Source organism: Aricia agestis, chromosome 22 (genome assembly GCF_905147365.1).
Source record: "Aricia agestis chromosome 22, ilAriAges1.1, whole genome shotgun sequence".
In the NCBI taxonomy this organism is placed as follows: domain Eukaryota; kingdom Metazoa; phylum Arthropoda; class Insecta; order Lepidoptera; family Lycaenidae; genus Aricia; species Aricia agestis.
In genome coordinates, this window is record NC_056427.1 from 368,630 (window position 1) to 609,247 (window position 240,618).

General features: G+C 38.1%; 9 protein-coding genes across 20 annotated transcripts; 3 read left to right on the forward strand and 6 right to left on the reverse strand.

Moving 5' to 3' along the window:
- Window positions 1–711: 711 nt before the first annotated feature.
- On the reverse strand, window positions 712–139,393 carry LOC121738191 (rho guanine nucleotide exchange factor 11). 5 transcript variants are annotated; one of them, XM_042130099.1, is made up of 39 exons: window positions 139,115–139,393; window positions 128,082–128,193; window positions 127,507–127,650; window positions 127,024–127,103; window positions 126,067–126,157; window positions 125,149–125,255; window positions 122,687–123,100; window positions 120,888–120,966; window positions 119,546–119,592; window positions 118,841–118,900; window positions 118,057–118,157; window positions 117,359–117,482; window positions 116,808–116,871; window positions 116,288–116,460; window positions 115,156–115,286; window positions 111,913–112,024; window positions 111,495–111,606; window positions 110,683–110,808; window positions 109,020–109,076; window positions 107,376–107,438; window positions 37,764–37,860; window positions 36,867–36,986; window positions 12,746–12,849; window positions 11,558–11,686; window positions 10,804–11,045; window positions 10,224–10,408; window positions 9,650–9,835; window positions 8,993–9,146; window positions 7,981–8,093; window positions 7,580–7,693; window positions 6,891–6,982; window positions 6,444–6,645; window positions 4,579–4,826; window positions 4,060–4,122; window positions 3,203–3,331; window positions 2,673–2,765; window positions 2,086–2,301; window positions 1,553–1,605; window positions 712–1,135 (listed from the first exon to the last, which is right to left on the reverse strand). In XM_042130099.1, the coding sequence occupies exons 2-39, from the start codon at window positions 128,188–128,190 to the stop codon at window positions 1,112–1,114; spliced, it is 4,758 nt and encodes a 1,585-aa protein (XP_041986033.1). In that variant the 5' UTR covers window positions 128,191–128,193; window positions 139,115–139,393; the 3' UTR covers window positions 712–1,111. The 5 variants fall into 5 exon arrangements, with proteins under 5 accessions (XP_041986033.1, XP_041986032.1, XP_041986031.1 ...); XM_042130098.1 differs by having other exon boundaries at window positions 12,746–12,846; window positions 119,546–119,595; XM_042130097.1 differs by having other exon boundaries at window positions 119,546–119,595.
- Window positions 139,394–143,148: 3,755 nt separating this feature from the next.
- On the forward strand, window positions 143,149–144,902 carry LOC121738193 (gastrula zinc finger protein XlCGF46.1-like). Its single transcript, XM_042130104.1, has 3 exons — window positions 143,149–143,176; window positions 143,284–143,395; window positions 143,503–144,902. Exons 2-3 carry the CDS (start codon window positions 143,372–143,374, stop codon window positions 144,703–144,705), a joined length of 1,227 nt encoding a protein of 408 aa, XP_041986038.1. The 5' UTR covers window positions 143,149–143,176; window positions 143,284–143,371; the 3' UTR covers window positions 144,706–144,902.
- A 249-nt stretch (window positions 144,903–145,151) lies between these two features.
- LOC121738192 (zinc finger protein 62 homolog) lies at window positions 145,152–146,987 on the reverse strand. The gene is made up of 2 exons (XM_042130103.1): window positions 146,737–146,987; window positions 145,152–146,551 (listed from the first exon to the last, which is right to left on the reverse strand). Exons 1-2 carry the CDS (start codon window positions 146,917–146,919, stop codon window positions 145,433–145,435), a joined length of 1,302 nt encoding a protein of 433 aa, XP_041986037.1. The 5' UTR covers window positions 146,920–146,987; the 3' UTR covers window positions 145,152–145,432.
- Window positions 146,988–151,019: 4,032 nt separating this feature from the next.
- LOC121737935 (zinc finger protein 557-like) lies at window positions 151,020–152,624 on the reverse strand. The gene is made up of 2 exons (XM_042129671.1): window positions 152,386–152,624; window positions 151,020–152,201 (listed from the first exon to the last, which is right to left on the reverse strand). Exons 1-2 carry the CDS (start codon window positions 152,566–152,568, stop codon window positions 151,047–151,049), a joined length of 1,338 nt encoding a protein of 445 aa, XP_041985605.1. The 5' UTR covers window positions 152,569–152,624; the 3' UTR covers window positions 151,020–151,046.
- Window positions 152,625–159,729: 7,105 nt separating this feature from the next.
- On the reverse strand, window positions 159,730–161,678 carry LOC121737934 (zinc finger protein 62-like). Its single transcript, XM_042129670.1, has 2 exons — window positions 161,414–161,678; window positions 159,730–161,029 (listed from the first exon to the last, which is right to left on the reverse strand). The coding sequence occupies exons 1-2, from the start codon at window positions 161,600–161,602 to the stop codon at window positions 159,869–159,871; spliced, it is 1,350 nt and encodes a 449-aa protein (XP_041985604.1). The 5' UTR covers window positions 161,603–161,678; the 3' UTR covers window positions 159,730–159,868.
- A 2,069-nt stretch (window positions 161,679–163,747) lies between these two features.
- On the reverse strand, window positions 163,748–166,103 carry LOC121737933 (zinc finger protein 540-like). The gene is made up of 3 exons (XM_042129669.1): window positions 165,833–166,103; window positions 165,238–165,265; window positions 163,748–165,089 (listed from the first exon to the last, which is right to left on the reverse strand). The coding sequence occupies exons 1-3, from the start codon at window positions 165,988–165,990 to the stop codon at window positions 163,875–163,877; spliced, it is 1,401 nt and encodes a 466-aa protein (XP_041985603.1). The 5' UTR covers window positions 165,991–166,103; the 3' UTR covers window positions 163,748–163,874.
- A 134-nt stretch (window positions 166,104–166,237) lies between these two features.
- On the forward strand, window positions 166,238–171,054 carry LOC121737930. Of its 2 annotated transcripts, none has more exons than XM_042129662.1 (2): window positions 166,238–166,271; window positions 167,414–171,054. In XM_042129662.1, exon 2 carries the CDS (start codon window positions 167,414–167,416, stop codon window positions 170,891–170,893), a length of 3,480 nt encoding a protein of 1,159 aa, XP_041985596.1. In that variant the 5' UTR covers window positions 166,238–166,271; the 3' UTR covers window positions 170,894–171,054. The 2 variants fall into 2 exon arrangements, with proteins under 2 accessions (XP_041985596.1, XP_041985597.1); XM_042129663.1 differs by lacking the exon at window positions 166,238–166,271 and adding an exon at window positions 166,272–166,325.
- Window positions 171,055–171,366: 312 nt separating this feature from the next.
- Window positions 171,367–204,226, reverse strand: LOC121737932 (dynamin-like 120 kDa protein, mitochondrial). Of its 5 annotated transcripts, none has more exons than XM_042129665.1 (23): window positions 203,970–204,225; window positions 203,187–203,403; window positions 201,490–201,625; window positions 199,366–199,485; window positions 198,244–198,330; window positions 197,334–197,485; window positions 196,727–196,908; window positions 194,281–194,391; window positions 193,683–193,812; window positions 193,007–193,105; window positions 192,458–192,589; window positions 186,010–186,155; window positions 180,869–181,030; window positions 180,361–180,554; window positions 179,466–179,549; window positions 178,684–178,898; window positions 178,277–178,418; window positions 177,653–177,778; window positions 175,930–176,017; window positions 173,647–173,728; window positions 172,691–172,825; window positions 172,162–172,231; window positions 171,367–171,485 (listed from the first exon to the last, which is right to left on the reverse strand). In XM_042129665.1, the coding sequence occupies exons 1-23, from the start codon at window positions 203,996–203,998 to the stop codon at window positions 171,421–171,423; spliced, it is 2,904 nt and encodes a 967-aa protein (XP_041985599.1). In that variant the 5' UTR covers window positions 203,999–204,225; the 3' UTR covers window positions 171,367–171,420. The 5 variants fall into 5 exon arrangements, 4 of the variants coding, with proteins under 4 accessions (XP_041985599.1, XP_041985598.1, XP_041985602.1 ...); XM_042129664.1 differs by having other exon boundaries at window positions 199,366–199,512; XM_042129668.1 differs by lacking the exon at window positions 199,366–199,485.
- A 599-nt stretch (window positions 204,227–204,825) lies between these two features.
- LOC121737973 (EH domain-binding protein 1) lies at window positions 204,826–233,017 on the forward strand. 3 transcript variants are annotated; one of them, XM_042129724.1, is made up of 24 exons: window positions 204,826–204,991; window positions 209,767–209,878; window positions 212,025–212,120; window positions 212,640–212,751; window positions 212,982–213,163; window positions 213,471–213,588; window positions 213,967–214,419; window positions 214,707–214,840; window positions 215,536–215,668; window positions 216,084–216,150; window positions 217,167–217,305; window positions 219,192–219,372; window positions 220,616–220,715; window positions 221,765–221,874; window positions 222,768–222,929; window positions 224,491–224,573; window positions 225,235–225,320; window positions 226,398–226,472; window positions 226,915–226,973; window positions 227,710–227,883; window positions 229,798–229,883; window positions 231,027–231,150; window positions 231,606–231,670; window positions 232,380–233,017. In XM_042129724.1, the coding sequence occupies exons 2-24, from the start codon at window positions 209,775–209,777 to the stop codon at window positions 232,456–232,458; spliced, it is 2,922 nt and encodes a 973-aa protein (XP_041985658.1). In that variant the 5' UTR covers window positions 204,826–204,991; window positions 209,767–209,774; the 3' UTR covers window positions 232,459–233,017. The 3 variants fall into 3 exon arrangements, with proteins under 3 accessions (XP_041985658.1, XP_041985660.1, XP_041985659.1); XM_042129726.1 differs by lacking the exon at window positions 222,768–222,929 and having other exon boundaries at window positions 209,766–209,878; XM_042129725.1 differs by lacking the exon at window positions 232,380–233,017 and having other exon boundaries at window positions 209,766–209,878; window positions 231,606–231,674.
- The last annotated feature ends 7,601 nt before the right edge of the window (window positions 233,018–240,618 follow it).

The following is a 240,618-nucleotide window of genomic DNA, read 5'->3' on the forward strand; positions in this document are numbered from 1 at the left end:
CATTACAGTTAATAAACTTAGGAGTTACTTGAACTTTAAGTAGCGCTTTTAAAACATCTAGTATACATAAAATGCATATTATAATATGTGTATATGTTATAAAACTCAGCGAAAGTGCTGAAAAAGTTGCATTAAAAAAGGTACGGACATTCTCTAAGTTAGTGGTAGCGTACTTATATTACTATACATGGTTTATATTAGTTTACTATAGCATAGCCGGGAGGCAAAAGATGATAAGTCAAAATCTTACAAAATCCATTTTTAAATTGACTGCTTTCAGATCTTGTCTAGGGCCTAAAAACATTTTTATTAAGTCATTTACTTAATTATATTATTATTAATTAAATTAAAATATGACCTATTTTCACAATATCTAAATTTTTTTAACAACTGTTTTTTTATCTTGTTAAACTTTTGACCTTTTTTTATTAAGGCCAAGAGGAAACAAGTCATATTTTTAAAAAAATCTAATCATTTTCGAGTAAAAACCGTCAGATCTTGGAACAATTGGGGGAAAATGTGTCTATTTTAGCTATGCTATAGAAACATGTACTCTATGTCAGCTATATGGCATTACCTAGGTACTTGCGTTGGGCACTTGTGTGTACAGCTTATGACTATATACTTACTCGCTCGAGGAATATTGGCTATACTTTTCACCCCTTATAAAAACTATCGGTGTCCTTTTCCCTCATTGGTTTGGTGGAAAAACATCTCTTCCAGCCAATATTCCTAGGCGGCAGTACGCGTGGAATTATTACTTAACATAAATGGCCAATTTTGGCGGCCAAAATCGTCAATCGGCCGAAAGTAGCCGAAAAATGTGGTCTCTAATAAATAAATTTACACGAAACACCGAATGTGGAGTATTTACACATCGGTAGCGGCCTCAGCGCTGCCGGCCTCCAATACGAAAATAAGCTCTATTACGTTTACGTTTGGGTCGATTTTTGGATAATACTTCTATATACACGACATATACACCTCTAGAATGGAATATATATTTGCTTAATATTAAAAAGATACAAAATATACACTCGATTTGGTTGGGTCGAACCCGTGTCGGTTTAGATGGATTTTAGAGTTTTGTCGTTTTGGCATCGCGCGGCCGTCAGCCTCCGTGACTCGGCTGCTCCTGAAAAATACAAAATTAAAACATTAATATTGTGACATAGATTAAACGGCTGAACTGATTAAGATCATTTAAGATAAAATATTATATGGAGATACTTTTGGAGAGTACATAGGATAGTTTTTGTTACGGTAAATTAAAAGGCACTTGCGCAATGGTGTCGTGAGTTTTATCTAGTAAGATAATTAAATATATAAAAGCTGGTTATTTATTGCTAAAGGTCTGCTCATATTGTAAAGATATACTATTATATTGTGCAATGAAACTTAACTTACTAAACATTCAATTGACAGACTTGCCGCCTACGGTGTTGGGCTGCCTCTTACAATTTTAAAAAGCTAATTTAAAAACGCATCCATAGCCTTGTCACTAACCTAACCTAACAATGATTATGATGAATTAATAAAATAAATGCTGTACCTGTATTGACTGGTCCATGTTCCCTCTGGGTAGTGTCTCCGACATGTGGTAATCTGAAAATTATAACAAATGAATTTATAACATTAATTACAAAACTAATGCTCTATTTCTCATTATTATGCCCCATTTCGTTAGATACATATTCACGTACTACGTCTCATTTTTATCAATCTTTCACACCTTCTTTTTTCTTTTGAGATGGAGGGGCAAAAACAGTAACATGTTATTTGACCCGCCTCTTTACAACGCGCATGACTGCACCTATACATACTCTACGATATCCTTTTCTCACATATCTGTAAGCCTGCTATATCATATCTTTAGACTACGTTTCCACCGGAGATGAGCTAAACTGCGTTTCGAGGAATGTGTTTTTAAGAACCAATAGAAACACTTCATTTGCCTGGCCACGTTCAGCGCAACGATTCTATTGGTTCTTGTAATACACATTGCTCTATCTATCCCTCTCTCACCTCTCTCATCACGCTATCTCTCTCCCACCTCTATAATTCCGCTCTATCCATCTCCCTCACCTCTATCAGCCCTCTCCCTGGCCACGGCCAACTGCTGCCGGAGCGACGTCCTCTCCGCCTCGAGAGCTGGCAACGTCGCCAACAGCGCGCCCAGTACCGCCTGTAGACCTCCCGCAGCGCCTGCGAGCCGCGCCGCCAGCGCCGCCGCGCCCGCGCCCGCCGCGCCGGAGAACTCCTCGCTGCTGCGAGCCCAGTCGGAGTTGGGGTCGGGGTTCCCTGTGAATAATCGTGATTACTAAGCCTAGTCGTGTTTCGAGTCTTATGATCTTGTCAACGCAATACTAGGCATATTAATATAATATATTTTGTCCTTTCTCTTATTAAACAAGAGTAACATTATCGGGAAGTCTTAACAAGTGCGTAATATGAACGGACGTCCCAAATTCATATAAGTGATCATTAATTAACCGACTTCCAAAAAGGAAAAGGTTATACGTTCGGCTGTGGATTTTTTTTTGTATATTCAACGATTACTCCACCGTTTGTGAACCGATTGTCAAAATTTTTATTTTGTTGTTATAGGGTTTTATATTAATTTGGGGTCTGCGGTGAAAAATAACATGAAATACCAGGAGATCATAAGTTACCTGTAGCGTCGTCTGTCTCCGTCGTGTCGGCGACGTCGTCCGGCGCGCCGGACAGTCTGCCGGACGTCTCGTCACTGTCAGACTCAGGGACGTCTGTGGACGTGAGTTTATGTTTACCTGGTACTTAGTACTCTTATAAATTAGGTTTGCATAACTCTGGACAATGAGTATCGAAACACAACTTGATTATATTGCTACAACGGAGCAAAAATTTACCACAACTATGCGAGATAATGCAATATTATGATGACGCGGAGCTGAGCTGATTATGGGGCTCGAAGGTGGCTACAAGAACTCCGTAATAAAACCACATAACCCCATCGAGTTTAGGCTCGTTAGATTCGTCTCGACGAGTACTTTGAACAGCTCTTTTAAGTTCTATTTCGTTTTGTGTTTTCCGTGTCTTTCACAAAGTAAAAATTTATGCTAATATTATCACTTTCAATGCTGGGTGTTGTTGTAATCGGACCTCAGTTGTTAATGTTATTTTACTGTATGTTGTTATTCTGTGGTCTGTATGTAACACGTACCTCTAGTCTCGCTGTGTCGATGTCGCGCGTCGCGGCGACAGCAGCGGTCGCAGCGGCCGGCGCGCGCGGCGACCACGGCGCCCTCGCTCACAGATAACGCGCTGTTCAGTATCTCCGTCAGCTGATTCGCTGTGAAACGATAAATACGTTAATATCCTTTCATCTGTCACGAATTGTCAAACCATTTTCGTTTTTTTTTTAATTTCCATTTAGGGCGAAGCCGGGCAGAATTTTTTTAATACAAATCACGACTCACAAAATTACGCTCGTGTAAATCAAACAGGACTTTTGTATGAAACTGAATGCAGCAGAATTCTGCCCGGCAGAAATTCTGCGGCTCACGACTCACAAATTACGCTCGTTTGGCTTCGTCCTTACTCTCATTAAACTGATTATAGTAAAGAAATTAAACTGAATATACCATGAAAGCTATGCATAATTTTTATATAATAAGAATTTTTAATAAATAAGCTATTAGTGGCGCAAGTGTATATTTGAAACGAAATACTAAAACGGTGGTCAAAGTAGAAGTAGCTACTTTTGAATAGTTTTAGAGTAAGACGCCCATTTTGGGAGCAACAGACGAGCTATTATATATTATATATGTAGATTATACTATACTAATTTAAACAAAATAATCTTGTGTAAATATAATGAGTCTCGACAACGGCTGCAAGAGGTGACCCATGGTCAAACAAGGAGAAGTTTTAAAAAGTGTCTAACGCCATTTGTTTTCCTCGCTCGCCCACAGCTTTCGCAGGTCTGCATTAAGAGTGAAATAGCATTTTTTTAATTTATCTTTAACCGGCGACCGCGTTATAGTCTACAGCAATGATTCATTTAGTTTTAACACTAACCTTGCGCCTGCGCAGCTAGCAAAAGTTGATGCAAGTCCGGCGGCCCGCGATCGCCACCCGCTTCTGTGGGAAAGAGAGAGTCAGATAATATTACAATATAATTTTAACCGACTACAAACAGTATTAATTTGTCATGGGACCACCTGTGAAGTATCCTACTTCCAACAAAAAAAGATTAATCAAAATCGGTTCACAAACGACTAGGTTATTCGCGAACAAACAAAAAAAAATATCCCACACAACAAATGCCTCGGTGTGTCCACACTCCGCAGTGACACTGACTACTTCATATTCCTCGCACACATACACGCAATAATATACGTACACGCACACACAGACTTATACACACACACACACACACACACACACACACACACACACACACACACACACACACAATCATAATATATGCACATTACACGTACACGCAAGTGTTTGCGTGTACCTGCATATATTATGAATAATGCTATACCCACACACGCCCAAATACCTCAGCGTGTCTCTCTCTCCCTCACTCACCCAGCTGTCTAAGCGTATCCTCGGCCGCTATCTCGGCCAACTGCTCCGCCTGATCGACCGGCACCCGCAACATCTCCGCCGCGGCCGCCGCCTTCGCCCGCAGCGCTCGCGTCACCGCCGCGTCCAACCTCCGTAGTCGTTCAGCGGGCGTGACGCAACGCGACGCGGTGCAGACTGAGGCGGTGACGGTACACGACTCGAGGGTGGCGGGAGACTCGAGATGCGTGCTGATGCGGCCGACGGTCGGGCTGGGGGGAGATAATAATTAATGGAAATGAAAGGGGGGGGGGGGGTAGAACTCGATAAGTTATAGCGGAAACAGAAACAGTAAATTAATTTCATGATTATACAGTGTGTAACAAAAACAAGTGATAATACTTTAGGGTGTGTACGTGTTACTTGTAGAGAGTTCACTGTGAAAATAGCAGCGCTGAAAGACCAAAATTTTTTTGTGATTTGTATGGGTAAGCGCCCCAGGCCCCAGCGTCACGAGTTTCCCCATACAAAATTGAAAAAAAAAATTGGTCTTTCAGCACTGCCACTTTTACAGTGAACTCTCTACAAGGAACACGTACACACCCTAAAGTATTATCACTTATTGTTGTTACACCCTGTAGAATAAAACCACCTAACTGTTCTGACCCAGTGTAGTTCTCACAATTAAAATTCTAGCAAGATCAAATCCGACTAGCAGTTTACGGGATACAGCTTGTATTACACACACACATAATACACGTTTTACTAACATAATATACTTGAAAAACATAACCCCTCCTGGTGCAATTGGGTACAAATACAACAAGAGCCTAAGGTTTATACAAAGAGTGGCTGTTCATTTCAGTCTAGAAAATAGTGGTTAGAAACTACTAACTATAGTTTGTGCGTTTTAAGATGATATGGCTGACAGTTCTCATACTCCTTGCCACGGATTTATTTTACAAGAAAACAAAAAAAAAACAAAATGTAATAATTTATATTAAATGTACAAAAACAAATGTTTCCTAATTATTGTAAATCAATAAAAATGAAATGTTGCTAAATGCTAACTATTTAATATAAAATTACATTATAGGAGTATAAAATTATTCTTACGAATACATTTGAAAAATGTCAGATGCATGAAACGGAACCAATGTCAATGGAGATTGACACTGTTGAATCTAAATCATATCGATAAAAAAAAGGGCGGCCATCTTAAATCGCCACTGAAATGTCAGTACGAAATCGATAATTTCCATTGCAATTCCTTTACGAAGTAATTCGATATTTTTAAATTATCGATTAATTTTTGTTAGGTAACTTCCCTACTATTGTCAATTGTAATGTGTCACGCATATTATCTTAAAACGCACAAACTATAAAACAACACAGCGCGATATTTTTTGTAACAACGCCATCTAGTTATAAAACAAGTAACTGAGTAGCGAAGCTTTTCTAAAGTAAACAGCCAACTTACGTCATAATTCAGTTGGTTATCCATGCATGCTCACACGTTTATAGAAAAAAAATACTTTCATGTAAAACTGCTAAAATATTTTACTATCTGCATTAAGTTTAAATAAAAGTAAGAGAAATGTGTTTTTAATAATAATTTATAAACTACAAAATATTCAGAAGTGCACTATACAATTTTATTTTCATAAAATATAATATCTACAGGTTTGTCTTTTCCACTTCTTTTCCATCTCCATCACACATAATAATGTGACTATTAACTGACTATTAACTGTAACACCAAAATGTACCAGTTTTGAAGCAAATAAAGAAATATGAATATGACATGTGAGTGAGAAAACAACACACCAGTCGCCGTATGTTTCTTCTCCCTCTCACATATGACGTGTAAGCGAGACAGCACTACTCACGTGTGTTTGTCCTCGCTGTCTCTCTCGCTGGACGCCCCCTTCTCCGTCCCTTTCTCGTTCTCCTCCTCGTCCTGTTTCTGTCTCTCTCTCTCCTCCGTGTCCCGCCTATCTTCCGTCTCTGTCGCAGCCTCCTGCTCGCACGAGTGAGTACTAGTCGTGGACTTCTCAGAAGCGTCTGATGGATTTCGTGATACATTTGTACCTGGAATATAAAATTGTTAATGTTATTTCAATTCCCAATACAATTTGAACTCTTATCCCATACAAATAAGACACACTTTGGCATACTAAAATCCAATCTCAAAACAATGACACAGTGGTCAACAACTTCAACAACTTTGCCAAGCAAATAGAAACCTTACAATATTACCATGTCATTACCATTTTAACATGATAGCATCTATGTTGAAGCAATTTGAGCTCTACCGCTATACAAATAAGGCATACCGTGGTGTTCGGGCGGCGGGGGCGCAGGCGGCGCGACCGACTTGACCTCGGCGAGTCGCGCGAGCGGAGACTCTTGTATGTGTTTCACCCAGCTGTGGAAAACATTATTTTTAATAAATCTGATGTGGTAATATCGACTCTAACGTGCACAGAATAAGGCCTATTAAGCTATTGCATAGCTTTTATAGCGGGCGTTGAGCGCGGCGACCGAATTAAAGAAATTCCATTACAAAAAACACCTATCATCGTCTAACGTCTAATGTTTATAAAGAAGTTAAGTTAGTTCCAATAATTCATAATAGATGGCGCTGTTTTTCAGCTACATCGCGCTATAAGCGGTAACATGATTTCGTTTTTTTAAGAGTTGGTGTCATATTGGCACAAAATGTTTTACAATAGCTTTATCGCAGCAGGCTCCGAGTGCCACATGTTTTTTTTACAAAATTTGTACAAGAATTTGGAAAACAAACACCATTTTGCGTGTGCTAGAGTCGATAATCAAACGGTGTTGGAGACAAACTTAAATGAAAAATAAAAGGCTCTTGAGTCTAAATTGGCGCCCACTAGTAACGAATAGTCATCCACGTAGAAACATGTAGGGGAGTATGGACAGTGGGCACCCCAATCCACATATATAGAGGAGAACGAGGAACGTCTTAAGCCCCCCTAAAAAGGGAGAGTGGACTCACATGGCGTACTCCGCAGCGGTGGTCGCTGACAGCTCGTGCATCTGTATGCCGTTGATGTTCATCAGGAAGAAAGTGTTGCGGACCGCCGCGTTGGGCCGGAACAGCACCTTGTCCCTACGGAGAGAGAGATTAGATGAGAGAGAGATTAGATTATGCATAATATTAGTTGAAGCATTGCTATACCAAGTTTCATCTAAATAAAATTTTTAACCTGCAGAGATGACAAACAAATATACTTTTAGATATTTTATAACTTCGGCGTTGATTGTAACACCTAACCCGACACGGGGCCCCAGTCTAGCTACGCCACTGTAAATCCCCCTAGTCTATCTACAACACTGTATCCCCTTAGTCTATCTCCGCCACTGTATCTCTCTTGACCATCTACGCCACTGACTCACCACTTAATCACCGGTAGTAACTGGGCACCCGCCGCCGCGGTGGGCACCGGTCGTAGCACGAATTTGTCACCCTCACGCTGTAGTAACACGAGCCTGTCTTCTAGAAGTAACGCCTGTGAACAGAAGAATGAGAAGATAAGTATGTGTTTGAAACTATACGTTATTAAGCCATTACATAGCTATTGTCGCGGGCTTTGAGCGCGGAGACCGTATCAAGAAATTCGGTAACGAAAAACACCTAACACTCTCCTCCTCCTCCACCCTACCTTATGGTGTGTGTGCGTGCGACTAGACGTATGCGAATTATAATTGCATAAGTTGATAAAAAATGCTATGCTGCTTTACCACGGCATTCCCGAGTGCAAAACGTTTTTTTTTTTTTAAATATATGTACTCATCCTTGCAGCTCTGTCCTCATCCCGGCAGCTACTCACCAGCACAGCTGTCCTCATCCCGGCAGCTACTCACCAGCACAGCTGTCGTCATCCCGGCAGCTACTCACCAGCACAGCTGTCCTCATCCCGGCAGCTACTCGCCAGCACAGCTGTCCTCATCCCGGCCGCTACTCACCAGCATAGCTGTCCTCATCCCGGCAGCTACTGACCAGCACAGCTGTCCTCATCCCGGTCGCTACTCACCAGCATAGCTGTCCTCATCCCGGCAGCTACTCGCCAGCACAGCTGTCCTCATCCCGGCAGCTACTCGCCAGCACAGCTGTCCTCATCCCGGCAGCTACTCACCAGCACAGCTGTCGTCATCCCGGCAGCTACTCACCAGCACAGCTGTCCTCATCCCGACAGCTACTCACCAGTACACCTGTCCTCGTCCCGGCAGCTACGCGCCAGCACAGCTGTCCTCATCCCGGCAGCTACTCACCAGCGCAGCTGTCGTCATCCCGGCAGCTACTCACCAACACAGCTGTCCTCGTCCCGGCAGCAACTCGCCAGCACACCTGTCCTCATTCCGGCAGCTACTCATCAGCACAGCTGTCCTCATCCCGGCAGCTACTCACCAGCACAGCTGTCTTCTTGGTGTCGGCTCTCAGCAGCAGCTCTCCCTCGTACCGCAGCCGGCACTGCGTGAGGTCTGTCCTCCTCAGCTCCTCCGCCTCAGCTCGCTCCAGGGTGCCGACACGGATCTCCAACTTGGACTGAATGGTGCGCAGCCTGAAATAGATAGAAGTTTTAATATGTGCGTAAGGGGCTGCAGCATAATCGTAATAGTACTCCAATAAAGGTTTTCGATATTTCATTTGCCACCAGGTCGATGGTAATTGGTAGGGTCTTTACATAAACACATATTGAAGTTATATCGTGCAATACGACAGCTATTTTGTGATATTCGAGAGCTATTTGACACGAAAGACCTAATAATAACTCCTGCACAAGGGTTTCGGTGACGGTGGCCGGTATCATTGAAAACAGGCCAGTTACGCAGGAGTAATTTTATAGTGCCCAGGTGAGTGCGCAGTACACAAGAGCACTCTCTATTCCTTTACTCTCGACATAACCCAGTGGGACGGACGACCAATGCGACCGGCGAGAGATCAGGCGTAGACCTTTACCAGCCCATCCGACGCATGGATCATCTTACTAGTTAGACAATCAGGTAGTAATCTCTCTGTAATACTCTCTTTCACACCTTCACAACATCCCTCTCTCTCTCTCACCTGTGCTCGTTCTCCGCGGTCCTGATCGCGGTGTCCACGCTATGCAGCACCTCCTTGGCCACGGCCAACGCCGCTTTCAGCCGCGCCGCGTCTTCGGGCGCGTCGTCGGAGTCGCCTTCAGCATCGTTGGTGCCCTCGTGCACCGTCTTGATGATGCCTTCGAGGAGGAGCTGGTATTTCGTCAACCTGGAATGTGACATCAATGATCACTGAAAATTGGATGTGGAATTTTAAGAATTGGGGATGAAAATGAACAAAAAATAAAACTTTATTATGGTTTCCAGTTTTGGGTCCTACTGTTATAGTGGACCAAGCAGTTGCACGATTTTGAATCGCGCTACCGAAGTTTCTTCAGATCCGATGTAGAAATAAATGTCAAAAACTGATTTTTATAGTCCTGACCAATCAGAAAGTAGAAGAAACACTCTTTTCATCACCATTCACCAGACATGTCTGCTACAGTCTGAGTAATCGTAAGAGACTGCTCTTCCATCCCCTGCTGACAGTCTCTCCATCAGACCGCTCAAACTGCTGCAGCTCCGGCCTACCCACTGTCACCCCAGTGACGCCTCACCTCTGCCACACGCAGGCCAGTAGATCTCGCAGCTGGAGCCGTCCACAGCGCGGCAGCTGTTCCCGTCCAGCCAGGAACTGCTGTAACTCCTTGCTCTTTCGTCTCCGTTCCTTTAACGCGTCCAGCGCCATGCGTTGACCCTGGCAGAACTTAGACAGGCAGGCCGCGTAGCCGGCTTCGCCCAGCTGGAAATTATACAAGATCCTTAAGAACAGAGAAAATTGAGGGAATGTGATAGTATAATATTCATATATTTGTTACCATATTCTAGCAAATGAAGATCATGATAAATAAAATTTGTAAAATCTGCCACCCGAGCGAGGAGGTATTAAAAAAACTTCTATAGTGCGATGCAAGACGTCACAACTCATAATCAGTCCCGTGGTGTATGTGCACGATGTTAGTCGTCAAAGCGCCTAAACTACTGATTTGATTGTCATGGTTTATGTGCAACAGATTATTTATTGTAACATTAGGCTATAAGGCTAGCCAATTTTGAGATTTCCCAATCATCAACTTAATACCAAACCAATACAAATTACCAGGCTAACATAAACACACAGCAGGTAATAATACTCACCGTATTCAAAAGCGCGTCAGCTATGGGTCGTATCTGCACCACGTGCTGCGGCGCAGACTCTCTCGCACTTCTGAGCTCCGCGTACAGCCGCGAGTGTCTCTCTCGCACCGAGGGGAGGTTGGGGAACAGCGCGCGCAGCTCCTCCGCTGAGAGGAGAGTGGGCTGCCTCTCGAGGGGTTTGAGGAAGTCCACGCCGAGGACTTTCAGCCACCGGACATGGGAGCCCTCGGAGACTATCAGCTCTGGAAATTTAAGAGAAAGATTAGATAAATTATGCAATAAGTAGGTGAATGAATATGAAATCCATGATATTTTTGTCTTCTAATTTTAAAAGTCCACCAATGGATCCTTAAACCAAAAAGTATTTGCAGAAGCCTGAATCTTTGGTCCCGTACCTATTATCTTAGAAATATGGTGTGGCCTCTCTATTGGTCAGTGATGGACAATGCATCTGATCGTCATCAACTGTGTGATCGTCAACAACATCTTCGCAAACATGGTGACAATCATCATGTTCCAACGCGACGTAGAGCCTGTATATTTCACTCTGTGTCTACCAGACTTTCATAACAGCAATTATAGTAGTGTACTATCGTGCTCTAAATCCCTAATCCCTATACCAGGCTCACATAACACCACCAGTAGTATCTTATCTCTTACTCTGCATCTACCAGGCTCACATAACACCACCAGTAGTATCTTATCTCTTTCTGCATCTACCAGGCTAACATAACACAACCAACAGTACACTCACCATGTATAACCTCCTGTCGTTTCCGCAGCCGCGCCGACAGGACGAGGGCGTCTCGGACGGCTGGCGGCAGACTGTCAGACCACTGGGCAGCGAGAGGTTCCTCCTCCTCCGACCAGTCTGATTGGGACGCTGGAAAGAGACGGAGAGATGTTGGTGTCTTTGTCTTTTGGGGCACGCTGCATTACCATAAGATGTGTGAATAATCTTGGAATATGTATGGAAAATGTGATTCTCAAGAGTCAAATATCATTTCGATCACAGGCTGTCTAACTGGCGCCCGAAATGGTATGAGCGTTGTGAGACAGCCTGCGTTCAAATTGACATTCTAGATCTAAGAATAGGGTCCCAAATGGTATTTTGATATATTTTGAAGTACATAAACTATACAAACGACCAGATCTCAATAATTTTAAACATCACCTTACTGTCTGCTGCCCTAGTAAAATTCGTAGGGACGTCACAGAACACGCACATTTATTCCTATCTCGGTCTATCGTGTGTCTAAACGCGACAGCAACATCAAGAGAAAGAGACAAGTAGCTATCACGACTCTACGTGCTCTACGACCGAACTATACAACTCTAAATGATACACCAATTTCTAGGAATAAAACATGACCTAGACATAACAAAACAAATTATAAACACTCTAGTAATTGCACCAATTTAGTGAGAATACATCAATTAGTGGCAAAATGCATTAGCCCCGTGGGAGGGGGTAGATTCCACCCCGTTATATTAACTAGTTACATAGAAGTTGTGAAGGTCAAAGTTTAAACCTAGTTATAATCCATACTAATATTATAAATGCGAAAGTGTATCTGCCTGTTACCTTTTCAGGCTTCAACCACTGAACCGATTTTGCTATGGTATGGAGATACTTTGAGTCCCGGCAAAGGACATATCGGTACTTTTTATCCCAGAAAATATACAATTTCCGGGCGATAAACGAATTTGCGCACAACAACGCGTCGCCGGCTTTCAACGCAAAAGGCCGGCAACGCACTTGCAGCTCTTCTAATGATGCTAGTGTCCATGGGCTATGGTACTTGCTATCCATCAAGTGACCAGTTTACTCGTTTGCGCCCTTATTTTATCAAAAAAGCTTTCGACCAGACCTTAGTACCTACTCGACTAGCTAGGTTTTCGCGAAGCTAACCAATTCGTACCAAAGTTCTCTCTCTCTCACCTTGGTCAGGCGGGACGGTGTTACTCTCGTTGCTTCTAGAAGATAAACTGGAGCTGCTAGAAGATCCGGAGGGGGCCGTCGCCGCGCCCGGCTCGAGGTCACTGCAACAGAACAGAAGTAGAGCGGTATAGCAGATGTAAGAATATAAAGAAGATGAGGTGTGCTGAGAGCGAGTTTGTGTCGCTTTTCGACGGGAGGCAGTTTACTACAAGAAAAAGGCAAAAAGCGACAAAAAATTGTACTCGGCCAAAAGAGTAGTCGCAACTCGCAGGTTCGAATTTTGTTTTATAAATCAAAAATATAATCGCAGATACTTCTCTTACTAATAATGACATTTACACAACCTTAAACTATTCAAAGTCCGCTGTCTTTGTCTGTCGTGTCTTTTACAATATGCCAGATATTAATGCAAACAAGCCTTGTAAAGTTATGTGTCTGTATTTACTATAAATTTAATATTTAAAAACATGGGCCTCATTGCGGCTTCTGTCAAACTCTTCATTAAATTAAAGTTAAGGACATTTCCCCTTCTATACCTAGACGATATAATATCAATATTCAATAATTACCAGGAACGCATAAAACGTAGACGTTGAAACGTCATCAAAATAGCTACAGTATTTATTATGGTTTAACTATTTTAGAACTGTTTGACGCATATTGGCAGACGTCTTTGAAGATTTTCTAATTAGAAAGACAATTACGTAAATATTTTAAATTCTTTAATGATTAAGATTAATATTATGACTCTATTATTTTTGTAAATACTGCTAGTGATTAAACAAAGAACCAAAACTCAAAAAGCGCGGTTACTTAGGGATAGGTCCTAAGCTTATCGTTTTGTCTCTCCCAAATCATTAAAAATAGGTAATGTACAAGAATCTGATTTAACGAGTCGTTAAGTGACATGGCGCTTGCTTATGTCAAATGTTATTTTGATTTCCAACTTCGCCCTCTAAATTTTCAAATACAATTTTACTAAGCATCCTGATCGAGGAGCAACTTTGCTATAGTACAATTGAACATTGATATAATGTCAGACAGATGAATCAGTGTAAAAACATTGTATACAGACATACACTATCAACGGAAGCGATACGAGTTTTGTTCAATGATTAGTTGTTAACATAAAATGCATTTAAAATACATTTACGGGATTTAAAATACCAACTGAATGTAACGCACCTTTTTATTGACGTCGATAAATAGAATTACAACTAATTCCTTGAAATATAGCCGTAGATATATTTATTTGTCAGCAAAGTAAATGATCAATGATCATTTAACGAAGTCATTTAAATTAACGCGAAGCAATACAACAGAAAATACAACGAAGTCGTTCATCATACAGCAAAGTAGTACTGGATAACGTTAAGTGGTCCAGCTAGGCGAAATCATTACTCCAACCGAAGTAATTACACCGAACCGAACCGAAGTAACCGAATAAAAAGAGTTGGAACACTTCGGTCACAGAAGCGAAGTTATACGAAGTTGTGACACTTCGTTTAGAGAACCGAAGTCATACAACTCTACATAAAAGCATACATAACAACCCAAAGTCATTAAACTGATGGAAGTCACACAACTAACCGAAGTCTAACATCAATAGTATGTAATACCTCTCAGACAGTGTCCTCCTCGCGAGCATCCCCACTGTGGGGGGCTGTCTCCCGGCCGGCAGCGACACATTGCGAGAAACTCGAGGCGGCTGCGTTGCCATGGTTACGTCACGCTTCACACTTGACACATAATAGTAGCTACGCTTCGCAGTCTTGTTGTTTCGCTTCGCACAATCGTTGCTACGCTTCTGTGCACTTCGAACGTTTGTTGTCGTTCGACTACACTTTTGCACTTTTTGGTAAATAGTTACAATTTAAGTTTTCTTACACTTGTAACGTTGTACTTTTGATTTCAGGGTTGCGGGGTTTAGTCGAATAATAGTTACTGTGATTATATTTACTAAAGTTTAGATTAGCACAACATTACGTTCTGATAGTATTAATCATTGGAAACAGATTGAGAAACAACCTAACCCAACCAATCTATCCAATACAAGATGATTTATCATGAAAATTTTTATGATATATTTTAGACGTGGGAGAGCCATGCTTCGGCACGAATGGGCCGGCTCGACCGGATAAATACCACGTTCTAACAGAAAACCGGCGTGAAACAGCGCTTGCGCTGTGTTTTACCGAGTGAGTGAGTTTACCGGAGGCTCAATCCTCTCCCCTATTCCCTTCCCTTCCCATCCCTACCCTCCCCTATTCCCTCTTAAAAGGCCGGCAACGCATCTGCAGCTCTTCTGATGCTGCGAGTGTCCATGGGCGACGGAAGTTGCTTTCCACCAGGTGACACGTTTGCTCGTTTGCCCCCTTATTTCATAAAAAAAATCCAAATGAACTGTAAGGACCCGAGTAACCTGATTGGTTATTGCCCAAGAACGCCAAAAATCCCATCTATCAACAAAAATAATTATGCAACGTTGGCGTTTAAGGTGAAACTGCAGGCAACACTGCGCCGCAGCGACAGCAATGAATTGCTGAAAAATTCGGTACTTCGGATTACCGGAGAAAAAGTCTGAGCTCTATTCTAAAACTATGGATGAAATAGAGCTGTAGATCGAAACACGTTTTTTTTTTTTTTTTTTTTAATTAAATAAGGGGGCAAACGAGCAAACGGGTCACCTGATGGTAAGCAACTACCGTCGCCCATGGACACTCGCAACATCAGAAGAGCTGCAGGTGCGTTGCCGGCCTTTTAAGAGGGAATAGGGGAGGGTAGGGATGGGAAGGGAAAAAGGAAAGTCGTCTCTTTCTACGTTATACATACTAAATCACAGGTTCCCAAACTTATTTTGTCTACCGCCCACTTTAAGAACAAGTTATATTTAAGCGCCCCCATTATTTCAATTTAAAATGCATCCGGATGAAATAAATCACCCTCCAAGCCTCTAACACAACGCCCCCATTTTTTCTGGGTCCCACAACGCCCCCCTTCAGACCTTCAGCGCCCACAAGGGGGCGTTATCGCCCACTTTAGGAAAGGCTGTACTAAATAGACTAGAGTTCCAATTTCAGTTGTGAATATTCCTTTTAGATCCCGGTAAGACCTTACCCGATTTTTTTTATATAATTCGGCCAACAGACTTGCGTTTCGCAATAAATTTTAACGACGGAAATTTACGACTTCGTAACGCGTTCGTATGTTAAACGGTTTAAAATGTTTACAGTTCAGGCGTCGGAAATATTCTACAAAGTATGTGCACATTATCGTATTCGTTATAATAAACGCAGCGGGCCGCACTTTATACATTTTTTACTTCATAAAACTTGTATGGAGAATGCGGCCCACTCCGCTGCGGTTCGTCATAATGTGCGCGTCGCATCAAGAAATTAGCAAATACAAAACGACCTAACTGAGTCTAAGTTTGTCATTTTCAATCGATTCATATCATTCATATATAATTATATGAGGCATCTGCTACTAGGATATCATAAACAAAAGATTGTTATTAACTCTAATGAAGATACTTGGCATACTAAATGTATACAGAACGCCGAAAATTATGAGATGTTTCAAACAACATAATATTCATTAATTTTAATAATAACTTCGCAAAGAGTATTCAGTACAAATATTTTAAAACAGACGCATTATGATGCTACAGTCTGGTCACTGAAAAGAGAAGAATTCGTCCAAACTATAGCTGTGTCCCTTTCACAGGAAAACGAAAATATTGTTATGCGGCTCGCATAAGTCATAACGTGTACGTGGAAAAAAGGTACCAAAATTTTCATACAGTGCGAGTGAAAAAGACAAGGAGCAAGATTAATCGAATTTCTTTCTATTCAGCGACCACACTATACTTATATAAGTGGCGCTAAATGCAAGTTTCTTTCTAAAATAATTTCAAACAACTTTATAATAGTAAAGAATTTATATTTTAATTGAATATACCGTATATAGTATACAAATACACCAGTATACAGGGTTATAAATAAGAAAAAATCTAGTTTTTCCTACAATATAACATATCTTCTATACCTTAAAGGACGTTAGATCCTTATAGCAATGCTAAACAGTTCTAGGTTCCGTGTTGCGAGACCTTCTTTTACCTTATGCTTTCCTAGTACAAGTAAATTCAATTTGTTGTAATTAATTGATAATTAGTGTTAATTAATGTTAATATATAATTTTCTGTTCGTCCGTTAATACCACTCGTCCTAAACGGCTGCATCGATTTTGATGAAATTTGAAACGAGGAAGATGCTAGGAGTTCCGAAAAGAATATAATTAGGACGTGTATTATCCTGGAAGAATGTATGGTTTTCGCGAGATAAACTGATTTTAGGAGCAACGAACTTACAGGTAATATTAAGTTTACTAAAATGTTTAATTTTATTAATTATTCTATTCTGAAGAACAACAAAACCAATTTGTATGAATAACAAAGTATGTATTTAGGTACAACAATTAGAAAAAGATTATTTGTATTTACCTAAATTCAAAAACTATTCTAAACGCATCAATTCTAAAACAAAATGCCATACCAAAAATGCACATCACAAGTCAATTCTACCCTTCACATAACTCACAAAGAAACCAAAAAAATCCATAAAGAAAACTAAGAGATTTTCCTCGGAATATCTCCAAAAAAATCTACCGCAATATCAAAAAATTCACACCTTTTTTAAATTTCACCCCCTCTACACCCCTAAACACTCGCGTCCGACCGCTGACGCGTTAGCTACGCGACTGGGGGAAGACTGAAGACTGGAGGTGATAGCGGACTGGCCGTAAGGCTGTGCGCACACTCGGTTGTGGATTTGAGGGTGTAAGGGTGGATGTACACTTAGTTTATCGTAAGTTAGACTGCGTCCCCATCAGACACGGCACGGCGCCGCCACCGTGATACGGTACGGCGCCGCACCGTGACACGGTGCCGTGTACGGTGCACCGTGCGCCCCTATTCTGGTGAAACTTCCGAACAAAATTTGTGTCCAAACTTGAACCAGGCATAATATGAAAATACATATCAAAGTCGCGTAATGCAAATATTGTCATGTATACCGAGGAAATTTTGTCTATAATAAATAATAGATAAAATTTCCTCGGTTTCTTTTTAACCGACTTCAAAAAATATTTAATGATTCTTTTTCAATCTTCGTCTTAGTAACAACAAGAGAATAATTTTTTCGCGATCCATATCCATTATCCAGACAAGCACTCTCGTTCGAGCGCAAATATCGACTGAATAGGGACGCACAGTACGCGGCACCGTGACACGGTGCGGCGCCGTACCGTATCACGGTGGCGGCGTCGTGCCGTAACACGGTGGCGGCGCCGCGCCGTGTCTGATGGGGACAGAGCCTTAGGATTTCTCTTTCCCTAGAATGTTCAGTTTTGGGGTTGTATTTTGGAGTTCTTTCAAGATTTAAGAAGGTTTTATGCATTTTTGTAAAGGTATGACGTTACTGCAACTATACTTTCCGACAATTTGTTAACAGCGCGGAAACCGTACACGCAATGCCAAAATGTCTGAATGTCGATTTCTTCCTCACGAGTTACGAGTTAAACCGATTTTGATGAATTTGTACGGCGAAATCCATTGTCGATTTCAACAATGGATCGTCTCAATTAGGGAAAAATGTACGGTTTCCGCGCGATAAACCAACTTCGGAGAACCGAAAATACGGTCAACATCTGAAACAAATATTATGAAGAGCAGCCTTTCCCAAAGTGGGCGATAACCCGGGGTGTGGGCGCTGAAGGTCTAAAGGGCGTGGGACCCATAAAAAAATAGGGGCGTTGTTTAGAGGCTTGAGTGGTGATTTGTAATTTCATTTTATCTGGATGCATTTTATGTTGAAACAATGGGGGGCGTTAAAACAAATTTTTTTCTCAAAATGGGCGATAGACAAAATAAATTTGGGAACCCCTGATGTAAAGCAATAGCTATATTCAAAAGTAAGACAAAAAGAAAATCCCTCATTTAAATTCGAACTTGTGACCTATCATTATCCACTGAGCCATCGCCCATCACCTAGCACGCGCCACTACGAAGTTTGCTAACGTCCTACTGTATACACACACTATACACTGTATACACATTGTATACAAGCAGTATACACATGGTTTGTATACACACACGCCCTTGTGACGTCATAAGACGGTATACAGTGAAAGGCACAAGCGGTAGCGAATAGCGATCAGTGATAGTATAATCCGAAAGTGTGTCCGTCCGTCTGATAGCCTCTTCTAGCTTAAATAACAGTCCTGATTTCAAAAGGGGAGATACCTTGAGATCCGGAAAAGAACATAGCAAAATAAAACTATCAAGGAGAATTTAAATGCGCGTTAAACGAATTCGGCAGAAGTTACGGAGGAACTTTGGATTTCAAAATTCATCTCCTAAGCTCCAAAGCAAAATATTATAAAAAGCAGTAGGAAAGGTTTTGTTGGTTGCGCGCAAAACTTTTTATTTCAAAATTCATCCGTAAACTCCAAAGCAGAGCAGAAAGTGAAGAGCAGTAGCAAAAGTTTTTGGCGACAATTTCACTTACAATATATTTTAAAAGTTTGTGAACATGAGTGGGTGAATTTTTACGCCGAAACGGATTATAACCAAATTATTAGCCTAAAATTTGATATTATTATAGCTTTTGACGTTAAAATTCAACTCAAACTTAAAACTTAAAATCGAAACCCAATTTCCAATCGTAGAAACTGCGCACCATCTCTAGATCGCTACCGCTTATAGCATATACCACACACTACGTACGTCTCGGTGATGGTGGTTAGGCCACAAACTGTTACGATCGCTCGTTAGGGCGCGGAGTTGGCGTCATACTACCTGCGCATCATCATCACCGTCAACAGGTGATCACAACCACCAGGTGATCACAACCACCATTTGATCACAACCACATTTACTCCACCATGACCAAAAGTCAAAACCATCATTGTTCAGCCAAACTATATCTAACTCGAGAATCACCAGGCTAACATGAACAATCAAATGGTGAACCTACAATTTAATCATAAAAAAAGTCTTCTCGACTTACATGTTTGGCATTAGCATTTAGCCAATGTTTGAGCAATGTAAACGATTATGAACACGCAGAAGGGCCCACGATCGACGTTGATTGTGCTATAACAGCTTGGCAATCATGCTGGCAAACATGGATATCCAACATCCTACATGAAGAGGGTGTTACCATGACTTTGACCTTTGAATGACTTTTAACTGACTACAACTCCATAAAAACCACCATATCAATTAGGCAATGGTTAGATAACAGTAAATGGTGCTACTGATAACAGAAAATATAGAGATAGCTCTCTATCTCTATATTTTGGTCATATCTCTTTATTTTCGGTCAGCAACATACATACTTCCATGCTAATATTATAAATACGAAAGTGTGTCTGTCCGTCTTAAACCGCTAAACCGATTAAGCTGGGTATGGAGATACTTTAAGTCCCGGGAAGGGACATAGGATACTTTTTAATTCCGGAAAAATGTACGGTTCCCGCGCGATAAACGAATTTTGGCGCAACGGAGGCGACATCTAGTTCTAATATAAAGAGGAAAAGTTTGTTTGCATAGAGGTTCTGAAACTACTGTACCGATTTTAATGCAATTTTGTCTGCTTATTCTGTGGATCTGAGGATAAGGTTTATGACAAAACTAGGTTATCGACTTAATTAGCTTACTAGCAAAATGTACAGTTCCCCAAAACATCCTAAGCAGTAGCATAACATCAAAATGTTCATCTTACACAGTCGCAATATTCTGCAATTTCATAGTATTTATTCAAATAACGCTCTGAATACCAAAGAAATATCTAAAATTATCATCGTAAATATCTAAAAATATCATCGCATCTGCTAACTCCTAGAATAAATCATGTTATCCTAATATCGTAAAGGTGCTTCCTCACCGGGAGCATTCGCTTGTAATGTAACGTTACAGATTCGAGCATTACATCAGTGAGGGAGGAGAGCCGAGCATTACTGCGCACCTTGTAATGATACAGTGTGTAATATCTTGATACAACTTGTAACATCAACTAGCTATGGAATGCTCAGTCGAATATTCTATTACTACACGCGAATGCTCGTCAGTTAGGGAGGTAGTATTGTAATGTAATGCTCAAAATCGAATTTTTAATGTAACACGTGAATGCTCGCGGTGAATCTCACCTTTTGACGCGACGTACACTAGGGTGGCATAAATGCCAAAGAAATAGGTCGGGTCAAGGAATGGTACACTCCTAAAGAAGGTGTGGGGGTACACAATATCTTGGTACGTAAACTCTGTTTAGAAGCAACACTTATGCTAAGTTTTTGCTCGATAGTTTTACTCCAAATCGAGTAATAATTACTGTGTGGACCGCAAAACTCACAGCTAGAAGGCTCGCATCGAGCCGGCTCGATTGAAGTAAATATTTCGATTTAGAGTTAAAAACTATCGAGCAATACTGAATGTGTGGACGAAAGCCCGAGCCGTGGTTTTTACTCTACGTGATCGCTCAATCAAGCAAAACCGTATGTGAGTTATAATATAGTGTTAATGGAAAAGTGTATGTCTGTGTGTTTGTAGTGCCTCTTCGTCTTTAAACCAAGCTAATAGCGGCGGAACCGTGCATCTTAGCACAACAAAAACTATCGTATGTTCTTTCCGTGGACTCAAAGTATCTTCATAGTATCAAACTTGATCAAATCGGTTCAGTGGTTTAAGGGTGAACTGTAAGTGTCTAAACACACTATGCCGAAGTTCCGCGGCGGAAATTCCGCATGATTACGTCAGCAATGTCAAACGCATACAATATAACGCGACGGAATTTCGGCATGTAATCGTTAATTTAAAATACATTTTATTTTATACGTGGGAGAGCCATGCTTCGGCACGAATGAGCCGGCTCGACCGGAGAAATACCACGTTCTAACAGAAAACCGGCGTGAAACAACCCATCCCATCCTTACCCTCCCCTATTACCCTATTCCCTCTTAAAAGGTGACCCGTTTGCTCGTTTGCCCCCTTATTTCATAAAAAAAAAGGCGGAATCAAGTCTAACTTCCGCCGCGTAAATTCGGCATAGTGTGTTTAGACACTAAGGGTGAAGCCAAACGAGCGTAATTTGTGAGTCGTGAGTCGCAGAATTTCTGCCGCGTAAATATCTTTTCATACAAATCATGACTCACAAAATTACGCTCGTGTGAATCAAACAGGACTTTTGTATGAAACTGAATGCAGCAGAATTCTGCCGGACCGAAATTCTGCGACTCACTCACAAATTACGCTTGTTTGGCTTCGCCCTTAAGGGGGCGACTAACCCTAAAGTGTCGATTTTATAATTCATTTTTATACTTGAAAGTAAGCCCCGAATTGTTTCATTTTCTATAATTAGATACTACATTATATTTCCGAGAATTCGATCTGAGCAAAAACACGATATCTTAAAATTTTCTCGATAACAAAAAACCGGCCAAGTGCGAGTCGGACTCGCGCACCGAGGGTTCCGTACAAACCTGCAAGGTTTACAAAGTTCGTCAATTAGATCTAAGTATTTGATATGAATTTCAACTTGATAGCTCTACGCGTTCATGAGGAAAAAAGTTATAAGTTTATATTTATTAAAAAATATATATTTTGTAATGTAACTAAAAATTTAAGGTTTTCGGAATTTTTCCTTTATGTGTGCTATAAAACGTTGCTTCATGCCAAATTTCAAGATTCTAGGTCGACTGGAAGTACCCTTTAGGTTTTGATTCCCTTGCGAGTACTTGCGAGTTTCAAAATATGCAGCTTAAATTGCTGTTTCTTTTGATTGCGTTGACATAGAAGTTTGATTTTGTTACAGCTTAAAGGTATTATAGACCTGAGTATTTGGTATGAATTTCAATTTAATACCTCTACGCGTTTATGAGGAAATGGGTAGTAAGTTTAAAATTATTAAAAAAAAATATATTATGTGATGTAACTAAAAATTTATGGTTTTCGTAATTTTTCCTTTATCTATGCTATAAGACGTTGCTTCGTACAAAATTTCAAGATTCTGAGTTCACGGGAAGCACCCTGTAGGTTTTGATTCCCTTGCAAGTGTCGAAAATTTGCGGCATAAACGGCTGTATCTTTTGATTGCGTTGGCTTAGAAGTTTGATTTTTTCACAGCTTCAAGGGACAGTAGACCTGAGTAATTGATATAAATTTCAGCTTCATACCTCCACGCGTTCCTGAGAAAAAGGGTCTTGACAGACGGACGGACGGACAGACGGACAACAAAGTGATCCTATAAGGGTTCCGTTTTTTCCTTTTGAGGTACGGAACCCTAAAAATCACAAAGATGCATCTAATTTTCACGAATTTTTCATTTATTACCATAACCGTACATTGAACTAAGTAAATATTTTAACACATTGTATAAAATTCTATCATTAAGAGATCGACCTAGCGGATTTTTTAAATGTTGCATATTTATCTAGTTATTGAGAAAAAACTAATAATTTGGCGATGAATCCGCGTCGTTCTTTTTCACCTGGCATATGAAAGACGGGCGTGAGTGTGAAGAGAGAAGGACGATGTTTGATTTTTGTGGTTAGTCGCCCTCTTAAGAGGAGTCCACACCGTCGTTTCTCATACAAACGTTGTCCCCTGTTTTCTCCCTGGATAATGCCGGTAGAGTTATGATTTTTTTCCTGAATATCTATGGCCACTATTAGCACATCCCTATGTTTTCCTTTTTTTCATAATTTTATTCTTAAAAAACCGGCCAAGTGCGAGTCGGACTCGCGCACCGAGGGTTCCGACAGCTTAAAGGTATTATAGACCTGAGTATTTAGTATGAATTTCAATTTAATACCTCTACGCGTTTATGAGGAAATGGGTAGTAAGTTTAAAATTATTAAAAAAAAATATATTATGTGATGTAACTAAAAATTTATGGTTTTCGTAATTTTTCCTTTATCTATGCTATAAGACGTTGCTTCGTACCAAATTTCAAGATTCTGAGTTCACGGGAAGCACCCTGTAGGTTTTGATTCCCTTGCAAGTGTCGAAAATTTGCGGCATAAACGGCTGTATCTTTTGATTGCGTTGGCTTAGAAGTTTGATTTTTTCACAGCTTCAAGGGACAGTAGACCTGAGTAATTGATATAAATTTCAGCTTCATGCCTCCACGCGTTCCTGAGAAAAAGGGTCTTGACAGACGGACAGACGGACAACAAAGTGATCCTATAAGGGTTCCGTTTTTTCCTTTTGAGGTACGGAACCCTAAAAAGATAAGAACGTCCAAAAACCCAAAAAAATGGCCAGATTTTCCTCTGTGTTCAAACACCTAGAAAACGAAACTGGCTAAAATATACAAAAAAAAAAATAAAACATAGGAACACAGCTCAAGGCTTGAGCTGTGTTCCTATGTTTTATTTTTTTTAATAAAAAAGTACTTAAATCGGTCAAGTTTTGGAGATGGAATCAGCGGACAACGAATCGAAGATTTTCTGTTCTTTTATTAGAACTTTTGTCGTGTTGTCTCCATCGCGCTCTGCGGTGGGAGACTTGAGATTGGTGAGACAGCAATACATTTTCAAATACCTATTTTCAATTTCTGTCGCTCCTAGTGTATGCTCTTAAAGGTAACAGTCGACGGACACTTTAAACGATTCAGTCTTCATCTAATTGTTTACGTTTCGATCTTGGAACAATATTTTTAAGATTCTGGTCGCTGCTACAGTGGGTTTTGATCAAAACAACGCGATTATTATTTTAATCCTGTTTTAGATAAATATTTTCGCGCCGTCAAAGGCAGATTCAACACAGCGTTTGTATGTTTGGATATTTTCAAACCATCCTTGAAAACAACGACTTTTTCGCGTACATATTTTATAAATAAAGCGATGAAATAAATTTTCTCGTCGAAATACGATATTATAGGATTTCAAGTCTTTGATCTTATGTAGCAACATTTTGGATTTTTAACAGGTTGCAAATTATGATTAATTAAACTGCGCTTTTTATTATGATTTATTTCTTGCATACAACAATGAATACTAATGTAATAGTATGGCAGTCTGTCTATTACCTTTTCACGCTTAAAGCGCTGAACCGATTTTGATGAAATTTGGTATGCAGACAGACAGACACATTATTAATCCGGAAGACTGTACGGTTTCCACAATAAACTAATTTCGACGAAACATATTAACAACTTCATTAAAATTCGAGATTGAAAATCCGCCATTCTCTAATCTAAATTTCATTTAATCATAAAATTTTATCTTCCCAGCATTCGTAATATAATCTGGTATTTATTGAAATTGGCAACACTGTACAGACAGACAGACGGTCGTAAAAATAAAAACCGCCAACATACACAAACAAAACGAAATCCGTTTGTGGCGTAATGAAAAATAAGATTGTATCTAAAAGATTGGCAACGCACATGTTACTCATCTAGTGTAACAGATAGCTAAATTCTCAAATAAGTGCCCAGTATTATACTAGAGCAGCAGAAACTTTAAGAAGTCAAAGAGGCTTCATTACAAACGATTACGAACCTATGCCCCTGATCGACGTAGTTTGGGCCAATATGGAAAGGGGCCTAGATCGAAAAGATCCTCAGAAGCACAAAGGCCAAAGGACAATCAACTTAAAGTGTATCCTTATCAGGAGTGAGGTGCCAGGACAGCAGAAATGCTGAAGAGAAGCAATGCTTTTCCAAGGGTATCTCTGTCATAAGTAAAGGGCTAACGGCCGTTCCCAATATTTGATCTATCTCTAGTTTTGCCCTACTAGAGATAGGAATAGCTTACATTAGACATTAGAGACATAAATAGACCAACAAAGAGTGCGAGAGAGAAGAAAATCCTTTATGGAATTATAACAAGATGAAAAGAGAGAGGCAGTCTAATAAAAATTGTAACAACTTTTATTTGACAGGTCGTCAAAAGTCGTCATCGTTTTTATGCCTTTTCGGTATTTCCAATATATTGTTCAATTTGTTTGTTATTTTTAATAAATATTATTATATTTAAAAATGGTTACTTGTTCTGTACTTGATTGCAGTGTAAATCATAAGAATAATCCTGAAAAATATACATTTCACAGGTAATTAATCTTCATGCCCTAATTGCTACGATGTGTTTATTTTTGCTATATTCTGTCTTTAGCTCTCTATTTCAAATAAAATATTATGAATCCTCCCTTTTACTTTCATATTTTGCGTAACTAAAGGTACTATTGTTCTTATATTACACAAATTTTGAAGAAAAATTTTTCATCAAAATTTTTTACATATACGCTAGTGCTTGAATCAAATTTATCGATATGCTTATCGATATTTTACAATAACATAAAACTAAAATAAAAAACATTTACCTTTATATTTATCACCTTTAAAAAGGACATATTATCTTGTTTCAACGATTATTTTTTAATAATAATTATCTTTTGACATACCTAGTATAAAATCAAGGTTTCACAGATCAGTCACTTGAATCTAATACTCATTGAATGCAGCTTTCAATAACATAATAGACAGTTCTCTGACAGAATAGGTATAACTGCAACTTATATACTTATTAATTGGACTGGTACCGACTTCAAAATTATGAAGATTGAGAACAGAAATACTGAGTACAGAATAAGGATTATTTAATACTTTTTAGTTCATTTAAGTATAATATTACTATTGTCTTTACCTTCAAATCGGTTCACAAACGGCGGAGTAATCGTTGAACATACATAAAAAATACACCCACAGCCGAACGTCTAACCTCCTCCTTTTTGGAAGTCGGTTAAAAATAATTGTAATAAAAAGTATTAGGGAGTGCCTCCGCTGCCGGCGCCGGTTGCCGAAATGGCTGCCGGCGCCGTTTTCCGAACTCCGAAGTTTGCCGAATAGGCTGCCGGCGCCTATTCGGCAAACATCGCTTGTCAAACAGAATAATGATCAAAAACATCAGACTTGAGCTAAATGACTATGAAAGGTACATATAATAAGGTCATAATAATTGTAAGGATGCATAATTATGCATATAATTATATGAATCCTTCGATCGGGGATTCCCGGAAATGCTATTGTATTCTATTGTTGTCGCGATCACCGGTGCTCGTATGGGGCTTGAATCTTGGATGGGTTAATGGTGGTGATGATGATGCTGATAATGTGATCTGCATAGTAGCATTTAAATACAATATCTTTGCTTCTTTAAGCAACGCAGAAACTCTCTAACATGTATAAGGAATCTGAAGTTCTGTTCAGTACCTTCGGAAGTATACCACGGAGTTTATAACTGTAGCTATGGTGCAAAATCTTACTTTTTGGTAGCTGAAAAAAGGTAGCTAAGGTAAAGCTAAGCTAAGAAAATGCATCACAAAAAACTAAAATATCCACAGCCGAACAAATAGGTACCAAACCTTCACCTTTGGAAGTCGGTAAAGTCGAATATATAAATTGAGATTATAATTATTATTTCTTTTTAAAATTTGTGTATCGGCACTGGAACCTAGCGCTTTACGCATTATCACCGGCTCCCATTTTGAGTGCCAGCGCCGGCAGTCGTTGTTTCATATCTCGGCTGCCGGCAGTATACTTACCGCCGGTTCCCATCTTACTAATATTATAAAGGCGAAAATTTTTTTGGATGTATGGATGTATGGATGTGTGGATGTGTGGATGTATGGATGTATGGATGTTTGTTACTCTTTCACGCAAAAACTACTGAACGGATTTTAATGAAACTTTACAATAATATAGCTTATACATCAGAATAACACATAGGCTACAATTTAAACCGACTTTCAAAATGGGGGAGGTGTTATGTTCGTTTTCTTATATTCAACGATTACTCCGCCGTTTGTTAACCGATTTTCAAAATTTTTCTTTTGGTATATAGGGTATCATCCCAATTTGGTATTATATTCACAAAAGTGGTGATCTGATGTAGGATCCATAAGTAATCGAGGGAATTCCTCAAAACTTATAGGGAAACATGTGGTGACTTCGGTTTCGTGAGAAGTATTCTAAGCATATGCTACCAAAAAGTAAGATTTTGCACCGAGATATACCGGTATACCGTGGTTCGGAAGGTGCTGAGAGAACTCCTGATTCTTTATAGATACAAATTTGGGAGATTCGGCGTTGTTTTAAGAACAGAAAGCATATGCTACTATGCAAATTACATTATTCATCATCATCATCATCATCATCACTACCATATTATACCATTTCATAGTGTTTTAGATCGAGACTCGAGTTTGACAAGCGATAACTAAAAAAAATCTATACCTACCTAATATTAACTTGAAGAGTGTGTTTTCTTGAACGCGTCAATCTCAGGAGCTACAGGTCCGATTTAAAAACTTATCTCAGTGTTAGATAGATCATTTATCGAATAAGACTATAGGCTATATTATATTATCACGCTAAGACTAATACGACCGAAGAAACTCAGGAAAATGTGGGAAAAACGGGGGAAATATTTTTTATGGGAAAATTTACGGTTTCTGTATAATTCCTAATTTACGCGGGCGAAGCCGCGCGGGACATCTAGTTACTGATATTTTTGGGAGCCGGCGCCGGCAGCGGAGGCACTCCCAAAAGTATTATGATATTTTATGATATGTATTTAATTTAAAAATAAAATATAATATATTATGTGTGTTGTTTACTTTCATCGTTAACTTTCAATGCGGCTATGTAAGGGCTGATTTACCAGATAGATTTTACCTGAGTAATAAATAAGTAACTTTATAATGTGTTATTATTATATATATTAATTACCCCTATAAGAACCTCATGTATTAAGTCATAACATATCCGACGAATGACGATTGAAAAATCATTCCAAACGAAAATGTGTATCTACTTTTAAATCGTCACCTTTTTTGCCAATTAAAATGTATGATACCTAATTTGAAATACAAAATCTGTCAAAGTTGCATATTATTTATTTATTATAGAAACTCAGGTAAAATAAATCGAACGGACTAAACTATCGATAGCAAAATACTATACTATCGATAGTAAAATATACATCACTAGCACACGCACACATTGACAGATCAAAAATGTTCACGCATTTTCGGGTTGTCAGGTGGTCTATACGACGGTATATTATAAGTTTATGATTTTATGTCAATTCAATGTTAGCTGCGATCGGTTGTATGTCAAACCAGAGATAGATTGAATATTGGGAACGGCCGTAAGTAAAGTACCAGGAACTGCATGTAACTCGTAAGAAGCTCAGAAATACTTCAAGTTTTTCAGCAAAGGCATCAGAAGCGCTGACCTATCACTTCCTTCAAGGGTATCCCCGTTCGAGTAAGATACCAGAACATCAGAAATGTTGAAGAGTAGTAGTACACTGACAACAACAAAGTACCAGAGCCACAGAAACGCTGATCAATCACTGCATCCAAGGGTATCCCCGTCTGACTAAGATACCAGGACAGCAGGAATGCGGAAGAGTAATGTGACGGGCCATTTCCCGAATTCGCGGAGCCATCGAAACATAAATCTAGAACGGTCAATGGTATAAGGGATGAGAGAAGGCGATTTTTGTTATAAAGAACGAGATTCACGGTTTTGAGTTTTTTTAGGAGTAGGTATATCACTAGCTCTTTTGATTGGTTAACATCACAATATTAGCTAATAGACAACGCTGTTAGGATAATCATTGATCTTCCATCTAAAAAAATCGAAACCGGACACTAAAAAAAGTTCACATACGATACCTGATAGCAAACTTTGGTAAAATTACAAAAGCTTAGTATACATGATTAGTTGATACTTGATTACCTATTGTAAAAAATTTAAAAAGAAAGGAAAAAATGTTACGAGTTTGAATAAAATCTAAAATGGTGCTAAGAAGATAATTGATCGCAACAGATTTCCAGTATTCGTATTCTGTTTTGTAAAACCCTAATCTAATCCCGAAAAACACAACTAGGTACATAATATTTGAATGTTTCTTGAAGGATTTGCTCAACGAAAACCTCGCCTATACTACGTGACATTTTAATGGTTGTTTTCCCATAGTAAAATTATTCTATCTTAGTAGTACAAAGGCTTAACCTTAAATAGATCCAAAATAGTACCCAAAATATCCGCACTTCATTCCACCACACCCTATCTATTATCTAAAACACCCGCTTCCTCTACCGCTATCCGCCACCGCCTACACTCGCACCAAACCCCACCGCGTCAAAACATGGCGTCACGCCAAACGGTCCGACAACTCGCCTAATAGGAAGTGCAAACTTCCACGCCGACTCGATCGATACTCATTATAGAGGGAGACAGAAAACGATAGAGCGAGATAGAGAATAGAAGCTTGAGCGAGATAGACTATACACTATAGAGGAAAGAGATGGAGTAACCAAGCGTTCGGAAAATTTTCCGATTTTTCCACGTTCGAGTAATCCAAGCAATAAATTCTGATGAAATGGAATGATTGTCGAACACTTGCGGAAAATTTTAGTTTGACAGCAACTTTTGAGACTGGGTATTTAGCCAAATTGCATATAATATTATGGTTTAAACAGCGGAATTTTAAGTCAAAAATGTATGGGATTTGACATAACGTACTACAACGGATTTGGCAATGTACCCAGTCACCGTGCCTAATTTCCGGGATTAAAGTATCTTCTTAAGGAATCTCATCAAAATCACTTCAGGAGTTTTCAGAGGTAACGTACAGACACACACAATCTCATTAATTATAGTGGAAATACTGTCTGTCCCTACCCTTAAATCAAGTGTGTAACACCCTAAGCCTAGTGTGAGCTCACCCTATTGTAGCTAATTCTATTGTCTGTAGCACCTTCATGTAACACCTTGACAGTGTTGTGCTAACATCTTTGTCGATATCGATAAAAAAGTCGATAGATTTCGTTGTTAATGATAATTCCCTTCAGGAAAGGACTTAGATTAGTTAAACAGCGCATAAACGAATTTTGGCTTTGGTATGAATATTTCAAGTCCTTGGATATGACATGATCTAGGATTATTTTTATCACGGAAAAATGTACAGTTCCTTGTTATTTACGAATTTGAATCTAAAGACATCATAAAATTCTACAAAAGATTGTACCAAATGCTCCATTTAGTTCGATAATATTTTTATTTATTTCAGCTTATTTGGTTCGTGTTTGAATGATTTGTTTGTTTTTATTAAATTCAAAACACGCTCTACATAAACAAAACTGAATCAACGCAAAAGTATGTCAGGATTCAACAAGATATTTAATCTTATTTATACATTTGGCTCTTTCTTGAAAACAAAAATTATTACGACGAAATTAATAATCCTCTCAAAACTCATCTCTAAAATAATTGTAATAAGAAAATACCTACATCGTAAGACTGACAATAATGTACTACAAATTTTGTAAATCACTAGATATTCGTAATTTTGCAATAGCGAATTTTATTTATCACACGAGAACCGTGCATTTGTCCGTTATATATATATCACGTCATATGAAACTGCGGAACCCAAAGTATCCCCATACCCAATATCATAAAATCCGTTCAATAGACACACACACACAAATATATTGGCAAACCTTTACCAAATAATATTTGTTTGTCGAGTCGATTTGTCGATAAAAACTGTCGACATCATCCCCTCGCTAGCGTCAACAATGGACAATCGTATGAAACACTAGCTGTAGTCTGTACTACCTCGCGACTGTCAATAACTACATATTATGCATATTCAATAGAAGTCATAAGATAAACGAGCAGGTAGATCACCTGATCATCCATCGATTTTGCTATTTCAATTCTTTATTACAGCATCAATATAGTTTCGATATAATATCCAAAAGTGATAACACTTTTGGATGTATATGAATCTCTTATATAGAGTTCACTGTGAAAGTAGCAGCGCAGGAAGAGCAATTTTTTTTGTGATTAGTAAGGGCAAGCGCCCTTGCATAATGAGTTAGCCCATACAAAATAAAAATAAAAATACTCTCTCAGCGCTGCTACTTTCACAGTGAAATCTACACAGGGGATGAGTCCCCTCTACACAGAGGGCTCATACACACTTTAAAGTATTATCACTTAATTTTGTTAAACCCTGTATAGAACTACAAAATAACTTAAATCGTATGCCACAAAAGACGAGCTATACCTAGTCTAACAACTCTCTCTATCATGCGACCGGACTTTACACAAGCGATAAATAAGCGAATCGAAATATATAGAAACGCTGGATTTAAAAACACAAAGAAACAAACAGAATTTGAAACAAATAACCTCCAAAAACTAAGAAATACAACATAAGAACACACGTGGTTAAAATATGATATAAAGAAAATCTAAATCATCTTACGAATAAAGACACTAAAAAGACTCTTTACAAGTAAAATTCTGTAAAGACTGTAGATTTTAGACTCTTAAAACAAACTCTCCTTACAAATTCGCACGTTCAATTCAGCATTTTAACACTAAATACTTTTTAACCGACTATTTAATAATTAAAAACCGCTATAAATGTGTATATCTAGTATCCGTTACTTATTTACGCTTCTCTCAGTAAAAAGACTGTACAAACATTTTAAACTCTTAAAACAAATCCTTACAACAGTCACGTATAATAACTTTTTAACCACGTCTTAATACTAATTTAACTGTCAATTTAAGCACTAATTTTGACTATAGCACTGTCACAATTCTGTACCCGCGTGCTCGTCGGAGGAAACAGCACTGAACACTGAAACAGACTAGTTCAGGCACGAGTCGCGACTTCCAAAATAGCGCGGTCTCGATTTTGTATACTATGAATACAGGGTGTTGTTGTTTTGAGTTGGATTTCCGTCCGTTTGCGTTCGGGAAATGGAGTATGGATGCTTCACACCACGTCGGTCTGGCCCCGTGCTAAGTACCTGAAGGACATGTGATAAGGTACCAGTTACTAGTTACCCAGGAACTTTGAAAACTTTTTTTCGAACCCGCGATCCCCGGCTTGAGCTACAAACAGGCCACCAACTGAGCCACAGAGGTCGTCAATCTAATATGACTATATATTATATTAAATATCGTAAGACAACTGTCACTCGTCAGCTTGTATTGTCTTAGAGGACGCACATAATTTTTTGAGGTATTTAGGAAGGGGCCAGCCAAATTTCACAAAATTTTTTGTAGGGGAGAGCCTCGGGTCTCCGCAAATATAAATTAATTTTTTGCATCGTAAATTTTGAAGAGTGAGTACTTTTTAAAATTCCTTGGAAACCCGTCTCACATAAATAATAATAGATGGGAGTCAAAAATGCTCAAAAATGAAGGTAATTGGTTATAAAAATCATGAAAGGTACCGGTCAAAATTGTTGAACAAACAGAGATTTTTGTTGCCGCTATAAAAACATAATAAACATAAAATTAAAATTTGACAATAATTAAACAACATGTCAATTGTCACAATTTGACTACAAAAATGGGGGTTCAAATTATGATTTCACCCCCACATTTTTAAGAACATCCTGTACGTTTTTAGTGTAACGATACAATATGAAAATGGAATGCATGTTTCCGGCTACTGGAGACTATTAATAGCCTATAATCTATATCCATTATAGCCTATATCCTAATGTACATAGACTATTTATCTGTAGCTGTCAGTTACTAAGTATTGGCAAATGGTAAAACAATATTGAAAATGATGAATGATTTTCAAAATGATCTATGACTACACTTAGTCCACATTTGCAGTCATCGGTAGAAATGACCAAATTATCCTCTGCGGTTCTGAACTCAACTCCGTTGCGGCAAAGTATTTATCGCGCGGGAACCACACATTTTTTTCCGGAATTACAAGTATCCTATGTCCTTTTCCGGGAATCAAAGTATCTTCATACCAAATTTCAGTAAAACCGGTTCAGAAGTTTAAGCGTGAAGAGGTGACAAACGGACACACTTTCGCATCCATGCTTAATATTATAAATGCGATAGTGTGTCTGTCTGTCTGTCTGTCACCTCTTCACGCCTTAACCGCTGAACCGATTCGCTGTTTTATATGTAGAATGTAGATACTTTAAGTCCCGGGAAAGGACATAAAGTACATTTTATCCAAGAAAAATGTACGGTTCTCGCGCGATTCAGACGCAATAGAGATTCACCCCCATTTTTAGATTCCACCCCTTCTTATCGTATAGACAATGATAACGATTTCATGCCATGCGCACCAGAACAGACAGACATTATAAAGTTGTAACTCCTAAACTAAATACTGTGGGAGATTCAGCTTTATTGTTATGAGCATAAAGGATATTTCGCTACTAATTTGTGAGAGGAATTTCTATCTTAGTTATTTGCAATAAGAGCTAGGTTATTGACCTTTATATTCGTTTTAGTAGAAGCACAGAATAGTAGAAGCCTAAAATTAGTTTAAACAGCTGAGCTTTATGCTGTAAGTTGTAAATGTATTTGGAGTTGTTTTTCTTAGAAAATCTACTAGCTGTCCCGGCAAACGTTTCTTTGCCAATTGCCATATAAAGTATTTCGCCCGTATTATTTTATTGAAGTGACTAAATAAGTATGTCACCATGGCAACGTCCATCGCTATCCCGTCGCACAAACAATGGTCGCCGTCAGTCTCGAGTTGTAATAATTTACTATTATTTATTCAACAAATGCACTTATCAATATAAAAAGTACCCAGTAGCCGATTCTCAGACCCACTGAATATGCATATAAAATTTGGTTAAAATCAGTAAAGCCGTTTCGGAGGAGTACGGTGACTAACATTGTGACAAGAGAATTTTGTATATAAGATAATAAAGAAGAGGACTGAGACAAAACTTACTATTAGGAACGCGCGGGAACCGTACATTTTGAAAATGAAGATCCCATTTATTTTCGTGGGGCACAAATTTTATCGAAACGGAAATTTTATCAAAATCGGTTCAGTAGCTTAACCCTGGATAAGAAATATACAGACAGACATACATAATTATTTATGGCATGTATTTAAATCAATATCTGTATATTCCCTTTTCTCGATCAAAATATTTCAAAGTTTCACCAAAAATACTGACTTGCACACTAATTATGCACCCTAAATAATGCGAATTCAGCATACTATTTAAAGTTATTTGCGAAACTGTTTTTCTGAACGAATAACTATTATTAAAGTAGTATATCTAACAATTCCTTAGTTCAACAAACATACTACAACTTTTTAAAGGAAAACCATCACCTAAATTACTTTTAGGAACATCATTTATTTCAAATAAAACCCAATTTAGTCTGTTATGTTCATATAATTAAGAACACATAAAAATCATCAAGTGCTAACTTAACATGGACTAAACTTTGGCACACTGAATGGTAACTCAGTTTATAAACAATAATAATAATAAATAATCGACAAAGAGCGAGTCAGATTCGCGCACAAAGGGTTCCTTACCGATATATTGCAAAATAATTAAGCTTCCGGCTTAGGAATTGATAGGGGTTGACAAGCTACTAAAGAAAAAAAAAAGAAAAAAAACAACTGGCTTCAATTATGAGTCAACGGAGCCCCGCTACGCGGAGCTCCTACTTCTGGTTGGTTCACAAAAAATAACCACGATGGCTAAGGCGGGAGCGTAGCGTAGCGTAGCTCCCGCCTAACCTAATCTAACCTAGCCCAATCAAGTCGTATTGGGCCAACATTGCTATTAATAATTATTTAAGAATCTTTAATAAATTTATTAACCCATACAATTACAATACAGTAGTGAATTTTGATAATTTTTCTTAATTTTTATCAAGAAACCTTGAATTATATAGTTTTGGAATGATAAAATCTTCCACCATATCTCATCATAATCACCAAAAATCTTTGTCGCTTACACAGAAATAGATCAAGATAATATATCTGTGGTCGCTAAAGAGTAAAGAGCGAGCGCAAAGGAGTGAGTGCGGCGTTAGATGAGGAGGCCCCAACATGTTTTTCAATAAAACAGAGAAACAAAAAGAAAATAAAGTTAGGTTAAAAATATTTTAGTTGCACGATTTATCAATTTGTAGACTTGTTTTGATAATGGAAATTGATTTTGTTGTGGTGCACCTTTCGATATCGTTTTTAGAAATTCCGTTGTAAGATTGTCCAATTTAGAGTGCAAGTTAGTATTTTTGATAAACAATTTAAATTTTAGTTTTACAAACAATATATCCGATGTATGAACCATATTTTTGGTGTGGATTCGGTTATAAAGGTCGTCTCGTTTTGTATAATGTTTAAGTTTTTTTTGAAGGACATGTTCAGTTAATCAATTGTTTTTTTTGATCAGCATTAGTTTTTCTGGTATGCATTCAGTTAATAAGCGGAGTCAAGGTAGTGTGCTGAAAAATTATTCTGATGTGCATTTAATAATATCCCATTATTTATTAGTATGCATATACTGAAATAACTTGTACCAGGGTACAAGGATAACATAAGTTGATAGAAGTTTTATATATGTAGGCTGTAGAGACACAGCAACTAGTGAAAACGCAGACAATAATAATATGTATATTAAAAACATCCGCATTGCAGATTGCAGTAGGCTAGACTATATTTGTTTAATGAATGGCCGCACTTGTAGAGTTTTAATGTTACCTAACTTTAATGAAATGTTTAACATAACCTTCGTCTGACAAAATCTTCATTAAATGATAGTTAGAATGTAATTAATTTTCGTCTCTGAGTGCCGTCGTCAGTAGTCTGTGTGTATATAGAACATTGTAAAGTAACAAAATAAATTCGAACCTGCGATATAAAAATACTGGAAACGCGAAAAATAATATTATGTAAAAGTTAAAACCCACGGCTAAATTTAATCCAAGGGTAAAATGAACCCAAGGTTGACTCAGGGCTAATTTTAACCAATGGTTAACGTTAGTCCAGGTTTACTTTAGTCTTTAACCCAGGGTTAACTTTAGTCTTTAACCGAGGGCTAACTTTAGTCTTTAACTTGGTAGCCCTGGGGCTCACTCTATTCCAGGGTTAACTTTAGTCTTTAACCGGGGGTTAACTTTAGTCTTTAACCTGGTAGCCCTGGGGCTCACTCTATTCCAGGGTTAACTTTAGTCTTTAACTCAGGGTTAACTCTAGCCTTTAAATCATAAATAAAGCTAGTACTCACTGGTTAGGGTGTGCCGTCAACCGGTTCGGATCGGAGGCGTTTCTGTGTTTGCCGCGTCGCGGTGCGTCGCGTTCTCGGCAGCTCTCAGCGCGGTTCACGCCTCGCGTCGCGCCGCGCCAGCTGGAATGATGATAACGATGAATATGTGAGTTATGTAGAGCCGCAGCGTAGAGGGCCGCATTTTTCATAGCTTTTTACGAGCTTTTTTATCCTATTTTTTTTTATTTCATCTTATTTTTGTATTTCGGAGTCATGCTAAGACTACAACTGCTACCGTGTAATCTATAAATATGCAGCACGTAATAATGTGCGCGTATCTAAATAGTTAATAGTGTCATAATGCTCCATCTAGAGGTCAAAAAATTACTAATGACATGAATTTACAAGCGCCATCTGTTATCAATTTTGAGAAACAAATGTGCTCATAAAAGCGCCATCTATGTTTAGTTTATGCCAATTAAGTATTGCGCCATCCAGCGTTGAACAGCCGAACTAAATATGTTTATCTTAAATCATAGATGGCGCTGACTTTCTGATATTGTTGTGAAAAATATCTTATTTTGCAAAAAAAATATTGAAAGGCAAACTTTTTCCTTATAAGCTATATATTTTTTTCTTGGCTGAATGATCGTATCAGGGCTATAATACTGAGCATCACATAAATTTCTGAACGTTCCTTGAATAGACTAGAAACTTGAGAGCCTCTTAGGTACGAGTCTCTTTCTCTCTCTCTCTTAGATAAAAAAGGCAGCGTTTGTACTCATCAACGCCAAACAAAATTATCTCTATGCTACCAGGCACACAAGTATCCAGAAGATTCATTTCACTCATCATCTCCATTCTCCATACTCCACCCTCCTCAATCTACCAGGCACACACAGCTAACAAAGAGCCTACCTCTTCTCATTCTCCTTATCGGGCTCCTTGGTGTCAGGCTCCCCCTCCCCCTCCGCCGCGGGGGGCTCCTCGTGCGACCCCTCTCGACGCGGCTCGCCTGTAAGATAAACATTTTGAAATTAGAGATCAAAAAGTATTAATTACGATTGCAATCACAGCCAATTAATAATAATTACTTTACTTTAATTTAATGAAGATTAAAATACATTAAAACTCCATATTAGATTTTCTGTAAAATCCTCATTAAATTAAAGTGAAGTAATCTTAAAATGTCTCTGAGATATGATCAGTCATCAGAACTTACTGAAAAATCTTAAAATCTAAAACATAACGATAGATGGCGTTGTTTTCATAACCTCGTTAACCGGTTTCCAAAAAAAGAAGAATAAGTTTACAATGTTTTTTTATTTATTTAACAGAATCAAAAGCAAAATATCATAATTCATATCTTAGTAGTAGAATGTAGAAGACATAATCTGTAGCAGATAAAGCATTACTTCATCGTGACAACAAAATATTTTCTGTGCTTTACTTTGCCTCATTCCCAATCTTTATCATACTGACCTTGTGTGACCAATATAGCCACAAATCCACAATTGTCAACATAATAATATAGTTTATACTTATCACTAAACTAGAACCAACGATGACAAAACACGGAAAACATAACGATAGACGACCTCTGTGGCTCAGTTGGTGGGCTGTTGGTAGCTCAAGCCGGGGGTCGCGGGTTCGAATCCCGCCGACGGAACAAAAAGTTTTCAATGTTCCTGGGTCATGGATGTGTATTAAATATGTGTATCATAATTCATAATATAATAAAAATCTTAAATAGTACATATTATATGTATAGTATAATATAAAAGTATTAAATATATTTCCGTTGTCTGGTACCCGTAACACAAGTCCTTCAGGTACTCAGCAGTCAGCACGGGGCCAGACTGACGTGGTGTGAAGCGTCCTAACTCCTATTATACTACAAATATATCACTGTGCTACAATCCATACTAATATTATAAATGCGAAAGTGTGTCTGTCTGTCTGTTACCTCTTTACGCCTGTGGCTGAACTGATTATGATGTGGTATGGAGGATACTTTTTATCCCGGAAAAATGTACAGCACACGCGCGATCATAAACGAATTTTGGCGCAACGGAGTTGCAGGCGTCATCTAGTATCATAGAAATCGGTTCCGCCGTAACAGATAGACGGACAGACAGAGAGACACACTTTCTTATAATAATTTTAGCTTGCTTTATAACGCCGCGCTCGTGCGACCGCCTGCGCCATGCCCGTATGCGCAGTGCGCGCGCGCTGCCATTGTAATTTGTACTGTGTATAGCGATGCACGATGATCTCATGCGTCATTGGAGGCCAGTAGAGGATAGTGTGGCCTATGTCCACCGCTGGTTGTAGAGGATAGTGTGGCCTATATCTACCGTTGGTTGTAGAGGATGTGGCCTATATGTCCACCACTGGTTTTAGCGCATAATGTAAAATATATCTACCCGGTAGATTCTACCGCAAGTTGTAGAGGATAATGTGGCCTATGTCCACCGCTGGCTATAGCCACAGAATAGATAATAGTACAAGTACTATAGCGGGAAATGTGGCCTATGTACACCGCTGGAAAAACAGAAGATTTTGTAACTGATGTTGTAACTGATAATGTGGCCTATGTCCATTGCTGTCTGTAGCGGGTAATGTGGCCTATGTCCACCTCTAGTTATGTCCACCATTTAACCACGGAAGAAGGATACTAGCAGTAAAACTATGAGCAGCTACATATTTCACAAAGAATACTTTAACATAAGTAGAGAAATATTATATTTGATTCCTCGATGATTCCTCGCCTCTTAAGTTGTCCAAAATTTTGTGAATCCAAAGTTACTAGTGCTAATGATTTCGATCGCCATTACAAAAATTACGTGTCGCACTCGGTGACTGCCACGGTAAAGCTATTGCATAGCATTTTTATCAACTTATGAAATAATTCTTCGCATACGTCTATTTTTTTTATGAAATAAGGGGGCAAACGAGCAAACGGGTCGCCTGATGGAAAGCAACTACCGTCGCCCTTAGACACTCGCAACATCAGAAGAGCTGCAGGTGCTTTGCCGGCTTTTTAAGATACGCTCTTTTCTTGAAGGTTTGCAGGTCGTATAGGTCCGGAAATACTGCCGGTGACAGTTTGTTCTAGAGTTTTACAGAGTTCCAGTCGCACGCACACAAACACCGTGTCGAACTCTGGTCTCTGACACCGCCGCACTCTGTGGGTGTTAGGTTTATTCTCGTTACGGAATTTCTTGATTCGGTCGCCGCCAAACGACATTTTTGACAGTTCTCCTTCACCAGCAGCGCCCACGTTCATTTATCACCAGCTGTCATCTGTCAATTTCTCCGGTCAAAGTTAAAGTTAAATTTAGCCTGAACTATAACCATAACTTTAACTTTAGCCACGCCTCTGGTGCAACCCAACCTAAAAGTTGTGATCATGATGATTACTCAAGTCTCCAGTCGCAGACGCGTAACAAAAACCCCGTCCCTGAGTCATCATGACGTATGACGTCACGACTCACGGTGATGTTATGTCATTGACCTCTCCGGACAGGGGACGAAGGGACGAGGAACAGGGGACAGTCAGCTGATTGTATCTGCAGATATAGTGCTGCTTGGTAGGCTTCGGCGCGCCCAAATTCGTTTTGGACGAGGGAATGGTACATTTTTCTTTATAATATGTGCATAAATTTCATTGAAATTGAATCGGCCTTCCGCGCTTTCGTATTTAAAAGCTAGAAAGGGCAGACAGCCAAATTCATAAATGTTTTGTCTTAGTACGGTCTAGTCAGGTAAAGATTTAAAATACTGAGGGTTTCAGAAGTATATCCAAAAAGAGATATTATGCAAGATTTATACTATTATAATTAATGAAATTTCGTTCCTCGTTCGATCCAGTCTTTTTTTTTATGAAATAAGCGGGCAAACGAGCAAACGGGTCACCTGATGGAAAGCAACTTCCGTCGCCCATGGACACTCGCAGCATCAGAAGAGCTGCTGGTGCGTTGCCGGCCTTTTAAGAGGGAATAGGATAATAGGGGAGGGTAGGGATGGGAAGGGAAGGGAAAAGGGGAGGATAGGGAAGGAAATTGGGCCTCCGGTAAACTCACTCACTCGGCGAAACACAGCGCAAGCACTGTTTCACGCCGGTTTTCTGTGAGAACGTGGTATTTCTCCGGTCGAGCCGGTCCATTCGTGCCGAAGCATGGCTCTCCCACGTACAAGTCTGGATCCTATCGAAAAGCAAAGTAATAGTCTCATAATATCCTCAAACGACAAATTTTTGAATAGATATTAACGTGTTTAACATTTTGACATTTTTTGAGAATACAATCTTGCAGAATCATACCGAATCACATCAAAGTTAAATTAAAATAAGTGGGAGAGCCATGCTTCGGCACGAACGGGCCGGCTCGACCGGAGAAATATCACGTTCTCACAGAAAACCGGCGTGAAACAGCGCTAGCTAAATCATACCGAATCACATCAAAGTTAAATTAAAATACGTGGGAGAGCCATGCTTCGGCACGAATGGGCCGGCTCGACCGGAGAAATACCACGTTCTCACAGAAAACCGGCGTGAAACAGCGCTAGCTAAATCATACCGAATCACATCAAAGTTAAATTAAAATACGTGGGAGAGCCATGCTTCGGCACGAATGGGCCGGCTCGACCGGAGAAATACCACGTTCTCACAGAAAACCGGCGTGAAACAGCGCTAGCGCTGTGTTTCGCCGAGTGAGTGAGTTTACCGGAGGCCCAATCCCCTACCCTATTCCCTTCCCTACCTTCCCCTATTCCCTTCCCTTCCCTACCCTCCCCTATTAGCCTATTCCCTCTTAAAAGGCCGGCAACGCACTTGCAGCTCTTCTGATGCTGGGAGTGTCCATGGGCAACGGAAGTTGCTTTCCATCAGGTGACCCGTTTGCTCGTTTGCCCCCTTATTTCATAAAAAAAAATTGGATTAAAATAGCAAGTAACAACATCTTTAACAAGTAACAACGCGGGAGCTAAAACGACCTACATTAAAGACAGTAAAACTACTAAACACATGTTTTATACACTGACACATTTAAAACAAAGCTTCATCAAAATGGGTCTAACCAAAAATATTTTAAGTAGATCAATCAATACTCATTACTCAACATACTCAAACGCACATGCAAGCCACATAATAAAGCAGATAATATTATGCTCCTATGTATAAGAAAGAGATGGCATTATTAGACAAACAATTTTTATCAAAACTGACCTACTACATAAAAGCCAGTAGCAACGCACCTGCAAGTCACCTCGTATAGCAGATGCCTCACTTACAATCAGGTGCTGTAAAGCTCATTTCCTTCTATTATCCGCCAAATTAGCAGTACGCATTGTATACCAGGGACACATAAAGTATAAGGAAGTATCACTATTGTATAAATGAGTACCATACATAGGACAATGAAAAAATATAACGAGAGGGACATAGACAAAATGTTTGACTCGATACAATAAATACATAAATGTATAGAAAGCGCAAAACTTTAAGATTGCTTCGGGCGGGCTCCAAAATACTAAAAATTCCTCTTAAATGTATTTTTGAGCGATCTTAAACTTGTGAGTTGTGCGCGAGTCGCGACCTATAAGTCTTGTTTGTCACAACTCAAAATATAATGATATCACACTAGATGGCGCCCGCAACCCTTATATTCGTTCAATATCGCGTGAGAACCGTACATTTTTCCGGGACAAAAAGTATTATATGTCCTTTCCCGGCACTCAAAGCATCTCATACCTCAGCTAAATCTTATCTTAGCGGTTTCGGCGTGAAGGGGCAACAGACAGACAGACAGACTTTCGCATTTCACATATGGATTTGGTAGTGACTAGTGATGAATCAGCCGTATTTATGTGCGACGCGTGTGGCGATGACAATGTTATGTAAAGTTATTTTTGAACGAGCCGTCTCATCACCTGATGTACTGGCATCGTCGGTGGCCGGCTTGATTGAGACTAAAGTCAGCTGGAGCTATTTTATAGTGCCCTAGTGTGTGTGCATTATACAAGGACATTATATTCCTTTGCAATCGTTAGGCTAACCCGGTGTGACAGACAAACTGACACGACTAGCGAGTTATTAGACTAGGCCAATTTTATACTAATTTGAATTTTTTTAAAATATGCAAATAAAATAATTGTCTGTTTGTTTGTTGTTACTACTTCACGGTTAAACAGCTAAACCGATTTTGATGGAAATACAAGTCATAGAAAAGGACAGTACTTTTGTCCCGGAAAAATGTACGGTTACCGCGCTAAAAACAAAATTTAGGCAACATGTAAAGTATCAGGTTTCCAATGCCCGTTTATTAAGGAAAAAAACATTTCAACTACCAGGAACACATGACCTTACAGAAGTAATGTCCTAGGGTTCAAGATCATTAACACTGACCTCAAGATAGAAGGGGTCAACGAACTTTTATCTACTTAGTACTTTACTCAGTAGAAGACTAGATAGACATTGTGTCTCTACGAATAGCGGCCAAGTGCGAGTCGGACCTTTAAAAATAGCAAAAAATGCATTAGGAGAATGCAAGTGGAACTGAAAATGTAAAAGAAACAGGGATACCTAAGTTAAAAGAGAGGGCGAAATTACTTACTTTCCTACGCCGCGCCGTGCCGGCCTACTCCTCCGTCTTACGAATTTTAGATCAGATCACGTGCCCTAACGCTAGGGCACCCCAAAAACACCCACGCCGCGCCGCCAAAGAAATTTTTACTTCAAAAGTCATTTCTTTTTTATGAACGCTTTGAGCATAGTCATGCTGTTTCTAAACTGCTGAGTGCTGTAGAAATTATCGAATACAATTTGACTAAGTGCCCAGGACATCGGCGTCATATATAGAACTAGTAACTATGTCAAACATATGACACTATGTCAATAGGAAAGACCTATTTTACATGGCGAAAATCATTTTGACATACTAGGCGGGGTTTTGCTAAAATTGGCTTGGCGTGTGAACTAAATTTTTGGCTAATTTCATGTAGCTGATTGCTAATTATTAGTATTAAGTACATACTAGCTGTTTGACCGAGCTTTGCTCGGTATCCGATGAAAATGACATTTTATAGAAATGATTCCTAGCTAGATCGATTTATCGCCCCCGAAACCCCAGGTATATACTAAATTTCATGAAAATCGTCGGAGCCGATTCCGAGATTTCAATTATATATATACAACAATTGCTCGTTTAAAGATATAAGATAATATTCTTTTAAGCCTTAATCTATACTAACATAATATCTGTGAATGAGTCTGTCTTTCTTGTTCCAGCATACACCATAGTTTTTACAGAAGAATACATGTGACAGACAGTTGTCCCTAATATCTGTCAGTTATTTTCGCATTACATTCCAAATTTCATTAAAATCGGTTCAGGGGTTTAAGCATGAAGAGCCTTAGATTAGGTAACTATCAGATTTTAAGCTCAATAGCTTAAAATATATAGCTTTTATCGCAGGCTTAGAGCGCGGCGACCGAATCAAGCTATTCCGTAACGAAAAAACCTAACACATCCTACTGCGGCGTTGCCAGACATCGGCACGGTGTTTGTGTGCGTGCGACAGTGCGACAGACGCATACGAATTTCAATTGCGTTGATAAAAAACGCTATGCAATACCTTTACCGCGGCAGTCCCCGAGTGCCACACGTATTTCTAACCGGAAATATTACAACACAACCAACTCATACTATCATTGTGCAGCCGTCGTGTTATAATATCAATCACGTCGGCGCAAGGCCAGGTTCTGTGCTAGTGATGTAACGAATGTTGGATTTTTCACATTCGCGAACGCGAATGCGATTGCGAATATTTATCTTCAACATTCGCGAATGCGAATGCGAATATTTTAAAATTTCAAAAAAAGCGCGCGTAAAATGTTCGACAGGTTTGACGTTTCGTGTTGGCCATCTTTAAATTGAACATAGCCGAACCGATATTGCTTATAATCTGTCAAGAAAGTGAAGAAATTAAAAAGTGGCAACATCGTAGTGTCACCCCTTTTTTCTTAGATTGATTTGAAAGGGAAGACACTACGATGTTGCCACTTTTTAATTTCTTCACTTTCTTGACAGACTATTATTGAATGAATTTAGTCACAGAAAGTTCATTCTAAAAGTTTTATTTTGTTTTGAGGTTAGTTTTATGTTTTATGTTTCAAGTAATTGTTTAGTTTTTTAGTAAATAGAAATTGTAAACTTTATTTAAAAATGATAGTAAAGTAATAATATACTACTAAATGAATGCAAACCTTACATAGTATACCAACAAGGCTGATTAATGTTAGATTTGATAAGATCTCTGAAGTTATTTTTTCATAAATCACTAATGAGGCTTTAAATAAGAATGTAGAAGTATGATTTAATAAAAAATCTAAGTGTTATCTATTGTATTATTATATTATTTCAAATGCATACATATAATAATTTTCTTTTTGATTATTAAAGCATTCGCTAAATATTCGCATAATTTTTGCGAATGCGAATCCGTTACATCACTATTCTGTGCCCGGACTGCCCGGAAAAGTTTCTGACGTTTTGGCACGCAGACAGACATACAAGGTGATGGATTTATCATTTATCATTGCTGATGATAAAAATGTATTTATCTAATATTATAAACGCTGAAGTGTCCGTCTATTTGTAGTAAATAATACCTCTAATTACGCTAAAATCGTGAAGCGATTTTAATGAAATTTGACAGGGAGACACTTTACGTCCCGAGATAATTGATATAAGGTAGTCCCAGAGCTCTAAAAAATTAAACTATTGACTCAAATAGTTGATGATATTTGAAACAAAAGTTTTATTTTCTGACCTTCTAGATTACAGGTCAGCCATTCTCAAAGTGTGGAGCCCTGGGGCGGCGCAAAGGCCTTGTAGGCTGTAGTAAGCTCCGCTAGATACATAAATTGTTTATACAAATGTTATCAGACACCAACATGGCGACAATTCATTCAAAGACAAAACTTTCTTTTTTGGGGTCCGTCAAATTTTCACTTCTTAAAAGGGTTCCGCAGTCCGCTACCAAGAAAGTTTGAGAACCACACATTGGAATTTGGAACTTTGTACCCAAGTAGGTACAGCGAAGTAAGTAGGTACTAAAACTTTACTGTTATCGCAAAAAAACTGAAAATTGAAAAATCCAAAGCGTATTTAAAGAAATTAATGTGACCTCTTACACAAGGTGTAACAAAACTTTATACGAGGGAGAGCCATGCTTCGGCACGAATGGGTCGGCACGACCGGAGATATACCACGTTCTCACAGAAAACCGGCGTGAAACAACGCTTGCGCTGTGTTTCGCCGAGTGAGTGAGTTTACGGAGGCCCAATTCCCTTCCCTATCCTCCCCTATACCCTTCCCATCCCTACCCACCCCTATTATACTATTCCCTCTTTAAAGGCCGGCAACGCACCTGTAGCTCTTCTGATATTGCGAGTGTCCATGGGCGACAGAAGTTGCTTTCCATCAGGTGACCCGTTTGCTCGTTTGCCCCCTTATTTCATAAAAAAAGTCCCAAAAAATGTACGGTTCCGGCGCGCTAATAGAGTTTCTAGACGATTTCAAAAAAGAGAATCGAACTAGCCGGAGTATTTCACAGAACTAACTGGCCACTTTAAACAATCGTGTACAAACAGAGGGACAGGAAAACCTGAATTCTCGGTATCGACAAGGTTGGAATATTAATAACGTCAATGGGCGTTAGAAATCACCTGATGACTTAATGCAACAGCTGTTTAGAGTTTAGAGTTGACATTGCAACATTAGAACAACAGCTCCGCCCGCGTTAAAGCAGTACGCTGCGGGAATCGTGCATTCTGCCTTGGTAAGTTATGTAACTTTAATATTATAAAGCAGAATAAAAAAAATTTATAAAGCTAATCTCAGGAACTACAGGTCCCATTTGAAAAATTCTTTCAGTGTTAGATAGCCAATTTATCGAGGAAGGCTATAGGCTATATTTTATTATACTAAGACAAATAGGAGCAAAGAAATAGAGGAAAATGTGGAAAAAACGGGGGAAATCATTTGAAAGGGACGACGAACTACTGGAGCAATTTTTCTGTTATTTGGCACAAATAAGATGTACCACGTGTAGGCTATTTTTCGTGGACTAATTTGTCTGTGAAATATCTAATTTACGCGGGCGAAGCCGCGCGGAACGTCTAGTAAATTATATTAATCAATGTCACAGCAGAGTAGATATATTATTTATATACAGTAGACCACGGTAAAGGTCATAGACGTTTTTTGTGGAAAAATGTACGATTAAGAATTTCAAGCTGCATAAGTCGTCAAGTAATAAACAAAGACAAAAGAACTTGAGATAAACAAAACTACCAAAAAACCAGAATCAAACCTACTAACCATCTGTATAGCACATCTGCTTTACAGATGTACCACATTTTAGCAATTTCAAACCTTAATATCATAATAATAAGAACCCAGATGTACAGCAATCTATAGGTTATCAATTTTGGGCTTTATTAGTATCTGAAACAAGATCGAAATGTGATCTTTCGGCTACAAGGTGATCCAAAGGTCTGTTGAGGCCAGACTGGGTATGAGGCCATCATCCATAGTCACCATACTAATTTTATACATGCCAAAGTGTGTCTGTCTGTCTTATTACTTAAATAAAGGGGTGTATACTGTATGTGTTTATGACATAGAGTTCACTGTGAAAGTAGCAACTAACAGCGCTTCAATTTTTTTTGCTGATTTGTATGGACGAGCGTCATGCATATTCCCATACAAAAGTACTCTTTCAGCGCTACTACTTTTACAGAGAACTCTAGGTACACAACATTTAAACCACAGAACTTATATTTTAGACGCAATTTGCTATAACTTTAAATACATTATGCAGTTTAGATATTATGGAGTCCTGAGAAAAGATTTTTCATACAAAGGCACCGCTCGCGGCTTGTATGTGTGCGCCATAGTACGTGTGCGTCGCCACGTACGGCACACAACAAAATCTCGGCGGTACCAGCCTAAAAAACTGGCCGAGATTTTGTTGTGTGCCGTACGTGATACTATGACGCACACATACAAGCCGCGCGCGGTGCCTTTATATGAAGATAACTTACTTCCCCTCCTTTTACTATGATTTAGATTTTATTCCCGAAAAATGTACGGTTCCCGTGCTGCAAACGATTTTCCTGGACCTGTTACAACAAAGCACCATGCGCCGTACATATTTTCTAGATAACAAGGTGGACTATATTTATATCTAGACTCAAAATAAACGAAATATCGTCATTAGTGCATCAGGATAATTTTAACATCTGGGCACTCAGACAATTTGCATTCGATAATTTCGACAGTGAAACCAGAAAAATGTAAATAGGATTTGGCATAAATCGTCGTTAAGTGACATCAGACATGTTGTGGACTATCTATCAAATCACAATTTTTTTTCCTAACTTCGCCGTCTTAAATAAAGAGTACAATTTGACTAAATACCCTGATTATAAATAGGAAATGAATCAATATTGTTTTAAGGCAGAATCTTACATAGTACCTATAGAACTTAGCATAGCATCGGATTTCTATAGCATTTAAATTATAAAATATACCAAGATTTAACAAAAAAAAATCAAGAAAAAGAAGATAAATCCTTACCTTTATTACTGAACAGCCAAGAGTTCTGCTTAGCAGCGTCAGGATTCTTCTTCTTGGCAATAGGACTGGGTTCCACAAAGCTAGCCTGTCTACTTCTCCCAGTAGACTTCACACTCTTCTTCTTTCCCTTCTTTAGGGTCCCACTGTGGGACTTCCTCAGGGTATTCACTCTTACACTCTGCGACTTCCCTCGCACCTTGCTCTTACTTCGAGAAGTTTGCCTGCTCAATCTTCTTCTGTGCTCAATTTTGGGCGCTGGAATTTCTTCGTCTGAGTCTGTTTCTACAGGCGGAGGCGCAGGCAGGCAGACTTCTGCGTACCTCTTTTCTTCCTCTAGAAAGAACTTGGTTCTGCTTAAAATCTCGTTGGTATTAACCAACCCATCTACCACTTCGACCACCGCTTCCACTGCCTTCATTGAAGTAGGAGTCTTTTTCCTTCTGAGGAAATTCAACGCGCTTACCGATGAACCTTTGCTGGTCTTTCGTTTAGGCGCGTCTTCCTTCTTCTTAATATCTGTTTTTCCATCCTCCTCACTCCAAAGACTCTCTCTGGACTTCTTATCATTTTTATGCTCGAATAGCTCATCGCCAAGGTTTTTAACGATTTCGAATGGATGCGAAAGCGACATGGTCTTGCGGTGGCCCTTCTTCAGTTTTGGATAATCTGCTTCTTCGTCTGTGATTGCCAGTTTTAGGGATTCTTTGCTGATGGTAGGTGTTTTGCCCAGTCTTGGTAGGGCATCGTCGCTAGCAGATATAGCGTCGCTGTGGCCGTCAGCTGACTCATACAACGATTCGTCGCTTTCATCTCGCCGCTCTAGGAATTAAGTTTTATTGGTCAATTGGTAGAATTAGTATCTACCAGGCGAAGTATCAAAGCATGTATTTCTATTATTGTTATAAAAGCTATGGTATAAATTGTTTTAAAATTTTAATAGAATAAGTACTTCGTTACACATATTATGTCTTAAATTCTCAAGACAATTTTGAGTATAAGTTGCAGTTATGAAATCTAAAGTTAATCCTGTTAAGTTAATCCGGTTAAATATTATGTCATCTCTATCACTCCCATGTTTCGTTCTAGGATTATGATAGAGATAACAATATGTTTAACCCAGGATTACTTCCAACCTACATAAGTGCAAGTTGCCCTAGATGACAAAATTATCTCTCAATTCTCATGCTATCCTTATCTAGCAACGTACAATTCAAAACGCCCCTAACTTTTAGGGCATGTTTCACCACTTCCTAATAAGTGCCGAATAGGCTATTCACCACTTAACTTGACAGATCAAGACGTATGGAGAATCTGTCAAAAAGCTGCGAATAGCCTATTCGGCACTTTATCAGAAAGTGATTTAATATTAATTTAACTAACTTCTAATTGTACGTCCCGACTCCCGGAGACACCATTCATTTTATTCTAGAAATCGCACAGAAATACTAGGATCTCATAAGCGTATAAGAAGTTGTACAATGATAATTAAAAGATTGACGCGCAATTAAAGTTTTCCATCATCAATATGTATGTTTGTTCTTGTATGGTTAATCGTATGTTTTACCACGATCCATACTAATATTATAAAAGCAAAAGTCTCTCTGTATGTTCCTTTTTCATGTCTTCGCTGAATTCTTAGATGGTCTGGACTTTTGAGTCTCGGGAAGGGATGAATTATATGATATAATTCATCCCTTCCCTTATACCTTATTGTTACTTAGAGAATACGACATAAAATTATGGCAGAATGCCCCATTAGGATAAAATTAGTTTCATATATATGAAATTATATTATATATATATATATATTTCATTCTATGAATATTCATAGAATCAGAAATCGATTTTTCCGCGATATAATTTATATCGCGGAAAAATCGATTTCTGCGGACTAAACTAATTTTATCCTAATGGGGCATTCTGCCATAATTTTATGTCGTATTCTCTAAGTAACAATATGAAAATATTTTCTTTTTCACCAACTTTCTCACTAGAAAGTATTATTTTAACATTGCATTGTATTCAAATTTGTACTAATTAGTAAAACAACTGATGAGAAGATGAATTTGGTAGATAACACTGTATTCCTAGGTTTTACACTTGATAGTAAATTACAGTGGGCTCCTCACATTGCTAATCTAGCAGGTAGGCTCAGTTCTGCAGCATATGCAGTCAGAAAAATTAGAGAAATTTCTGACGAAGACACGGCACAATTAGTATATTTTAGTTATTTTCATAGTAGGATGTCATATGGAATCCTTTTATGGGGAAACGCTGCCGACATTAATACAATATTTGTGCTGCAGAAGCGAGCCATACGTTCTATTTATAAAATGTCTGCTTTAGAATCTCTGAGAGATAAATTTAAAGAAATTGGTATTCTCACTGCTCAATACATTTTGGATAATGTAATATAATATGTTAGAAAAAATATAAATAAATTTAAAGTTAAAAGTGACATTCACTGTAGAAATACTAGAAATAAGCACAAGCTGGACATGCCAGTGATCAGACTTAGTAAAGTCAGTAAATCTTTTAAAGGTCAATGTATACGCCTTTACAATAAAATCCCAGAAATCGTTCAAAATCTTTCCATTAATAAATTTAAAAAAGTAGTCAAAGAGCGTTTGTGTGCCAAAGCTTATTATAAGGGTCAATGATTTCATAAAAGATGGCACATCTTGGGAGTAGGATGGCTTCTTGAAAGGCTACTTCTACATTATTATATTATGACTTACAATTATGTATGTTGACATTGTATATAATATTAAGTTACAAAATTGTAAACTTTATTTTAAAAGAACAATTTTCTCTCACTTTTTTGGTAAAAAGTGGAACCCGTGCGAGTTTCTTACGCCGGTTCTTCTCGCCGGGGTAGTTCCCGAACCGGTGGTAGGCATCAGGTAGACATTTTGAAAAAATTTGATTCAAATTTACTCAGAAATAAAACATTTTTCAACTACTAGATTGTCACTCAAGTTTAAAGTCAGACATTAGTGCTAATGCCAAAATGGCAACTAGAATTGAAAAATAGCCATTTGAAATTGAAGAAGCAGTAAGGCACAAAACCTCAAAAATTACAAAATATGTACAAAATTTTGTGGCTCGTGGTTTGGAGTTTGGACTATAAGTAAATAACAATTTAAATATCACATAAATTATTTTTATTTAAGTAATAACTCAAACGTATCAATAATTATTATAGTCCACACTAAATTTCATCAAAATCGGTTAAGCGGCTTATGCGTGAAAATTTTTTGTGGTTCTATTCACAATACAATGCTGTCAATTTAAATAATCATACTAATTATTTAATCAATTTACGTCTATCTGAATCAATTAATGTACTAGGAAGTAGGAATACATAACTACATAGGAGTAGGCCATGACGCTCAGTCTAATATTACATTGGGGGTGCGTGACAGACAGGGGATGACACGGCAAGTTCGATAGGTCGATGACCTTGGTCATCATCATCATATTATTATGACTGGTCGGTAGAGTAAATACTAATCCATACTGATATTATAAATGGAAAAGTATGTTTGTAACCTTATGCTGAAACCGATTTTGATAGTCGTAGATATTATGGGACCTTGTCTATCTGTTACCTCATACTTAATCTTAAACTGCTGAGCTTATTTTGATGAAATTCTACTGCGCTACTCTAAATTCCAACAAAAGACATGAGACAGTTTTCATCCCGGAAAAATGTACGGTTACCGCTCGATAACCAAATTTCGGTCAACATCCATATTCCATACTAATATTATAAATTGCGAAAGGGTCTGTGACCTGTCTGTTACCTCTTCACGCCTAAACCGCTAAAACTATTTTGATGAAATTCTGAGTAGAGCTGCTCTTCCAACAATATGAGACAGTTTGTCGCGAAAAAATGTACGGTTCCCGCCCGATTACACCAAACTTAGATCAACATCTCGTACAAAATTGCGCTAAAAATAGCCAAAATATTGATTAATTAATAAAATATTTACCAGGGTAACAGAGGGGTCAAGGAACTCTTCATCAATTTATGAGGGGCGCATAAAACTGCAGGTAGATTATGCTTTTAATGTAATTTGTATGTAAGCATTGCTTGGGGTGACATTAATTTTACTATAGGGAAACGAGCTTCAGGTTTACCTAGTGGTACGCGAAATATCTTTAGAAGAAACAGTACCAGAGGAGATCATCGCTATAGGAAAACGAGGTTACGGTACACCTGATGGTACGCAAAGTATTATTAATACCAAAGGATATGCAAGAAGCAAGAGGCTTGCTAATTTATTTTTTTCTTTAATCACATCTACATTAAAACATGTACGAGTACAACTTTAGTTATCACTTATCAGACGCCGTTGTATTTCTGGGCTAACCTATTCGCGCCAAGCACGATTAAAAATTTGAATGTAAAAATTGACAACAACAAACTTGATAATGATATTATTATGATGATGATGATGTCAACAAAAGTGTTGTAACAACAACTTACAACAGTAAGCACATTCCAAAGAATGTTATCAGGTGATAAGCGCTTACTTAACTCTGGTTTAACTTGGCGTTATCTGAGGTTTAAATTTATAGTTTAAAAAACTCAAGTGTAAGATTAAAGAAACTTAACAATTTTAAATCTTAAGATTAAACCTGTATTTATGTAAAACTAGATGATCGCAAACTCCGTCGCGCCAATATTCGTTTATCACGCGAAAACCGTACATTTTCCGGGACAAAAAGTATCTTTAAATGTCCTTTGCCAGAACTCAAAGTATTTCCATATCTTTCAGCAAAATCGCTACAACGGTTTGGGCGTGAAGAGGTAACAGATAGACAGACACACTTTCGGATTTATAATATGAGTAAAGTATGGATATATGGATGTATTTAAGTATGTTAAAATAATAATAATTGAGGTACAGATAAAAGAATTTTAGAAATAACACAATGAATACCAAAACTAAAGACCGATTCTAATTCTATAAGTTATGGTTTTTGTATTGTAAAGCAAGAACAAAGAAATATACTAGTACATTGTTAAAACGAATTAGGTATGTACATGCTAAAAATACCGTACATAAAATTTTATCTATATATTTCTTCAACCATACTAAAATTATAGACGGCAGACGCAAAAGTATGTCTGACACAACCAAAGAGACTGTACGTCTGTTACCTCGGGCTAAAACCGCTAAACCGATTTTTATGAAATGAAATTCGAATATTAGCTTTTTGAGTCGCACATATTTTATAACTTCACTTCTATTACTATCACCTCTATCTGTATTATGTATTCCTAGTTCCTCAGCATCTCCTAAAACAGTTTTTGAAACAAGTATCACCAAATAGACCTCTTACATTATCTTCATCAACATTGTGTATTCCTAGTACTTCTATATCTCGTGGGACACTTTATGAAACTATCACCACTCCCACGATTTCATTTATTATTATTGTTATGTTTATAACGAGCTAAACATTAGAGATGAACACAAAAACTTCCTTGATTTTAATCTTAATATCATAATGTCCGTCTGTCTCACTCTCTGTTACATTTTCACAATCAAACCGCTGAACCGATTTTGTTGAAATTTGGCATGGAGATTGGAGATACTTTGAGACCCCGGAAAGGACATCTGGATACTTTTTATCCCGAAAAATTGTACGGTTCTCGGGTTAAACAAGTTTCCGCACAACGGAGTTGCAGGCGTCATGTAGTGATCTCATAGGTCTAAAAATATCCACTAACTAGAAACACCAACAGTGGTTAGTATTGTTAAATTAGTCACATTTTGTTACCTAGAATAATGGTCTATTGGTTGAATTTTGTTAAACTTAAAATTAAACTTAGCTTCATTGCCTTGTAAAATTGTAAACTAACTGGTCGCAGTTAAGCATTTGTGCATTAATTATAAATGCACTTCTTGTTCTAGATGATCTAAAGAACATGACTACATGCATAACTCAATACGTAATTTTGTTGTGGGATGATACACAAAATATGCTTAACAGCGTCCAACTAGTACTGAGTCCATGCCAATTTCTTTTTTGTGTCTATAAATCTTTACCAAAATATCGGTTTATCAGGCTTTCAAACATTCAATTTCTCAAAAATTTTACCATTTCTTTCTTCATTTCTAAATTCCTACATAGAAATACTTGCTTAGATACTCGCCAAAACTAATATATTATGTACTTTCGAGTTATTTACCATCATAGTTTCTTCAAAAACATATTAAGTATAAAATTTCTGAAAGTTTTAAGACCGCACTTACAGAGACTTAACCATTACGGCTTACGGCTGGTATAAATAGTCAGTACTCAAGATGCATCTCGGTCTCAAGACACGGTTCAGGCTCTGTGATTGGTTGGCTGTCAAAATTTGGACCAATCGCAGAGCCGAATCGCGTCTTGAGACCGGATCGCATCTTAAGTACTGACTATTTATACCAGCCTTAGTATTAATGAGAAATTTAACAAAACGTTCATATATAATTATTATACATTTATTATACATACAGATTCTATCAAACTCTTCAGTAAATTGATGTTAAGTATCCTTTAAAATGAGGCTTTAAGTGCTGCCGTTAAAACTTTCAGAAAAATGTTTTTAAGTTTCCGAAGAAAGTATGACAGTAAATAACACTTTACTGACGTACTCAGAGACGAATTTACTTTACTGTAATTAAATGGAGATTTTGACATAAGCCCCATACATTGCCTGTCAAACTCTTCATTAAATTTAAGTTTAATCATCATTAAACGTCTCTGAGTACGGCAGTAAAGAGTTGGTAAAGTACATCCAATACATACCCATAGAGACTTTCATATCTAAAATATCAGAATATCTCCTTCTCTCCTTATCACTATCAACTGACGTTTCTCTTTCACTCGACTCTCTAGTCGGCAAAAGGACCTTCTTCTTCCTCAATTTGAGGTCCTTATCTGGGACCTTGGGGTCCCGTTTGAACCACATCATTTTACATGAAATTAGTGAGGCCTTTGACAACACTGATCAGAACTCTTCACTTCTCATGAGACCTTAGTACAAACACTTATTTTCACGCCACTGAATCCTCTTCATATCATGAGATCCTAGTACACTTTAACACTTCACTTTATCATCTTTACAATCACTGCAATCCAAGTATAAAGCTGGACACTGCTAGAAAAAAAAACATTGTAACTTGGCATTTTTGATAGAATTTTCTTAGAAAAAAAAGTACCGCTCCGTTTAAAAACTCAAAGACTATTAAAACGCCCATGAACTCTAAAACTGACTATGTAAATATGAATACTGAATTAGTATGACAAACACGTACATACAACATGCCCGCGCGCAGGCTATAATGCTACTGAGGAAGCAGCGACTTCCGTTGTAGGAGGATATGATAGGATAGATGCTATGTAGGACACAGTTTATGCAATACATACTTGATAAACGCTGAATTAAATAGGACATAGAAGACATTCATGAAAACAATCTCTATTAAATTCTTGTGGGGGTACCACGTTGGCGGAGTACAGTTACTAGGGTTCCATAAAGTTACAGACGTATTTTAGGACATATCACATATCCCGCTTCAATTTCTTCTTGATCTTTTAGCGCAATTCTTCTTCTACTTTTTTAAAAGCGCCTCTTTAGTAAATAGCCAATGAAATAGGCTTTTAAAAAACAAAAGATTTTTTAGGGGTCCGTAGTCAACAAGGAACACTTATAGTTTCGGTCTGTCCGTCCGTCCGTTTTTCGATTTAGATCCGTTTGTGAAATATTAAGTTTTAATTCTTCAAGCCCCATAAGAGCACCGGTGATCGCGACAACAATAGAATACAATAGCATTTCCTGGAAACTGTGATCGAAGTATTAAAGTGGAAAAAATCGTTAGAGTCCAGTGTCCCCCCCTAAGCTAAACGAAAGCTTCTGGAAATGTGAAAAAATTCACGGGAGTAAGAAATATGCTGAATTTAAAAGGGAAACTATCACGGCTAAGAAGACTTCATAAGTTTTTTTAGTAATAGTCGATCAACTAAAAAAATGTATTCGGCGAAGTATAAAGGAACTTTTCGTTCAAATTCTTTTGAACGTACAACTTAATAGCTGATGTTGTTAGTTATAGACTATGGTTATAGTGGACAACATGTTATATAAATGTACACTTGTTGACCATACAAAAATTATCAAAAACTAGCGGTACTACGAAACCCTACATTGCGCGTGGCCCGACACGCACTTGGCCGGTTTTAATAAGTAAAGGTCTTCAAAATAGTTTTAGGTTATAACAATCATAATATATAACATTGAAGCCACATTAGACGGACGAAAATAACTCAATCGATAATTTCCTTGTTAAACCAAAACAAATTAAAAACATATTATAGTAATACAAGTTGACCCGGCAAATTTAGTTTTGTCGTTTACGTTGTGGGAATATTATGCTTAAGAGTTGAAAGCCAAAGGGAGATCTTCCAACCTAGCGAGGAGTCGTCATAATATCAGAATCAGACTTTGTCATGACAACTACTTTCAGAACCTTCAACTTTCAGGCAAATTTCAATAGCCCGACACTTTCTCTCTGACTGTCTCTCTATCTTTCTTTATCTTTATTCCTCTTTCTCTCTCTCTCAGACATAAGAAAGACATGCAGGTCTTGACGGCTTACTTATAATTAATATTCACTTTAGTCATATGGATTGGAAATCAATGACATAATAATATCGTATTTACGTTCTCAGAATAAATCATTAGTACGGAGTATGACACAGACTATTAGTAAGCAAACATCATGGAATAATACAGTTGCGGTCTGAAAATAGACCCTTGGGGTACTCCAAATTTGTTTTGGTCAAAATACTGCACTTGCAGTTCTTGTTCATTGTTAAGTTTTGTGTAAAATGTCTGGTAAGAAAGTGTTCGTGACTTTCTGTCTGTCTGTTACGTCTTCATGCCTTAACAGCTGAACTGATTTTGTTGATATTTGGTATGGATGTACTTTGGAGTCCCGAGAAAGGACATAGGATCATTTTTATCTCGCAAGAACATTCGGTTTATTTATAAAATTATTTTAGAAAATTCTATTTCTCCACGAATTTCTTTAAGATTCTTTGGTTTTATTGATGATCCAACAGCTCTTTTTCAATAACGATTATAGAGGTTATCAGAAGTATGATAACATCTATAATAGTTATTGAAAAAGTGCTGTTGGACGAATTTGTTAAGATTTGTTAACACTAGAGTAACAGCAATCAACTGTAGCAATCAATTATATCGGGATATTTCTGGTACCCTAGTCCCTATCAGAATGTCTTCCCACAAAAAAAAACGCGACAAAACTTTAACCCCGGTCTTCAAGGTACACTTTCATGTCATGTTTTCACTATAATAATATGCTAATATGTCAAAGAAAATAAGCAGGCCTTGCTAAGTACTTAAAATACTAGTGTACTAAATATAATTTGAATCTAAAACTGAATTTTAACCACTTCCTACTACAGTTTAACGGAGAATAAAACTAAATAACCGATGAATCGTAAAGTTTGAAGGAAGGTAAATTATTATTGTTAGTAGTATTCTTAGTAACTACTAGCTGTCCCGGCAAACATTGTTTAGCCATAAAAAAAATCCCTGTTTTCCTGCTTTTCTCTTGAAGTTTTTTCTGATTTTTTTCTATAGACCTCACAGAGCCCCGAGACCTTTCCAACGAATGCAAAACCGTGGAAATCGGTTCGTGCGTTCTGGAGTTATAGCGTCAGGAAGGAAAACCCGACTTATTTTTATATATTAGATTAGTGAATATCGCCGAATCTAAAGTTTTATGAAACATACTTTAGAAAACCAAGAATTTTCTGAACAGATTTTGAATTTTCGTAGACATTTAGTAGAGACGAGAGTAGAGACAAAGCTAAACATTCTTCTAGCTCTTTAAAGTTCGACAGTTTGTGATGATGGATATTCGTTAATCTTTTGAGCAAAATTACTGAACGGACTTTGATATTACATTGGTTTGGAAGTTCTCTATAATTTAGGCTCTGGATTGACTTATTACATTTACGAAATTACTGGCAAACGTAAAAAGATACTAGGGTTTCATAAAGTTACCGAAGTAATTTGCGATTCACAATTCCATTTTCAAAAAACCCAATACGAAAACGAGACTGTACCAATTCTTCTCCTTCTTTTCTTAACAACAACTCCTGAGTAAATTGTCAGTGTATCTTTTAATACCACTATCCATAATCCATTGTATTAACGTCAAAATCCTTTTAACAAGACACTGTTAAGTGGAGGACAGTGTTCTATAAACAATCGAGTTTCCGTAAGATGAGATCATGGAGGTGACATCAGAACAACATCGTACAATGTGAAGAAGCGCGTTATAATCGCCCTATTGATAATAATGCATCTTTTAGCCTTGCTTGTAAAATAATAATATAACACAGGTCAACAAAATCGAAAAAAAAAAATTGTTGCCTGCAAACTAGTAGCGGTTTCTACAAGAGTTTTGTGTGCACGATATATATTTCTAAGAAGTTTTTTTTTCTATTTCATTCCAAAATATCAAAAATCTCGCATTTTAGCCCATTTCAGAATCACATTGCAGATGAAAGTATTTAGTTTTATTAGTTTTGATAAATGTATGCAAGAGAGAGACACTTCTTATAGAGAATGTAACTTGTTTCAATGAGTTATGACTGATTTCCCCAATGTTATGACGGTTTTTAAAATGCTTTACCTAGCTCATACTATGTGGACTAACAATTTTTGTAGAAAATTGAAAAAAGAAAGTTTAGTTTTCAACTCTCATATTTTAATAAAAAAATATAATATGCAATTTAAATTGAGATCTAAATAATATATGTGTATATGTACTAAACATATTTTATCAAAACCCATGAAAATAAATTATTTCAATAGTTGTAAAGTGATTCCGAAATAGACTAAAATTCGAGATTTTTTAAAATTTCGAATGAAATATCTAAAAAACCTGAGCTGATAGAAAGAAAATTTCTTAGAAACATGTGATCAGGGCACAAAGTTCTTACAGAAACAGCTTTTAGTTTTCAGGCAACAAAACTACTGTTGACCAGTGTAATCATTATAAACTATACTGATATTAAGTATAATAATATTATAAAGCTGAAGAGTTAGCTTATTTAATTTTAATAGTTTGTTTGAACGCGCTAATCTCAGGAACTACTGGTCCGATTTGAAAAATTGTTTCAGTGTTAGATAGCTCATTTATTAAGGCTAAAGGCTATATGTATATTATCACCCTAAGTCTAATAGGAGCGAAGAAACAGAGGAAAATGTCACATCACCCTTGTGGGCTAATTTGTCTGTAAAATTTCTAATTTACGCGGGCGAAGCTGCGCGGGACAACTAGTAAACGATAAAGGAGTTTATTTTAACAAAAATACTACCGGTATGAAGCTAATAAAAACCAAAACAAGTAAATTAATCCTTGTCCATTGCATGATGTCATGTTGTAAAAAAATGTAAGTCAATATTGTAAATTGTAATATTATTATCGACACTTTTGACCATGTAAGACTCGCTTGGATGAAGAATGAAGACGTAAAAAACTTTAATGTCATCATCAAGTAAATATTATTACATGCTAAGTATTTTGATATCCATATGCATACTAATATTATAAATGCGAAAGTGTGTCTATCTTTCTGTCTGTCTGTCTGTTACCTCTTCACGCCTAAACCGCTGAACCGATTTTGCTGAAATTTGGTACGAAGATACTTTGAGCCCCGGGAAAGGACAGAGGAGGTTCAGCGTTTCTATTCTTTTGCATTTCTTTAACTGTGGCCATGACCTGTTGATTTATCCGTGGAAATTCAGGTAATAGATTTCAATACACCAGGGAAACATAAACAAGTAGAAGTTAGACGCAATAGTCGATATTCACAAACTACCAGGAGCTCATAATAACCGGAAGCTCCACACGTGCGCCCCAACGGAAGTGCAGTCCGAATTAGCTGCACCGAAATAGCTGTCAGCTGCCGCGGGGCGTAAGGGAAAGAGGATTCGTTATTTCCAAAATCCTTTACCCGACTGAGTCAAAAGAAGGTAATGTTTATTCAATGCATCCTTACTGACATTATAAATGCGAAAGTGTGCCTATCTGCAGGGCTAGCATAACAACAGTAGACATGGGAAAGAATCGACATACTGACGAAATGGCGGATTTCCATTGTCTAACTGTCTATTTGTCTATTTTTCCGTAGAAAGAAACCGTTTCTGTGGTGACCATGCTACGCCTGCTGTTATCTCTTCACGCTTAAAGAGCTGAACCGATTTAGATGTTCTTTCAGTGCATGTAACTTTAAAATATGCAGGCAAAATGTTGCCTTAAAAAATTGTGGTCAAAATGTTGCCACTTGCCAGACTCTTAAATTGCAAAAAGTCGAAAACATAATAGGCACTTTACTATTTTCAAACAAAAATTTATTTCACTGCAATGTTTTCACGCTAGGGCACAGAATACATATTATTAGTTTAGCTAGAGGCATCATCAGTACAGACAGTAAACAAAAAGTTTAGTTCGACGTTTTACGTGGTAGAGCCATGCATCGGCACGAATGGGCCGGCTCGACCGGAGAAATGCCACGGGCTCACAGACAAACGGCGTGAAACAGCGCTTGCGCTGTGTTTCGCCGAGTGAGTGAGTTTACCGGAGGCCCAATTCCCTACCATTCCCTTCCCTTCCTTACCTACCCTACCCTGTAATTCTATTCCCTCTTAAAAGGCCGGTAACGCACCTGCAGCTTATGGACACACGCAGCTTCTGACGCTGCGTGTGTCCATGGGCGACGGAAGTTGCTGTCCATCAGGTGACCCGTTTGCTCGTTTGCACCTTATTTCATAAAAAAACGTTTCTGTCAATATTCTGATATGAGTTATGAAGTGTGAAACATGTGGGATATTGGTCGTATTATTTACTATAGGGCTAGTAACGCCCTCTGCTCCGACCTTAGCGTAACTTCCCTATTCAGTATTGAACATGCAACATGCTAGGCCCACCATAACTTTTCAGTAATCAGTGGTTCTAGTTATCTACGTACCAGGTGTTTTTGGCATTCCTCCAAACATAATGTGTTTACATTTTACAACATAGTATATATTATTTCCTTGTATATCGTACCAAAATATGGTTTTGGTTGAACTTCGAAGAACTGTCAAAAGCCGTGGTGGTATTGGTATTTTTGGGTTGGGTTAAATTTAGGATTATTTTGACGACCTCTGTGGCTCAGTGGTGAGCGCGTCGGTAGCTCAAGCCGGGGGTCGCGGGTTCGAATCCCGCCGACGGAACAAAAAGTTTTCAATGTTCCCGGGTCTGGATGTGTATTAAATATATGTATGATATAATAAAAATCTTAAATATATGTATAGTATAAAAGTATTAAATATATTTCCGTTGTCTGGTACCTGTAACACAAGTCCTTTAGGTACTTAGCACGGGGCCAGACTGACGTGGTGTGAAGCGTCCATAAATATTATTATTATTATTATTATTATTTAGGCCGAATTACATAGATTATTTACGCACTAGAAAGATTTATATCCTCTTCTGGCTGACATTGACACTGTGTGTTAAAAGCCTCTGTCAAATAAAAAAAAGAATAAAAAAAAAATCCTCTTCTACGCCACGCCGGTTGGCTCTCCCTGCGTCTTACGAATTTTCGATTTTGATCAGGTCAAGTTTTCCACTAGTTTCTTTCTCCTCTAGGGGAGAGAGGAGGGTGGGAAATTTTACTTCCTCATCTACGCTGCGCCGGCGTATACTCTCCGTCTTACGAATTTTAAACCAAGTCACGTGTTCCTGACGCAAGTTAAACATTTTTAACCTACCCAAAAAAATATCATTGCAATTAAAGGAGTTTTCAGCTGCATAGCTTTACGAGGGCTTTGAGCGCGGCGACCGAAAAACCCTAACACCCCCTACTCCGACCTCGGCACGGTGTTTGTGTGCGTGCGACTAGACCTATGCAAATTATAATTGCAAAACTTTATAAAAATAAATGTTATCAATAGCTTTACCGCGGCAGTCCCCGAGGGCCACACTTATTTTTGTCCATTTAAAAACTGTCACATATCAGTTTAATAATGATGATTAATAAGACCAAAATAATTGTCTCGCCAATTTCTTTGTTAATATGGCAACCCTCATACACTATGCCACACAAATATAGTCCTTGCTAATATAACAATAAAGTTCAAAATCGTCCTATTTAATATGGTACGTGATATTATGCGGGTCCACCGATTCTAAGAACTCTGAGGAGGGGAACGTACGTTATTGACAGCTCAAACCACTGAACAAGTACTACACAGCAAGCAGACTGGTGGCGCGCGGGAACCGTGCATTTTTTCGGGATAAAAAGTATCCTATGTCCTTTCCCGGGACTCAAAGTGTATCTCCATGCCATGCTAAATCGGTTTAGCAGTTCGGGCGTGAAGAAGTAACAGACAGACAGACTGTCGCACGCATTTATAATATTAGTATGGATTTGAAGTTTGAACCAAACATAATCATCATCATCACCCCATAGGAAGGCAAACGCAATACAAAATGTACGAAAGCTATTTTAAACCGACCACATGGCTGTACGCTTTTGGCCTTGCCAGTACAATTACAGTTGTTACGCGATTACATACCTTACGCAATCGAGATAAAGTCTATTATCGTACTAATGTTATGGTACGATAGTTTTAATTGCTATGTTCTAAGAAACTTTAACGTATTGACATAAAGTTCAATTTACAATGCGTGGCAAAGTAATGTTTTGTTAAACAATCTTTAAATACTTCAATTACTTAAGTACATTTCTTTATCAATAATTCTATGTTTAAGTTTTTGTTCAGAACTTAAATCATCATCATCATTATCAACAACTCAAGAAAAAACATGGCAAAAACAATCTAAATCAGTCAATTTTAATTTTTTTTTAAGAAAAAAAAGTTTTATACCACAGCGGCACAGCCATTAACAATAAATCTTATCTATACTCGTTGACTAAAATAATAAGTTTAGGCACTACACCGGAACAAACGTTGCGAAAATCATTACACCTTTTAGCTTCTACGTAATCGGTTAAAAAGCCGTTAAATAATTCTTTATTCAAATCCACAAGTCAACGTCTTCTGCTTTGTATTTAAAATCGAGTATGACATCACCTCTTCCCTTATGTGTTACTAGTACCTATAGACGTGTTACAAGATTTTGTTCACAATTTTGTTGCACCAAATCAAGAATGAACCGTACATCTTTCCGAAGAAAAACCCAATGTCCTTTCGTGGGATGAAGTTCTCAAAGCATATCCTATTCCAATATTCAACAAAATCGCTTAAGCGGCTTAACTTTAAAGAGGTACCAGATAAACACACGTTTATTTATATGGATGACCTCATTAATTTTTTACTGGCCACCCCTAACAGTATTTTGTGACCCTAGTACCTACATATCCTTTAACCACCTGTTTGACACCTGTTTAAAGTACGAAAGGGTATTTTTGACCCTATTCGAATCATTGTTATTTAAAGGGATGTGGTCTTTCTGACCAATTTTTTTTTCACTACAAAACAATCTTTCTCACTGGCATGAGGCATCCTTACTTCGTTACAATAATATTATAAGTGGGAAAGTCTGTCTGTCTGTTACCTTCTCAAGCTTAAACCGCTAAACCAATTTTGATAAAATTTGGTATAGAGAAACTTTGAGTCCCGGTTAAGATAATATTAATATAGTTTCTATCCAAGAAAGATGTACGGTTCCAGCACGATAAACGAAATTACGGGCAACGTACAAGACGTTAGACGTAGTATAATATAATCGTCTTGTATAATATATTATTCACGACTCAATAATGCCCATACAAATGTATGTTTAAACTTTAAACATTAAACAATGCACATTCAGAACTCATTTTAAACAAACAATTTTAAATACAGTTAAGTCCCCAGTTATTTTAAACGTCGTATTTAACTTACAGTCAAGTGCTTAGGGTAAAATCAAGGAGTGAATTTAACTTATAAAATAATAACTGTTAACGAAAAGTAATATATTATTTTTGGTGCTAGGAATTTTTTTGTTTAAAAAATTAGGGGGAAAACACAACAAGTAAACAGGTCAGCTGATGGAAAGCATCTACCATCGCCTACAAACACTCTCAACATCAGAAGTTGCAGGTGCGTTGCCAGCATTTAATGGGAATCTCTTTACTAAGTTTGCGTAAGATTGTCGGTCTATCATTATTTAACAAGAACTATCAGCTCCCAATTCGAGGTCCAGTTTTTCGTTGATTTCAGATTTCTCAAGATATTAAAATAGAACAAATCTGGAATTCCACAGACAAAGAGCAATTCAGAAGACTGAAATACAACTTTGGGCTGGTATACTAATAAAGTTAAAAATCGAATACAAACTTCATGTCACTCAAATGCAATATCATCTCTATTATTTCCCCTATTTTCTGTTCCGATCATAGATCCCAACCTCAAAAGCCTTCATCTCTTACATAGTCCATCTCTTTCTAAACAACATAATATTTTAACGACACCAAATTCCAAACATAAAAGAACTAGGAACACATAACACAACACAGGAGCATAAAACGCAACAACACCGCAACAACAACAAACACATCAAAGGCGATATTCTGAGAACTCGATCGCGACTCGATCACGACTCGAACTCATTTCCAACTCGAATACAATGAATTATAACCAAAATAATTTGAAAAAAAAAACAAAAAAAATGATGATAATAGTATATATAGATAGACTAATATTATAAAGGTACAGACAAATGTTTGTATTTAATGTGTTTGTTCCAGCGTCATACAAGAATTACTAAAACGATTTTGATCATAATATAATATAGACACCTCCCTAAGACAAATCAAATCATCTTTAGATGGACTTGGCCTTTTTTTGAATTTTTGATTGAATTTTCGTTGGATAATGATATCTGTGAGTATCTTCTCTTTTACATCCACTGGAGGCACTGGACAGTTGAAACGGGTCAGCAAATGGTTGAATATTAGCAGCAGACAAAGATATCGATATTCAAAGGACTTTTTTTATAAAATAAGGAGGCAAACGAGCAAACAGATCATCTGATGGAAAGCAACTACCGTCGCCCATGGACACTCGCAACATTAGAAGAGCTGCCTTAAGAGCGAATACGCTCTCATCTTGAAGGTTTGCAGGTCGTATAGGTCCGGAAATACTGCTGGTGACAGATCGTTCCAGAGTTTTACAGTGTGCGGCAGAAAGTTAGGCGAAAAACGCACGGTGGAAGACTGCCACTCATCAAAAGCAGGATTGTGGTGCAGGTGATGATGATGGTGTCCAAGAGGCAGCACCGTCCACGATGACTCAGCGTGGCGGTGAAGGTCGGGTGTAGGAAACGCTGGCATTTATTAAATGTTATACATTCCGTTATCGCCGATACCGGTTATTGTTTTTCCTCGTCATCATCATCAATACATCACCAAAAGAAAAAAAGTGTGGCACTCGGGGACTGCCGCGGTAAAGCTATTGCATAGCATTTTTATCAACTTATGCAATTATAAGTCGCACGCACACAAAGACGGTGTCGAAGTCTGGCGTGTGTCGGAGCAGCGGTCGTAGAGGGTGTGTGTTAGGTTTTTTCGTTACGGAATTTCTTGATTCGGTTGCCGCAGTCAAATCCCGCGATCAAAGCTATGCAATAGAATAAAACTTATGCCCGCCCTCCGGAACTGTCGCCAGAATTATTAAGAAAAAATAAACAGTAAAGGTGGAACACATATTTGCAGCGCGGTAAAAAAAGAGGGGGATATAAGATAATAATAACTTATAATAACTTTATTAACAACAACTTTACATCTGTTACATAATTCGACAAGTACAGTACAATTTGTGTGTGGATTTTCAGTTAGCTAACAGATTTTTTCAGGTATTGCGTTACATTGGTGCATGCACTAGGCTGAGCCTGTCCTGCAGGTCACCGAAATTTTTAAATAACACGAAATAAGTACCTAGGTTACACAAATAGAGCAGTTTATTAAAATTAAGGATTAACAAAAGTTAAAATTAATAAAAGTAAAAGTAAGTAGATAGGAACAATACTTCAGGTCTTGCAAGTTGCACCGCTACTACAGGTTCTCTTCTAGCCCCGTACACTCTCCGTACTACCAACTCAACCGAGTCATATGTCCTAACTTCTAACGCGCGTTTAACAAAAATCCCATCCCAGAAAAAGAGCACAAAGGCGCTAAAGAAAATTTTACTTGAAAAAGTCTTTTTTTTTTTGTCTTTTTATGAAATAAGAAGGTAAAACGAGCAAACGGGTCACCTGATGGAAATCAACTTCCGTCGCCCATGGACACTCGCAGCATCAGAAGAGCTGCAGGTGCGTTGCCGGCCTTTTAAGAGGGAATATGGGTAATAGGGGAGGGTAGGGAAGGGAATAGAGAAGGGAATAGGGAAGGGAATAGGGGAGGGTAGGGAAGGGAATAGGGGAGGGTAGGGGATTGGGCCTCCGGTAAACTCACTCACTCGGCGAAACACAGCGCAAGCGCTGTTTCACGCCGGTTTTCTGTGAGCCCGTGGTATTTCTCCGGTCGAGCCGGCCCATTCGTGCCGAAGCATGGCTCTACCACGTCAAAGTCACCTCAAAATGACGATTAATAATAAAAGGCGTTATAAAAATTAAGAATTTTATCACACTTTTATCACCGGAAGCAAAATCTTTCTAATTCGATAAACAATGTATAACACTTTCTAATACCATAACATTATAATCTTATTAACTGCCTTTACCATCCTTAATTCTCTCTGACCACGATAGTAACAAGTTTTAATATGCAAATATATTACAATTGGATGATAAAATTACGATTTAACATAATAGATTACTGGTATAATAAATAATAATAATAATATAATATCTATGGACGCTTCACACCACGTCAGTCTGGCCTCGTGCTAAGTACCTAAAGGACTTGTGTTACAGGTACCAGACAACGGAAATATATTTAATACTTTTATACCATACATATATTTAAGATTTTTATTATATCATACACGTATTTAATAGGTACACATCCAGACCCGGGAACATTGAAAACTTTTAGTTCCGTCGGCGGGATTCGAACCCGCGACCCCCGGCTTGAGTTACCAACGCGCTCACCACTGAGCCACAGAGGTCGTCACATATAATACTCAACAAATAATTATGTTATGCAAAAGTAGCTTATATGTTGCATAATTTGATAATGATGGAATAATATTGATACAACATAGCAATACGATCGTACAAAACTATCATTTGAATCGTATTTTGATAAAAACATAACTAGTATAAAATTCTATTCATATCCTTTTACAAAATACAGCAAAAAACTAATTATTATACGTTCACTTAAGACATTATTCAAATGTTAAGCGATTATAATAATAATTAATACTTAATTATTATTTTATATAAATACCAACTACGATCAGTACATTATGACTAAAATGAATTAAGAAGACAACTGACTTACACATGAGAGAGCCATGCTTCGGCACGAATGGGCCGGCTCGACCGGAGAAATACCACGTTCTCACAGAAAACCGGCGTGAAACAGCGCTTGCGCTGTGTTTCGCCGAGTGAGTGAGTTTACCGGAGGCCCAATCCCCTACCCTATTCCCTTCCCTACCCTCCCCTATTCCCTTTCCTTCCCTACCGGGGAGGGTAGTATTCCCTTCCCTATCCTCCCTTATTACCCTATTCCCTCTTAAAAGGCCGGCAACGCACCTGCAGCTCTTCTGATGCTGCGAGTGTCCATGGGCGACGGAAGTTGCTTTCCATCAAGTGACCCGTTTGCTCCTTTGCCCCTTATTTCATAAAAAAAAAAAATTTGGTACACCTCGCCTAAAGCTATGCAAAATATTCAAGCAACGTAAGCAGCTATTGAATCTGAAAGTCGACGCACTCAGAAATATTTAGTGATGATTAAACTTCACAGATCATGTATAGAGCAATATGTCAAAAACTTGATTTAATTATAATTAAGTATTTAATACGTAGGAGAGCCATGCATAAGTCATAACTTATTCGAAATAAACATTTTAAAACAGGTAAAATGCTTTTTGTTAAAAATTTGTTCGCTTAATATAATTATATTTATCGCGCAGAAACCCTACAACATAATTTTTCCATAACAAAAACTCAGATGTGTCCTTTCCTGGGACTCATCACTCAAGTGATTTATGTGAAAGAATAACAGGGAAAACAGGCAGACATACAGAAATTTGCATTTATAATATACGTACGTATGTGAGTAATAATTGTATCATTATAATTTATAACATTTTATGTATATTTTATGTCTAAGCATCATCATCATCATCTCACTGGATACATTCAACATTCAATTTAACCAACTAAATGCAAAGTGTTTTGACCTATTTTCGTCAAGCTAAATGTACTTACTATGTTTCTATTCGCTAAAGTGCATTTAAAATAGATCTCCTATCTACTATAACCTATTTAAATATTATGAGAGCCTAGTAGGTTTTTGTTGAAAATGGAAACAAATTGTAAGAAAGAAGAATGAAATAAATCCTGACAATTTATGATTTCCTAGTGAATCGAAGAAAAGGAAGCTTTAAACTCAGTACGTGCAAGTGACATGCTTCGGGAACCGTACATATTTCACAAATAAAAAATATGTTTTCTTTCACAATTGACTAATATCTAGAAGTTTTGGAGCTTATTCGATGCAAACAAACTATCAATTATGTATATATATCTTTCGGCTTTATGTGTGTTAAAATAGTAATTATTATACGTGGGAGAGCCATGCTTCGGCACGAATGGGCCGGCTCGACCGGATAAATACCACGTTCTCACAGAAAACCGACGTGAAACAGCGCTTGCGCTCTGTTTCGCCGAGTGAGTGAGTTTACCGGAGGCCCAATCCCCTAACCCTCCCCTATCCTCAACTATTCCCTTCCCTTCCCTACCCTCCCCTATTACCCTATTCCTTCTTAAAAGGCCGGCAACGCACCTGCAGCTCTTCTGATGCTGCGAGTGTCCATGGGCGACGGAAGTTGCTTTCCATCAGGTGACCCGTTTGCTCGTTTGCCCCCTTATTTCATTTAAAAAAAAAATCAAAATAGGTGCAGTTTAAGAAAATCCTTTGATTTTTTAAGCAAAACACTAATTTCCTAAAGTCCTACCAAATGAAATTGGTAAGTCCATGACTTTGAGAGCTTCTTAACAAAAACAATGTAACAAAAATAATAAAGTAGGGAATACCAAATTAGCCTCTACACCATCTTATTCAAAATCCAAAAATAAACTTAATTATCTACCGATCTTAATAAAAAAAAGTGTACCAAATTATTCACAAACTTTCGGAGCGGTACTTTAAAGAAACGTTAAAAGTTTTGACACTAAAAAACTAAAATTACCAGTTCAAAACCAGGAACAATAATCCAATCAAAAATGCCAAATCATCACAGAAAAACACACAAAAACATCAGAAAACACAGAAATATTCACAAAAACATCAGAAAACACAGAAATATTCACAAAAACATCAGAAAAACTCGCGCAAAGCGTCTACGCGCACCGACATCAAAAAGCGACTGACCTGAAATAGCAATACGTAAACAAGGGGTGCGAAAGAGACAGAGCACAATGCACCTGTACACTCAAATTGAATGGATGTGCGAACGAGACGACGCTAAAACAATGCATACAAATAAACGAGACGTCCTATCCAGGATCTGGGAATAACACAATTTCAAAACGTCACAATTCAAATCCGCATCAAATTGTCTTCAACTCCATTCCATTGTATTACGGTTGATTTTCAATTTACCGCACCTGACGTCGCAAGTTCAATTACCATCGAATAATTTTCAACTTTACCCCATCGAGCCAAAGTATGTTTTCGTTTGGATATTTCTGCACATGGGTTTAACAACCCATCAAGGCATATTCAGGGTCAAACACATGGCGAAACGCTGGTCGCTGGCCAAATTCCATGGCAGTTGATCACACTCCGCACTGAGACCTGCGGGGCTACAATGGTCGCTTTGGAGAATCATGATATGAATCATAATATGATTCTTTTTTTTTTTAATCGCAGAATGCAACTCTGCTGGCAATTCATGTCTAGTAATTCGTACGAATTTGACTTTTGTCAGTTTGACAGTTTTCACAATTCATTTGCTGAATTGATTGAGAATAATTGCTAAATGTTACCATTTTAGCCTCGCTGTTGAACGACCTGCGGGGCTAAAATGGTCGCTTTGAAGAATCATGATATGAATCATAATATGATTCATTCTTCTAAAATCGCAAAACGCAACTCTGCAATTCATTTCTGTATTTTTGTACTGATTTAACATTTGTCAGTTTGACAGTTTTGACAATTCATTTGCTGAATTGATTGAGAGGAATTGCTAAATGTGACCATTTTAGCCCCGCAGTGGTATATTAGCAGAATCCTCGCCATATTCAATTTTCCCCCATTTGAATATAAGCAATTCAAATTCACCCCTAAGCGTAGGGGTAAATATTCGAAATTCGAATTTTTATTTTTCTAGTCTGTGATAAAAAAATCAGAAACGATCAAAACCACGGCCACACGGCAACCAGGCGTGTATAAAAAAATTGTCAGCAAAATCAATCAGTGGTTGAAGCAAAAACAGTATGCAAGGAATGGAAAGATTTAAGCGTTAGCAAAACTTTTCAACGGTAAAAAATTGAATATCCCAAAATACTACTTTAATCAAAATCGGACTTTCCTTGTAATATAATTTCGATAAAAAATTACATATTTAATAACTAATAAGTTTTAATATGAACCAACACTTTAATCATTGTTTTCATTACTTTGACCGATAGATTTGACCTATGGATAAAAAATATTTTACTAACTAGTTGATGCCCGCAACTCCATTGCACCAAAATTTATTGCGCTGGAACTGTACACTTACTCGGGGTCAAAAGTATTTAATGTCCTTTCCCGGGACTCAAAGCATACCATACTGCAAAATCGGTTCAGCGGTTTGGGCGTGAAGAGACAACAGTGAACAGACAAACACACTTTCGCATTTACAATATTGGTATGGATGTTATAAAATGCAACGTAATTATCATAAAGGGGGATTTTTAAAAAGGGATCTAGGTGTATTTCAAAAATCCCCCTTTTTGAGAAAGCAAAAATATTTTTTTTGGAAAATTTCGCCTTCTCGAAACATCTACTAGGCGACAAACAGTACGGGTTCCGTAAGGGTCGCTCCGCGCTCGGCTGGTGGTCTCTTGGCGTACCTAACTCATCGTTGGGCTCAGGCAATTGAGTCGAAGGGAGAGGCATTGGCTGTTAGTTTGGACATGCGAAGGCCTTTGATCGGGTTTGGAATAAAGCGCTGCTATCAAAGCTTCCATCAATACGGGCTGCTCGAGAAATTATGCAAGTTGATCACAAGTTTCTTAGCAGACAGAAGCATAAAGGTCGCAGTTGACGGCGAATGCTCGGAAAGTCAGTCTGTTGATGCTGGTGTCCCTCAGGGCTGCGTGCTATCGCCTACCCTATTCATACTGCATATCAATGACATGTTACAGACTAACGGCATTCAGCGCTATGCGGATGATAGAACAGGTGATGCTGTATTGTATATACCGGCTCCCCCAATATTTCTCGGCTAAATGTCATTGAGAGTCGAAACGAACTTGTGTCTAAAATAGAGAATTCATTGGAGAAATTCTCTGAATAGGGTAGTCGTAACTTAGTCCAACTCAACCCCGCTAAGACACAAGTCTGCGCGTTTACCACAAAAAAGTCACCAATGGTCGTATATCCTCGTTTTGAGGGCACATCTTTAACCATCTCCCCTAGTATTGAAATACTTGGCGTTAGCATATCGAGCGAAGTCCAGTTTCGATATCATCTAGGGGGTAAGGCCAAGTTAGCCTCGAATAAGCTTGGTGTTCTGAACAGAGCGAGACAGTACTTCAGTCCGTACCAACGCCTACAACTCTACAAGGCGCAGGTTCGGCCTCATATGGAATATTGTTCTTATCTCTGGGCAGGGGCGGACCCCTTGGAATTACGCCGAGATGTAGCTTCACTCTGCATCCTCTATCGGTTGTATCACGGGGAGTGCTCTGAGGAATTGTTCGGAATCATACCTGCAACTTTTCGCCATCGTCCCACGCGGAAAATATACCATCCTCATCACCTTGATGAGTGGCAGTCTTCCACCGTGCGTTTCTCTCGTAACTTTCTGCCGCGCACGGTAAACGAACTGTCCCCAGCAGTATTTCCGGACCTATACGACCTGTAAACCTTCAAGAGAGCGTATTCCCTCTTAAAAGGCCGGCAACGCACCTGCAGCTCTTCTGATGTTGCGGGTGTCCATGTCCGTTTGCACGTTTGCCCCTTTATTTCACTTAAAAAATGTACTGCTAAACTCCTGAACCAAAATAGAAGCACTTGAACTAGAAATTAGAATGTATGTATGTTTATACAATATATCTATCGGCAAGCCACTAAATGGTTTTGTATGAATGAACACATGTTTCTTAGCTAAATTCTAAAATTATGCAGCTTCACTGATCTCATAGGAAAATGGTCATTATATTATAGTTGTCATAATATCCTGGCAAAGGTAAATAAAGTTTGAACGATACTGAACATTTCCATACTGCTGTCTATCTGTCTGTACTCTGTTGCCTCTTAACGCCTAAACCGATGACCCAATTTAACAGAAATTCGATACGAACTAGAACTACGAAGACTCTTTTATACCTGAGAAAGGAAATATTTTGTGACCTATTTCATTAAAATCGGTCAAGCAGTAAAAAGGTTACATACAAATAGACCGTAGGTGCACCTTCGTATTTATAACAATATTCTATCCGCAGAAATTCCTTCATCTTAACCTTCGATCACATATTATACATATACAGAGATGAAGATCTTAACTCTTATCGCGCGTGAACCGCACATATTGACGTGATAACTGTCCAAAGTCCTTTCCTGGGCCCTTAAGTTCCTCCAGAACATATTTCATCAAAATCGGTTCAGTGGTTTAAGCGTGAACAGGTAACAGACAGACAGACACTTTGTTGTTCATAAGGCGATGTAACAAATTCTTTGTCTAACTAACACGTACAACTCGTCCTTATGGCTATCGCAATAGAGTACAAAATACCTCCACCGTTGTGTACCGTAGTTGACGTAACGTATGTTATCAATCTACGCACGTAGTTACACCGTATACGTTACGTGAGTGATACGGTCGGCCTATAAACGAGCCGGTGCACCTGATGATAAGTCCTCCATACAGCGGGGCTAAAATGGTCGCTTTAAAGAATCAAGATATGAATCATAATATGATTCATTTTTCTAAAATCGCAAAATGCAACTCTGCTTGCAATTCATTTCTGTATTTTTGTACTGATTTGACATTTGTCAGTTTGACAGTTTTGACAATTCATTTCCTGAATTGATGAGAGGAATTGCTAAATGTGACCATTTTAGCCCCGCTGATATTATGAGTGCGAAATTCTGTTGTTCACGCTTATGTACGTGGGAGAGCCATGCTTCGGCACGAATGGGCCGGCTCGACCGGAGAAATACCACGTCCTCACAGAAAACCGGCGTGAAACAGCGCTTGCGCTGTGTTTCGCCGAGTGAGTGAGTTTACCGGAGGCCCAATCCCCTACCCTATTCCCTTCCATACCCTCCCCTATTCCCTTCCCTTCCCTTCCCTCTCATATTTCCCTATTCCCTATTAAAAGGCCGGCAACGCACCTGCAGCTCTTCTGATGCTGCGAGTGTCTATGGGCGACGGAAGTTGCTTTCCATCAGGTGACCCGTTTGCTCGTTTGCCCCCTTATATCATAAAAAAAAAAAACAATTTCGATGACTCCCGCGAACGGACATATTATAAGATAGTTAGTATCGTGGAAAAATGTACGGTTCACGCGAGGCATAAGGCAACCATAAGGCAACCAAAAAAGATTATGCGTAACTCTGTTGCGCAGAAATTCGTGTATCGCGCAGGAACCGTACATTTTTCCAGGATGAGAAGTATCCTAATTCCTACGTCCTCTCCCGGGACTTTTAGTATTTCCATACTAAGTTTCAACAAAATCGGATCAGCGGTTTGGGCGTGAAGAGGTAACAGACAAACAGACAGACAGACACACTTCGCATTTATAATATTATGTAGTATGTAGTATGGATGTATACATTTTTAAGATGTTAGTTTTAAGATTTTATTTATAGACTATAATTACGAAGCTAATGTTACCAACTTGAGTCCTGGCCTGTGACCATTGTTCATATTTCTAATTTTAATGTTTGCACGTCTAAAAAAATATCGACCAAAATATGTGATACAAATTGTAAATTGTACCATATTTTGCAAATAAAATTATTATTATTATTATTACAATATACTAATTAGTAATTACTATACCAATTTATTTACATCTCCCAGCCTTCAATTGATGTTTATATACATTTTCTTGGCCATTCGTCATCATATAGATGACTGCATGATGTCATACAAGTTGCACATAATATAGGTAGACCGTAGAATTCAATAGTACAAGGAAATATTTTGAGCCTTGTGAGGTTAAAAATAAGGTTTTTTTTAATTTGTTCTTTACACCTTTTTAATATTTGAAATATTAAAAAGGTGTAAAGATTAAATAACTATACTATAAAGCATTTCAGGCTTGCTTTTCAGCAGCCATTTGAGGTTATGCTTCTATTTACTCCCCCAACATATCCCGAAAATAAAATTGCGTCCTCTAATAAATGCAAAGTAAATGTAAAGTAATAATATATAATAAATAAAGTAATAATATAAGAATCAGAAAATGTAAAACAAGGGTATGGAAATAAAGGCTTTTCTATAAGGTATATTAACTTTATGATTTCAATTGATAGGTTTTGTCGAATTTATGTTGCATATATCCATATCCATACTAATATTATAACTGCGAAAGTGTATCTGTCTGTCTGTCTGTCTGTCTGTCTACCTATTACCTCTGCACGCTCAAACCGCTGAAACGATTTTGCTGAAATTTGGTACGAAGATAATTTGTGTCCCGGGAAGGGACATAGAATACTTTTATCCCGGAAAAGTGTACGGTTCCCGCGCGATAAACGAATTTTGGCGCAACGGAGTTGCGGGCGTCATTTAGTTAATAATATTTTAAATACACAGATGACAGATGCTACCAAGGTCTTTTAGAAACTCCATTATTTTAACGACCTTCCGAATTATTGATTTTCGTTCTATTTTGAGACTCCATTACATTTATGTCAAATTGCTTTTAAACTTTATCGACCAATGTACCAAAAATGTTTACTATTAGTACAATCAATATGTAATTTGCTCTTCGAGTAAAGACCTACCGTTATTTGACACGATGAATGGTTAGGGGGGCATGTGAAGAGGTCACAGAAAAATTAAAAAGGTCGCGCTAATTGCTGTTTTTGAGAAATCCAAAAAATGAATAAAAAAGATTTGAAATACTTTTTCCTCGGAAACTATTGATTTTAGGAAAAAGTTTTTTAAATAAAAAATGTAGAGGGCATTGCGAACTACATTTTTTGTCAGTGGAGTGACGTCATCCGACTTAAAATACAAAAATTAGAGGGCGCTAATGGATCAAAAAAGAGTTAAAACGGTATTTTCGATAGGAAAAAAATATTTGTGTGGAACTTGTAATTTGTATATAGCGAGGGAACCGTACATTCTTCCGGGATAAAAACTATCTTATGTCCTTTCTCGGGACTCATCGAAATCTGTTTAACAATATTATAAGCTTGAAGAGGTCTTAGGCAGATTTTATCTCATCTTATTCAATTCTAAATTTGTAGGACCTAGGTTACCTATATTATTAGGTAGTATAGGCACAATCTTTCCCCCCTCGCCGCCCAGTCTGGCTGTCGTCTAGACAGCCAGACTATACAATAAAATCTAGAGATATGTTATAGTCAAAGCTACAAGTTTAGGCGAGTCCAGGATAAAATCCATACTAACCCACACTTCCATACTAACTAATATTATAAATACGAAAGTGTGTCTGTCTGTTTCATCTTCACACTTAAACCACTGATTTGATTTTGCTGTATCTGATACCAAATCAGATACTTTAAGGGTGGGTTGCACCAACTTACTATAACTTTAAATACAATGCAAAATGTCTAATCTTTGGTTAAAGTAAAAAATGGACGCCATCAAGACGCCACATTTAACCATAACCATAGAGCTCGACAAGGCTTTAAATGCACGTGGCGAAAAAAGGAACTAACGCTGTCATCATACAAAAACGCCATTTTTGACAGTTCTCCTTTACCAGCAGCGCCCCCGCCCACGTTCTTATAAAGCCTTGTCGGACCAGCAACGTCTTTTTTTTTTTTTATGAAATAAGGGGGCAAACAAGCAAACGGGTCACCTGATGAAAAGCAACTTCCGTCGCCCATGGACACTCGCAGCATCAGAAGAGCTGCAGGTGCGTTGCCGGCCTTTTAAGAGGGAATAGGGTAATAGGGGAGGGTAGGGAAGGGAAGGGAATAGGGTAGGGGATTGGGCCTCCGGTAAACTCACTCACTCGGCGAAACACAGCGCAAGCGCTGTTTCACGGCGGTTTTCTGTGAGAACGTGGTATTTCTCCGGTCGAGCATGGCTCTCCCACGGTTAAAATTAAATTAGCCTTAACTATAACCATAACTTTGACCATTACTTTAACTTTAACCACGCCTCGGTGCAACCCAACCTAAGACCTGGGGAAGGTGATACCGATAGTTGTTGTTGCATAAAAATGTAATGTAATGTTGCTGAAAATACGTAAACATGACTAGGAGACCATAAATACCGCGGTATCGGTGTCAAGTGCTGATTTACAATGTCTGGCCTCCTGGTAAACGTCAGTTTAATGTCTGATACAAGGCAGGTTTCGGGGACACATCTTAGTGCCCTGGTTATACCGTATAATAATAGTCTCTGTTGTTTTATGTTGCTCTGGTAGTTTTGTTTTTGTTGGTTAAGGAAAACAGCAAAGAAGAAGAGAAGAAACACTAATAGAATTCAGAGATAAAAACCGGCCAAGTGCGAGTCGGACTCGCGCACCGAGGGTTCCGTACAAAGATCTAAGTATTTGATATGAATTTCAACTTGATAGCTCTACGCGTTCATCAGGAAAAAAGTAATAAGTTTATATTTATTAAAAAATATATATTTTGTAATGTAACTAAAAATTTAAGGTTTTCGGAATATTTCCTTTATGTGTGCTATAAAACGTTGCTTCATGCCAAATTTCAAGATTCTAGGTCGACTGGAAGTACCCTTTAGGTTTTGATTCCCTTGCGAGTACTTGCGAGTTTCAAAATATGCAGCTTAAATTGCTGTTTCTTTTGATTGCGTTGACATAGAAGTTTGATTTTGTTACAGCTTAAAGGTATTATAGACCTGAGTATTTATAGAGAATACCTCTACGCGTTTATGAGGAAATGGGTAGTAAGTTTAAAATTATTAAAAAAATATATATTATGTGATGTAACTAAAAATTTATGGTTTTCGTAATTTTTCCTTTATCTATACTATAAGACGTTGCTTCGTACCAAATTTCAAGATTCTGAGTTCACGGGAAGCACCCTGTAGGTTTTGATTCCCTTGCAAGTGTCGAAAATTTGCGGCATAAACGGCTGTATCTTTTGATTGCGTTGGCTTAGAAGTTTGATTTTTTCACAGCTTCAAGGGACAGTAGACCTGAGTAACTGATATAAATTTCAGCTTCATACCTCCACGCGTTCCTGAGAAAAAGGGTCTTGACAGACGGACGGACGGACAGACGGACAACAAAGTGATCCTATAAGGGTTCCGTTTTTTCCTTTTGAGGTACGGAACCCTAAAAAATGAAAAAAAGGTCGAATCTCACTCAAGTATCAAGAGGTCTTCTTAGTATGTATTTCAAATTTTATCAAAACCGGTCCAGTAGAATGCAGATTCATAAGATCGTACTTTATGCTAACATACACATCTTTTAAAAATATCTAAAAAGAAATCTGTACTTGAAATAAAAAATGAATATATTTTTATTTTGTTAGGTTGGGTTGCACCAGAGGCGTGGTTAAAGTTAAAGTTATGGTTATCTATACTAATATTATAAATGCGAAAGTATCTTTGTCTGTCTCGCTTTCACGCCAAAACTACCGAACCGATTGTAAAGAAATTTTGTATACAGATAGTCTAAAGCCTGAGAAAGGACATAGGCTAATTTTTTACTGGAAAAAAGGGTTGTAAGGGGGTGAAAATACGAAAATTTGTTCAAATTAAGTTAGTTCCAAAAATTCATACTAGATGGCGCGGTGCGTCTCTTACATCGCGCTAACGCTTGCCCAAAATCTTTCTATAAGGTATCATCATACATTCGGGTTTCGAGTTTTTTCGATTGTTATTTCTTTTTTACGTTATTTAATAAGTCAGTACCGTACTTTATATTATATACAGTGACGTAACCTTAAACCTATCAATGATAAATAGTTTATGGGTAAAGTTGTGTAATTGGGGGGCTAAATGAGCTTTAAAATTTGGCATAAAATATAAAGTTTAATTTAAAAAAATGAAATATTATGTGCACACTGCACTGCTGTTTTGTTTTAAGGGGTACCAGGGTTTTTTTATAAAAGCTTTTGACACCAATTTTGTTGACATCGCGCGCTATAAACTGAAGTCCACGCGGACGAAGTCGCGGGCAACAGCTAGTAGTTAAATATGGCGTCCTTTAGTTTTAACTTTAACTAACTAACTTTAACCGGAGAAATTCGCAGATGTCTGTTGCGTTTATTTTTTTTATTGAAGCTACAGGTAATGGGATTGAGGGTACAAAAATTGAATTATCCGTAAAAATCGACAGGAAAAATATAACACTGTGAAACATAGTAAATTTTCAGATATACGTATGAGCGGAGGTTAAATATAGCGTCTTTGGACGCCATATTTAACTTTAACCAAAGATTTGACATTTTGCACTGTAGTTATAGTTAAAGTTACAGTTTTAATTAAAGTTAGTTGGTGCAACCCAACCTTAGTCTCGCTAAAACTCGAGACCGGCTAAACCGATATACTTAGTCTTGAAATATTCGTCGAAGTCTAGGGAAAGACCAAGGAAGGTTTTAAATATATTAAAATTGTATTATTAAGTATTTTTTTTTTTTTTTAAAAAAAAAAAAAAAAAAAAAAAGTAGGTAAGTGTAGAATTATTAATATGTAAAAATCTGCCAAAAAAATCACTACCAGGCGACTCGCAGGTGCAAGACAGATGTACTGTCTACAGATTGACACCTGCACCATGTGCACAAACTGGTGTAAGTTTTGGTTTTGGTGGTCTTATCAGAAAACAAGAAATAAAATATCGTACAGATAAATAAAATCAAAATTATCATCATCGAAAAAACTTATTTAAGACTAATTTTATTTGCTACGTCGGAACTAGGAATCCGCACATTGGGGAACCTGGAACCGTACATTTTGCGGGGACAAAAATGACCTATTAATATTCTTTTTCGGGGACTGTATCTCTAATCTCTATTGAACAGACAGACAGATTCACTTTCGCATTTATGGCACAAATTAGTAACTTAATGCAATTTTTAGCAAACGGATAATTATACTTGGGATACATCAAAGATTTTTACTTTTGAAAGAATCAGCTATGGTCCAAGCCACGAGACTAGAAACTGACTCGCTTCATGGTTCGCACCATAGTGTCACCGCTCTCTGACCCGGGTCACGTAAGGACTCACGAGTCACTTAGCAACTAATTATACTAGGTTGACTAGGCTAGCATAAAGGTCAGAGCGTTCCCTTGACTTTACTAGATTTTAGACAGCTGTTGTTCTGAATAGACCGTACGGGTACGCGCAAATAATGACAAGCCGCTGCGGAGCGGGCCGCATTTTTCAAACGTTTTGCGATTCTTTGCGCACTTGGTCATAAAGTATGTGTGAAAAATGCGGCCCGCTTCGCTGCGTACACCCATCACAATGAGCGTGGAATTTTAAGGTACGCGAAAATTCTGACGAGGTATCAAAGCAGACCGCATTTTCCAAGCATGTTTTATAACCAAATACGTGATAACTGATAACTGATAGGTCAAAAAAGTGTACTTACGGTATTTCCGTACACTTTTTTGACCTATCAGTACCTATCAGCTCTTGAGCAACGTCGTAATGTGCGCGTACCCTCGTTCTATGATCTATCACGCGTGTATGACAGTGGTCTTTATGTTTTGGTTATATTGCAGGTAAAATATCTGCGACTTTGTACACCTGTTCAAAAATAATTTGCATACGCCAGCTGACAATACAGATTCAAAATAAACAAGAAAACGACGTGATTTTTTTTTTTTACTTTGATGTTCAGAAGCCAGGTGTGGTATTAATTTGTTGTGATTACAAGATTTTTTTGCTAGAAATAAGAATTTAAAGAATTCTGAATTAATTATTTTTTTTATATAAGAATCGTGGGTATTTTATCGCAAAATACGTCTTCAGTTTACAATAAACGACATGTTTTACGTAAGCAATAAAAATAAAGTAGAAAAACGTGAAATTCCATAAACATAACGTCGATTCTTGGTAAAACAATAAAAAAAACATACAATAAAAAAATACGCGACTCCAAAAAACATGTCATTAGTGCCATCTAACGTTGACAAATGGTACTATGGTAACATCGGATTAAATAACGCCATCTATCGTCGAATAGGGAATTAAAATAGGATAACGCCATCTATCATTGAATGAAATAACCTTCTTTTAGTACATAAGCTCGCCAAGAGATGGCGTTTACTTTTCTTACCGTTCCGCTAAAATAAGAAACTGGATTCACGACTTACCTGAAACAAAAATAAATGAATTAGAAACAGTAAATAAACGCGAAAAGTGGCTTAATTTTTGACTAAAAAACTTAATAATCCAGTCCACTTCATGGGTTCCTGGTATTAAAAATAGATTTCTGTTACATGCACATTTGAAATCGAGCTGAAGAATCGCATAATGTCACCTGCATTTCAGTACCTAAGTAATTTCGATGATAGTATATCATGATAGTATAATAGCGAAAATGAATGTTTTAAGAATTTTAGTCTAACTTAGCTAATTTTGTTCAATAGCAAAAGCTAGTCGCACAAACACCGTGCCGAAGTCTGCCGAACTGAAACGTCAGACGATGTGTTAGGTAATTTTCGTTACAGAATTTCTTGATTCGGTCGCCGCGCTCAAAGCCCGCGATAAAAGCTGATGCAATAGCCTAAAACATAGGTCACCAATTAGTTTCGCTCGGGGTCCATTTTGAGAGACTTTCGCGGTCCGCACATTTTACTAAAAAAAAATAAACAAAAGTAGTTACGGAAATTACAAAGGTCTTAACATATTAATTAGAAAAGTGCCAATTTATTATCTCTCTGCAAGCTATTGATATTAAATCATGGAGATGTTCAGCAGTAAGACGAGACCGAAATTTATTTGCTTGGTCCGCACACAATGGGTCCGCGGTCCGGATGCCATTAATTGGTGACCCCTGGCTTAAAAATATGCTCTATAGCTACAATATTTACTTGTCTGTCTGTACGTAGTATGTAGCAACGCGTTTGTTAATATCCTCGTAGTAAACTTACGTAAACTTATAAATTATGACTGTACGCACGAAAGAACGCAAACAACAAAGATTTCGTTACACGCGCACGATTTTAAGCAACGCCAGCCTGAAAATCCATACCAACATTATAAATGCGTCTGTTTGTCTGTCTGTCTGATACCTCCTCACGCCTAAACGGCTAAATCGATTTAGAGGACATTTTTGACAGTTGCTTCTCACTGACAGACCACCTCCCACAAAAACACCACCGTCCAACACCTCAAAGTCTAATACTTTAAGGAATTTTAAAGGCTCCTACAGTTATACAAAAGGAAAAAACATAAAAATTGAGCTTAAGGTAACGCCGCCTTAAAGTAAAAAACCGTGTTAGATATGTTTTAGATTGCTTGTTTTCTGAATAGAAAAGAAGAAATGGAAAGGGCGTAAGCGACAAAATGGTTTTTGTCGCGTAATTTAAAAACCATAAATACATTTCATATAAGCTATGGGCAAATTGGAAGCTTAAATCACTCTCCTCTGTTGGCAAAATAGGAATCACTTTTTTTACAGAGGTCTTTTTTTCCGTGTTATAAAAGTTGACCAATCGTGTTATGCTATTGGTAATTCAAAGACATAGACATGAACTTTAATTTCTTAGCTTTAGGCATTGCTGAGAAAACCAAACTCGAGGAGTTTTCTTCAGGTGCAGTGTATAAGACGCTTAACTACCTGCGTATGTGTATGTGTGTATTGTGTATTATGTGTGTCTGCTGTCAGCGGCTAGTCGGTTACACCCAATAATAGTCAAACAACAGACCTTGGCTCAGTTTTAGTTTCGATAATGTTATTTTTATGAACTGACTAAAGTAGTAAACTCATCGTAAATCGTAATATTTGGTACTCTATTACAACATCTATACCAGCGGTTCCCAAACTTCTTTTAGCGGGGGAACCCTTTTAAGAGGTATCACATTCGATAGATAAAAAAAATAGGTTTTATCTTTGAATACCTATACACTATACAGGGTGTTGTAACAAAACTAAGTGATAATACTTTAGGGTTTGTGTGAGTCCCCTTGTTTTAACTTCACTGTCAAAGTAGGAGCGCTGAAAAGTAACTTTTTTTTAACGCTTGTATGGTAAAATTCCTGAGTCCTGACGCTCGGGGTCTTCTCCATACAAATCACAAAAATATTTCCTTTTCAGCTCTGTTACTTTCACAGTGAACTCACTATAAGTATATAAGAGGCGCATACATATTCACCAATTTCACCAATTAGTTTCGCTCGAAGTCCGTTTTCAGAAATAAAATGACCGTCGTAATCTGGTCGTAATGGTCCACACCAATATAATAACAAAAGCTCAAAGGTATATTTTGTTCAAGTATCATGACAAAAGTGTCAATTTTGTTGCTACATGTTCATCAACTGATGAACATCAGTATGTCGAGACCGAAATTTATTTTTAACGAAGTTCATCTTCGAACATAATTGGTCATGCTTGGTCCGCAGTCCGCACACAATGGGTCGGCGGTCCAGATGTGGACCGCAGTTCGCCATTTGGTGACCCCTGCCCTAAAGTATTATCCCTCAGTTTTGTTACACCTTGTATATCGTGTAGCCCTCACAAGCCATTTGCGGAGCCCCTTCGGAAAAAAAATCCCCATTAGTTATTTCGAAGGATATCACTTCCTCAATTTTAAGGCCCACTTAAAGTTAAAAGTGACTCATGCTATTTCACATGAAAGAGTAGGCATATACTTATATTATAATAGCAATAGATTACGCGTATGTAATCAGTAATCACTGATAAGGTAATTGCATACTGCCTGTTTAGTAGATAACAGAGATATCAGCACAAAGGCCGCGTATGCCGCCACGCAGTCTACTCTACATACTATGATCATGTGAAAGTTTGTAAGGATTTTTGTTTGTCTTACAAGCAAAACTTCTGAACGGACTTTGATGAATTTTATTATAGCTCGACAAGGCTTTAAATCAGCCTTTCCCAAAGTGGGAGATAACGCCCCCTTGTGGGCGCTGAAGGTGTGGGACCCAGAAAAAAATAGGGGCGTTGTGTAGAGGCTTGGGTGGGGATGACTACTTTTTCTTGGCCCTTGTTTCATAATCATGATTGTGAAGCTGTCTATCAGATGGCGGTCGACGTTCATGCAGGCGTTCTTATATTGGATAGCCAAGATTGCGAAGCCTGATGGACGTCTAACATAGGCAAACACATGCCCTCTACACGTTCGTATTGTCCATCATTACCAACGTGTAGATACGGCATAGTTCTCTCACATATAAATACCTCCTACACATCCCTGCGTCCCTGGTAAGACTGTTGGACGCGCGACCTTTGCTGACCTTTACAATTGACCTTAATATTGATGGCACATTTCTGAGGTCATATTGGTGATATAATATTATCACCACAACAATATATATCATAAACAACAGAGCATAAAAATATGTTATAGAGGGATATTTCCATAAAATATTAAGTACACCAAAGCTAAGTAAAGCAATTTAGCTGTACCTACCAACATTGGCTATCACGGAGGAACCGTACATTTTTCAACTCATTTCATCAAAATATATAAACATACTTTCATCATATCAAGATGGCTCCATAATGACAGCACAATTTTTGTAATCTACCAAAACATCTCATCAAAATATATCAAACTCTCATTCTGGCATCATAGTTGTCCCATAAAGATACACAATGATAAGTAAATCACTACAATACTTATCAGCAAAATATTATATACTATCACATAATACATACTAGTACAAGTAGATATATCATCCTGAAACCATAATTGCACCATAATGTCGCTATGATGGCACCATAATGACAATCATTATACTAGGCTCACAACGCACCTATCTGCAGTCGATCCGACGTCAAACTCCTCAGCAGCCGTTTGAAACTGCGTCGCCTGCGCAGCCCTCCCTCCTCTGTCATCACATCACCGCCGCACACATCACTTTATATCACTAACACATGCGCTCCTGGTAGTTTAATTGAAACTTTTTACAGTTATGGGCTCCTGGTAGTTTTGTAAATTTTACGGCACATCATATTTGCTCATAAGCATGAGCACTTGGTTTAACTCTGTATGGCTTATGTATGAGTTATGTTCAAAATTATTACACGTTTGTTTCTAACTTTTTATTTGATCTTGATAATATTTGACTAGATTCATTTACTAAAGAATTATAAAAACCTAAAAAAGATATACTTTTTATAAAAAATATTTTAAAGTTCTGTTCTTCAGTAGTTAACAAGAATAAAAAGCTTTTTATTAAAAAAATTCTTAAGTTTATAATTTGAATGAGTGGCTTTAGTTATTCAGCTGGAATAAAACAAAGCAAGATTTATTGGTTCATTGGCAGTTTAGTTTTCTGTTAAAAAGTTAAAGTATGATGAAATAAAATTGCAGTCATTTTTCTGTGGGCAATTTCTGCTTGAAAAACAGTAATTTTCTAAAAAGTTTTTTTAAGATGACAAAAATTTTTCAATGCAGCTTCGTTCTATGTTCGATTCAGTGAAATTAACTTTTAAAGGTCAAGATAAAAAACAACGTCGTTGGTTTGAAAAGGTTTGAAGACAATAATTATATTTTATTAAATTAGAATCGCTGTAATAAATTATTGTCTGCAAAGTACAAACCAACGGCATAGTAGAATTGTAGAGTTTTTTTTGCCTCAATCCCTCTCAATATCTAACCAGCAACACCTCTCAGTCTATGCATCCCTAGTATCTAGACCTCTACAAACTTCCCCTAGCCTTCTGATATCAACAGCCTCCCTCATAATCCCACTAACACAACAAACCCTACACGATGGATCCAGCAACTTTAAGCCGCTGGATCAACGCGCACTGGTATGATAATTGCGAGAAGCTTAGTTCACTGGCACTAGCTACTAGCATGTCAGTACACAAAGATAACTAATTATTTCTGTGCTAAAATTGTAAGCAAAATCTAGTCTCTGGTCCAGGATTATTGTGTCGAAGTCTCGAAAATTACCTCTCTTTAAAACAACTGTATACCACTATTTTTATTAATGTTAGAAGTCAGACTTCGAAAGTAACATCTAATTAACCGACTTCCAAAAAACGAGGAGGTTATGAGTTATGACATATATATTCGGCAGTGGATATTTTTTTTGTATGTTTAACGATTACTCCGCCGTTTGTGAACAGATTTTCAACATTTTTGTTTTGTTGTATTAGATTGGTTAGGTCCAATGTGGTCCCATTTTGGCCTTTTCAATTTTCATCATACGACCAACACAACTGAATCGTCGAACCACGCAACAGCCTATGTGATCAATACAGCCCGTGTATAAATAGTAGCCTATCTGACACAGTCCACTGACATTCAGCGCAGCTGCCCGTGAACTTAGGCGGTATTTATATAGGCTACTGAACTTTATTCATTAAATCCTTACTAATATTTTAAATGCGAAAAACCGATTTCGATTTGAGATTTATCTCGAAAAAATGTACGGTTCCCGCGCGATAAACTAATTTCTTTCCTGTGGGAATCATCTACATTCAATATTTTTTATAAGCTTGCAAATGCGGCTCCTTCCGCTGTAACTCTACACGATGTGCACGTATTTCTTCACGACTATACGGTATAGAGCAGGGGTTCCCAAACTGTGTGCCGCGGCGCCCTGGTGCGCCGTGGAAATGCAAGAGGGGCGCCATGAGTCGATCCTCCATCATTATCCATAACCACAAATATTATAAAATAAAATCATATTATATGAATTATACAAAGCAGGCAGAATATGATTAAATATTTGTTTATTATTATTTACCTGCTTAACCTAACTATTATCATTAAAGGTGTTTATTTATGTACTAGCTGTTGCCCGCAACTTCGTCCGCGTGGACTTCAGTTTATAGCGCGCGGTGTCAATAAAATTGGTGTCAAAAGCTTTTTAAAACCCTGGTACCCCTTAAATCAAAATACCCAAAACAGCCGTGTAGTGTGCACATAATATGATTTTTTTTAATATAACTTTTTTATACCTTTTAAAGCTTATTTAGCGTTACACAACTTAGCTGCATAATGCATTACACAACTTTAGCTTTGCCCAATGGCCAATACCCATAGGCCATAAACTATTTAGTATTTATTATTGGTAGACTGTTGTTTCTGATTTCTATGTTGGTACGTGAGTTATTTATTATTAAATAACTCACGTCCCAATATTTCGATTCTTTCGATTGTTATACATGTTCTCACAGAAAACCGGCGTGAAACAGCGCTTGCGCTGTGTTTCGCCGAGTGAGTGAGTTTACCGGAGGCCCAATCCCCTAACCCCTACCCTATTCCCTTTCCTACCCTCCCCTATTACCCTATTCCCTCTTAAAAGGTCGGCAACGCACTTGCAGCTCTTCTGATGCTGCGAGTGTCCATGGGCGACGGAAGTTGCTTTCCATCAGATGACCCGTTTGCTCGTTTTTCATATAAAAAAAAAAAAAAATCAACATGGTACCACCTCTTATAGAAATACATATGAACAAGCGATAGCGCTCTCTCTGTTCTAGTTTTTGAAACTAACTTAATTTGAACAAATTTACGCATAAACACCCCCTTACAACCCCTTTTTCCAGTAAGAAGTAGCCTATGTCCTTTCTCAGGCTTTAGACTATCTGTGTACAAAATTTCATTACAATCGGTTTAGTAGTTTTGGCGCTGTTGTTTTTGAATTTGATATCTAATCTAAGTTGGTAGGTGAGTTCTTAGTTAATAACGTGTATAACAATCGAAAGAATCGACAAATCTAGCTTAACATGGTACCACCTCTTATAGAAATACGCATGAGCAAGCAATATTTAGTGTCTATCTAGGGGACTCTTGGCGCCATCTATTTTGAGTTTTTGGAACTAACTTAATTTGACCAAATTTACGCATTTTCACCCCCTTACAACCCCTTTTCCCAGTTAAAAAGTAGGCTACTTAATTTGGCCAAATTTACGCATTTTCACCCCCTTACAACCCCTTTTCCCAGTTAAAAAGTAGCATATGTCCTTTCTCAGGCTTTAGACTGTCTGTGTACAAAATTTCATTACAATCGGTTCAGTAGTTTTGGCGTGAAAGCGAGACAGACATACAGACAGACAGACAGAGATACTTTCGCATTTATAACATTAGTATAGATATTTTTGTAATAGCTAGGTAAAATAGGGCGCCGTGACAAAATATTGACTTGTAACTCTTGTACTAAGTGCGCCGCAGGTTGAAAAAGATTGGGAACCCCTGGTGTAGAGTATACTCATACGTGGTAGAGCCATGCTTCGGCACGAATAGGCCGGCTCGACCGGAGAAATACCACGTTCTCACAGAAAACCGGCGTGAAACAGCGCTTGCGCTGTTTACCGGAGGCCCAATCCCCTACCCTATTCCCTTCCCTACCCTCCCCTATTCCCTTCCCTTCCCATCCCTACCCTCCCCTATTACCCTATTCCCTCTTAAAAGGCCGGCAACGCACCTGCAGCTCTTATGATGCTGCGAGTGTCCATGGGCGACGGAAGTTGCTTTCCATCAGGTGACCCGTTTGCTCGTTTGCCACCTTATATCTTATTAAAAAAAAACAAATAGACTATAGTCAATACTGTATGTAATATTCCCAAATAAGTACACACAATGCTCGATAAATGCGGCTACCTCCTCTGCTCTACACAATATGCACATATCCTCTCTTCACGACTATAGCATTCGCAAGTCATACATAAAGCGGCCCCTTCCGCTGGCGCCTCTAGCCCTCTACGCAATGTGCGCGCATTCTCCCTTCGCGAGTCGCAACTATACCACTGGCATCGTGCCAAACTATTGTGCTGTCCATCAACTACACTACGTCAGGGAATACTTTTTATCACACTACACCTACTTGAAAGATACTACTGGTATTATAGAATGATCTAAGATCTCCGTTGCACCATCGAGCGGAAACCGTACATTTTTCCGGGGTAAAAAGTATCCTATGTGTTTTTCGAGGACTCAAAGTATCTCCATATCTAGCAGTTTAGTAACAGACAGACAGACAGACTCTATAATAGAGATACAAAATCGTTTTTTTGTAATTTCTTCTCTTGGCGGACAGTATGATTTGACCCCAATAGGCTTTTTCACCACTTTCTGATAAGTGACAAATAGGCTATCCACCAATTAACTTGACAGATCAAGTATGGAGAATCTGTCGAAAAAGTTGTGAATAGCCGAATACGGCACTTTATCAGAAAGTGGTGAAACAGCCTTAGCCTTAGAGGCTAAGCCGAAAAGGATGCAACATGAGTAATCCCGTTATTTATATAACCAGATGTTGGAGCTGGCTGGACGCCAGAAAAGTCAGGGTTTAGGTTTCTGGAGTATGACCTGGATTGGATGAGATAACTGTAAGCACTAGATTCTAGAAATCAAGGTCTTTTGCAGGTGTAACTGTACTTAGACCTTTCTTAATCCCCGACAATAAAAGAGGGGTGTTATAAGTTTATGTCTGTTTGTCTGTGTGTCTGTCCGTGACATCGTAGCTTCTAAATTCTATACGGGTAGACCGATTTTGATCTAGTTTTGTTTGAAAGCTGACATGATCGGGAGTGTTCTTAACAATAGTTCATCATCATCAGCCACCTAACGGCTAGAAAACTTGGCGAGTTTTTTAAAACTCCTTTGTATTTCGTCCGACTTTAAAAATTATGGAATGCAAGTTGCCTTTTCACCCTAAGTCACTTAAAAACGGTTAGAGACTAGAGTTAATATTAAAAAGATTTTCCTGTCAAATAATATGGTCTAGACCAGCGGTTCTCAAACTTTCGGGTGGCAGAACCCCATTATTAATGCTAAGTATGTACTCACATACGGTTTTGCCCGATAGTTTTACTCCAAAACGAGTAATAATAATTACTGTGTGGACCGCAAAACCATAGGCAAAAACTCACAGCCCCGAGCCGGCTCGATGGATTTAAATATATTGATTTAGAGTAAAACTATCGAGCAATGCTGAATGTGTGGACGAAATCCCGAGCCGCGGGTTTTGCTCGACGTTATTGCTCGATCGAGCAAAACCGTATGTGACTACTTAGCATAAGAAGTGACATTTTTGACAGACCCCAAAAATAATTATTGTTTTGTCTTTGTATGAATTGTCTCCATGCTGGCGTGTGATGACATTTTTAAAAACAATTTATGTATCGCCCGCGGAGCCCGTACAAGGCATTGCGGAGCACACTTTGAGAATAGCTGGCGTAGGTTACTAAAAAACGGTCAAACTGAATATTTAAACGAATTTCCCAGGCAAATAATTCGGTCTAGACATAATATCTAGAATTTAGTCTGGTTAGTCTGTAGGGACTCGTGTTACACTAGCGACAGAGCAAAGAATTAGTTTTTGTGTTTAATTTAATTTAGTCTCAGAGGAAATTTGGTTTTCCGATTACTAAGGTTCTTTTTGGTCAAGATTGTTTTTCATGTGACTGTCGCTTATACTTTTCAGTAATAACCATAAAGTTAATATACCCAGCGGAATAGAGAAACAAAGGCCTGAGCAAGAGAGATGTCACTATCAGTAACACTGCGTGGTAAAGAGACGTGTGATACATGACAGCAGCACTCTTTTTTTGACGTCCAGTCGGCACGTGCCGCACGTTGACAATTTAATCTCATAGAATTCATGTTCAATTATGCTTGTGTAAGTGTATGCGTACGTGCATATTTTTCACACAGATGTAAACCAATTTCGGTTTCGTTTGACAGCTCGAGATTTTTGATTTATTCCGCTAGGTATATATTAACTTTATGGTACTAACGTTAAAATAAGAACAAAACAACCCTTGTTTCAAAAATTTTAAATAGGAAGATTAAACTCCAATATTTAGGCAGGACTGAGCGGGCTGCTGATGATGAATTATACCTAAGAACCTCAAAGAATAATCTGGATAATATCAGCTTTCAAACAAACAAAAACTTTTGTCTACTTTTCTCTCGTCTCATATATTACATTGGTAACATAGAAGCTCCTCGGTTTTGGTAGCTTTTTTTTATGAAATAGGGGGGCAAACGAGCAAACGGGTCACCTGATGGAAAGCAACTTCCGTCGCCCATGGACACTCGCAGCATCAGAAGAGCTGCAGGTGCGTTGCCGGCCTTTTAAGAGGTAATAGGGGAGGGTAGGGATGGGAAGGAAAGGGAAGGGAATAGGGAAGGGAATAGGGTAGGGGATTGGGCCTCCGGTAAACTCACTCACTCGGCGAAACACAGCGCAAGGGCTGTTTCACGCCGGTTTTCTGTGAGAACGTGGTATTTCTCCGGTCGATCCGGCCCATTCGTGCCGAAGCATGGCTCTCCCACGTATAAAATAGACGCTTAAATAGATAGCAAAATGCATTGTGCCATATTGATCTCATAAGTCATTCATTCGTTTACAATTTCGAATAATTTCCCACTACATCTCTATATGACATGTCAGTCTGTCCCACTAAAGGGGGACGGTGGGAGGGGGGGAGTTGTCACGGTGCCAGCTGTGAGCTGACTCAGGGGTTGCCCGTGACATGACTCACGACGGATGACATATTACGGATTTATCAGTGCAGTGTGCGACTGTGGAAATGTTTGTTTAGCAGTGTCCTTATTATACATGCTTCCATGCTAATATTATTGACTAGATGTCGCCCGCAACTCCGTTGCGCCAAAATTCGTTTATCGCGCGGAACCATATTATTCCGGGATGAAAAGTATTCTATGTCGTTTTCCGGGACTCAAAGTATCTCCATACCAAATTTCAGCAAAATCGGTTCAGCGGTTTGGGCGTGACTAGGTAACACACAAAAGGACAGACACACTTTCCTAGTATATCTCACAAGTCACAACTAGGGTTGCCAGATGTCCCGTATTTAAGCGTACAGTCCGGCAAAAAATAAACGGTCATACCGGACAGAACGATGTCCGGTATTTTGAGGAAAGTTGGTGTTACTGGTAGTTGGTACCTAGTTTTAGGTGATTTTAGTTTTTTTAGAAGCTCCTACCTTACCTTTATTTCGTTAAGTAAGTTATAGTACATAGTAGATGTGTTATCATCGGTCAGTTAAGGTGTGACGACGCGAGCTCTCACAAAGCTCGGTTTTTAGCTAGTATTATTATTTAGTACCTGGATGACCGAGCTTTGCTCGGTATAGCAAACACTCATTGACTTCGCGTTACTTAATAACGCCATCTGCTGGTCGTTAAAACAATTAGTTGCTCACATAATAGTATTATTATTCGCCAATAGATGTCAGGAAGAGTCATATTAAAACACGAAAAAAAAGACATTTTCTGAGAATGATTCCTAGCTAGATCGATTTATCGCCCCCGAAACCCCCTATATACTAAATTTCATGAAAATCGTTGGAGCCGATTCCGAGATTCCAATTTTATATATTATATATACAAGAATTGCTCGTTTAAAGATATAAGATTAGTATGGATATATGTTTACTATGTTTTTATTTAGTTTATAAGAAGTTTTCTTTTTTCAATTTTATTTTTCCTTGTCTCCTACTATATATTTTAAACATAATATTGTTAATTAATAATACTATACGTGGGAGAGCCATGCTTCGGCACGAATGGGCCGGTTCGACCGGATAAATACCACGTTCTCATAGAAAACCGGCGTGAAACAGCGCTTGTGCTGTGTTTCGCCGAGTGAGTGAGTTTACCGGAGGCCCAATCCCCTAACCCCTACCCTATTCCCTTCCCTACCTTCAACTATTCCCTTCCCTTCCCTTCCCTTCCCTACCCTCCCCTATTACCCTATTCCCTTTTAAAAGGCCGGCAACGCACTTGCAGCTCTTCTGATGCTGCGAGTGTCCATGGGCGACGGAAGTTGCTTTCCATCAGGTGACCCGTTTGCTCGTTTGCCCCCTTATTTCATAAAAAAAAAAACTCATTTCATTCACAATATTTCATTTGTCGCAAAGCATGTTGTATTTCACCTTTCATTGGAACACATTTCATCCATAAAAAACTGTGCTGTATTTTGTATTTTGTTAAATGTGATTCTGTTGGTGAATCAATAAATAAATAAATATAATTAAGTATGTGTGTGTGTGTGGGAGTCTACGTATGTATGTGCGAGTGTACTATGAATGTATGAGTACAGTACAACGATCGATTTGGTGAAGTTACTGCAGTTGCAGGTGCATACGAGTAGCGTTAGCAGACGAATATATATATTTTATTTTTTAACCTATTATTTTTCTTTATAATTCGCTTTTTCTCTCATATCTTTCGTTTAAATAAGTTAAATATATATATATTTTAAGCCATAATACCTTAACACCTTTAATTTAAATAAATACTTTGTACAAGACAGTGCAGTCCTTTTAAAGCAGTGTTTCTCAAACTTTTTTGTGGACCCCTTAAATTAAAACTTCCAACACTCCCAAGTCGGGTACGTAATTATGTATCATGTAACTGTAGGTATAGAAAACAACATGACGTGAATTTAAATATTATAATATTTTTTAATGTATTCTAATTTCGCACGCTATTGTCATAGCAAAACAAGTACTTAATAGTGTTTTGAGGCTATAAACATGAAAATGTAAAAATTCATGTTACTATGTCAAAAGATAAAGAATTATGGAATATGATCTATACATATAAAACTCAAAGGTGACTGACTGATTGACATAGTGATCTATCAACGCACAGCCCAAACCACTGGACGGATCGGGCTGAAATTTGGCATGCAGGTAGATGTTATGACGTAGGCATCCGCTAAGAAAGGATTTTGATAAATTCCAACCCCAAGGGGTTCAAATATGGAATGAAAGTTTGTATATAATAATACTTCTTAACGCGAGCGAAGCCGCGGGCAAAAGCTCGTTATAAAATAAAAATTTAACTACTACGAAACTCATTGGGCTCGTACTTTTTACTCTGACTGCGTCAGAATAAGGGTTATATTTTTCGAGAGTATCCATACTACCATACTAATATTATAAATGCGAAAGTCTATCTGTCTGTCTTTGGTATGAAGCTGAAATGATTGATGATGATGGTACCGATTATGCTGAAATTTGGTATGGGGATACTTTGAGTCCCGGAAAAGTACATGGGATACTCTTTATTCCGCAAAAACTTAGGGTTCCTGAGTGATAAACTAATTTTAGCGCAACAGAGTTGTGGGCGTCATCACAGAATACATTTGAAAATCATAATCCTCCTTTTGGCTTTGCTGTAGTCGGGTAAAGGCTATTCTACTGACGGTACATGCACAGTATTTATTTACGTTCCAGTATCCGCGTCTATTTGTGGACGACGGGCTTCCTAGATGAGAATTAACAGTACTGCGCGGCGTTACTAGTCATTCTGATTTTAATGTAAACAAAAACCTGACTAAATTAATATGCCATTGTATTTCTTCAGGTGATTGCTTGACATTTGGATCAAAATGAATTAAAACTTAAAACATAATTTTGAAAGATAGAAAAGCTGTGTCACGAAAACCGTTGCCCGCGACTTCGTCCAGGGCAATATTATAATAGTCTGTCTGCAGGCTGTTACATCTCAAGAACCGCGCTAGATAGACAGTTGAAGCTTGAGATTTAGATCACGACAGCATCAAAGCCGTTTCCGAAAAAAAAAGATCATATTTTTTGTTTTCCCGGGACATAAAATACCTATTTATATAACAAATTTTATAAAAATTACTTTAGTTGTTATACCCTAAATAGATAATGTGCTGTCGTCAACTACAGCTCAGGCAAGTGTGCTGGTGAATATTATGGGATAGTTGGTAAATAAAATATTAGGTTATTTTGCAGCGCCCTCGACACACCCGGTAGCCGCGGAGTCGCCGGAGGAAGTGAGCGGGCGGCGGGTGGTTCGGGACCGTTGCGTTTATTGTTATGTACATCACAGATAACAGACAGACTGACACCCTTCCCTATCCTAGTTATATCAATAAAAATAACCTATACAAGTCTTGTTTCTCTTCGTCAAGCTGCTCTAGCACAAGACAGAAAAAGACAGCGACAGGAAAGTATTTTTATTAGTATGTTGCGTTTGTCTGTGATGACCCTAATCAATTCATCTTAAATAATTGTATAACACGTACAATTAGACTCAAGCAGCGGTTCTTAAACTTTTTTGGCGGTGGAACCATTTTGAGAAGCGACATTTTTGGCGGACCACTAATATATGTTTTGTATTTGAATTCAAATTCAAATTCTTTATTAATCACACAATATAATAATATAGTACAATAGTTTAAAGCAGGCAGTTTTAATTAATTGTCGCCATTCTGGTCTGATGACATATTTTGTAAAAACTATTTATGTATCGCTCGCGGGGGGCTCCGTACTAACTACAAAGCCTTTGCGTAGCCCGAGGGGTCCGCGGAGCGCACTTTGAGAATGCCTGCCCTAATCGATTCATCTCCTATTGTATAACACGTACAATTAGACTAAAGTAAATATGTATGTTTGTTATTGTGTAGAGGGGAAACGGAAAGCATTTAATGTATGATGTTGTAAACATTGTACATTTGGACTAGTCCTAGTGCGCAGATAGATAATAAATACTTTGTAAGTCTGTATACAATTTAATTTTAGTTTTATATTATCTCTAAGTAATAATAACTAGCCAATTGCGAGCCGGACTCTCGCACGAAGGGTTCCGTACCGTTATCTAAGAGAAAAATATGCCAAAAATTGTGTTTTTTGTATGCCCCCCTTAATTATTTATTTTATTTAAAAAATATTATTAATTCTTAAAAAGTGCACGTGAAAATATAAATCGTTGTCTATATGACGTGTCCCGTGACTTCGCCAATATCCCAGGCAAAGACAAGAAAACCTAATACAGTATGTTAGTGTAAACACTGTTATCCTTGAAACCATCAAATGAGCCCGTCAAAATGAACAACTTTTTCTATGAGAACAATGCTGGGAACTTAAAAAAAATGCCATCTTCATACCTATACATTCATGCCCGGATCGGCAATTTCTATGGGTATGAAGACGGATTTTTTTGAGTTCCCAGCATTGCTCTCATAGAAAAAGTTGTTCATTTTGATGGGCTCATTTGATGGTTTCAAGGATAACGGCGTTTACACTAACATCTTGTATAGTTATTTACTGTGCAATTTGTTTATTAGTTAATCTATATCAACATCATAAAATATGCAAAATAGGGATGATGACAAGGTCAAAGATTAGCGAATTTTGTTAATAAAATAAAGAAATCACGGTAAAAAATAAGTGTTCCCAAAATTTCAGCTTGATAGCATTTGTATTTTTTTTTTGTTATGCGCCTTCAAAGTTGGATATTCAAGTCGATTTTTTTTTCAATTAAATTTCTTAATATTTGTATACAATTCGATAACTTATGCAATTAAAAGCAACTTTTGTTATGAAACCACTTTCATAAACGCAATATTTAATATACCTGTCGAACAAAATTGTCTCCCGATGCGTACAAACTACGAAAGACTGACGTCATACTTTCGTAGCACTTTGTATGGAGCGTTTCGGGCAGGTCTTTTTTATGAGATACATATTTGAATTGTCATATCTTGGTGAATTTTGAAGCTATCAGAGTCATTCTTTCAACGATGTTTCTATTTTTTAAGTGTCTTTCAATTACCGATAAGAAAAAAAAATAGTCATCATGCCTATTATGTCTGTCTGTCTGTTACCTCTTCGCGTTTAAACAAATTAACCGATTTTTATGAAATTCAGTATAAAGAAACTTTATGTCGCCGGAAAGGTGACAGGATAGTTCATCCCAAAAATAATGTAGTAACTCAGTAACAAAATAATGTAAGAATGTGTTTGTTCGTTTGTTTCTATCTGTTTTCACGCTGAAATCATACCACTGATGATGAAAATCATTAGTTTCGCCAAACAGTCAACGCCGTCAGGACATCATTACCACAAGTCACTAATATCTATCCATCTTCAGTTGTAAATGACTGTTTAGTATTCCGATCACAGATTAAAAACTACGAGTATGTATTTACAAAATATCTTGTAAAGGGGACCTTAATAAATTACGGCTAGGGGGTCCAGTTAATATTTAGGAAAGTAAAGCTAAAATAAAAGGTAAGCCATATTATAAATGCGAAAGTGTGTCTCTCTGTGACTTTGTCTGTTACCTCCTCATACCCACACCGCTAAACCGATTTTGGCGAAATTGAGAGATTGTGGAGATACTTTGAGTCCCGGGAAAGGACATAGGATACTTTTTATCAGGGAAAAAAAGAACGGCTTTCGCGAAATAAACGAATTTTGGTGCAACGGAGTTGCGGGCGTCATCTAATTTTTAATAAGTAAAAAGGTACGCAAATATGTAAAAATAATCAACTGTAGCTAATTTTGAAACTTAGAAAATCTTCTTGAACATTTTTTCGTAACTATTAGACGATAAAATTAGTTATGTCGCAATTTAAAAATATCCAGGGGCATTAAAGGGGTCTGAGAAAAAAGTTTGGGAAACCCTGCTCTTAAACGAACATAATTATTAAAATTCAATTCTTTTGCAGGTTTTTAAATAATTATAAGTACATTAAAATTAAAAATATCTTTATTACGCTAATAGTGCGAGTATTTCTCACTACTTGAGGTAAAGAAGTCAACAAAATTTTTTGTAGCATTGATATAATTATTATTATCATACCTCTCTAGTAAACTTGTAGGCGTTGTTAAAACAATATAGTCTTAGCAAGAACAATTTTAGCTACGGTTTCGTAACCTTATTCACTATGTAAAAATGATTGTATGTTTAGTCAGTTTAATTTGCTGATTGCTTGTTCGAACCCGCTAATCTCAGTAAGGAGTGTTTGAATATATTTTTTTTTTGTGTTGGTTGGTCCATTTGTCGAGGAAGGCTTATACTATAACGAACTTTTGCCGGCGGCTTCGCTCGCGTTAAGAAGTGTTATTATATACAAACTTTCATCCCATATTTGAACCCCTTGGGGTTGGAATTTATCAAAATCCTTTCTTAGCGGATGCCTACGTCATAACAACTACCTGCATGCCAAATTTTAGCCCGATCCGTCCAGTAGTTTGGGCTGTGCGTTGATAGATCACTATGTCAATCAGTCAGTCACCTTTGAATTTTATATATATAGATAACATCATGGTGTGACCAATAGGAGCGAAGAATCAAAGGAAAATGTGGAAAAAATGAGCAAAATTATTTGAAAGCGCTAATCTCAAGAAATACTGGAGTAATTTTTATGTTATTTGTCACAGACATTAAGTAGACCAAAGTGAGGCTACTTTTTGCGGGAAAATGTACGATTCCCGCGAAATTCCATCCACAAGTTGACGTTACCAGCACGCAGCAATTTGCCAGTCCACACGGAACTAATGACGACCCTGGCATTCCTCGTGTTAATAACAACTGAATGAAAGCCCTGGCCGTATGCCAGACGGACAGACACACAAACACATTGTACTGTAAATAAATAGTGCTGGAAGTATATTGTTTAGAGTTTAGAAGTAATCTTGGTAAGATTATCTTGGATAATCTTGAATCTATCAGATCGCAAGAAAATTAAAGCGCAAAAAAGCGAATGCCCGAATACCATAGAAATTTCCACCCTATAACATTTATCTAGCGCAGTCGTTCTCAAACTTTTTTTGGTGGCGGAACCCTTTTGAAAAGCTAAATTTTTGACGAAAAGAAAGAATTGGAGCTACAAATCAAGAAGTGGACATTAATCACGGATTTTATAATTGCGAAAGCTAACAATAATATATTGACAAAGTTAGCGCACGACCAGTTCCAAAACTTGCACAAGAAAATGACCGCAATGACTACAGAGACACACATTGAAATACATAGTATAACTACGCTTGTAAGTTAAACTATGTATTTCAATGTGTGAATACGCAATGCAACGGCGCGGAAAAGCAAATTTCAACTCCAACTTTGTCAATAGTCAATTCTTTTTATTAAACCAAAAATTGTATCGTTACTTTCGACATTGATGGCACGCTACAAACTTGACGCCCGGACTATAAATATGATCGTATAACACGGTTATTGATAGTCCCAGAGATAACGATAAAATATCCATCAAATTATGTATGCGGTAACAGCCTGTTACGTCAGCGATAAGGTACGCGTACGTTGTGAAGGGCCGTGGCGGAGCGGACCGCATCTATACTTCTATACTAATATTATAAATGCGAAAGTGTGTCTGTCTGGCTGTTACCGCTTCACGCTTAAACTACTTAACCGATTTTGATGATATTTAGATACTTACTTAAAGTTCCGGGAAAAGACATCTAAGGATACTCTTTATCCCGGAAAAATGTACAGTATCCGCATTATATTAATTTTCATGGACCCCTGCTTACGATTGTGGACCCCCATTTTCAGGCCCAACGAAGACCCCGTCGAGTCTCGCGTGGACCCCCGGGGGTCCACCTGGAGCACTTTGGGAATCACTGCCTTAAAGTATCATCACTATGTTTTTTATACCCTCTTTAGGCGTGATAGGTAAACAGACATACATACACTTTCTATCCCTATTTAAACACTACTTCGCCAAAATATGCGAAAGTTTGCAAGAAATATTTGTTATTTGTGTGGGCCCTTCGTCCTTGGCGCTCCCTTATAGCCTTGCCAAGTCGCACTTTACTGTATTAAGGGCTAAATAAAGAGCTAGGGAGAAACAGAAGTGCCAGGATGCAATATAGATGGTCTATAACTGGTAAGTTATAGGCCATCTATAAGTTTCAGGCTGGCCGCATACCTAGACATTATACAAATACACACGTTTCCTCTATTCGGTTTCCGAATTCGTTTTCCGAATTCGAAAATCCGTTCACGCAACACGTTCGCTTTTTTCCGAACAGAACGAATTCCGCACATATACGTTTCAAGTGCAAGACTTGTACTATTATCTATTCTGTGGTGCAAGCTGGCGTGTTCGCACATGAAAAAAAATAAACGTTCGCGCAAATCTCACGGAATTCCAAATCTGAAATCGTGATTCCACATTAGGAAATCGCATATGGAAAACGTGTGTATGCGGCCAGCCTAAAAGCTTACACACAATAATCCATACTATTCTTTTTATCTAATATTACAAATGGAAAAGTCTGTCTGTCTTACTGTCTGTTGGCTCTTCATGCTTCAACTTAACCGCTAAAACGATTTCGAAGAATTTTTATCCGGGAAAAATGTACGATTCTCGCGCGAATCGCTATAAACGAATTTGGGTGCAACGGATCATCATCTAGATATTTATATAGATTAGGTGGCATACAAGCAAAAGGTTCACACATAATAGAAAGCAATGTCATAAGCTGGCCTATCTACCACATACCTAGCACACACCGCAGCAACTATTCAAGTCACATTTGGGAAGATATCCTCATTCCTCGATACCATCGCGACCGGAGGGGAATAACTCCTTGTTATTTATATTTTCCTAGTACATTTATACCATCTTTGGTTGAAAAAGAGAGGGATTAGAAGAAAATCCGTACTAATATAAATAAAATTGACGTGGGAGAGCCATGCTTCGGCACGAATGGGCCGGCTCGACCGGAGAAATACCAGGTTCTCACAGAAAACCGGCGTAAAACAGCGCTTGCGCTGTGTTTCGCCGAATAAGTGAGTTTACCGGATGCCCAACCAATCCCCAACCCTTTTCCCTTCCCTACCCTCCCATATTTCTTGCCCTACCCTCCCCTATTACCCTATTCCCTCTTAAAAGGCCGGCAACGCACCTGCAGCTCTTCTGATGCTGCGAGTGTCCATGGGCGACGGAAGTTGCTTTCCATCATGTGACCCGTTTGCTCGTTTGCCCTCTTTATTTCATAAAAAAAATAAATGCGACAATGTGTCTGTCTTACCACTTCACGCCTAAACCGCTGAACCGATTTTCCTAAATTTACTTTTTACGCTAGTACTTTTACATCGCGAAACCCCCTTTCGTTGGAAAAGAGAGGGATTGTGACAAATTGTAACTTCGGCACATTTTGTCCGAAGTTTGTTTATACATAATTATTATGTAGAAACATTTGTTTATTGCGTCGAAACCGTAGATTTTTCCGATCTTGTGTCCTTTCTAGGGACTCAGAGTAAATCCATATTACTAATATTATAAATGCGCAAGTATATCCGTCTATCAGTGTCCGTATATCAGTCTTCACGCTTAAACTACTGAGCCGATTTAGCTAAAAGGTACTTTGAGTCCCGGGATAGGACCCAGGAAATTTTTATTCCGGAAAAAGGTACGATTCCCGCGTGATAAACTACATAATTTCTACTTCGGACTTCATGTAGTAAAATATATTCCAATTCCTAACCAAAACTAATTAAATCAGTTCGGCGGTTTAGGCTAGTCGACTGGCCAATTCAGATGGCCACATTACAATCTGGCGTCTCATGATGGCGTCATCTCTGATGGAGACAAAGGGTCTGGTGTGACAGCTCCAATTGTCACAATTGTGCCACACACCGCTTCAAATACATACTAATATTATGAATATGTCTGTTACCACTTCAGAGATATGACGGGACAACATCTGACGGGCCTGCAAGTCTATCTATGTAAAGAAAACGTGTGACACTCGGGGACTGCCGCGGTAAAGCTATTGCATAGCATTTTTTATCAACTTATGCAATCATAATTTGCATGCTAGACGCACGCACATAAACACCGTGTCAAAGTCTGGCAAAGCCGCACTGACCGGCACAGCAGTACGGCAATTGCAGTGGTGTTAGGTTTTTTTCGTTACGGAATTTAGTCTCGCTTTTTGTCTTGAAATATTCGTGGATATCCACGGAAGGTTTTAAACGTCGCGTTGAGAAAATACGAAAAATCACAAAAAATGCAGTAATAACATGAATAAACGCAAACGAAGTCGCGGGCAAACGCTAATATTAGAATCTCGTCTCATGGTTCGTACTATAGCTACACGAACTGTTAATTTTACAACAAAATTGCAGAGAGGAAGACCTTATCATAAACTTCTGTTCAAATTATTATATTTGAGGATATCCGGCGAAACAAACATACTATGTACACATTTTAAATGAAAGGTACTGAGGCAAATTATGTCTCGTTCAGTGGCGAAGGGTACTTAGCCAAATTCGATAATTTCAATTATAATTATCTAGATGGCCGATCTAGATAGACTGACCGGCAACGCACCTTTTTTTTATGAAATAAGTGGGCAAACGAGCAAACGGGTCACATGATGGAAAGCAACTTCCGTCGCACATGGACACTCGCAGCATCAGAAGAGCTGCAGGTGCGTTGCCGACCTTTTTATGAGGGAATAGGGTAATAGGGTAGGGAAGGGAAGGGAATAGGGGAGGGCAGGGTAGGGGATTGGGCCTCCGGTAAACTCACTAACTCGGTGAAATACAGCGCAAGCGCTGTTTCACGCCAGTTTTCTGTGAGAACGTGGTATTTCTCCGGTCGAGCTGGCCCATTCGTGCCGAAGCATGGCTCTCCCACGTCTAGAACCTGCAACCTGCAGCTCTTCTGATGTTGGGAGTGTCCATGGGCGACGGTAGTTGCTTTGCATCAGGTGACCCGTTTTCTCGTTTGCCCCCTTATTTTATGAAAAGAAAAAAAGATGACGCCCGCAACTCCGTTGCGCCCAAATTCGTTTATCGCGCGGGAACCGTACATTTTTCCGGGATATCCTATGTCCTTCCCCAGGACTCAAGGTATCTCCATACAAAATTTTAGCAGGATCTGTTCAGCAGTTTAGGCGTGAAGAGGTAACAGACAGACATACAGGTGCAGTTCTTATCATACTTCGACAGAACAATAAACACATAATAATATGTAAAATGTGCAGTCGCTAAAATCACCGATTTACCACAATTCGCCTTTATGTCTATAGCAATAAAGTCTAAAATAGTCAAAACGGCAATTTCCGCGACCGTACACATAGCACATAATATACACTATGCTAATTACTAACATAGCACAATTAAAAGCAACCTTCACATATATAGTATTATACTAAATGAGCAATTACGACGTCTGCACGAATGTGTCTGCCGGATGTCACGGCCGCAGGAAAAACCGGTGTCAAAATAGTGTACTTAGGTTTTTTAAGCAAAATAACGAGCAAATTGCTAGATAATATACATGACCTTTTGGTTTCTCAGAAGTCAGTCATCTCAGAACATTCAAAACTCTTGTTAACAACAGAAAAGAACTCAAAAAAGTTATAAATTTTAAAACTAAATTAATTTTTAAAACAACCATTACCAAGTTATCACTTATCAATACCAAAAATAACTTTTAGGTTAAAAACTGTTATCAGTACTAAAAAGTAAAATGTAATTTTATGATTCACACAAGTTCAGATAAATAATTATTTTTATTATTATAACACTGATAAATATTAAATAATATTTATTACTTTTAACAAAAACACCATCAAAATAAGATTAATACGCTACATAAGCGAATTATCAACATAATTTGTTTGTTTTGGTCACTATTACAAAATTTTCGGAGATTTTTGCTATATACAGTAAACTATTTAAGTAATTCCCTAAAATTTGAGTAAAGCAAAAAAATTTACACGATATTTAATTGTTTTTTTTTTGTTGTTTTTTATTTTTAACCGACTTCCATAAAACGAGGAGGTTATATATTCGGCTGTGGATATATTTTTTTTTTGTTTTTTATTTTTTTCAGTGTTTATAAAATTATTATTACACACATTCACACTATTTTTTCAGTAACATTTAATGTATATTTCCAACTTTTGCGCCATTTTTAAACACCTTTTACCCTTATTTACATGTTTTTAACCGACTTCCAAAAGGGAGGAGGTTATACGTTCGGCTGTGGTTATTTTTTTTATGTTTATTCTATTATTTACACAAACACACACATTTTTCAGCGTATTTACACAAAAACACACATCTTTCAGCGTATTTTACCCGATAACACACAAATTTCAGCGCGCGTGCTTTCGACGCGGCGCTCTGAACCAAACTGCTCTTTCCTCTTTCAGTTTTCAGGATAAACTACGTAGGGGTGTTAGGTGAAAGTGTGTGTCCGTTTCTATCCATTCTGATGTTATTGTAAACAATGCTAGATGTAAATTGTAACGCTACCAATTTGAGTGTAAAACGTATGAATAGTAGGATTATATTTTAATCGAGTTTTATTTTATCAACAAAATGTTAAGTGATAACACTTAACTTACAAGCATGATAATTACTAAGAAAAAATCCATATCCATACTAATTTTATAAATGCGGAATTGGGTTTGTGTGTCTGTCTGTCTGTTATCTCTTCACGTCTAAGCCGCTGAACCGATTTTGCTGATATTTTGTAATCAGATACTTTGAGTCCCTGGAAAGGCCATAGAATACTTTTTATCCCGGGAAAATGTACGGATCGCGCCCGATAGACGAATTTTGGCGCAACGGAGTAATTGCGGGCAACAACTAGTAAGAACTAAATGTCAAAATATGTCACCTTATAATGTAAACCATCTATACTCCACTCGGGCTAACTTGTCATTTTCCATATAAAACCACGATTGACAATATCTGACATTTCATTGTCAATCGCGGTTTATATGGAAAGTGGCAGGTTTTTGACAGGGGGTCAATGACCGCTGGCGACAAGTTAGCCCGAGTGGAGTATACGTATTTGAAATGTTAAAAGATTTATCTACATTTTCAACACTAGCCCTTATAACTTATTGCAAAGCTTCACCGAAATCGGTTCATTCGTAACGTAACTTTATGTGGATTGTGGTTGCGTTATGATTCTAACTATTTTTAAACCAGGAAATAAGAAATAGGTTGGAAGCCATATGCAAATAAGATTATGAACTTATGGACAAAGTAAAAGGGTAAACTGAAATAGCGCTATGGTTAAAAGTTCAAACCTAGTCTAGACCAGCGGTTCTCAAAGTGTGCTCCGCGGAGCCCTGGGGCTCTGCGCACACACTTGGGCACTATAAAATTACTCCAGCGTAACTGGTCTAGTTTCAATGAAACCGGCCACAATGGTTTAAGCATGAAGAGGTAAAAGACCGACAGACAGACAGACAGACACACTTTCGCATTTATAATACATATTTTATATTAGTATGGTTGGCCAATTAATGCTGAAGCAAAATCGGTTCAGCGGTTAGTGTGAAGAGGTAACGTAACGAACATACAGACACATAGATAGACAGACAGACACACTTTCTCATTTATAATATTCTAGTACGGATGGCCAATTAATGCTGAAGCATAGTTAGTATGTTTCCTATTACTAACGCTAAAACCACTCAGTGACAGTCGCTAAGTATATTTTTAACTGTGACTAAACCGTGACACACAGACAGACAATTCCACATCCGTACTAATATTCTTTAAGCTGAAACTGCTGTACCGATTTTGATATAATTTGAGTACCGGGTAAGAAATTAAAAGTGCGGCAACTATACTTTTTGCGGCAAAACACAGAAATGGATATCCATTTTCTGTGCGGCAAAAACAGTTTACAGTTGCCGTTAGAATTTAGATAGACGTTAGATTATGTTTTATGTTTTACTTTTTAAGTTTTTATGTTTATTGTAAAATGTTTTACTCTAAATAATAAAATAAAAAAAATCACCCTGTATGATATTATGTGTGTTACTGAATGACCCCCCTTTAAGGTTGTTTTGGGGCCATTTACCATTAGAAATTGACATATTTATTTACGACTTTTAAAATCTTTGTATATATTAATATATATATGAAAATACATGTTTCACTAGGATCACATAAAAACGTAGGAATTCTCAAATACTTAAGCCTCAAAAAATCTGTGACCAAAACTTTGTGTTCCATTTTAAACTTTATAATTAGGCAGGTTTAGTATAAATAATGTCTCTATGTTAATGAGAAAAGTTTTAATAAAAAGGCGCTAAAGTTTCGTATTTTAGTACTGAAAGTATATTCCATAACTTCGTAAACGTACGATTTCTGGCCATAGCCTGGTCACCGAATACGTAAAATATTTGACGCTACTTGTCTCTTTCACAAAGGAAATCGCTATCACGCTTTTATCGCATTTTTATCCAAACGAGATAGATAGATAAGAAGCGATCTATATAAATAATCGATTTCACATGTTCTGAGACCAGGATATATAATGCATTTTATGAAGTATGAACCGAGTTTAGTTAGTCGATGGAACTATATTGAGGTTGTCGTTTGGTCTTAGATTTTTACTGTTATTTCTTGTAAGAACATGAAAAAGACCGTATTTTAATTGGTATTCAGTGGGGCACTCGCGTTGGCGCTATATTTGAAGTCACAAAAACTTAATCAAAATTGTCAAAGAAGTAAGAACAAAATTATGAGTACTTACCTGAAAAATGCACGGTTGTCTGGAGATAAGACTAGAAAAAGCTATATCGTTTTTCTCCTCCTAGATCTCCTAAACACTTAGGATCAATTTATACCAGCGCAGAGTCGAAGCGCATCGAAGCGAATTATTAAAACTGAACATAACAAATTCAACCTTAACTCCAAAGCGTTAACGCACTTTATTACTTCTGAGAATTTAAAAAGGCGCGCGCATCCGCGCGAATTCGCTTGAATGCGCCCGACCAACGCCGATTGGCCTCGCAGAAGTAACGTATGCGTTACACTCCGGAGTTAAGGTTGAATTTTCTGTGTTCGCTTCGACTCTGCGCTAGTATAAATTGACCCTTCATTGATTGCAAATACAGCCCTATCCAAGAAACCGATTATATAATAAAAAATATCGACTCGTTTAAGAAAGAGGAAGCTTTACGGAAAACGTGTCATTATTATGTGTGCACCAGTAGGGCACTCACATTGGGGCCCTTTAAGACGACGCCTTGATAATTTGGCTGTAGCGATATCGATTTTTCTCAGCAATGACTAAAGCTAAGAAATTAAAGTTCATTGTCAGTATTCATCATGTCTATGTCTTTGAATTACCCATAGCACAACACGATTGGCCAACTTTTATAACATATATAAAATTTGTAAATAGATTGCCTCAAACTTCAAGCATACACTTTAATTTGCCCATAGCTTATATGAAATGTATTTATGGTATTTACGACAAAAACCATTTCGTCGCTTACGCCCTTTCCATTTTTTGCTGTTCCATTTAGAACATATCCAACACGGTTTTTTACTTTAACGCGGCGTCACCTTAACGCGTGTAATGCCCCGTCCTTACAGCAATAATCACTAACCTGGTACAGGTGACGCGGTCGGCTGGTCCCAGATGTCTTCGTTCTTTCGGAAACTTCGCTCCACTGCAACAAAACGTACAGTTTAGATACGCGCGTCGCGCACATTAAGACGTGGCGCGACGGGCCGCATTTCTATACTGTTTTTGTGACCTTACGCGCACTCGGAACTAAGAATGTATGGAAATACGACCCGACGCGTACCGTCCCTTCATAATATTGTGTAGGTATTGACGATATAAAGATGATCTAACATTTGTCCGCACCGTACGCGCCGCATTTTAGAATTCGTTGTATGAAATGACGTCACGGTATACGGTGTATACGTGTATACGGTGAGGAAAAATGCATGTACTATCAGAGAAGTTGATTCCTAAGCAGATGGGGGACCTACGTAGTTTGGTCGCGTTACGTCAAACCCATTAAGAGCTCACCTGACTCTAAAAATCAAACATCGTCTCTTCACACTCACGCCCGTCTTTCATATGCCAGGTGAAAAAGGACAGCGCGGAATCATTGCCGAGTTAGTTTTACTTGAATTAAAGATGAACTATAATGATTATGAAAAAAGTGTTTTGAGCAAATTTAGGTTTTAACAATACCTTTTTAGATATTAAAAAATATTAAAGAAAAGACAGCAAACTTCGAAGATCCAAGCAAAAATGTGTCTAAAACAAGGTTTTTTTGTAAAAAAGAAACTATCGAGCATTTTTTGAGTAATCGTGTTTTCGTCTTGAGCATTTAATCTTTATGAACTGAAGTTACTTGTGTCAAAAAATCAGTTTTCTAGACCTTACAGATTTTGAGATCTAGGTTAATGTATGTAGTTAAGTTAGGGTCATATGGACTCTTAAAATTGAATTGACATGATCCGAGCATAAAGTTAATATACCTAGCGGAATAGAGAAACAAAGGCCTGAGCAAGAGAGATGTCACTATCAGTAACACTGCGTGGTAAAAAGAAACGTGTGATACATGACAGCAGCACTCTTTTTTTGACGTCCAGTCGGCACGTGCCGCACGTTGACAATTTAATCTCATAGAATTCATGTTCAATCATGCTTGTGTAAGTGTATACGTACACATATTTTTGCACACAGATGTAAACCAATTTCGGTTTCGTTTGACAGCTCGAGATTGTTGCTCTATTCCGCTAGGTATATTTTCTTTATGGATCCGACCAAATGACGTTGGTCAACTGCCTAGGAATCAATTTTCTCGATACGATCAGCTTAAAGCATTGTAATGACTTAATTATTGTCAAACGCTATTTAAAGTACTGTCGTGTAGACTGTCGTCAAATTGAGCGCTCGAACGGCGTACGTAGTTTTTTTTTTTTTTTATGAAATAAGGGGGCAAACGAGCAAACGGGTCACCTGATGGAAAGCAACTTCCGTCGCCCATGGACACTCGCAGCATCAGAAGAGCTGCAAGTTGCCGGCCTTTTAAGAGGGATCAGGGTAATAGGGGAGGGTAGGGAAGGGAAGGGAATAGGGGAGGGTAGGGAAGGGAATAGGGTAGGGGATTGGGCCTCCGGTAAACTCACTCACTCGGCCCATTCGTGCCGAAGCATGGCTCTCCCACGTAGTTCAACCGATTGCAGTTATTGCGGTCAATTTGTATGTAAATACTTTTGAAAACACTCACTGTTGAGGAAGTGCCCCGAGCCCGCAGACTTCCGAGACTTCTTGTCATTCTCCAGACCTGGGGGAAAGAAAAAGTAAAGAAACTGCTACATGCAATAATTATGAATCGATTCATCAGGGAAATCTATATCTATATATTATACAATGTGTCCCGACACCGGTGTCCGATCCTTTAATGTCGTGATCTATGGCATATTTTATCGACAAATTGGCCCCCAAATTTTTTTCTCTCTCAAGGTTGTAAAATGGCAGCCATTTTAGTTTTTCTCGGGCTTTCACACTAATCTGACAAGAACTGCTCTTGTAAAAATCCTATGAAGATAAAAAAGGTCTCATTTGATAGCTAAATTTGTGGACTACGCTTACACAGGCAATATGTTACAAATTTCGTGAAATTAAACATAGAAAAACCCAAGTTTAAGAAGAAAAAATTGTGTATTTTTTATTAATGGCTTTTTGTGAAAAATGTAGCTGATTAAACTGGTCCTTTTTTATTTTTAAAAGATAGAGGTAGTTTTCATCTTCTTAAATTCTTTCACTTCAATGTTTTAAGTCAGATAGTTTAGAAGTTATAACGATTTTCTTATGATGAGGTGGTCAGATTAGTATGAAGCCAGAGAATTTTTTTTTTCAAAAGTTGGAGCAAAAAATAATTTGAAAGCCAATTTGTCACTAATATAAGCCATACATCATGAGTTCAAATTTTTTTTCTCCAACTTTTGAAAAAATAAATTTTTAAATCTCCAACTTTTGAAAGCCCGAGAAAAATTAAAACGGCTGCCATTTTACAACCGTGAGAGAGAGAAAAAATTTTAGAGCCAATTTGTCGATAAAATATGCCATAGATCATGACATTAAAGGATCGGACACCGGTGTCGGGACACATTGTATAAAACTCAAAGGTGACTGACTGACTGATTGACATAGTGATCTATCAACGCACAGCCCAAACCACTGGACAGATCGGGCTGAAATTTGGCATACAGGTAGATGTTATGACGTAGGCATCCGCTAAGAAAGGATTTTGATAAGGGGTTCAAATAGGGGATGAAAGTTTGTATATAATAATACTTCTTAACGCGAGCGAAGCCGCGGGCAAAAGCTCGTTAATTCATAGGCCGAGAGCCGACCTATGTTATTATAATAACTTAGGTATACTATGTTGGAAAGAAGTTCCTTATGGCGCGTTCGGTGTTGCGAAAGGAGGCTAGACGGAACCACACTTGACCTCGACACTTTTTTATTAGTACCTGCCTATTAGGGGCAGAGGGCGTTCATATCATAGGTTCCTGTGCGTCAACTAGATGGCGTTTTTGAGAATAAACAGCGACTACCACCGGACGTTTAAATCAATTTTATTACAATTCCACAAAAGTGTCGTTGTTACTATTAATGGGTGTCAATAGATGGCGTTTTTATATAACTTCGTTCCATCCGGGTGTCCCTTGACACCTCTCAAGTTTTTATTATGGGTAATAACCCAATAACATAGATACGTCAAGCCTTGCCTGGGAAGGTTTTTTCTTAATTTATTTACAAAAACCTAAGCATTGACAATCCTAACTTTCGTCTACGCACACGTACGTATTTTATGCTCCAGCGCGCGTACTCTATTTCATTGCGTGTACGCTCATTTACATTCATGTGTGTGTGTGTGTACGTACCGGGGTGCGGCGCGGGCGTCATGCGCTCCATGAGGCGCGAGATGCGGTTGCCGTGGTCGCCGTGCTCCAACACGCACGTCTCCTCCACTGCGCGTGCGCATGTTCGGTGCACGCGCAGGTTGCAGTCTGCAGAAAAAAGAAAGGATCTATAATCTACATATATAAAACTCAATGGTGACTGACTGACTGATTGACATAGTGATCTATCAACGCACAGCCCAAACCACTGGACGGATCGGGCTGAAATTTGGCATGCAGGTAGATGTTGACAAAGGCATCCGCTATGAAAGGATTTTGATCAATTCCAACCCCTTGGGGTTCAAATAGGGGATGAAAGTTTGTATATAATAATACTTCTTAACGCGAGCGAATCCGCGGGCAAAAGCTCGTAAAGATACATAAGGAAAGCTAAAAAAGTTGATTCTGTACTTTCGCTGGCTTTAGTGTAGCCGAACCATTACGAATCCTCCCCTTTTATTACAAAAAAGGTTCTCTCCTGGGATATGGATGCCGCAGGACTTTCTGACTACGTTTTCACACCTACACACCAAGCAAAATAGGCGATGACAATGCTACAAAGTCGACCAAAATAAATACCACATGGGGTGCTACAAGGGTCAGTATTCGGGTCTATTTCTTTTATATTTTATCAAGGAGAAACCAATAAGGAACAAATGGAGTACCACAAAGTTTAATTGTAGGCCCCATGGTGTACCACAAGGCGTACTCTGGGTCCCATGGCATACCAAAAGGATCACTCCTAGATCACTCGGAGTACCACAAGGGTCACTCCTAAGACCGCTTCATCTCACCTGTGCATACGAAGGCCTGCGGCGCGATGCCAGCAATGACGGCGCCGCAGTGATGACAGTGGTTGGCTGCAGTCAGCGCCTGAGCTTGCAGGTGGTGGCCGCGCACTATGAACTGCGGATGAAAAAAAATTAATAAACAATTCAAGATGGCCGCGTTAGTTTAGATTTCGACTTCATAAACATTCATAAAGTCGAAAAATGGAATTTTTCAAAACGTGGTACATGATACTAATTTAAGCCGTTTACAAATTTTAGGTCTCTTGGCACTTAGCAGAGATGTTGACTCCTCGCCACACCAAAAACTAAAGAGATCTAGATTATCTATGTATTTTCTCCTTTTTGCTAAGCGTATAAATGTTGTGAATTTTACTAGCTTTACGTAAACCTACGTCATTAGTTCTTGTAGCGCTGTACTCACCGGCTGCGGGTGCTGCTTGGCGAGCTGCTTAACTCGCTGCTTGTACGGCTTGTCGCGCTGCAGGAACGTCGCCCGCGCGCCGCCCCCCACCGCCGCCGCTACTGACGCCGGCCTGGAGTGTTACATCATTATTAACATCGTGATCATCAGTGTTATCATTATCAATATCGTGACTATCATTATTATCAATGTGATCATCAGCGTTATCATCATCAATATCGTGACTATCATTATTATCATTGTCATCATTATCATTATTATCAACGTGATCGTTAGCGTGATCGATGTCATCATTATTATCATCGTCGTCATCGTCCACATCGTGATGAACATATGTCATCATTATCAACTCATAGTTACTGTTTGTTACAATATTTAAAATAGACGTTGAATATAAATACGTTTAGCAACCGTACATTCTTCCGTCCATGATATTAGTCGAATCCAAAGGAATGATCTGGACAATACATATTTCATGCAAGTGTTTCCTCACGACGTTCTAGCGTTATCCTTATATTACTGGAAAATACTAAAGCGAATAACAAAATAATATGAAAGATATAATATACAAGGCATGAGATGTGGCACTTCATACAGAATTTTACTGATGAGTGATTTAAGAGCTATAATAATATGGTAACTGGTAAGTCACAAAGCTGCCACATTAACAAAGTTTACACAAATTTGTAACGTTATAAAAAAAATTTAACCCAATGTTTCCCATTTTTTTTAGGTAAATGAAATTTTTAATTCTAAACACACAATAATAATAGTTTGTGTATAACACCATTTAAAGATAAAGCATATTATCAGTCACAGCTGATAAAGTTTGCTGGCTATGCCCTTTCCAGTATTTCATACCAAAATTTCATATATTTCGGTTCAGCCGTTTAACCGTAAAGATGTAACAAACACACTTTTGCATTTATAATATTGATGATAAGGATTTACAATATCCTTATTAGTAAGGAAATTATTATACAGGGTCTAATAAAACTAAGTGATAATACTTTGGGGTGTGTGTGTGTTCACTGTGAAATTAGCAGCGCTGAAAGAGTAACTTTTTTCTTTTGTTAGGCAAACTCATGACACTGAGGCGCCTGCCCATACAAATCACATAAAAAAATCTATTTCAGCGCTGCTACTTTCACAGCTAACTCTATACAAGGGACACATACACACCCAACAGTATTATCACTTAGTTGTTTTACACGTTGTAAATTAAATACTAACCCCCTTACTAATAAACGCTGTATAAGCTTTGAATATTTATACAGTGTTTTGTCTTCTTCAATCCAATTCAAAATGTCACTTGTGTGACAGGAACAAAACACTGTATAACTATTCAAAGTTTATTAGTAAGGGGGAATATATCCTCACTTTTTCTTCTTCTTCAGCGTCTTCGGTGACTGCCACCATCTTCTCCTGACCTCTCTGGCATCAACTTCACTAATTTCTACCACCATTACACCACTAATTTACCACCAAGCAAAATATTATACCATTTAGGCCACACAACACTACATAGTATGAGGTAAAACTCTACTGGAGTTATGTTTTCCTGGTATCATGATAAAGTTACTATGACTAATATTATGCACAAGTTAAAATGTATGTTGGTATTTCACAGAAAATATTGAATGATATTAACTAGTTACTGGGGAAGTCTGAGCTGGTGCTGACCGTCTAGCGCAGTATTTCCCAAAGTGGGCGACAATGGGCGCTGAAGGTTCAAAAAAAAATTGGGGCTGTGTGTCCCAGAAAAAAAATGAGGGCGTTGTGTAGAGGCTTGGGGGTGATTTATTTCATCTGGATGCAAATTGAAACAAGGGGGCGCTAAAACCTAATTTGTTCTCAAAGTGGGCGGTAGGCAAAATAAGTTTGGGAACCCCTGGTGTAGCGTATACAGTTAAGTACCATGTTTTTATCACTAAATAGTGTAGGTACCAATTTTTATCAACAAATACGTAAAATACGTTTTTGCACTATTAACACTGATTTAAATAATATTAAACCCTAATGTTTTACCGATAAGATAGCTCAAACAAAATCACTGAAATAAACTTTTTGTGAACATAACCAAATTTTTTACCACAACTTTTAACATCTGTTGTTCACATGTTATTCATATTACACTATAATTAGGTACAGTTCAAAAGCACTACAGCCACTAATTATGATAGAAAATAACTTAAGTAGTGTCTATTTATAAATAATTATTGACATTAGAACAGTCAATGTTCGCAAAATAGTTAAAACAAATTATTATAACAATTCTTCTACCCACTTTTAATAAAATAAATACTGTGCGCGGTAAATTTAAAATGTTTGCTTTTAAAGTTACTTTATTTCTTCAGTTAGTATATAATACAAAATGTTAGTGTAAACACCGTTATCCTTGAAACCATCAAATGAGCCCGTCAAAATGAACTTTTTCTATAAGAACAATGCTGGGAACTCAAAAATATTCGTCTTCATACCCATACAAGTTGCTGATCCGGGCATCCGTATGGGTATGAAGACGGCATTTTTTTGAGTTCCCAGCATTGTTCTCATAGAAAAAGTTGTTCATTTTGACTGGCTCATTTGATGGTTTCAAGGATAACGGTGTTTACACCAACACACTGTATAAAAACATTAATTTTGAATAATACGTTTAAATTTATTAAAATCTACATACTTTCAGCTATTTTTATATCTAAAAACTTTTTTAAACCGCAGAAATTTTGAAACACACAACTATCTATGTATACGCGTAGTCACAAACTGATGTCATTATGAAGTAGCCTATGTATAGACCTTACGTTCATAAAAATAAGGGTCATATTATTGATATAACATTTAGCCAAATGATAAGCCAAAGATTTTTTGTTATCACTTCCACACCTTATTTGATAAGAATGTTTATAAATACATACGCAGTAGGTCACAAATCACAGTATAATATAGTGACATCATTATACATACTAATATTATAAATGCGAAAGTGTGTATGTTTGTCACCTCTTCAGTTTTCACACAACCCAACCAAACCTAACCTAACCTAACCTAACGAAAGAAGAATATAAGATAGTTTTTCTGGCAAAATCGGCATTGTGTATGTTTAAGAAATGGGAAAGGAATCAGGATAGTATTTGTTGTGCAAAATGTACGGTAAACTTCAACTCCTTTGTTGCGCGTATAGTAGAACAAATGAGCATAGAAAACGTATAGGCTTATCATAATGTGCTCTTAGTAACTCACCTACAACCCAAGCACAGCGCGGCCGCAGACACTGCAGCCAACAACGCGGCGTGCGCATCCGCTGGCTGCGTCGGAGGCGCCGCAAGTGCGGTGAGACGGGCCGTCATAAGCCGCTCGACTACTATCTGCTCCTGTTGGAAAAAAGACCTTAAGTTCAAAGGTGCGTAGAGTTGATATTTTAATGGCATGGACAAGGAGAATTGGACCTTAGCCTCTTGAAAATAGAGCTTAAAATGAAATAGGTCGTGGTAGGAAAATTTAACCTGCGCTACACTGCAATGGAATTTTAATTTTTAAGCGATACTATGTATTACAATAATGAAGATAAAGTTTTAAATCATATGACACTGAAAGTGCTCGCCGCGCCGCTGCCATTCCGGTGTGGCGTGGCCCTTAGATGTCGATGTTCTAAGGTACAAAATGCAATGTTTTTGATATGCTAAGTACTCACATACGGTTTTGCTCGATCGAGCAATAACGTCGAGCAAAACCCGATGCTCGGGATTTCGTCCACACATTCAGCATTGCTCGATAGTTTTATTCTAAATCGATATATTTGATAATTCCATCAATCCGGTTCGATGCGAGCCTTCAAGCTGTGAGTTTTGCGGTCCAAACAGTAATTATGTATTACAAAACCGCATGTGAATACTTAGCAATATGCTTTAGCACGAGCCATCATAAGCAGCTCTACTAATATCTACTCCTGTGGGAAAATAGACCGTAAGTACATGGGTGGATAGAGTTTACAATTGAGTGGCAAGTGCAAGGCAAATTCAACCCTAGTGCAAAAACAACAGAGCTCAAAATGAAATAGGTCGTAGTAGAAAAATAGAAGCTCAAGATGTCGACGTTTTAAGGTTGAATATGCAATGGCATTGATTTGCTCACGGTTTTTGTCTAAATCGCATTGAACAACTCTCTTAGTACAAAATACTACCTTAACCACCAAACAATAGAGTTCAAAATAACCTGCTATTTGTCCAAAACATAAAACAACTTTATCAAAACAAAATTCTACCTTAACTACAAAATTATAGAGTTCAAATAACTTACTATCGGTCCAAAACACGCAACAAGTTTGTCGTACAAAATACTACCCTAACCCCCCGAACAATAGAGTTCAAAATACCTGCTGTCGGTCCAGAGCGCATCTCTTCAGGACATCGTCCGTCGGGCCGTACAAAGCGCCTAGACCGGCCCGTCGTTTGAGCTGGAAGTCCGACAGCTGGCGGGCCAACTCGTCCTTGGCGAGCCGACGGGCTTTGCGGAAGACGTTGCGTAGTAGTTCCTCCTTGTCGTGCTCTGTAACAAGTTTGTGAGTTTCGATAATAGATGGCGCTGATATGAGAATGAATCACGCTATGTGATTTTGGTTAAAATGTTTTTAATTGAATGATTGATTTTTTGAATAAGATGATTGTTTTTTTTTTGGGGTAAGAACAACGTTAAGTACTCTCCAGGGACTAAAGTATCTCAACTTAGTTATAAAAGCGAAGGAGTAAGATTGTAATAACTTTGTGTTAAATTGAAATAAATAAATTAATTTAAAAAAGAGTCTAAATGCCATCTTGACTGTCAAGTAAAATTTTTAACGTATTAGACAAAGACAGAATTGAATAATGATTCTGTTTTATAAATAACAAACTCACCATTCACAAGAACATGATCTATTTCGTTCGCCATATTCTCATCTACGCCATTCAGTTGTAGCACCTGAGAAAAAATACTTAATTATTTCCATAATAATCTGTTAAATATTTACGTTTGTAAGTATTCCTTTGCCTCTTAAAAAGAAAATAAAAAAATTAAGTGTCAGATGTACTTATTTCACAGATTGTCAAAATGAATGTTTATTAATTCACGTTTGTAAAATGTCAGTTCTATGGAACGTGAAGTGTCGCGTCTTATCGTGTCGATAGTGTGGTCTCACCTTAAGCCGTTATAAATTGTGTCGAATGGACTTGTGGCGGTACCCACAATTCGCCTAACACTCCTGCATCGCGCTATCGAAGTTTCGGAGAACGGCAAAATATATACAACATCTGATGTATATATCTTGCCGTTGACGAATGACGTCAGTGGGCTTCGGCCTGACTGAGCATGCTATCTCGCTCTGTCGGAAGATCTTCCTTTTCGTCGCCGTTCACAACGTTCAAGACTATATCTGTCCGTGTCTGTCTGTATGTCTGTCTGTACTCACGGCAGCGGGCACTAGGAAGGTAGACTGGAGCTCGTACGCCCAGCGCCTCAGGGTGATCAGTGGAACACCAGCGGCAGCCCGGTACCCGTCTGTCAGTACTAGGAGCAGGGCGGCGCACGCTGATCTGTGATAGAAAAAAATGCATCATTAGCATAGCTAAAAGGCTGTTGTGCTCTATGGTATAACGACTTGAAGTCCAATATTAGTCGTTTAAATTACGACAAGATTAAAACAAACACTCTTTCAGCGCTGCTATTTTTACAGGGGACTCATACACAACCTAAAATATTATCACTAAGTTCAGTTACAGCCTGTACATTGTATAATCTATACTAATATTATAAAGCGCAAGAGTTTGTTTGTTTGTTTGAACACGCTAATCTCTGGAACTACTGGTCCGATTTGAAAAATTATTTCAGTGTAGAAAGCCCATTTAGCGAGAAAGACTTATAGGAGCGAAGAAATAGAGGAAAATGTGGAAAATACGGGGGAAATTATTTGAAATTATATGTATAGGATTGTTTATCTCACGAACTACTGGAGCAATTTTTCTGTTATTTGGCACAAATAAGAAGTATACCACGTGAAGTATCATGAACTACTTTTTGTGGATTAATTTGTCTTTGAAATTTCTAATTTACGCGGGCGAAGCCGCGCGGAATGTCTAGTATGTAATAAAACTGTTGTTGTTACCGTACCTTCTCTCCCCCAGTAGCCAGTTGATGAGCACGGCCATCCTCGCGCGGGAGTCGCGGACAGATCGCAGGTTCGAGAACAGGCCCGAGTACGTCGAGTTGTCCTGAAACGTACAGACAGATTGAAACATACACACGGACAGGTTGAAACTTAAACACGGACAGGTTGAAACGCACACAGACTGGTTGAAACATACACACGGACAGGTTGAAACCGACACACGGGCGGGTTGAAACAGACACGGTCAGGTTGAAACATATACACGGACAGGTTGAAACATACACATGGGCAGGTTGAAACACACACACGGACAGTTTGAAACATACACATGGACAGATTTGTAAGAAATTGTGAGTACAAAACTATGAAAATTAATTTAGAATCCCTGATGGAAAACTATAATAAGTGTCAAGAATCAATGTTAATCAAAATTGGTCCACTCGTTTGGATGCTCTGATGAACACACACCCGTCTATTTGTGTCTGTGTGTCTTTGTTTGTTATTGCGAGTGTGTCTGTGCGGCGTTAAAAACATCCCCGAATGGACCTATTTTCATAAAGTTTTGTATATCAAATGCTGACGTGTCACATGGATGTTCATCGTCAGCCGGCTCACAGCTGAAATTGGGTTAATCTATTTCATGAAAGGTTGTTAGCAACTTCCAGTGATTTTATTGGTCCAATATTTTCCATTCTTATGCCCGATACTTATAAGAGTTTTTTTTCAGTGTTTTTTTTTTTCATGTTAATGATGTAATTAATCAAAATTTTAATAAATAATACTCACGGACGCCGGCGAGTCGTCTTCCTCCATGGATATGATGGCTCTTTGGGGGTCTCCACACGGCTGGAAACAATAAAAATTCATGTTAAGTCACTTTTAAAGTATTATATATTCTGACTGACTGACTGGAGTGGTGACAAACGGGCGAGTAAAGGTACGTACACATTACGACGTTTTATAGCCGAGTGAGCCATATACATTATACAATGTAAGATTTTTTTTATGAAATAAGGTGGCAAACGAGCAAACGGGTCACCTGATGGACAGCAACTTCCGTCACCCATGGACACTCGCAGCATCAGAAGAGCTGCAGGTGCGTTGCCGGCCTTTTAAGAGGGAATAGGGGAGGGTAGGGGATTGGGCCTCCGGTAAACTACTAAACCCACTCACTCGGCGAAACACAGCACAAGCGCTGTTTCACGCCGGTTTTCTGTGAGAACGTGGTATTTCTCCGGTCGAGCCGGCCCATTTATGGCGAAGCATGGCTCTCCCACGTCTTTTTGGGACCAATTTAAGAACAAACCCTCTGCGACAACCGCAAAGTCAACTTTTTCTAACTGGCCTTGCGTAGGTAGTAATTATCAACAAGACAATAACATACATTACTCGTAGAATTCGTTATTACTAGTATTTCGTGATTATACTTCACTGAATCATACATACACACCAAATGCAGTGCACGGTCACTATAAAACTGGACGTAGTTACCTGGTGTGGATACGGCGGGGGAGGTGTGCCGGGCGGCCGCTCGCCAACTGCTGTGAAAAAAAGAGTATATTATTATAAATTTTATTTATTTATTTTATAAATACAATAGTGTGTCAGGCTGTCTGCCTGAAGGTCCGTCTGTCTGTCTGTATATCTGTTACAAGTACGTTTTAATTGGCAGAACCAATTTAGATGGGTAAGAAAATAGTTTGAGACACAGACAATAGTTTCGGTTGCGGAAAAATTCAACGTGCCCACGCGATACGGTAGCAACCATAAAGTTAAGCAACAATCTCGAGCTGTCAAACATAACCGAAATTGGTTTACATCTGTGTGTAGAAATATGTGTACGTATACACAAGCATGATTGAACATGAATTCTATGAGATTAAATTGTCAACGTACGGCACGTGCCGTCTGGACGTCAAAAAAAGAGTGCTGATGTCATGTATCACACGTCTCTTGCTCAGGCCTTTGTTTCTCTATTCCGCTAGGTATAATAACTTTATGGTAGCAACGGAGTTGGAAGCGTCATCTGGTATGTTGTTTTCACAAAACATCAAAGGCAAAGCTGTGATGGTCAAAAATACTGCCCTCTTTAAGGCTGTCCCAGTTTTTGGAGTCCAAAATTACAATTACTACAAATTCAAAAGACATCTTATCCATAATGCGATAAAATCGTAATTCTAACGTCGCAAAATTGAACTCCAAATCAATGTATTTATCTGTATATTTTAGCACTTCCTCTATATCTACGCTATATATAAATAAATAAATAAATATAAGTGACTTCTAAGTCACTGACCTCCATTATACAAGTACGCTGGACCTATGATACCCAGCTGTTTCTTGTGCCTATTTGAAGCGGAATCAGCGCCCCCAATGCGGGGGAAGAGAACTAAATTTGACGTAACTTGCAAATGGCCGCTTAATCGCTATTGACAACCAATAGCGATTAAGCGGCCATATACTAGTATTAGTTCCAAGTAGTTCCCGAACCGGTGGTAGGCATCATGTAGGACTTTCTGAAAACATTTATTTTAAATTTATTCAGAAATAAAACAATTTTGATTTTGATTTGATTTGATTTGATCTCACTATTGCTATCAGCGCCAATATGGCGACTTTCAAACGTCATTTTTACGTCAGATTTAGTTCTCTTCCCCCGCATTGGGGGCGCTGATTCCGCTTCAAATAGGCACAAAAAATTGCTGTCATTTCAAAGGGTATCATAAGTCCAGGCGTGCTTGTATAATTGAGGTCAGTGTTCTAAGTTCTTACTAAGAAATTACTGACATAACGTCATAGATAAGTGTCATTTGCAATGTTCATAATTACTTACATCGTGTCAAGTCATCTAGCTGCTCGGGAGAAGACTGACTCCGGACGTGCAGGATCGGTAGACCGCTGCGGTTGTCCGTCTGAAAAAACCACAACTATTACATACAACATTTTAAAAACTCGGTTAACTTTCGTACATGCTGATTCTCATACTTTTTTTAATATTAAATAGGGGGGTAAACGAGCAAACGGGTCACCTGATGGAAAGCCACTACCGTCGCCCATGGACACACGCAACATTAGAAGAGCTGCAGGTGCGTTGCCGGCCTTTTACTAATAAAAGTATTTATACAATGTTTTGTCTTTATCTGTTACATTGGAAAAGCTTGACAGACAAGGATGCAATATTGCTTATCGTAGCATTGTGTAATTGTTTTTTATTAGTAAGTGGGAAAAGTAATTCATGCATAGTAAAGACAGCCCCTAATCTTTTATACAGTTTCTCATATCTAAATAGATCTAAATTTTATTCTATAGTCAGTAAAAACGTAATCTCATAAATGATAAATATTTTTAAATAAAGCTGTACTTACTACAATATCAGATTATGACATTACTACACTGTGATCCTAGGCAAAGTAGTAAAGGGATAACAAAGTTAGAAAACTATGACTAAATTTATCTAAAGGGTACTTAGACAGGTAGTATTCGATACTTTCGACAACCAACTTAAAAGAATTATTCAGTTCGACAGACTTCACGGTGTTTGTGTGCGACGTGCGTGCAACTAGACTTATGCAAATTATAATTGCATATGTTGATAAAAATATGCTATGCATTATGCAATAACTTTACCGCGGCAGTCATCGAGTGCAACACGTATCTCTTGACACTTAGCGTTATGTCAAATACATGTACTACACTTTTGACATATATATTCTATCTTCGCTATCGAAACTATCGAAACCAATTTGACATTTCTAACTTTGTTATCTTTTCGATTTTATACTTCGTCAAAGCTCTGAGTTAGCGAAAGTTAAGAAGGTTACAACATATTACATACAGCGAATAATAGAAGAAGCATAGCTGGTGAAATGTAGTGAACACGGAATAGAAAATATTTAAATCCGTCGCATAATACGTAGAAATTCATAAACTGTCCCATTGCTGTCGTATTGACACAGGTACATTTTGGTGTAAGAACGAGACAAGAAGCAATGGGTCAATGTACGAATTTCTATGTGTTCTGCGACCAATATCAAGTCAAGTAAAACATTAAGATCCGTTTCAATAGTAGGATTGTGTACTACAAAAAGAATAACATAAAATATCAAATAGGAAAGAAAGAGACTGACATTTACTTGACTTAATATTTTGAGCCATCACTTTATGACATTATAGTTTTGGTGGCAAACTTTTATTGGTAAAAGAAATAAGGCTATTGGGACAAGATTGGGTTTACAGGGTGTAACAAAACCAAGTGATAATACTTTATTGTGTTTGTGTCCATTCACTGTGAAAGTAGCAGCACTGAAAGGGCAATTTATTTGTGTGATTTGTATAGGCAAACACCCTACGTTATGAATTTGCCTCTAAAAAATCGATACTCTTTCATCGCTGCACTTTCAGAGTGAACTTACACACATACACACTAAAATTTCCTGAACAAAAGATTTAAAAAAACGTTACTCTTTTAGCGCTGCCACGTACATAGTGAACTCTATACGCAGTACACACATTGTGTATGTGTGTATAGAGTTTACTATGAAACTCGAAAGCATTGTCATTTATCACTTTGTTTTGTTACACCCTATTTCATATCCTTATTCCTTGTTATACCAAAGTCTGACACCACTTTACCTGCAATGGCGGCGGCGGCACATTAACCAGGGGGTAACTCAGCTGCATCGCGATAGAATTCGGTTGCGGCTCCAACTCGTCGAGCGAGTGGGAAGAACGCCTCATCTCCCTCACTCTAGACGTGGACGGCTTGAGAGGAAGAGGGGGAGAGTTGAATCTCTCCGATCTAGGAGGCAACGGAGGGGGGGTATTATCCAGACAAGTTGTGGGAACCATCGGGACGGTATTATTATGCCTCTTCTTGGATTCTTCTGAATTCTGCCGGATCAGCGGCTGGTCTTTTCGTTGGCGGAGGTTCCGGAGGCTTTGGCCGGTTAAGTTGCTGAGCGATCTCGGTAGACCGCTGAGGAAGCTCGTGTTTTGGGCGTTTTTCTCTGCTCTGGGCATCTTTGGAGTCGCTGGTTTGGCTTCCGGCTAGAAGGTGCATATAGCCTAGGTGTAGCTAGTTCGGTGTAAAACACACCTAAAGTGTAACAGCTTACAGCACTCAGAGACATATTAATGGTGATTAAACTTAAATTTAATGGAGATTATGTCAAATTGAAAAAATAATGCCTCTGAGTGCGGTTGTAAACCATGAAACGAGACACAAAACTTTATTGTTCTAACCACGAGCATACAAATTTTTATCCAAATTGTTAGAATTAACAGTAGTTTTGTATTTCGTCTCGTGGTTCGGACTATAATACAAGATATTATGTGGAGATAAAAAAAACATTACTTTGTGTATAGCAAATGTTAAAATCACATCTATTTTAAAATGTGTCGTGTTGATTACTACAAAAAGTTACCACTGGCAAAATAAAGGCGAAAAAAAATTAACAAACACAGACTTAAACACATAGGTACGAGCGCTGTTATGTATACACGCAAATTGTCAGAGAAATGTAAACAAATCGAGATTGACTGTCAATGACAAAGTTTATAAAGTATGGTCGCAGAACATGTAGAAATTCTTTTATATTTAGGCAAGTTAGAGCTTTCATTTGCGAACATATATATATAACTATCTCCTTCTTACGTCATAAGAATGAGACAGCAATATTATGCACGAAAGAGACAAATATCCGTAAATGTGATGCTAATTGTTCACATATCTTTGACAATTCATCATGTATACTGTATACATATTCTGTTTGCTGTTACTGGTAACACAAGCACAAAAGCAATATTATAAATTATTATTATTATTGACCCGGCCCATATTACATTATTAGTCAAATAAATTAATTTTCGCCTTTTGGTTTAATGTTAATGATATAAACAGCCTGCAGATATGTTTTTACTTCAGGAAAACGAAATAATTATTTCAATCCCTGAAGAAAAAAGAGGGTAATATTAGTTCGAAGCGCCTGTATGTCTGTTTTACTACTAATACTACTAATTTGACAATGAGGGATTTTATTTTATTTTTTTTTAATTTTATTTTTAACAATCTTAACTAGATGACGTAAGGATAAACACTTCTAGATTTTCTATTGGTTCCTCACCGATCTGAAATTATCTGCAGGTTGGCATCACTGACTACATATGGGTTGTGTTTCCAAAAAATATCAGTGTACTGTCAAGTGTCACATAAATCAAAATATCTTAAACCTAAGCGATTAGGCCATTATACTGGTAAAAGTTTAGGAACACGCTGACATAATAAAAACTTGTCAAACTGAAAACTGACAACTGAAAGAGTTTTGGCGGCCATGTTACTTTGAAACTCCTTCTACTTTTTATTGTTGGTGTGGTTTTTATTATTTTTCCCAAATTGTGCTATTTTGGTTTTCGATGTTCATTAATGGTAAAATATTGGCCATTAAATATCCGTTAGCGTGCAAAAGTGCAGGTAAGATGTTGTCAAAACCTAAATTTATAATTCCTGTGACATTTGGTATGAATATCGATATATAGGGCTATTTCTTCCGTGAGTTTTAACTAAAACATCGTTATTAATAACTTTATTATCCTATTCATTGGAATATCATCGTGTCTTTTTCAAATTGAAATGTATCAAGTTTTACATTCTTTTGCCCACTTTTGTAGCAATTATTGATGGTATTGCCTGGTATTACCAATAGTTGTCTACCCATACGCCATCTAGTTATTAAAATGGAAACTGTTTGACAATCAAATTAAAAAAATAAGAAAATGCCTCATTCAATATCTTGTATACTGATTCCTGACACTTAATAAATTTACATTGGGGGTTATTTTTTTTTCTTAATTTAACATTATGTGTTTTTTTTTTCTGAAGTGAAAACAGTGTTGCAGGCTCATAATAATCATTAACATTAGCTAAATATGGATGGTGATGTTGCTTTTTAATAGCAGTGATTGACTAATGACTATAGAACGAACAATTTTGACATTTTAATCCAACACTAGTACGGATACAAAATAGTTTTGATACAGTATAAACTAAAAAATATTACAGTGTTGTCAAATGTGTCTGTCTTTGCTGTCTTTATTACCTGTGCTGCCAGAATGCTGTCGATCCTCGTCTGCAAGTTACAGCAGCGCTGCTCCGCCGCTGCCAACTCTGCCTGCTTTCTGACGTCAGGTACTTTGAGCAGCTCGTCTGGAATTAAGAAGGTTGAAAGTAAGTACCACGCTTCGGTATGAATGGGTCAGCTCGATGAAAATTATGAATTTGATGAAAAACGTTCATTGGAATAAAAAGCAATGTTAGTGTTATAAATATGCAAAAAAATCCCCTCTGTATCTCCGCCTCACTTTTGTTGCTACACTCATAGAGAGAACTATCGACTGGCACTTGTTTCATCTCTTGCCGCCATAATGACTTTTTTTTTTAATCGAGAATTTGTAAGTATACCAGGCTTCATACTAAAATATCACATGCATAAATCATACATAAATCTTTCAAAATGATTTACATTATCATACGTGGGAGAGCCATGCTTCGGCACAAACGGGCCGGCTCGACCGGAGAAATACCACGTTCTCACAGAAAACCGGCGTGAAACAGCGCTTGTGCTGTGTTTCGCCGAGTGAGTGAGTTTACCGAGTACCCTACCCTATTCCCTTCCCTACCCTCCCCTATTCCCTTCCCTTTCCTACCCTCCCCTATTACCCTATTCCCTCTTAAAAGGCCGGTAACGCGCCTGCAGCTCTTCTGATGCTGCGAGTGTCCATGGGCGACGGAAGTTGCTTTCCATCAGGTGACCCGTTTGCTCGTTTGCCCCCTTATTTCATAAAAAAAAAATGAAGTTGGATAGAGACCTAGAAAATGGTTAATTTGATTGCGAAAGAAGGTACGGTTTCCGCAAAGACTATTGGTGCAATGAAGTTACAATGAATAATATCAATTTAATTTTTTTAGTTAAAGTTTTGACTTTTATTTAAACTTTGACTATAAAGTATTCACTCACTCCTCAGATCCCTGATATACTTCTGCTCCTGATCGAGCATCATGCGGAACGTGTGGGCCTTCGTCGCCTCCAGTTGACGCTGCTTCTCCGGCTGGAAGCAGACAATCAATCATAAAGCTGTAATCAATAAATCAATCAAGCAATCAATCACACATTCATAAAGATTAAAAAAGATTAGGAACCCCTGAGCTAGCCTATAACATATTATGTCTGTCATAAGTTCATAACTCACAGCTATACAGTGTGTACCAAAATAACTTATAACAAGTATTTTTAGTCAGGGGTTAAAAGACAAAATCACAGATATTGAAAATTTACACAAAAAAGTCGGTTTTTTGCTGTGCACAGAGTTGCATTCAGAATGTTTTTGAGCAAAATATCGTAATATAGAACACAAATCTAGATTTTCACTGTCGTAGACATGTAGACAAATCTAGTTTTACTATCAGTGATAGCGGCTAAAGTGGCCACCAAATATGTGTTTTTAGGGTTCCATACCCAAAGGGTAAAAACGGGACCCTATTACTGAGACTTCGATGTCTGTCCATCTGTCTGTCTGTCTGTCTCCAGGCTGTATCTCAAGAACCGCTATAGCTAGACTTCTGAATTTTTCACAAATTGTGTATATCTGTTGCCACTTACCGCTATAACAATTAACAACAAATACTAAAAACAAATGTGTTTTTTTTGCTCGATTTCAATAATGGCAAAACTTTCAATGGTAGGCACTTGAAATGTTCACAAAATTAAAATGAACTAAATAATTAGACTCCCATAAAAAAACACAATTTTTGTCTATTTTTGCTCTATTATGGTATGGAACCCTTCGTGCGCGAGTCCGACTCGCACTTAGACGATTTTTTTTTTCAATTTTGATATACTTTATCCCGTGCCTATGCACAGTGCTGCAAGGATATTTTCGGTCAAGATAGAGATCCTTGTACCACTTATACTCACGTTGACAGGCTGCGGCGCGGTGATGGGCGTCTTGTGTCGCGAGCTGTTCTGCTGCACTGTCAGCACGGGGGACGGGTTGGCTGGAATCATAAAGTTGATATTAAATTGAAGTTCATAAGTGTGTTTTTTCCAAATAGGTCAGAATACGTAGTTGGTGTCCACTGCTTAAATCGATAGATAAGTTCAGATTCAGGGTAAGTTTGGATAATTCCAGGTTTACGCTTTGTGATACTCTAATAACTTCAATTATCTGGACTTCCCTTGCTTGGCTCCATTAAAATTTTAAACTTAAAATCATACACAAATACGCCAAATACTAATAAATAAGCAAGGTTAGCAGGCCGTGGTCTTTTTCATGAAATAAAGTACTACAGCCAAGGCACAAACCATCTGCTAACCTCTCACCTCTGTCACCCTGGTACCCACCTACAACCATCTACACTCTCCTCACACTCTGCCATACTCTATCACCCTGGTACCCACCTCGTATCAACTGCACCACCTGTTGATGCGTGTGATGATGCACCGGCACGGAGTCAACCCTCAGGATCCTGTCACCTGATCGGAGACCGGCTCGCCACGCCGCACCATGTTCCTTCACAGACTGGACGTACACCGGGTTGTCGCCTGAAACGTGATGGGATGGATATTAGAAAGGTCAACATTAATAACTTCACCAAGTATAACATTTCACCAAACATCAGATTTCACCGACTATCACTCCTTACCAAATATCACATTTCACCAACTATCGCACCTTACCAAATATCGCACCTTACCGAATATCGCACTTTACCAAACCCCATTTCACCAAATATTACACCTCACCAAATATCACACTTCACAAAATACCATACTTTACCAAGTATCGCAATTCACCTAGAAATTAGAATCGAGCATCACCAAATATCAACTTTCACTGACTATCACGCCTCACCCAATATCGCATTTCACCAAATATCCCAATTTCACCAAACATCACATTTCACCAATTATCAACGTTCTCCAACTATCACATTTCACCAAATATAAAATTTCACCAAAATACTGTCACCCACCTGACACCTTCATGCCATAGCCGTGCTCGTCGCGCGCCACCGTCACGGTGAGCAGGTTGTCGGCGCCCGGCGACGTCGCGACGCCGCCGCCGCCCGTGCCCCCCAACATCACCTGCAAGACATTAGCGGCGATTACCCACTAGCCACTGTCATCTTTGATACAGCAGTCAGCACTCAGCAGTAAATAAGAAATGTGAAAGTATGTCTGTCTGTCTGTTACCTCTTCACGCCCGAACTGCAGAACCGATTTTGCTGAATTTTGGTATGGTGATACCTTGAGTCCCGGGAAAGGACATAGGATACTTTTTATACCGAAAAAAATTACGGTTCCCGCGCGATAAATGAATTTTGGCGCAACGGAGTTGCGGGCGACATTAGGGTACTAATAACATTTAAAATGTTCATAGAACTTTGATGCGGTCCTTCAATACATGACAATGATTTAAGAGAAAGGTTACGTAATACAAGCATCTAGGCTAAACAACGTTTGACGGATCAACGAGCACTCTATATTTTAGAATAACAACTACGCGATAATCAACTCTACTCCCATGTAATAAGGACTCATGTGTGGGCGCAGTGTTTCACAAATCACAGGCGCTTGCTAACTAGCAACGGTATTGAGTATTGACATTGCTCTGCATATTATTATCGTCTTCATAACTGTTCTACACTGTAATAAAGCCACACTAATCCAGTGGTTTAGAGCGTGGCTCTTGACTTGGAGTTCGTGGGTTCGATTCTCGCGTTGGAAACGTGTTATTTTGAAGTTTGGTTAGGGCAATGCAGGCTGATTCCCTGATTGACAAGCAAGATAATAATCCATGCGTCCAGCGGTCGGCAACACGCGGGATCTTACTTGCGGCCCGTGAATGTGTTATGAATAAGTTTAAAAACGTATCAAAAACAGTGTTTTCTAATATTGCCAATAGTAATTGCCTCTTAAGAACGTAGCTGTTATTGTGTCATTTTATAACAAACACTAAACTTATTAGTTATTTCCCTTCATTATGTGTAGGTATACTGAGCTTCTAGGGTTAATACGAGTATGAGGCCCGCCTTTAGTTTGTTTTGCCACCTTGTGGCCTTTGCCTGCCAAAAGGTTGCCGACCGCTGCATGCGTCAGACGGGGCATGTAAAAAGCCCTGCGCCAGATGACAGACCTCTCGCCCGTCGAGTCGTCATGTCGGTCGTCCGTCTCCCTCCATGGTCTCCCTAGGGAGGGTTATGAGGGGAAGAGAGAGAGTGCAGTGTGCGCTTGGGAGACGGCTACTATAAAATTACTCCAGCGTAATTAACTGGCCTGGTTTCAATAAATACATTCATACTTACTTTTGAAATTTGGCACATTTGCTCAGAAGCTGTATATATAGACTAGCTGCTAACATATTGTACACGGAAAGTTCTGGATATAATAATACCACACATACGGGTCGAGACAACCTCCATTTTTAAGTCGGTTAAAAATAGGCCATAGCATCGACAGGAAATCTTAAATATGTCCTCAACCTCACATTTTATTAGTTTTTAAGACAAAGACGAATCCACAAAGTTTTGGCAAATTGTTTTATTGCCGATTTAAAACTTTATGCGCCATTAAAAAATATTGTGGACTTCTGTGAATACTTTGACTCTGTAGTCCTCGGTTTTTAGACAATGTGCATTCTATGGTTTTGACGGCAAAGAAATAAACACGTGTGGCACTCGGGGATTGCCGCGGTAGAGCTATATTGCATAGCATTTATCAACTTATGCAATTACATATAATCTAGTTGCCCGCGCCCCGCACACAAACACCGTGCCGAATGTAAGGGATTTGACATTTAAGGCGTCACCAGTGCTAACTGGCAACTGCTATGTCACGCGACGCGTCATGGGAGATTCATGCTTCTGCACGATCGGGCCGACCCGACCATGTAACCTGTAAGAATACCGGCGTGAAAGTTGAAACAACGCTCAAGTTTGCGGCTGCAACAGGGATCTTTTTGTTACCTAGTTCATTAAAAAAACTTTATGGCGGTACAAAAATAATGTAGTACAGAAGCGTTTTTCTTCGCCGGTTTTCCGTAAGACCCACTTTAGCTGTAGCTCACGTGACACTTACACAGATATAACTCGCATTCTTGTCAATGCCGTCAAAATAGTCTGTTGCGTGGGCGCTGCCGCTGCTATATCTGTGACGCGAGTGACTTTAGGACATATTCCATACTAATAATAATGTTATAAATGCCAAAGTGTGTCTGTCTGTATGTTGACTGTTACTTCTGCACAACAAAAGTGCTGAACCAATTTTGCTGAAATTTGGTAAGGAGATACTTTCGAGTTTCGAGTAGAGACGCCCGTATAACTCCGTCGCGCCAAAATTCGTTAGTTGGGAACCGTACATTTTTCCGGGATAAAAAGTCCTTTCTTGGGATTCAAAGTATTTCCATACCAAAGGAGATACTTTGAGTCCTCCGTGGTCCAGTGGTTAAGAGCGTGGTTCTTGACTCGGAGGTCGTGGGTTCGATTCCCGCGTTGGAAACATGTTATTACCAAGTTTGGTTAGGACAATGCAGGCTGATCACCTGATTGTCTGACAAGTGATGATCCATGCGTCGGATGGGCATGTAAAAAGTCGGTCCTGCGCCTTTACTCTTGCGTACCAGGCCTGGTTTCAATGAAACCGGCCACCGTCATCGAAACCGGTGTGGGGGTTATTATTATACCAAATTTCAGCAAAATCGGTTCAGCGGTTTGAGCGTGAAGAGGTAACAGACAGACACACTTTCGCGTTTATAATATTAGTATGGATGACTCATACAGGCTATCTATTTTTTCTCCACGTGCATTTAAAGCCTTGTCGAGCTCTATGGTTATGGTTAAATATGCCGTCTTGATGGCGTCCAATTTTAATTTTAACCAAAGATATCACATTTTGCATTGTAGTTAAAGTTAGGTATAGTTAAAGTTACAGTTATAGTTAAATTAAGTTGGTGCAACCCAACCTTAGAGTTTTGTATCGTGTTTATTTAGCTAGAAGACCAGCAGGCTTAGAATGGCCACAGTAGAAGATGTGCAAACGTGCGGTTTTCGTGGGATGTTCTATATCTCTATAGTCAAAACCACAAGACGAGTCACACGTAATTTAGTGCCTCATCCCCTGTTTTAGACCATACATTTGTATCTTCGTTCACCTTTGAATCTATTAACATTATGTCATCGCCGGCCACGCGATATTGAACTCTACGGCCCAGTGTTAAGGTCGCGTATCGTGTGTTACGCGGTGACGTAAGCGTGGTGTCCTTATGACAATACTCCGAGGTAAGGTTACGCTAAATTCAAAACTACATTCAAAACAAAATATCTTAAAAAAAACCTTTAAAAAACTTGACTTCATTATTAAGTAGACGTTGCCCAAAACTGAGCGGTAAGGGAACATACCCATACTACGTGACCTATTTAGGGGGAAAGGGGGGGGGGGGGGGGGGGAGGGGTCCTAAAAATACTACGATCAGTCACAGGAGGGGGGAGGGGGTTTAGATTTTTGTCGTTGTCGTTGTGTTGTTTGTGATATGTAGTATTTTGTTATTCATATTGTTCTGCATATTTTCACATTTGATTAAAATTCACTATTGTCAATACGACGTCAAAACTTGAAAGGGGGGGGAGGGGTCTTGGCATAATACTACGCGTGCTCACCAAGGGGGAGGAAGGGGTCAAAAAATCTAAAAAAATTGGTCACGTAGTATGCGTATGTTCCCTAACCGTAAAAGTCTGTCTTTCTGTTACCTCTTCACACCTAAAACCGCTGAACTGATTTTGCTGGCATGGGGATACTTTTGAGTCTCGGGCAATGACATAGGATGCTTTTTATCCCGGACGACATTTACTATTTCTGCGGGATAAACGAAATTTGACGCAACGGAGTTGCGGGCGTCATGTACGGTAATAAACAAATAAAACATCTAGTACTAATACATATTGCGACGTATCCAGCTTATTAAATCTACAATTGATAACCTATCAACTAAACATTGAAATTAATAGCTGGACGATTAATTAGTAAAAACAAACAATGATTTAATATTTCCATCGATAAAACGCGGTACAACAAAGCATAATGCATATTATTATAAGATATTATAACCCAGGAGCCAGCGCCAGCCAGACTATGGTCATTTTAAATAATGCTGAAAGGGACACCTGTTTATGATCCGATAGAGGCAAGAACGACCAGACCAGATTATGGAGTTTCGGTCGCGGAACTACTTTAATAGGTAACCAGTTCGGAAGATCTACCCTTAAACTGCCATAGTAGTAGTCGCAAGTCTGGCAGAGGTAAGCAACAGTCATAAGCGTTCGGCAGTGAAAGATGAGATTCCTACAGTTATCCCGAAAAAAATAAAATAAAATAATTGAGCTTTATTAATTTGTCAAAGGTAAAGTAGACCTTCAGAACTGGATCAGACTTCAGGCTGGTCGTTCGGCGGCTTAAAATGACGAGAGTCTGAATGTCGTTGGCTCTTGGGCCATAATATATATTATTTCGATTGATATGGCGGCATAACAAAGCGTACGTCCGCACAGAATGAGTCACGGAGAGAGAATGACTTTTGACATTGACATTTGACATTTGTGATTTGACGCCATCGAAATACGATATTACGGAATAGGCGACTTTCCGATCTTTCCGAACCGACAAAATAAAATGCCACTTTATAACCTTCTAGCTGTTACCCGCGACTTCGTCCGCGTCAACCAAATGTAAAATACATAGGTAAAAAATAAAAAGTAAAAAAATATCCTCCTCCTTTTTGGAAGTCGGTTAAAAAGTAGCCTAAGTTACTCCTTATTACATCTGCTATCTGCCAATAAAAGTCCGGTCGAAATCGGTCCAGCCATTTCGGAGATTAGCCGGAACAAACAGACAGACATACAGACAGACAAAAATTCTAAAAATTGTTATTTTGGTGTAAGTACCCTCTAAATATTCATATAATGCATGTAGTAAAAAACGGTTATTTTAATATTACAAACAGACACTCCAATTTTATTTATATGTAATAGATGTAATAGATTAGCTATAGGTTTCGTTTTGTTCTACGCCACTAAGCAGCGGCAGAATAGGTGTTAGAAAATGAATTTATGTTTCTAGATTCTAGAATAACCTCGGTCCCCGGAATGGGTTCGAGTACTACGAGGAACGGAGCAGCCCCCGTAGACAAGTGGCAAAACGCTAACGCTAACGCTAGAAAATGTATGGATTTGACATTAGTATTCGCTAGCGAAGCGATGACTTATGTCAAATCGCATACATTTTGTAGCGTTAGCGTTAGCGTTTTGCCACTTGTCTAGGGGGGCAGGGCTCCATTTAACGCCGTTGCCAGCGTTTCGGCGTTTATTAGGTCTTTGCCCAGAATTGTTTGGCATTAAGAACGCCCAAAAACAAAATATATTATGATTATTTTTATCATCACTTCAACGAACAAAAGGCTCACGGCCTGCCCTGATGAAGGATTTAGTTTGACCGGACAAGGCTCACGGCCTGAAATATAATATTTCACAAAGAGGCATTTTATTTAAAATTGTCTGTCGCAGTCCTTCGCGGCAAAGATCGGAAAATCACCTTTTAACTGTGTCAAACACAGTGCCCAGAAAAGGTTGTAACCGCGGTAGCCCGTTCATAATTTCTGCCACACCGGTTTCAGTGACGGTGGCCGATTTTATAGAAACCTACCAGCTACGCAGGAGTTTTTCTCTCTCTTCCTTTCACTCTCATAAACCAGTTGGCGGACGATCGACACGACTGGCGAGAGATCAGGCGCAGGATCGACTTTGTACATGCCCATCCGACGCATGGATCATCTTACTTGTCAGATGTATCAATCAGGTGATCCTGATCAGTCTGTATTGTCCTAACCAAACTTGGATTTATTACTGTTTCCAACGCTGGCATCGGACTCACGACCTCCGACTTCCACCAACCAACCACTTTTTTGAGGCGGTTTGGCTCTATATAACGGAACGCAATCTTTCGTGCACGAGTCCGACTCGCACTTGGCCGATTCGACGTGTTGTTTTTTTCCGCAAGGCAGTCTAGTCAGGAGTTCGAAGTGACAATACCGCTTACGTACTGCCTTTTCCAGCACTAGTAGAATGTAGTACAACTTGCTAGCTGTCGTAATACACGCTTATGGTATTACGCTTATGGTCACTTATTAGTTATTACTTTTCTAATAGAGAATATTACGCAAAGGTCAGAGCAGAGGGCATTACTAGTACAGTAAATAATCCGACCAAAATCCGACATGTTGCACATGTCCTAACCAAGAAGTTAATAACCTAGCGGAATAGAGCAACAATCTCGAGTTTCATCTGTGTGTAAAAATATGTGTACGTATTATAATTTACACTAACACAAGCATTATTGAACATGATTTCTATGAGATTAAATCGTCAATGTGCGGCACGTGCCGACTGGACGTCAAAAAAAGAGTGCTGCTGTCATGTATCACACGTCTCTTTTTACCACGCAGTGTTACTGATAGTGACATCTCGCTTGCTCAGGCCTTTGTTTCTCTATTCCGCTAGGTATATTAACTTTATGGTCCTAACAGAATATTGACTTATTTGACAGTATAAACGTTGTCAAACGTCGAACAAAACTTTTTCTTTACTGTATGTGCTGGTGCTGCAGAGGCAGCACCAGCACAGACAGTAAAGAAAGCGTGAAAACATTGCAGTAATATTATATTCTATTGGTAGTACCTAGCAATCCTTACTAATATTATAAATGCGAAAGTCAGTCTGTATTTTACTTCTTCACGCCCAAACCACACTTGAACCGATTTTGCTGAAATTTGGAATGAAGATATGGTCAACTTGAGGAAGACCGGCATACTTTATTTGAAGTTGGCTTTGAGCTGCCCCTATTTCTTTTGTAATGCCTCGAGAAAGACAGTGTTTACAGTAGATGACAAAGTAATCTTTTATTATAAACCTAATACAGACGTTAGATATTTCAAAGAAACATCTTGTAGACGGACTTTCCTAGTATTTGGGGCAAGTCCGTCTAAAGGCGATTTTCGACATCATGTGTATGCACTAAACAGACTAAAAACCATATAGTAACATCTGTAAGTGAAGAAGAAACTATGCTGTTATAATCTTAAAACCTCGCTTAGTTTTTATTGAGTAAAAAAAATGATTGGGGCAAGTCCGGCTTGTGTTGGGTTCAGGGCTATCAAACATTTTATTTTGACATGGGTAATCCATAATTTAAAATAAAATAACGTTATAAAAGAATATATTATTTACTTATAAAGTTATGAGCCCAAAATTATAATTTTCGGTGGCAATGCCATCTAGTAGGTTTGAAAAGGTTGACAATATCTGATTGGAGGTAAGACCGGCATATGACGGCCTTTCCTTAGTAAGCTAGGACTAGGACTTCCCCACTATTGCACTTTCAGGTAAGAAATATTTTGCAGGTGATAATAACCAAATTAAAGCGATATTAACGAATTGAATACCAGTAATAAGTATAGTTACGTACTCCTAGAAACTTCAAAAAATCCTTCGTATAGCCACTTTTTTTTTTTTGGCAGAGACTTACATTCCGAATACGAGTACAAAACGGGAAAAAAATTGCCGATCGTTTTTTGTAACAGGTAGTTAGTAGCGACATGCCTGTTTCTTAGATCAAACTAACTCTGCAATGCTGTTTTACCCACTGAGCCATATGAAACTAGTCGATAAAATATGGAAGTTATAGCCGATAGATGGACTTACCCCCAGACGGACTTCCCCAAGTCTTATTTTGAATCCCAGGCAAGGACATATGATACTTTTTATCCCGGAAAAATGTACGGTTCGCACACGATAAACTAAATTTGGCGCAACGGAGTTGCCGTCGTCATATTCTGCAAGATATAAATCCAGCCTTAAATGTCCAGTTCCGGAGGTTTTAGTCACCAGTCTAAAGTTTATACATGCTGATGTTACATAAAGGTGTTGGTGTAACTGTAAGGTGTAGTTATGTCCCTCATAAACCACCAAATTTTAACTGTTTCCTTTGAAATCAACATTAACTTCACCCATTCAAGTTTGAGTTTTATAACCATAGGGTTATGGTTGTTTATCGTATGCTGGCATTAAGGTAACAAAAGTGATACTAGTTATATGGAAATGATACAAACATAATAAATTACCATTTAATTACCAACTTCCAACACAGTTATTATTGTTTAATGTATTAAGTATGTAATAACTAATCTTTACTCATCCATACTTCCATACTAATAAGTATTATAATTATTATAAATGTGAAAGTATGTCTTTCAGTCCGTCTGTTACCTGTTCACACAGACTACAGAACCAATTTTGTTGAATTTTGGCATGGAGATACTTGGAGTCCTAGGAAAGAACATAGGATACTTTTTCCTGGAAAAATGTACGGTTTCCGCGTTACGCATGCGTAACGGCGCGCAGCATGTGTGTGGATAAAAATTCGTGGAATTATAAATGCAACATGTTTCACTTTGCTTTGATAAGAATTATCAACCACTATTCAGACGAGTCATCTAGGTTTCCTGGTGATCAATTTTGAGACAAAATATTTAAAAAATCGGACAAGTCGGATTCGCGCACGAAGGTTTCCGACTTCCGTACCGTCATGGAGCGAAAGTTGGTAAAAAATTATGTTTTTTGTATGGGAGCTCCCTCAAAAAAACATTTTATTTAATTTTATAATTTATTATTAACTAGCGACCCGCCCCGGCTTCGCACGGGTATAAAATATAATTAAAGCCTATGTCACTCACTGAAAAAAAAGCGGCCAAGTGCGAGTTGGATTCGCCCATGGAGGGTTCCGCAGCAGCATTAAGGTTTATCTGTTTGAAATTAAAAGGTTTTTGATTTATTTTTATATTTCAGTTGATTTAATGAAAGTTCAATTAAGGTTTACTATTTATGGCGTAAAAAAAGAACTTCTTGCTAGATCTCGTTCAAACCAATTTTCCTTAGAAGTTTTCATAGTAATGTACTTCATATATTTTTTTTACATTTATCATGAAGTTAGAGGGGGGGGACACACATTTTACCACTTTGGAAGAGTCTCTCTCGCAAACTATCCAGGTTAGAAAAAAAGTGATGCTAGAAACCTCAATATGATTTTTGAAGACCTATTCATAGATACCCCACAGGTTAGATGAAAAAAAAATTTTTTGTTTCAGTTGTACCTATGGGGACCCCTAAAATTTTTAATATTTTTTCCATATTTGTATCAAAATCTTAATGCGGTTCACAGATTACATCTACTTACCAAGTTTCAACAGTATAGCTCTTATAGTTTCGGAGAAAAAAGGCTGTCACATACGGACGGACAGACAGACAGACAGACAGACAGACATGACGAATCTATAAGGGTTCCGTTTTTTGCCATTTGGCTACGGAAGCCTAAAAAATGATGAAAATTGATTCAGTAGTTCTATTTAATTTATATTCATGACTACCCATGGGCCATGGCACTAATTGGTCGGTACCGCCACAAAAGCTACGTACCGCAATATATTTGTAGTAAAAAAAAATATCCACAGCCGAATATATTTAAGTTTTTTGGAAGTCTGTTAAAAAGTAAATGATAAATAATCGGCCAATTGCGAGTCAGACTCGCGCACGAAAGGTTCCGTTATCGTGAATTAATATAGTTAAACTGTGTCTGTCCGTTATCACTCTATACTTATACAGCTGAATGGATTTTGATGAAATATGGTACGGAGGTTTTTTTATTGACAGAGCTTTAAGTTTCTGAGAAGAACAAAGGTAGTGTTTATCCTAGAAAATTCCTGGGCACTACTACAGCACAATAAAGACACACAATCTGGCAATAAAAAAGTTTGATTTGATTTGAAAGTTAAAACTAAACTCTGGTGTGAAATGGAATAAAATCTAAATTGTGCGTCTTAGTACCTTAAACGTATCTGGCCCTGAACTTTTACAGATTGTATGTGGGCGAGGAATAAGAATTATGACTTCAAGGATAAAAAAAAAATATTTTATTACCAATGCACTAAGGTATAAAACAGCTATTACCTACAAAACATAATAAATGACAAATTCGTTTTTTATTATCAATTGTTTCTTATCGTTTTTCTTGTTTTTGCAGTGCACACAAAACAAATACGTTAAAAATAAGTAGGTACCTGTTCATATTTTGAGTTATAAAAATACTATTACAAAAACCCAAAAAATAATTAAACCAAATTTATTTGCGCTAACTTTTCATCCCACGATCGTGGATTCATGGAAATATATTGTTATCGCGGACGAATGTGACCCCTTGGGAGTTGAAGCATTAATATTGCAATTATTAATAAGTGCAATTAAAAATTATTGGTACTGTTTGTATTTGTACCTACATAATGATCAAAATCAATTTGAACAGAGACTTTTGCTTGGTTTCGTGTCTTGGGACATGGGCCTTGGCTTATTAGTGTGTTCTTTGTCACACAGTGACCTAATCTTCACATATCCTTAGATAACCACGATAAAACACGTCATTATTATAGAAATATAGACAATATAAAAGGACGTAGTTTTATCATTTTTATGGTAGGTAACTTAAGGTTTACATTTAAAATTAATGCAAACGTTGTTCGAATAACATTCTAAATTCAAAACTTGCAAATTAGAACTTATGCAAACTGAGTTTTTTAATTAGGTTTCACAGGCACTGATTTTAGGTCTTTGAAAAAGTGACTTTGGTTTTACCGCGGTTACTAATTTGGTTCCATGCACCAGGGTCCGACTAGAAACAATATTAATCTAAAATTTCGTAATAGGTCATCATCAAAACAATAATAACGACATACTTTCCATAACCGAAGGGAGTGACACAACTACTGATCTCCATCTCTTTCTCGCTAAGCAAATGGCAATGTGCCAGAGAGAGAAACAACACAACTGTCAAAACTTGTTAATATCATTTTTACATGCTTTTCGACAATAAACCTATTAAGAGTGATTATAAACAGTAAAAAAAGAATACAAACCGTGAGCAAGTAAACATCAATCCAGGTAAAAGAGTAAAATTGCAATCAATGTACACACAGACACAAAACACTAAAAACTTTGCAATATTCCTTGGTTTTTCACACCACACGCACCGATTTTCATAACATTCACTAGAACGAATAAGGCCACTATTTTATTCCTGGTGTTGCACTATCACTTTATGTTTATTTACAATGGTGACCGAGCGACAAAACACATTTTATAAAAACGTCTATCGCACTCCAACGAGTTTCAGCCATTTTGCTTGCTGTCGAACTAAAAAGACATTTAGAAAATAGTTGCTAGCCTATAAATTTTACTTAAAAAACTGATTTCTTTTTCTTTGTTTGATTTTGAAATATTTTTTGCAATGCAAATTTAATGCTGTTTTAGCAAGTTTTCAGGCTTCACAAAGCATCTACCGTCAACAATCTGATATTTTCAAGTTATTTTAGACTTTCTCGTATACCATAGGGTATGTTCCATAACTCTACTAGTGTACTAGTAAGTGCGATTGGACCATTTAGGCACAAAATATATAAACACTAATAAAACAATATTTGCGTGCACTTTTTCCACTATATTAAGAAATTGTTAACAAATTAAACGACTGGTTTCGAAATTAATCATCTTCAGGTGTACTTAGTGTAGGTAGTTTTACAAAATTTAATATAATCAACTTACAAAAAAACTTGTAAAACTACCTACACTAAGTACACCTGAAGATGATTAATTTCGAAACCGGTCGTGTAATTTGTTAATTTCTTAATATAGTGGAAAAAGTGCACGCAAATATTGTTTTATTAGTGTTCAACATGCATTTCCACCAAGAACTAACGATACAATCAATTACATATACAAAATATATATTAGTAATACCAACAGAAGTCTCACTAGCGAAACCCGTTTAAAGAAATAACGACTCATGTTACGATACTATTAAGTTCAAATTCCGACCGCGCAGTGCTAGGTGCCTACAATTATATTCACCTACATGTCCGCTCTCTGTCTATCGCATAGCTCGTACCTGTTCTGACGAAATCAAGGTTTTCGCCTTTTAGAAAACAAAATATTCTTTTTTAATTATTATTGGTATGAATAGCAAACCTTTTTATAGTAATATAAAATTTTAGTAACCCAACCTATATTTTAAAGTAGTTTTATACTATATTCGATTATAGTGCAGGAATCTTTTACAATTTAAACATAGTAACTTGTGTTTATTTCTGTGTAGCTTGAGCGTTTCTTTGTATGAAATTGGTTTAAGTATTTGATATGTTTGTAAATTGTATAGTTTTTTTCTACTTTTTGTATTTAAATACCTTATTCAAATACATATTTAATTGGCCTTTCTTAATTGTTCATTTTTATAAGATTTATAACGATTTTGTCACAGCGGTTAAATCAGTTTCATGAATAAAATTTCTCTATGATCAGTAAACAGTAGATATGCGACGAAAAATCTTGCGCGTGCGTCACCGCTCGCTTATGGGTCCCTACCACAGACTAAGAAGATATACTACGTATTAGTGATGTAACGGATATTCGCGTTCGCATTCGCGAATATCCGCGTATTTTTCAATATTCGCATTCGCAAAAATTATGCGAATATTTAGCGAATGTTTTAATAATCAAAAAGGAAATTATTATATGTATGCATTTGAAATAATATAATAATACAATAGATAACACTTAGATATTTTTATTAAATCATACTTCTACATTGTAAATTAAAGCCTCATTAGTCATTTATGAAAAAAGAACTTCAGAGATCTTATCAAATCTAACATTAATCAGCCTTGTTACAACTATGTAAGGTTTGCATTCATTTAGTAGTATATTATTACTTCACTATCATTCTTAAATAAAGTTTACAATTTCTATTTACTAAAACTCAAACTCAAAATTTTTTATTCAGAATAAATTTTTTCAAATATTCTCTGAACGTCGGGGCTACACAGATGCCTACCACCTGTTCGGGAACTAACCCGGCGAGAAGAACCGGCGTAAGAAACTCGCACGGGGCCATCTTTTTCTAAAAATACTGAAAATAACAAAAAATATATTATAAAATAACAGTGTGACTAAATAAAATACAACGAGTGTACAATGATTATACATAATATTATATAGAAACAGCTCTGCAGGGGGCGACCTTATTCCCATGGTGTACTATCATTCATGAAATCAGTAACTTTATAGTACGCTTTGGTACACAAACGTTCTTTAACAACTTTTTTAAATCTATTAATTGAGAGATTTTGAACGATTTCTGGGATCTTATTATAAAGGCGTATACATTGACCTTTAAAAGAATTTTTGACTTTAAAAAGTCTAGTCACCGGAATTTCAAGCTTATGTTTATTACGAGTATTTCTCCCATGGGTATCGCATTTTTTCGTGAATTGATATATATTCTTTTTAACATATAATACATTTGATAGGACATATTGAGAAGCAACAGTTAAGATTCCAGTTTCCTTAAAATTTTCTCTAAGTGAAGTATTACGGGCCAACTTGTAGATTGCCCGCACAGCTCGCTTCTGCAGCACAAAAATTGTATTTATATCTGCAGCATTGCCCCACAGCAAAATGCCGTAGGACATAATACTATGAAAGTAACTAAAATACACTAGACGTGCTGTTGTTTCATCTGAAAATTGTCTAATCTTACTTACTGCATATGCTGCTGAACTGAGTCTGTCGTCCAACCCAGCAATATGAGGGCCCCACTGAAGCTTGGAGTCTAATGTAATACCTAAAAATACAGCTGTATCCACTAGCTCCATAACATCACCATTTAAAAGCACATTGGTTTCCGTTTGCCTTACATTGGGCAATTTGAATTTAATACATTTCGTTTTTTACTATTAAGTAAAAGATTATTAACGCTAAACCAATGTACAATCTTTGAGAGAGCATTATTTACTTCGTCATAACACGCATTAAGCCGTTTGATATTGAATGTAAAAGATGTATCATCAGCAAATAATACTATCCCATGTTTATCTTTAATTAAGAATGGCAAGTCATTTATATAAATAAGAAACAGGAAGGGTCCTAATATAGACCCCTGTGGGACCCCATTTCAATTTTTGCACCAGCAGATTTTTTACCATTTATCTCAACCCTCTGAGTTCTATTTGACAAGTACGATTTTAGGAGGGCGAGTGCTGTGCCTTTTATGCCATAGTGACAGAGTTTCCTGACCAATGTTTGAGAGATCGCAAAAAACTTCTAGAGCATCCTGCGACGTCTCCCAGGCATTAAAAATACTACTGATCAATTCAACGCCTGCGTCTGTAAAAAACTAAACAATTACTTACTTGAAACATAAAACATAAAACTAACCTCAAAACAAAACAAAACTTTTAGAATGAACTTTCTGTGACTAAATTCATTCAATTATAGTCTGTCAAGAAAGTGAAGAAATTAAAAAGTGGCAACATCTTAGTGTCTTTCCCTTTCAAATCAATCTAAGAAAAATGGGATGACACTACGATGTTGCCACTTTTTAATTTCTTCACTTTCTTGACAGAATAAAAGCAATATCGGTTCGGTTATGTTCAATTTAAACATAGCCGACATGAAACGTCAAACCTGTCGAACATTTTACGCGCACTTTTTTTGAAATTTTAAAATATTCGCATTCGCATTCGCGAATGTTGAAGATAAATATTCGCAATCGCATTCGCATTCGCGAATCTGAAAAATCCAACATTCGTTACATCACTACTACGTATGTCCCTACTGATTGGCCACCTACTGTCGGGTGGTACTTACAGTTCGATACCTATTCTCGCGAGTGGGATAGGCCTGATTTAGGTAAATGCCTGTATAAATTCACGTTAATTGTTTGGCGGTCGAAAAGTCAGATCGTGCTGACTTGTATACTGCGACTAGCAAAAGAACGCGATCTTAGTCGATTGATTATAGCAATGTTATAGATGGCGCCCTTCATGATTGATGAATCATGAATGGACGAATTTATTAACTTTTTGACATTGCTTGCATTTCCTAATTCTTGAACGAAAATTTCTAAAAGCCCGCGATTATTTTGAGTACTTACTATAAAAGTTTTTATAATAAATTTTTAAATCATGTCGCAAAATAATTTAGAAAATCTTGTTAATTGTTTTATTAGAAATAAAAAATATAACTATTGTAGGTTATGCCTCGGAACTATACTTGACGAATACGTTCGTTTGGATCAGAATATTTCTATCGACGACGGTGCAGAGCAACCACTGTCGAAAATGTTGGAACAAATAGTCGGAGAAGTAAGTAAAATCTATTTGTATATTACATTCCTTAAAAAAATATACGATTCTATTCAAAACTGCTGGATCGATTTTGATAAACTTTTCATATACTTACTTGCTTTTAGGTAGTTGAAGAAGTGCCTGGTCTTGAAGCTATGTGTACCGACTGCACAGAAGTCGCTCTGCAGTCTATACGCCTAATTAATATTTATAAGAAATCCAACAAAGCAATTAACACTCTCTATGAAAATTTAACCAAATGTTTAGATGTTGACGCCGACTTAATTGATAAGAACAAAATGTTGCATCTCATACTTAATGGAGAACAATCGAGAGTCGTTATCGAAGACAATGAGGAAAATGAATTTAATAAAATGCCTAATAATTCAGAGAAATATTTTGAATGCACCGACTGTGATAAAATCCTCCACACGATATATGACGTTCAACAGCACAATTTATCAGAACATAGTGTTTGGACTTGCAGTATATGTAGTAAAATGTTTAGCAGCAAGGAGGAATTGATTAATCATGAAGATAATGCCCACAAACACCAATGTCCACATTGTACTGCTAATAAAAGTTCCGAAGATAGCCTGCAAAAACATCAAGACAAATACCATACTGAAATGTTATGCACGGACTGCGGTAAGGCATGCCAAGGGCTGTTCAAGCTGAAGAGTCACCAAGAGAAACACAAAACAAAAAGCACCTGTCCAAAATGTGGTAAAAGTTACACCACAAAAGATTTCTATTTACGACATGTTGAACTTTGCTTAAAAGATATGATCGATCCCCATCCAATACGGAGTACGATGCAGAAATCTTTTGTATGTGAAAAATGTGACAAAGCATACAGTACTCCCGGTGGTTTGAGAGTGCATCACCGCTTCGTACATAACAAGGCTAAGCCACACGTCTGCAAAGAGTGTGGAAAAGAGTTCACCGCACCCAGCTACCTCAAAATTCACATGGTGACGCATACAGGGGAAAGAAATTTTAAGTGTGATATTTGCAGCAACAAGTTTGTATCAAAAGAAGCGCTCTTGTATCATAAGAGGCGACACACAGGTGAAAAACCATACAGTTGTAAGATATGTAATGAAAAATTTGTTAATGCTTCAGCGAGAGCCGAGCACATAAAGTTTAAGCATGTTGGCCCGACTCTCATGTGCGAGGTTTGCTCTCGCAAGTTCGTTACGGCAAACTTTTTGAGACAGCACATGAGTAGACACCATGATCGGACAAGTAAATGGTATAGCAAGACCAATGCACCAAAACAATCAGATGAACAAAGTACGAGGAATTTCATAATCAACGAAACATGAATGAACAAAAATGTAGTAAATATTCATTTTTGATACAAATAATTGTAAAAAGAATGAAACTTTGTGTGGAGTGGGAACTAGGCAAGTCGGGAAGAAATCTGTTATGAACATGGTACTGCCTTCAAGTGTGAAGATTGAGTAGAGAAAAATATAGTGAATTTTAGGAGAGTTTTGTAAAAGCCACTATTTAAATAATAAAAATTGTTTAATACCTGATATATATTCTACATTATATTATCTATGAGCGGGAGTTGGATGGAGGTTGCCATGGTGATATACTTGTTACGGGACTTCATTACTATTCTTTACAAATAAAGCACTACGATACAAAATGCTAGTTTAACTACACAACAATACCTTTTTGTGATTCAAAAATGAATAATAGTTATGTACTAAAACAATAATGTTATTTTAGTACTTAACTATTATTCATTTACTACAAATACAATCCAGATATTAGGGATCAGAGATGACTACAAACAACAATATTTACCCCAAAAAGTACCCCACAAGCATAAATAAAGTTTTTTTTATTAATTTGTTTTGTTGCAGTTTGCAAACTATTAATAAACAATCCAACTGGAATATTCTCTTCTTGCATTATGGGAACATACTTCTTTGTGGTAACATACTGAAATTTTACATAATAATATGTCTGTACATAATGGAAAAAATAGAAAAATTACACAATATGCACTTTTTCACAAATTATATACTCATCATTTGATCATAATTCTGTTTCTTGTTTCAATGTAGGAACGTACAGTTTAGAATGAGGATTATGATGCCACTTCTTATGTTTTTTTAGCTCAAAGCTAGTAATAAATTTTGCTTGACATATGTTGCACTCTTTGGTCGGTCCTAAATGTACTCTATGTTTGTGTAGCAGCCTAGTAGTTGCAGACAGAAAGTGTTCATTGCACATGTCACAAGGGTACGGTCGTTCTCCCGTATGTAATCTTCTGTGGTACACAAGAGATGGATTTGACACAAATTTTGCACCACATATCTCACACGTAAAGTTTCGTTCTCTTGTATGCTTCACAATATGTTCGCTCAGTCTACTTTTCATGTCAAATTTCTTCCCACACCATTTGCATGATAATAAGTTTTTACCGAAACCGTGCAAACATTTTAAATGACATGTGAGACCTTGCTTCTGAGCGAATGCTTTGCTGCATATGTCACAAATAAATTTTTCCCTCTGTCCACATGATTTCATGTGGACTTTATATGATTTCAGACTCTCGAATTTTTTATTGCACCGCACACAAGAATTCCTATAGTGTTTATCCATGTGTAATCTAAGTAAATGTTTCGATGAGAGTTCTAAACTGCACTCTATACAAGTGAATTTAACATGATACAGATTTTTATGTCTACGCAATTGTTTTTTGGTGCTGAACATTTTTGTACATGAATCACATTTAATATTTTTGGGATAGTGTACTTTTTCCCTATGATCTTCCAACTCATATTCTTTAACAAATATTTTGGGGCAGGAGGGACAAGGAATTTTTTTCCGAAGTCTCTTTTTATCTTTGATAGATTTCAATCGTATCTTCATGTTTTTCTGGAGTTTAGTAAGTGCAGTTTTCTTATTTTTTTCCTGCATTGTATTATAGCACGTCAACATAGTACTCTTATTTTCTTGGACTATAAAATAAGCACTCACTGCCCTTGCATTCAGATTTTCTGACTGGGCAATCATCTTATCGAGTGAGCACAAAGAAGTATGCCACTGTTGCTGTGAATATTCACAGAGCTTTTGGAATAAGAAGGAGTTGACAGCGAGGCTTGCACAGCTGACACATAAAACCTCAGGTAAAGCCCGTTCTGATGAGACCTAAAACATTATTTATTAGCAATAAATAATCTGATGCATTTTTTTAAGAAAGGCAACACAATATGTACGAAGCATACAAATCAATGGCTTACAAGCCTTGTTGTTAATTATAGTATACATGTTCGGAAAATCTTTTGCTAATATTATTATTTTCATAATAAACCTAATCATTCAAGCTGACTTACACCAAGTTCTCGAAAAATGGACTGGTATGATAACTTATCGTTGTAATATGCAGAATCAATTGTTACAAAGTCGAGAAAGGATATTTCCTTAGATCCAATGTTTCCGATACATAACCTACATATTTTGCTTTCCCCGGATATAAATTTTACAGCGGACTTTATTGTATCTGTGTCGTAGGCCATGGTAATTTAACTTTATTTTATGTTATAGCATTTATTTAACGTCTTGTTTACGTGATAAAGCACAAAATCCGCGTCACAGATTACTAGTATATATTGATCCGCGTAAACGTACAATAACAAAAATGTTTTATTCTAATTTGACAATTGAGTACTGACATTGGCATTTAGTTTTTTTTTTCTTATTATGGCGCTCGGCTTTTTAACGAAGGCCAGTGTCAAGTAAAATATGTCGGGAGAAAAAAAATTTCGTAAAAATTTTACAAGATATAAAGTCGTTTTTCCATATTATCGTCAAGTCGAAAGTCTAAAAAAGTAATCAGTAAAGTCAACGAATCAAGTCAGTTGTTTTAGTAAAGATGTAACCCCTTTACTAAAACTTTCGATGGAGTTTTGGGGGGAACACAAAATGGCACGTTTCTTGAAGTTGTATCACTTGCCCACACTTGTGCACGACATCGAATATTTAATGGTTATTATTCTACCAACATTACACATTAAAAACCTAATAACATAATTTTAGGAAAATAATACAAAAACACAAGCACAACGTCACTCTTTCGTATTCCCGGCCAAACTCCAGCATTTAGTTTAGAGTTCGACAAGGCTGTTTATGAACGTGGCGAGAAAAGGAACTAACGCTTCGATCATACAAAAACGTCATTTTTGACAGTTCTCCTTTACCAGCAGGCAGCAGGCAGCAGCGCACATTGACTGACATTGACACATTCAATTAAAGCCTTGTTGAGCGTTAGCGCTCTCCATTGGCTATTTAAACCACATATGACGTAAAATTGGATCAATGAAATATGATAATGTAATATGTAGATATGATCAAATGATCATATATATTGGATCCATTATGATCATAGAAATGATCATATATAAATGATAATGTAATTATTTATTTATTTAACTCAGGCATCTTGGCTCATATTATAAATACCTTAAAGACTAACATACATACAATTATACTAAACACTAACGGTCGTATGAATAAAAACTTAGCGTGGGTTTTTAGAAGCTTTAAAAGCCTGTTGTAAAATTTATTATGAATAAAGGTTCTCTAACAGTGCTCTAACACCGTTTTAAGGTGACAGCTGTCAAAGAATAGCGCATGTTTAATAGGCCTGTTGTAAACCTATTTAAGCATAATCGTTATGAATAAACGTTTGCTAACAGTTGTTTAGGCTCGAAACGTAAAATAGGAGTTCGCAAACTTTAGTGAAGCCTCGGACCTACTTTAAGACCATTTTAAGAGACTGAAAATGGACGCAATATCGAGTATTATCGCGATTTCTGACATTATTGCAATTTCAAGAATCAGTAAGGGTCTCTACAGACGGACCGCATTTCAACTGCAATCCAACCGCAAATTGCAGTTCAAGTGCAGTTTAAATCCAGTTGACACGATTACGGGTCTACACAGACGGACCGCGTTTCAACTGCAATCCTATTGCAGTTCTATTGCAGTCGTATTGCAGTCGTGTCAACTGCATTCAAACTGCACTTGAACTGCAATTTGCGGTTGGATTGCAGTTGAAATGCGGTCCATCTGTGTAGACCCTACAATAGAACTGCAAACCAAACGCACAGTCGGATTGCAGTTCAGTTGCAGACTTGCAGTTGGCGTGCAGTCGTGTGAACTGCATACTGACTGCATCTAAACTGCACCATCCTACCCGCCCGCACGGTCCGCTCTCCAGCAGTGCAGTTTGGATGCAGTCGGTATGCAGTTCACACGACTGCACGCCAACTGCAAATGAACTGCAATCCAACTGCGCGTTTGGTTTGCAGTTCTATTGCAGTCGTGTCAACTGCATTCAAACTGCACTCGAACTGCAATTTGCGGTTGGATTGCAGTTGAAATGCGGTCCGTCTGTATAGACCCTTATGGCGGCTCTCGACATAGGCGAACGCGTTGGCCAACGCGTCTGCAGACGCGTCTGGAACGGGCGTTCGCGCGTTGGCCGTAGGTATTTAGACGTTGGCCAACGCGCGAACGCCCGTTCTACACATTGGGCCAACGCGTCTGCAGACGCGTTGGCCAACGCGTTCGCCTATGTCGAGAGCCGCCATTAGATACATTGTGTCAAATGCACCAATTGTAGGCCTCAAAAGTAAAACAGAATAAAATAGTATTTTTAGTCATCTTCTCCTTCTTTTCATTATTCTTCTTCTTCTTTTATTATGGCGGCCTTAGTGAGTTGCCAATGTCAAAGTCTACTTTGCTCTATGATTTATAAAATCCATAAAGTACATTTATTTTTTCTTTACTATTTATTTTTGACACATTGAATACAATTTTTAATCTGTGGAATACAATAAATTGACACACTACCAACATTACCAAAAAAAATTCTTATAAAACGTCATCTAAAGGTATTTTACTTAGCGAAGGCTTAGCAAGCGTTTATTCATATGGAGTGTTATAACTTATAAGACGGTTTTTATCTTTAGTGAACATTTTAGTTAGAAAGCTGTTAAAACGTTCACTAAGATTTTTTTATTCATACCACCGTAACACTAAAACACTAAACACGTATTGTCTGCGACGTAGGGCGCGACGTGTTCCGAAGTCGTTCTCGGAACCTCCTGTAGACGACTCCAATCGGCCGGAACTCCTCCTTCTCTAAGGTCGGTAGATGGTGCATCGGGACTCTCACCACAGAAGAGCTAAAATTCACTTTGTGGCGGGACTCCAAGCGCTCGACCCTCAAGACGAAGTGGGTCTTGCTCCTGATGTAGTCCACGACCTGCTCGACCGTCGTGGACCAGTGCAGCCTGGACACGTACAGCGGCGTCGCGGGAGTCTCACGCCGCAACAGCTGCTCGGGTCCTTCGGGTGCGGTGCCGCGATGGTTGCGGACGACGGGTTTCTTCTTCTTCCTCTCCACTCTTATAAACCCGTCATCATCGCACTTTCGATCCTTTTCGGAGGGAGGACACTCCTTTGCAGGGGCCTCCTTTTTCCCTTTGTTTTTGGAATGCGGGGGGGGGGAGGCGGGGGGCAAGCGGCGACACTTGCGTAGTTCGGCCGCGGCTCCGTTGCAAGCGGGGCGCGGGTGGCGGGGGCAGCGGCGGCGATGACGTGCTCGTGCGTTGACCCGTCTGAAAGTGCTGACGGGCTGAACGTGATCGCTTGCGCACCACGTCGGCGAGTGACGAACGCGGCATCAGGTGACCTACATATTGAATTACCACTCTTTAATTGTGATAATTCATTATGTAGATCGCTGATCGTAGACTCCGATGCCTGCAGTCTACCTCGAAATTCGGTCAACTCTTCTTTCAGGAATCTGATGTCCTTTAAGAGGGTGACGACCTCGACGTGGTCCAGCGTCACTGGCGGCAGCTTGTGCAGTTTTTTCGCCACAAAAGCCGGCACCTCATCCGGATCCGTCTGCTTCAGCAAGGATATAATATTCTGCACGCTTCTTTCAGTTCCATCCCTTCGTCGCGATGGCATATTCGCGCTCTGGCCGAGCGTCTCGTAGAGCAAATGCTTCCCCTGGCAAATCTCCTCACTGGTGAAGGAGGACTTGCAGATCTGCATTATGCTAACCTCGTCCATTGTGTCGATGGCGTGCCAGCTCGTGGCGAATAAGTTGCTGGCGTTTATCCAGATAAACGCCAGCAACTCATTCGCCACGAGAGCCATGGTGACGTGCAGCGGCAATCAGCCGCGCGATTCGCGAAAATACCCCTCTAATGCAAAACAGTTTTATTATTACTTTTATTTATTACTTTTTTGTGATTCGAAAGTAGGGTTACACTTCATTGTTTAAAAATAATAATGTTATTTTAGTAACGACTATTCATTTATAACTACAAATACAATCTAGATATTAGGGATCAGAGGTGACTAACAACCACAATCCACCCCAAAAAGAAAAAGTACCCCACAAGCACAAATAAAGATTTTTTTAAAAATAAGTACTTAATTTCTTTTTTTGCAGATTACAAACTATTAAATAAACAATCCAATATGTACTCTTCATATTTTGTATTCATTATGAGAACATACTGAAATTGGCGATTTTACAAAATGTCTAAAATATACTGGAAAAAAAAACGAATAGAAAAAAATAAAACATGCACCTTTTCACACTATTTTACAAGTTACAACATCAGATTATAACATACTCTTCATCATTTGATAATAATTCTGTTTCTTGTTTCAATGTAGGAACATACAGTTTAGAATGAGGATTATTATGCCACTTCTTATGTTTTTTTAACTCGAAGTTTGTAATAAATTTAGCTTGACATATGTTGCATTCTTTGGTCGGTCCTAAATGTACTCTATGTTTATGTAGCAGCCTAGTAAATGAGGACAGAAAGTGTTCATTGCACATGTCACAAGGGTACGGTCGTTCTCCCGTATGTTTTCTTCTGTGGTACACAAGAGATATATTTGCCAAAAATTTTGCACCACATATCTCACACGTAAAGTTTCGTTCTCCTGTGTGCTTCACAATATGATCGCTCAATCTACTTTTCATGTCAAATTTCTTCCCACACCATTTGCATGATAATAAGTTTTTACCGAAACCGTGAGAACATTTTAAATGACTTGCGAGACTTGGCTTCTGAGCGAATGCTTTGCTGCATATGTCACAAATAAATTTTTCCCTCTGTCCCTGTCCACATGATTTCATGTGGACTGTATATGAATGCAGACTCTCAAATTGTTTATTGCATCGCACGCAAGAATTCCTATAGTGTTTATCCATGTGTAATCTAAGTAAATATTTGGATGAGAGTTCTAAACTGCACTCTTTACAAGTGCCTTTAATGTGATACAGATTTTTATGTCTACACAATTGTTTTTCGGTGCTGAACATTTTTGTACATGAATCACATTTAATATTTTTGGGATAATGTATTTTTTCTCTATGATCTTCCAACTTGTATTGTTTAACAAACATTTTAGGGCAGGAGGCACAAGGATTTTTTTTCTGAAGTCGCTTTTTATCTTTGATAGATTTCAATCGTATATTCATGTTTTTCTGGAGTTTAGTAAGTGCAGTTTTCTTATTTTTCTCCTCCATTGTATTGTAGCACGTCAACATAGTACTCTCATTTTCTTGGACTATAAAATAAGCACTTACTGCCCTTGCATTCAGATTTTCTGACTGGGCAACCATCTTATCGAGTGAGCACAAAGAAGTATGCCACTGTTGCTGTGAATATTCATAGAGCTTTTGGAATAAGAAGGAGTTGACAGCGAGGCTTGCACAGCTGACACATAAAACCTCAGGTAAAGCCCGTTCTGATGAGACCTAAAACATTATTTGTTAGCAATAATATACATGACATGTTGTATTTTTGAAGCAAGCCATCTACGAAGTTTACAACTCAATGGCTTACAAGCCTGGTTGTTAAAGTAGGTATAGGTATGTTCATGGTCAGAAAATCTTTTGCAATTATTATTTTGATAATAATCATTCTGCTGAGCTGACTTACCCCAAGTTCTCGAAAAATGGACTGGTATGATAACTTATCGTTGTAATATGCAGAATCAATTGTTACAAAGTCGTGAAAAGATATTTCTTTGGATCCAATGTTTCCGATACATAACCTACATATTTTGCTATCACCGCATATAAATTTTAGAGCGGACTTTATTGCATCTGTGTCGTACGCCATGGTAATATAACTTTGTTTTATGTTATAGCATTTATTTAACGTCTTGTTTACGTGATAAAGCACAAAATCCGCGTCACAGATTACTAGTATATATTTGTAGAATCCGCGTAACGTACAGTAGGTAAGTAAACAAAAATGTTTTCTTTGTTTTTCTTCTTCTTCTTCTATTATTCTTATTCTTATAATGGCACTTCGGCTATAACCATGGCCAGTGTCGAGTATAATATTATGGCGGGAAAACAATATTATTTAATACAATTTTTTCTATATTATCGTCAGGTCAGTCAGGTCTAAAGTCTAGTCAAAGTCTAAGTATAATGTCAAGAAGTCAAGTCGGTCGATTCAGTAAAGTGGTAGACGCTTTACTGAAACTTTCGATGGAGTTTTGGAGGGAACACAAAAGAGCACGTTTCTGGTTATTACATCACTTTCCCACACTTGTGCACGATAACGAATATCTAATGGTTAATATCCTACCAATATTACACATTAAAAACCCAGATAACACAATTTTAGGAAAATAATATAAAAACACAACATCACCATTTCACATTCCCGGCAAAACTCCTTCTTCTTCTTTTTATGGCTCCTTTTCTTTGTGTTTTGTTCTCGGAACAATAACAGGTTATTGTTCCGAGGTTTTGTTCTATTTTCTAATTTGACAATTGACATTGGTCACATTGGCATTATGTTGGCATTCGACAAGGCCATAGGGGGGTATTACATTATCATTTATATTGGATCATTTCTATGATCATATATAGGATCTAATATAATATATGATCATTTGATCATATCTGCATATTACATTATCATATTTCATTGATCCTATTTAACGTCATATGTGGTTTCAATAGCCAATGGAGAGCGCTAACGCTGACAGGTATTGACGTCAGGGTTACTAGATCTCAGAGAATTCGATTAGTCAAAAGACATCGTCATTTTTAATATGGCTTGTTTTTTGTTTTTTCAGCAAGATTATCCAAGTATATAATTAGAAAAATAATTACATTGAGTCAATGATATTGGATAATGTAATATAGACATATGATTCATTTCTTCCTTGATCATAGATTTTTGACATTTGCTGAGAGATTGGATCCAATACGGTCATAGAAATAGGTGTTGCCAGTTATTTAATATAAAAAAGAGTTTTTAATTTCTTGTTCGTTAATATGTTTTAAATAATGTAATGTAATTATTTTTCTAATTATATACTTGGATAATCTTGCTGAAATAACAAAAAACAAGCCATATTAGAAATGACGATGTCTTTTGACACATCGAATTCTCTGAGATCTAGTAACACTGACGTCAATACCTGTCAGCGTTAGCGCTCTCCATTGGTTATTGAAACCACATATGACGTAAAAATAGGATCAATGAAATATGATAATGTAATAAGCAGATATGATCAAATGATCATATATAATTGGATCCTATATATGATCATAGAAATGATCCAATATAAATGATAATGTAATACCCCCCTATGCCAGTGAGCAGACGAACGGAACTTAAAATCAAGCCCCAATAAATTATTGGGGCCTCCTTGTGAGTATAGTATTCGTTGATTGGGGCTTGATGAATTAAATCACAACTCAGTATTAAGTATTATAAAAGTGTTTTTATTTACACAAAACAAATATGTTACTAAATAGCAATTATATATTTTAATTACAAACATAAATTCAGGGTCGTTATAGGATTAACAGACTCCAAAGATTTCCAGAGACAGATTTCATGAGCCTACGCACATATAATAAAACCGGCCAAGTGCGAGTCGGACTCGCGCACCGAGGGTTCCGTACAAACCTGCAAGGTTTACAAAGTTCGTTCATTACGACAATCGAGTCATAACTATGGTATTTTTATTGCAAAATGAAATTCATAACATTACAATGGGGAAAGATGGAGGAGCATAAATTTAAGACAAAGATCTCTTTATCGTTTAAGTAATTCTTTATTTTAGAGTTTTTCCTTTATGTGTGCTATAAAACGTTGCTTCATGCCAAATTTCAAGATTCTAGGTCGACTGGAAGTACCCTTTAGGTTTTGATTCCCTTGCGAGTACTTGCGAGTTTCAAAATATGCAGCTTAAATTGCTGTTTCTTTTGATTGCGTTGACATAGAAGTTTGATTTTGTTACAGCTTAAAGGTATTATAGACCTGAGTATTTGGTATGAATTTCAATTTAATACCTCTACGCGTTTATGAGGAAATGGGTAGTAAGTTTAAAATTATTAAAAAAATATATATTATGTGATGTAACTAAAAATTTATGGTTTTCGTAATTTTTCCTTTATCTATGCTATAAGACGTTGCTTCGTACCAAATTTCAAGATTCTGAGTTCACGGGAAGCACCCTGTAGGTTTTGATTCCCTTGCAAGTGTCGAAAATTTGCGGCATAAACGGCTGTATCTTTTGATTGCGTTGGCTTAGAAGTTTGATTTTTTCACAGCTTCAAGGGACAGTAGACCTGAGTAATTGATATAAATTTCAGCTTCATACCTCCACGCGTTCCTGAGAAAAAGGGTCTTGACAGACGGACGGACGGACAGACGGACAACAAAGTGATCCTATAAGGGTTCCGTTTTTTCCTTTTGAGGTACGGAACCCTAATAAAAAGGGATATTATTAAATGCACTTAAAAATGGCGCAGATTACACGCGTCAGTATTATTGATGATACGAGAATCACGCGATCTACGCGAATCACAAGTACTGAAGCGCCCTATTAAACGGTCAATATTATCACCGTCAGTACACAGGTAAAATCGCTAGAGGAAGGTCGTCTCGTACGTTTTTTTTTTATAAGAGAAAAGCAGCAAAAGCAATAATTACTCACATGCGCGTTAGAAACTAAACGCATGCAAAACAAGACCGATTATTGTTTATTATTATTATCTATCTTATATTATATTTAAACATCTTTCGGATTCCATGAAAATGGGCATGTTAATCTATAATAATAAAATATAATTACTCATGGGAGGACGGAGGTACATAGAAGCACAGATTAATATAGAAGAAGCAACACTGATCTCAATTTATACTAGTTAAAATACAGGTAGAGAAGCAAGCATAGAACTTAGAAGTTAGAACGTGGTTAGAACTGACTACGGAGCTGAGCACCTCTTGCATTTCAAAATGTATATACCATAGATCATAGATCCATAGATAGTGATTATATTCTCTTTGGTATATACCATAATCTGGTGAAAGCCACGCCCCCCAGTATCGCGTGGATTTCAAGAATTTTTAAAATCTCTGTGTTAATATTGATGATTCTGCGATTCGGCCGCTTACACCATCAATATTATCACGGAATCGTGATAATATTGATGCGTGTAATACCTGCCAATAATTTTTCAGCACACTACCTTAACTCCAGTGGTGTTCCTAACGGCTATATTTTCATAACACGCTATATGGAATATGCTACATTTTTCAAGCGCGCTAGTTTTGACGCTACGTTATAACGAATGAAATCCTGATTCTTTCAAGCACGCTAGTTTTGACGCTACGTTCTAACGAATTTCAAGCGCGCGAGTTTTGACGCTACGGTCTAACGAATTTTAAGCGCGCTAGTTTTGACGCTACGTTCTAACGAATTTCAAGCGCGCTAGTTTTGACGCTACGTTCTAACGAATTTCAAACGCGCTAGTTTTGACGCTACGTTCTAACGAATTTCAAGCGCGCTAGTTTTGACGCTACGTTATATCGAATCAAATCTCGATTCTGGACGCGTTGAAAAGTTACCGACGTTATTGAAATTCTTTATATCATATATCAATAATAATATGACGATGCGTAACGTCTACAATAATTATAACGCGGTGGGTGAGTTAATAATATAATATAACGTGTTTGTTACATATTTAGAATATTATAATCGTTAATTTAATAATGCATTATTTGGTTAATTATATTATGTTGCAAATAAGTATATTAATTTTAACTCTGTATTGATGTTATACTTGAACAAACATGATTAGTAAAATTATAGGCGTATTTCAAAGTTCATTATAAAATATTATGTACCATGTACATAAATTGGTTTAGGTTTATACAATTTTTTTATTTAAAAAAGCTTTAAATGTTTTTTTTTCTTTTTTTGTTTTGAAACCGCGCGCGATCGGCAGCGCGGACGGCGCCGCGCTAGGTCAGTGACCGCGCGGTACGTTATAACGTAGCGTCTTATGCATAGATTTATAGCGCGCGCTGTTCGTTGCGAAGAACTAGCGCGCTATTTTTATCAGCTATACGTTATATTAACCACCACTACTTAACTCCGATAATTAACTGAATGCATACTAGAAAAATTAATGCTGATCAAAAAAAAAACAATTGATTAACTGAACGTGTACTTAAAAAAACTTAAACATCATACAAAACGAGACGACCTTTATAACCGAATTCACACCAAAAATATGGTTCATACATCGGATAAGTATATTATTTGTAAAACTAAAATTTAAATTGTTTATCAAAAATACTAACTTGCACTCTAAATTGGACAATCTTACAACGGAATTTCTAAAAACGATATCGAAAGGTGCACCACAATAAAATCAATTTCCATTATCAAAACAAGTCTACAAATTGACAAATCGTGCAACTAAAATATTTTTAACCTAACTTTATTTTCTTTTTGTTTCTCTGTTTTACTGAAAAACATATTGGGGCCTCCTCATCTAACGCCGCACTCACTCCTTTGCGCTCGCTCTTTACTCTTTAGCGACCACAGATATATCTTGATCTATTTCTGGGTTACCACTTACCGACAAAGATTTTTGGTAATTATGATTAGTTATGGTGAAAGATTTTATCATTCCAAAACTATATAATTCAAGGTTTCTTGATAAAAATTCAAAATTAAGAAAAAATATCAAAATTCACTACTGTATTGTAATTGTATGGGTTAATAAATTTATGAATGACTAGCTGTTGCCCGCGACTTCGTCCGCGTGGACTTCAGTTTATAGCGCGCGGTGTCAACAAAATTTGTGTCAAATTTAAAAACTTTTTAAAACCCTGGTAAGTGGTACCCCTCTTAGGGCCGCGCTACACCGGAATGGCAGCGCTGAAAGTGCTCGCCTCGCCGCTGCCATTCCGGTGTAGCGCGGCCCTTAATTAATCAAAATACCCAAAAACAGCTGTGCAGTGTGCACATAATCTATACTAATATCTCTATCAGTCTCGCTTTCACGCCAAACGCCAAAACTACCGAACCGATTGTAATGAAATTTTGTATACAGATAGTCTAAAGCCTGAGAAAGGACATAGGCTACTTTTTTACTGGAAAAAAGGGTTGTCAGGGGGTGAAAATGCGTAAATTTTCAAATTAAGTTAGTTCCAAAACTTCATAATAGATGGCGCCGTGCGTCTTCTACATCGCGCTGACACTTGCTCAAAAGTCTTTCTATAAGAGGTGGTATCATCTTATATTTAAGTTTCGATTTTTTTCGATTGTTATATCTATTCTACGGTATTAAATAACTCAGTACTTTATCTGTGCAGTGACGTAATCTTAAACCTATCAATGATAAATAGTTTATGGGTAAAGTTGTGTAATTGGGGGGCTAAATAAGCTTTAAAATTTGGTATAAAATATAAAGTTTATAATATAAAGTTTATATAAGTATAAAAAAATGAAATACTTTTTGTGTGCACACTGCACAGCGGGGCTAAAATGGTCGCTTTGAAGAATCATGATATGAATCATAATATGATTAATTTTTCTTAAATCGCAAAATGCAATTCTGCTTGCAATTCATTTCTGTATTTTTGTACTGATTTGACATTTGTCAGTTTGACAGTTTTGACAATTCATTTGTTGAATTGATTGAGAGGAATTGCTAAATTCCTCGCAATCAATTCAGCATTTTAGCCCCGCTGCTGTATTGATTTAAGGGGTACCAGGGTTTTTTTATAAAAGCTTTTGACACCAATTTTGATGACATCGCGCTTTATAAACTGAAGTCCACGCGGACGAAGTCGCGGGCAACAGCTAGTAACTAATAAGTATGATTAGTTCTATGTTACAATGAAGTAAAAATTAAAACGCCATCTGTTGAATCGTATTAGAACTAAAATGTTCATTGCATCGATATATTTCTGGATTTTTCATAATATTATACATAAAATATATTTAAGATTTTTGAAATATTGTTTGAATTAATACACATCCAAGACCCAGGAACATTGAAAACTTTTTGTACCGCCTGCGGGACTCGAACCCAGGACCCCCGGGATGAGCGCTGGCCACGCGCAATGCGAATTCATTTTCATCGATATAGATATTTTAAGATATTTTCCCACATCAAAATGTAGCCTATGTCCTTTCTCAGACTCTAGAATAACTGTGTACAAAATTTCATTGCAATCGGTTCAGTAGTTTTGGCGTGAAAGCGAGACAGACAGACAGAGATACTTCCGCATTTATAATATTAGTATGGAAGTATGGATTCTTAAATAATTAATAGCAATGTTGGCCCAATACGACTTGATTGGGTTAGGTTAGATGGCTAACGACGTGGTTATTTTTTGTGAACCACCCAGTCCGTCGACTCATAATTGAAGCCAGTTGTTTTTTCTTTTTTTTTTCTTTAGTAGCTTGTCAACCCCTAGAGTGCAATTCCTAAGCCGGAGGCTTAATTATTTTGCAATATATCGGTACCCTTTGTGCGCGAATCCGACTCGCTCTTTGCCGATTGTTTATTATTATTGTTTATAAACTAAGTTACCATTCACTATGCCAAAGTTTAGTCCATGTTAAATTAGCACTTGATGATTTTTACGTGTTCTTAATTATATGAACATAACAGATTAAATTGGGTTTTATTTAGAATAAATGATGTTCCTAAAAGTAATTTAGGTGATGGTTTTCCTTTAAAAAGTAGTATGTTTGTTGAACTAAGGAATTGTTAGATATACTATTTTATTAATAGTTATTTGTTCAGTAAAACAGTTTCGCAAATAACTTTAAATAGTATGCTGAATTCGCATTATTTAGGGTGCATAATTAGTGTGCAAGTCAGTATTTTTGGTGAAACTTTCAAATATTTTGATCGAGAAAATGGAATATACAGATATTGATTTAAATACATGCCTGATAAAAATTATGCTACTGGTAGCATAGTTGACCAACGGAGAACTTTGTCTATACATAATTTGGTTGGTGATCAGTCCTTAAATTTTGACCGGTGTGTGTAGTTGTGTCCCTGGTTACCACATATTAAAGCACAGCTACTAGATAAATGTTTGATTCAAGCTTTTCATTTACAAAACTATTAAACTAATAATATTCATTATAGTTTACCATTACTTTGACTTTTCCCTTCTTTAGCCCAGATTTTGTATTCCCTTTAGGAACATAATATTCTTTAGAATGTGGGTTATCATGTCTTCTCTTATGTCTCTGGAGCTCAGTGTTTGAATGAAATTTAGCCGAACAAATTTCGCACTCTTTGTCTGGTCCTAAATGAACTCTGCGCTTATGCATCATCCGTCTAGATGAGTTTAGGAAACTCTCGCCACATATATCACAAGGGTACGGGCGCTCTCCTGTGTGCAGTCTCCTATGATATATGAGTGCCCGATTTGTAACAAACTTTCCACCACATATTTCGCATGTGAAGTTCCGTTCCCTCGTATGTTTAACTTCGTGCTGTTTGAGCGTGCTCGCGTTTAAAAACTTTTTGTCGCACCACAAGCAAGTACGTATGTTATTACTGAAGCCGTGTGTGCAAGCTAGATGAAACATTAGACTACATTTCTGAGAATACTCTTTGCCGCACATATCACAAATATACTGACCACAATTTTTTAAGTGGAATTTATAAGATTGGGGATTGCTAAATTCTTTATTACATCGTGGACAAGTGTCTTGTTTATTGTTAGTATGTTTGACCATGTGCGTTCTAAGAGAATTCTTTGAAGAGTATTCTTGGTTGCACACATAACAGCTCAGACTGACATGGTTTGTTTTTTTATGTTTACAGAGTAGTTTTTCAGTGCTAAACTTTTTTGTACACAAATCACATCCAATAGTTTTTGGATAATGTACTTGCTGCTTATGAGTTTCCAGCTCATAAAACTTTGAGAATTCTTTACCGCAGGTCTGACAAGGAAACCTTCTCTGGATTATATTCTTTTCATTTTTCCTTTTCTTCCGAATTTTCATGTTTCTCTGGAGTTTAGCAACAACATACTTCTTATTTTTCACCGGCATTGGATTGTAGGATGTCAACATCTCATTTTCCTCAACATTGAAAAAGACACTCACTGCTCGGGTGTTGAGTGTTTCTGATTGGGTAAAAAACTTTTCGAGCAAGTTGAAAGATGTTTTCCACTGTTGCTCAGAACATTCACAAAGCTTTTGGAATAAGAAGGCGTTGACAGAAAGAGTGGCACAGCTGACACATAAAAATCCTGGCAATGCCGGTTCCGATGTCACCTGGAACAAATATGTACAGTAAATTTCACTTGGAAACTTCCACTAACAGTAAAATTAAATGTCCTTAGTCTTTCGTATCACAATAGGATTGGGTTTTAAATTAATAACGGTATAAAAATCTGAGACCTAAGAATTACAAAGTAAGTGAATTAATTAGTAAGTTGAGGAGTTCATGTTTTGTTTTTTCCAATACATAATATCAACAGCTCAAAATATCTTTAGACCTGATTTGATGACGTCATGACGAATCAACCGTGCTATCCAATATGTATCCAACAAAATACCAGTACGCATATTCCCACACCATGTAATCACTACATTTTCTGCCAATCGAGTCCACAAATATTTTGATCAGGTTGTACTAGTCACATGAAGGCTACTTACCCCAAGTTCTTGGAAAACAGAATGGTAAGATAATTCGTCGTTGTAATACGGAGTCTGAATTATAGCTATCTGGTAAATCGAAATTTTACTGCTTTCGGGACCGATGATATTTAGACATAACCTACACACATTATCGATATCTCCACATATAAATTTTATAGCTGATCTATTTAATTCTGCGTCAGTCATGATAATTTTGGAATTAAAGGCGATTAGAAATGTTTAATATTGTTTACACTGGAAAAACGGAGGTGTATCATGCAACCATGATAAATGGTTCTTCTTCTTCTTTTTTTTTATAAAATGGTGCTCGACCTTTTATCCATGGCCAGTGTCAACTGTCAAGTAAAATATGGCGGGAAAAAAAAATTCGTGAAAAGTTTACAAAATTTAAGTCGTTTTTCCAGATGATCATCAAGTGAAAAGTCTAGTAAAAGTCTGAAAAATAGTCAGTAAAGTCAACGAGTCAAGTCGAAAGTTTTAGTAAAGTGATAGACCCTTTACTAAAACTTTCGATGGAGTTTTGGAGGGAACACCAAATGGCACGTTTCTTAAAGTTGTATCACTTGCCCACACTTGTGCACGACCTCGAATATTTAATGGTTAATACACAAAATTACACATTAAAATCCGAAATAACACAATTTTAGGAAAATAATACTTGAAAAACACAACGTCACTCTTTCGTATTCCCCATTGTCTTTTATAAGTGGATGCGGCTTATTGGTCTCTACCAAATCAAAATACTGTAGCCGGTTGTTTTTAAATGAAATAAGGAGGCAAACGAGCAAACGGGTCACCTGATTGTAAGCAACTTTCGTCGCCCATGGACACTCGCAGCATCAGAAGAGCTGCAGGTGCGTTGCCGGCCTTTTAAGAGGGAATAGGGTAATAGGGGAGGGGAGGGATGGGAAGGAATTAGGGGAGGGTAGGGAAGGGAATAAAGTAGGGGCTTGGGCCTCCGGTAAACTCACTCACTCGGCGAAATACAGCGCTGTTTCACGCCGGTTTTCTGTGAGAACGTGGTATTTCTCCGGTCGAGCCGGCCCATTCGTGCCGAAGCATGGCACTCCCACGTATGGTCCGCTGTTTCTGCGAGGTACATAAACTGTCAAAGTATCGTATTATAGGGATGTCGAAATTGAAAGAAGATATCGATATATCGATACATCGATATTTGAAAAAATATCAATATCGGTCTCGATATATCGCAAAAAAACTATCGATATATCGGTCAAATTTTTCGACCAATTTGTTTTTTTTTTTAATTAATTTATAGTCCGTCAAAAAAGTGAAGAAATTTAAAAAAAGTTTGTCCTTGGATCGGTACGTTTATATTTTTACTAAAATTTTTGTTATTTTACCGATGGCTTGATTTCGTATGTGCTAATTTAGTTAATAATTAGACAATAAATAAGATTTGTGATAGAATAGATTATAACATGGCTTGATTTTCGATATTTAATCAACATAGAAATTAGTAGATTTGACGTTTAGTGATGTACTTTTTTATCGAATTTAAAAAATATAAGGCGAAGAATTTGATCATTTATTTAAAAGATTTTAACCTTAATAGCTCATTTACTTACTTATCGATATCCTCGACAAATATCGACCGAGTGTCCCATCACTATAGACCGCCGTGTTTATTTCTTGGCAATATGGCGCCGGCCACACATTTTTGTAGTTATGTCGCTTCCATCTGTTTCCTTAATCATTGGTATTCCCAGCAAAATATATTCTTTTTTTGAATATGGCTGCCACCATGCTGCCACCTACCTTGCCAGTTGCCAGCTACATAAACGATTGCCAGTGTCAAATAATATATTTTTAACCGACTTGAAAAAAGGAGGTTATTTAATATTTCAAGTCCAACGAGGTGTCCAAAGAGAATATAATTACTACGTTTTAGTCAAGACGAAAATCTAAAGTCCAGTCACAGAGTAAAAGTCTATAAAGTAGTCAGTAAAGTTAACGAGTTAAGTCAGTTGTTTTATTAAAGTGGGAGGCACTTCATTAAAACTTTCGAACACAAAATGGCACTATGAACAATCCCAGAAAGTGACACAACGTTGAGCATACTGCACACCACTGCACACAGTATTCAAAACATAACACTAATCACTGTCTATAAAATAATGGAGGCATGATAACATTTGAAATGGTAACAGTTGGCCTTAGATGAATGATTGGTCGCGCTCGCGCTGTCGAGCGCGCGCGCGAGACCAATCATTTATCTAAGCAGTTGGCTTATGCCACTCAAGTATATTCCCACACTGTATATTATTACAAAACAATATTTGCTGGATTAGTAATCAATCAAATAAATTGATCTGAAAATGTAACTGTTTATTGTATTAATTAATATCACACATAACAATCATAAACGATTTCAGTACCGCAACTTGTGAGTTACCTATATTAATTTCCGATAGTTTACATAAAAAAGTTATGTTGACTACTAACATTCAATTACTTTGCTTTTTCCACTTGCTAGCCCAGATTTTGAATTTATTTCAGCAACATTAGAATCCTTAGCAAGTTGGCTTTCATGGGTCTTATTATGTCTCTGTAGGTCACGGTTCATATAAAATTTAGCTGAACAAATTTTACATTTTTTGTCGGGTCCAAGATGAGCTCTGCGCTTATGCATCATCCTTCTCGAGGTATTCAGAAACCTCTCACCGCATATGTCACAAGGGTACGGACGCTCTCCTGTGTGTAGCCTCCTATGACATATGAGTGCCCTGTCTGTCACAAACTTGGCTTTGCATATTTCACATGAAAAGTTTCGTTCCTTTGTATGTTTTACTTCGTGCCGTTTTAGGCTACACGAATTTAAAAATGTTTTGTGGCACCATTTACAAGATAAAACCTTACTACCAAAACCATGAGAGCAAGCTAAATGGACTTTGAAACTGGCCTTCACAGAATAGTGTTTGCCGCACATATCACAAATAAACTGCCCACAATTTTTCAAGTGAAATTTATATGAATTTCTACTAACAAATTCTTTATCACAGCGTGGACAAGTATTTTGTTCTTTTAATTTTAATTGTGAGGAATACTTTAGTGTATTTTTATCTTGTTTATCGATACTGGATTTTAGAGAATTTTTACAGTGCTTTTCCATGTGTGATCTTAGGCAATGTCTCGATGAGAATTCCTGGCTGCACACATTACAAATTAATTTGATGTGATTTAATTTTTTATGTTTATGTAAAAGTCTGTCAGTACTAAATACTTTGTCACATAAATCGCATTGTATTGTTTTTGGATAGTGTACGGCTTCTTTATGTGATTCTAACTCATAAAGCTTTGAGAATGTTTTAGGGCAGATCGGGCAGGGAATTTTCTTCTGGATCCACCTCTTCTCGTCTTTCCTTTTTAATCGAATTTTCATGTTCTTCTGGAGTTTGGCTATGACATTCTTCTTAGTTTTCTTCGATATTGGACAGTAGGATGTCAACATCTCATCGTCGCAAACATTAAAAAAGACACATGCCGCTCTAGTGTTGAGTGTTTCTGACTGAGCAACAATCTTGTTCAGAGTGTTGAAAGATGTCTGCCACTGTTGCTGAGAATATTCACAAAGCTTTTTGAATAAGAAGGTGTTGACCGTAAGGGTGGCACAGTTGACACATAATACATCAGGTAAAGCCGATTCTGATAACACCTACAACAAATAAATATGTTTTACCTGAGTGTGCAAAAAAAGTTTACCATACCTGCCACAGTAAAAATACAAAGGAATAAAAAATATTGACAGATATTAGGGACAAACTGATAGACCTTTTATTACGGTAGGTTACGTAGTTACTTACCTGAAGTTCTTGAAAAATAGACTGGTACAACTCGGGCGAATTAACATGACACCTGGTTCAATTGACGTTTCTCTTAAGTACTGAGTGCAAAAAAAGTTTTTTTATTTTAAGTTATTTCAAAAAAAAATTACGTTACCGGAACTAGTTATTTTTATAGGGCTACACTAACCACAGTATTAACCAAGTACGAGTTGGACTCGCCCAAGGGTTCCCCAGCAGGAATACGAGGTTTATGGATGCGTCCGATAATTTGTATCTAGCTTCATATTAATATATTCCGTGAGTAGCTAATTCATACCACAGACGCACGGAAATGTTCAAACGTTAATACGAATAACAAAAACTTAACAAATTTAACGTTCAAACGTAACAACTAACAAATAACACAACAAAACTCAACAAAAATCCAAAAACAATAACCATTAACTACTAACAAATAACTCCGAAACGCAAACTCAATAACACACGTGTAACGGTAACAGATATAATATGCTAACGCTACTGGACGCGTACGACGAGAGCGGGGTGCTGCGCGGGGAAGCGAGGGAGGGGTAAAATTTAAGCCAGGTGTCAAGTTAACTCGCCCGAGTTGTAAGTCATTTCATTTTTATAATAAGGAGTCTCTACATGAACAAACTTATGAATATTTACGCCGTCAGCGTCAGGATCAGTGGAATGTAGGCACAACCTGCAAACATTAGTGCAAACTCTGCTAATGAATTTTAAGGCTGATTTCAAATCCGTATCACACATTTTGATATTGCATCTGTATGTACGAAGGGTGTTACAAATATTTAGATTGGTAAAATTATTAAAAAACTTGTTATTCTGCAAATTAATTTGTAAACAAATATTCGAAAAACAAATTTGACACGTATCTTCGTCTTCTTTTTCTTATATTCAAATCGTCGCTTTTATTCAAAAGAAGAAGAATATTAATTAATTGGTAACATTTTTCGTATTTTCTATAAAAATTACGTCATTCGAATAAAATATGTTGTGGACAGTGGAGTTGAGTTGATACTTGATTCGAGGTATGAATACATTGTTTAGAGATGCATACTTAACAATGCTAAACTTGTTCTGAGGTTTGTGGCTTATTTATGTGTATTGGCCGGTTTAGATTATTCCAATCCAGCGATTTATTCCAGCGCTGGATTAGTAAGTATTGGAACAATGTAAACAAGCAGAGTGGCCTGTAATTTTGCAAAAATTGTGCAAAATTAGAAATTATGCAGTATACCGTAATTAATATACTGCTAAGTTTGTATATCGATGGATATCAAAACTATTTCTTAAAATATGCGAGTGTTAAAATGAAACTTTATTGCGTTATTCTTAAAATAGCTTTCGCAGTATAGTCTGAAATCTGAATATAAGAATACGCTGGAAATAGTAGCCCGCCATCTAGACGCTATTTCTAGACCTACCTACTCGCCTATGGTACATTTACAAAGAAATTAATGAATATCTTCCCTTATCTATACATCTATACTACATAAATAAAATTGGAGTGTATGTTTGTAATATTGAAAGAACCGTTTTTTACTACATGCATATGAATGTACATACGGTACATATACCAAAATAGCACTTTTTACAATTTTTGTCTGTATGTCTGTCTGTTTGTTCCGGCTAATCTCTGAAACGGCTGGAGCTATTTTAACGGGACTTTTTTTTGGCAGACAGCGGATATAATAAGGACTAACTTAAGCTACCTTTTAACCGACATTCAATAAAGGAGGAGGATATATTTTAAATTTTTATATTTTTTCATACATATTTTGTAATTCCAACTTTCTAGCTAGCACGATTCTTGAGATATATCAGCCTGCTACTTACTATATTCAATATAGTAAGTAGCAGGCTGATATATCGATATATAGTATATTGCCGCGGACGACGTCGCGGGCAACAGCTAGTAAAAAATATAACGTGAACTTGCGCGTTAAAAGCGATTAATGCATTTTATTGAATACAAATTATTATAATTTTGCAAATTAAGTAAGTTAGTCTGATTTTGTATGTAGATACTTCGAATCTTGAGAAAGGAAATAGGATATATTGTGTTCCCGCGCGATAATCTTGTTGCGAGCATCAGCAAGCAATCTAGCAAAGAATATTGGTTACCACTTACCACTCACTTTTGAAAGTTTAATAAAATACTAATTTTCAGATGACCACCCCAATACTGCTGGAAGGCTCGAACCTGGGCGAGAGGCACAAATATTACAATCAACTGGTAACAACGACATTGAAGCAAAATGTTACTCACACAGAAATATTACAAGCACCTGAAGAATCGCCAATAGACAGACTATTCAAGATCGACGTAGCTTCCGAACGGAGGGATGTGGAGTACATACTGCAGAATCTGAAGGATGATGACATGCTATACGTGAGCCGGGCACTGAAGTCATTATGGCTGTTGGAGCCCCGATACTGTGACGTCATCAACCCTCGCTATCTGGAGGATGAGGTCTTTCCGCACATGATCCAGCCAGCCGTCAACAAGATGAGGCACTGGCTGCACAAGAATCTCACAGACAGCACTAGATGTCAGCAGTTCTATGAATACTACAAGGATCGCGATATCGCTATCAAGTTCCTCTGGCACTGTCCTGCCGATTACATACTGGCTGAAATAAAAAATGTCGTCCATATATTGAGTCCGCAAGACTTCAAGGTACTCTGCGAGAGCTGCCCGCAGGCTGCCCGAGTATATTATGAAGGTCTCCAAGCGAATAACGATGCCCTTTTGCGCTATATAAAAAGCGAGGAGACTTATTTTAAAAGCATACAATGTGTCCTAAAGACGGACTCTTGCTTGTATTTAGACATCGTTGAAAAATACTTCAATATGCAAAAATTTGGTAAGCTCAGTCCAGAAGCAACTAGATACATAATAAAGAACTTCAAGGACAGATTCGACGCTAAACCAGAGCTGTATACGGTTTACTTTCTTCGTACGAAAACGTTGGCGAGATTGTTAACTAGCGAAGAGGCCAAAACTCTTATTTTAAAATTAGCTCAAGCTGAATATCTAGAAAACTGGTTTACCTATAAGAATATAGAACCGCTTATATTAAAAGTTAATGCTAACGAACGAGCAGCATTTAAAAAACAGATATTTGTCGATAAGAATGTTGGAGATAAGATAAAAGAGTGGAAATATCCGATACCTATTAAAATAGAACCAGAAATAATCAGAGACCGAAATATTTTCAAGGATGCTGAAGCTAAACCTATTTGCTTCGAGCGACAAATGCGCTTTAAAAGAATGCTCAAAAAAAGGAAATATGGCAAGTGGGATTCGATTGTTACACAAAAATCACCATTAGATCTACTATTCGACAAATATCGCTTTAAAAATTTCAACAGTGCGTTCCATGAACTCACACAAAAGTTACCGAGTGAAGGAACGATTGAGGGTAGAATGAACATATTCCTGGTGCTCGTGAGTAAAAGTGGCGGAGTTCCGGAGCAAGTGGACAAGTTGCTGACGCTGTTGGTGACGAAGCACATGAACGAGCCCAGCAACCTGCGAGCGGCAGTCGTCAGATCCCTTGTGAAGCGAGCCGCCGCGTGGCGACTACCCGACCCCACCTGGGACATGATGATCAACTTTGGTCATCATTTGGGACTGGATGGAGGGATAGCCGAGTTAGAATGTATCGAGGGTATACATGCAGTGGTATTGCGACATTTAATTAATGATATACCATTAACGGATGCGATAATAACGGCGTTTCTTAAAGACTCCTCCACCCTGAGAGATTACAAGTTGAATTTCAAAGAGAGAGCAGTCGTAGGTCCTAGACTTGCGAAGATTTTTCTGGATAGCGAACCGAATATGTTTTTGGATACGCTAGATGAATACAAACTCGAGATTAAGGATATCCTTGATGCTGAAACCACTCTGGTTGAAAAGGCACGGACTGATGCTGGTTTTTTACGACAATTATTTGACCGTAAAATAGGAAGACGACTTCTTCTGAAGGAAACATTTCAATTAATCGACAACGACGCATCATACATTAATGTTTTGAAACATGACGCGTCTGTGCTTGAGAATGGCGTAAAATTTGCATCATTACTAAAGGAGAAGCGTCCTCATCATGACCGATTTTTACGGGCTCTTGCTCTTTATTTTAATGAGCCTAATGGTCTGGCTGAGCTACATAAAACTTTATTACTCGACGAAATGAAGTCCAACCCCCAATCTTGGATTGCGCGTGCGATCAACATTCTCTCAACAAATCTTTTTTTAAATCTCAAAGTTGTAGACGATATAGACAATAAAGCAGATAAAAAACGACTAGGCGCGGCGTTTAGAGCAACTGCGCACAAAATTAGACCAACATTGAATATTGATAGTGTTGATTGGCAAACATTAGGTGCTAAAGCTGTTGCCAATAAAGTTTTTATTTGCAGAGCGAAGGATCAGAAATCCTATGTAAATTTACTCTTGCAATGGAGACGCACTGTAAGGATTGCTACGCGTTTGGGTCTAAGTTCGAAATCTTCTAAAGAAATCTTTGTAGCTGCTAGCAAATTGCGCCCAGCGGCTGTTTTAAAAATGGCAGCTAAAACCTATCTCAGACAACAAACCATCGATCCCCAAGTCTGGGAAGTAATAAAAAAGCTGATCAAGGAATTAGTAACAGATAAAAGGAGCAAATACCTTTTAAATTCATTGAAGAAGAACAAAAATATCCCGGACGATATTAAAGCTGAATACTGGGTATTGCTTTATGAAGTTTTTTCAAAAATTAATAAAGAAGATGCAACGAATATTCTTTGTAAAGTTGAAAATGTGTTGCCACTAGTAGAAGACCATATTTTAATACGTAGTATAATCGACAAGTATTTAAATAAAGAATTTGTTTTTGAGAACATTGTTGCACACGAATACGAAAAAACAGAAATTCATGGCCTAAATTTGCGTATTATGGTAAAATACTTGATGATGTGCACATCTGAAATTGAACAAAAAGAGAGACTTGATAATGTATGTGATGCATTCTTCAATAAAGCAGCTACTTTAAATGAAACTCTAGGGGAGGAAGCCAAAAAAAAGTTATACGGACTCCTTTATAGAGTAATAAGAGCATTAAAATATAACAAGGCATATTTGGGTAACTACGCATGCAGTTTGCCAGTATTTCAGAGAATAATGGAAAACATGAAAAAAATACTCCCAATGGAGCAATATTTGGCTCTATACATAGAAATACGTATTATTATGCTGTACTATAATTCAGTGAAAGAATCAATGAAAGAAAATCCAAGTATCTTCGAAAAATTAGACAAGAATATAGAAGATGCTATTGAATCGGTCGGCGTAAAGCTTGGAGAAAGAATAGACAGTGATATAAAACAATTGACCGTTGAATACTTTTTTTCTATCGTCGATATATACAAGCATGTACTTGTATTATTTTTACATCACTTTGAATATGATGAAGGACATAATCCCATAGCCCTGCCAATGATTAAAGGTATGTTTTGCAAAAAACGTACTGAATCTTTGGTCCTAGTCGAGCACATATTCTCCAGAGGGGAATGTCCTATTGATCATAGGGACAAAACTTTAGACACCCTAAAATCGTTTAATAATACGATCATTAATATGTTGATATATGCTCATTCGTAAATTATATTGCTAGTCATGTTATTTTGAGTAAAGCTAAATGCTTGGCAAAAAAGACTATGGCAGTGACAGTGGAACTAAAGTTTTTATTTATTGGCAACATGACAGTACTTGTAGTGTTGCCATATTTTTTTGTGTCAAAAATGTAGCGTATAAAATTTAAAATGCACTCTTTTTTGCCAAGCTGCATGTTAGTCTGTAAGGTATTTATGATATGGGCCAAGATGGCAGTAAAGTGTAAACAATAAAATGAATAAAGTGATTATAGTTTTTTGTACTGATTGAAAATACCTATCTTATTTATTAACGATATCAATCACTTATCTAACGACACATTATATTCGTTTATGGCACAGTAACCGTACATTTTTCCAGGATAAAAAGTTGCATGGTTGCATGTGTCATCCGGCGACTCAATGGCTCCCGTAATTTTATAAAAATATACGCATATTATTAAAAAAAGAAAAGAACTATAATGTGCAACATTTTATTATAAATATAACTTATATATAACATTGTCTACGACTAGTTTACTTCTCTTTATTTAACGCCTCTATAAACTCTTCTAGCTTCTCTTGCACTTGTCTCACTCGCTCTGTAACAAACGACATTCTTTTATGCACACAGATACACACAGAAACGTCAAACTGATATCAACTATTTCTAGAAACACTCTTGAATCTATGCTCCACTCGGGCTAACTTGTCGCTAGCGGTCATTGACTCCCTGTCAAAAACTTGTAATTTTCCATATAAACCGCGATTGACAATGAAGTGTCAGACATTGTTTATCGTGGTTTTATATGGAAAATGACAAGTTTTTGACAGGGAGCGACAAACGACCGCTAGCGACAAGCTAGCCCGAGTGGAGTATAGATCATGTCAGCTTTTTTTAACAAAACAAATTAAAAACTACATCAAATCAGTCCACACCATAAAGTTAATATACCTAGCGGAATAGAGCAATAATCTCGAGCTGTCAAACGAAACCGAAATTGGTTTTCATCTGTGTGAAAAATATGTGTACGTATACACTTACACAAGCATGATTGAACATGAATTCTATGAGATTAAATTGTCAACGTGCGGCACGTGCCGACTGGACGTCAAAAAAAGAGTGCTGCTGTCATGTATCACACGTCTCTTTTTACCACGCAGTGTTACTGATAGTGACATCTCTCTTGCTCAGGCCTTTGTTTCTCTATTTCACTAGCTATATTAACTATATGGTCCACACACATTCTCAAATATCAATTCAAATTTGTAACTTACTCAGTTCTTCTGCAAGTTCCACTCTACGGCCACAAAGTAATTTCTTCTTGAGTTCCGAATCCGCTGCCATCTGAAAGTTAGAATACATTTAGGGTGTAACAAAACTAAGTGATAATACTTTAGGGTGAAAGCGGCTGCGGTGAAAAAGTTAGCTGCATCTGTATCGTCACGGCCATTGGACGATACACGCAGATCGTCCAATGGCATCGTCTCAAGCACGAAGCACTACGCATGTGCGGCCGCACGGCCGGCGAGTGTTGCTAGCGGTCGGGGAGTGTTGCTAGCTGCTGGGGATTGTTGTTAGCAGGTGATGAGTGTTGCTAGCTGGTGGTGAATGCTGCTAGCTACTAGGAAGTATTGCAAGCTGCTCGGGAATGTTGCTAGCTGCTGGGGAGTGTTGCTAGATGCTGGGGAGTATTGCTAGATGCTGGGGAGTGTTGCTAGATGCTGGGGAGTGTTGCTAGCAACAGCATCTAGATGCTGGCGAGTGTTGCTAGCAGGCTGGGGAGTTGTGTAAGTAGCCACTAACCTCGTCCAGCACCTCTCTCAGGTCCCTGTCGAGCCTGGCGGCCTCCCTGTTGGCTATCTGCTGCCGCAGCGCGTTTGCCGTCGTCCGCAGTGTTGACTGTACCCGCCAGAACATCACCACCTCACAACACTCCTTCTGCAGCAATCCAAAATGTGATATTTTATAATGATAATCCGTATTAATATTATAATTAATGCAATAGTTCGTTTAGTAATTTAGTAAGATAGTTTGTGAAGAGGTAACAGACCTCTTCACCGCTAAAGTGATTTAAATGAAATTTGGTACATTTACTTAAAATGGGGATTAATCTCAATCCAAAACGATAACCTTGCACAAAACCAAAGATCAAGCGTATACGCATTGCAATAAGATTCTTTTTAGCTTAGCATAAAACTGTAGTTACTCGGGCGGATCTTCTCTATTTTTCATGTTTTTTTAAATATCTTTGGAAATAAATATTAAGAAACCAAATTGTACGGTTCAGAAGATTTTAATATAGATTTACTAACAATTTAATCAAATAAAATGTATAATTATCCTACTTAATACTTATATTTCGATGAAATAGATTTTTTATCGGAGGTGAGTTTGTAAATTAATTACAGCCAAAGTATTACGTTTTATTAAGATGTTTATGGTTTAAGTTATTTTAATTATTGTGCTTTATATCTCATATTTTTTAACACTTCGTTATTATATTGGAACTAGGTAAATCGGGAGTCACGGAATAACAAATAGGGGTTTATCCTCGCCTTACGGCCGTTGCCCTACTAGAGATAGGAATAACTCACATTAGACATTAGAGACATGTCTCTAATGTCAATTGTGAGCTATTCCTATCTCTAGTAGGGCAAAACCAGAGATAGATCAAATATTGGGAACGGCCGTTAATGAAATGCCCAGAATATGTCATTAAAAAAATCATCTTCGGCTATGCTGATTTAAATGAAACTCACCTCAGCGCCATTTTGTTGGCTGTACAGGTAGAAACTCTTGCGGCAGTCGCGAGCACGGTTTTGCGCTCGGGAGAGGAAGTTTCTGGAAAAGAAAAAAAAAATCGGTCAAGTGAGAGACAGTCTATTACAAAAAATTAATACTCAAAACAAAACAACAGACAGACACGTGAAATGTTTAAAACCTTTAATTTTGGTTGGAGGTTAAATCTGTTGTAAATTGTAACTACAGACATTGATCTAGATAGATACCGCATGTGTATGTACTTCGCGTGCCATATGGCGTTCCCAAACGACGAGCAATGCTCGTCTTTCGAAAGTCTGTTCTTTAGTCTGCTATTGGAATTGGACGTCAATCAGAATTTTAAAAATGCCTAATAATTCAGCTGTAGAAGTCGAAATAGAAATGTTGACTAACGGCCGTTCCCAATATTTGATCTATCTCTGGTTTTGCCCTACTAGAGATAGGAATAGCTCGCATTAGACATTAGGGACATATATTTTATGTCAATTCAATGTTAGCTGCGATCGGTTGTATGTTTTGACATACAACCGATCGCAGCTAACATTGAATTGATACCAGAGATAGATTGAATATTGGGAACGACCGTTAGATACTGGACACGTTTCTTATCATCGGTACGTCACAGTAAGGAGGAAAAAAGTGGCACGCTCGTTTTCATACAAATGGAGGGACATGCGGTATCTATCTTGATCTGTCTGTGGTTGTAACCAGGGATGTTGCGGATCCCGATTTTTTCACATCCGCGGATATGAATGCGGATGCGGATTTTTAGAGGTTCACATCCGCGGATGCGGATGTTGCGGATCCTACATAAATATAGTTAATAAAATGAAAAAGTATTATTTTCATTTTTATTAATGTATTACAAAATAATAATACAGGTTCAGGTTTAAAACAAATTTTTAAAAACCTCTACCACTTTTTTGTTAGTAAGTACACGAAGTTATTTATAGGAGCATAAAGCGTTATACTTAAATTATTAAATAGTAATAATGCCGCTTTTTATTAAGTATGAAGCACAAACAAACCCGTAGTGATTAATTTACACAAGACAATTGATGCACCACAATAAATGCGTCGGATCCTGTCGCCGTTTTCAGGGTTCCGTAATCAACAAGGAACCCTTATATTTTCGGTCTATCTGTCCGTCTGTCTTCTGTTTCTCCGCGGTTTCGCTCAAAGAATAGCCTACAAAACCGAAATTCGGCGTGAATGCACACACTTATAAACGATGTCGACAAAATCCATCCATACTAATATTATAAATGCGAAAGTGTGTCTGTCTGTCTGCCTGTCCGTCTATCTGTCTGTCTGGCTCTTACCTCTTCACGCTCAAACCGCTGAACCGATTTTGTTGAAATTTGGCATGGAGAGAGTCCCGGGAAAGGACATACGATACTTTTTATCCCGGAAAAACGTACGGTATCGCGGGAACACGATAAACGAATTTTGGCGCAACAGGGTTACGGGCATCATCTAGTGGTATATAAAACCTTTAAAAACATTTATGGGGCCTCCCTTACACATCAAGCGGGGATAATTTTATTTATTTCGCATCCACTCCACCGTTTGTGGTGTCGTTGGATAGGGTTTTTAAAAATATTACGAGTATTCCCAGATCATTTTCCGATTTAAGGCTCCATTTGTGAAATATGCAAAGTTTTAAAGTGGAAGAAATCGTTAGTGTTCAGTGTCTCCCCCTTCTAACAGCTATTAGCTAAACGGTTGATTCTGAAAAATATGTGGAAAATTTCACGAGAGTAGGAAATATGCTAAATTTAAAAAGAAAATTATCTCGGTTAAGTCTTCTTAGCCGAGATAACTTTCTTTTTCTCAATAACTTATGAATCATAAATTATTAAGAAGTACAAAGGAATTTTTCGTTCAAATTCCTTTGAATGTAACTGAGATCATGTTGTTAGTAGTGTAAAACATGTTATAATTTTACATTCATTGACGATACAAAACTTATCAAAAACTGGTGGTACTATAATGGAACACTATTGTGCCTCCCCTTTTTTTCGCTCCCATTGGTCATTTGACACGCGCAAACGGTACGCGCTATTCACAGACCCCGCCGCTTTTTTTTTTCTTGTCGCAACTTGTATGACATTCGCATCCGCATAAAAATCCGCATTGATTTAATGCGGATGCGGATGCAGATGCGGATATTCGCAACATCCCTGGTTGTAACGGTTGTATTCTACTAAAATATTTTATTTCTTTTTTAAATATGTGGTAAAGGGGGTTCATCCACTCACCGCATGTAGACAGTCCGCCACGTCTCTCGTATGTAGTCGTTGTCGACTTCCACACCGCGGCGGCGCAGGTTGTCCCGAGCCGCTACCACTGTAATAGTTCATAATAACATTATCAACAAACTAGCTGTTGCCCGCGACTTCGTCCGCGTTAGTATAGTAGATCACGTCCCAAGTATTATTTATTGTACAAAAATATTCAATGTACAGCATTTGACTTTCCTACGATTTTATTATATATAGACGTTCCGCGCGGCTTCGCTTGCGTAATTTAGGAATTTCTCGCGACCGTACATTTTTCCGCAAAAAAATAGCCTATGTCCCTTAAAGTGGTCTATTCTTCATATTCGCCAAATAACAAAAATTGCTCCAGTAGTTCTTAAGAATCTTAAGATAATAAGCATTTCATATAATTTCCCCCATTTTTCTCTATTTCTTCGCTCCTATTAGTTGTAGAATAATAAAATATAGCCAATGGCCTTTCTCGATAAATAGGCTATCAAACACTGAAAGAATTTTTCAAATTCCGATTTGAAAAATTCTTTCAGTGTTCCAGTATTTCCTGAGATTAGCGCGTTCAAATAAGACCTTTCAAATAATTTCCCCCCGTTTTTTTCCACATTTTCCTCTATTTCTTCGTTTCTATTAGTCTTAGCGTGATAAAATATAGCCTATAGCCTTCCTCGATAAATGGGCTATCTAACACTGAAAGAATTTTTCAAATCGGACCTGTAGTTCTTTTTTTTTTTTTTTTTTTTTTTTAATGAAATAAGGGGGCAAACGAGCAAACGGGTCACCTGATGGAAAGCAACTTCCGTCGCCCATGGACACTCGCAGCATCAAAAGAGCTGCAAGTGCGTTGCCTGCCTTTTAAGAGGGAACAGGGCAATAGGGGAGGGAAGGGAAGGGAATAGTTGAGGGTAGGGAAGGGAATAGGGTAGGGGTTAGGGGATTGGGCCTCCGGTAAACTCACTCACTCGGCGAAACACAGCGCAAGCGCTGTTTCACGCCGGTTTTCTGTGAGAACGTGGTATTTATCCGGTCGAACCGGCCCATTCGTGCCGAAGCATGGCTCTCCCACGTATAAAACGTTCCTGGGATTAGCGCGTTCAAACAAACAAACAAACTAACAAACTCTGCAGAATTATAATATTAGTATAGATTCCGTAACGAGAATAAACCTAACACATCGTCTAACGTCGTTTCAATTCGGCAGACTTTGGAACGGTATTGGTGTGCGGCCTACTAGACGTAAGCGTGTAGACTAGTATACCGCGGCAGTCCCCGAGTGCCACACATATTTTTCACACATTGTGGGGATATGCATGGCGGCCATAATGGAAGGTCTTCCGACCGTGTTGGTGGTATACTTGATCAGGCTGCAGCCCGCGTGTCGAGCTCATAGTGCGATGCAGGATCATGGCGCATGGCGCACACACCCACACACACACACACACACACACACACCCACACACACACACACACACACACACACGGCGGTGTAATACCTTCGTCATAAGTGAGCTGCGGCCGCGTCACCCCCAGCCTCTCCAGCTCGGCGAGCGTCGTGGAGCGGCGTGCCTGCTGCACACACACACACACACGGCGGTGTAATACCTTCGTCATAAGTGAGCTGCGGCCGCGTCACCCCCAGCCTCTCCAGCTCGGCGAGCGTCGTGGAGCGGCGTGCCTGCTGCACACACACACACACACGGCGGTGTAATACCTTCGTCATAAGTGAGCTGCGGCCGCGTCACCCCCAGCCTCTCCAGCTCGGCGAGCGTCGTGGAGCGGCGCGCCTGCTCCGCGGTCGGCGTGCGCCAGTACAGCCAGCGCTCGCGGAAACCGGGACCTGCGGACACACAGACAAACATTATATATAGTGGCGTAAGTGTCTAAACACACAGGCCAAAGATACGCGGCGTAAATTCAGCATGATTACGCCCGCAATGTATTTTAAATTACCGATGACACTATTCCGTCACGTTCCGTCCGTATTTGTATGCGTTTGATTGCGGACGTAATTTACGCCGCGTAACTTCGGCCTAGTGTGTTTATACACTAAGACGTAGATTTACAGTTTGTAAGAAAAGTAAGTGTTGATACTTTAGGGTGTGTATGAGACCCCTGTATAGAGTTCACTGTGAAAGTAGCGGCGCTGAATGCGCGCGGCACGTATCAAACGTTTACAAAAAGCTTCGCAAGAATGACAGTTCCGTTTAAAAGCTGACAGTTTGGTTCTTATTCAATACAGATGTCGCCACCAACGTCCCCAACATACGTAAGTCCCAGTGGGCCGTGTGTGCGAGCGGGACAGGGCGATGTGTGCGAGCGGGACGGGGCGACATACCTGTGAGCTCGTGGAGCTGCTCCGACGTAGCGCTGAGCCGCTCCTTCAGCGCGCTGTCCATGAGCGCGACGGCCGCGTCCCAGTCCGCGCGGGAGCGGACCATTCGGTCCTGGAGGGCGTTCAGTTGGAGCACACGAAGAACCTGAAGGAAAGGATGATAAGAGTGAGACAAAAGAAAAGTACCAAGGAAAACCGGTTTTAGAAACATGGCGGAACCATCTTTTACCAATAAAGATTAAAAGAAAAGTACACTTGCCTTTCACTAAAGCTTATACTGACCTCTACACTTGCCTTTTCAATACTTTTCTATTAAAATATCATATAACTTCCTACTTTATAAACTCTCTACACTTCTCCATCAACTCTTACACTTACCTATCAAACTTCACACTTTTCTATCAACTTACGTCCTGCGCTCTATCCTCCCACTGGTGTCTAGCCAGGGCCTCTTCTACCGCCGCTCTCTTCAGCGGCTCATACACGGGGTCCGTATCACCGGCTCTGGACAGTAGGGCTGCGAACTCGGCCCGTAACGCCTCTCGGCCGGCCGCTACGGACACCGCCGCGAGGTCCCCCTCCGCCCACTCGCGGAGTTTTATGTCGACCGTCGTGTTGAATTTGTCTGTAATGGAGATATTTTTTTTTAAATATTGTTTAAGTTACGGTGTGATAAAATTCTAGAAAAATATACAAGCAAGTCCCGAATAAAGATTAAAAAAGAAAAAAAAAATACTTTATGAACCATCGAAAAAATTGATTCATAGGTAGTTGAGGGACCTACGTGATTTGGTCGAGCTATGTCAATTCAATATTATTCGTGATCTGTCGCGATAACGCGATGTAATTACGTCTGTCATCTCGGTCTGCCATCTGCCTATGAATCAACTTTTCTGATAGTACACAAAACAAATCTATTAAACAGTACGAAGTTGTAGAAATAAATATACTTTTTTCTTGTAACATTTCTATAAAGGGAAAAACACAAAACTAATATCGGTTGTTTACTTCAGGAAATTTAAGTATACATAGATGAGATATTAACGTTATATATGACTGTTAGTATAATTAGACATATTTTACTTTAATTTTAGGTTTCGAACAATAAAAACTAGAGGAAAATTACAATGTATAAATAGGTATTTATAAAGTAACTAAAAGTATACCATAAAAATTATTTGTCAAATCTTACTGTAATCAATATCATAAGGATCGTTCCACATTGTCATTGCATCGCTATTCTTGTCATACTTGATAGGACGAAGCTTTACACACTCTAAAGACAAGACATTAATAAGTATAAAAGAAATACACTTGCCCATCAATATTAATAGGACTGCATTTGAAAAATATACGGAACAACCCTGTGTAGAATTACTTTCATGTTCATTTGGAAAATATTCATATGGGACGTCCTACGAATAATAAAAACTAAGGAATCGTAACTCCCATACTATTACCATTTTAATTTTGGTTCCTTTTGATCTGTCATGTAACGTCAGCCTAGTACCGCTCAAGGTCACCTTAATATTGCAAATGTATTGAAATGTGTACCTGAGGTACACTTTTTTGACAAGTATTGTGGAGCATGTTTTTTGCCGGAGTTACTTTTCCTTAGTTTTTATTATTCGTAGGGGATGTCATTCAATTTGAAGCAAATGTCAAACATGCGTATTAAAAGTTAAAACACGCCTGCTTATCAAATACGCAAACAATGCTTTGTTATAAAACAAAATGCTAGTATGTCTGTTACAGCATATCTGGTTCATTATTTCCATTCTGATACACTCATTCCCTCACACTTTTACATCAACACTCCTCAACCACATTTACACTTCAATACCCACTAACCTAACCTAACCCCCCCTCCTCCTCCCACACTTTCACATCAACAACTCTCCCCCACACTTTCACAACAACTCTCCCCCACACTTTCGCATCAACACTTTCTCCACCCTTCCCCATCAACTCACAAACATCGGCGTGCGCCTGCGCGGCTACCGGCAGGTACATCCGGTCCATCATCTTCACTCTCCTACCACTCTCATCCCCCACACTTTCACATCAACACTTCTCCCCCCACTCACCGACATCGGCGTGCGCCTGCGCGGCCGCCGGCAGGTATATCTGGTCCAGCACCTTAGGCGCGGCGGCGTCCCACAGCGCCCCCGTCAGTCGCGCCTCCCAGTTGGCGGCGGCGACTGCGGACAGCTCAGCCGATTGGTCGAGCAGCTCGGCACGAGCACGCTCGAATAGCTCGTCGCGGTCTAGCTCGCGCTGTCTGCAACAACGATGTAGTGTAAGCGAGGCAATATTATAAATGCGAAAGTGTATGTGTGTCTGTCCGTCTGTATGTCTGTTACTTCTTGCTGAAATTTAGTACGGAGATGCTATGCGGAAAAGAACATACAATAATTTTTGGCCCGGAAAAATGTACGGTTCCTGCACGATAAACAAGTTTTGGAGCAAAGTAGCTGCAGGCGTCTTCTAGTGTATATTTGCCTAGATTTAAGATCACAGCCATTTTAAACCACCTCTGGCTTATGTGTCAATAACTATAAAGGTATTAGTAAATAAATATAACTAAGCTTATACCTGGGGAAAGTATTCTTCCACTCCGTCTCCAGGTTAAACCTCATGGCCTTGAACGCGTCGGCCTGCTGCTCCACTGAGTCCCGGACCATGCGCCAGAAGCACTCAGCTACGCCGAGCGCCAAGTTGCGAGTGGTGACTTGGGCCGCCGAGACAAGACCGTCCCTGGAAAATACGCCATGGAGTGTCTGTGCAATAGTGGTGTGAATAATGTAATAGAGGGGGGAGGGGAGGGGGGTGACGAATCCATAATAGTGGTAGGCCTCTGTTAAGCAGGGTGACGCCTCTTTATAAAATAAAATAAAAAATGTTTTATTTCTGAGTAAATTTGAATCAAATTTTTTCAGAATGTCTACCTGATGCCTACCACCGGTTCGGGAACTACCCCGGCGAGAAGAACCGGCGTAAGAAACTCGCATTTCGCATAACATTCGTGTGATACGACTCTGTAGTCAAATATGCCGGTAGAGACCTGCGGGGCTAAAATGGTCGCTTTGAAGAATCATTATATGAATCATAATATGATTCATTTTTCTAAAATCGCAAAATGCAACTCTGCTTGCAATTCATTTCTGTATTTTTTTGACAGTTTGACAGTTTTGACAATTCATTTGCTGAATTGATTGAGAGGAATTGCTAAATAGTGACCGACCGAACTTTCGGTTTCGGCCAGTTTCGGCCAAAAAATCTAGTTTCAGCCTTAGTTTCGGTTTCGGCCAAAATATAGCCGAAACCGAAACTCATGCATCATTCGGTAAACTTCGCAATTAACTATTATTTAGTATTAGTGTTCCCCCCAAACACAAAAAACTAAACTGTAAACGGAATTATCCCGAATGGTACACGAAAGATATTATCGAGGATCTACAATTAAAGTCACGTTTACATAAGCAGTATAAAAGGTCGGGGTCTCAGGACGATTACCTATTATTTTCCTCGTGCAGAGCTAATATTAGAAAAACTATAAATATCGCCCTAAAAAATTATGAGGAACGAATACAGAATAATTTAATTAAGGACCCAAAAATGTTCTGGAATTATATTAAAAGTAAAAATCACTCCAGTAATCGTAGTAAAATTATAAAAAATGGGGAGGAGTTGTCTAGTCAGCAATGTGCGTATGAATTCGCTGATTATTTTTATTCGGTGTTTAATAAAACGAAGGCGAAACTAAGCTAAGTGTGGACGAGGCCGTCGCGACGGGAGGCGACGGGAGGCGGCGGCAGCTCGCGCGTACACCTGCCGTCCCTCACACTAAAGGAGGTGAGCACAGCCCTCAAGCTTCTAAAACCGAAACAGTCGGCCGGCCCGGATGGCATTCCAGCTTTTATAATAAGAGACCGCCGGACGGTGTTAGCGAAGCCGATGACGCATATATTTAATTTATGTTTAGGTAGTTCGTACTTTCCGGATAGGTGGAAAATGTCCCGCGTTGTACCTATACATAAAGGAGGAGACGAAACCAGAGTCGAGTCTTATAGGCCTTTCGACGCCCGCAAAGGTATTTGAAGCCGCCATCCAAAGGGGGATTCAAGCGCAAATTGAATCGTCGCTGACGGATTGCCAACACGGTTTTCGTCCAAACAGGAGTACTAGTAGTAATTTGTTAGAATCGATGGAGTACATTACACCCCATGTAGATAAGGGGTTGCAGGTAGATGCTACTTATTTGGATTACCGAAAAGCATTCGATGTTGTCGATCATGACATTCTGCTGACAAAAATGGCTAAAATAGGTTTTACTCCTAAGCTACTGCTATTTTTTGTAAATTATTTGAGAGACAGGACGCAGTACGTAGAATTTGCGGGCTGTCGATCAGCACTATATGCTACAGAATCTGGCGTGAGTCAGGGTAGTAATTTGGGGCCATTAAAATTTCTCATAATGATTAATGACTTACCGGAGATAATTAGGTATGTAATATGCCTACTATTCGCGGATGATCTCAAGTTGTTACTGGCGATCAAAGGCCTCAGCGATTGTGAGCGCCTCCAGCAGGACCTGGCGAAGGTAGTCGAGTGAAGTCGGCAAAATAAGCTGGAATTTAATGTCTCCAAATGTTCGGTCATTTCGTTTAGCCAAGCGATGACTCCCCTGATTCACGACTACAAGGTAAATGATATTACTTTGTCAAGGGAAAAGTCTGTGCGGGATCTCGGCGTCCGGGTAGATGACAAGCTGTACTTCCGGGATCACGTTTCTAACGGCTGTAAGAAGGCATACCGACGCTTAGGCTTCGTACTACGAAGGTCCGCGACGTTTCGGAATGTTAGGGCGATTACAGCGTTATACGATGCGTTCGTGAGAAGTCAGCTGGAGTTCAACGCGGCTGTGTGGGCCCCACACGAGAGCAAGTACAAGCTCATGCTGGAACGTATTCAAAAATAAGTATTGCGTTTTCTGTACTTAAAATTGTATGGAGTGTATCCTTTCTACCCGCTGATGTATCCGACGCTGTTTGTGTTAGGCATGGTGGGATACAACAAGTTGGAGACCAGGAGGGACTTGAGTTTGGCGTGGTTTATGTTTAAAGTGTTGCGTGGCAAATTAATTTATCCGGGTTTACTGCAGTGGCTGGCACTGAACGTCCCCGATAGGTATGTGTGGCGGAGGCGGTCTCCCGAGCTTTTCGCGACGCCGCGCTCTAGAACGAACTTATTAAAATACGCGCCCATTGTAGAAGCAATCCGAATACTTAACAAAGTCAACAACAAGTTGGACTTATTCATACGAGTATGTCCTTTGAGTGAGTTCACAAAAGTGACACTATCGGTCATATGTTATACATGAATATATTCAATAATCTATTTACTACGCTATCGAATTGGATATTAGTCTGTAATGATAGTTGTAAGAATGTTTAATAAATAAATAAATAAATAAATAAAAAAACTTGAGCTTGCTTGCCAGCGAGACCCTGACTTAGTTCGCCACCATCTATTTAATCATGTTTTGAGATTATGTATTTCAGATTAGTCCTAAATCAAAAATTAGCACTTCCTTTTTTTTCATTAAATTGTCATAACTTATTTTTATCGAATAATATTATTGAATTTTATTTCTACGATAAAAGCTGGCTTATTATATTATAACTGTTGGCAAATTACGTGCTGTTTTAACAATGTTTCCCAAACAAACGATTTAGTAAATGCTATGATAAATTGATTATATTGTGTGTGAACTTTATTTACTTAAGAATTTTGTTTGACTGTGAGATTATAAGATATCTTAGAATATATCTTGTGAGATTTATTTAGTAAATCATCTCGCCTCACTTTTTTTTTTGGACACGCAATCTCTTAGGACTTAGACCGTTCCTACCCTGCTAGAATCTTATCTAGCCCACTTTCCCGTAAGCTTCACTCTTGCGGCCCTCAGTATATTTTTCAGATTTAGTGGTAAAACGCCTTCTGGAGAAAAAAAATATGACGTCAACTGCAAGTTTGTTTAGTCATTTCGTTTTGAACTTCGACCGCGGTCGTGTCCATGTCTCCCATAAAAATGATATACTGCAATTATTGACTGTTTTCAGTAGTACGTCGTTCAGTAGTATGTCTTAAGGGAGGATTTCACCAATCGCACAACTTCATTTTATAAAACTTAGTTCTCATTAAACGAGTTCCTACGGGGATCAATAAAAAAGCAAGAAACGATATATAAACTACCCAAACGCATTATTTTTTTCGTCTATGATTTTCCATTCGCCACGACACTACACTGGCAGGACTTTAACGGCTTTAATGAAGTTTAACCGTGCAACATTGGACGTTCTGAAGATGAAACTTTGAGATTTGTTGTGAACTTTATGTTAGTGAAATGCAATTTGGTGCTATAAACGCGTTTACACGTGTAGAACCAATTTAGTGTACACTAAGCGCGTTCTTTTTCTTAGGTGAATCGCATCTAAATAAAATGACTTCAAATAACTTCTGCTCTTGTTTCTTAGGGTAATCCTTCGTTATAATACATTAAGGGGAATTTCACCAATCACACTTAAACGTTTTATTAACTAAGTTCTCATTGAACAATGAATGCGTTTATATGGCGACGTGAATCTCGTTTTGTTTCAAATATATTTAACATTCTTCATTTAATCGCGATTAATGAATCTAAGTTTACGTTATACGTTTGATTGATGATTTTTATACGTTTTTATTATCCTTGAGCCTTGTCACGTTGTTTTAGTAACAAATAGCAAGAAACGATAAATAAGCTAACCAAACGCATATCTGTGAAAACTGTCAACTTAACAATTTTTTCGCCTATGTTTTTCGATCTGTCATACACTACACCGACAGGACATGTGTTTTATGAAGTTAAAACTCGAATATTGGGCGTTCAGAAGATAAAAATCGGATTTGCTGTGAATGAGACGAAACGCATCTACTTGGAATCGTATAAAAAAACGGAATATAGTACAAAAAGTTATTCGAGTCTAAGAATAATAATATTTATGGTAAGAAATGTCGTAAAAAGTAAAAAATTCAATGTGGTACTTTCATTAGTTTAAGAATTTGTAATTTATGCTAAAAATCAATAAATTTAGTAAATAATCGTAATTTTGAATGTTTTACCTAGTTTCGGTTTCGGTTTCGGTCGAAACTAAGAGTAAGGCCGAAAGTTCGGTTTCGGCTGAAAAATCAGTTTCGGTCGGACACTAGTAGGGACGTTAACATGATCCAGGGGGGGCGGCTGCCCCGTGAGCGGGTGAAATGTGAGCCATGCTTCATACGTGAGAGATCCATGCTTCGGTACGAATGGGCCGGCTCGACCGGAGAAATACCACGTTCTCACAGAAAACCGGCTTGAAACAGCGCTTGCGCTGTGTTTCGCCGAGTGAGTGAGTTTACCGGAGGCCCAATCCCTTACCCTATTACCTTCCCTCCCCACCCCTATTCCCATCCCTACCCTCCCCTATTACCCTATTCCCTCTTAAAAGGCCGGCAACGCACCTGCAGCTCTTCTGATGCTGCAAGTGTCCATGGGCGACGGAAGTTGCTCTCCATCAGGTGACCCGTTTGCTCGTTTGCCCCCTTATTTCATTAAAAAAAAAATTCAATCCGCATGAAATCGGTCCTTCCAGACGGATTTTATCGGTCCTTCGAGACAGATTACATGGTCCTTCGAGCCGGATCCTACTCACTTGAACAGCTTGCTCGAGCGGAAGTACCGCTCCTCGTAGTCCCTTATGTTCTGTATGCTATCGTCCTTCCGGCTCCGGCCGGTCACCACCGCGTAGTAGCCGAGAGCCTTCATGGGGAAAAGCTTGCCTTCGAGTATGCGACGGATCTGAAATACACAGTTGCGACGAAAAAGATCATAAATGAAGGCGCATAACGGAATGTTTTTCAAAACACCAAGTGACGTCACTCCTGTTTGGCTGTGCATTGCGAAGATAATAATTATCTTTTCGAATCCTTCGAACCAAATTATATGACGTGGGAGAGCCATGCTTCGGCACGAATGGGCCGGCTCGACCGGAGAAATACCACGTTCTCACAGAAAACCGGCGTAAAACAGCGCTTGCGCTGTGTTTCGCAGAGTGAGTGAGTTTACCGAAGCATGGCTCTCCCACGACTAAACGTCACGTCTGTCTGTCAGTTACCTCTTTACGCCCAAACTGCAGAACCGATTACTTTTTATACCGAAAAAAATTACGGTTCCCGTGCGATAAACCACGGGCTCACAAAAAACCGGTGTGAAACAGCGTTTGAGCTGTGTTTCGCCGAGTGAGTGAGTTTACCGGAGGCCCAATCCCCTACCCTATTCTCTTCCCTATCCTCCCCTATTCCCTTCCCTACCCTCCCCTATTACCCTATTCCCTCTTAAAAGGAATGCAACACACTTGCAGCTCTTCTGAAGTTGCGAGTGTCCATGGGCGACGAAAGTTGCTTTCCATCAGGTGACCCGTTTGCTCGTTTGCCCCCTTATTTCATAAAAGAAAATATGAGCGACGTCACTTTCTGTTTTCACTCCGAAAGAACAGTATGATTTTGATACAATTGTTATGGATTTTACTCCATTTTACAATTAACCATAGAATTAAATAGCAGCGTTTTACCCTGAAATAAAACGCTTATTAAATACTTACCTTATTTGAAGCATAATAATTGAGATAGGCACTTCCGTTTCCGTAGATTTTACCTCCTTTTCTTTCCTGAATGTTGGTAGCTCTGTCAACCTTGGCGCCATCATCGAGCAGGTAGAGGGAGAATTCCCGCTCGACTATGATCATTGAGTCGAAATTGCACCAGGCAGAAATAAAAAGTTATGCTTCAAATAAGGTAAGTATTTAATAAGCGTTTTATTTCAGGGTAAAACGCTGCTATTAAACACTTGACCGTTATTTGAAGCATAATAATTGAGACGTGTTTGTTATCGCCTGGCAGGGTTGCCAGATTGGGGGTTTTTTTCGCAATTCTGGGGAAAATTTTGACTCTAGGCGAAAATTTGGGGAAACAGTATCTTTGGGGAAATGTTTGGGGAAAATTAATGCACTATGGAGATTTTTTGGGGTTAAAAACATAAACAAATGAAACCAACGTCCTTTTCATTCGATTAACATCCTGGCAAATTTGTTGTTTGTTTGTTTTGATTTGTTTGGTGGAGTGCATAAAAGGTCTGACAGACGTACGAACTTAAATTACGCGGGTTTTAAGTTCGCGAACTTACTCGGCTCGCGTCGGTAACACACGAGAATCGCTCACACTGGATTACCATGCCCCCAGACTCGCGGCTCGCGGCTCTTTGCTGACACACAGGCGATTAAGGCTGGTATAATCTGGCTGGTATAATAGGTTTTGATACCGCCAGCTAAAGGCGGCAGATGGTTTTCCTCGCAAACTCGTAAATAAATTGCACATTTAGCTTCGCTAATCGCTACGCCTGCGATGAAAAAAGTGATTACAGCATTTAAGCCAGTGAACAGCAAGGTTGCTTATTACTGGGATTGCTTAAAATCTTCCAGCTAGATTGCCTAGAATCAGAACTGTTCGTTTTAGTTATGACTAAATGAATTAATCACATTAAAGAATTTTAAACCACTGTATTCTTACAGTGTGTAAGATCATGTACACGTCTGCCCGACGAAAACAAAAGCAAAATATCTGTATGTCTAGAAAATACAAATAAATTACTTGTGTCAACTGGCGTCAACAGACTTCAATAAGTTTTTAATTATGTTGTACAAGCTTTTTCAATGCAATAGATTTTAACATGTTTTACCAAACCGTAAGAACTTAAAGGGCCAGAAATCTCTGTATCAGACATGGAAGATATTATCTACTTATGTAAGAAAATAATGTTATAAGAGAGTTTAATCTATTAAAAATAAATAAGAATTTTGCAAGGACTGTGGCCGTCGGCTTGTGAGCATCATAGCATCACATCTGTGAAACTTACACCAGGATAACCATCTATACCAGGCAACTTTATAAGTTTTGAGAGTAGAAGGTCATGATAATAACAATAATTTTATATGATTATCATCTCAGCCTCAGAAATTTTACAATTTTACGACCACCCCCACATTTCTATACTTCCAGGGACATTTCCTGATCTTTGGAAGAGGGACCCCCGTTGAAATGTCGATTGTGTATTTCTCCAGATCGCCAATCGTATACGGTGCTGCTATTGCACTCGACTTGAGATCTGCCCGCCAAAATACTCGTTCCCAGCGTGGAACCACTAGGAGATAAATTCTTTGAGCCTGATTTATGTGAGCCAGGACATTGGGGATTAATTAAGCACCTAGGCTAGGGGGTACTCCTGAGAAAAGGCATCGTGATCTAAACCTGCTTGATCGGTCAAGTCGAGAGTTACATAATTAGTCACTACATGAGCTTCGGCGGAAGAAAATAGATCGGTCACACAAGTAAGCCGCATTTTCTGATCTTCTCCGTGCAAGAAGTTAACAGATTTGGGAATGATCCAATAACTCGAAAAATCTGAATGGTTATGTCCATCAGGGCATCTGACATGGTGCGACCTTCGTCCCAAATATAGGTTATAGCTGTTCGATTGTCGCTCTGCCAAAGAACTGTCGAGCGAGCGAGAGTCTGGTGCTGACTGCTGACCTCGAAGAAGCAGAGCCCTAGAAGCTCTTTCTGATTGTAATGCATGAAATTTTCTTATGCTGACCATGTCCCCGTTAAGGAAAAGGTGGTCGAGTTGAGCACCCCAAGCTAGGTCCGACGCATCTGTTGCCAAGCAGTGCCATGGTGGGCTCCAAAGAAAGGAAGTTGATAGATTGATAGAAAGGACTTTGCAACCACCACCGAAGATCGTCGCTAAACGTAACGCTTGTCTCGGTAGAGAGCAGCGATTCGGAAATGCGGACTTATCCAAGTCTATGAGAAGAGACAAGAGAGCTCGGTAATGTAGCCTTCGGTACTATGAAACTGGTGAAGTTCAGGAGACCGCGGATGCTCTGCAAGGTCTTTAGATCTACCAGACTCTTTGTCAGGACTCAGGACTGGTAAAATCTTTTGATGAATTTTAGACATTTTCTCGCCTGGAAGTAGCTTTTCGTTTTGAAACGTGTACCAGGTCTTGTTGAGGCGTAAGTAAAGTCTTTGAAGCAAAATCTGGACATGCTTCTGTAGGATGATTTTGTTTTAATAAGCAATAAGATAATCGTCCTAATAAACGATGATAAGTAGAACTTGCTCTCTGAGGGTTTGTTTAACCCAATTGGTCAGGGAAGCAGGTGACCGGACAAAAAGCAAGTAATTTGCAGCAACTGTCCCTTGTATACAGACGTAGGAGCCGTCAGTGCGATGGAGCGACTGCCAGGTAAAATATGCTTGGGACAGGGATATTTTGCAAAGCCAATCGTTGGGTTGCAAAACAAAACTGTCATTAGTTGAACATTTATGAGCCCGAATGGCTGAGTCAAAACAATCGAATAGTGGAAAGATTGAAAATAGGACGGCAGGACCCGTCGACCTTAGGGACCAGAAACATTGTCGAAATAAAACTTGGCAAGGGGCTGGCAACTTCTAATACACCCTGGAATATCATTTGTCGAATTTGGAGACATCCTCCGACTCTTGTGGTAGAAAAATGATTTTGGTTTAATTTTGGAATGAACCGAGGTGGTTTCTCCATCTCCATGAATGGTATGCGGTACCGTTTTAGAATCTTTATAATAATAACCTGGAGCATCTAGGCGCTGCCAACGCGAAACGGCGGTAAAACTTCAAAGTTTGACCCGCTCTGAATTTTTGATTGCAGTACTTACGTTTTTTTGGCTTTCCCGAGATCCGAAAGAGAAGCGGCACGTTCACGGGTACTTTTGCCGTGGAAGTTCCCTCAGTTCGGAGCAATCGAGCTCCTCTCGAGTGAAAGGAACTTCGTGCATTGTCAGGCATTGACCGTGGTTCAAAATTATTTCTTTGTCCCCGTGGGGTACGATTGTAAGAACAGCCTTGCGCAGGCTGGTGATCATGGGAAATGTGCGAGCTAGCATAACATCCATGAGACATACCATGCGCGGGTATACAACTCTTAGTCTGCCCCTGCGGGGGTAGGCTAAGCTCTCGAGTGAAAAGAACTTCGTGCATTGCTAGGCATTGACCGTGGTTCAAAATTTATTGTTTGTCCCTGCGGGGGACGATTGTATGAACAGCCTTGCGCAGACTGGTGAGCATGGGAAATGTGCGAGCTAGCACAACATCCATGAGACATACCCTGCGCGGATATATAACTCTTAGCCTGCCCCTGCGGGGGGCGGCGAGTTAATCTGTTGCTCTAGAACCCGCTTGCGCAGCGGCAGCAACATTATTCGACTATTCGCAAAAAAGGTTTTGCGAGCTCCCTCAGTCTTTTCGAGTAGTGACACCAGCAACTCGGAATTAACTTAGATAAAATGATTGCAAGAAATGGGTCGTGAACGAAATTGATAATTGCATTGCGTCTCATTTGAAAACCTCATAGATCTCAAAGCTCAGCTTAGACCACAAATTAATTGAAGTAACTGACGTTGTGATACAAATCCTTAACGGTTTCATTTAACCTTCAAGGGTCAAGCTTGAAGCGTGTGACCATTGCAGCAGCAGATTTCAATGCTCCGCGCTGCACAAGTACGCAATATAATAATGCCGCGTATGATTTGTGCACGTGAGATCTAAATATTTAAGCTCATCATTGACCTCTAAATCAACAAAAACTAGTATATGATTATAAGATTCTTGAACTTCAGAATAACGAACTTCTGAACATTCGTTATGTTGAATATTTATTTAATATACCCAAAACCCCCAAAAGAGAAGTTTTCGTAACGGACGTTTCTTTAAGTTTTGTTTCAATTTCAAAAACAAGATTCGGTCATAAACAATTGCTAACGGTCGTTTCATTTTCATTTGATTTGCTATACAATTCCCGACTGACATTATCGTCGATGCAACTGCATGACCTTGAAAAATAGATCGGTTTTCATAAAATTAATTAACCTTTTTGTTAAGTTCATTAACCTCTTGAGTTAATTTAGCTAAAGGGTGGTTATAGCGCTGCCTGTATTTGCTCCCCCCCTTTTTGTGGCGGCGGCGCCTCGATTTACGTTTGCTGTGTGAAGTAGAAGTCGATGACGAGCTCGAATCATTTGTTCAACTATTACTACTAGATGACCTTGCACGAGAACAAGGCCTTTTTTATTAACCACATTAGTGGGTAGTTTCAAATCTAACGTTAGCTGGTGTCACTACCGAATCATGAACAAATTCACATTCGTTATTCATTATTAATAGCTACCTTAACCTAGGAAAGAACACAAACACAAGAACTTAACTAGAAAATTAATATTTAAAAATTTAAATGTAGTATTTAAATTTATATTCGTTATTAAAGTAACGATACGAACGATAAAATCGTTATTAATATGAAATGTTCATCTTTTCTAAAGAAAAAATGTACAAAAATATAACTTACGTGAATTACCAAAACACTTGAAAAACGGTAAAAACACAACACTGAAATTTAAATTATATATATAATTATATAATACGTAATGACTGCGGCGCACCGCACAGTCGTGCAAACAAAACGCCAATGATCATAGTCGCGCGGGAATTCTCCCTCTACCTGCTCGATGATGGCGCCAAGGTTGACAGAGCTACCAACATTCAGGAAAGAAAAGGAGGTAAAATCTGCGGAAACAGAAGTGCCTATCTCAATTATTATGCTTCAAATAACGGTCAAGTGTTTAATGAATTTAACCATACAATTATTAAATGTTATAAATTTTTTAACATACTAGAACCCAACAGTTCTGTGACTTTGTTGCATCTGTTAACTCTAAATATACAGGGTGTAAGAAAAATAAGTGATAATACTTTAGGGTGTGTACGTGTTCCATGTAGAGAGTTCACTGTGAAAGTAGCAGCGCTGAAAGACCAAACATTTTTTTCACTTTTGTATGGGGAAACTCGTGACGCTCGGGCCCCTTGTCCATACAAAAGTGAAAAAAAAATTTCATCTTTCAGAGCTGCTAATTTCACAGTTAACCCTCTACAAGGAACACGTACACACCCTAAAGTATTATCACTTATTTTTGTTACACACTGTATATAGCGAACAGAGTGGGACACACTTACCCTATTCGGGTTGGCCAGATTCTCCTCAGCTAGATCCACTTTGGTCAGCACGAAGATGGTCCTCTTACCCTGAGGGTCGCAGGAAGCTACTAAATCTGTGACATTACTGCGCTCAGCGTCTACTGATCCATCCTGTATGAAAGAAAATTTAAAATTTAAAACCCGCACAATTATTTGAAAAAGAAAACAACCGATTTTAAAACAGTATGCAAACATGGGGTTTTTGAAATGTTTCTAACAAAAAAAATATCAAAATCGGTTCATAAATAACGAAGTTATCCGTGACACACATAAAATAAGATATAACATACGGTCAAATTGAGAAAACTCCTTTTTTTGAAGTCGGTTAAAAATCGGATAAACATTGGTACCAAATTCGAATGCTACCTTTTACACCACAGGAAAAATTTTGAAAATCGTTTTACAAACGGTAAAGTATGAACATGTTCAGCTTAAAAAAAGTAGATCAATATCGGTTCACCCCTTTGGATGCTACAATACCACACATGCATAGAAACACACACATACACACGCACGCACGCACCATACCTGTATACACAATATGATCGCGTTGGGATTGTCCATGTACTGTTTGGTCATCTGCTTGATCGCCTCGCGCGTGTCCGCGGCCATGTCCACCGTTTGCGTCTGTGAGAGAGAGACAGGACGATACAATATGAATAAGTGCGAAAGAGGCAAATAGTTAACAAAAGTGTCCGCTGCCATATCTTCCGTCTGAGACTATTTGAGAGACAGAAAGATGTAGTAATAAGAGAGAAAGAGAGGTGAATAGTAGATGCAAAGATGCACAAATCAGACAAAGACAAGCAGATTTTGTGTAGCTATTCGGTGTGTATTTTTTTTAAATTCTACATTCATCGTTATTTTAGTCAGTCAGTCAAGAGTGAAATACAGTGCTGCAGTATTGTAATACATATTTGGCCAAATTGAGAACTAACGCCGTCCTTAAAACGTAAGCTTCTAAGTACATAATCATGTCACTACATTCTTGTAAAATCCGCAAGGTGATAATATATCTTGCGACAGCAATGCAACAGGCGATTGACTGCAGGTATAACACAATGTCTTTTGTCCATCACAAAATTTGTAATTGACGACATTTAATGTCGTATATTTTTTTTTACAAACAGATGTTGGACAATTTTCGTCCCAGCTGTCGCATTGCTAGCCCATTCCGCCTATCTCAAGGATTGCTGTAACTCACCGAAATAACTCCCGGCAGGTCAACGAGCACCATCCTCGGCAGGCCGGGGCCCTTCACCGACATCGCGATCTGCTCCGCCGACACCGTCCGCCCACCGCGCACGCTCGCCCGCATGCGCATCTCTACCTCCCTGCAAATAAAAATGAATATATTAAGAAATTTTAAAAATGCTCTCTTTAAAACTTCACCCTGTATTTGATAAAATACACACAATATACTGACTACTAGTCTACTCAGACTAACATGATCTTACTGATCTACTTAAAAAATTAGATGCCTATATTCAAACAGATTGTATCTACACGTGCTTTTGGAAAGCTTTTGACAGAGTTGACCATAGGATTTTGTTATAATTGAACATACCGTTATATTTTAGGAAATCTGTGCAGATGGTTCCTATCAAATATTTTAACCGTTCGCAAAAGGTGGATTTAAATGACTTTTACTTTGAAACAATTCTTATTGCTTTAGGGATCCTACAGGGCTCTATCTTGGGACCTCTATTGTTCATTATATTTATAAACGACGTTAGTTAGTTCCAAATTGGAAAGGGACAGCAAGACTTAACCATATAGGACAGAAAGAGACAGTCACTTACTTGCGTAGATCGGCCAAATCACTCTCCTTATTGAGATCAAACTCGCGGCTGGAGTCACGGAACTGGGCCACATGGTACGGCCCTTCTGACAACGTCACCTTCACTGGAGCCCTGGGAACAAGAAGTTAGGTTAGTATGGACAAGATAACATAACAACCACAACTCCGTTGCACTGAAATTCGTTTGTCACACAGGAACCGGAAATGTTTGAAAAAAAATTTTTTTTTTTATGAAATAAGGGGCAAACGAGCAAACGGGTCACCTGATGGAAAGCAACTTCCGTCGCCCATGGACACTCGCAGCATCAGAAGAGCTGCATGTGCGTTGCCGGCCTTTTAAGAGGGAATAGGGTAATAGGGGATGGTAGAGAAGGGAAGGGAATAGGGGAGGGTAGGAAAGGGAATAGGGTAGGGGATTGGGCCTCCGGTAAACTCACTCACTCGGCGAAACACAGCGCAAGCGCTGTTTCACGCCGGTTTTCTGTGAGAACGTGGTATTTATCCGGTCGAGCCGGCCCATTCATGCCGAAGCATGGCTCTCCCACGTAAAAAAAAATTGCTTTATAATATAAATAGTAAGGATGGGGTAAGATCCAACAGCATGGTGCTTATGTAGCTACAGTAATGCAGCAGGCGATTAACATCACATGCACAATATCTGCTGTCAGAAATTTCCCACACAATTTTTTTTAAGGCATGTATTTAAATATCTGTATATTCCCTTTTCTCGATCAAAATATTTCAAAGTTTCACCAAAAATACTGACTTGCACACTAATTATGCACCCTAAATAATGCGAATTCAGCAAACTATTTAAAGTTATTTGCGTAACTGTTTTACTGAACGAATAACTATTATTAAAATTGTATATCTAACAATTCCTTAGTTCCACAAACATACTACAACTTTTTAAAGGAAAACCATCACCTAAATTACTTTTAGGAACATCATTTATTCTAAATAAAACCCAATTTAATATCTTATGTTCATATTATTAAGAACACATAAAAATCATCAAGTGCTAACTTAACATGGACTTAACTTTGGCACAGTGAATTGTAACTCAGTTTATAAACAATAATAATAAACACTACTGGGTGGTTCACAAAAAATAACCACGACGGCTAAGGTGGGAGCTACGCTGCGCTACGCTCCCGCCTTAGCCATCTAACCTAACCCAATCAAGTCGAATTAACGTGGGAGAGCCATACTTCGGCACGAATGGGCCGGCTCGACCGGAGAAATACCACGTTCTCACAGAAAACCGGCGTGAAACAGTGCTTGCGCTGTGTTTCGCCGAGTGAGTGAGTTTACCGGAGGCCCAATCCCCTACCCTATTTCCTTCCCTACCCTCCCCTATTCCCTCCCCTTCCCATCCCTACCCTCCCCTATTACCCTATTCCCTCTTAAAAGGCCGGCAACGCACCCGCAGCTCTTCTGATGCTGCGAGTGTCCATGGGCGACGGAAGTTGCTTTCCATCAGGTGACCCGTTTGCTCGTTTGCCCCCTTATTTCATAAAAAAAAAAAAAATTGGGCCAACATTGTAATAAATTATTTAAGAATCATTAATAAATTTATTAACCCATACATTACAATACAGTAGTGAATTTTGATAATGTTTCTTAATTTTTATCAAGAAACCTTGAATTATATAGTTTTGGAATGATAAGATCTTTCACCATATCTCATCATAATTTATTACCAAAAATCTTTGTCGCTAACACAGAAATAGATCAAGATATATCTGTGGTCGCTAAAGAGTAAGGAGCGAGCGCAAAGGAGTGAGTGCGGCGTTAGATGAGGAGGTACCAACATGTTTTTCAGTAAAACAGAGAAACAAAAGGAAAATAAAGTTAGGTTAAAAATATTTTAGTTGCACGATTTGTCAATTTGTAGACTTGTTTTGATAATAGAAATTGATTTTATTGTGGTGCACCTTTCGATATCGTTTTTAGAAATTCCGTTGTAAGATTGTTCAATTTAGAGTGCAAGTTAGTATTTTTGATAAACAATTTAAATTTTAGTTTATAATATATCCAATGTATGAACCATATTTTTGGTGTTGATTCGGTTATAAAGGTCGTCTCGTTTTGTATGATGTTTAAGTTTTTTTTGAAGGACATGTTCAGTTAATCAATTGTTTTTTTTCATCAGCATTAGTTTTTCTGGTATGCATTCAGTTAATTAGCGGAGTCAAGGTAGTGTGCTGAAAAATTATTCTGATGTGCATTTAATAATATCCCTTTTTTTAATAGCAGAAATTGTGCAATATCATGTTAAACGACTGTGGCATTACTGTAGCATTTCTGGCGTATTACTGTAGCATTGCTGTCGCATTACTGTAGCACTCCTGTCGCATTACTGTAGCACTGCTGTCGCATTACTGTAGCATTGCAGTCGCTTTACTGTAGCATTGCTGTCGCATGATACACGTTCACATACATACCTGGTGCACATCTCCCCCGCGCCTCTCGGGAATATCCTCGCCTGGGCGAGCATCTCCAGCACCGAGGTCTTGCCGGCCGACTGGTCTCCAACCACCACCACTCGTGGCAGCCGCCCCGCCTCGCCCGCCTCCCAGCCCGCCAGCTCGTCCAGCACGGACGAGTACATGTCGATCAGCGATCGCTGCGAGAGAGAGAAATATACTATAGTGAGAGAGGGAGATAAATACTTAAAACTCCCCGCACCAGTTTCGATGACGGTGGCCGGTTTCATTGAAAGCAGTCCAGTTACACAGGAGAAATTTTATAGACACAGAAGCACTCTCTCTTCCTTTACTCGCGTAACGCAGTGCGATGGATGACCGACACGACTGGTTATAATCAGACGTAGGACCAACTTTTTAATGCCCATCTGAGGCATGGATCATCTCACTTTTAAGACGATCAGATCAGCCTGCAGCTTGGTTAGGATTGTCCTAACTAAACTTGGATATAACGTTTCCAGCGCGGGAATCGAACCCACGACCAGCGAGTCAAGAGCCACGCTCTAAACAACGGGACCACGGAGACAGATATACACACACATCTGCTGCTGTATAGTCACTGTACCTTCATCTTTTTAGTGGATGGCTGTCTGCCCTGCCGCAGCAGCATGTTCTGCTGTCTCAGCTCCCTGTTCTCTTGCTCCAGCCGCTGCAGCTCCCGTTGGTAGCGCGCCTGCAGGGACAGGATCTCCTCTTGGAGGGCGTGCACCCGTTTTTCTGGAAGAAGAGAGGATTAGGAGTCAAAAGTGGTGATACAAGCAATGGCTTACAGATTGCGGGCAGAAGTTAACTTAAAACAAAACTGTGGAAGCAGGCATATATATTTTTTATTAGAATGAGAGATAGATACGGTTAAAGACTTTATTTCTCAAAAAGATTTTTTTGCCAATCCTAAAAAAGCACACAATGTAACAGAAGTTTAAATTTTACAACAGCTCAGTTTTAGTCTAATTAAAATTTTCTTTTACTTTTTTAAACATTTTTGGCAGTCTTCCATTGTGTGTATGTGTGTGAATGCGTGCGTGCGTATGCGTGTGCGTGCGCGTGCGCTGCGTGCGTGTAGATGTGTATGGGTGTGTCAGTGAGAGAATACATATAGCTCAGACACTAACGCCTCCGTGGTCTAGTGGCTTAAAGCGTGGCTCTTGACTCGGAGGTCGTGGGTTCGATTCCTGCGTTGGAAACATATTATTTCCATAAGTTTGGTTAGGATGATACAGGTTGATCACCTGATTGTCTGACAAGTAAGATGATCGATGCGTCGGATGGGCATGTATAAAGTCGGTCTTGCGCCTGATCTCTCGCCACTCGTGTCGGTCTTACGTCCCACTGGGTTATGAGAGCGAAAGGAATAGAGTACTGCGCACACACTTGGGCACTATAAAATTACTCCTGCGTAACAGGCCTGGTTTCAATTAAACTAGCCACCGTCACCAAAACCGGTGTGGGGAGTATTATTATTACGTATAACTCACCATAAGCTGCATTATCTTCAGACTGAGCGGACGCGACCATCGGCGCCGGCCTGCTCTGTAGATTGTTCACGATCTTTGGGGCTGGTTCTGGAGGAAAAAAGCATTTGTACTTTAAGTTACTTAAAACGATTGCATCTTGTATATTTATAACTAGATGACGCCCGCAACTCCGTTGCGCCAAAAATCGTTTTTCGCGCGGGAACCGTACATTTTTACGGGATAAAAAGTATCCTATATCCTTTCCCGGGACTCAAAGTATCTCCATACCAAATTTCAGCAAAATCGGTTCAGCGGTTTGGGCGTGAAGAGGTGACAGACAGACCGACACACACTTTCGCATTTATAATATTAGTATGGATGGGAAATAGAACAAAAAGTTACTTTAAACAAAATTATGTGGTATCGGACTGAACAGTTAAACGAGTAATGAAAAATCGCTAATTAATGATTATGTCGATTTTTAACAGAAATCAGAAAATCGAGTAAACACAACAAAGCAATAAATGTAAATAATATAAGTGCAGAAAAAATATAATATCGAAGAATCAATCTACATACTAAAAAATACTAAACAAAGTCAATGAAAATGTATTGCTAAAATTTGGTGCATTTGTATAGTAAAATTATGGTATATTGTGAATAACTAAAAAATGACTGATCTACCTCTCTTACGACTTACGTACTCACCTTTGAAGCAGAGCTTACTTTTAGCTCGCGGAAACGGTCAATGAACTGTGCGAGCAGGACAACACTTACTCTCTCTCTCACCTATATTACTGATATTTTAAATATTCACTACCATCGTGACCAGAACTCCTCAACATGTTCCTTATGATACTGTGTAAGTAAGTAAGTAAGTAAGTAAGTAAGTAAGAGCGATATGTCCTGTCCTACGACAGGACATATCGCTCTCTCACTCACCTATATTACTGATATTTTTATTCACGGCTGCAGCGGCCACAGCGTCTTCATATCTCTGCGCCAGCCACTCCCTGACTTCAGCAGCCATGTGTAGCTGATACTTGTAAGTTGTAGCACGAAGGTCGATAACACTTGCAGCTGATTGCCAAAACGGTCAATGAACTGTGCGGGCAGGACAGCATATATCGCTCTCTCACTCACCTATACTACTGATATTGTTGTTATTGACCGCTGCAGCGGCCACAGCATCTTCATACCTCTGCGCCAGCCACTCCCTGACCTCAGCTGCCCGGGCCAGCCCCGCGTCCCGGAGCCTCGGATCTGAGAGCGACAGCGTCAGTGGAACACCTGGCGCGACATACACGTCACCACAGGACCAGCGGTGCTTGTGGTACCAAAATTACTGGCGGTATCAACCACCGGTACCAAAGTTACCGGCGGTACCAACTACCGGTACCAAGGATACTGGCGGTACCAACCACCGGTACCAAAGTTACTGGCGGTACCAACCACCGGTACCAAAGTTACTGGCGATACCAACAACCGGTACCAAAGTTACTGGCGATACCAACAACCGGTACCAAAGTTACTGGTGGTACCAACCACCGGTACCAAAGTTACTGGCGGTACCAAGACAGTGGTACCGAAATTGCTAGTGGTACCAAGACATTGCTATCAAAGTTCTGGTTGTATCAAGACATTTGCAACGAAATTAAAAGTGGTAAATAACTGGTGGTGTCAATATACCAGTACCAGAGCAGAAAATGTTCAGAAACAAAGGTCTATCTTGTTTTTTATATTAGAGGTAAGGCGTAAAATATCTGCAATAATACTACCAATTTTTAATCAAATTGTTACAAATGTATTCTAAGTATAATGTAAAATGGTGATGAGAATATCTAATGCCAAGAGTTACATACAATTAATACAAACAATGTTAATACTGCTCTGTCAGGCCCACACGCACAGATCTGGGTTAAAGATAATCCTGGATTAAATATATAAATGTCATCTCTGTTGTTCGTTGTACTTTCGTTCATGAAAGAGAATAAATATTATTCTGTCATAGGCAAACTCTCACACCAAAAAGTTTGGTTAAAAAGCTGGCTCAACCGGATTGGAGCAAACAGACAGTTGGTGTAAGAGCTATTATTATTAGATAGCCTAAGCCCTAGGAGGGAAGACACAATAGTCATTGCGCTTCTTTATTGATAAGTGATAACATTAATTACTTAATTTATTGATAAGTCCATCAATCGTTCAATAAAATAGTTTATTGTTTACCCCTGAAATTTTTCCTAAAAACACATCTAAGAGGATTCGGCAAGCGCAACAACGTAATATCACAGAATAGATAATAGTACAAGTACAGAAGTCTCACTGCTTTGATGTTCACAAATGCCGCCGATTTATGTGCCTACATAAGTATTATTAGCAAACGGACCGCACGCGAGTAGCCGACATTAAGCTCTCTGGCGCCGCGCGAAGGTCGACTTTATTTCACACCTTGTGTGTGTTGTAGACTATATTCCGAAAATAGGGTTATCAAAATCGAATAAGTATAAATACCACGCAAGGTATAAGTACATACGGAAACTGTTAGGTAAATGAATAGCGAACATATAAATCAGTTTACACAGACACGACACCTGATTTTCTTTTGATGTAGGTAATTAGGTATGGATTATATTATTACCTATATATAATGTACTTAGGTATTTGCAGCTACCACCTACTACCTATTTTAAATAAGCATATTTATTATAATTAAGTATAAAACATTTGTGTGTATATTTAATAATATTATTATTGTCATAGATTTAGGTACCATGACATTAGATACATAAATTTGCCTTTTTTTTCATTGTCCCAATAATGGGCTGCAATGCAGTATTTTTTTTATAAATTTTGCCAATTAAAATATGACAATGCGTAAGAGGCGCGCGTGCGCCACGAGTCAGTTCGCGGCAACCATTGAATCGCCCCGACGTCGGGGAGTCTCGTATGTTGTTGTAGCTTGCCGGCGGAACGGCGGCGTGACACCCCCCTGGTTATATTAACCTACAGCTACTATTACTATTATAATACTTGTACTATTATCTATTCTGTGCCTACAGTGCGAGTTTCCTACGCCGGTTCTTCTCGCCGGGTTAGTACCGTTTCGGGAACTAACGTACGGCCTCATGTAGATGTTCTAAAAGTGTCAATAATTTTTAACCAATTTGGAAATAAAAAGATTTACATTTTCAGTTAACTTTATCCCAGATCTACGCAAGTGGCGTTTACGAAACTAATAATTCTAGCCAACAACCATCAGATACATACCAATCTGCAGTTGGTCGCTTATTTTATCTTTAGCAGAAATGAGGGTAGTTGCAAAATTGTTCCACTGCTCATTGTCGGGAAGGAGATCGTTCAGCCACCCCATGTCGGGCAGACCGTCTTTCCATTCTGTGTATTTCTGTAATTAAAAAAAACACATTACTTATAGTAAATGGACGCTGTTAAGCATTCGTGTATTAACCCACATAAAAATTACGTATTGAGTTATGAATGCAGTTATGTTCTTTAGATGATTTAGAACAAGACTGCATTCAAAATTTATCAACAAAAAAATTTGTGGGATAGGACATTAATGCTTAACAGTGACCAGTTAACAGTATGCTACATTGGATATTGCATGTACACCATACAAAGAACATTGAACCATATCGGCATAAATGTCGTCGTATTTTGGTGTACACCTATGAAACATACGCCAATCGAAAGAGATGATGTTTACAATCAATAATTTCTTTGACAAAATGTCGTAAATAATATACTTTCTGAGTTATTTCAGTTTAAAAATGTAAAATAAATAAAATATATTTATATAGAGCCTGAAATATTTCAAAAAGTATAACATTTACGACATTATTTTTTCTGTCGATTGACATATATTATGTTTCATAGGTGTACACAAAAATATGCCATTTTGGTACTTGAAACTAATTAGGTATGCCACGCTCCATACAAAAAGGTTCGAACTCTTTTAAATACTGATAGAAGATAAAAATTTTTGAAATTGAATTAAATCTATTTGTCTTTGAAAGTCAACAAAAAACCTACCATAATTCTTAAACAGTCAATTTATTGATATCTACAACAACTTCCAGAGAACACTTACATGTAGATATCAGACATGTTTTACCAACATAGTAACTTGACTCATTTTAATGATCAATGGTCACTGGAATTACAAGATAATTATATTATAAACTGTATCAAGTTGCCAGCAGTAGACATTTCAAATATGAATAACTATTGAAATATACAGTGTGTAACAAAAATAAGTGATAATACTTTAGGGTGTGTACATGTTCTTTGTAGAGAGTTCACTGTGAAAGTAGCAGCGCTGAAAGACCAATTTTTTTTTACTTTGTATGGGCAAGAGCCCCAGCGCCACGAGTTTCCCCAAAAGTGAAAAAAATTTTGGTCTTTCAGCGCTTCTACTTTTACAGTGAACTCTCTATAAGAAACACGCACCCTCAAGTATTATCACTTATTTTTGTTACACCATGTATATTAATATAACTACATGACGCCCACAACTCTGTTGTGCAGAAATTAGTTTATCGCACGGAAACCGTACATTTTTCCTTGATAAAAAGTTACTTTTACAGTGAACTCTCTATAAGAAACACGCACCCTCAAGTATTATCACTTATTTTTGTTACACCATGTATATTAATATAACTACATGACGCCCACAACTCTGTTGTGCAGAAATTAGTTTATCGCATGTATTGTCTTTCGGGTAGTGCTTTTTTACGTTCCTGTAAAATACGACCACACCCAACACTGTTTTCAATTGTTGACACACGATCAAGACACTTTGTTATTGTGATTTTCTATACTGATGACTACATATTTTATGTTTATATGCACTTTTTCGAGTAATAATAATTTAAATTTTGTGTTATAGTGAAACCGCACAAAACAGGGTCGCGTAAAACAGGGTATTACTGTACCTAGTCTATTACCTTATTTAAGGTCATTCCACCTCCGACTGCGCCTCCCAACAGCAAATATCTGATTTTTAGCACACCTCGTACCGCCCGAGCAACGAGCATACCATATCTCCGTCGGGGTATATTGATCGGGTCTATTGGTTTGTGCAGTAACAGACTGCGGCCTGTCCACACTGAGAATGCTACAGCTCTTTTGTCTACGGCAGGCCATGTTCGTTTTGATGTAAATCTGAAAAGTTAAATAAATAAAATTGTTAAGACTTCATATAAATAACAAACTGAACAATCTTTATAGGCTGCCTAAATAAGACAAAAGCACATGTGACCAATAATTCCGGATAGGTACCTTAAAGTACCATCACAATACAATATTATGCAGCATGCAATTAAAACTTGACTTGTTGAGCGGATGTGATCTCAAGGACACAACTAAGTCTTTCTTTTATGTGATATTTATATTTTATACAGTGTGTTAGTGTAAACACTAATGTAAGTGTGTTAGTGTTATCCTTGAACATAAAATGAGCCTGTCAAAATGAACAACTTTTCTATGAGAACATGCTAGGAACTAAAAAAATATTATGGTGGTTTCAAGGATAATGGTGTTTACACTAACATCTTGTAAAAGCAATTCTTGTAACCAGGCATTGGTTATCTAATATCTTAGTTTTTCAATGCTAATAAGCCAAAGATGTACCGGTTCTTTAGCAAAAGAAAATTTTTGCGAATACATCAATACAACGATTGGTAACACATTTTTGTACATGATTTCGGGAAATATAACAATGCACATACCTCAGACGACTGTGTAAAATCCTAGACATGATGTTTATATGAGTATTAAATAAGTTATTGGCTTAAAACATACTAAACCAAGACGGTTTCTTGGAGATTTTAATTCATAACCTACACCGGCGAAATTTAACAATCAAGGGCAAAACCAATAAGGGATTTAATCAAATCACAATCAGAATAAATAAACTAAAATATATTACACAATCAGTTTGTAAATCACTAAATAAAGATCACTTCATATTTTTGAAAATTGACAATTTTCTGATTTCTACAAGGCCATTGAATATTGAAATTTGACCACACGCTCGTGTTGCTATTGTATGAAAATAGTTTGTCCTTAAATCATTCAATTTCTATTACAAAGACTTCATTTGGAAATTAATTAGTTTTAAATATTATAAAATTTACATATAAAATTATTAGTTTGAGTTAATTTATAAATTCTTTTGCAATCATCGGTCAAGAAATATGAAAAAATATATTTCTAATGCCGTTTTTATTTCAAATTAATTAACTGGCAACATAGTTATGTCATTTGTCACATGGATGTCGCTGTCACTTTGGCTGTCACAGTTTATATGTTTCGATTCACGCAATTATTTATTTTCATTTGTATTATAAAAAGTACGCAAATTGTAAATTTATTTATTTTGTTGGGATTGACATCCTCAATTGATAAAAATATTTACCAAAATAGATTTTATTACGTCAACTACAAATAGAATATGACATTTAATTTGATAATATTAGCTTTAAATTACCGTAGCACGGAATGTGACAAAAAAGTGCAAAGAATATTCAGTGCTTCTTCTTGTGTTAAAAAAAACTATAGGTCCGGAGATACGTCAAAAATATAATAAAAATCTCTGCAGTGTTCGATATTTTTAGGAAAAATTACAAATTTTAAGATAATTCTGCGTATCAACTCTAGGAGTTACAAATAAACTTAATCTTTAGTGCTGTGGTTTAACTATTTGTGGTATTAAAATGACTGTGCTTTATTGAGAAGTGATACAAATCCTGTAAGTATTTTTTTGGATTCATAACTCAAGGCTTTTCACGATTAATTAATAGAGCAGCGCGGCTTTTGACCAGGAAGTAGTGATATCATGCAGTTCTTTGAACTTTACGAGATACGCTCCATAACAGAAGGGTTTTGGTTTTATTTTTAGATTGTATGCATCGTAATATTTTCAAGTGCGTACGCTAGGGCTGCCGATCGTGTAGATAAATAAAATACAGATTTGTTTGTTTAATACATCTGTACTCTGTATCAATTAATTTTCGTATTAATACTTCGAATGAAATATTTAAACTCAACCAAAATAATGTAGTTATTGCATTTGCCAATAAGTAACACTGAAATTGGTATCTTATAGTTGTCTATTAATGTAGACAGTTAGACACTGAGAAAGAATTTCAAAGATTCCACCTCCCCAGGGATAAAATTATAAAAATAGGTTAATTTCACAAGTAAAACCGCAGCAAAAGTTTGTTCTAGACATATCAAATTGTGTTTGTCCTCCTATCTAACTTCCTGTTTATTTATAGGAAGTAACTGTTTATGAATATATTATGAACTATAATAATCAGCCTGAAATGTATGTCTATCTGTTTTACCGCTCTTTTCTTCTTGATTAGTGTATTTAAAGAGAGAATGACTAATTCTTCTTACTCTTATATGAGTTTAGTAGATATAGAATGACTACCTATATTCTGTAGTTTTATGTTATTTTATTTGAATCTTATATCTTTAAACGAGCAGTTCTTGTATATATATATAATTGGAATCTCGGAATCGGCTCCAACGATTTTTATGAAATTTATAGTATATAGGGGGTTTCGGGGGTGATAAATCGATCTAGCTAGGAATTATTTTTTGAAAATGTCATTTTCATCGAATACCGAGCAAAGCGTCAATCGGTCAAATAGCTAGTGTTTTTATAAAGGATTAATCTAAGAAACTGTGTTGTTGTATTTATTTACTACTAATTTTAGTAACATACAAAAAAAGAAAAAAAAAGGAAAATACCAAAAGTCATAATAATAAGAAAAAAAAAAAATCTCAGGGGTAGGTTAATCCTTCGATCATGGATTCTTGGAAATCTATTGTTATTCTATTGTGTCTCGCTCACGGGTGAGCTTATGGGGCTTGATGGGTTATATTCAAAACCAGTAGGACCAATACATAAAGGCAATGCTAAAAGTCAGTAACAAGTTAGCGCTTCACATTTGACCCCAGTATGTGTGAGGTCATATCAAAAGGACAAAGTCTATGTAAACAACAAGCTAAAATAAATACTAAAGGCTGAATTTACATTATCACTACAACAGGATATATTAAGTGCTCCTGTTGATAAAAGTTTATTTATAGTCATATTATGTATTACACTAATATAATTATTATACATACTTATTGTCTGCAACTTGATTGCACTTAGTAAAATTAATTTCCATCCATTTTAGCAGGAGCCAAACCCTGGGACTCAAAGTATCATGTCAAATTTCATCTAACGCCTCTAGTCCACCGACGCTGCGAACTGCGAAATATCTGAAAAACCAATGCAAAACAGTGGTGGATGAGATAGTAAATTTGTTTGCCGCTGTTTTGCAGTTCGCAGCGTCGTTGGACTAGAGGCGTAAACTGGTTAAGTAGATTATTTGTGATGAGGTGATGGACAGGCACACTGGCATATCTTATATCTTTAAACGAGCAATTCTTGTATATATGTCGCAGGCAGATTGTATATTTAGCCGTATTACATTACGGCTAGCCGTTTTAAAAAACGGCGCCGTTTTGTAATGCGGCGTGTCGACGTTTAGCCGGATTGTAATTGCGATAAGTTCTTCAATAAGGCGGCCCACGTTTAGCCGCATCGTACTCCTACGTAAGTTATAAGGTGACCATGATTGCAAAATAAAACAATGCTGCAATGAGTGGCCTATACTTCATTAAATTTTGGTAAGCACTCAGAGAATAAGCAAAAAATTCTGGATTTATTTTTTTGTTTTGGCCCCCCTTTTGTTTTATGACGGTCGCCGGCTGCTATCACAGCACGCTCGCTTCGCTCGCTCGGCTCCCTCTGTGTTGTGAATTGTGATCTAAGTTCTAACCTAACTGAACCTACTTTTGGACTTTCTGGATTGTGTTTGTTTTTGTTTTGGTGGGGGGCTGCGCCCCCCGAGCCCCCCTTTCGCTGGGGCTGCACCCCCCCCCCCTGTCTGACTGTCAAAAAGGCGACTAGTCTCTAGCCAATGACATAAGAAACACTTCTTATGTCATTGTCTGTAGTCTTATTATATTACGGCTAGCCGTATTGAATGATGTATAGCGCCGAATGCATTCCGGCGGTTTTTTATTTAGCAGCATTCAATCCGGCTGAACGTCGACACGCCGCATTACAAAACGGCTAGCCGTAATGTAATACGGCTAAATATACAATCCGCCTGCGACATATACAATGTGTCCCGACACCGGTGTCCGATCCTTTAATGTCATAATCTATGGCATATTTTATCGACAAATTGGCCCTCAAATTTTTTCTCTCTTTCACGGTTGTAAAATGGCAGCCATTTTAGTTTTTCTCGGGCTTTCACACTAATCTGACCAGTACTTCTCCTGTAAATATCCTATGAAGATAAAAAAGGTCTCATTTGATAGCTAAACTTGTGAACTACGCTTACACAGGCAATATGTTATAAATTTCGTGGAATTAAACATAGAAAAACCAAAGTTTAAGAAAAAAAATTGTGTATTTTTTAATTAATGGCTTTTTGCGAAAAATTTAGCACATTAAACTCGGAATTTTCATTAAATTTTGTATACGGGGGGTTTGAGGGGCGATAAATCGATCTAGCTAGGAATCATTTTTAGGATATGTCATTTTATTCGTGATTTATCGAATACCGAGCAAAGCTCGGTCAAATAGCTAGTCATCATTCCTTACTTAATTTTTTAAAGAAATCAACATCAATATCTTCAAATTGATGGCTTTACAAGAATATGTGATATTATATAACTCATCAAGCGCCATAAGCTCACCGGTGAGCGAGACACAATGGAATAACAATAGATTTCCAAGAACCCACGAATTGAAGGATTAAATCATATTTTGTAATAATTTCATTAGAAATTATCACACCTAAAAAGTTTATAGTTTTTTCCCTCTGTAAAATAAGCACCTACTACCTACAGAACTTAGGACTTAGGAGCTATTGGCATTACAACAATTAATAATTTGAATATTCTTATCATATGATATTATATAATATGTTGTCCGCGACAGCTCTGTTCATTGAGTATTTCTTTTATTGATCTTGAGACTCAACAGATATGCAATTACAGGTCATAATGACATCATCAAATTGAATGTCAAGATTTTGATTGTTATTGTTGTTATCAAAACCATCCAATCCAAATCCAAAAGTTTGTTTCTTGTTGAACTTTGAATTTGCACCATCATAAAACTTAGAAAACTAATAAAAATATGAAATTGCTAACAATAAAAACTACAGGTTTTGTAAGGATTCAATAGCAAAAAAAAACTTACTAGAACTAATGAAATCCACCTAACAGCTGCATGTTATTGTAAATAGTACCTTACACTGTACATATAAGGTGTTATTTACGTTGTAGTTTTGAGATGAGATCATTCAGATGGGATGTTGACAGTGGGTGTAGGCATGAAATATGACCCATCAGTAGCATGATACCGTAGTTAGATTGTAACCTATCTGTACTCATTTAGTAATATTTGTCTTTTTATCTTTACTAGTATTATCCATACTATCCATCTAAGTAAAATACTAAGGGCCTGTTTCACCACTTTCCGATAAGTGCTGGATAGGCTATCTACAACTTTTTTTGACAGATGGAGTATGGAGTACTTATCTGTCAGATAAGTTGTGGATAGCCTATCCGGCACTTTATCAGGAAGTGGTGAAACAGGCCCTTAATACTATAAATGCAAAAGTGTGTCTGTCTAATGTCTCTTTATGTTTAATCACTGAACCAACTTTGATGAAATTTTGGTAAAGATATAGTTTGAGTCCCGAGATAGGACTTTGGATACTTTATATTCCCGAAAAATGTACGATTTTCGCGCGATAAATGAAATTCAGCGCAACGGAGTCAATCATCTAGTTTATACTTTATAGTTAAAGTAATACCTACTTACAAACGTAATTTCATGCTTGGAGCTCAGCTGGTAATTATGAACGGTATTATAAACTGCACTCATGTATGAGTTAATAATAATTATTTTAATTAATAATTATTTATGAATCTTTATTATTCATGGTAATTATAATAATTGCGGTGATAAAAATATTCTTATTTATTTTATTTAAATAAGCAACATAAATGTTTTTAATAAAAAAAATACTCGGGGACTGCCGCGGTAAAGCTATTGCATAGCATTTTTTATCAACTTATGCAATTATAATTCGCAAGCACATAAACACCGTGCCGAAGTCTGTGGAACTGAAATGACGTTACACTAGAAACTATAACGTAGTGATTATATTCTCTTTGTGTTTAAACACACTAGGCTGAATTACGCCGGCGTAAATTCCGCAGCGTTTACGCCGCGTTCGCGCCGCGCGAACGCGAGAGACGACACACTATTCCGTCACGTATTTGTATGCGTTTGACATTTGCGGTGGAATTTACGCCGGCGTAATTCAGCCTAGTGTGTTTAGACACAGACTAATTTCGAAATGGGCGCAACCAAGTTTCGGGCGACCCTTTTTTTACAAACCTGAGTAAAAAAACTGAGGGTAGTTGTAAACTTTCAGAATTTCAAGATGGCGTCGGTGTGGAAGCGGCTGCAGCGCGTCAACAAGCGCGCCGCCAAGTTCCAATATACGGCTTCTTACCACCACGTCGATATACAACTTACCACCAAATGGTAAGTCCTTTCACAGGACTCAAGTTCCAGTATACGTTTCCTTACCGCTACGTCGACTTGCAACTTACCACGAAATGGTAAGTGACATCCTTTCACAGGACTTTTTTAATTTTTATTTTTTATGAAATACGGGGGCAGACGAGCAAACGGGCCACCTGATGGAAAGCAACTTCCGTCGCCCATGGACACTCGTAGCATTAGAATAGCTGCAGATGCGTTGCCGACCTTTCAAGAGGGAATAGGGTAATAGGGTAGGGGAGGGTAGGGAAGGGAATAGGGGAGGGTAGGGAAGGGAATAGGGTAGGGGATTGGACCTCCGGTAAACTCACTCACTCGGTGAAACTCTGCGCAAGCGCTGTTTCACGCCGGTTTTCTGTGAGCCCGTGGTATTTCTCCGGTCGAGCCGGCCCATTCGTGCCGAAGCATGGCTCTCCCACGTTAAAATATAGAGTAAGTGATAGTGACGTCAGTCCGTGGTGACTGCTGACCTCACACTGACATACATTGATTCAATGTACTGTGCTGACTTGACGCCTCCGTGGTCCAGTGGTAAAGAGGCTCTTGACTCGGAGGTCGTGGGTTCGATTCCCGCGTTGGAAACATGTTAATTCCAAGTTTGGTTAGGACAATGCAGGCTGATCACCTGATTGTCTGACAAGTAAGATGATCAATGCGTCGGATGGGCATGTTAAAAGTCGGTCCTGCGCCTGATCGCCAGTCGTGTCGGTCGTCCGTCCCACTGGGTTATGAGCACGGCTATGAGAGTAAAAGGAATAGAGAGTGCTCTTGTGTACTGCGCACACACTTGGGCACTATAAAATTACTCCTGCGTAGCTGGCCTGGTTTCAGTCTAATTTAAGTCAGCACATATAATAATTATTATTATTATATGTGCTGACTTGAATTAGATTTACACTATGGCAATGGCCAGGTCAGCACTTACAGGGCAGTGGACTAACAGCAGTTACTGACTCAATGTAAATCTGCCTGTAGCACCTCCATCGTTGGTATCGCAGACACAATCGATTTTCAATTGTTATGCGGCAGCCGGCTGCCGCTTGGGGATTGATGGGTTAAGCATTGATTGTCCTTACACGAGACATATATAAAATTAAAGAGTTTTGCATCCATTGTGGATGACTTGTAGCGGTACCCACAATTCGCCTAACATTCCTGCATCGCGCTATCGAAGTTTCGGAGAACGGCAAGATATATACAACGTCTGAAATGACGTCAGTGGGCTTCGGCCTGACCGAGCATGCTATCTCGCTCGGTCGGAAGATCTTCCTTTTCGGCCGCCACGAACAACGTTAAATTGGTGACCACCGACAAGAACACGCATCCTTCTGGACATCAATCATCATCAACACTCCCCGCCCCTCCGCACCACGTCAGCAGACATCAAGCATAACCGGGTCGCCTCGACCATAAGCCGCGTTGGAGGTCCGCGCCGGTCGAACCCGCGTCTGGCTTGAACGGGGCAGCCATAGGCTACAACGACCGGTCAGCAAGCAGAGCACGGGGTCCCTCTCCTGGTCATTGCACGCGTAGCTTCGGCCCACACCTGACAACACAAGCGCATCGAAGAATACCGCAGGTCTTCGGGGGGGAGTGATGTGGCGGTACCCACAATTCGCCTAACATTCCTGCATCGCGCTATCGAAGTTTCGGAGAACGGCAAGATATATACAACGTCTGAAATGACGTCAGTGGGCTTCGGCCTGACCGAGCATGCTATCTCGCTCGGTCGGAAGATCTTCCTTTTCGGCCGCCACGAACAACGTTAAAGACTTAATACAGTGGTAAATGTTAGCAATTTCGTCTGAAACCGGGGCGGCGGGCGCAAACCATTTCCATAATAAATGTTATGAAAATCGCTTCAGCAGTTTCACTTAATATTCTTTCTCACGCTCGAGTATGACAATTGAAGCTAGATTGTGAAGATTCGATGCACAAATTAGGCGATGGCCTATTTAGGCCACCAGAGGTCGCCTCACAGTATCACGCGACGTCGCGTGATAAAGTTTTAGACAAAATATTGACTGCTATTCGATTTTTTATTTATTTAATTATCGTGAAAATTATGTAACAGCTGATTATTATCAATTAAAAAATGCTTAATATTTATTTATTATTATTTCTCCAGGAAGCCGAACAAGCTGAGCGTGGTGTGGACGCGGCGGTCGCGGCGCGTCGTCACCGAACCATTAGATTGGGAGCCCTCACTCAAGGATCCGCTTAAGTTAGTATTTGTCTTAACCTTACATTTTAGAAGTGTCATGCTAAATTCGTTTTTAAAAATTTTCTTTGTAAATTAACAAGTATGGGTTTAAATGGCCTGAAATAAACTAATTTTTTTTCATTAATAGGTTGAATGAAAAAATACAGACGAATCTACCTATTTCAGATGGTAATTTTTTAATGGATAAATATGATTTTTATTTATTTTTATTTTATTTTACCATTTATTTCAGGCATCTAGGCCCATAATACAAATACCTTACAGAATAACATACATATTCATATTATAATATAATATATCTTAACGACTAACATACATATTATTATTATACACTTAAAAACTACACTTTGTCACGTGTTGACGGCTACGTGACGCGCTTCATTCCGGAGTCTTATTAGCTTAGTAAGAAGAAATGGCAGTCGTTTATCTGTAACGTCGATTAAATATGTTATTTCTCTATAATTTTATATTTAATAAAGTAAAACTAATTTACTAACTGTACATATTTTGTATTTTTAGGGGATCCGTGATATTCTCAGTGCCGGAAAACCAGACTATAGCTGTCACGCTGTTCCGCGACTCCCGAACTAACGAGTTGGAGGACAAGGAGTGGGTGTTTGTGTTGGAGGATGTAAGTTATATTTACTCAACCGGGTTTAATAGTAATGCACTATCACGCGATATCGCGTTCAAAATATTTAGCACAGTACTATGGATTATCATAAAGAAATCGATTCATGGTGAACCTCAGAAATTTAAGCGCATTAAATCAAGCCTAGTAGACAGATAACGATTGACATTGACTTGACATTAAACCATCATGTCATTTTAATATTAAAATCATAACCACAATTTTTCCAGGTATCCCCAATGGGCAAGCGTCGCAAGCTGGCCTCCTGCCCGCTCAACCTGTGTCGTCACGCGTCGCTCGCGCCCGCGCAACGCACCGTGACACTGCAGCTGGAGCCGGCCGGCGGGCGACTGCGCTCCGCCACGCTCAACATGACGCTGCACTGCGTGCTGCTGCGGGAGGGGCAGGCCACGTGAGTAGACCCGGTGGACGTTGTTACGCCGCGTCGCGCTCGCACAGCGCACGTTGACGCTGCAGCTGGAGACGGCCGGCTGGTCCTTTCTAGGGACTCAATGTATCTCCATACATTGAGTCCCGATTGAGAGATTTAAGCGGACAGAGGTAGCAGACAGATACACTTTCTCATTTATAATATTAGTATGGATTTCTCTACCAGCGACGCAAACATGCAGTCACTCGCGTCTATTACTGTTTCATATTTTTATGTGTATTTATAGTCAGACAGACACACGCATTCATAATATTGTTTTACCCACCAGCGACGAAGACATGCAATCCCTGGCGTCGCTCCTCTCCGTGAACAACAACTCTGACATTGCGGTGCTAGATGACTTGGACGAGGATGACACCACGTTCTCCGATAATTCTACTAAACAGGTATTTACTCACCGACTGCAAAAATATCAGTTTATCTTGCGAAATTTATTTTACTTTATTATGTTTTTCAATCATTCTTTTTTCAATAATAATTGGAAATGTTAATTGGATAGGGTTGTCACATTTGAATGAGGCATAAATACAGGCTTAGGTTGTTAGTAACAGACGGACAAGAATGACAGGGAAAATATAATTGTAACTTGATTTTAAGCTAGACATTAATAAGCATCATGCGATATCGCGTGATTGAAATAAAAAAAATGATTGAACTTTAAAGAAAACATTTTGCTGGTTAAAATAAATTTGAAAACAATTTACCTTTTTTAACTTGTAAACTTCTTATACATCACGATAACCTCACATTATTTTGTATTGCAGATGTCAGATCTACGTCAGCAAATGGAGGAGATGACGCAGAGTTTGACTAACAGCGACATAGCGGCCACACCCAACAGTGTGCAAAGTCTAAACTTTGACAACTCTCGAACACCCACCGCACCCATGACACCCGAATTAGACACGCCTACCGCACCCAAGGAGCCGGAAGACCTAAAAATAGACCTCACACCCAAAAAACAAGAGTACAAACCGATAATAAAACCCGAGCTACCCAAATTTCAGTCTACCCCCAAAATTGAAGACGAAGAAAGTGAGTTTAAGTCTCTTGTTTTTAAACCGAAGACGATAGCTAAAAGGAACCTTAAGCCGCTGGAGTTAAAGACTAATTTGAATAGTATAAATCTGGATAAGAATGACAATGAAGAAGAGAAGACTCCTACGGATGGTTCGAAGTTGCTGCCTTTTAGAAATCTAGATAAAGATAAGACGCCGGTAAGTATGTTTCATTTTCTCATAAATGTCTGGCGACCCATGCCACAGCTATCACTAATTACTAATACATGGCTCATCAAAACAAAACAAAGTGTGTCTGCCTGTTTCTTCTTCATGCTTAAACTGCCAAACTGATTTTGATGAAATTTGGTATGGAGCTATTTTTAATTTTAGGGAAAGGACATAGGATGGCTGTAAAAATGTATGGTTCCTGCGCGATTAACGAATTTCTGCGTAACGGGGTTGCTGTGACATCAATTAGTAAACAATATTTTTAAATTTTTCAGGTGCAAGACCTCCAGGAGTGGTGCAGCTCAGTGACGCGCGAGTACCCCGCCTGCCGCGTCACCGACCTCACGCACAGTTTTCGCAACGGCCTCGCCTTCTGCGCTATCATACACCACTATCGCCCCGACCTTATGTAAGTTGCCCAAGGCGAGATGGCCGATCACACGATGTCGCGTGACGCGCGAGCTTGACAGGATGTGGCATGAAGTGCGAGAAAAATTGCCGATCTTACGATGTCGTGTGACGTGGGGTTTGACAAAATGGCTGATCACACAATGTCGCGTGACGTGTGAGACAAAATGGCTGATCACACGATGTCGCGTGACCCGTGAGTGTGGCAAATGGCCGATCACACGATGTCCTGTGACGCGTGTGTGTGTGAGAAAATGACTGATCACTCGATGTTGCATGACGCGATACGACATGGCCGATCACGCGATATTGCGTGACTCTCGAGTGTGACAAGATGGCCGATGACACGATGTGCCATTAAGTGCGAGAAAAATTGCCGATCTTACGATGTCGTGTGAAGTGCGAATCAGACGAAATGGCTGGTCACACGATGTCGCGTGACGCGGGGTTTGACAAAATAGCCGATCACACAATGTCGCGTGACGTGCGAGTCAAAATGGCCGATCACACGATGTCACATGACGCGCTTGTGTGACAAGATGGCCAATCACACGATGTCGCGTGACGTGCGAGACAAAATAGCCGATCACACGATGTGCGACAGGGCTAGTTGGTTTTATACCATTAACATTTTTATTTAGTTTTAAGAAGGCTTACAGACTATTTAACGTACTTCTATATTCTCTCTCTCTGCAGTGACTTCTCCGGCCTATCAGCGAGCGACGCGGAGACCAACGTGCGCCTGGCGATGGAGGCGGGCGCGCGGCTCGGCGTGCCGTGCGTGCTCGCGCCGAGAGACGTGTGTCGCGCCGCGCCCGACAAGCTCGCGGTATGTCTCCCTCTCTTCTGTCTCTCGTTCCCTCTCTATATATCTCTCTTTCTCTAGGGAAGGTTATGGCAACGTTACCTGTCTACCCTCGTCGACAACAGAGGGGTGTTTAATAAGTTGATCTGACGTATATTATGTCTCTCTCATGTGGCAGTCCACATGAGACACACACGTTAACGTGTGAAACGCATACAATATAACGCGACTGAATGTCGGCATGTTGTGTCATAGGTAATTTAAAATACATTGCAGACGGAATCAAGCCTAACTTCCGCCTCGGTAATTCGGCATAGTGTGTTTAGACACTAAAAGCTGACATAATCAAGACTGAAAATAGCAATAGTTCATCATCAGTTTCGTTTACTGATACAAAAAAAGTTATTCTTAACAGTTCTTATTTTTATTTTGTCCACAGATCATGACGTATCTGTTCCAACTGCGAGCTCACTTCACCGGCAACGAGTTGCAGGTCGAGCAACTCGGTGAGTGATCTTTCATTTTTTCCGATGTACATCCGAATCCGAATCCAATCAACAATAAGTAGAATTGACAACATTTCAAAATTTTTAAGCCTTAAAATAAAAAATACCGTTTCTTTAGTTTCTTGTCCTGATATAAAAAAAAAAACAAATTTTTTTATATTGCATTACTGAGAAAATAAATAAAAACTGAAAAATACGCTGTGACGTCATACTTACGGCATAATATCATACATTTTATTTGCAAAATATATTGTAAAATAGTTTTAAAAAGACAACATGAAGCATAAAAAAAAAACCGTCACTGTCAACCACCTGTCAACAATGACATTTCTAAAAAATAACGTTACCTCATTGGTTACCTATCCTCCAGGTTGACGATGACATTGACAGACGTCCTAATAAACGTAACAAACTTACATTGACAGATTTTTTCTTTTGTAAAGTGTAATGGATTTAACCGTTCAGACGTAAGTATGACGTCCCTTGGCGCTTACGTCTCTTTAGAATACGAACGATTAAAATCTATTTTTTAGGTATCTTAAAAACATAATTTTGAAAAAGCAAGAAACACGTGTCGCATTATTTTGTCTACTTTCATATAAAAGAATAAAAAAGCCATTTTAAAATTTTGAAATGTTGTCAATTCGTGGCGGTACCCACAATCAGCGCCACAATCCTGCATCGCACTATCGAAAATTTCTAAGTGCCTTGGTATATAAGGTATACGAAAGCTGAAATCTCTGGGCTTCGGCCAAAACCGAGAATAACACCTCGCTCGGTCAGAAAATCTTCCTTTGTAGCCGCCAATCATATTCCCACATACGTATACTCTAAGTGCGTTCGTACCAGTGATCGAAACTCCAAGTGTACTGTCAAACTGGAAAAACTAAATAAAAATAAATATTTAAATTTCTCTAATGCAACAAACTTTTGCTCGATGATAATAGAATTCGTGTGCGCTACCGACTCGCACTTAGGCGATTTTGTGTTACTAAATTCGATTCTACAATGTCCAGGTAACGACGAGACAGAATCCTCTTATCTCGTCGGCCGTCACGACACGGACGCGGCGCTGCCGGCCGAGCTGTTCAGCCGCGAGGTGAGCGCGCGCCGCTCGCGGACCGCCATACCGCGCCCGCAGCTAGCGCGACCGCCGTGAGTATTGTCGTTACTGTTATACAGGTGATGACGTCGTACCACTGACCTCCATTATACAAGTACGCTGGACTGATGATACCCTTTGAAATGACAGCTATTTTTTGTGCCTATTTGAAGCGGAATCAGCTCCCCCATTATTAGGGATAGGAACTAAATTTGACGTAAAAATGACGTTTGAAAGTCGCCATCATGTCGCCATATCGGCGCTGATAGCAGTAGTGGGAGTATTTGGAACTAATACTAGTGATGTACAACTCTACCAAATGGAAGCCTTTCGTCGATGCACGCCTGCGCAAATCATTCTCCTTATCAACGGTATGCTTTTCTGCGACCATCGTTACTATAAAGACTGAATTAGCTTTCATCAGAAAAGAGCACGACCCGCCATTGCTCCAATGAAAAATCAACATGAGAACGTGCGAAACTAAGCAGCGCTTGACTGTGTGCTGGGGCTAATTTTGGACCGTTAGCGAGTTTTTGTGAAGTCAAACAGCTGCCTGCAAGTCTTCGTCGTACAGTCTACTCAATTACTGTAACTCATCCGACTTCTCTTGGCCGTCGTTGCACTTGAACTGAAATGAGATGTCGATTCCGCAAGGACGTTGACACCTTAAAACGGTCATCACGTTCAAATGTAGCCCAATGTCTTCCGGAACATGGTCGCATGGTAAAGTTTAGAGTCTCTAGAATACTTCGGTATACTCTTGTAACCGAAGTTCGACTTAAATTAAGACTTCTAGCCACAACTCGTTGTCTAAATTCAGCTCTTAGCAAAGCCCTTGCTTGAGAGGCTTTATTTGGAGTAATATCCATTTCGCCATAAAGAAATTACGTTTAAAATGGAGTTAAATGAACAATAAATCAATAAAAATCGAGACAAAACAAAAACAATAAGACTTGACCGATTTTTCATACAGAACAAAACCGTTCAATTAACGATTAAAAAACTGAGTGCTTAGTGATTTGTGTCGTTTGTAGTCAAGCATGTTGGGAATGAAAATATAGAGTAAACGTACACATTCCCTATCATATTAACTCGCATTATTAATAAAAAGAAATAATAAATAACTATAACTTTTTAAGATATAGCGACTTGAATAGAAATGCGCGGGGTGGGTCGATTTTTTGCACGCAAGTGTATTATATATATTACTTAATCGCGTAAAACCTTTTAAAACACTTTAAAAACACAAAAACAATTCGAACGATTAAGCCATAGAGAATTAAAATAAATACATGGTTACCAATGGTTACGTCAAATTTAGTTCTCGGTCCTAATAATGGGGGCGCTGATTTCGCTTCAAATGGCACAAAAAAAAGTGGGTATCATAGATCCAGCGTACTTGTATAATGGAGATCAGTGCGTTGTACCTTGTCGGCCGTCACGACATGGACGCCAAGCTGCCGGTCTTTAACTGTACTGTCAAACTTTAGGTTTTTTCTAACTACATATATTTTGTTTAAGCTATACCAACTACAACTACTGACAAAATTAAATAAATATTATGTATTTTATTTCACGTGACGTCGCATGAAAAAGCAATTGTAGTTTTAAAATTTACTTTATGTAACCTTAGTATTACAAACAGTATTTTTTTATTATAAATAATATAAAATCGTCTTCTTACGGGCTGTGTGGCCAATCTTCTCCAAAACGGCTGGACATTTTTTTTTCTAAATATTTTGGTCACATGAATTTATAACAATGAACACCGTATAGTACAAAACGACATCTGCTGATGAACTGGTACAAAATATTTCTGTATCTCCATTTTGTTTCACGCGACGTCGCGTGATACAGCAACTATAGTGTTAACATTCTTGTCCCTTGTTGTAGTACTTCAAAAATGATGTAAATAAAAAAAAATACATCTCTATTTCAGCTCCCAAGACTCCCAGGACTCCAAATCCCAAGAACGGACGCCGGAGAAGTCGCCTACCGCTATCAAGGACGTCCGAGACATTCTGATGCAGTCCAAGAGCATACTGGGCAAGGTGCTGTCGCCGGTGCGAGCTGACAAACCCAGTGCCAAGTGGTTCGCTGATCCACTGAAGGTTACTGAGGTGGGTGATGATGATGATGGCCATGATGATGATGATGTTGGTGGTGGTGATAATGATAATGATGGTGATGATGATGATGCCACTATTAGAGATGAGCAGAAAGAGTCTATAAATACCCGAATGCTTGGTCATACCTGTGTCAGAGATAATTCTTTATAGAGACCCTGTATGTGTCCTACACCTGTCTAAGTAACTATCATCGCTGCTACTTTCACAGTAAAAATTACTAACGCAAAGAGTGTCTGAATGTCTGTTACCTCTTCACACTCAAACGGCCGAACAGATTTAGAAGATTTCATTTACCCATCTATGTAGATTAACGCCTATACGTGGGAGAGCCATGCTTCGGCACGAATGGGCCGGCTCGACCGGAGAAATACCACGTCTAAATTTAGTTTGTTATTATTTTTAGCAATATTCCGCGAAAACAACTTCCACCTTTAAGTAAATGAGTGAGTGTACGCATAGGCATGCGTACAGCACCTCCCTCCTCCCACACTGCCTATGCGTACACTCGCATGCAAGAACTTGCAAACACCACCACCACACAAGCAATAATGTTGGCAAATCCGTGCTAGGCCCCTCACCATCATGCAGATTGAAACACTCGACGCGCGTTTCGCCCCAACACCGGAGCATCCTCAGGATGTGGACTCTACGAACAACGTCCGTTAAGTGACTTAACGTCCGTGGTGGTGTTTGCTGTACGCATGCCTATGCGTACACTCACTCATTTACTTAAAGGTGGAAGTTGTTTTCGCGGAATATTGCTAAAAATAATAACAAACTAAATTTAAACTATGGATTTCCGCAAAGTAACGCCTGATTCCATTAACTAAATACCACGTCCTCACAGAAAACCGGCGTGAAACAGCGCTTCCGCTGTGTTTCGCCGAGTGAGTGATTTTACCGGAGGCCCAATCCCCTACCCTATTCCTTTCCCTACCCTCCCCTATTCCCTTCCCTTCCCTACCCTCCCCTATTACCCTATTCCCTCTTAAAAGGCCGGCAATGCACTTGCAGCTCTTCTGATGCTGCGAGTGTCCATGGGCGACGGAAGTTGCTTTCCATCAGGTGACCCGTTTGCTCGTTTGCCCCCTTATTTCATAAAAAAAAATGTACAGAAATTAAAATGTACGGTTTCGTCTCTAATAAATGGTATTGTAGAGTGTATACCCGACGTTCAAAAAGAGTAGTAAATTTTTAATTGAGTTTGAATTGACCTTTGACCTTAATATTCTAGCCCGTACCAGCGCGTCCGGAGAAGCTGATGACTCGTAAGGAGCTGACGGACCCCTTCGGCTCTGATGAGGAGGAGGAAACGGCTACTGATAGTGGAGGGGGTGAGTTACTTTCTTATAATAGGCCTCCGTGGTCTAGTGGTTAGAGCGTCGCTCTCGACTCCGGAGGTCGTGGGTTCGAATCCCGCGTTGGAAACATGTTATTTCCAAGTTTGGTTAGGACAATGCAGGCTGATCACCTGATTGTCTGACAAGTAAGATGATCCATGCGTCGGATGGGCATGTAAAAAGTCGGTCCTGCGCCTGATCTCTCGCCAGTCGTGTCGGTCTTCCGTCCCACTGGGTTATGGGAGTAAAAGGAATAGAGAGTGCTCTTGTGTACTGCGCACACACTTGGGCACTATAAAATTACTCCTGCGTAGCTGGCCTGGTTTCAATGAAACCGGCCACCGTCACCGAAACCGGTGTGGGGAGTATTATTATAATAGGCCGCACACAACTTCAAAATCATTCAACACAAGTAAAATTATTGGACGAGGAATTTATTATGAATCATTTAATTTAAAAGTAACATGAATGATTGGAGTATTTATTTATATTAATAGCAACAGCTTTTATAGGTTATGTGTTATGTGTTACCTTGAGGTTTTTAAATGTCCCCTAGAGGGCACTTTAGCCATTTTGACGTCATGTAAAATATTATAACCAGCGTAAGATCAAGAGGCTTCCAACCACACTTCATTCGTTTGATTATTACAACTAGACTTTTAAAACTTATGGAGAAACAGATGAACATCCATACATACAGATCAAAATTATAACCCTTCTTTTTGGTTCGCCGTTTTCGGATCAAAATGGAAATTTTGACAAGCGCCGATTGCCTCCTACAGTTTCTATGAACGATCTTAAAGATTAGCGCGCCCTATTTCTGATTACAGCGGAGCTTAAGGGAGTTATAATGAACTCATTTACTATCGAAACATCAACATTTGAAAGCCATACGATTACTATTTCACCATAACTAAACTACTGATCTTATTATAAAGGATGTGATGTCAATATAGTTAAATATAGTCATATTAATCGTTCTATTTTTTATCATAAACAACAATATTTTCATACAAAAATCACCTAAATATTTATATTTACAGTCAAATCACCAGTCCAAGAAACCAAGGACAAAACCGAACCGCTGAAACCAGAAGAAACCAACGGGGTGCCAGAGAAACCCGCCTCGCCCGAGTTACCCAAACCTACACCGGTAAGATTTTTTTCTTCTGTTTTTTTGTTTTTTTTTTTGCTTATTTTTAATACTAACACGTTTTATTAGATTTTATAATTCGAGTTATAATATTGTAAGGAAAACATTTATACACTTTTTAATGAAAATATTTACACAGCAAACAAATAAAAACTAGCTAAAAGCCGAACTTTGTGAGGGTTCGCGTCGTTTTAGTAGTGACCAAACCTTGACTGACCGATGATAACACATCTACATATAAATAAAAATGACTATGTTAAAGCACAAATCAATAGGCGTGATAGTTTTTCCGTAAAGTATACCACAAAATATACAGGTTGTGGGAGCCCGCTTCGCTCGCCCTGATAAAGACAAGCAGACGGCTTGTCTTTGTCTAGCACATTGAAAATGTCACTACAGATACAGACAACGGACCGTTAATTTTAATACGCTGCGTAAATATTTTTATTAGTAAAGGGGTGTTTAATCGAGCTTACTAAAATGTATGTTCATACCTGTAATGACAGATTTTAGTTTTCAAATTTCATTGCAACATTTTTATGTTAATTTTGCCAAAGTATGTCAATTAAATACATTAAAATTATTTGGCTCATACACGGGTCAATTTGTCGTTTCGATCGATCGTCAACAAAATCGTCCAATCGATCTTTTGAACGTAAAATCGTTTGCGATATTGCTACACACGTACAATTTGTCGTTCGATTTTAACATCGAGGAGATAAATTGTTACGATAATTGTCCCGTGTATGGCCACCTTTATACTTGTCGTCATCACCATGTAGAATAATTCTTAATTCATTTTTACCCCATAATAATTTTTGAATTTTATTCACAATAACCCCTTTGACCTTTGACCTCGAATCATTTGTGTGGCGTGGCGCTTGCGCTTGTAGCAACTGCTCTCGCGGCACGACGAGTTGAAGGAGCGAGCGAGACAGCTGCTAGAAGCGACGAAGAAGGAAGCGAGAGAGAAACAGCGGCGACAGAACAGCAAGGAGAAAGAGGAAAAGACTGAAAACGGTTTGAAGAACGGCGACGTTGGCAGCCCTAAGAAGGTATTGCATGAAGCTTTTTGTTACTCTACCTTACATTTTAACACTGCAAACCAGCTCTGGAGCATAAAGTTAATATACCTAGTGGAATAGAGCAACAGTCTCGAGCTGTCAAACGAAACCAAAATTGGTTTCATCTGTGTGTAAAAATATGTGTACGTATACCCTTACACAAGCATGATTGAACATGAATTCTATGAGATCAAATTGTCAACGTGCGGCACGTGCCGACTGGACGTCAAAAAAAGAGTCCTGCTGTCATGTATCACACGTCTCTTTTTACCACGCAGTGTTACTGATAGTAACATCTCGCTTGCTCAGGCCTTTGTTTCTCTATTCCGCTAGGTATATTAACTTTATGCCCTGGAGTTATGTGCAGGCAGTATAGGCCGTGGCCCATGGACGGCAGCGTCCTATGGCGTCCCATAAGGGCCGGCAGTGTTTAGGATGTCGGCTGATTTCGTACATAGGGGCGACAAAATTAAAGTGACCTATGCTCATAAACAATATAAATCCAGCCCTGCTGTAAACACATCTGCAAATAGATACTGTTTTTTTTTTTTGGTTTATAACAATATGAAATATATATTTAAATTTTGACCTTTGACCTTGGCAATTACTTGCCCTTTTTTACCTTAAACCAATATCTATGCAGTTTCGTTTCTTGTTCGACCCATTTCATGTCATTTACAGAAACGAAACTGCATTAATAATGTAATAATAATATCTTTATTTCAGGCCAAATCGCCCATATAGCCCATATTGTAGCCTAATCGCAATAGTAATGAAATAGTAGAATCCGGATGCTGAAATGAAACTTGAAAAATCTTGAAAATGTATCTATCTATATGTATCTATACATATAAATAAAATTGAAGTGTCTGTTTGTAATATTGAAAGAACCGTTTCTTACTACATCTATATGAATGTACTTACGATACATATAACAAAATAGCATTTTTTATAATTTTCGTCTGTCTGTATGTCTGTCTGTTTGTTCCGGCTAATCTCCGAAACGGCTGGGGCGATTTTGACGGGACTTTTTTTGGCAGATAGCTGATGTAATAAGGAGTAACTTAGGCTACTTTTTAACTGACTTTCGATAAAGGAGCAGGATATATATATTTTTTTTTTATATTTTGTTCTGGAAAATTCTCTCTTTCTTATTATGATCTTCGTTATCACATTTTGCTGACGCGGACGAAGTCGCGGGCAATAGCTAGTGTATATATAAAACTCAAAGGCTGCGTCCCCATCAGACGTGCCGTAACACGGTGCCGGCGCCGCGCCGTGTCTGATGGGGACGCAGCCAAAGGTGACTGACTGACTGATTGACATAGTGATCTATCAACGCACAGCCCAAACCACTGGATGAATTGGGCTGAAATTTGGCATGCAGGTAGATGTTATGACGTAGGCATCCGCTAAGAAAGGATTTTGATAAATTCCAACCCCAAGGGGTTCAAATAGGGGATGAAAGTTTGTATATAATTACACTTCTTAACGCGAGCGAAGCCGCGGGCAAAAACTCGTTTATTATAATCTACATTTTTTTATATTTCAGGCGATGACGGAAGAGGAGAGGCAGGCGATGTTGCGGGAACGCGCGCGGAAACTCATCGCGGACGCCAGAGCGGGACTAGTGAGGTAATTAAAGTAGAAATACTTTTTCATCCACGATTCAGTAGGCCTACAACGAAACAATTTTGAGACTCAAACAATCGGACGAGAATGCCGCGTCCCACTCTAACAACGTCATTTCACGTTTGTTAGAGCAGGACGCGGCATTCTCGTACGATTGTTTGAGTCTTAAAACGGTTTCGTGGTACTGCCCCAGACTTCGTATGGAGTCTTTGCTACCCTCTTTTCGCCAGGAATTTAGAGGAGTACACAATTTTTCAAAAGAGACTAGGTTAAAATATTTATAAAATTGTGTCGTCCTTTATATCTATGCTATGTAATAAATAACATTTTTTTTAATGAAATTAGGGGGCAAACGAGCAAACGGGTCACCTGATGGAAAGCAACTTCCGTCGCCCATGGGCACTCGCAGCTCGCAGGGAATAGGGTAATAGGGGAGTGTAGGGATGGGAAGGGAAGGGAATAGGGGAGGGTAGGGAAGGGAATAGGGTAGAGGATTGGGCCTCCGGTAAACTCACTCACTCGGCGAAACACAGCGCAAGCGCTGTTTCACGCCGGTTTTCTGTGAAAACGTGGTATTTCCCCGGTCGAGTCGGCCCATTCGTGCGGAAGCATGGCTCTGACACGTCAATCTTTGGCCTTTGACCTCCTAATTTGTATTTTTCAGCCCGACGTCACCCCTATCCCCGTCTCGAGGTCGCGGCACGCTCGAGATCATCAGCAAACAGTCCGTCATGGAGGAGATCGCTGCAGGTAAATCCAAATACGTGCACATTAAATAAATAAAAAATATGTTTATTTCAGGCTTCATCAACCCATAAGAATATTATTAGATGTGTTAGTAACAATGCATGACTTACATGGGCGTATCCAAGGCGGCAAAATAACCAGGTTTTGGTCCAGGGGGGGGGGGGGGGGGCAAAATACCCAGTTTCTGGGCCAGGGGGGGGGGGAATACCCAGGTTCTTGGGGCAAATTACCCAATATTAAGAATAAAAAAAATATTGTATTTCAAACAAATGGCAAAAATTCGTTTTCTTAATTTTTGATGTTTATAGATAAAAGTACTAGATAATATACTTAGTAGGGACGTCAACATGATCCAGCCCCCCCCCCTGCCCCCCCTCGGTACGCCCATGATAACTTAACCTATGTTAGTATTGTTAGTAACAATTACATTATGATTGGGTGTAGCAGGGTGGGTCGCATTTTCATCATAAAAAATATGCGGCAAATACGATGCGAGAAATTAAGTACGAATACACTTATAAGCGTAGCAGGGCGCAACGCTTATAAGTGTATTCGTACGTAACTTCTTTGCCGGCCAATACGGCGACATGGCTTGGCATCGTTCTTCCGTCGAAGTGCAAGCCGTTAGCCTAATAATAACTGAGAAATACTTATCCAAATTACATAGGTGTATAATAGACTGGCTTACATAATGGACTAAAATAAAATTTAAGTAGTTTCATTTTTAACTTCACAAATAGACCTAAAGTGGCCATCAACGACGCTTGTATGTTAACGTGTACAATGCAATAAGTATAATATTTAAACTGTGTAAAAAATAGTTTTGTCTATGAAGATTGTCTATTATTAGTCATGGCGTCCGGTTATTGTAACGAGTAGAGTTCTGTCAGTTGTATACTTAAAGTGTGAAAGTACGAATAAAAACCTTCTTATAATTATCGTGGCTTCATTTAATATTTGTAAATACGTAACTTAAAAAAATGTATATAATTGTTCTTTTTCCTTCAATATTCAAGTTTCCCCCATCGACCTTATGACGTTTTAGTATTCTACTATTCTATATTCAAGTTTCCCCCACAGCGGGTGGCATGGAGCAGCTGTCGGCCGGCTCGCCCCCCACCTCGCCGCGCCACGCGCCCAGCCCCGACAGATCCGGTCAGTTGATTTAAATTAAAATGTTATTTATTTCAATGATCTACAATCTTTATTTTGGTATGAAAATGATTTTTGAGACGTTGGTAATCAATTGTTGGTGATGCTATATGTTTATTCTCAGGAAGCGTGATTTATGTAGAAACTCAAATTTGCACACAAAAACCGGTCTACAAGTAAAAGTCACAACTTTTATTCCTAAGTAAGATTTACACGTACTGAAATAATATGTTTATTATTGAGGTTTTTAAATAGATGAATTTTCCCTTTTGGTTTGGTTGACAAGATGGCGGCGCGGCGGCACTAGTGTTGGGATGGCCGCGCTAGTGATGTCTCGCGTTGCGCTATATTATGTAACAATAAAATTAAAAAAATTAACATTTGTAACACGTTGAACTAGCAGTTTGCATATTATGTTATACTTATTATTTTCATTTATTTTCAGAGCGAAGCGATGACAGCGGCAGCGCGAGGTTGTCGCCGAAGCGGTATTCGGACGAGGACGTGAGTATCTTGCACTGAGCATTATAATAATATCTATAATAATATATCTATGGACGCAGTCTTTTTAGTTTTTTCAGTGTATTTAAATTCTAAGTATTTTTATACCCACCAAAGTATACGTTTTTTTTTATGAAAGAAGGGGGCAAACGAGCAAACGGGTCACCTGATGGAAAGCAACTTCCGTCGCCCATGGACACTCGCAGCATCAGAAGAGCTGCAGGTGCGTTGCCGGCCTTTTAAGAGGGAATAGGGTAATAGGGGAGGGTAGGGATGGGAAGGGAAAGGAATAGGGGAGGATAGGAAAGGGAATTGGGCCTCCGGCAAACTCACTCACTCAGCGAAACACAGCGCAAGCGCTGTTCCACGCCGGTTTTCTGTGAGAACGTGGTATTTCTCCGGTCGAGCCGGCCCATTCGTGCCGAAGCATGGCTCTCCCACTTATAAAATGCAATATAATATGTAACGTATAAGCCATATGACGTTATAGTTAAATTATAATTCAAGACATGAGTGGGTGAACCGCGTTACTAACATTGAACAACACAAGAACAATTGCTCATTTTTTCCCATATAATTTGAACAAATATAAACTTAGCTATTTCATCATCCAGCTTATATATCTAGCTGTACCTATAATCTACATTTTTAATTTCAAATCATTTTTCCGGCCCTAAAGCCTCCATTTTTTTGTTACTTACATGCTTCATCCATTTTAATGTCTTAAATTATGTCTCAGGAGTCCGGCCTCCCCGAGTTGGAGCACGGCGACCCGGAATCCAGCACGGACGGCGCGAGCTACCTCGCCGGCGAGCTCGCGGCGCTGGAGCGGGAGCAGCGCGCGGTGGACGAGCGAGCGGCCGCACTGGAGCGACAGCTGCGAGCTGTGATGGAGAGCGCGGGTGATGCGCAGGTGAGCGGGGTGAGAGCGGGGGCGGAGATGGGGGAAATATTCAGATATACCCCATAGCGGGGGCGGGGTAACAGCGAGCAGCGGCACTGGAGCGACAGCTGCGAGCTGTGATGGAGAGCGCGGGTGATGCGCAGGTGAGCGGGGTGAGAGCGGGGGCGGAGATGGGGGAAATATTCAGATATACCCCATAGCGGGGGCGGGGTAACAGCGAGCAGCGGCACTGGAGCGACAGCTGCGAGTTGTGATGGAGAGCGCGGGTGATGCGCAGGTGAGCGGGGTGAGAGCGGGGGCGGAGATGGGGGAAATATTCAGATATACCCCATAGCGGGGGCGGGGTAACAGCGAGCAGCGGCACTGGAGCGACAGCTGCGAGTTGTGATGGAGAGCGCGGGTGATGCGCAGGTGAGCGGGGTGAGAATAGGGGTTGAAGTGGGGGAAATATTTAATTGTACCCCATGAGGATAATGGATATATTTTTTATAGAGGGACAAACGAATATTATCCGATTTCAAAAAGCATTTTGTAATCATATAATAATATGTATCATGTAAGGCACATAAGAAAGCAGGAAATATATTATATGAATTTAGGGTTTGTCGTATGTAATTAAAGTTACCATTTCTTACTATTCATTAGACCGTTGGCAAAGTTGCGGTGGGTTGATCGTGCCCGTAACTTTGCCTAAGCGGTGAGTGGAGCATCATGGGGTTTTAGTGGGTAGTTCCTCGGAGAGTCCCACATACCCCGGCCGATGTCCCCAATCCGCCGGGGATGCGTAACGCCTTTCCACATGTAAAAAAAAAAAGGTTTAAATAAAATATAAAAACTTAGATTACATGCTGTATTATATTCATGTATTTCAGATAAAATGGCGCATGTTGTTCTCATGTGTGAAAAATCCTCCTCCCAATCCGGTACCTATTATCCTTTGTTCATTCCTTTCCTTTATTAATATTAGAGCGAGAAAGCATATTTTGTTACATAAAACAATGTAATTACTAGTTAGTTGTGGTAGTCATAATTTATATAGGGAATCAAGACCATTTTACTAAATATATGATTTACCCATCTGACTGCATTTTTACCCTATTTGAAATTTTCACATAGAATGAGAATCAAATGGTACCCCCATTTGATTCCCATTCTAAGATTTCTCCATTTGATTCATTCAATATTACCCCATCTGACCTTTTCATTATTACCCCATCTGTGCGTCTAGCTTGCGCGTACGAGATATCTTACTCTCGTGTGTAGTTATCTTGTCGATATCGACATGTTGTCAAAATAATTTTTTGATATTATGTCGATAGAATTTGACGACAGATCTACACGAGAAAACGTATGTCATGTTAGGGTCAATAGAGATGAAGAGACATACCATCAAACATCGAGAAAACATGTAGTCAAAATTTTCTCGTTTTTTATCTTAGGCCGGCTGGCCTTTACAATATTATTCCATAAGACATAATATTCATTATTATCCCATCTGACATTTTCATTATTCCCCCATCTGTTTTCTTGTCTGTATTAGGGTGGGTTGCAACAGAGGCGTGGTTAAAGTTAAAGTTATGGTCAAAATGGTTATTGTTAAGGCTAACTATAACCTTAACTTTGACCACAGAATTTGACAGATGACAGCTGGTCCGACAAGGCTTGAAATAAACGTGGGCGAGGGCGCTGCTGGTAAAGGAGAACCGTCAAAAATAGCGTTTTTGTATGATGACAGCGTTAGTTCCTTTTTTGCCCCTGCATTCAAAGCCTTGTCGAGCTCTAAGGTTATGGTTAAAAATGGCGTCCATTTTTTAGTTTTAACCAAAGATTTGACATTTCGCATTGTAGTTATAGTTAAAGTTACAGTTAAAGTTAAAGTAAGTTGGTGCAACCCACTCTAAATGAGTCTTTTCGTCTCCTCAGGAGGAAGACCGTCTCATGTCGCAATGGTTCAATTTGGTGAATAAGAAGAACGCGCTACTGAGAAGACAGATGCAACTCAATATACTGTGAGTATATTATAGTTTTGTACAAAATAATATATTAAACATGGTATACATGAGCGACGAGCAGTATTTTCATTGTGAGTTAAATTGATTTTATCTCTGTCAAAATTAATCTTGTATGTATGTGAAATTTAACCTTGTTTGGGCGTTCGAACCATAAAGTTAATATACCTAGCGGAATAGAGCAACAATCTCGAGCTGTCAAACGAAACCGAAATTGGTTTACATCTGTGTGCAAAAATATGTATAGTGTATACATTTACACAAGCATGATTGAACATTATTTCTATGAGATTAAATGGTCAACGTGCCGATAAGTGCCGACTGGACGTCAAAAAAAGAGTCCTGCTGTCATGTATCACACGTCTCTTTTTACCACGCATCGTTACTGATAGTGACATCTCGTTTGCTCAGGCCTTTGTTTCTCTATTCCGCTAGGTATATTACTTTATGGTTCGAACGGTCTGTCACAGTAATTCTGACGCGGTCAGAACGCCCGCTTGAACGCGTGACCGCGTGACCGCTCTCTGTCTGATAGGTCCCTAACACTAGTAATACAGACACATAGTTTTAGTCTCTCTCTCATATCTCTCACATACGGTTTTTCTAATTCTATAATCTATAATAATATCTATAATAATCTAATTAATTACTTTGTGGACCGCAAAACTCACTGCTCGAAGGCTTGAATTAAATATATCGATTTGGAGTGGTTTTTACTATACGTACGCTCGATCGAGCAAAACCGTATGTGAGACGTGAGTACTTAGCATTACAATGTTTTATACTTGTTTGTAAAGCCGCCTGTAACGAATCTAGCAAATATTCAGATCTTGTAACAATTATAGACTGAGTAACAATTATATTACGTTTACCGGAGGCCCAATCCCCTAACCCCTACCCTATTGCTTTCCATCAGGTGGCCCCTTTGCTCGTTTGCCCCCTTATTTCATAAAAAAAAAAAAAAAAATATATATATATATATATATATATATATATATATATATATATATATATATATATATATATATATATATATATATATATATATATATATATATATATATATATATATATATATATATATTAGCTAACAGAGTTGACCTATTTATTAATAAGAGGTATAAGAGATATATTATTTTACAGCGAACAAGAAGAAGACTTGAGCAAGCGTTGCGAGCTGTTAGCTCGAGAATTGCGACTGTCGCTGGCCGTTGAAGAGTGGAGGAAGACGCCGGGACAGAAGAGACGGGAGCGACTATTACTGCAGGTACACCCCGTGCACTGGTTTTAGATCGCTCGCCTAAACCACGCGTCCCGCTCATAAGCGACGTGCAACTTATAGAGCCGGGATGTTGCGGATCCGGATTTTAACACATCCGCGGATGCGGATTTTAAGAGGCTCATATCGCGAATGTAGGTGCGGATGCGGATTGCAGATGTTTCGGATCCTGTACAAGGTGTAACAAAAATAAGTGATAATACTTTAGGGTGTGTATGTGTTCCTTGTACGGAGTTCACTGTGAAAGTAGCAGCGCTGTAAAACCATTTTTTTTAATTTCAGCTAAAATGGAATCTCGCAGTGATTGGAGCGAATAATAGCGCAGCGCTTCAAAATTGCAACAAGAAAGATGTTATTTACTTATTTATATTGCCTTTTGTTGAACTTGAATAACTTTTTTTTATGCATAATATATATATATTTTTAATTTTTATCCTCTTCAGGAGCTAGTGTCAGCGGTTAACGAGAGGGACAGACTCGTCCAAGAAATGGATGAACAGGAGAAAGCGTAAGTTGACAAATACCCTAATATAAACATTATAATCTATTCTTAACATACGACGGCAGAATAACGTAACAACTTTCCAACCGACATTAAAAAATGAGGAGGTTCTATGTTCGGCTGTCATATATATTATTATTTATTATATTTATTTTTTTAACAAAATTTAATATAGCCTAAACCTTTCCCACGATTGCTTAAAGCCAAATATTATTTAAACTGATTCATATTTGACCAGAAAATTTGCTACAGAGGAGAAAAATAATTCGGATCCAAATGCGATTTCGGAATTGGATACAAGTGTGGTAGCCACATTGTTTTTTTTGTTTTTTTGGGGTTTTTTAATACCTGTTGTAAATGTTTATACAATGTGTTTGTGTAAACACCGTTATCCTTGAAACCATCAAATGAGACCGTCAAAATGAACAACTTTTTCTATGAGAACAATGCTGGGAAAGACGGCATTTTTTTTGAGTTTCCATCAAAAAAAATGCCGTCTTCATACCCATACATATGCCCGGATCGGCAATTTGTATGGGTATGAAGACGGATTTTTTTGAGTTCCCAGCATTGTTCTCATAGAAAAAGTTGTTCATTTTGACGGTCTCGTTTGATGGTTTCAATGATAACGGTGTTTACACAAACACACTGTATATAAATATATTAAGCAATTTTTGTATGAACCTTTAATTTAACCTTCTATTTATTATTACAGGATAGCTGAGGACGATGAGATACAGAAAAACCTCTCCAAGGTGGAGATACAAAGGAATAACAACTGTATTCTTCAGTGAATAAGGTCCTATTTCATTATTAGACTTTGGGTCTAAAATAAAATATAAATTATGATTTTCGGAAAGTGGGCTACAAGTCTATGGTGTATATTATTAGATTTTTTATGTATCTGGATACAGATAAAATATTATTAAATTTATAATTTTATTATGGGTGCTATTTAAATGGTTAGCAAAGTATTGGAATATTTGTGAGCAGAAATATGTAATTGGTAAGCTAAAATTGATAGTTGGACAGCAACTTGTGTTCAGCAAATATTTATAAATCAGTCTGCAATATATATCATTCTGAACAGCAGTATTTTTTTGACAGCTGAGTATTTATCAAAGCTGCAATGAGTGGCCTATACTTAATTAAATTTTGGTAAGCACTCAGAGAATAAGCAAAAACTTCTGGATTTATTTTTTTGTTTTTTCTCTGCTGACCGAATGTATAATCTTGCCGACCAAGTAATTATTCTGCCGAGTGATTGTTTATTTTGCAGATACTAATAAAACTCGCTGCCAGTTATGTGTTTAAATTACTGACCACTGTCATGATTATTTACAGAACATGAATGGCATACGCAATTAATTACTTCTCTTTTATTATTATATCCATCTTCTTTATTATAGTTTCTGTACACTTGTACATGTTTTTTTAAATTAACTAATTTTTTTTATCGTCGACGTGCACGGAACATATTTATTTGAATAATGAAATAAAATTAATTACTACACATAAGGAGAAAATGCTTGACTGTATAATATTTAATACACCATAGATTTGTAGCAACAATTTTCATCTTAATTTATTCGTGTTATAATGACAAAAAACACCTTGAATAATTTTGTCAATCCTATAAATATTCAATTTTATGGACTATACATACGTCAACAAAAAGGACAGAAATACTCATTTTGTTTCCTATACTTTCTAGTGTTTAGATTTTAAAATATCATCATCGTTTATTTATTAACAAACTTGTACAATATATTCGTTTAAAGAAGGCAAAATAAATGTCCAAATGTCCAAATTTAGTAGTAATGTATTCACATTTCGACGTAATATGCACCTCCTTCATAAGGCGAATCGAAAATGTTTTTAGAATATTTTATTTTCAGTCAGCTTTGTCAAACATACAGTACAAATTATATTTTCTTATTGTCATTTGAATGAATTTCAAAAACATTGTGTTTCAGCGAAATATGAGAAATCAGTAAAGACTTGATTTAATCTAAAAGGAATTATGAATTGACTTGTACTGTACCAAGTTTACTTAAAAAAAAATGTGTCATGTAAAAAAAATTAATTCAACGAAATTGGTTGAATGAATCCTTGCATGGTAAGTTTTATAATAATTATAAACTTTATTTTATTCTTCATCCTGATCTTATTCACCAAAGAGTTACGTTGTTTTGGAGTATAGAGGAGTTTATGTCTCAAAAGAAAGGACTCTTCACTCGTGCTTGACAGTATTTTAGATAGAAAAACTAAATTAAAAGTCATTCTTAATCCGAAAATATTTAATGTCAATAATAAAAAATCGATAGTGTGACAAAACATAGATAGTGCATCGAAACAATTTAAGCTTATTTAAGCTTCTTTTGCGGTTGTACTGTCAGTATATAAGAAACATCGAAGACTTAGTAATAGGGTCCCGTTTTTATCCTTTGGGTACGGAACCTTAAAAATTAACGAGCTTTCTTTTCAGATATTCACTCCTATAGTTATAGTACAACGGCATAGAATAATTTATTTTTGTACAATTTTTATTTGACGATCAAAATACATTGTTATAGGTGTAAATAGTTTAGTTTTACTTTATTTATGATTACTTAAGTCTTGCCTTATGACTTTGAGTTAAAAAGATAAGAAGTTAAATATCAAATGGGCTTAATTGTTGCAATTGATTTTTAAACAAAACAAAATATCATGAAATATTTTTTTATGAATTAACGGGAACTTTAGTTTAATTATAATACTGGTGTATTAATATACTTTTAACTGAAAAATATTCTTAAATGTTACTTAAACTTATGTATAAATACATAGTTAGAATATTTAAATGGACTGCCTGATAGTTAATGATTTATTTTATACTCGGTAGCGTTTTTCTAACACTACGAACTATATTTAGTAACACATTTCGTATTCGGATTCATATCCGGATCCGAAATATACTAATTAATGTTAAATATACTAATTAAATATAAAAACATTTTTATACGACGCCGAGTAAAAAGTAAATCGTGCTTATACAATTTGTCATTTTGAAGTAAACCGATAGGTGAAATCTTTTTTGGTGCAATAATTAAGAAGAAATAAAAATAAAAAGACTTAAAAAGTTTTAAAACTTACCCTCTTACTTATAACGATATTTATACAGTAATGTATACGAGAATGTTTTGTCCTTATCTTATAGTATGTCAGAAAAGAATAAATTTGATAAAGACAAAGCATTGACTGGGTAACTATTTCTATTGGTAAGGGGGTATAACTGATAAAATATAAACTGGTGTTAGGAAAAAATTGTGGCTTTGTGTTAGTTATTATATTTTAGTAATGTATCATATCAATAATATTTTTTTTAAATTCTTAAACAGTTTCGGATGACATTTTTTAAATAATGTGTTTAATGAAAAAAATTGGAATAGTAATTAAATCAGTACAAAAAAAACTTGAGAGATGTCAAGGGACACCCGATTGGAACGAAGTTATTTCTTATGTTCAAAAACCTGTATACATTTACACTCAAAAAAATGTATTAAAAACGCCATCTATTGACGCCTAGAAATACTAACAACGCGTCGCTGTTTATTCTCAAAAATAACCATCTAGTTGACACACAGGAATACTATCAACTAGTCTGCCCCTACCATGCATAAAAAAGTGTCGAAGTCAAATATCGTTCTATCTCCTTTACGCCGAATGCGCGATAAAAAACTTCGTTTCGAAAACTATGTTTCTAACACCATTCGGTAATCGCCGTTTTATGTATAGTCATGGATTATTTTACGGAAAAAGCATGAGTTGTCCATGGCTATTAGAAACGTAGTCGTATTGTACTTGTTTCATGAGTCATTATCTCATTATAAACAAAAATATGCATGTGTTTTCTTATTTGTAATATTAATTTCATAAAATATATAGTTTTTTTAATAACTTAAATTTAAGAGCATAATATCGCGGGCCTAAGATGTAAATACGAGGATCAGCTTTACGTAATTTCGGATACGGATCCGGATAACTTCGGTTTCGGATGTGAGAAAATGTATTTTTTATATACTACAAGTACTTGCTTAGTGTCTTTCGCTCGTTCAATGGCAATGACAGACATGGTATTATGAAGTTTACAAAAATTGTAAAAAATATGCCTACCCTTTTATATTTGGGGGAGGGGGGGGCTACGCCAGTAACAGACGAAGTTCGAAAGACATTAAGAATTTAGTTGTAATGTAGGTGCTTAGAAATAAAGTGCGGTCGCTATAGCATTAGGCAACGCTCGCAACGGAAATTCTTTTCAAAATATAATTTTGATCATTTAGATTAGTGGTGCTCAACCCTTTTTTTTTTTTAAATCAGACCACAAACGCGTTTTGGTCTTGGTGAAGCGGGCGGCAATCAAACATTTTTAGGTTTAAAAAATAAAATACTTCAAAATAAGCGATTTGAAAGTGGCCATTTTTGTCGACTTTCACGACGACCTTCCACTATTTGTCGATGTGGCGTGAACTTTAATTGCTTCATGCGGGCCACATGCGCCCCTGGGCCGCAGGTTGAGTATAGCTGATTTAGATCATTAAGATCATATTATAATTATGTAGCAATATATCATTAATATTTATTTCACAAAGATCGGAATATAAATGAAATGTTGAGCGACCACACTTAAGGGTCACTTCACACTAGACGCTACGTAGCGTTTTTTAAAAAGAGGTTAAAAATTGCGCTTTACTTTACTACACAAGAATATAATATACATATTATTATTTCGAGTTAGAATTTTTGGCTACTTTTGTCTATCTAATAATATTTATTTAATAATAATAATATAAAACCTATATTTTCTTGTGTATTAAGTATATTATTTTAATTTAGAAATGCCAACTTAAAAACGCAACGTCGCGTCGCTTCGCGGTGTGAACCGACCATACGCTTTTGGGTCAACTAGGAAGCTTGAAATCATGTATATAGTATTAGGTACTTATTTAATGAAATTATACACATAAAGGTCACCTCACATACGCGTTTTGTCGCTGCGATTTTTCGTTTGCTCATGACGTCATAATATTTAGTTACTTTTAATGTACTGGAGGCAGTAGCATTAGGACAACATAGGTTGATGTAAATAGGTAAATTAAAGTGCTGTTGCTTTAGTTTAGCTTTTTTTATATAAAGAATCTGCTGTTTTATGCCATAGCACGCTATTTTATGTACGGTGCCTATTTTTGTCCCAACCACTGCGTTCAGTATATTTAAATGCTTTAATATAATTCTCATTTATTTCTTAACAAGAAAAGAAAAAGGTTAAATAATTAATTTAAGAGTACAATAATAATTATTTTTGTGCCATCGTGTCGCAGCGTTTTTTTGACGTCGATGTGAGCAGACCTTAAGTCTCGGACTAAGATCTCAGTGTGGGTAGTTGTAACTTCCGAAACTCAATTTGCACCCTATGGTTAGTAGTCTTAAAGTCGCTTTTCCTCTGTCGCCGGGAGTTCCTAGTATACGACTAGATAGTACTAGACTATAATCAAAATCACGAGACGAGTCAATATTGAAACATTTTGAAACTGCCTCGTTTGGTATTTTGGGCTATACAGGATGTAAGAAAACTAAGTGATAATAATTTAGGTGTGTATGTGTACCTTATATAGAGTTCACTGTGAAAGTAGCAGCGTTGAAAGAGATTTTTTTTTTGTGATTTGTATGGGCAAACGCCGCGATGACAGGATTTTGCCCATACAAAAGTTGAAAAAAAGTTACTCTTTCAGCGCTGCTACTTTCACAGTGAACTCGATACAGGGCCGCATACACACCCTTAAGTATTATCATTTAGTTTTGTTACACCTTGTATACCATAGTTTTATGTAACATTTTTATGCGTGAAATTATTTTTGTATTCATTGCAATATTTTATTATAAGTTCCTTTAATTGTTTAATTGTATATAATTTTATTTTAAAATAATTACGTGTCATATACTTAGATCACTTCTCTCTCTTATCGTTATAGTTGTCTCTCTCTCTAACAATAGATCATGTGCTATAAAAGTGTAAAAGTGCTATGTGGTGCTAAAAGGCCTTTTAGAAAATGTCCTGATTTTTTTGACATGAGTGGGTAAGCAACAATTATGAAAACTGACTTTTTTGCGTAAATGGAGGCTGTAGGACCGGGAATATTATTTGAATTTAAAAAAATGTGGATTTTATGTATAGATATATTAGCTAAATGGTGAATTTGAACAAACCTTGTAACTTACCTAAAGTTACAAGGTTTGTTCAAATTATAAGGGGAAAAACGAGTAATTGCAAATGTTGTACTTACAAACTTCTTCCACTCATGTCTACAATTGTAATGCGAATGCTCCATAATCTTCTTTTTATAAATACCATTAAAACTTACATTTGTATAATTTATTATTAATATTAGACAAAACCACGTAGTATCTACTAAGTTGCAACCACATATTAGTGAACAACGTATCTACACAATATGTATAATTTATAATTCCACGGCGCTGCAAAATAATTCATTAAGGGTGGGTTGCACCAGAGGCGTGGTTATAGTTACAGTTATGGTCAATGTTATGGTTATAGTTAAAGCTAACTTAACTTTAACCACAGAATTTGACAGATTAACTTTAACTTTAACAAAATGTCAAATGAACTGTCAAATCTCTAGTAAAAGTCGCCATATTTGACGATGACCTTAACCTTAACTATAACAACACCTCTGGTGCAACCCAACAACCAACCAACCAACAAGCCTGTGTCAAGTACACTGCTCTCCATTATACAAGTACGCTGGACTTATGATACGCACCTGCTTTTTGTGCGTATTTCAAGCGGAATCAGCGCCCCCAACGCGGGGGAAGAGAACTAAATCTGACGTAAATTGCAAATGGCCGCTTAATTGTTATTGGTTGTCATCACTTGTATTAGTTCCAAGTACTCTCACTACTGCTATCAGCGCCAATATGGCGACTTTCAAACGTCATTTTTACGTAAGATTTAGTTCTCTTCCCCCGCATTGGGGGCGCTGATTCCGCTTCAAATAGGCACAAAAATAGCTGTCATTTCAAAGAGTATCAGTCCAGCGTACGTGTAAAATGGAGGTCAGTGGTCAAGTAGTAATTTTCTGTATAGTAAACCTCCTAAAAGGAACTCCCAAACTCACTCGTACTAGCCTGACTGTTCTCGCACTATCATGATATTTATTGTAACTATAAAATAATAAAAAAATGTAAATTGCCATTTGTATTTTATTTTACATCTAATACGACCTGCAAACCTTCAAGAAGAGAGCGTATTCCCACTTAAAAGCCCGGCAACGCACCTGCAGCTCTTCTGATGTTGCGAGTGTCCATGGGCGACGGTAGTTGCTTTCCAACAGGTGACCCGTTTGATCGTTTGCCCTCTTATTTTATTATACGGCCTTTACACTCGCGCTTCGTCCCTCGCCTCGTCCCTCGTGCGAGGCTCGTGTTGATCGATGGTTAATAAGTTGCCTGTTTACACTCGCGTGCCGAGTTCAGTCGTCTTTGAGCTAGCAACAATGGAGGACGTCGAAGTAGCTGGCGAAATGTGGCCATGAGAGAATTTTTCTTATTTTTTAATTCTGTTTGAGATCTTCCCATTACTTCGGACAATCTCGCCCAGGCATCGCTAACTTTTTGGCTGTTCTTGTGGCATTTATGTTCAGGGTCCCAAATTATTCGTTCTTTTTGAAATAGTTCTATGAACTTAAATGTTTCGTCTTGCGACCAATCCATTATACGATGCGTTTTTGTTTATTTAAAACAAAACACAACCTACTCGGCACGATGTAGAAGCCAGAATAAAGCGGGAGGGCGAATGTAAACACCCACTCGCGTGCGACGCGAGCGTCTGTTCACACTCGCACCTCGCCCCTCGCCTCGCGACTCGTACGCGAATCTAAATGGGCTAATAAAAAAAAAACTTTATTGGCATGAAAGTGGCCTCTTTACCACATCACATAAAAAAAACAGCGTGGAAATTTTATTTAATAAGGCGTGATCAAATTTTTAAGCCGTCGTGGTCAATTGTGACCACGATCCCTTAAATTCTTTAAACAGAATAAAACAAACTTAATTATAATAAAAGATTTATTTGTATAAGCATATTTTGTAAGTATATATTTTATAATTATATTAACTTAACAAACAATGATTGTACTGGAAGAATAATAATATCAATTTTTTATAATAATAATGTTATCTAAAGGAAGAAAATATGGAAGAACTTTGAAATAATATCATTTTGTCAACATTTTATAATAAGTGAACAAGACTTTCTGCAAAATATTTTTATAACAATAAAGTTGGTTTAATTATAAGACTGGAATATTTATTACAGTTAAAAAAATCGGAAAAAATCAGCAATATGTAGACATTATTTCATGTATAATTTCTATGTCTATTTCTATTATGTATTGTTATAAAAGTAATTAAATCTATTGGTTAAAATATGTATTATAAATATAAATATTCACTTAATTGTAATTCGTTATTTGTCAGAAAATCTAAAAATTAATAATTATTGGTCATAATAGGCATTAAAAAATAAATATGCCGATTGCCGAATATTATATTTTGTTTATTTTATTTTAAATATTACCATACAACTTCATGAATTAATAAACTTGTTTAACAAGGCAAAATGCCTGATAAATAATATATTTTTATTGATAACAGTATTTAAGTATATATAATATTTTTTTCGAATAATAACATTTTGAATAATCATTTTTTCATGATCAATATTATGACCACGTATGTGATATGACCATTTGGTCATATTACATACGTGGTCATATTTATGTTGTCATAAAAACTACTAATTTTAAATATTTCATATTACAATAGATAAAACTTAATTTAATTTTTAAATTCAATAGTTTGGGGTCTAATTTTAAGTCATGGTCTTGCCATACTAC

Coding starts and splice junctions, on each gene's coding strand:
- LOC121738191 (XM_042130097.1), bottom strand. CDS start 128,190: ATGTTGGGGGGCACGGGCGGCGGCGGCGTCGCGACGTCGCCGGGCGCC. Junction 8,094..8,992: donor CCAAGAAGACAGCTGTGCTG/GTGAGTAGCTGC, acceptor TTCTGTTCACAG/GCGTTACTTCTAGAAGACAG. Junction 1,136..1,552: donor ACATGGACCAGTCAATACAG/GTACAGCATTTA, acceptor TGTATTTTTCAG/GAGCAGCCGAGTCACGGAGG.
- LOC121738193 (XM_042130104.1), top strand. CDS start 143,372: ATGTTGGAACAAATAGTCGGAGAA. Junction 143,396..143,502: donor TGGAACAAATAGTCGGAGAA/GTAAGTAAAATC, acceptor ACTTGCTTTTAG/GTAGTTGAAGAAGTGCCTGG.
- LOC121738192 (XM_042130103.1), bottom strand. CDS start 146,919: ATGGCCTACGACACAGATACAATAAAGTCCGCTGTAAAATTTATATCC. Junction 146,552..146,736: donor CCATTTTTCGAGAACTTGGT/GTAAGTCAGCTT, acceptor ATAATGTTTTAG/GTCTCATCAGAACGGGCTTT.
- LOC121737935 (XM_042129671.1), bottom strand. CDS start 152,568: ATGGCGTACGACACAGATGCAATAAAGTCCGCTCTAAAATTTATATGC. Junction 152,202..152,385: donor CCATTTTTCGAGAACTTGGG/GTAAGTCAGCTC, acceptor ATAATGTTTTAG/GTCTCATCAGAACGGGCTTT.
- LOC121737934 (XM_042129670.1), bottom strand. CDS start 161,602: ATGACTGACGCAGAATTAAATAGATCAGCTATAAAATTTATATGTGGA. Junction 161,030..161,413: donor CTGTTTTCCAAGAACTTGGG/GTAAGTAGCCTT, acceptor TATTTGTTCCAG/GTGACATCGGAACCGGCATT.
- LOC121737933 (XM_042129669.1), bottom strand. CDS start 165,990: ATGTGTGATACGGATTTGAAATCAGCCTTAAAATTCATTAGCAGAGTT. Junction 165,266..165,832: donor TATTATAAAAATGAAATGAC/TTACAACTCGGG, acceptor TTCGCCCGAGTT/GTACCAGTCTATTTTTCAAG. Junction 165,090..165,237: donor CTATTTTTCAAGAACTTCAG/GTAAGTAACTAC, acceptor TATTTGTTGTAG/GTGTTATCAGAATCGGCTTT.
- LOC121737930 (XM_042129662.1), top strand. CDS start 167,414: ATGACCACCCCAATACTGCTGGAAGGCTCGAACCTGGGCGAGAGGCAC.
- LOC121737932 (XM_042129664.1), bottom strand. CDS start 203,998: ATGTCTAGGATTTTACACAGTCGTCTGAG. Junction 192,590..193,006: donor CGATCATATTGTGTATACAG/GTATGGTGCGTG, acceptor TCTTTCATACAG/GATGGATCAGTAGACGCTGA. Junction 173,729..175,929: donor TGGCGGACTGTCTACATGCG/GTGAGTGGATGA, acceptor TTTCTTTTCCAG/AAACTTCCTCTCCCGAGCGC.
- LOC121737973 (XM_042129724.1), top strand. CDS start 209,775: ATGGCGTCGGTGTGGAAGCGGCTGCAGCGCGTCAACAAGCGCGCCGCC. Junction 213,164..213,470: donor CTGCGGGAGGGGCAGGCCAC/GTGAGTAGACCC, acceptor TTTACCCACCAG/CGACGAAGACATGCAATCCC. Junction 226,473..226,914: donor GCCCAGCCCCGACAGATCCG/GTCAGTTGATTT, acceptor ATTTATTTTCAG/AGCGAAGCGATGACAGCGGC.